This window comes from Mya arenaria, chromosome 6 (assembly GCF_026914265.1).
Source record: "Mya arenaria isolate MELC-2E11 chromosome 6, ASM2691426v1".
Classification (NCBI taxonomy): Eukaryota; Metazoa; Mollusca; class Bivalvia; order Myida; family Myidae; genus Mya; species Mya arenaria.
Genome location: NC_069127.1, coordinates 2,731,517 through 3,019,874, shown reverse-complemented (window position 1 = coordinate 3,019,874; position 288,358 = coordinate 2,731,517). Strand labels below are relative to the sequence as shown.

General features: G+C 36.4%; 15 protein-coding genes and 1 pseudogene across 39 annotated transcripts; 9 read left to right on the top strand and 7 right to left on the bottom strand.

The window, feature by feature from the left end:
* Positions 1–2,058: 2,058 nt before the first annotated feature.
* Positions 2,059–22,336, bottom strand: LOC128236529 (uncharacterized). The gene is made up of 3 exons (XM_052951438.1): positions 22,212–22,336; positions 8,916–9,076; positions 2,059–5,822 (listed from the first exon to the last, which is right to left on the bottom strand). Exons 2-3 carry the CDS (start codon positions 9,060–9,062, stop codon positions 4,860–4,862), a joined length of 1,110 nt encoding a protein of 369 aa, XP_052807398.1. The 5' UTR covers positions 9,063–9,076; positions 22,212–22,336; the 3' UTR covers positions 2,059–4,859.
* Positions 19,745–44,783, top strand: LOC128236528 (tryptophan 5-hydroxylase 1-like). Of its 3 annotated transcripts, none has more exons than XM_052951436.1 (14): positions 19,745–19,844; positions 29,721–30,108; positions 35,172–35,288; positions 36,651–36,849; positions 37,071–37,174; positions 37,499–37,566; positions 37,665–37,715; positions 39,382–39,477; positions 39,656–39,702; positions 40,940–41,075; positions 42,358–42,484; positions 42,659–42,754; positions 43,150–43,283; positions 43,595–44,783. In XM_052951436.1, the coding sequence occupies exons 2-14, from the start codon at positions 29,809–29,811 to the stop codon at positions 43,839–43,841; spliced, it is 1,722 nt and encodes a 573-aa protein (XP_052807396.1). In that variant the 5' UTR covers positions 19,745–19,844; positions 29,721–29,808; the 3' UTR covers positions 43,842–44,783. The 3 variants fall into 3 exon arrangements, with proteins under 3 accessions (XP_052807396.1, XP_052807397.1, XP_052807395.1); XM_052951435.1 differs by lacking the exon at positions 19,745–19,844 and adding an exon at positions 27,224–27,328; XM_052951437.1 differs by lacking the exons at positions 19,745–19,844; positions 29,721–30,108 and adding an exon at positions 27,213–27,328.
* On the bottom strand, positions 25,277–26,902 carry LOC128236857 (uncharacterized). Its single transcript, XM_052951980.1, has 3 exons — positions 26,775–26,902; positions 26,171–26,608; positions 25,277–25,772 (listed from the first exon to the last, which is right to left on the bottom strand). The coding sequence occupies exons 1-3, from the start codon at positions 26,900–26,902 to the stop codon at positions 25,277–25,279; spliced, it is 1,062 nt and encodes a 353-aa protein (XP_052807940.1).
* Positions 44,784–50,428: 5,645 nt separating the features above from the next.
* On the top strand, positions 50,429–193,395 carry LOC128237370 (arginine/serine-rich protein PNISR-like). Of its 3 annotated transcripts, XM_052952840.1 has the most exons (14): positions 179,699–179,791; positions 181,175–181,274; positions 182,331–182,510; positions 183,066–183,169; positions 183,451–183,534; positions 183,766–183,892; positions 184,128–184,219; positions 184,505–184,630; positions 185,108–185,260; positions 186,243–186,354; positions 187,021–187,074; positions 187,438–187,653; positions 191,853–193,026; positions 193,218–193,395. In XM_052952840.1, exons 2-14 carry the CDS (start codon positions 181,199–181,201, stop codon positions 193,219–193,221), a joined length of 2,502 nt encoding a protein of 833 aa, XP_052808800.1. In that variant the 5' UTR covers positions 179,699–179,791; positions 181,175–181,198; the 3' UTR covers positions 193,222–193,395. The 3 variants fall into 3 exon arrangements, with proteins under 3 accessions (XP_052808799.1, XP_052808800.1, XP_052808798.1); XM_052952839.1 differs by lacking the exon at positions 179,699–179,791 and adding an exon at positions 50,429–50,433 and having other exon boundaries at positions 191,853–193,395; XM_052952838.1 differs by having other exon boundaries at positions 191,853–193,395.
* LOC128237375 (sodium-dependent glucose transporter 1B-like) lies at positions 71,593–74,993 on the bottom strand. Its single transcript, XM_052952854.1, has 3 exons — positions 74,734–74,993; positions 73,580–73,871; positions 71,593–73,395 (listed from the first exon to the last, which is right to left on the bottom strand). The coding sequence occupies exons 1-3, from the start codon at positions 74,791–74,793 to the stop codon at positions 72,293–72,295; spliced, it is 1,455 nt and encodes a 484-aa protein (XP_052808814.1). The 5' UTR covers positions 74,794–74,993; the 3' UTR covers positions 71,593–72,292.
* Positions 75,080–78,849, top strand: LOC128237374 (uncharacterized). Of its 3 annotated transcripts, XM_052952852.1 has the most exons (4): positions 75,080–75,207; positions 75,480–75,661; positions 76,011–76,461; positions 77,149–78,849. In XM_052952852.1, the coding sequence occupies exons 3-4, from the start codon at positions 76,031–76,033 to the stop codon at positions 78,479–78,481; spliced, it is 1,764 nt and encodes a 587-aa protein (XP_052808812.1). In that variant the 5' UTR covers positions 75,080–75,207; positions 75,480–75,661; positions 76,011–76,030; the 3' UTR covers positions 78,482–78,849. The 3 variants fall into 3 exon arrangements, with proteins under 3 accessions (XP_052808812.1, XP_052808813.1, XP_052808811.1); XM_052952853.1 differs by lacking the exons at positions 75,080–75,207; positions 75,480–75,661 and adding an exon at positions 75,721–75,765; XM_052952851.1 differs by lacking the exons at positions 75,080–75,207; positions 75,480–75,661 and having other exon boundaries at positions 75,784–76,461.
* On the top strand, positions 81,549–100,312 carry LOC128237371 (nuclear migration protein nudC-like). 3 transcript variants are annotated; one of them, XM_052952843.1, is made up of 10 exons: positions 81,549–81,696; positions 92,342–92,419; positions 92,981–93,090; positions 93,320–93,512; positions 93,760–93,867; positions 94,173–94,241; positions 95,399–95,524; positions 96,451–96,534; positions 97,829–97,947; positions 99,385–100,312. In XM_052952843.1, exons 1-10 carry the CDS (start codon positions 81,625–81,627, stop codon positions 99,434–99,436), a joined length of 1,011 nt encoding a protein of 336 aa, XP_052808803.1. In that variant the 5' UTR covers positions 81,549–81,624; the 3' UTR covers positions 99,437–100,312. The 3 variants fall into 3 exon arrangements, with proteins under 3 accessions (XP_052808803.1, XP_052808802.1, XP_052808801.1); XM_052952842.1 differs by lacking the exon at positions 97,829–97,947 and adding an exon at positions 97,356–97,474; XM_052952841.1 differs by lacking the exons at positions 92,342–92,419; positions 92,981–93,090; positions 93,320–93,512; ... (4 more) ...; positions 97,829–97,947; positions 99,385–100,312 and adding an exon at positions 85,933–90,010.
* LOC128237376 (uncharacterized) lies at positions 101,565–106,298 on the bottom strand. 2 transcript variants are annotated; one of them, XM_052952856.1, is made up of 10 exons: positions 106,144–106,298; positions 105,394–105,570; positions 104,480–104,648; positions 103,780–103,837; positions 103,550–103,613; positions 103,227–103,382; positions 103,002–103,060; positions 102,569–102,674; positions 102,227–102,286; positions 101,565–102,060 (listed from the first exon to the last, which is right to left on the bottom strand). In XM_052952856.1, exons 2-10 carry the CDS (start codon positions 105,537–105,539, stop codon positions 101,910–101,912), a joined length of 969 nt encoding a protein of 322 aa, XP_052808816.1. In that variant the 5' UTR covers positions 105,540–105,570; positions 106,144–106,298; the 3' UTR covers positions 101,565–101,909. The 2 variants fall into 2 exon arrangements, with proteins under 2 accessions (XP_052808816.1, XP_052808817.1); XM_052952857.1 differs by lacking the exon at positions 104,480–104,648 and adding an exon at positions 104,241–104,409.
* Positions 117,480–123,449, top strand: LOC128237378 (transcription cofactor vestigial-like protein 2). Of its 2 annotated transcripts, none has more exons than XM_052952859.1 (4): positions 117,480–117,615; positions 118,803–119,154; positions 122,036–122,425; positions 122,917–123,449. In XM_052952859.1, exons 1-4 carry the CDS (start codon positions 117,541–117,543, stop codon positions 122,970–122,972), a joined length of 873 nt encoding a protein of 290 aa, XP_052808819.1. In that variant the 5' UTR covers positions 117,480–117,540; the 3' UTR covers positions 122,973–123,449. The 2 variants fall into 2 exon arrangements, with proteins under 2 accessions (XP_052808819.1, XP_052808820.1); XM_052952860.1 differs by lacking the exon at positions 117,480–117,615 and adding an exon at positions 117,660–117,793.
* Positions 138,350–170,778, top strand: LOC128237372 (microtubule-associated tyrosine carboxypeptidase-like). Of its 7 annotated transcripts, XM_052952850.1 has the most exons (8): positions 156,820–157,016; positions 159,460–159,939; positions 160,482–160,632; positions 161,779–161,947; positions 162,772–162,939; positions 163,325–163,608; positions 166,647–166,715; positions 168,639–170,778. In XM_052952850.1, exons 2-8 carry the CDS (start codon positions 159,524–159,526, stop codon positions 168,663–168,665), a joined length of 1,284 nt encoding a protein of 427 aa, XP_052808810.1. In that variant the 5' UTR covers positions 156,820–157,016; positions 159,460–159,523; the 3' UTR covers positions 168,666–170,778. The 7 variants fall into 7 exon arrangements, with proteins under 7 accessions (XP_052808806.1, XP_052808805.1, XP_052808810.1 ...); XM_052952846.1 differs by lacking the exon at positions 156,820–157,016 and adding an exon at positions 138,350–138,688 and having other exon boundaries at positions 163,325–166,715; XM_052952845.1 differs by lacking the exon at positions 156,820–157,016 and adding an exon at positions 150,100–150,176 and having other exon boundaries at positions 163,325–166,715.
* LOC128237377 (ubiquinone biosynthesis O-methyltransferase, mitochondrial-like) lies at positions 172,054–177,557 on the bottom strand. Its single transcript, XM_052952858.1, has 6 exons — positions 177,338–177,557; positions 176,276–176,534; positions 175,562–175,682; positions 174,412–174,533; positions 173,842–174,001; positions 172,054–172,727 (listed from the first exon to the last, which is right to left on the bottom strand). The coding sequence occupies exons 1-6, from the start codon at positions 177,478–177,480 to the stop codon at positions 172,615–172,617; spliced, it is 918 nt and encodes a 305-aa protein (XP_052808818.1). The 5' UTR covers positions 177,481–177,557; the 3' UTR covers positions 172,054–172,614.
* Positions 193,396–196,254: 2,859 nt separating the features above from the next.
* LOC128236569 (solute carrier family 49 member 4 homolog) lies at positions 196,255–213,528 on the top strand. Of its 4 annotated transcripts, XM_052951504.1 has the most exons (15): positions 196,621–196,686; positions 196,819–196,959; positions 197,152–197,302; positions 198,553–198,643; positions 198,893–199,056; positions 203,419–203,482; positions 206,736–206,782; positions 207,102–207,155; positions 207,326–207,455; positions 209,725–209,833; positions 210,047–210,114; positions 210,283–210,401; positions 210,655–210,837; positions 211,857–211,975; positions 212,980–213,528. In XM_052951504.1, exons 3-15 carry the CDS (start codon positions 197,230–197,232, stop codon positions 213,013–213,015), a joined length of 1,257 nt encoding a protein of 418 aa, XP_052807464.1. In that variant the 5' UTR covers positions 196,621–196,686; positions 196,819–196,959; positions 197,152–197,229; the 3' UTR covers positions 213,016–213,528. The 4 variants fall into 4 exon arrangements, with proteins under 4 accessions (XP_052807460.1, XP_052807462.1, XP_052807463.1 ...); XM_052951500.1 differs by lacking the exon at positions 196,819–196,959 and having other exon boundaries at positions 196,255–196,686; XM_052951502.1 differs by lacking the exon at positions 196,819–196,959 and having other exon boundaries at positions 196,255–196,686; positions 211,857–211,994.
* Positions 213,529–214,603: 1,075 nt separating this feature from the next.
* LOC128236855 (solute carrier family 49 member 4-like) lies at positions 214,604–233,963 on the bottom strand. Its single transcript, XM_052951978.1, has 9 exons — positions 233,884–233,963; positions 232,533–232,610; positions 232,173–232,336; positions 230,581–230,710; positions 217,062–217,170; positions 216,238–216,305; positions 215,981–216,099; positions 215,620–215,802; positions 214,604–215,291 (listed from the first exon to the last, which is right to left on the bottom strand). The coding sequence occupies exons 1-9, from the start codon at positions 233,961–233,963 to the stop codon at positions 215,170–215,172; spliced, it is 1,053 nt and encodes a 350-aa protein (XP_052807938.1). The 3' UTR covers positions 214,604–215,169.
* LOC128237065 (uncharacterized) lies at positions 226,871–228,612 on the top strand (annotated as a pseudogene).
* A 3,444-nt stretch (positions 233,964–237,407) lies between the features above and the next one.
* LOC128237416 (protein dopey-1-like) lies at positions 237,408–270,518 on the bottom strand. Of its 6 annotated transcripts, none has more exons than XM_052952936.1 (31): positions 270,436–270,518; positions 267,880–268,038; positions 266,258–266,610; positions 262,883–263,072; positions 261,776–261,998; positions 260,887–261,443; positions 260,393–260,611; positions 258,720–259,323; positions 258,402–258,537; positions 257,945–258,056; positions 257,048–257,200; positions 256,580–256,683; positions 256,004–256,156; positions 253,554–255,413; positions 252,693–252,900; positions 251,466–251,636; positions 250,107–250,235; positions 249,659–249,796; positions 248,589–248,749; positions 248,091–248,308; positions 247,798–247,898; positions 247,141–247,250; positions 246,464–246,675; positions 245,999–246,151; positions 244,688–244,824; positions 244,044–244,099; positions 243,696–243,737; positions 243,206–243,229; positions 240,765–240,929; positions 240,131–240,299; positions 237,408–239,814 (listed from the first exon to the last, which is right to left on the bottom strand). In XM_052952936.1, the coding sequence occupies exons 2-31, from the start codon at positions 268,030–268,032 to the stop codon at positions 239,398–239,400; spliced, it is 7,428 nt and encodes a 2,475-aa protein (XP_052808896.1). In that variant the 5' UTR covers positions 268,033–268,038; positions 270,436–270,518; the 3' UTR covers positions 237,408–239,397. The 6 variants fall into 6 exon arrangements, with proteins under 6 accessions (XP_052808896.1, XP_052808902.1, XP_052808897.1 ...); XM_052952942.1 differs by having other exon boundaries at positions 260,471–260,611; XM_052952937.1 differs by lacking the exon at positions 243,206–243,229.
* Positions 270,519–270,737: 219 nt separating this feature from the next.
* LOC128238593 (uncharacterized) lies at positions 270,738–274,774 on the top strand. Its single transcript, XM_052954670.1, has 3 exons — positions 270,738–270,940; positions 272,882–272,950; positions 273,930–274,774. The coding sequence occupies exons 1-3, from the start codon at positions 270,827–270,829 to the stop codon at positions 274,026–274,028; spliced, it is 282 nt and encodes a 93-aa protein (XP_052810630.1). The 5' UTR covers positions 270,738–270,826; the 3' UTR covers positions 274,029–274,774.
* The last annotated feature ends 13,584 nt before the right edge of the window (positions 274,775–288,358 follow it).

Genomic DNA, 288,358 nt, shown 5'->3' with positions numbered 1-288,358 from the left:
AGTGAAAAAGTGAATCAAATAACATTTAGACAATTTATTTTTGGCAAATGTTTTAAACAAAACTTTCAAAATGCATACATTTTGTATTAATAAAACATGATATTATTGCACAAACTATTTTAATATAGACTGTGTAATATTATCAAGTTGTATTACAATTAAATGTACATGGCAACTATTATAAAACAGTTGGCTAGACATGGTAAGAATCATAACTATAAAATCTGACTAGCATCAAACCGCTGTTAATAATACAACATGAACGGGCAAGAATCTCCACAAAACATATATAAATCAATACTTCGGATGATAAATGACTAGAATCAATGACTAAATCATTTAACTCTTAGAACGCTGTCAGAATTGTACAGGTCTTTGGGACTGCTTGTGCACTTTAACCTTTCTTACTGACTCGGCAGCGAACAGTTAGACCCTGATTTCTCTACACTGGTCACAAAGGCCTGATATAGTCGTGCTTCACGTTATACATAATAATATAATATAAATCAATTCTTTATAAAATGATAGATTGGACTGGAATATGTTTAAATAGACTAGAATCAGTATAAAGAAAGCTTAGAATGACTGATAAAAAAGTAATACCATTTTCTTTTTTAAACAGCAAAACTAGTACACTTACAGTACCTTCATTAAATAGTTTCCACCACTTATAAAACAGAACAATTTCAAGTGTTTTAAAAAGATCTGCTGCATTAGATCCACTGTTCATTCTGTAAAAATCTCAAGCACGATGAAAAATAATCAATATAACTTTTAATAGAATACCTTGTCTTATTTCCTTTTCTGGACTTGACTGGACTTAGGAGTTAGGTGGTTAAAACATTCCCAGAGTCAAAACTTGGAAAAGTATGTTCGGACTCTGACAAACGTATTATTTAGTTAATGCATGTTCGTTATGTAACTCAATGCATCCTTGTCATATTCCAATATGCACCAGCGATTGTTTAGTTGCAACGACATCTTTCTTACTTTAACTTTCAGTTTCACTTTCACGTTTATCTTTTTTCCGGAAGTAAACAAAAACATTCAACGTTTCTATTGCCAATATTGCAACGTTGTATTTTTCATTAATGACATAACCATAACTGTTATACAATACTGTTTTGTTAAAGAACTTAACTGTAACACTGACAACGATCTACGCAGTTCTCCTTTCATTTTCATTAAAATTGACAGGAAGTTAGCGTGCACCTGTTTCCCGCGCTTTTAAGGCCATGTGCTACGAAAAAATGTTATTTTTCTGTTAACTAATTAAAAACTTATAAGAATATGTTTATTTAATTTGCATAATGGGCGGAGTTAATATTACGTCATTGAGTTTGAGTGCTGCTAATTGACACGGTTACCGATCAGATTTGAGATCGATAATCACTTGTCACTTCGGGTGTTAATTGCACTTGCGGGTTTAACAAACATTCATAGCATGCATTGAGGCTCCTTTCAGATGATACCGACTCTCACACCGAAATATCCCGGTCAAAACTGACGCATACAACAAATGTCAAACCGGAAACGTTTGTAACTATGCGACGAATTTGGACACGACTAAATTATCGTTGTCATCACAGGCCAGAGATCGCTAAAATCTGACCTTTCGAATTTGGGGGTATAAAAAAATTGCGGTCGGCGGTAAAAAATTACGGTCGGTCGGGTTACAGGAAACAGACATATATATATTTTTAGGCCCTATTTAGCATCCCTCCCGGAAGACGATTAGTATTTTTAGTGAAACCTGCGACCCCTTGATTGATAGTCAAGTGTGCTACCACTAGACCAAGGATCCGCCACATATACGGGGAAGACGTCCCATGTATAGGTTATATAGTCGAGATAATAGGTAAGGTGTGATCAATTGAGATGGTTATTGACGGGTACACAATATAACTTGTTTTGTATAGATTGAGTGTATATCATTGAGGGTAAGAAATTGTTCATAATATGTTGACAAATGAAGTAAAACAGGCATCCAACTAATATAAATGTACAAGCAAAAACAGAACTGGTGATCAAAGTAATACAAAATAAATACACAAAACATTCAATAATTAGTAACTTTATTTTTTAAAATATATACATTTCTATACAAAACTTATACTTACAAACAATGCATGTGAACATATTAAAAACTGATCGATTTGACAATAAAATAAATCAGGCAATGTCTATTTACAAGCAAAAATAAATGTAAAACTATAATCTAAGTACCATTTTACTGCATTATACAATATATGATTTTAAGAGCTATTCTCCGGAATAAATTTAAAAATAAATATTTAAATCAAAGCATTAAGACTGTTATTAAACTGTTAACTAGTATTTCTTGAAATGAAAATAAAAATGTATATTTGGGTCAAGGAACCACGATTATGATTATTTATATTGACCCGCTCTGATACTGGCAATTTGGACAGAATAAGTGCTACAAAAGTAATAAATGCTCGATTGCTACTGAACAAATTTCATAGGAATCAAAAAAAAGATTATTGCATTTCAGGTTGCTCTATTTGTTAACAGCACAACCGTTCATGAAAAGTAAATTCCTGCAACAAAATGGCGTAGCTACTTGTGGTTGGAAAGTCATTTCTCATCGTATGTAAATGTGATTTTATCTTTATATTCCTGAGTTAAAATAATAACTTCACAAGTCCAACTATTCTGTAAATAACAAGCGATGTTTTGCCATGAAAATACTTGAAATAGCATAAGCACACATTTGACCCCCATATTTATGAAAGTAGTTCCGTTAATACGCAGGTGGTGGTGTTTAATGATATACGGTAAACCTTGCCGTGTCAGGCACGCGTCGCAAATCTGAAAGGTGGCTTTCTAAATCCTGTCCGCTTTGCATCTGACGGTCTAAAACAATTTTATCGTTTGTAAAGTCCATTGAGTAACAACTTTCTAGGCTGATCTTAATAGCCGTCGATCCAAGCGTTAGTTATATAACGATTGTGGACAATAACGCTTGAAATGATTAAAAAGAGACAATTTTCTGCTAACGCTAAATATAATTGGTGTATAAAAGTGTATATGGGGTTCCTTAAAGTCTCATAATGTTTTATTGATGTAAACTTATGTATTTTTATGCATACCCAAATGACTTCTCTTAAATTTTTGACCAATTTTAACACTTAAATTGATTAAAAAAGGCATTTATCGCAATTAAAAAATGCAAAAAAAAACGAAACCAAATCTTAAATTAGCGCGCACAACGTCAATACGAAATTTGTATATCACGTGACTCTCTGAATGCCTAAAATTCAATGTTGCTTAATATACTAATGATTTTCATTTTTCAACTAAGAAGTGTTTGGTTTAAATAGTTTTCCCGGTAATGCATTTGAACACACTTATTTCATCATTATTTTACTCTTTGACATCGAAATTGCAGAAAAAAATACAGTTATAGTATAAACATGTTTTGGTTGTAGTTGGGTGCGAACCCATACCGGTAAAGTCAAGAGGTTTCGAAAGACAACACCTGATCCACTAGACCACGATGTCTTTCGTTTTTTTAAGATGATACATTGTCATATTGATAATACGTCGAAAAATGTCAATCAACAAATCGCGCAACAACAAACCTGTTGGGGCTAATTAACTGTGGTCTTTAAAAACGATATTCACTAGCGAATCCAGGGAGGGTGGGCGCGCCCCCACCCCGGATCCGGTAGTGAAAATTGTCCAAGTTTACACATTATTTCAATATAGGAGAAGAAAGTAATAAAATACGCCCAGAATGCACCATTTCAGGCTAGAAATTGTTAAAACTTTCTAGGGGGGAGGGGGTAGCCCTAAACCCCTCTGCCAACACTGATTCAATTTCGGTTCTAAGGAAAAGGCGCAAATCAAAAGGTTACGCCTCTAAGTTACGCCCCCTCAAACGTCAAATCCTGGTGCCGCCCCTGATATATTTCAGCATATATCAACTTTTGCTGAAGGGTTCCAGCATTTAGAGGTGCATTTTACAAAAACATGAGCGACTATCTATCTGCATTTTTCATTACAGTAAACAACATTGATGCTATGCTCCGCCCACTTATCTGCCTCATTAGCATATAGTAAGTCAGTGGACCAGTTTGAAATTTCATTGGTATTTCCCATACATTTCTTTTTAATAAAGCATCTTGCTGACCTCGCGAATTTATCAGACATTATATGAGACTCTATCATAGTTATATACTCATTTTTTTCTCTAATTATTTAATCCTAAGTGGCAATGAGAAGAATTTAGAAAAATAAAACAGTACCTACAAGCTTTAAACATAAAGAAATAAAATGTACAACTTAAAAAGGGCATCATGGTTTATAATCATTAATAATCTGAGTCGAATAACTTGTATTACGCAATCTGTACATCTGGTCAACAGTCGACATTAGACCATATTTTTTATATTTGATTATAATTATTTTTCTAAGCACAATAGTGAAATGGCTTTCTCCAAGTCAAGGCCTCAAACTTTTGGGCAAACGTACTGTGATGCGACACCACTGGCAAAACCCTCAACATTAGTAGCATCCATACACATAAACAATCACCATTACATATTTAAGCTGAATATACATGCAATGTATACAAACAAGGCATTTTGTTAATTGGGTCTAATCCCCAACCAAAATACAGCCATGCAAGTAGAACATTTGCTCACATTACCTCATGATTAGTTAGCTAATGTATGCTGTTACACTTGCTTCTACGGGTTGGCATTTCACTATACTACTCATATATATATATATATACTCGTATAAATCACATTGCGACTGCAAATTTTACTGCTTCGTAATAAGCAGGTTCTTTCATATTTAAATTTAACTTGAGGTTTCTGCTGCATTTGACTTCAACTGGCCTCACAACTTTTCCGGTAATCACGCGTTTTTATACTAAAATTACCATATTCATATTTTGTATATTTCTCTATACATGCGATAACACCAACGTGGTACTTCACCATTTTGTACATTTTTATTAACAAATTATGATTGTAGTCACTGTTTTTATGACTATGACCTTCCTTATTTCCTGCTTTTGTCGTTTGATGAACAGCTAACACTGTGCTTGTAATATCTATCACAGAATAATTCATTTTTCGGGAATGAAAAACTAACCAATTATCATAAGCTCGCCTTCCAATTACAACCTCGGCTATGTCATGCCATGGAAACGATCTAGTCGTAATAAAATAGTCTACTGCCCAAATAGTATACAATGTGCCCCTATCTTTTGCAGTCTTAGTTATATTATACCAAGTACTTCCTTCATCTGATGTTAAGTTTTTAACGTTGGTTCTTTTCCCAACTATTAATGCAGGCTGAGTGAGATCTAGAGAGATATTTGTGATGATCTGGACAAGGCTGTCTAGTAGAGTGTCAGTGAAGAGGATGTCCGCATTGGTGTAGGCATAGAAGGTGGTGTTGTATTTCTCCATCACATCTCTGTACATGTATTTCAGAACTGGAACACCTTCAGCAGCCGTGACCAAGACGGGCAAGACCTTCCACCCGTTTCTAGAACAATCTGCAGAAACGTCACTGTCATTAGTAAACACTACCGGTATCACAAAAGGATTAAGGGACATCCAATTGAACACTGTTATATTATGGACTAGGTCTTTTTCAAGATTGTAATTCCACGTGATGAATAACGTCAACAATGGTACACTCTCTTTTTTTGAAATCCTTGTTCTATACTTTTGGAATTGTTCTTTGTCCACGTTGCTATGGATGTTAACTACTTCTTTATCCACGTTGCTATGGATGTTAACTACCTCGGTAGTGGATACGATCTTGTCTTGTGATACGGCCTGCGAAATAAAGTAGAAAAAGGTAATTGAACTCATTTGAACTTTTAAGACAAAAAGACTGTTTCCTTTTGGTTCAATTTTGTATCCATTGAATGGAATGTACAGGGTAAAGCTCAGTAGCCAACATTTTTCGAATACCCTGTTTAGAGTCACAAGGCTAAGGCATACCAGACATTTTATCAGAGACATACAATGTACAAAAGAACACAGTCGATATCAAGTGGATCGCAGGCATCAGAACATCTTCATTAATTAATAATACAGTAACTTAGTACAGCCTTAGACCTATGTTATGTTTTTGAATTAAGTATTAGTTTTATTTATAGTTGAATAAAGTAAAATCACAAATGTCTTAAGTAAGATTTAAAAAACACAAATAAAAGCATACGTGGTAACAAAAGAATGTCTGCAGTTGGTTTTTGTTTTCATTTTTTACTTATTAATAGCAAAACATCCACTTAAGGTATGCGATCCATAAACATGTGAACTTTGATGCCCAGTATTATTCAAAAGGGCTCCGTGTGAAAAAAATAATATATTATTACAAAAACGTTTTTCTTTTCGGTCTTCACAGAGTGTGTAGAATTTAGATAACAGAGGGTGAGCTACAAGGAAAGCTGGTTTAAACTCAAGGACATGCAAAGGATTGAACCACAAATGTTCTTCTGTATCTAACACGCCTCGCAAAGATCAGTCAGATACCATCTTGTAATGCTGGTCAATATATCAGTAGTGTATATGAAGAGACATTCATAAAGGTATGCAGGTGGAGTTTTAAGAAACGTTTAAGTAATAGTTAGTGTTGTTTTTTGTGCTCTAAACGGTAGATAAAAACAAATGCTGACTTTTAAGTGTTGGGCGCGGAATGCCTCTTTCTAACCAAAGCGCAAGTTTTTGGTTGACAGAGCTCTTCTAAGTGAATACAATTATTGTTAATCTGTCCTTGCTGCCATTGGCAGGTATTTGATTTATTGTTGTTACAGACAGACAGACAGACAGACAGACAGACAGACAGACAGGGGGCGGGCGAGCAATCGGGCGAGCAGTCGGGCACTCGGGCGGGCCGGCGGGCGTGCTGAGGGACGGACGGACAGCAGGCAGACAGACTAAGAAAGAGACTATTTTGACAACAAAAAAGGAAAAAACTTTTTAAGGTAACATTAGTAATCCATTAGAATAGCAAATTTCATACAACAAGTGTAAACGCCTGATACGGGCAGAAAGCAGCAGTGCATATACAAAAGAAGAAAAAATAGAATAAAAACACTGAATGCAGCAGATTAGTAGTTAACCTAAACAACCTTTTCATACATTCTTGAGCAGAAGTTATTTAAGATTAAATATACAACAAGCAAAAGTCACTATTCTTATATAAAGAACAATTTAAAAATTATGTTTACAGCGTAGTCATATTCTTCTTGCAATATACCAGACATTGTAAATGTCATTTAATACAAAAAAGTATCGTAATACTAGTTAATATTTTACGTGTTAATTACGTGCGTGTTACCGTCAATAGTATCACCTTACGGATTCTGATTTAATCGTGCAGAAAGCATCAGACCAAAACGATCGCCGAAGTTTAATTTATTTATTGATGCAAAGTAGAAATAAAATACTCATTAGAAAATTAGCAATGTATAATGATAATTAAGGCGTTCAAACTTCGTGATTCGTTGATTCGTTGATATAATTTATGTGTCATGGATGTTTTCTAGAAGAGGGTAGAAACTAATACTTTGTTGGTTGTATTTTCCCTATGTTTTGTTATTTTTGTACATATTTGCATCATTTTCCTTGTCCTTACGATGTTATCTAATGCACTTTTATTACCGAATATACTCAGTCATATGTGGTTATATACATAACCAAAACATGATTACTGTTTGATCAATCTGAAATAATGTCCGATTGTATGTAATATTCAACTAAAAATATATGATATAATATAAATTCATTCTCACCATTTAAATCCCAGAAACAATAAAATCAAATGAATTAATCGTATAATATGCTATGTATAATATGCTATGTGTTAAAATTGTTGCATGCCATATATATTATGACGATAAGCTTGTTATGCTTAAGTCTAATAAATATTCTGTTATGTTCTGTTTAACTTAGTCATTCATTGATAAAATCGGGGAGGTTGTTCAGCGAATCACAAAAGCGCGCTGTATCGGAAAAGGGCCTTTAATTTTTCGCGCCAAAAATTAAGATGGCTATTTTTTAGTTTAGGTCTTTGAATCAATTTAACCAGTTAATGGTTAAGAACACCGAAAATAATCTATTTCATAATAATAACGAACTATCTTTATAACTCAACTCAACTGCACTCAATATTATTTAATTATATCACAGTTTACATTTTTTTTAACTATTTGCTATCACTTAATCTTAATTTGCATTTAAATGAACGTAGTTAAACCTAAATAGACGTAAATGTTAGGCAGGGTAATGTTTATTCTACTCTGTTACCCAAGTCTTTAACATCCTAGTGTGAGCTTAAAGCTGCACTCTCAAAGACTGACCGTTTTGATCAGTTTTAAAAAGAAATGTGTTGGAATGAACCAAATTTTGCGTATGTGTTGGAAAACCGGTGAAATAAGACTGCTGATAAAAGATCAGATCGAGATTAACGCTCGAAAATTGATTGTTTTATGACTAAAAGCGTTACTCACGCTTTAAGAATAATAAAAACATTGGTAGTTCTCCAAACATTTGAGATCTGTTCTAATGTGTGTTATTCTATATCACTGATTTGAAAACACTGAATCCAAAATCAGCTGATTCTGAGAAATATAATGAAAAAGTTGTCCAAATGGTCAATCTGTGAGAGTGCAGCTATAATGTTTTGCAGACCCAGGACGTGTTTTGAAGTAGCTGAAGCTGGGATAAAATGTTTTAAAACCACGATGAACAAATATTTTATTTCAACAGATATTTCCGCACAAACTGCATATAAAACAAGTTTTGCAGGTTTCTGGTGAAATAAATACCTAAAACATGAACTAAGTATCCAAGCATGCCTTCAAATGCGTTGCTGTAAAGGTGAACTAAGTCATTTTTAAAATAGCAGAAAAAGAAAAATACCTGAAGGTTTACATCGACGACTTTAAATACAGCAGACGACTTGATGCCACCAAATGTGCTGGTGAAGAGATAGATGTAGACGGAGAGACACGCCAGAAAGAGAAAAACTACTCGCCTTATTGGTCCTTTACTGTTGCAAACGGACATTCTTGAAGTCGAATCTGGAAAAAGCAAGCGATAGGGATGATATATGAAATATTCATGTAATCAAATACGTTCTTGTAGATATTGGCATTTTTAATTTGCATGCCAGAAATCTAGGTCTTTTCTGAAATCATAGTATTGGATATGTGTTAAAGACAGTAATAATTAGCTTCATGTGCCATCATTCATGTGCAGATGAAAGTACGTGAAATGGCTTATAACAGGGTTACCACTTCCTATACTGTCATTTTCTTATATCATGCCGACTTTCTAGAGACATATTCTGAAATCATGGATTGAGTAAGATTAAATAGAATATATAGATATAGATTAAAACATGACAACTTCGAATAAAAATTTCGTTTCATAAAATGCGTTCATGTAGGGATATGGAACGACTAAGGACTTCTGTAATCGATGGACAACAGTGAATGAGACATAATTTAGAATTGGAGATACTTTCATAAAAGAGAATAGAATATTATGCAGTCGAGCTTTCTTCAATGGAAATAGGAGACCCATGGGAAGATTTTCATACTTGGGGTTAGAAGACCCCGGGTAAGTCTTTCGTAATCGGGGATAGGAGACCCCGGGTAAGGCTTTCTTCATTGGGGATAGAAGACCCCGGGAAATGCTTTCATAATCGGGGATAGCAGACCAATGAGGAAAGAAGACACCTGGGTAGGCTTTCATAATTTTCATAATTGGAAGTTGGAGAACCCGGGGAAGGCTTTTATAATTGAGATAGGAGACCCCGGGGAAGGCTTTTATAATTGAGAAAGGAGACCCCGGGAAGGCTTTTATAATTGAGATAGGAGACCCCGGGGAAGGCTTTCATAACTGGTGATAGGAGACCCCGGGGAAGGCTTTCATAATTGGAGATAGGAGACCCCGGGGAAGGCTTTCATAACTGGTGATAGGAGACCCCGGGGAAGGCTTTCATAATTGGAGATAGGAGACCCCGGGGAAGGCTTTCATAACTGGTGATAGGAGACCCCGGGGAAGGCTTTCATAATTGGAGATAGGAGACCCCGGGGAAGGTTTTCATAACTGGTGATAGGAGACCCCGGGGAAGGCTTTCATAATTGAGGTTAGGAGACCCCGGGGAAGGCTTTCATAATTGTGGATAGGAGACCCCGGGGAAGGCTTTCATAATTGAGGATAGGAGACCCCGGGGAAGGCTTTTATAATTGGGGATAGGAGACCCCGGGGAAGGCTTTCATAATTCAGGATATGAGACTCCAGTGATCATAAATGGGGAAAAGAACACCCCAGGGAAGGCTTTCGTAATGGGGATAGTAGACCCAAGGGATCATAAATGGGGATAGGAGATCCCGGGAAAAGCTTTTATAATTGAGGATAAACTCCCCGGGGAAGGCTTTCATAATTGGGGATATGAGACCCGGGGGAATGCTTTCATAATTGGGGTGGAAAGTCTTTCCTAAACGGGGATAGGAGACCCCAGGGGAAGGCTTTCATAATTGGGGATAGGAGGTGCCGCGAAGGCTTTCATAATTTAGGATAGGAGTTCCCGGGGAGGCCTTTCATAAATGGGGATAGGAGAACCCGGGCAGGCTTTCATAATTTGGGAGAGGTGACCATGGGGAAGACATTCATAATTGGGGATAGGGTAGACCGGAGAAGGCTTTCATAATTAGGGATAGGAGACCCCGGGGAAGGCTGCCGTAATTGAGGATAGGAAACCCCGGGGAAAGCTTTCATATTTGTGAATAGAAAACCCCGGGGAAGGCTTTCATAATTGTGGATAGAAAACCTCGGGGTAGGCTTCATAATTGGGGATAGAAGACCCCGGGGAAAGCTTTCATAATTAAGAATATGATACCTCAGGAAGGCTTTCATAATTAAGAATATGATATCTCAGGAAGGCTTTCATAAATGGGGATAGGATACCTCGAAGAAGGCTTTCATGATTTGAGATAGGAGACCCCGGTGAAGGCTTTCATAATTACAGATAGGAGACCCCAGGGAAATGTTTCACAATTGGGGATAGAAGACACCAGGTAAGGCTTTCATCAATTGTGATAGGAATCCCCGAATAAGGCTTTCATAATTGGAGATAGGAGACTCTAGTGAAATCTTTCATAAATGGGGATAGTAGACCCCGGGGAAGGCTTTCATAATTGTGGATATGAAACTCCAGGGAAGGCTTTCATAATTAGGGATAAGAGACCCCGTGGAATGCTTTCCAAATTGGGATAGGAGACCCCGGTGAAGGCTTTCATAATTAGGTATAAGATACCCTGGGTAAGGCTTTCATAATTGGGGATAGTAGACCCCGGTGAAGGCTTTCTTTATTGGGGATAGGAGATCCCGGTGAAGGCTTTCTTTAACGGGGATAGTAGACCCCGGTGAAGGCTTTCTTCGTAGGGGATAGGAGACCCCGGGGAAGGCTATCTTTATTGGGGATAGGAGACCTCCGGGAAGGCGTTTATAATTGGGGATACGAGACCCCAGGGAAATGTTTCACAATTGGGGATAGGAGACCCCAGGTAAGGCTTTCATCACTTGTGATAGGAATCCCCGAATAAGGCTTTCATAATTGGAGATAGGAGACTCTAGTGAAATCTTTTATAAATGGGGATAGTAGACCCCGGGGAAGGCTTTCATAATTGTGGATAGGAAACTCCAGGGAAGGCTTTCATAATTAGGGATAAGAGACCCCGTGGAATGCTTTCCAAATTGGGATAGGAGACCCCGGTGAAGGCTTTCATAATTAGGTATAAGATACCCTGGGTAAGGCTTTCATTATTGGGGATAGTAGACCCCGGTGAAGGTTTTCTTTATTGGGGATAGGAGATCCCGGTGAAGGCTTTCTTTAACGGGGATAGTAGATCCCGGTGAAGGCTTTCTTCGTAGGGGATAGGAGACCCCGGGGAAGGCTATCTTTATTGGGGATAGGAGACCCCAGGGAAGGCGTTTATAATTGGGGATAGGAGACCCCAGGGAAGGCGTTTACAATTGGGGATAGGAGACCCCAGGGAAGGCGTTTATAATTGGGGATAGAAGACCCCAGGGAAGGCGTTTATAATTGGGGATAGGAGACCCCAGGGAAGGCGTTTATAATTGGGGATAGGAGACCCCAGGGAAGGCGTTTATAAATGGGGATAGGAGACCCCAGGGAAGGCGTTTATAATTGGGGATAGGAGACCCCAGGGAAGGCGTTCATGAATGGGGATAGGAGACCTCCGGGAAGGCGTTTATAATTGGGAATAGGACAGCAAAGGGAAGGCGTTTATAATTGGGGATAGAAGATGTCCGGGAAGGCGTTAATAATTGGGGATATGAGACCCAAGGGAAGTCGTTGATGAATGGGGATATGAGACCCTCCAGGGAAGGCTTTCATATTTGGGGATAGGAGACCCCAGGGGAGGCTTTCATATCTGAAGATCGGAGAACCCATGAAAGGCTTTCTTCATTGGAGATCGGACAACCCGGGAAAGGCTTTATTCATTGGGGATAGAAGAGCCCAGGGAGGGCTTTCATAATTGGGGATAGGAGACCCCAGGGAAGGCTTTCATAATTGTGGATAGGAGACCTCGGGGAAGGCTTTCATAATTGGGGATTGGATACTCCGGGGAAGGCTTTCATAATTGGGGATTGGATACTCCAGGGAAGGTTTTTATAATTGGGGATTGGATACTCCGGGGAAGGCTTTCATAATTGGGGATTGGATACTCCGGGGAAGGCTTTCATAATTGGGGATTGGATACTCCGGGGAAGGCTTTCATAATTGGGGATTGGATACTCCGGGGAAGTCTTCCATAATTTGGGATTGGATTCTCCGGGGAAGGCTTTCATAATTGGGGATTGGATACTCCGGGGAAGGCTTTCATAATTGGGGATTGGATACTCCGGGGAAGGCTTTCATAATTGGGGATTGGATACTCCGGGGAAGGCTTTCATAATTGGGGATTGGATTCTCCTGGGAAGTCTTCCATAATTTGGGATTGGATTCTCCCGGGAAGGTTTTCATAATTGGGGATTGGATTCTCCCGGGAAGGCTTTCATAATTGGGGATTGGATTCTCCGGGGAAGGCTTTCATCATATTAGGTGTAATTGAGGTAAATGAAATGTAATGGCAGCAATCTCCAGTAAGAAAGATTTCTTCGCTAATGTAATTGGCCCATATCCTGTTTTCGCTTTGTTTGGTGCATACACTTAATGCCGACTCTCAAAATTAATGAACTTATTGTCCTAGAATGAAAAAAACTTATTTTTCAATTTTTTTTGGTAAACATATATAGCATAGATGTTGTCCTTTTAAGTCTCTGCTTTAGAAAATATTTATAAAACGTTTCCAATAGCAACAAAAGGCTTCTTTCAGCTCATGCTTATAATCATTATTTGAAATGACTTCACATAGATAAATACTGGTGTGACAATCAGGTAAAGAGTGGCTGATCTAAGGAGTAGGTGAAAAGCAATTGTTATTTGTTATATATCAACGTGTTTGGGAAATATGCTGTATGGAAGTGATAGCATAAATTTCAAACGCGTGATGTGAATCGATAAATCCAAGATGGCGTCAAATATGGTTGCCGTGAAAATTCAATTCAGTGAAAATGTTAAATATGTTAAAAACAAATGTTAAAATATGGCATTTTTTTACTTTTTCATTCGTTTGGTGCACTTGGAATGTTTAAGCGTAGGACGTTACTTTATTTCAATATTTCACTTATGTTTGTCATTTGAAAGAAGATATTTGAAATATATATTTTATTTTTATTTTTATTAATGCTTTCCTTGTTTATTCCCAGAGTTAGTACAATGACGCTTTTCATTATGAAACTCTATGATCACACAGTTATAGACCTTTTATTTGCTAAGGCAGATGTTTTTTGTTATTTTTGTTTATTCGTAAGTTTTCTCAAGTAAATGGATACATTGATAAGATTCAACGTTTCGGGAGTGTTGGGATAAGACTAAGGTTGTGTACACAGACTAGTTTAAGATCCCGAGTAACTTTATATTTTACTGACTGATCCAAGGTGGTACCTAGCAATTCTTGATAAACTGACCTTGTTTTATATATTACATATGTAGTGTGTTGATTGTCTACTATACGGTCAAGGTAATGGTAATTTTAAATATGAAAACTACCCCATTTTTTTCCCAGATCATTTTCTACGTTTTTAGTTTATTTATTTTATTGTCAAGTTTTTATATCTTTTTTAAGCCAACTTTTGATTCCATGCATAAGGTGGTCACAGCGTTGCTATTGTTGTAAGAGTCTTATGGAAATTGTGCTTGTGTCGAATAACAGCATATCTAAATATACGGCATATATCTATTTCATATTGTTCTTCATTATAACATAAATAATTGACCGCTTCAATGAAATGGGTTTTTTTTTAAAGTTTATGGAAACAATTAACTGTTATCCAAATGAATGCTATCCAAGAGGTTGAAATACTATACTGTTTGACTTTATATAAGTATATTGTCACGTTTATATAACAATATTTACCATCAGGAACAAATTTAACCCCTTTTACGCTTATTAACCCCAGGTACAAGTATGTGCATATGAACACAGTTAGCCTCGGGGGAAAAATTATTCATGGGTACTTGCCTCAAGTTTGAAGGTAGGATTAATTTTACCCCTGGTATTTCATGTCATATAAGCTCAACAATTGATTTGGGGGTATTTATTTTATTTGGCAGGACTTTTCAGTACACAAGTTAAGAAGAGAAATTGTTATTGACGCAACTTGTTTTATTCTGTAAAACTTTTTTTGAAATTTCTTGGAAGACTGTTTCTACAAAGGACTGAAATGTTTGAAAGATGATTTTATTTTTTTTATTTTAATATTTTGTTTTCAAGATAAGCTATTTGGTTTTTCTTGGAGACTCATATGTTATCTAAATGGAATGCTTAACTTTCAAATACATTTGATAAGAAAAGATATCGCACTCCTATTTCAGCTGATACTTCAGAAGTTATCAACTTTTAACACATTCTTGATTAATTTGTTTTTTTAAAAACTGAAATAAACGTGTATACTTGCAAAATCAAAATCTGATAGTATGACATTTTATTTTTTTAAAGATAGATATCACTTTAACTTTCCTTAAATCACTGTAACATGATATCACTCAGTGACTCAGAGTTGTATTGAATACACATATTGATATTTTACGTTGGTAATGTAAATTTCATTTATGTCTAACGTTTTTTTTATGACACAAACTGATTGCATTTTATCAAATAAATCAAATTTTCTGAATTACCATGTGGACGCAAGGTGCAAATTTGCATACGTTGCATCAATACATTAATATTAATGGATAAATTATAAAATGGTTTTATGATGCACGTATGCATTTCAAAATTAGTTAAAATCATAATTCAAATATAACCAATATCGACAGCGCTATTACATATTTCTTCATTTTATTTGAAAAAGTCTTAACAAAAATAAAATCAGTAAACATTTTTAATTATATTTTATCTAAGTTGTAATATACAAATCAAGCTTACCAAACAATGGCCCTATTTTAACGCATCCAGACGTTAACAAGCTTCATATAAAATATTTGTGTGAGCTTCCTGTAGTCCTATCCTGCCGGATGTATCACTTGTTGTGATTTGAAAACAGTATTTTTCTGTAATTAAACTAATATTTAGGGTCAATTTTTTAGATCATTTGTTTTTAAAAAAGCCAACTTTTGATAGCATGCCAGAAGTGGTGATAGCGTTGCTATTGCTGTAAGAGTCTTATGGAAATTGTGCTAATTTATCCAACAAGCATCAAACCGGGGTTTACAAAAAATCAGCCAGAACTCAATCACATGTTGGGTATGATCTACTCAAATCTGCCATACATCTGCCACTATTGACTGTCAAGTCCATGGCACGGGCGTGTGGCAAAAAAAAACTTTTTGTCAATCCATAGTGTGCCAAACTTATAATAAAGAGGCTTTAAAGCTCTCTCTCTATGCTATACTTGAGACCATTAAGTATGAAGAAATCCTATATAGGTTCTCAGGTCAATCCAGTGCCCAGTTAATCCACATTCTACTGCAAACGATGTTTATCTAGTGTCAAACATACCACAGGAGGGCTCTTCCACATACAACTCAGTTCCAAATAAACACAAATGCAAATATATAGACAAGACTAATTTTGATGCAAAGCCTCAAAAACGCCGCGAGTGGTTTTGATATATGACTAAAAGGATCACAAACAATACCAAGTTTTAGGTACCTGGATACAAGCATTTTTAAGTTATAGAACGAAATCGGACTTTCAGCTCAAGGTCACCACGACCTTGACTCTAGACCAAGTGACGTCAAAATAGTTAGGAGGCTGGTCTTGTTTAAGAGACCTCTACCAAGTTCGAGGTCTCTAGGCCTAAACGTTTTCAATTATTGATAGGAAACTTCGTATTTTCAGCTTGCGGTCACAACGACCTTGACCTTTGACCCACTGGCCTCTAATGCAATAGGGTTTATCTGCTGGTTATGACCAACATGCCCACGAAGTTTGAGGTCCTTGGGCCATGGTGTTCTTCATATATTGATCGGAAACCGATTTTCAGCTGAAGGTTATCTTAAGGTCACCACAACATTGACCTTTGACCAACTGACCTCAAAATCAAAAGGCTTTATCTGCTGGTCATGACCAGCTTGCCTATAAAGCTAAAGAACTCGGGACTAAGAGTTCTTCCGATATTGATCGGAAACCGTGGAGACGGACGGATAGACGTACAGAAGATCAGATAACTATATGCCAACCTTTGGGGAATAAACATCCCTGGTGTTGTGATACTATCAATTACAGTATGTGTCTATACCACGTGATAAATAACATCATATATGCTACGTCGGAAGGCAATATTTTGCTTCAAATAAAGGCTTCAATCAAAGATAACTTTTCTTTTACTTCACCATTTTAAATAAAACATAGGGCAGTATATGCCGCTTAAAGAGTCCCGCCTTCGTTTTATTACCGAAGTTTGATAAGGTGATTAGTTTCATCAAACACTTCGACAAACCTGTTTCCAAAATAATGTTTTGACAGTGCTCCGTCAAGCGGCTGTATTGTGAAAAGGTTTGTCGAAGTGTTTTTAGGAACTAAACTCTCAATGAAACTCTGATACAAGACCAAAGGCGTAGCTCCGTAAGCGGTGTAGACTGTGTTAAGTTTAATTTAAAATGGTGAAGAAATAGTGAAGTTATCTTTGTTAAAATTCTTCATTCGAAGCAAAATATTGCCTTCACTCGTAGCATTTATGACGCAATTTATCATGTGGTATACACACACTGAATGATGAACTTAAGGTTTCATGTTTTTAGTAATAAGGTAAGAGCGACACAAGCTTTGTGATTATGGGAAAATCTATACTCTTCCATTTTATAAGGGGTATGATAATAAAAATGTTTTGACAACTTTTTTTTATTTTTTGTCTTGGAACGAGCAGTTTTTTGCGTAAATACCTGAAAACCAGTGATAAAAGATTGATGAAAACAATCATTGATAAAGCAATGCATATATCGCAAGGACAAACATGCCATAAAACAGAAAGGAAAGTCTAATTAAGCGCACACAACGTCACTACGAAAATTGCATATCACATAACTTTATAATTCCATCCATATATGCTCTATATACTAATAATTTTCATATTTTTTCCTCAGGAGTAATACGTTTAAAAAAAATATAAAATAATCATACTCACACTGTTATTTTTATAAAATATTTCAATTGAAAGTTAAATTATACTAATTAAAGAAAAGGGAGGTAATAAGACAAGGACACAGCCATATAAGAATATCTATCTATCTGCATAGTTGGGTTACGTACAGATTCTATCATTATATCATTTATAATGTTACATGTAATAAATTGTCATTGAGTTTTCAAGTTTACCCATTTACTAAAAATCAGATTATTTTAAATATGAAAAACATCCTCCAAAACCTTTTTCTGAGCTTTGATGAATCGGGTCCTACGGTTCGTAAATCAAGCTATACAAACCCCGTAGCCTACGAGTTTGGGGACAAGTTATTAAATACCCATTACATATGTCCAAAGGTTTGTAATAACGGTATAAGACATAAGTTCTTTTGTTTCTTGATGTTTTCTTTTTTTCTGTAATCATTTTATACAAATGTTTCTTCATAAAGGTTGTTTTTATCAAACACATTTAATAGTTTTATTTTACAATAATAATGTTGGCTAGTCCATTTTGATCTCGTGACCCTCCATGGTTCAACATTGAAACCTATTCCAAACTGTAGTCGCGTTGCGACGTCATTGAAGAATAGCAATTGGTATTGGAAAAGAAGAAAATTATCAACATTGAGACTTACTGTTGGACAATTCTATTATCACTGGTTACACCTATTTATAAGTCTACCCAATCCGTCAAGTGTTTTGTTTATACAACAACTAAATGATTAAATGCCAGAGTTTGAATGGAATGGAAAACCTAGAATAAAAATATAGTACTGAAGGTGGTTTAGATATGATAGATGTTGGTTATATGTATATGTATAGTTGAAAAATAAAATGGCTTAAACATTATATAGTACATAATGATGGTACAGATTTTAAAGTGATGGCTAGTTTAGTTGATGTAGTTTTAAGGAATGAATTGCGGGGTTGATGTCATTATCGTATGAACGCAATTGGGCTGGTCTAAGTGTGTTGAGTCCGAAGGACTCCACGCGTACTTTGACCAGCCCAATTTAGTTCATATCCCCGATAATGACATCAACCCCGCAATTCATTACTTATATTTACACCAATAGTTCATTATTTAATAAAAAAATGTTAAAAAATAATTCATTTCAGTAAAGAAAACCTTACAGTAATCCTTTCTTACCCATTCTGTAAATCGAACGACCCGACTGTAACCGGAAACATTTTTTCAAATGACGTCACAATAATGCGGGAATAGATCAACCACTTGAAATCACGTTTAAATGTAAAATTGAAACAACCCCACATTTAAAATATATAGAGGATATTTGTTTATTTCAGTGTAAGATCTTTTATTTCACGAGTGTCATAGAAAAACATATGTTCACGAGTGGCGAATCCACGAGTGAAAATGTAGTTTTTTTTTATGATCACGAGTGAAATTAAATACGATCTTACACTGAAATAAACACATTTTCTGTTTCGTTTATGCTTATTTTCGGAGTTTAATTTATTTTTTAAATTCTGAATTACCCCCTTTTTTGAAAAGGGTGGGATTTACGCCGCTACCCGTGGGGCGCCCCTCATGCATAATTATAGCTGTCAACTTTTCTACTTTCGGTTTGCTGAGAAATAGTTCTCTGCTATTCATTCTTATAGCTTAATATTCGCTCGTTTTTTATTGCAAAGCTTCATGAACAGTAACCAATAAAGTATTATTAGTGCACATATGTTCCAATAGATAATGAAAACACTTTTTATTTTAAGATGGGCATGAATACATAACCAAATTACCACGCCGCTATTTAAAGAATGAAAATTTGGAAGGTCAAATGTGTTAGCAAAACAAATGTGGATACTCATTGGATTTTAACCATTCTTCTTAGTTTAAGATTGCATGTGCGCTTGTTTTTATAGTAAGTAAATATTCAGTCATCTTACTGTCAAAAACCAGTCTGTTTCGCTTTAAAATGTTTGTTTTCCAGATAAAGAGTAAATGCCACGCTAGTTTGTTGACACATTTTGAGTTGTGGGTGGGGTAAAAAATACCGGATCTGTCTGTAAATTGTTGTGTGAATTCTCCAGGAAGCTAATTTAATTAACGGGATAATAAACGGTAAGTTGTTAATTTCCAATTATATATTTATTTAAATTTATAAAACATTTCTTTCTTTTTTTTAAAACTTTTTTTTACATAATTTACTGAAGTCCAGTGTTTTGTTTTAATCAAGGCAAGTACATGTTACAACAAAGGAATTTAAAAGTAGTTCTGAAAGTTGATATTTTCACTCCTTATTTTGCAGTGAAAATATCAAATTGATATTTTCACTGTTAGTATTTCACTGTTAAAACTCCATATTTTATTGTTAAGCATGAAAGAAAATAAATTAACACGTTCTAAAATGTTAATTTATATTTATGGGACCTGCTGACACAATACAAACAATAAAAAGATCAATAGTGTTCATATTTATTGTTATGCTATGAATTGCGATCCGAAGATGTTGCGTTCATCTATTGATAAACGCAACTGCCGAAAGGCAGTTCATTTAAGGAATGGAAGTTGAGGTGTAAATATAAGTTGTTTAATTGTGGTAAATAATTTATTTCCTAAAAATACCCAATAAATTTTGAAAAAATGTTATAAAGCATATATATATATATATGTATATATATATATATATATATATATATATATGTATATATATATATATATATATATATATATATATATATATATATATATATAGACAATGTAAAGCAGTTTTGCCTTCATGCTATGACCATTCCTGTAGAAATGGAAACTATGTTTGCAATTTTAATTAGGGGTGAAAACCTATTGATTGTTAGGCCTAAAAAAGAATACATTTGATTCGGGTTACCCGATCCTACCTACGAAATAGGCGCCGATCCTACCGTTTTTAAAGTCAGTTTGAACAAGATAAAAAATAATAATAATTGCTTTTCAATATGTAGTTTAAAACCTTAAAAGCTTACACTGAAGATAACTTTAACACCATTCCACTATGATGAAAATGACATTCTTATATAATTTACCTAATAAAAAAAATAAAAAAGCCTACCTACTATTTTTGAAAAGGATGTAACCCTAACCAAATCTGAATGAATGAATGAATGAATGAACGTTGGCATTAAAAGATTTCTATATAAAATGTTTGTTTAAAACACTGATATACCAACAAAAAATTTCAATAGTCTAAAACAGCCTGACACTGGCATTGAAAATTTATAAAACATAAACTTATCAGATAAAAAAGTGTTATTGGACAGTTGTAGAACGTTCTTTGTTATAACTTTTTTTTTAAATAAAATAATACTTTAATAATAATATAACTTTAAGTGAAATTCGACAATATATGATATACTTGCATTCCAATTTATTTTCTTTCTTCATATTTATTGATAATCATGGAATAAGTTAAGAGTTTTACAGCGATACAGTATAAAACCTTTTATGATCAAATGAAGTAATATCATTCAGCATAGGATTAAAACAATCTACATGCAAGTAAGGATAAGCTTAAAATGGATAGAATTGGTTGCATGGTGTCCTATTTTGTATTGTACTATGATACATAATAGAATGAATGTAAATAATTCTTAAATATGAGGTGTGATTAAATAATCTTCTTTTTTTCATCTACCAATAGTTGTAGCCCGGAATTATAGCTATTCTGGTTTTCCCAACCTAATCCTCCGGTACAAACAAAATTAAACCATTTTAATATACGCATGTTACTTCGGAAACAATAGAGTCATTGGACTGTTACATGAATTTCAATAGCTTGAAGTTCACCTTTTATTTGTACCGGCATGGGAAAACCCAGTTATGTTAATTCCGGGCTACAACTATTTCTACCAGACATGTCATTGTTGCTAATTCAAAGGTCATGACTCTGGTTTTACTGAGTTCAGAGGGAAACAAAACCGCAGGTGCAAAACTTCAATACCTAAATAACATTTCACTGAGTTTTTTTGGCTCCAGGTAAATAGTTTCGGAATTTTGAAAGACAAAAGTCCGCATAATATTGTCGGACGGAATCATTCATGGACGGACGCATAGACACACGCATGGACATACAGACGCTCGGTCGGACACACAGATGCACGGTCGGACAAGGGTTAATACCCCCCCCCCCCCATTTTTGTAGGGGGATAACAACATGTACGTAGATCCCATTAATTAAATATACTAGCGGACACTGTGCTTTTACAAACATACTGTTTGTGTGATACCTTTAAGGAAAAAAATACAAATAAAATATTATTTTCTTAAAACTGTCACATATCTAAGGACAACCTCCATTGTCTTACATGTACATAAATATCTACCCTCTTAACCCATACAATGTCGCTATATATAAGCATATATAAATACGTATTACATTATTTATCAGCAGTATTTTATGGGTTCATGTTCATAAGGGCAAGAAATGAAAACAACCTAAAAAACGTTACTCACTTGAGACGGCACACCTTCACTTTATATATATTATTGGTCTAGAACTTGTTTATAATTAATGTACAAATAAAAAATCCACCAAGAAAATTTACTTGAAATGACTCATTAATTATGACAAATGTTTGGGCGATACAACAAGTTTAAATCATCATGAGACTTGAGGAATTCAATGCAGTAGCGGTTCCAGTGGAGGGGCACCCGGTACCCCCCCCCCCGCCAAAAAATATATATTGTCCAAGTGCACTGTTATTTTAATATAGAAGACGAAAGAAATGAAATACGCCCAAAATGCACTATTTCGGACTAAAAATGTTAACATTTTCTTGCGGGAAGTTCCTCAAAAAAACCTGCCTTGCGCCTCTCCCTAAGAACCAATATTGATTTAAGCTAAAACAATAGTTGTTCTTAAAGAGGGGCGCCAATCCATGGTATGAAGCTCCTAGTTACGCCCCCTCCAACGTCAAGTCCTGGAACCGCCCCTGAAACGGATACTCAAATTACAGATTTATTATCCGATTAAGTTTCTTTGAATGGTGCAACCATACACTAGGCGTTGCAATGGATACTCAAATTACAAGGAAAAAAATCATCTAGTTTGTTAGCCAAGTGTAACATCAATACAGTTAACTATTAAAGCTGCACTCTCACAGGTTTAACATCCGTTTTAAAAAAAAAAAAATTAAATTTTTGTCTTGGAATTAGCCAATTTGAGCGTAAATATCTGAAAACCATTGATATAAGACTGATGACAAAACATCAGATCACATTTCATATTTCCGTTCGAAATTATTGTTTTATGGCTAAAAGACACTGAGACGAGTTCCCGGGCCAATCGTGTCGCAATTCATACTTCGATAAATAATCCCAGCATGCACAACAACGTTGAAAACCCATTTTTCAACATTGAAACGTAGGTGAAAAACACGTGATCTCAAAGAAGATTTGAGAGTTCATCATCGAAGCAACTGTGTGATGTGTTCTAATAGTTACTTACTCTTGAGTCTTAAGCTAAAGTCCCCATTATGTACAGTGTAATGTATAGATATATGCACACACTTTTTTATAAAGATTTTTTTTAATGCAAACACTTTTAAATGGAAATGTCAAAAAATACATATATGCTAGTGACATTTTGCCACATTTTGACATTTTTTTCTTATTTGAAAACAACCCCAATATACATTGTTCATTAGGTAGTCGTGGGCATTTTTAATTATTTGTCGATGGGGTTTTTTCCCCGAAAAAATGCAAAACATTTTTATCCAATTTCTGAAAAGAAACATTCTATCGTAAAATTTGGTCAACTCCCTATTACGCAAACTATGTTGCAAAGAATGTATGTTTTACCTCCGAAAAAGATTACTTAAAAACGTTTAAATTTTGGCCTCGACTACTCACTGACATATACGTCGAATTGTCAACGTTTAATGGACGCTATCATTGACCATATTTTATCGCTGTATTATCAATGATATTTCAACGTTCGATTTCGCGACTCTGATTGTGAAATGTTGTTTGTCATGACACGTCAACACTCACACGATAAAATGACCCTATATTACATACGTTATTGAAATAAAAACATCAAATCAGTGGATATTAAGGATGGTGTTGCTTGTCTGAGAATAAAAAGTTGCCGATAGAGAATTATCTGGTTGCTATAAGAGCCTCAAATCTAAACAAAAAATGATTTTTTGTAACATTTTTTTTTTTTTGTCATCCAAACGATTTTTGCAGTGTGGAAGCCCTCAACACAGACATTCAACAATATGAAAACACTGTTGTATACACATACAAATCTAGTGGATTATTTCAATAGAGGTTACCGCTTGTTCGCATTTGTATTGCTTAAAGCTTAACTCTCACAGATTGAACGTTTTGACAACTTTTTTTTTATTTTTTGTCTTGGAACGAGACATTTTTTGCGAAAATCTATGGAAACTAGTTAATTAAACTGCTGACAAAAAATTAGATCGCAGATTTTTATGTTCCAGTTCAAAAATTGATCTTTTATGCATTTTTCTTAAACCGTTAGTAACGGTTAAGGCCATAAAACATTAATTTTCGAACGGAAATATGAAAGTCTTCGATCTGATTTTTTGTCAGCATTATTATATTAATGGGTTGCAGATATCTACGCAAAAATTTGGTCTTTCCAAGACAAAAAATAAAAAAGTTGTAAAAATGGTAAATCTGTGAGAGTGCAGCTTTAAGCTCTAACATTTCAATTTGTCGCCAAAGATATCTGTCATATTTACAGGAATCTGGCCTCGTGTATGTTTTCATATTATACTTACTTGGTTGCAACATCGTGCATAATGTCAATTTACTATAACAAAGCTGACACCAATCAAGAGCTATCACATTCACATGACAAATCCTCCCGGGTGGATAGCCATTATTAGAGCACAATAGATGTTTGAATAAAACATATACGCCCCTCATAGAGTCATTTCGTATTAAATGTATGTGGGGTTATGTAAGGTTATATCTAACATCCATACAAGTTTTATCATAGAAGGTGTACCTATTGACCAATTGTTGTTTTAAATGCTGCTATAGGAATTGATGAGTTACAGTTTCCAGTAAAAGATGTATTTGTCATCCTGACAGCAAAGATTTAGTCCAATGCATAATATAAAGTTCAGAATATCGGAAATGCAAATTATACAGATGTGCAGATAGCTATTTGAATGTCAATTGAAGAGGGGGGGGGGGGGGGTTAAAGTTTGAGGACGAAGATCCGAGCGTTTTTATTATTATATGGATCGGACAAGGTTTTGTGTTCAATGCGAACAACCTCCCTACCAGGTATGAAGAGATGAGGCCGAAGCATACGCTAGTAATCAATATATTTACCTAATAAGCAGAAATCAAAAGGGATTCATCTGCTTGCCTTGAGCAACCTCCCACCAAGTTTAAGGACCTGAGGCCCGAACATTATTGAGTGATCAATTGGAAAAGTGTTTTCAAAGTCATTTCGATGACTTTTGACCCGTCAAAACGGGTTGCCGGGAAATCACTATGGTATGGGAAGGGGGCTGCTGGTCCGTCATCAAGGCTTGTTAGATAATCACTATTGTATGGGAAGGGGGCTGGTGGTCCGTCATCACGTGTTGCCGGGAATCACTATGGTATGGGGAGGTCGCTGCTGGTCCGTCATCATGGCTTGTTGGATAATCACTATTGTATGGGGAGGGGGCTGCTGGTCCGTCATCACGGGTTGCTGGATAATTACTTTTGTATTGGGAAGAGGGCTGCTGGTCCGTCATCACGGGTTGCTGGGTAATCACTATGGTATTTGGAGGGGGCTGCTGGTCCGTCATCACGGGTTGCCGGAAATCACTATGGTATGGGGAGGGTGCTGCTGGTCCTTCATTACGGGTAGCTGGGTATTCACTATGGTATGGGAAGGGGGCTGCTGGTCCGTCATCACGGGTTGCTGGATAATCACTATTGTATTGGAAGAGGGCTGCTGGTCCGTCATCACGGGTTGCTGGATAATCACTATTGTATAGGGAGGTGGTTGCCGGTCCGTCATCACGGGTTGCTATATAATCACTATTGTATGGGTTGTTGGATAATCACTATTGTATAGGGAGGGGGCTGCTGGTCCGTCATCACGGGTTGCTATATAATCACTATGATATGGGGAGGGGGCTGCTGGTCCGTCTTCACGGGTTGCTAGATAATCACTATTGTATTAGAAGGGGAGCTGCTGGTCCGTCATCACGGGTTGCTAGATAATCACTATTGTATTAGAAGGGGAGCTGCTGGTCCGTCATCACGGGTAGCTAGATAATCACTATTGTATTAAAAGGGGAGCTGCTGGTCCGTCATCACGGGTTGCTAGATAATCACTATTGTATTAGAAGGGGGCTGCTGGTCCGTCATCACGGGTTGCTAGATAATCACTATTGTATTAAAAGGGGAGCTGCTGGTCCGTCATCACGGGTTGCTGGATAATCACTATTGTATTGGAAGGGGGCTGCTGGTCCGTCATCACGGGTTGCTGGATAATCACTATTGTATGGGGAGCTGCTGGTCCGTCATCACGGGTTGCTGGATAATCACTATTGTATTGGGAAGAGGGCTGCTGGTCCGTCATCACGGGTTGCTGGGTAATCACTATTGTATGGGAGGGGGCTGCTGGTCCGTCATTACGGGTTGCTGGGTAATCACTATTGTATTGGGGAGGGGGCTGCTGGTCCGTCATCACGGGTTGCTGGGTAATCACTATTACATTGGTGGGAGGCTGCTTGTCCGTCATCACGGGTTTCCGGCCTGTATAATCACTATGGTATGGGGAGGGGGCTGCTGGTCCGTCATCACGAGTTGCTAGATAATCACTATTACATTGGTGGGAGGCTGCTTGTCCGTCATCACGGGTTTCCGGCCTGTATAATCACTATGGTATGGGGAGGGGGCTGCTGGTCCGTCATCACGGGTTTCCGGCCTGTATAATCACTATGGTATGGGGAGGGGGCTGCTGGTCCGTCATCACGGGTTTCCGGCCTGTATAATCACTATGGTATGGGGAGGGGGCTGCTGGTCCGTCATCACGGGTTTCCGGCCTGTATAATCACTATGGTATGGGGAGGGGGCTGCCGGTCCGTCATCACGGGTTTCCGGCCTGTATAATCACTATGGTATGGGGAGGGGGCTGCTGGTCCGTCATCACGGGTTGCCATCACTATGGTTATTGGAAAGGTTCATCGGCCGTCCTTCAGAAAAGGGAGAACCAGCTGGGTAAACAACAATATTGAAATGAGACGTACATTGTATATGCATTGCCCCCTACTCTCGTAGAGTTACTTCTCCTTTTAGATTATCCAATACACGTCAGGGGAAATCACTACAGAGGATATTAATCTTGTGCAATCTCAATCTCCTACGCAGTGATCCCCCTTACATGCAGAATCATGAGCGAAATTTTGGATAGTTTTTAACAAATTTTAATTATTCAAGGTGCATTGAGGATAATACATAAAAAGTGTTTTAATAAAAGACAATTTACCATCTATGCGTCACGTGATTTGCATGATGGCAGTGATTACTGAAATGTAAGGGATGTAACACTGCGAGGAGTTTGGTGCACTCTGAGAAATTACTATGAGGTAAGTTGTTCATTGTTTGTTATCAGTGCAAGACAAGTGCGTTTTCTGCTGAAAATGCAAAATCCTCAACAAAATTTTGGAAAAATACCGTTATTGATGTACTGATGAATAATGATATTTCACAACGGTTGTAAAATGTTAATTTGTGCTTAAAAAACCGCTAATTTGTTGTTGGTGTTGTTGATTTTGGAGAAAATGCATAAAAATGCTTTGAAATAGAATAAGTTTTAGGCCGCTAGTCCACTAGGTAGATAACTTCAGGCCGCCACTATTTTACGCCGCTCACTTCACCTACATTCGTTATCATTGTTTTCATTTCCATAGTACGCTTGGTATGGTTGAATATCTAAATAGTTTATATTCAAAAGCAATAGTAAATACCTAACTCTATTACGTGTATCAGCGCACAGGTTTCGTATTGAAACGGGTAGGTACGGACAAAATAAACTGCCAAGAAATGGAAGACTAGATTTATTATGCCATATACAAAAAAATGAGTATGAATCTCATGTTGTTAATAAGATTTAGTCGTTTCGATGTTTCGATGACACATAAAGACAATTTATCAAAGAGTCTTTTATGTAAAACCCAGCATGTTTAAGATTTCTCCACTAGTTGTGACTAATAACTAATAACAAACCAACTTTTGTAAGTTTGTGTAAATTCTTTGTACAGCCAAATAATAGAAGAAATAATTAATAAATTATGTTGTTTAAGTTTTGATCGTATAATCACTGTTGAAACCATTAACAACCCGCATGTCCATAACATATCTAATTATAACTAGCTGCATAATACATGTTCATTATATCATTATTCAAAATATTGCTGCACTTTGATATTCCCCACATTTCTTAAGCTATTCTTGAATTGGTATTGATATTGGCTACTTCTTGTAACGATGATCACATGCATGAATACTGCGTTTACTTGTATGCATTTGTTTGACGAGATGCTTTGTTGCATAGGTCGAAATAGACTTCTATTCTGTTCTGAATCATGAACTTTATACGAAATTAATATTTAAGTCCTTATGAATAAAAAAACAACAACAATTATTCAAGATAACAGAAAATGTTAAAATATCGAAACGTGCAAATTAAATGTCATATAACACAAAAGAAGTTATCTGTTTGTATATCACGCCTCAAACAAGAATGACGTTTCGCTATTGGTCCAGGACTAGTCACGCGCTGACCCCATATTAATCCATATTGGGTCACTAAATTATATCGTACAAAACGGCCCTTTATCCGATTCCGATGCATAAATGAAACTTTTTCCATAAATTGATAAATTGAAATATAGATAATGTATTTTTTTATTTAAATTTTCGCAAAGGAAATCATAACGGATTAGAGCGAATATGGTTTCCTGTGACTCTTGTATATATATTTATCCCACCCCAAATAAGTAGGTTTAGTTATTTGGTCATGCTGGCATTCCTTATGTTACCGACAGACAATGATAAAATGTACCTGTATGTAAAATATAATTAACAAATATATTACTTACGCTGTGTAACATTTCTAACCGAAAACATTAAGAATGATAAACGCAGTTTTATATACGCATTCAAGATTTTTGTGAAGTTGTTAGTTATTTTCAGCAATATAATTATGATATTTGCGTAGTATAATTGCGCATTTAATATACATATGATTTGTTTGTGGTATAGTGTATTATCTGGACATAGATCTACACCGCAGCTTCAGCGCACACAGGACGGGGACACAGAATGTCAATTCCGAAATAAGATTACATTTGCAGACAATTGTGGGCGTTTTCTGAAAACAACAACAACTGATTTTCATATACTTTTCGGGCATATAGTAACAGAAAACCATTATATAAAAATGAAAACACTTGTACATCAAAATGGCGATGTGTCAGCTAAATTGTTATAGTGAAAAAATGTGTGGCTCCAGTGTGATACCCGCTAAACCCGGCAATTAATAGTGTTATTATTTCCATTTTTCTCACACATCAGCATTGTGTATCCATTATTTCATTGTTATGATACTGTGACTGTCGTCACTTTTTACGTACACTGTCTTTTATTGCAATCTTGTTGACAACGCGTGCCTTTTTAATGAGTTGCATCCCATTATCATTGCCATTCCTGCGCATCGATTTTGCGCATCACGTGAATATGAACCAATAAATACGCTGTATTTTCTCAGCAAGTCAGAATCAACGACCGATACTAACTGCTAAAACATCATTACTAAAGGAATTCTCTTAAGAAAAACAAACCTTATTGTAAGTCAATATCGAATTTAGTCTGTTGCAAAATTCGTTAATATATTCATAGAAGAAATACGCTATACTCCGAAAATAGTTTGTGCTAGCTTAAGACATTTTCTAGAAAACCATTGAATTCTTTTTCTAGTACTTAGGACCGAGGATTAGCCACGGGTAACTGTATCGAACCGTATAAAGTGGCTTTTAAAGAAGCCACTTACTTACATGACAAGTCGATGGACAAACTATTTCACTCTTCGAAAATGATGAACGGACATCCCAAGACGCAGCCTCCAGACCGAAACTCACGGACAGTGGAGCCGCCATCAAACCCGGTTATTGCAAGCGTACGGGGAATAGGGGGCCTGGAGCCCCAGTCGAGTCGAGGGGCCGCCTATATGCGCAACACCGCCAGGATTATACGAAGGGAAACGAGCGAGGAAAAGAGGGACTTTGGCAAGGGCGAGAAGTTTAAACTGAAGAGACGATGTAACAGTATTATCATCGAGGACGACGAAGACATCCGAAATCTTGAGGTATAGAGACTGGTGTAAAATGTAAACTTATCCTTAAGGGAATACAATGTTTCGTTTTAATATATTTATCATTATCGACTTTTGTTATTAATCTCCAATGTATTGCGCATGTTTGTGCATTCATGTTACGAATGTAAATGCCGTCACTTCCGATGATAGCTCGGGTGTCCGTTCAATTTAGGACCGTAGTCGTAACATAAATAATCCAGAGTCTGTATAAACGGTACACATGAAAAACAGTTTTATTTCATCTCTTTAACTTTGTTCAGTTTGAAGTTATATTCACAGGAATTTTTAGGAAAATCACGAAATAGTGAGGCTAATATTAAAATTATTAATTGCCGGACGATGTTACATAAAAGCCTTTTTAATAGTATTGGCCGCAAAGGAGGCTGCGAAACTGAATCACAATGCATAGCATTAATAGAAGCCTCAGATGCCCGCTATACAACACATATATTATTAAACACATATGAAACATACATGTTAAGTTGACAGAAAGAAGAAAATAATAATGTTAAAGATAAATTAAATATTAAAACACACATACTTGTAAAACATTGCTAACAACATAGGCAGGGTTGAAGGGTAAGTTTTAATTAGTTTTCATTTTAAAAGAAGTCCTTTATCAAAGTTCAAGTATTTTCAAGTGTTGAGAATATATATATATAAATATATATAAAAGAATGTTTAGGCTAAAGTCCTCTTCGAATCCAGAAAATAAGAGTACAAACAAACAACAGCTGTGCAGAGGGGGCACACCTCTTCTAGTTCTGGTATATTCTGGTAGCGACTTGTTTCCATACATGGGATCTGAATTTATGTGGAAAAGACAAAATGTACTATGCTGGCTTGATCCTGCCGTGACGACATTACGTGTTAATGTGCAGCCAATGGGCGCGGGCAGGGCAGAGCTTCATGATCTCAGCGAAACTGAACAATGGCCCTAGTGGTCTTGTCTCTTTAGTTTTTATAAAAAATATCATGGTAAAAGCAATCATAAAATAACAATCATTATTATTATTATTGAATGTAAAATACAGTGATATTTATGCTCTTTTTAGAAACCCAGATATTTAAAGCAAAGATAAAAGAAATGACAAATAAGTTATTATTATTATTATTATTATTATTATTATTATTATTATTATTATTATTATTATTATCTGTATTATTTTTAGGTTTGTGTCGAAATTTTATTTTATGTATCTGGTATTTGTCATGTTTCGTTACTTGCCCTTCATTCTGTTAGGGCTAAGAGTCGCAAATGTTAGCAAAATCATTTTGTTTTGTATCCCTGTTATATCGCAGTGCACACACTCCAAGCAGGGAACCAAATTACTCACGTTAGCTATTGTGAGCGACTGTTAGTCAGGGTTGGTAGTCCACGTTTATTGCGAGTTCTACATTGTATGCCGAGCGAGATCCTCGCAATGGCGAGATTAGAACACGTTAAGATAGGGTACCATGACAATGTTATCATACAAAATACAGTGTACATTACAAAAGAAATGTCGCATCCGTTGTTTAAAGACCATTACTAGGACACACACAGGACGTTTTGTATTTTAACTATACACTCTTGCGCACAGTGGTCAGAAATTGGCTCAGGGAGAGCAATATTTGATAAGCTTTTAGAGAGCTGAATTTTCTACCTTCTGTACCCTGTGCGTATGAGTGTATATGTTTATCAGCCAGTGGTATTGTAAAAACCCATGTCTTCAACCAGGTACCAATACATGCAATTAACTGTGAAACAAAACGTTTGTATATAATTGTATTACAAAATGGTCTCATATCCTGACTGACACTTCCTGATGCTGTCAAATGTTCTTCCATCCTGACTGACACTTCCTGATGCTGTCAAATGTTCTCCCATCCTACCTGACACTGCCTGACGCTGACAAATGTTCTCCCACCCTGACTGACACTGCCTGACGCTGACAAATGTTCCCCCGCCCTGACTGACACTGCATGATGCTGACAAATGTTCTCCCACCCTGACTAACACTGCATGTTGCTGGCAAATGTTCTTCCACCCTGACTGACAATGCATGATGCTGACAAATGATCTCCCACCCTGACTGACACTGCATGATGCTGGCAAATGTTTTTCCACCCTGACTGACACTGCATGATGCTGACAAATGTTCTCCCACCCTGACTGACACTGCATGATGCTGGCAAATGTTCTTCCACCCTGACTGGTCTCCCATCCTGACTGACACTGTCTGATGCTGGCAAATGTTCTCCCATCCTGACTGACACTGTCTGATGCTGGCAAATGTTCTCCCACCCTGACTGACACTGCCTGATGCGGGCAAATGTTCTTCCACCCTGACTGATCTCCCATCCTGACTGACACTGTCTGATGCTGGCAAATGTTCCCCCACCGTCACTGACACTGTCTGATGCTGGCAAATGTTCCCCCACCATGTCTGACACTGTCTGATGCTGGCAGATGTTCCCCCACCGTGACTGACACTGCCTGACGCTGGCAAATTTCCTCTCACCCTGACAGACACTGTCTGACGCTGGCAAATTTCCTCCCTCCTGACAGACACTGTCTGACGCTGGCAAATTTCCTCCCACCCTGACAGACACTGTCTGACGTTGGCAAATTTCCTCCCACCCTGACAGACACTGCGTGACGCTGGCAAATTTCCTCCCATCCTGACAGACACTGTCTGACGCTGGCAAATTTCCTCCCATCCTGACTGACACTGCCAGACGCTGGCAAATATTCTCTCACCGTGACTGACACTGTCTGACGCTGGCAAATTTCCTCCCATCCTGACTGACAGTGCCTGACGCTGGCAAATTTCCTCCAACCCTGACAAACACTGTCTGACGCTGGCAAATTTCATCCCACCCTGACAGACACTGTCTGACGCTGGCAAATTTCCTCCCATCCTGACTGACACTGCATGATGCTGGCAAATGTTCCCCCACCCTGACTGACACTGTCTGACGCTGGCAAATTTCCTTCCACCCTGACAGACACTGCTTGACGCTGGCAAATTTCCTACCTCCTGACAGACACTGCCTGACGCTGGCAAATTTCCTCCCACCCTGACAGACACTGCCTGAAGCTGGCAAATTTCCTCCCACCCTGACAGACACTGCGTGACGCTGGCAAATTTCCTCCCATCCTGACAGACACTGCATGATGCTGGCAAATGTTCCCCCACCCTGACTGACACTGTCTGATGCTGGCAAATGTTCTCCCACCCTGACTGACACTATCTGATGCTGGCAAATATTCTCCCACCCTGACTGACACTGTCTGATGCTGGCAAATGTTCTTCCACCCTGACTGACACTGCCTGACGCTGGCAAATTTCCTCCAAACGTGACTGACACTGCCTGATGCTGACACCTTTAACTGCTGCAAATGGATATCTTATAAAAACGCACAGTTTAACTGTTGTTTTTTTGTTCTACTTGTAATTTTGGTAATATAGATTGATATACAATGAAATAAATTCACATCCTCGCGTGCGTTTTTTTTTCGAAATCAAGCAATTGCCAATTGATACGACATGTTATAACATGGCTTGAGTGTAAGAACTGTATGTTTTGAAACAAAGTAGGCACCTTATATTTTAGATATGGCAACTGGTTTCGTTTGTTATACGTATAATAACAGTAATTAAATAGTTCAATGAAAACAATTGCGTACATGAAATGATATGTGTGTTACCTTTTTCATTTTGAATGCGTTGATTTGGCATGCCCGACCAAATTCCCCACGTGTCACGGGCAAATAAGAGAAGTTATTGGCTTTAAAAAAGTGAAAAATAGAAATAGGACACCGAATGCCAGCAATACTAGTTTAGAATATACAAAAACTATTATATACAAACTCATATAATTCAATTAAAGTAATAATATAACGTTGTGATATAAAATCTCTTAAAATTCTATGGCGGTTCAATGAATGTAGACATACATAATCAGAGATAATAAATGAAAACGCTTTCCTGTTCCAGCGCACGTACACCACGAAATACCATCCACATTTCCAAATCCAAATATCATGACGAGCTATTTTTGGATTGGAGGGAATTGCAACAAATCTCTTAATCACATTTGAGCCCCTGGAACTATTTACATGCAAATTCATACGCGACAGTACGGTCCAAAATGAATTTGTTTGCCAGTTGATGGGGAAACAGAATGACAGAAACCCGATCGAACTTTATTGGCTTGTAGACATTAAGTATTTGATATTTGCTCCAGAGATTTGATATAAGATTGCCTATTTTTATGTAGAAAATTTATTCATGAGTTGGGTTGTGGGTGATTCTTTCAAATGCTAGGGTTCAATGAGGTGCCACATCCGGTCAGGAAGTGAGGACACGGAAACATCTGCCTTAGACACTCCGTACATTCGACCTCATTCATGGCGGTGTTGAAGTAATACTGCCAGTTGTATTATAGAATATAACCACAAGAAACATGAAGTCAAAAATGAACGTGGTAGACACGTCTAGATATTTGATGATAAGCTGGCAATACTTGGTTTTTGATATTTCGGTGGACAACAGGTTGCTATTGAAGGTGTGGAACACCGTTTTCTCGTAGTCACTTGTTGCTCATCAACGTCTCATATTTTAATGTGTGTCTAATGTGTCGGTTAAGTTTGGGTATTGTCGTACAAACCGCCTATGATTATGTAAGCTTGAAAAATGCACTTTAAAATATTGCCGGGTTCAAACCTGATGAGACAAGAACACGCCAGTCAGTTTAAAGTCAAGAATTTTACGCGTGTGAATTAGAATTTCACGGTTTAATAAAATCAGTCTCTCTGGTCTTGGAATGGTCATTCCAGTTTCACGGTCCTGTGCACCATACATATCTTTGTGCGGCCCTTTTTAATCTCACACTCGGCGTACTTCCTATAAGTGTATGTATTTCGAAGAAGAAAGCCCAGAGGCTATTTGGAGTCCCTAGGGGATGGGTATGAAAACGTGAAATCTCTAAGGAACAATAAATCGTATGTGTTTATAGCTATACACTACATACAATACATTATTTTTATTTGTGTATGTTTGTTTTAGGAAACAGTGCGTAACCTGGGCGTTTCTAGTCCCACGGGCCTGGGTATGACCACTTCCATGATCTTCTCTCTGAGGAACACAATCGGTTGCCTTGTCAACGCTCTCAAGGTCTTCGAGGTCAGTGGTTAAACTGGAAATCATAAATTTTAGATGACTTCTCTTAGACCCTTTTCATTATATCACGTGGTGTGATATTTAAGGAATCTGACCAACAGACATGAGTAAGGTGTTTTCTATTGTATTTGTTATATAAAATATTTAGATATTCAGCCATACAACGTACTATGTAAATCAATGCAAGTATATAATATTATGTTTCGCACTGTTGGTAATATCAGCGCCACTTTTATAAACAAAATATAAATTAAACGTTTTTTAAAAACTGGAGCAAAGATTTTGACATAATAATTCACCGGATTAGATAAGACGTCTAAAGTTCCATTCTCCTTCAGTGTTTCTCCGTAAACAGCCGCTGTACATAAACTCTGCTTAACTCCCGAAGCGATTTACAAAATTTGAGGTGGATCCTTTCTATGCATTTTAATTATTAAAACCCCCAAACTGAACTCGCATAATTGAGGATCGAACCTACAAATGGGTCAAATAAGTTTGAGGCGCAATTTTTGGAAGTACGTCATATTTGTTGATGTGTTTTGTTAATACATTCATAGCTTTTACAGCCATACATATTCCCACAATTATACCTACAATTCCTAGATGGTTAAAGTTGTTAAACTACTTCAAGTGGTACGCCACTTTAGACCCATGTTTCTTTAGCCTAACAGGGCATCTTTTACGAAATACTATCACCTTGGTTTTGGCTTCATTTACATCTTAGTTCCAAGTTTGGCAATAATCGTAAAGATGGTTAAAACGACTTTGTAAATCGTCTGCTGATTTTCCAATTATTACCATATCGTCTGCAAAAAGCAATATCATAATACATAAATCGTACAGGCTAATCCCACAGTCAACGTTCATCAGTTCTATGTATTCTAGGAATAATGCAAACAATACCGGTGAATTATTTTGTCCTTGGCGTACGCGAATAGAAATATAGTGTATTCTCTGTAAATCGCCAAAATTGAATTCTAGCATATATACATGTATGTCAATCTGAGATTACTTTTGCGATGAATCCCAAGTTTATGAGCTTTAACTGCGAGATACAGGTTGTGTATTCGCTGATACAAAAACAATCATGCCTTTAAATGTGGTAGCATGTATAAACGACAATATTTGTCTTACACCTTCTTCTATGCAATTAAAAAAAGTTGTCAACATGAAATCTGTCAACAAGGCCGTTCAAGTGCGTTGACCTATAAGAAGCATAAATATATGTGTTCGCACCAGGAGAACCACATTGTATACCTTATATATTTGTATTTGCACCAGGAGAACCACATTGTATACCTTATATATTTGTATTTGCACCATGAGAACCACATTGTATACCTTATATATTTGTATTTGCACCAGGAGAACCACATAAACGTGGTTCACATTGAGTCGCGGCGGTCGGAGCGGGCAGCGGATATGTTCGATATCTACGTGGACCTGGAGACAGACCACATCCGCCTACAGGAGCTCATCCGCCGCCTTAAGAAACAGGTGGCCTCCATCACCCTAAATGACTTTCCCGTGCCCCAGTCTCCGGCATTCGGCATGAGCCCCAAAGGTAATGGGCGAAGTTGACCATTTAATTCGATATAATTTGAGTTGGAAATTTTTACCAGGGAAATGAAAGCCACTGTAAATATATAGATTTTTTTTTTCAATCCAGTTTTATATGAAAACACAACACCAGTAACGACGTCAAACAATATCTCGAGAAAATTGAATATGGGAAACCTTTAACTGTTATCTATACACTACCAAACTTGTAAATGGGTATTGCAGAGACGCTGACGTTGTCGCCATGGTTTCCAAAGACGGTGTATGACCTTGACCGTTCGGCGAACCGCGTGCTCATGTATGGCACGGAGCTGGACGCCGACCATCCCGTATGTACTCTCTTGATACTCTTATACACTACTGCCCTTAATGATAGTTCAATTGATATGTTTTGTTGTAGTCATATTGATAACAAATCGAAATACAGAGAATTAAAATGCTGTAGGAAAAATGAGCAGAATATCGAAAAAAAATCCTTACATTTGGAAATGGGTGAATGGAAAAAAACCCATCTACATTTAATCAACAACCAATTAGGCTCCTTGGTGCATTTGACATGAACATATAGTTACCAATCATAGGAAAAACGTAATTTTATTTTTTGAACTTCAAACAATTTCCTTTCCTTTTCAATGATGATACATGCTTCCCAGGGCTTCACAGACAAGGTGTACAGACAGAGACGAGCATTCTTCACCGAAGTAGCTCTCAATTATAGATGGTAAGTAATCCATTACTAACCTTGATATGAATGTAAGTGAACATTTCATTCATTTCCTATTTTCTCCACTGTTATCTGTTGTCTTTTTTCCATTTCAGTGGCCAACCAATACCAAGAATAGAGTACACAAATGAAGAAAAAAGAACATGGTTCGAGCATTTCTATTTTCAAATATAGATTATATATAAATAGCATATACATTTTTATAAATCGCCTATGCTGTATTTGCACTTATTCCGTCTAGTATAAATCAAAGCGCGAAGCGCTGAAAGACTATCTGCGGGCAAATATGTGAGAGTTGCAAATTATATTTGAACTTTGGGAATGGGTGGAGGGCACATATATAAAAGTGAAAATATATATTTCATGGCGTCTTGTGTCATTTTGTTTATGTACATGTCATATATATCATTTCCTTTTATGAGCATACACGTTTTGTTTAAGGAAAATCATTTGTTTTACAAACAACTTCAGCAATAATTCCATTCAGAATGCACAGCGTATCACTTCAGTCGGCCTATCCCCATGTATTTAAAGTTGCAATGCATGCCCCTTTCAATCGTTTCTTAAGGTTTTTCGGTGCTTTGATTAGATATCATAAGTAAGGCAAGTTTTATGAACATACACCTTTTAAGTGTTGAAGGAAAATGATTTTATTTTTACGAGCTACTTTATAAATAATTCCTATCAAAATGCAGAGCTTATCAGATGGGTCGTTTTCCCGCGGTGAGGACAACATGTGGTCAGTTAATGTATATAGAAACTATTTTTGTCTGTTCTAAGAATGGGGATATGATTGTGATTTTTTTGTGATTGTTTTATTTATAAAAAATGTTATTTATGTGTTACGTAAATATCTGTGTAGAAATAATACTAGTGCTGTTATGAAGGTTTCTCACACTTAAGATGTTTTACAGGTTAAATCCGAACTACTTTGCTTCATCAAATGTATGCATGACTCACTGACATATCAGTGCATATGTATTAGAATAATTTGAAAGCCTTATGTCCAAAACAATGGCAAGATAACATCGGAACGAAGCTATTACGCAAAAAATGAAAACATCTTACTAGTATTAGAAAAGTATACGCCTAAAATCATAGAATTTTGTAATTGTATAGCAGGCATATCATAGTATTTGAAGCATTAGCAACGCGAAACCTGAGATACAACTATGTTTACTTTCAGACAATCATTTTTGTGTCTTATCTCATAAAAGTAATTTAAAAAAACTCACCATTACAAATAAGCGTGCTTCAGGGTCACACCAGGTTATAATAACAAACCCTGCAGGCGATAGGACACTTGCGGTCGGTAATAATTTCTAGAACACCTTGGGCTAAACTCAGAGTGAATATCAGTATGTTACCTTCCTACCAGAGCCTCCATTATTTTGACCCATTAATCTGATAAATATAACGATCTAAAAATAGTTATATCCTGCTAAAAATAAAACGCCGGAAATAGCCGAACAAACAAGAACTCGTACCGCAATACAACTAATCTATTTTTATGATATCGTCGTCATTCTGCTAAACATAGAGCGCATTGAGACAAAAAATGGGTTAAAACGACATTAATAGAAGTAGTTCTTTGGAGTTTACGGTCTTAAGATACAAAAAAACACGCGCAAAATCAGTTTGCCAGACAAGCACACCCTTTTTCACTTTACAAGTAGCAAACACGCCTTTATACAGGAGAAAAACATTGAATAAATGTGGAAATGCTGGAATTACTAATTTTTGACAGGAAATAACGCATGACCATTCAGGTTAGGTCAGGTATCTAAATCTGTTCCTCCTCCTCCTTTACAGGGGCGTTGTGTTCCGTGAGCTTACGAAACTATATCCGACCTACGCCTGCCGAGAATATATGCGGAACTGGCCCCTGTTACAACAGTGCGGATACAGGTAATGTACGCGGAACAAGACCCTGTTACTTCAGTGCGAATACAGGAGGAAACGAATCGCCCGAATGTAACTCCTTTATTTATAAATGTTAAAACAAATTATTTCACGTGATTTTTGTACCAAAGAAATAGCATATACACGTATACTCGAAAAATAAATTGTATCAATTTATTTCCAGAGAAGACAATATACCACAGCTACAAGATGTTTCAGAATTCTTAAAAGGTATTGTAGTTTTAACAGTAATTCCCCCCCCCCCCCCCAAAAAAAAAAAATTAAAAAAAAAAAAAAAATAAAAAAAATAAAAAAAATACACCCCCCCCAAAAAAAACAACAACAACAACAACAACAGAACTTAACAATGTACAGGCAATATTCGGGTTAGAGGTCAGCCAGAATTTTGATTACTTAATATCATTGTATATATCATATGGGTAATTAAAGACATCCTTGTCTTTTAAACAAGTCCAATAACCATGTTTTGTATTCCTTTTAAGAAGGCATGGTCCCTTTAAACACATGTTTTTATGAAAGAGCGTTTGAGGTCGCCAGTAGAAACGTTGGTGCCTATAGCATCCTTTCAATCAATTTTGAATCCTTATAAGCAGGTGGATTACGACAAGGACGATGGGGGCGATTGTTTACCGTCATTGTATCCTGTTTGATAACACAAAACCAATATTTAAATGTCATTATGAAAGAGTATTTACACAAGAAATGAATCGTGCCAACCATCTTGCATAGCAAATAATGTTTAAATCTCGGCAAATGTTGCCAGATCTTGTTAATTAGAAAGTCAGACAATCTTTCCTATTTTGTACAGATATGGGTAATGAGAGGTAATAAATCGATGGGTATGATTATTTCATAACAAATATGACATTTTGGGACCGGCAATGATCTGTGGGAAGTGGTAACGAATATGACATCGTAGGAATGTCAAGTATATGTGGGAAATGGGACAGATCGCTGGAAACTGTTAATGTGTTAACTAGTCAGGGAGCGACAGGAATGTCATCTCAATTATCATCCTCATATGTGCAAGGTTTGCTTTAAATTGGCTGAGATATGTCTTCCCGTAATTTGTATGACCAAGAATTAAACACTAAGACATATTCTATTAATGCGTATAGGCTATAGGGATTCATATTCCTATAAAAACTTGTATACTTACAAATTATTCTAACTAGTCCAAGGTATGACAACACAAATCAGTTTCATATCAACTTCAAACATTAAAAACTTGATGCCACATGAGCGACACTAGCACGCTGTTTTTGTTACCGATCATCTTTTGTGGTATTTGGTGCGGGATCCTATCATCCGCCAGTGAAACAGAAGTATCATACCCACCCAATTCCCTCCACATACTACTCCGTGATTATCATTGTCATAGCCATATTTGACTTGCTCGTATCCTGTAATACGAATATGTATCATTTTACATTTTCCTTTTCTCCAGCGCGGACGGGTTTCACGCTGCGGCCGGTTGCGGGGTACCTGTCGTCACGTGACTTCCTGGCGGGGTTGGCGTTCCGGGTGTTCCACTGCACCCAGTACATCCGGCATGGTTCAGAACCACTCTACACACCGGAACCGTAAGTTATTAGCAATGCACTCGACGTAGGTCTCAGTGATGGATGATTTATGCCATATCGTGTTGGGATGATGACACAGATACAATTCAACACGCACTAGAACACCAAACATTAAATTTGGAGTGCAAACACGCGGTCTGGTTCTGGCGCGCATTATAAAAAGAGATGGCAAAATCAAGTGATAAAAACGTAACTGTTGAAGTTGAGGCTACCGTCTTTCTATGGTTGTTACTAGACATTCATAAGATCGATTAAAACCAAGTTTCTTTCGATGGACCTTATTCTTTATTGGGCAAACTATGATTTTATTTGAGACTGAGTAGATCTTCGGTGGAAATCGAGCCTTAGAGCCATGTTGAGAAACAAATATCTTACGCAACAAACCAATGCGTGCTGTCGTGTGTTACACCGTTGGGTGATTATAATTACCTCAAGCTGTGGACCAGAAATGAAATTTGCAATGTTTTGCATATTCTGAATATGTTTCAAAAATAAAATGAAAAAGTTAAAAAAAAAATAATATATATATGTTCCTTTGATATCGTGACTTCAAATATAATAGTATACATATATATATATATTCATAAGATCGATTTAAACCAAGTATATATATATATATATATATATATATATATATATGAATATTACATAATCAAAAAAGATTCGCTCAAATTGTATATGACTCATAACATGACCGATTGACATAAAATATACTGCTAATAGAGTAGTCATAAAAAACGACAACACTGACACCTGCCTTTGTTATTTATAAACGAATGTTTTGTGCATACATCTCTGACAAAGATCGCCCTCTCAGCGTTCAAGATCTGTATATATAATATATGAACTTATGGCGTGTGAAGTTGTTGTGTTTCTTTTCTGAAAAAAGTGCACCTACTATTTGGCGTTGGAAATAACTGACTTGACCCCTCATATATTGTTTATACAAACACTGGTATTCTCCAAAAACGTAACTATGTAGGATTATGATCTGAAAAACGCCCTCTTTTTCCCCCATGAATTTAAGCTCGCTTCATTTTTCTGTAGATCGCCAAAATAAACCTCATAATATACAACTAATCATGCTGGACAACTCGCTGATCTAAATGTCTCACACCTCGCCCCATTCCCTGCTGTACTTACTCATTGTTTCTCACTCAGTGACTGCTGCCACAAGTTGTGTGGCCAGCCACATTTTGCTGGACATTGAGAAACTCGCTAATATAAATGTCTCACACCTCGCCCCATTCCCTGCTGTACTAACTCATTGTTTCTCACTCAGTGACTGCTGCCACGAGCTGTTCGGCCATATCCCTCTCCTGGCAGACCCCAGCTTTGCCCAGTTCTCCCAGGAACTCGGCCTCTGTTCGCTTGGTGCTTCAGACGACGAGGTCGCCAAACTGTCCACGGTAAGTCGATACAATGGCCAGTATATATTTTAGATACTCAGTTAAGATAACTACATGCATCCATGTTTCATTGTGTTCATTTGCATAACGCATTTGTATGGCTTCACCGTTGCATCCTCTTGGGCACCAGTTGTACTGTGCATGTGACATAAACCCCTGACTTTCTCATTGCAGTGCTATTTCTTCTCGGTGGAGTTCGGACTATGTAAACAGGATGGAGACCTGAAGGTATTCGGAGCGGGCCTTCTCTCCTCCGCCAGCGAGCTTAAGGTAACATGGCCCAACAGTTCTCTCTCTTCAATAGTATTGCCATAAGCCTCCAAATATTGCTGTTAACTGTATCGTAAATCGGAAGGCAGGACAGGGACTTAAACGTACTCAGAGAGGGTTTCTCTCCTATGCCAGCAAAATCAGGGAACACGCATCTTGTTCCGCTCTTCCAGATCCTATTAATTCGGTTTAAAAGTGTTGATTTAAATAACTGGGAATAAGCGTGCGAACGCTGTGATCCGCTTGCAGTGCTTTTGTTACCTAAACCTATGCCCTAGTCTAATTTCCTTATACTATATTAGTGAAACATCAATGCAATGTGTTAGGCCGATAGCGACGATCTCTCTTAAAAATTGTTACATATACTTTTTATTCACTTGACGTTCATTTTACAGCACGCGTTGACGGGGAAGGCACTGAAGAAGCCGTTCGAACCGCTGACGACGTGTCAGCAGGAGTGTCTGATCACCACGTTCCAGGATGTTTACTTCTTCACAGAGAGCTTCGAGGAAGCCAAAGAACAGATGAGGTGAGGCACGGACAAAGGTGACAAATATGGACAATATAGGTCGCGTTCACTTTTACGAGAAAGCCCAAAGAAACTCATACATGTATTTAGTTCACTCAAATTAGAAATTTAATAAATTATTTAGCGGTCGAGTGGGTATCGTTTGATAATCATTCCATTTTATTTTGGAACCAGTGCAATGTCCATGTTTGCTAAGGCCGGGAACAGTGAAGACAAGCAGCCCAGATAGCAGCCTGTTTAATCTTTATGGTTTGTACTTTTGTACTGAAGCATTTTCATCTACACTTTCCTTTTTCTTTTGTTTGCGGCAGGAACTTCGCGAGCACGATAAAGCGGCCGTTCGCCGTCCGTTACAACCCCTACACACAAAGCGTGGACGTCCTTGACAACACGCGTAACATCGGTTACCTCGTGAGCGAGGTGAAGGGCGAGCTGTGCATCGTCAGTGATGCCCTCCGGCGCGTTCAGCAGCTCGAGAAGGCGCGCACCAAGGGAAAGCCGCTCTCTAAAGCCATGGAAGACTCCATAGATGAACAGGAGGACATGCCGGACATGTGACACGGGAACAGTGCTTAGGACATAAATATTTATAGTGTAACTGTACTAGAAAATAATATATGTAGCGATGTCGGAGATATGTAGGTATAACAGGGAATAAATGATGACATTTCATGATCAAAATGCAAGTGAATGCATATATGCCAAATGGATTGATTGAAAAAATGTGCTAAATGACTATTCATAAAAAAAATGTATAGCGGACTCTACGGTGTGACGGATCTATTTACTAGTTCCATCCGGTACCATGTATGTGCTGATTTATTTCTGCTATTGTATATGTTTTACAAACTATTTGCATGAAAAGGTGATTGTGCAATTCGATTATGAAGTATTTAAAATAGTAAATGCAATGTATATATGTGCTCTGAATGTGTTCATCGTCATGGTTAGACTTCACTCCTAAGGCCTCAACGTAACAGCATTGTACACAACATATTTAAGGTTTTGTTGTTTAGCATGGTATTTTACGTGTACAAATATGTATATTCCAAGTGGGAATACCCGGAATTAAGCCCGTATTCAGCGCGCACAGGGCTGGGACACAATTTCAACGAGCCGTTATTTCTAAAAGGTCGTTACCTTCATTAACAATTCGAAGCGGATTTCCGAAAAAAAACTACAATTGACTGTCTTTTTAATCCTTCACAGACATATGATAAAGAGAAACAATATTTGTTTTAGCGTAAGATTTCAATAAAGTTCACCTCGTGAACACCAAAAGTAAATAAAAAGTATATTTCATGGTCCATACACGGTGAAATATATGCGATCTTACACTGAAACAAAACAATATTGTCTATGTAATTTACGAATAAGGTTTATAGGCGATGTGAAAAGAGAAAAAAATGATAATTCAACACTACTCATGTAATAGGTAGTATTGATTGCATGTTTGATTGCCAAGAATGTGTGTTACATGTACAAATATTTGGCTATGGGTTTGTCAATAAAGAAAAGAAGCTGGTAATCTGTTTAATATATTCAAACTTAATATTGTGTATAGTTTCTTCGGAGTTATACATTAAGTTAATAAAAATATTTGATAAAAACTAAAGCCAATTGATAAATTTCGATGGTATTTTGGTCATGTTCTAGTCATATACTTATCACATTGGTTTCGTAAACAGAGATGTTTCCTTGAAACAAACAAAAAACGATGCAGAACACCTTTTTGCACATTTAAGTTGTGTTAATAACTGCGGACTCGTCAATATCAATATATTTACAGAAGATGTATTTTTCCTGCTTCTTACATTTAGATGCACATACCTCAAAATCATTGCAAAAACGCTATATACACTATCTTAGAAGTATGTTAAGATGGCGAACACCTGTAAAAACAACAGCTGTTTGTTGGTGTACAGATGGCTAACACCTGTATTTATAACTAAACTGGTATGTTGGTGTACAGATGGCTAACACCTGTACTTATAACTAAACTGGTTTGTTGGTGTACAGATGGCTTGAGACAATGTTACATGAAAATATAAATTCCGGCTTAACATTAGACCAGTTGTCAATATTCTTAATAATGTTTGTAGACAAATGTGTTCTTTTAAGCGAAACGGCCGAATGACTACAAAATCACCTTAACACGTTACAACGGTACTGTGGTCAATGGAAACTTAAAGTAAACGTAGACAAAACTAAAGTAATGGTTTTTCGCAAGGGCGGTCAACTACGACAAACCGACGTTTTCACATTTAACGGTATAAATATAGAGGTTGTGGACAGTTATAATTACCTGGGATTCGTCATGAGCTATGGATGATCATTTCGTAAAGGAATTGACAATATAGCGAGTAGAGCAATGAAATCAATTATATCACTTCGGAATATGACAAATGATTTACACTTACCATTAAACATATCGTTTGATTTGTTTGATGCCTATGTTTCATCGATTCTTAATTACTGTGCTGAAATATGGGGGTTTTCAACGGCCGATATCTTCAAGAGACTACATAGGATTTTTTTTAAAGAGAATGCTTAACGTAAAATTGTCTACAAATAATCTAGCATTATACGATGAAACGGGACGTTTTCCACTCTTTGTAAATAGAAAAGTTAAGATTATAAAATATTGGTTTAAAATCATGAATTGTTGCAATACAAACTATATATTGTATATTGTATAGCGTTTTATTACTTAAATGCAACCAGGGCAAACGTAACTGGATCTCAAATGTAAGGGATATGTTACAATTGACAGGTTTTGGTGATGTGTGGACATTTAGAGACTCTGTAATCAATGTTCCTTTTTTCATTGAACAATTCAAACTAAGGTTAAAAGATCTTTACATTGCACAGTGGCGTGAGGGCGTTTAGGCATCGTCTGCACTGTCACTGTTTTATGCGCTTAAGACTAACTTTGAAATGTCTAGCTACTTGACATCAATTGATAATATCAAACATAGTAATGAAATAAGTAAACTTAGATTGTCATCACATAGATTATTTGTGGAACAAGGACGGTACTCAAACATTCCAAGAAGTGACCGCAAATGTACAATATGTGGAAATAATGACATAGAAGATGAATTCCACTTAGTGTTTATTTGTCCTCAATATAGGGATTTACGGGAACACTATATACCAAAATTTTATTGGGGCAGACCAAGCATGTTTAAATTTGTAAACTTCTTAATACGACAAAAAACAATTATTACACAAATTAGCTATTTATGTGATTAAAGCAAATAAAGTGAGAAATTCTTTAATTAACATCCCTGTGTAATATACATTGTATAGGTATGTATTTAAGCACTCCCGCGATAATTGCGGTTTACCATTTTGTATGCTATGATCGTATTATTGTTATACATTCCATTTTCATGCGTGTTTGTAATTATATTTTGTATGCGCTAATAAGCTGTATATGCTTACATCGAAATAAATCTTATGTTATGTTATGTCATGTTATGTTATGTTATGTTATAACTAGCAGTATGTTGGTGTTCAGATGGCTTACACATGTATATATCTAGCAGTATGTTGGTGTTAAGATGGCTTACACATGTATATATCTAGCAGTATGTTGGTGTTCAGATGGCTTACACATGTATATATCTAGCAGTATGTTGGTGTTAAGATGGCTTACACATGTATATATCTAGCAGTATGTTGGTGTTAAGATGGCTTACACATGTATATATCTAGCAGTATGTTGGTGTTCAGATGGCTTACACATGTATATATCTAGCAGTATGTTGGAGTTAAGATGGCTTACACAAGTATATATCTAGCAGTATGTTGGTGTTCAGATGGCTTACACATGTATATATCTAGCAGTATGTTGGTGTTCAGATGGCTTACACATGTATATATCTAGCAGTATGTTGGTGTTCAGATGGCTTACACATGTATATATCTAGCAGTATGTTGGTGTTAAGATGGCTTACACATGTATATATCTAGCAGTATGTTGGTGTTCAGATGGCTTACACATGTATATATCTAGCAGTATGTTGGTGTTCAGATGGCTTACACAAGTATATATCTAGCAGTATGTTGGTGTTCAGATGGCTTACACATGTATATAACTAGCAGTATGTTGGTGTTCAGATGGCTTACACAAGTATATATCTAGCAGTATGTTTATATATCTAGCAGTATGTTGGTGTTCAGATGGCTTACACAAGTATATATCTAGCAGTATGTTGGTGTTCAGATGGCTTACACATGTATATATCTAGCAGTATGTTGGAGTTAAGATGGCTTACACATGTATATATCTAGCAGTATGTTGGTGTTCAGATGGCTTACACATGTATATATCTAGCAGTATGTTGGTGTTCAGATGGCTTACACATGTATATATCTTGCAGTATGTTGGTGTTCAGATGGCTTACACATGTATATATCTAGCAGTATGTTGGTGTTCAGATGGCTTACACATGTATATAACTAGCAGTATGTTGGTGTTCAGATGGCTTACACATGTATATAACTAGCAGTATGTTGGTGTTCAGATGGCTTACACATGTATATATCTAGCAGTATGTTGGTGTTCAGATGGCTTACACATGTATATATCTAGCAGTATGTTGGTGTTCAGATGGCTTACACATGTATATATCTAGCAGTATGTTGGTGTTCAGATGGCTTACACATGTATATATCTTGCAGTATGTTGGTGTTCAGATGGCTTACACCAACGTCTGAATTTAATACATTAAATATCAATATCATGCGATAAAAAATAGTCTAGCGAAAATATTAAAAATGAAAGTAATATAATTTACACCCTAAATTGCATTTATATATTAAATCAATAGTCTAAAACAGTTTACACAGGATATGTTACTGTACTAAAAGATCATTGTAGAATTAAAACAGGCTGTAAAATTATGTTTAAAATCACGTAATGGTCACAGATTATTCCTGGTAAAAATGATATTCATACGCTTGTTTGCAATAGTCTCTCACACCGGTTGGTAGGAGCTGCATATTCAAATCGTCGGTCGCCGTAGGTTACAGTTTTACTTTTACGTATCACTAAAGTAAGTGCTTTGTTTTGAGATCGCAGATTCCTTCGTGGTTTGTAAACACATAACATTTCTTCCAAATATTCTGGGGATTTTCCATTTAAAGCTTTGTAGGTATGCGTTAAAATTTTAAACTGAATTCTGTATTGCACTGGAAGCCAATGTAGTTCTTTAAGTGCAGGTGTGATATGGAAATTTACGATCTTAAGCCCACAGATTCCCAGTAACCGCTACACGATGTAATGCTCATATAAAATCATCGTCTTGGATTATAAATCCTGTGGAAGAGAAATGACGTTTGCAGCATTTTGTATACTCTGAACATGCTGTAAACCATAAAATATGAATGTTTAAAGCAATTTATAAAAAAAATCTCTGTTTCTTTCATACGGTGCATTCCTCGCGCAGAAATAGTCACGTTATTACACAAAAAGTTTGCTCATATCATAAAAACTCTGACTCCTTACGTCATAGATATGACTCAAAACAGACTCGGCTTCAAAAGTTGTCATACAAGCAAACAATAACTGTCACCTTTCTTTGTTAGTATATGGATGTATAATGTACGAACATATGACGTATGAACCTTTTGTGTGTTTTTTGTTCTGAAGACATGGGTGTCATTCCTGAATAACTACACTAGACCATTAGAATTTGCAAAAAAACTCTAATGTAGAGAGCTCCGCATGAGGGATTTGTGGATTTCTGTTTCAAATCGAGACTGAGCTATCTTCCTGTGTTAGTTTAGACTGCACCATTTGTTTGTCATGTGAATTAACTGACATAACTCATAGATTGTTTATTCAAACACAGGTCTAGCTTTTGTAAATTTACTGACTAGTTCATAAACGTTAGTTTGTGTGATTATGATCTGAAAAAAAAAATCTCTTTTTTCCAAAGAATTTGAGTCACATGCAGAATCTACGCGATAAATTTCATTATGGTTTTTTTCATTGAAACTTATTTTATGCCAAAACCGATGTTACGACTGGAAATGAGGCACACAGATTCTCAGTAATCGATTTACAGCCTAATGCAGCATATAGGGTAATTTTGACCAATGACCCCTATAAACCAAAGCACCTTTGTCATATAGTCTTTGCCTGTGATTATCAGTGTTGTGTTTAAGGCTCTGCCACATTATTCTTCAGGACATTTCAAGTATTGTTTCTCAACCCGAAAACACCTTTTTGGGACTACGAAATTCGGAAAAGAACCTTAACCTAGAAATAAAATATCTAAAAATAACAATACCACCTTATTTATATGGGTAAAGGAAGTTTCACATGACAGGAAAATGTCCTTCTAAATACAATTTTGTTGTTCAGAACAGTATGTAATATATATATTCCGCTCTGAAACTTTATCTCGATTATCATTATTTCAAACCATTAACATCTGCTTCTACCATTTCCTTCATAGGAGTTATATGTTTTGAAGTTAAAAAACGTTTACGCCGTGCGTTACGGTGGCCGTTATTAATATATGGTTAATTAAATATCTCAATCCATGTACATAGTTCAATGAAAATCGTTCTGGTGTGAACAAGCAAACACGTATATGTGACACCCGAGTGGGTCCATTCGTCCACAATGCAATTGTTAAGTAGCTTTCATAGTGGTAGATGCGGAATTTATTCAAGCGTTAAACCCAATTATTGCACTACTTTTTGCAGTATGTTATTTATTTGTACGAGAATAAAAGATAAAGTGCAATAATTATGCACTTTGTACTGTCTAAATATTTTCACATATAGACAGTACAAAATGCAAATTCGTGAAAAAAAATCAATAATTTTTCACATTTTTGGCATCGTTATTTCTAGTTTGGGGTTGAAATATTTTTTTATTCTTTTTTTTAAATAATTGGAGTTTGGAAATCTGGTGCCAGTGAGTTATATGTCCGGTTTCTGTTTTTATTGCCCAAATGCACCTTCATACAAAGTTACAAACAATTATAAATGATATATATATATATGTACATCATGCAACACAAAGTGTTAAATCAAAAGGTATCAATGTGAAAAAGTTCATATTGCTTTATTGATCTCTTTGTTTGTCAAACTAGATCAACATTTGGGATTTTTTTCTACAACATCAACAAAAACATAATGGTGAAAAATTGATGAGTATGGTGTGTATTTGTTGTTTAGGAATAATGTTCCTAACATAAACGTAAACTTTAATATGGAAAAAAACTTCTAAATTAAAAAAGAATAGATCTAATAAAATACATCATTGTGGGGGGAAATTTTCATTTAATTTAATATACAAGTCAATAGACATTCTACTATGTACTTGAGCAAACTATTGGGCAAACATGGTTCAACTTGGTATCTTCCCTTCAATTTATATTTAAAGATGAAATATTTTGCTAAAAGTGTCATGAAATTTGTTTGATAACCAAATGTTTCTTTATTTAGCATTAAGTCACAAAGGTTATATGTTTGTATGATAGTTCTCTTAAGCTAACCTCATTATACGAATTTGCAATGCATATGCTGACTTCACCCCAAAACGTCTGCGAAATATGACATAGATGTTTGAGTCGATGTTCATTAAACACAAATTAAATAACCATGCAGGATGCAACAATATTGTACGTGTATAGCTTGTCATTATTTGTAAGGATATTCATAATGTATTTGTATTGGAATTCCCAAAGTTTCGTATCTATTGATTGTGTGAACACAATTTTCCATTTTCTTCCCGATTTCTATTTTCAAGTTTAAGTTGTGTAATAAAATGCTTGTAGATGTTTTTAATATTTTCCTAAATTTTCTCTACAAAGTAAGTTGATGAATTATGTGTGATATGCTTTCATTTTCAACCGGGTTTTCCAATAATCAGGAATACTGCGCATTAAATAAAGCATGGCATTTGAATAATAATTATAGTGTGTACCAAGATCCTTTAATCTCAGTAAGTCGTTAAAGTCATTGAAATATTATTTTCAGTAGTCATTCTAATATTCGACATATTTTATACCACTATCATGCCATTCTTTGTAAAAAAAAATGTTTTATTTTGCTGTTGTTCCATAATATTATTTTTTGTTTTTTATAGCAGCACCTATAGATCTATCAAGAACCATTACTATTCATATCCATGGAATACATGTCTTATCTGGTGGTGTTGAATTGATCCCTTGTCTAATATCATACCAAAATATTCGGGGAATCAGAATAAAACTAAAAGACATGTTTAAATATATTGAAAGCTTGTCTTTTTACTGAAAGGAAGTTAAAAAGAACGTTCCTGATTCACTGCTTCCATTAAATTGTTTTCAGGATTATTTCAGAAAGATTGTGAGATCCAGTTGCTTTTAATCTATGTTGAGTTGCATCTAAACACATAACAGGTCCTTCCTCCAGTGACTATCTTACCCGAATCAGTGAGGATAGAATTTAAAGAATGAAACCATCCATACTTGCTGTGAAATTATAAAGACCAGTAATATTTGCTTTCAGAAAGCATAAGTATTACGAATGAATCGTTGTAGGCGGTGTTAATGAAGACTTATTGAACCCAAATAAATCACGAGTTGCGCGATATACTATTGTTATATAATATGTCTAACCATTTCATTGAACCTACTCGTATAACTCGTGATACCCGTACGTTACTCGACCCCATAGCAGAAACTTATGAAATATGTGTTCTAAATTCTAGAACAGTCAAAACTCTTCCATAAATTAGTGATCACTTTGGAATTTACAAACACACCAAAGTTAATGTTCAGCAAGTAACTTTATTTAACCTAAGGTTTGGTTATACAGCTGAGGGGACTTAATTATTCAACCAGAGAAACTATTAAATCGTTATTTTTTAATTTAGGTACCGCTTACGATGAATGTGAGGCTTTCACTTTAAAAATACTATATTTAACTACACAGTGTACACATATCAAGTATGTTACACTTATGCCCCATAACAAACAGATGCATATATCGTCAACATCGGGACAAACTTCAAAACTGGAATACATACAAACGCCTGAGGAATAATCAATAATGTGAAAGAACATGCTAAGGAATTAGTATATAATAGTTTGGAATTCCACCTACACTGTCTTAGTAAAAACAAATGTTCGGAGAACTGGAAAATAGTATTTTTTTAGTAAAACAAATATACCACCTCTAAAGGGTCATTATGCTTCTTATGTATTCACTGATGATGAAAAGTCGAATCTCTTAAATGATTTTTGTGTTAATCTGGAGAGTAGATGATTCGGTACTACCCTTCAATTCGATACAGAAAATCAATTAAGTGGCTTTGTTATCAATCCATAAGAAATTCGGGATGTACTTTCAAATTTACAAATTAACTAAGCAACTAACTCAGATAAAATAAGTAAAAACAACATTGAAAGAAACTTCACTGTCTATATGTGTTCCCCTATGTATAATGTTAAAATATCTTTAAGTGAATGTGTATATCCATGTAAATGGACACTTGCTTATGCCTTCGAATTATACACCAATTTTACTGATACGTTGTCTGGATTGAGCTTAGAAAATGATCATTTTTAAACATGTGTACCATCACATATATAGCAATTCGCTAATATACCCAAAGTAAGAAATTGTCAGCTTGCCTCGTAATCTGTGATATTTAGTAATCTGAGGCCTTTGACAGAGTTTGGCATAATGGTCACTTATTTAGGTTAAACAATATAACATTCACAACAACTTACTTAGTTGAGTATTAGTTGGGTCATAGATTACCTTGATAATCGTTCACAAACAGTCTTTGTAGGATAGTCGTTTTCGGATTCTTAGTATCTTGAAGAAGGAGTGCCTCAAGGCTCAATTATATGGCCATTGTTAATTTTGATACAAGTCAGTTATATCGCAGAGTGTCTTAGAAGTGTTCATAGACTCTTTCCCCAAAATGGCAAATTTCCGATTTCTTCTAACAACACGGAGTACATACAAAGTACGCTCAATGAAGACTTAATCAAAATGTCGATATGGGCGAAGCAATGTTAATCCTCATAAAACAGAAGTAATGTTTATTTGTTAATAAAAAATACAATTACTTATAAGCGAAAACACTTATCATTTCTTTGTTGAGAACCCTAAATACTTAGGCATAAATCTTAGCAACTAATTTTTTTTGCTTCTTGATTGTTTTTTTCTAACTTCTAAATTCATTCTGATTTTTTAAACTTTGAACGTCTATGACACCGTTGGATGATTATAATGACCTCGTGCTTTGGACCAGAAATTAAATTCGCAATGTTTTACATATTCCGGATATGGTTTTAGAATAAGATGTAAATGTTAATAGTAAATAAAAAAAATGTGTGTTTCTTCGATACTTCGATTGTCTTCATCACGCTGAAAATATCCCATAATCGACAAAGGGCTTGCTCATATTATATAAACTCTGACTAATAACGTAGCCGACATGACTCAAACGAAACTGCTAATAGAGTGGTCACAACAAAACAGCACTAAAACAAGTCTTTGTAAGTGATTAACGAATGTGTAAGTGCATACATCTCTGACGACATGTGTAATAAAAGAACATATGGCATCGGAAGTTGTTGTGTTTCTTTTTTTCTAAAATACAGTTGTGGCTTTTCTAATTAACTACGCTAAACCAGTATTTTTTGGAAAAATAATTAGAATTTGGACAGCGATGCTTTAGATTATTTTGGGGTCTGTCTGTTTCAGATCGATATTTATGCGAAAAACTACAGAAACAAGCTCAGTAGCAAAAAGTTTAAACATAAACCCGGTTTTGAGGCACTGGGTAAACGCCAAAGACATAGCACATAAAATCACAAACAAAAAACATGTAAGAACATCACAAAACTCCACAAGCAGCACAGTGCATAAAAACTATCTATATATATAAACTAGGTGTGTTATCAAGGTATGTTAGGTTAGTGTTCCGCCTTGGAACGGTCAGTAAAATGTAAATTTACTGTGAGACTGTTTCAGGGATTGTTCATATAATCACAACTCCGACTCATAACGTAGCTGACATGATTAAAACGAAACTGTTAATAGAGTAGTCAGAAAACAGCAACAACACTGAATCATGTATTTGTAAGTTATTAACGAATATTTTTGTGCACACATCTCGTCAATTTCCCACTCAACATTCAATATCCGGAAATATTGCGTTGGAAGTTTTGTGTTTCTTTTTCTGAAAACTTTGAATCTTGGAAACTTCCTCGCTTACTTTATTTTAAAGAGCATCTACTATTTGTCGTGGAAAATAACTGACATGGCTCCTCATAAATTGTTTTCTTTTGGTGAGATATTGAGCTGAAAATACTCTTTTCCCCTAAGAATTACAGACGTTAAAAGTTGTTAAAAGGATTTTTTTCAGATGGCTAGTATTAAATTAATTCAAGAAAAACGTGATCCTTATAATAGGCTCTATATAATATTCTGCTGATAAAAGTTAGCTGTCTCATAGTGATTACCTTCTTGTTTATTTGACCTTCCGTGGCTGCTAAGCTTTATTTCATTTTAACTGACTGGTTAAATGAACGACAAAGACATCTGTCAGCATCATGTCAAACCTATGCGTAAACAGATTATTACTTTCTAAAATTTGTATCGACAATTGACTGTTCTATTCATAACGTTAGCCACGCACTTGCCCCCGCATATTTTCTGATATACACTACTGTCATCCCCTATCTCCGCCCCATTTTAGAACTTTACCCCTGTCCTACGAAAGTCATCGCCTGTTTGTTTAATAAACTGACTCACTTCCTTCTTAAGCCTTCTCTGTTTCTCTACATTTATAACCCAGTATATGTCATGAGGGAATTTATGTCACGAGTTGTTCGGCTCCATCCCGCCGTTTGCGAGCTCGCTACCCCACTGGTACACGTACACTACCCGACCCTGTCCCCGACCTCCAACTATATCCCATCCACTCACTAATACACACTATCTCGATCTCAACACCCAAAACCTCTAAAATACTTACCCCTGTTTATCCCAGGGGACCGCTGCCATTCTAAAAACATATCCGCCTGTCACATCCCGCTAGGCATTAACAAACCTATTCACTCATTGATATGAATGTATCATACCCCGCCTCGACCCCTGCTCCATGTTTCTCAGTCAGTGACTGCTTTATGACCATTTCCCTTTCCTGGCATACTACAGCATTGCCCAGTTCTCCAAGGACCTCGGTCTCAGTTCCTTGGCGCTTCAGACAGATACAATGAACAGTATACACTTTTAAATTGTTAAGCAGCTTTCAAAGTGGTAGATGCGAAATTAATGTACGCGTTAAAACCCATTATTGCTCACTTTGTGCAGTATTTTAAGTGCAACACTGGCTGTTAAAAATGTTGACTGCAAAATCGGTACTTGCACTTAGTACGAGAACAGTAGAAAAAGTGCAATAAATATGCATTTTGTAATGTTTAGATATTTTCAGATATAGACAGTACAAGATGCAAATTCATGAAAAAAAAATCAATATTTTTCACATTTTAGGCATAATTATATGTAGTTTGGAGATTTTTAAAAAAAAAAAAAAAAAAATTTGACTGCAAATCCGAGTAATATGTCCGGCGGATTCTGTTTTTATTGCCCAAACGCACCATCATACAAACAATTAAGTATGACATATATATGTATATCATGTAATACAAAGTGTTATACCAAAAGGCATCATTGTGGAAAGATACATATTCAACAAAACTACAACATTAACAAAAGAAATCATGGTAAAAATGGGGGAGATGGTGTGTATTTGTTGTTTTGGAATAATGTTCCTAACATAAACGTAATCTTAAATATGAAAAACAACTTCTAAATTAAAAAAAGAATAGATCTAATAAAATACATCATTGTGTTGATATTACATTTTATTAAATATGCAAGTCACTAGACATTCTACTATATACTTGAGCAAGATATTGGGCTAACATGGCTCAACTTGGTATGTTTCCTTCAATTTTTATTTAAAGATGAAATATTTTGCTAAAAGTAAAATGAAATATATTTGATAACCAAGTGTTTCTTTATTTAGCATTAAGTCACAAAGGCTATATTTTTGTATGATAATTCTCTTAAGCTAACCTCATTATACGAATTTACAGTGCATATTCTGAATTCAATCTCAAAACGTCTGCGAAAATATGACATTCCTTAAAGATATTGATGTTTGAGTCGATATACAATAAACAAAAATCACATAACCTGAATGCAACAATATTGTATGTGTATAGCTTGTAATTATTTGGAAGGATATTCATGATGTATTTGTATTGAAATTACGGAAGTTTCGTATCTATAGCTTATGTGAACACAGTTTTCCATTTCCTTCCCGATTTCTATTTTAAGGTGTAATAAAATGCTTGTAGATTGTTTTTTGTTTGTTTTTTTGTATTTTCCTAAATTTTCTCTACAAAATAATGCGCATTAAAGCATGGCATTAAAATATTATTTTCTGTAGGCATATAAATATTCGACATACTTAACACCCCTATCATGTCAGTCTTTGTAAAAAATGTTTTATTTTGCTGTTGTTCCATATTATTATTTTTTGTGTCTATAGCAGCACCTTTAGATCTATCAAGATCCATAACTATTCATATCCATGGAAAACAGGTATTATCTGGTGACGTTGAATTGATCCCGAGTCCAATTCCATACCAAAATATTCGGGGAATCAGAAACAAACTAAAAGATATGTTTTATGTATTGATAGTTTGTGTTTACTGAAGTATTTCGCTGTGCTCCCCTATGTACAATATTCAACATATCATTAAGTGTATGTGTATATCCATTTAAATGGACACTTGCTAATTCCTTCGAATTATAGACAATTTCACTGATAAGTTGTCTGGTGAAAGTTATGGAAAGGATCATTTTTATACATGTGTACGATCACTTATATAGCAATTCGCTAATATACCAAAAGTAAGAAAATGTCAACTTGCATCGTAATCTGTGATAATTGTAAGGCTTTTGACAGAGTTTGGCATAATGGTCTCATATTTAGGTTAAAACAATATCAAGTTTACTGCAACTTATTAAGTTGGGTATTAGTTGGGTCTTATATAACCTTGATAATCGTTCACAAACAGTCTTTGTAGGATGGTTGTTTTCGGATTCTCAATATCTTGAAGGAGGAGTGCCTCAAGGCTCATTTCTTGGTCCATTGTTATTTTTGATACAGTCAATTATATCGCAAAGTGTCTTAGAAGCGTTAATTGATTCTTTCCCAAAGGTAGTAAACTTCCGAGTTCTTCTAATAACACATACATACAAAGTACGCTCAATGAAGATTTAAAGAAAATGTCGATATGGGCAAAGCAATGTTAATAAACCTTAATCCTCATAAAACAGAAGTTATGTTTTGTTCATTTTTTAATAAAAAATACAATTTCTTATAAACGGAACAACTAATCATTACTTTGTTGAGAACCCTAAATACTAAGGCATACATCATAGCAACGGCTTTGAAAGTGTTGGGTTCTATGAAAATGTTAAAATATAAAGTTCAACGATTAACCATTAACAAAATTTAAATAGCATGACTTTTACCCCATTTAGAATATGCATCCTTAGTATGGGATAGTTGTTCTCAGTATGAAAAAGAAGGAAAACTTAATTTCAGGCAAACTGATGGGTCTCATTAATCGACAGACGAAGAATTCAAACGCTTGTCCTCGTTTACAAAAAAATATGTAACTTATTTTTTTTTAATTTCCCGTCACATGTGCAATCGGCAGAACAACCTTTACTGGCTACGTCATGAATCCAACCACAATTCGATAGATAGAAGAATTGAGACATCGTCTAGATCGATTTTAGCGTCATCGGTTAAAATTTGGAATGATCTTACTCCTAGCATCAGAGAAGCATTTTAAGTATTTGAGAACTTACAAAAATATTCAAAGCGCCACCAGTGCCGTTATTTTGCGTAGAAGTAAAACGTCAATTCGCAATGTAACACGCTCGAATATGATATAAATGCAGCAATCTTAATTATCATCCTTTCAATAGTCAACTACTTCCGGATCCGTCTTGTGCTTATGATGCTGATGATGAAGACCCAGAACAATATTTCTTCCACTGTTCTCGATTAACTTTAGAAAGGAAGCCACTTTTAACAGATATTTGACCTTGTTCTCCATTTAGTTTGATTAAAATAGTATTTGGTAATACGTCTCTACGAAAACGATCAATATTGCATATTTAAACATGTGCACTGCTATAATAAAGCTATCAATCGATTTAACGACTATAAACGTAGTTTAATATATCCTGCATAGAAGCTGTCAGATCGCGTTTCCATGTTGCCATGAATTGTTGTCGATTGTTTTTCTAGATTTGTTCTCACTTCTAAATTCATTCTGATTTTTTTACTTGCAACGTCTTTGACATATGTTATAATTTTTGTATAAATTCAAATACTTTTGTTCGATATCTTTATTTAATACAGGGCCTTTTGCTGTGTTGTAATAACATGTGGCCCATTAGCCACATCATAAATGTGTGATATGTATTTGTATCTAAAATATGGCTAAATAAAAAATATAGATAGTAACACAGAAAATCGAAATGTGTCGACAAAAATGCCCTGCCTTACTTATTTTCTACAAATAGTCAACACGTCCTCAGCCTATATCGGGTTTCATTTGATTTAATTCACACTAGCAATAAACGTATGTTCATATGACCTAAAATAAAAAATTTCAGCAGTCACTGTTTCGAAACTAGTTAAGTGTATTAAACTTCAACAATTTTCAAAACCTATTATAAAGTAATGCCAAACCAGCGCGTGGTGTGTGTGACACGTTAGAGGATAATAATAGCCTCGTTTTATGAAGGCGAAACGACATTTTCAGTATTTTGCGTATTCCGAATTTGCTTCAAAAATAAAATGTAAATGTTAAAAGTAAATATATATATATGTCTTTGATATCGTGACTTCCTCATGCTGAAAATATCTCAATCGACAAAGGGATTGCTCATATTATATAAGCTCTGACTAATAACGTAGCCGACATGACTCAAAAGAAATTGCTAATAGAGTAGTCAGAAAAACACCACTGAAACAAGCCTTTGTTAGTGATTAACAAATGTGTTAGTGCATACGTCTCTGCCGACAATCCCCTCTCAGCGTTCAATATCTGGATACATACTATTCGCACATATGGCGTAGGAATTTGTTGTGTTTCTTTTTCTTAAGAAATATGTGTGTCATTCCTTATTATCTACACTTAACCAGTAGATATTTGAAAAATAGAATTTGGACAGCGATGCTCGAGAGAGTAGTCAGAGAGTAGTCAGAAAACAGCAACAACACTGACAGGTCTTTGTAAGTTATTAACGAATGTTTTTGTGCATACATCTCGACAATTGCCTTCTCAACGTTCAATATCCGGAAATATTGCGTTGGAAGTTGTTGTGTTTCTTTTTCTGAAAACATCAATTGTTGGAGACTTTCTCGCTTTCTTTTTTTAGAAGTGCACCTACTCTTTGTCGTGGAAAATAACTGACATGGCTCCTCATATTTGTTTTCTTTAGTTGTGATATTGAGCTGAAAAACTATTCCCCCTACGAATTTCAGACACTAAAAGTTGTTAAAATATTTTTTTTTTTCGTTTGGGTAGTATTAAATTAGTCAGAAAAACGTGATTATTATATTAGGCTCTATAAAATATACTGCTGATAAAAGTTGTTGTCTCATAGTGATTACCTTCTCGTGCATTTGACATTCAATGGCTACTAAGTACTTAGCCTTATTTTATTTTAACCGACTGGTTAAATGAATGACAAAGACATCTGAAAGCATCACGTCAAACCTAAGCGTAGACAGATTATTATTTATTAAAGTTGTATTGTTACTGCCACCCCCTATCTCCGTTCCACTTCCGTAATTTATCCCTGTCCTAAAAAATTAAACTCCTACTTGTCTACTGAACTAACCCCTTCCTCCCCCACTGGTACTGTGGTCAAGAGTTGTTCGACTATATTCCTAATGCAGAGCCCTCTCCATCACTGGTACACACTGCCTATACATCCTTCGTCGACCTTCTCCGTTTCTCTTCATGTATAACCCAGTATATCTCATCATGGAATTGCTGTCAGAAGCTATTCGGCTTCATCCCGTCGTTTACGAACTCGCTACACCAGAGGTACACGTACACTTCACCACCTTGTCCCCGACCTCGAACTATATTCCATACACTCATTATTACACACTATCTCGACCCCATAGCCAAACCTCTAAAATACTTACCCCTGATTATCTCCCGGGGACGCTGCAACAAGCTGTTCGGCCTGCCACATACTGCTGGACATTATCAAACCTATTTCCTCACGGATATTAATGTGTCATAGCCCGCGTCGACCTCTGCTCCGTGTTTCTGAGCCAATGACTGATGTATGGCCATTTCCCTCTCCTGGCATTGCCCAGTTACCGAAGGCACTCTGACTCTGATCCTTTGCGCTTTAAACGTAAAGACGATACAATGAACAGTATATAGTTTAGTTTAGATAATCAGTTTAGATGATTTCATGCACTCATGTTGCATTTTGTTCATTTCGTACGAATGTGTTGGAAGGTACGTCGTATTATCTGGGGAAGCAGTTGCTTAGGAAGTTGCACTGCACATGTGCATTGAACACCTGACTTGCAGTGTAGAACGGGCTTGAAGGTGTTTGGAGCGATCCTTCTCTCCTCTGCCAGCGAGCTTAAGGTAACATACCCAAACTGTCCTCTCTCTTCAATGGTATGATCATATACCGTCTTTAGCCCAGTTTTGCTATAAACTGTAGCTCGGTAAGCAGGACGGGGCTTGAAAGTATTCGTAGCGAGTTTCCTCTTATTCGCCAGCAAAAGCAGAGAAACACGCACCGTTCCACTCTTCCAAATCCTACTACTTCGATTTATATCACTAAAACGACTGAGAACAAGTGTGCGAGCGCTGTGATCCGCTTGCAGTGCTTTCGTTATCTAAAGCCCGTCTAACGTACGTGAACTATGTCTATGAAGCATCAATGAATTGTGTAAGGCCGATAACAATAATCTCTTCGAAGTTGGTACATATACTGTTAATATAGTTTAAGTTCATTTTACAGCACTCGTTGATGGGGAAGGCGCTCGAGCCGCTGACGATGTGACAGCAGGAGTATCTATCTACTCAGCATGTTCAATGGCGTATATTTCTACACCGAGAGCTTCGAGAAAGCCAAAGAACATATGATGTGAGGCACGGACAAAGGAGACAAATATGGACATAATAAGACGAGTTTCTTTTGCGAGATAGCCGGGAAAAGGCCTCGTACATATGTTTGATTTAGTGGAGTAAGATATTTATCTAGTTTCTAGTGAGTCTCGTTTAGAAGGTCGAGAATCATTCTATGTTGTTTTGGAATCGGAACAATGTCCAAGTTCGTTAAGACTGGGACCAATGAAAACAATCAATCCAGATAGCGGCCTTGTATAATTAAGACACAGGAATATTGCTTAGGACATTTATATTATACATTGTAACTGTACTAAAATAAATATATGTAGCGGTGTTCTAGATATGTAGTTTCTGCTATTGTACATGTTTTACAAGTACAGTATTGTACAAGGCAGTATTGTACAGGTCGATTACGTTGCAGTTGTTGTTAATATATTTAAAAAAATATATTTTGTTCAATGTATATGTATATATTTGGTCTGAAAGTATGCATATTCAATAGATCCCAATATCAGAATTGCATCAGAAATGTGACAGTATCATACTTAGCAGTATGCTGGTGTTGAGATGGCTAACATCTCCTTATATGTCTAGTAGTATGTGTTGGTGTTTAGATGGTTAGATGGCTAACACTTGTTAATATATCTTGTAGTACGTTGTTGTTTAGAGCCATTTGGTTCCAATTATTAAGTATATTGGAAATTTATCAATTTACATAAACTATTATTGGGTAAGGACAGGCATTTATCGGTTACAGTTTGGGGCAATTCAAACTCGAATGTCACTGCCTTTGAACAAAATTGAAAAAAGTAAAATCGTGCTTGTCGTGCTTACAGCTTAACAACACTTTCATAAAGCATGTTGTGGCTATCTAGTCCGTATAGGAACAAATCTCTTACAGAACAAATCAACCCGTGGCGACGTGTGTTAGACTGTTGAGTGATTACAATAACCTCGTACTTTGGAGGAGAAATGACATATGTAGTATTTGAATATTTCGAATATGCTTAAAAAACGTTAAAACGTTTTAAAGTCAAATAAAAATACGTTTCTTCCACATAATTACTTTCTTAAGCTGAAAATATCACATAATTGACAAAGTTTTTGCTCAGATTATGTAAACTCTGACATTATCGACAAAATGGTTGCTCATATTATCACAACTCTGACTCATTACATAAAAACTGCATCAAAAGAGGCTACAAATTCAGTAGTCATAAAACCAACACTGACACATTTCTTTGTTAGTTATTAACGAATGTTTTTGAGCATTCATCTCTGACGACAATCGCTCACTCGGCGTTCAATATCTGGTTATATAATATACGATCATATGGCGAAGGAAATTGTTGTGATTCTTTCTCTGAAAACATTTGTGTCAGTTCTTAATTACCAGGCCCCAATTTCTCGACACTTCTTAAGTCCCTTATAACAGGATAAAGCTAAGCTCACTGTTTTTGTTTTTCTATAAATTGTTTTATATTAACTGCGTTAAGATTTTTTAGACTTTAAATAGGAGTTATCTTTATGATGATAACAATTTACCATTTTTCATTTATCAAAATCAAGGTAAAGTATGTATTTTGCCATATTGAAATAAGCTACTTAAGCCTGTTAACCTGATCAAGTTTCGAGGAATCGGGGCCAGTAGCTTAAAAAAGAATTGGAAAGCGATGCTTGATTGGTATTTGTAGATAGTCTGTTTCAAATCGAGACTGTTCCATGGTTCTGGATTACTTTATTTAAACGTGCACCAACTATTTGTCGTGGGAAATAACTGCCTCGACTGCCAATAAATTGATTGTTCATACATGGGTATTCAAGTCAAACCTAATAGTAAACATATTATCACTTAAATTATATTAAATGGGCAAATTATAATGCAGTTATTCTGTTTAGTGTACTGTTCCATTCTGACGTAAGCCTTCCACCTGCCCCCGCACATTTGCTGATATACATTATTGCCATCCCCCATCTTCGTCCCATTGCTGTTTAACCCACTATGTGTCAACCCAACTCATGTCTCTCCCCAGGTCCTGTTTACAAGAGCTGTTAAGCTTCATTCGCTTAGAAAGAGCCCCCATCCACCACTTTTACACTCTGCCTATACATCTTTCTTCGACCTCTCCCCCACCCCACATATCTCACCACGGAACTTCTGTCACAAAATGTTCGGCTACATCTTGCAGCTGGCGAACTCGGTACACCACAGGTACACGTACACTACCTCTCCCAAAACGTGTTTGACACGTGATGTTAAAATAAATCTTGCGCCTGGGCTACAAAATGGGACGTATGGTTAAAAATAGCGCGAATTAAAATTTATTAAAAACGTTCATAAGATTGCAACGTTAATGTAAATTCGAAAGAAAGCCGAATAATCTTATATATATATTTGGTGAGGAACCGCGATGGTAATAGAAAATAATGATAATTACGCAGGCTGTGGAAATGTGTTGACTAAAAGACTGCCTTACTTTACTCACATATATAGTCAGGACATCCTCAGCTTATATCGGGTTTAACTTTATTAACTTGATACAAGAAATACACTTGCGAGATGTAAACAATGTTCATATGTCCTAGCACATATATGTTACTGTTCAGAAACTAGCTGCATTTAATTGTTTTAAAAAATCATCAATTTACATAACCTATTCTTAGGTAACGACAGGCACATATCTGTTACAGTTTGGAGCCAATCAAAATGCCTTTCGGATTCGATTTGTATTGCATGTGAGCAGAATTGTGGGAAACGTTCAACCATGCTTGTTTCGAAAGTCAAGTCCCTTTTGTAAGTGGGATGCAGGTGAGTTTCCCCGTGATGCTGTATTATATGTGGAAAATGACGCGTTTGAGAGTATTTATGAAGCTATTCCAGCCATCAAAATTATCTTTATTTCGCACTTGTGATTAATCGGCCCTGCTTCATGGTTCTACTCAAGTGAATGATTCGGCCCTGTGTCATGGTTGTACTCAAGTGAATGATTCGGCTCTGTGCCATGGTTGTACTCGAGTGAGTCGGCCCTGTGTCATTGTTGTACTCAAGTGAATGATTCGGCCCTGTGCTATGGTTGTACTCAAGTGAATGATTCGGCCCTGTGTCATTGTTGTACTCAAGTGAGTCGACCCTGCATCATGGTTGTACTCGAGTAAATGATTCGGTCCTGTGACATTGTTATACGCAAGTGAATGATTCGGCCATGTGGCATGGTTGTACTCAAATGAATGAGTCAGCCCTGTGTCATGTCTGTACTCAAGTGAATGATTTGGTACTGTGGCATGGTTGCCATCTGCTGAATGATTCGACCCTTTGCCATGGTTGTACTCAAGTAAATGAGTCGGCGCTGTGTCATGTTTGTACTCGAGTGAATGACTCGGCCCTGTGTCATGGTTTTACTCGAGTAAATGATTCGGCCCTGTGTCATTGTTGTACTCAAGTGAATGGGTCTGCCCTGTGGCATTTTTGTCCTCAAGTGAATGACTTGGCCCTGTGTTATGTTTGTACTCGAGTGAATGACTTGGCCCTCTGTCATTTTTGTACTTAAGTGAATGATTCGGCCCTGTGGCATTGTTGTCCTCGAGTGAATGACTTAGCCCTGTGTCATGTTTGTACTCAAGTGAATGAGTCGGCCCTGTGGCACTGTTTCTCCTCGAGTGAATGACTTGGCCCTGTGTCATGTTTGTACTCGAGTGAATGATTCGGCCCTATGTCATTGTTGTGCTTAATTGAATGATTCGGTCCTGTGTCATTGTTGTACTCAAGTGAATGAGTCGGCCCTGTTTCATGGTTGTACCCTAGTGAATGATTTGGCCCTGTGTCATGGTTAAACCCAAGTGAATAAGCCGGCCCTGCAACATGGTTGTACTCAAGTAAAAGATTCGGCCCTGAATCATGGTTGTATTCAAGTGAATGATTCGGTCCTGTGTCTTGGTTGTACCAAAGTGAATGATTCGTCACTGTGTCTTGGTTGTACGCAAGTGAATGAGTCGGCTCTGTGCCATGGTTGTACCCAAGTAAATGAGTCTGGCCTGTGTCATTTTTGTACTCAAGAGAATAATACGCCCCCGTGTCATGGTTGTAATCAAATGAATAATTCGCCCCCGTGTCATGGTTGTACCCAAGTATTGAGTGGAACCTGTGTCATGGTTGTACTCAAGTGAATAATTCGCCCCCGTGTCATTTTTGTACTTATAAATTGAGTCGGCCCTGTGCCATGGTTGTACTCGAGTGAATGAGTCGGCCCTGTGCCATGGTTGTACTCAAATGAATGAGTTGGCTCTGTGCCATGGTTGTACTCAAGTACAATGAGTCGGCCCTGTGTCTTGGTTGTACTCAAGTGAATGACTCGGCCCTGTGTTATTATCTTACTCAAGTCAATGATTCGGCCCTGTGTCTTGTTTGTACTCGAGTGAATGATTTGGCCGGGTGTCATTGTTGCACTCAAGTGAATAAGTCGGCCCTTTGTCATTGCAGTACTCGAGTACAACCATGGCACAGGGCCGACTCAATTTTTAAGTGCAAACATGACACGGGGGCGAATTATTCACTTGAGTACAACCATGACACAGGTCCCACTCAATACTTGGGTACAACCATGACACGGGGGCCGCCTCATTCGCTTGTACCCAAGTGAATGATTCGGCCAAGTGTCATGGTTGTACTCAAGTGAATGAGTCCTGTCATTGTTGTACTTAAGTATTGATTCGGCCCTGTACCATGGTTGTACTGGAGTGAATGAGTCGGTCCAGTGTCATGTTTATACTTAAGTATTGAGTCGGCCCTGTGCCATGGTTGTACTCGAGTGAATGAGTCGGCCCTGTGCCATGGTTGTACTCAAGTGAATAAGTCGGCCCTGTGCCATGGTTGTATTCGAGTGAATGAGTCGGCCTTGTGCCATGGTTGTACTCGAGTGAATGAGTCGGCCCTGTGCCATGGTTATACTCGAGTGAATAAGTCGACCCTGTGTTATTGTTGTACCGAAGTGAATGAGGCGGCCCAGTGTTATTGTTGTACTCAAGTGAATTATTCGGCCCTGTGTCATAGTTGTGCCGAAGTGAATGAGTCGGCCCTATGTCATGGTTGTACTCGAGTGAATGACTCTGCCCTGTGTCATTATTGTACTCAAGTCAATGATTTGGCCCTGTGTCATGTTTGTACTCGAGTGAATGACTCTGCCCTGTGGCATTAACGTACTCGAGTGAATGATTCGGCCCTGTGTCATGTTTGTACTCGAGTGAATGATTCGGCCCTGTGACATTGTTGTATTCAAGTGAATGACTCGGCCCTGTGTCATTGTTGTACTCAAGTGAATAAGTCGTCCCTGTGTCATTGTTGTACTCAAGTGAATAAGTCGTCCCTGTGTCATGGTTGTACTCAAGTGAATAATTCGACCCTGTGTCATGGTTGTACTCAAGTGAATGATTCGGCCCTGTGTCATTGCAGTACTCGAGTAAATGACTCGGCCCTGTGTCATGGTTGTACCCAAGTGAATGAGTCGTTGTTGTACTTATGTGAAAGAGTCGGCCCTGTGTCAGTGTTCTACTCGAGTGAATTACTCTGCCCTGTGTCATTATTGTACTCAAGTCAATGATTCGGCCCTGTGTCTTGTTTGTACTCGAGTGAATGATTCGGCCGTGTGTCATTTTTGCACTCAAGTGAATAAGTCGGCCCTATGTCATTGCAGTACTAGAGTGAATGACTCGGCCCTGTGGCATTATTGTACACAAGTGAATGATTCGGCCCTGTGGCATTGTTGTTCTCAAGTGAATATGTCGGCCCAGTGGCATAAACGTACTCGAGTGAATGATTCGGCCCTGTGCCATGGTTGTACTCGACTGAATAAGTAGGCCCTGTGGCATTGTTGTACTCAAGTGAATAAGTCGGCCCTGTGTCATGGTTGTACTCAAGTGAATAAGTCGGCCCTGTGTCATTGTTGTACTCAAGTGAATAAGTCGGTCCTGTGCCATGGCTGTACTCGAGTGAATGATTCGACCCTGTGTCATTGTTGTACTCTAGTGAATAAGTCGGCCCTGGTCATGGTTGTACTCAAGTGAATGAGTCGGCCCTGTGTCATTGTTGTACTCAAGTGAATAAGTCGGCCTAGTGTCATTGCAGTACTCGAGTGAATGACTCGGCCCTGTGTCATGGTTGTACCCAAGTCAATAATTCGGTCCTGTATCATGAGTGTACTCAAGTGAATGATTCGGCCCTGTATCATGGTTGTACTCAATTGAATGATTCGGCCCTGTTACATGACTGTACTCAAGTGAATGGTTCGGTCCTGTATCATGATTGTACTCAAGTGAATGATTCGGCCCTGCATCATGATTGCACTCAAGTGAATGATTCGGCCCTGCATCATGATTGCACTCAAGTGAATGATTCGGCCCTGTGTCATTGCAGTACTCGAGTAAATGACTCGGCCCTGTGTCATGGTTGTACCCAAGTGAATGAGTCGTTGTTGTACTTATGTGAAAGAGTCGGCCCTGTGTCAGTGTTCTACTCGAGTGAATTACTCTGCCCTGTGTCATTATTGTACTCAAGTCAATGATTCGGCCCTGTGTCTTGTTTGTACTCGAGTGAATGATTCGGCCGTGTGTCATTTTTGCACTCAAGTGAATAAGTCGGCCCTATGTCATTGCAGTACTAGAGTGAATGACTCGGCCCTGTGGCATTATTGTACACAAGTGAATGATTCGGCCCTGTGGCATTGTTGTTCTCAAGTGAATGTGTCGGCCCAGTGGCATAAACGTACTCGAGTGAATGATTCGGCCCTATGTCATGTTTGTACTCGACTGAATAAGTAGGCCCTGTGGCATTGTTGTACTCAAGTGAATGAGTCGGCCCTGTGTCATGGTTGTACTCAAGTGAATAAGTCGGCCCTGTGTCATTGTTGTACTCAAGTGAATAGGTCGGTACTGTGCCATGGCTGTACTCGAGTGAATGATTCGACCCTGTGTCATTGTTGTACTCTAGTGAATAAGTCGGCCCTGGTCATGGTTGTACTCAAGTGAATGAGTCGGCCCTGTGTCATTGTTGTACTCAAGTGAATAAGTCGGCCTTGTGTCATTGCAGTACTCGAGTGAATGACTCGGCCCTGTGTCATGGTTGTACCCAAGTCAATAATTCGGTCCTGTATCATGAGTGTACTCAAGTGAATGATTCGGCCCTGTATCATGGTTGTACTCAATTGAATGATTCGGCCCTGTTACATGACTGTACTCAAGTGAATGGTTCGGTCCTGTATCATGATTGTACTCAAGTGAATGATTCGGCCCTGCATCATGATTGCACTCAAGTGAATTATTCGGCCCTGTGTCATGGTTGTACTCAAGTGAATGAGTCGGCCATGTGTCATGGTTGTACTCAAGTGAATGATTTGGCCATGTGTCATGGTTGTACTCGAGTGAAAGTTTCGGCACTGTTTCATGGTTGTACTCAAGTGAATTATTCGGCCCTGTGTCATGGTTGTACTCAAGTTAATGAGTCGGCCATGTGTCATGGTTGTACTCAAGTGAATGATTTGGCCATGTGTCATGGTTGTACTCGAGTGAAAGTTTCGGCACTGTTTCATGGTTGTACTCAAGTGAATGATTCGGCTCTGTGTCAAGGTTGTACTCAAGTGAATGATTCGGCCCTGTGTCATTGTTGTACTCCAGTGAATGAGTCGGCCCTGTATCATTGTTGTACTCAAGTGAATGATTCGGCCCTGTGTCATGGTTGTACTCAAGAGAATGAGTCGGCCCTGTGTTATTGTTGTACTCAAGTGAATGATTTGGCAATTGTTCATGGTTTTACTCAAGTGAATAATTCGGCCCTGTGTCACGGCTGTGCTTAAGTGAATGATTCGGACCTGTATCATGATTGTACTCAAGTTAATGATTCGGCCCTTTTCCATGATTGTACCCAAGAGAATGATTTGGCCCTGTATTATGGTTGTACTCAAGTGAATTATTCGGCCCTGAATCATGATTGTTCTCAAGTGAATGATTCGGCCCTGTATAATAATTGTACTCAAGTGAATGATTTGGCACTGCATCATGACTGTTCTCAAGTGAATGATTCGGCCCTGAATCATGATTGTACTCAAGTGAATGATTCGGCCCTGTATAATGATTGTACTCAAGTGAATGATTCGGCCCTGTATAATGATTGTACTCAAGTGAATGATTCGGCCCTGTGTCATTGTTGTACTCAAGTGAATGAGTCGGCCATGTGTCATGGTTGTACCCAAGTGAATGATTTGGCCATGCGTCATGGTTTTACCCAAGTGAATGATTTGGCCATGCAAGTGAATGATTCGGCCCTGTATAAGGATTGTACTCAAGTGAATGATTCGGCCGTGTATAATGATTGTACTCAAGTGAATGATTCGGCCCTGTGTCATTGTTGTACTCAAGTGAATGATTCGGTCCTGTGCCTTGGTTGTACTCAAGTGAATGATTCGGTCCTGTGCCTTGGTTGTACTCAAGTGAATGGTTCGGTCCTGTGCCTTGGTTGTACTCAAGTGATTGATTCGGCCCTGTGCCTTGGTTGTACTCAAGTGAATGATTCGGTCCTGTGTCTTGGTTGTACTCAAGTGAATGATTCGGTCCTGTGCCTTGGTTCTACTCAAGTGATTGATTCGGCCCTGTGCCTTGGTTGTACTCAAATGAATGATTCGGTCCTGTGTCTTGGTTGTACTCAAGCGAATGATTCGGTCCTGTGTCATTGTTGTACTCAAGTGCCCCTTCACAAATCGTCTTTTAACACACAGAGACACTATGGCAAGTCGAGTAACACATCCGACTGAACATTCATCTGGTCCCTTCGAGAACAGAAGTGTAGTAGTCACACATGGCGTTAAGTTCCTTTAAATCAATATGTCGGTTTTGCTATTGGAATACTTTCGCCGATGCAAGTATGACGATAGCCTGGATGGTCAACCCGGCCCCTAACGCTGGACCCACTGCAAGGACCATGTCCTCTAGAACATAACCGGATGAGAATTATGCATTTTCTGCTTCCGCGGAGCAGCCGGTTCGTTAACATCCAATGATATAAGGAACGCTTTATCAAACAGTAACGTTTGTAGCTGGGCCATCAAAAGTACTCTTAACATCGGGGCTCATCGTTGAAAAGCCATGAGTGGGCTGCGAACAAAGAGGCTCGGAAAGAACTTAGCACAGGTTTTGTTTGACCAAAGAACCTTAGAACTTCTATTAATCTTTTGTATGTTGAATTACGACCAGCGCCGTAAAATCTAAGTTCATGCATTTTACTGATGCAAACGTGACTATGACTTTGTTTATGAATAATATATCTCTGTGAATGTGGAGGACGCGCATTGATAACAGGCTGTAGTATGTTGAGTGGATATCTGCAGTATCATGAGAATGCATGTATATATGCAGAATCTTTGATCCTGGATGCTGTCTACGTTGGCCGGTGCTGTCACAATATTATCGAATCGTCTTCCAAAAATATGCTCTTTATTTATTTTTTAGAAAAGTACGCTCAGTTAACCTGGTCTGTAACCGTATTTAAAAATTTACTTCACTCTAACCTATCTTTTGAAATGAATATTTTAATAACTTTTTTCAGTTTTACATCGAATGCTACTAAGTTTTCAGGTTGATGAAAATAAAGACTTCACCAATATATGTTAAAATATACATTTTGAGTACAATAGCAAATTTAAGTACGGAATATAATTTAATATCCTGTTGTAGGTACCCATGTACGGTGGGGATGCATTAAGTAACAATTAAAGATGCAGCGCACTTCCTGTTTTAATATAGTCGGTTTACTGCTCAAGTTAAGAACAGAACGAATACAGTTTTCCACGAGTACGTACATGAACGAGTACATAGTAACCTCTAAAAGATGTAAGACAATGAAGCTCAGTATAATAACAGTTTCTGCCTAAAAATGCCTAAATTGCATATTTATTAAAAAATATTTTTCAATATTTTTAACATTTTCGGTATTATAATTTTTTGTTCGGAATTATAAGATTTTTTTTTATTTAAAAAAAAATGATTGAGTTTGAAAATCCGGTGCCAGTGTTGCATACAGGGACTTGGCCACAACAGTTTCTTCCTTTTTATTTCTCGATTTCCCTCTAGTCTCCCTTTGTCATGCTTTTCAGAAGCTTACAAACTTGGAAATAATGGTACAATATATCAAATAAATTATATCATGCTGCTTTTATTTGCACATGCAAAAATGATCTCATCATAACTCTTCAATCCAGACGTTATCGTGTCATGTTGCATCGTTGTTTATAACTTGCTGTCCATCCCAATCGTGTATCAATAACATTAAATGTGTTGCAGTTTTTACCAAGATGATGTATCGCCGTACGCAGAAACTGCAATGCTGGCAACATATGGTACGTTTACACTCCAAACAGTTTATAATATGTTTCCGATAAAATTTTCAATGAGTATTATGCGCACAAGGGGGAGATGGGTTACACCACCATATTACAACTGCCTAAGGCTTTGACGTGTCAGCCCCCTTCTTACCCTTAATATATTTGCGAATACCGCTTTTTGTGGACTGGATGAAAACAACAGATATTTTTCATTTCACCTTATAACATGAATATATATATGTATTCAATAACAGAAAACAATAAAAACAACTTGCTTCTCCTACAATGGTAAAGGAATTCACATGAATATATTTATCAATTTAAAAATAAATAAAAGAATATAATATTATTTATGAAATAAAATTAACATGATATACAACAATATAGCTGTGTAATATACAAAGTTGAGAAGTTAGTCCTCTGACTGCGTGGATATGGAGGTCTGATCCAGCTGTGTGTAACCCATGTCGGCTGAGATGGTGGAGTCATCCCCCTTAGAGTTAACAACAAGGTTCTGTTCCAAGTCCTTCAACCTGTCACCACGCTTAAAACTTATTGCAACAAATACCAAAGCTATTAAACAAACAAAAATGGATGAAAACTGCATTGCGTAGAGGATAGTTCTCGGGCCGTATGATTCGTACAGAGCTCCTTCGACCCAGGTGTAGAAGAGGTGTCCGAATCCCGAGGCGAAGACGACAAGTGTGAGTACAAGTCCACTGACTTCGATCTGTGTGTTAATATAGGAGATTCCGGCCGGAAACAGCGGCGCGATGAAGAAGCCGACGATGGCCGTGAATGCCCACAGCGTCGATTGGTTCCTGGTGGCGAAAATGTCAGCTAATGTGATTGCGGTGAGATTCAGAAAGAGATCCATGATGAACAGTTTCCTTATTGAAACACAGTTGGCCAGCACAGAGCCCGTGAACCTGCCGAGAGTGAAGCATCCCCAATACACCGTGTCCAGATATGACGCCTCATTTCGAGGAAACTTCAACTCATCCACAGAAAAAGTTCGTATAAAGTTACCAAATAATTGCTCCCCTCCAACTAGATTCATATATAGGATGAGTATAATAATGAATACGGTAAGACCATACTTAAAGTCTCCGCCGGCATACGAGGCAGGATTGATTGCGTCTAAGAAGCGCCTTGTGCGCCCTGAAGAAGCGGACTGTGTTTCCGGCTTGCCGTCCATATGATCATAACCGTCTCTACCGCCCCTCCAACACTTAACAAACGGGAATACGAAAAACGGCGAACCGAGGACCGCCGCACATATCGCTATGGTAACAAAAGCATATTGTACACGTGATTCCTGTAGAACAATGAATTCTTGGTCCGGATAACTTGTGGTATTTGTCAACTCTGATGTGTCTTTAAACTGCAGGACTGCCAGGAATGGGTTGATAATGAGAGGGCTGATGAGGGCACCAATCCCGAAGCCCATATGCATAGCGTGCATGGGGGAGGCGACCTTGTCCCGCCATAGCTCCAGCAGTATCCTCTGACCAGCTGAAAACGAAAATGGTAGTCGCAAACAATTTGTCTTTGTATTGAAATATTGACAATTAAATTTCCTATTACCAAAATAAAACGTTGATTGATAATTCCGATGAGGATCTATTTAACGTCTTTGGACTGGTGTATGATTGATTTAAATATAAGTATATCCGTCTAAACATACAAAACCACATACCAACGTTGATAAGACCGGCAGCTCCCCCTGTTATAAGAAACATGAACCAGAGGAACGTAAGATTGATGTAGAACGGCATAGCCATCACGGCTAGAGACGCCATGGCAACCGAAGCCGTCACGAGGAGGAACCTCCACGAGCCCATTGCGTCAACAGTCGACCCACCAATCAGGGCGCCGATAAATATACCGAACCCCTGGGCGGACACGGACCGAGCCACGTCCTCTGACGTGCAATTGAAGCGAATCCGCAGATCTATCATCGTTGGTCCTCCGATCTCCAGAAACAGGCCCTGAAGTAAAGGAGTTGTGTTAAACAGACGACCACATGCACAATTCTGATATGTTGCTCATTTGTCATCCTTTTTTCCAAATGTATTAGAGATCCATTTTGTAAAGGAAGATGTTACTTTCAGAGACGGATTCAGGAACTGACGTTAAAGGGGACGTAACCTTAGGGACACAATCTTCTGACATTCGCCCCTTCAGAACCGAAATGTACATATTTATACATGTTGGCATGGGGAATTGGGGATACTCCCCCCAGAAAATTTTAAAAATAACTGATCCGAAAAGGTGCATTTTGAGCATATTTTTCAACTTTTTTCTCCGATACTGTCATAAATAGTAAACTTGGACGATTTTAGTGAAGGGGGAGGGCGCAGGGGCGCCCCTCCCTCCGGATCCGCTTGTGACTTTGATAATTCACACTATGAGGCAGATGTTTACACGAACATCATGATTGGTCACACACTATGTGGTATATCCATATATAAACTGCCACATTTGCCTTTAATAGTGTGACATTGTCCTTGACTTTGAGAGTAAATATAAATGACTGCACAGATTTTTGATGGTGTCCCAAACATGACTTGAATGCAGCAAGCAAACTGGGGTTCATTTATTGAACTATAAATCAGGCACATCCACATACATATATATAATGTTTACCACAGGTAAAAAACAATACAGGTATTATACTAGCTGAACAGTACTATAGTCAGTCATCTATTTACCTTTGCAAACTAACATTGTATTGTGCGTACTATATATACATTTAAAATGTTAATTCAATATCATTCAATCAAACATTCTGACAGACTTAAATGTTTAAATAACGATATTTGTGAAGACATGTGTTAAAACAAGGCTTACCATGGACACCCATATCAAAACAAGCATGAATGTAATCCACTTTTTGTAAATGTTCTCCATTCTCCATTGTTCGTATTATTCCATTTCTATCATTTAAAGGTATATAACGTTTCAGTCGAATACGCAGGTTAACATTTTAAACCATACGAAACCAGCTAATGAAATGAAAGTATACGCTACGTATACAACTATACATGTAGTTGAGCTAGTATTATAAAGCTCCACAGTAAATAGAGATGACAAAATAAATCGAACGATTTGTTGTAAAAATAATAAAAGGGTGTGACAGTCCTTAATTGCGTTTTTACCAAAACGTTGTATCATTATTGCATTAGTCATTCGGTTTAGGACATCTGTTGCAAGTTATATATCTATATATGTATAAAGATTATCTAATCTACGATCAATACTGATATTGTGGATATTTATTAAGGCACGTTATTTAGCCTTTGGATATACATTACATTACTTCAGGTATGCATGTACAATTATTTTTAATTACAACAAATTATCTATATATATTATATGTATATATATATATATATGCCAGTATAAAAAGAAAAGTGTGGGTGTTCAAAAATGTAAGGCATAAACAAGTATATATACATTAGATGCGCTAGGGAAATAAAAGAAGTTTTGCATAAAAATGCGTACTTGAAATTTTCTTATTTTAAACGGATTCCTTTCGGGCTTATATTTAGTCTACACATTTTATATTACAACAATCGTTCTGGATCTCTTTTCAGCGAAGCGATCTAGTGAAAATTAATGGAATTTAATTCATGTGGGAAATGAACGTCGTCTGAACGTTAACATTTGCTGCTTGACGTCATGACGTCATTTCCGTCGCAAAATTAACCAGAATAACATTGAGGGGCAAAGCAATTTAACGTTTCTTCTGTGCAGCTCAATGAAGCCTGTAAACAAGGTATATATGCTATTGTTTGTATATTAGTGAGTGGTTCGGCAGGCCGGGGATTGGTAATGGTTAAGTGAGCGCTTATCTACACGCCAAGAGGTTATTACAACCGGGTTCGTTAACTAAATTGGCAAATATCTTAGCCATTGCTTATTTATAGAACGAGGAAAGCGTTTCTTAAACGGTTTACTTTACAACGAGGAAGTTTTTCACTATATAGCTTATGTTATGAAAATCAAAACTTATCAACAAGTAAGTTTCGCACGCTGTGAACAAGTGATTGGAATATATTTGTCCGGTTTACATTGAAGCGTCCTTCAGATTTGTGTTTATTTATATATCAATGTAAATATTGCAGGAGTGAAGTTATATCTGGATATGAATAATAACGAGGATACCGCAAATATTCCGGCCGGCGAAAGTGATAAGAGGCCATTCAACGTTGTAGAAATGGAGACAGCGCCCGTGCAACAGGAAGCACTTACAAACGGAATCATTCATACATTCTGTGACGCATGTAGAAAACAATCACTGGATAATATTGCTGGGAAGTATTGTTGGCAATGTCGGCAAAATTTATGTGAGAAATGCGTCGTAATGCATGGGTACTTTTCGGCGCTGGAACAACACACGATCGTACCTATTCTGGAGCTCTCTGCACGGGAACCCGGGGACGCGTGCGGCACGGAGAATGTAGTGGCGGCGGTGCCCACTGAGCGCTGCCCCAAACATCCGGAGAAGGTGATAGACATGTTCTGTAGTAACCACGAAGTCGTGGCTTGCTCCCTCTGCTTCCTGCCACATTATAAGTGAGTATTGTAATTCGAAAGTAGTAAATGTAAGTCATGGAATTCATAAACGGTATAATGGAAAGTACATTATATATAAAGGCAAAGCTGTTATAGTTTTATTTTATCAACTGTTCGCGGTGATTCAAATTGTTTCTTCAGATTGATCTGTTAAACTATTGAACATTATTCAAATTGGTGAAGGGAGAGATCATTTCCATGTCAAAATGTAGTAAGTAGTTCTACAATATCATATGGTTGATACAGTTTGGGTTCAACCATAAAATGTATAAAAACATGATAAACATGAATGAATAAGTTATTCAGTTCAGGTATGACTAATCAACGTTCACCCCATGTATCGATAAACCCACACTTCAAACATGCATGTGTGTTCTTGTTTATCACGAGAGATAAATCCATTCAGCAGTGGTCAGTCTAATTTATGTTATTTAGCAAACGATACTGGTTGTCTGATTTAATTTGAATAAGTTTTAATAATGACAATGCAATACTTGTTTTAAATATGTGTACCATGTTTTATCATCGGCTAGTCTAAAAATCTGGTATTGAGCATTGACGCTAACGAAACCGATGGGGGGTGGGGGCGTACCCGGCGCCCCTTCATGTGTCCCCCCCCCCAAAAAAAAAATAGGCTTCGTCAGAAGTATTAAGCAATGAATAACCAACATTATTTATATATTTCAGACTGTGCAGCGACATTCACTACGTACCTGACATTGCCGCCAAGATCGTGGACGACAGTTCTGTTGAGAGGGTGAAAGGGGACATTGAGACAGCCAAGACCAGTCTGGACAACGTTGTCTTGCAGTGCAGGGGCGTTATGGGCGACCTGACGAAGGCTAAGGAAGCTGCACTGAAAGCAGTTAAAGAGTTTCGTACACACCTCGATGATATCATAGCCGGTCTTGAAAACAAAACAGTGACAGACCTAGAGAGCAGAAACGTAGAGTGCGATTTCCAGCTGGAGTCTGAGATAGCTAAGGCCGAAAGGCTGCGGAAGCGCGCACATGAGCGCTCACGGGAGCTGGAGGTGTCGGACGGCAACCTCTCAAGGCTGCTTGTCAGTCAGACGCTCGCCAAACAGGTTGTTTTCGAGACCGACACGCTCGTGAAAGCAGTACAGAAACTCACATCAAAAACCAGGCTGTACTATAAAAATGACAATTCCATTACGAATAGCCTGAAGAATTTGGGTGGACTTGGAGCTATCAGAGACCAGACGTTTAAGTTCGGCTCTGTGAAAAGCAAGCAGAAGTTTGACATTCAACTTGAGGGTGAAGAACAGTGTAACGTGTGGGGATCGTGCCTGACCGGGCAGGGTAACATCGTCCTCGCCGACAACGGCAACAACAAACTGAAGCTTCTCGACAAATATTCCTACATGGTCATTGGACAGTGCCCCCTGCCGGCGTCACCGCGGTCACTGTTCAGGATTAGTGAGACCGAAGTTGTAGTCAGTCTCAGTAACAAGTGCATCTATTTCATTTCTACAGCGGAAAAAACACTAACAGTTATGCGTCATATAAAACTTGATCATAATTGCTTCGGACTGGCGTTTACCGACGGTGAACTGTACATTTCCGACGGAAGTCAGAGCGTTTACGTGTACAAGACGGACGGGGAGCCGGTCAGAACCATAGAAGGTACAGACGAAGCCATTTTTTCTGAGAGTAGGGATATCACGGTCAGTGACGACGGAAGTAGAATCCACGTTGCCGACAGCCGGAAGGGGTTGGTGACGCTCAGTAAGGAGGGACGCGTGCTTTGGCGGCACGCGGGGTCGGAACTGAAGGGGGCGTACGGCGTATGTACGGATGGCTCCGGAAACCTGCTAGTGACGGGAATCCTCTCCCACAACATCATCCAACTGGGCAAAAACGGCGAGCGGCTGTGTGAGATCATCAAGGCGTCTGATGACGTCAGCAGCCCGGTGTCCGTCTGCTTTGATAGGCTTAACGAACGCGTTATTGTTACAAAGATTGGCAATGTTGTGTATTCTTTTGAGTTTGAATGGTAGCAGCTATGTTTCATTTCCTGACGGAATTTGGGGAACTTCGTTTTACATAAACTGTATACTTATGTAAGAACTGAAAGGTGTGAAATTAACTTTCATATTTACCACTCAAAGAAATGGTGTGTATACTTAACACCCAACTGCAATGCTAATGGAATTCAATTTCTGTTTCTTCCAAAGTTCTTTCATTTTTTGTGCGCGTGCTCTTGTGAATTTGTTCATTTTCATTGATGTATTCAATATTATTTATTAATGAATGTGATTGTTTGTTATTATACTGGAAGTTGTTTTAATCATACTTATTTTTAATGTTATTTGATTTTACCGTTATATATTATGTTTGAAAATAAAATAATGTTTTATATATTCAACATGGTGCTGTTTAAATACCCGCGGTGACATTTTGATTGATATGTGCCGAAAATATTTCTTTACAGTTCCCCTTCTCTTCACAAAGTTATTACTACTATTATTATTATTATTATTATTATTATTATTATTATTATTATTATTATTATTATTATTAAAAATAATAATAATAATAATAATAATAATAATAATAATAATAATAATAATAATAACAATAATAATAATAATAATTACAATAATAATAATGACTTTAATAATAATAATAATAATAATTACAATAATAATAATAATAATAATAATAATAATAATAATAATAATAATAATAATAATAAATAATAATTACAAGAAGAAGAAGAAGAAGAAGAAGAAGAAGAAGAAGAAGAAGAAGAAGAAGAAAAATCATTAATACTATGATATATCGTTTTGGAAATATGATAAATTTACCAAAGTTATTGCAGTTCGTTGTTGTTTGGAAATATATGGTCAATGCACGATTTGTGAAGTCGACGGTTTATCGGTGTAGGATAACATTTTTCGTGTGTAAGTCCACTTTATGAGATGTATTAAAGTCTTCTTGGATGAAGGGTTGAAATGCACATCAACAATTTAATACGTGTCAATTCAAACCCTCAGTCTTATTGTGGGTGACGGTTGGGCCCCATCACCAGCCACTCCCCACCCCAGTTATGAATTCTTGGGTCCACCACTCATCTGTGTGATTTAACATGTTGTCAGTGGACGGAAAGTGAAAGTCGATTCATCGGGGTGGGATACAATATGGACAGTGCATGGTTTGTGATGTCGGTTCATCAGTGTGCCACTGCACGGTATAAGCAGTCGGTTCAACGTTGCAATGTATTAATTTAGTTGTCGCACTGTTCATGGTGATTCGTGTCATTTCAGTTTTCAAGATAAAAAACTGCATTTTTTTTTGTTTTGATTGCATTTCTTGCAGTCATGGCTTCAACTACACAGTGTGTGTGCTTAGCATGTTCGAGTCGTGTACCCAACCACCACCTGGCGGTAGAATGTGCGTGTATGTAAGGGTAAGCAGAATTGTGGATACGGTTATACAGAAATCTCCAAATATCAAGATGAAGAAGGGGTTGATTTGCGTCGACAGCGAATGTGAGTCATGCTTTCTGACGCTATGGGCAAAATCATTACATTACCGGCCGACAAAACGGCAGAGGTGGCGTCTTTACGGATATATGTCACGAAGCCGAATTAGATAACGCGTAGCCGATGACAGAAAACGAAGAGGCAACATTTCCCCCATCTCCCTGTAGTGCGCACCATATGCCACTCGTAGAAAGTTCCATATCAGAGATGACTGAAGTGACAGGAAAAAACGTGATCGAGGTCCCAAAATTCAATTTGGTACCAAGGGGAACATCCCGTGGGAAGGATTTCTTGGTTCAGGCGCCTTGATTCTCCGATTCAGTGAGAAAGAAGATATCGGCAATCCGGTTCTGGTTGTGCAGTGTCCGCAGACAGGGAAACCGGTGTCCAGCTTCCGTGAGCAGTCTACTCAACAAACAACTCACAAGGCAAGTGAAGGACACCTTAGCAAACAAAGTTTTCACGTCCGCCATGACAGTAGTTGAAGAACACATCCAAGACATCCAAATCGCTTCAGTATAAAACATTCCTCGTCCCAATCTTCTGGTGAGAAAAGCAAACCGGCTCCGACAAATCCAGCGGCCAGAGGACTTGGACCGCGCCATGACATGGTATCTAGATGACACATTCAAGATCATTCGCAAAGGAGACGTCTTCGATCAGCTCTTCCGCGTAAACGCTTTCGCGAAGAAGGACGACTGTTTGAAGCAAGCCCGCCGCTGGCCTTTTTCGTGTTCATGTCCCGAAGACGAAAGAAAGATCAAAACAAAATATTGAAGAAACTAAAGATATCCTGCTGACAGAACCATGTGCCAAAGCCTTCGTCTTGGATTTTGAAACTGCGGTGTGGAAGGCTATAAACGGGCTGAGCCTCGATTATCAAGGTCCACCATGGGATGTGCCATCCACTGGACAGTGACAGGCTGTCTTTAGGAGAGTTCTGGTCCCAATTTCTCGAAACTCCTTAAGCTTATCTGGCTTAACCAGCTTATTCTAATTAGCCAAAATACATACTCAAATTTAATTTTGATAAATGAAAAATGGTTTATTTGATTATCATAAAGATTATTCCTATCTAGAGTATAAAATCTCTTAAAGAAGTAAGTATTACACAAATTATTGAAAAACAAAAATAGTAAACTCCAAAGTTAATCCTGTACGTTATTAGGGACTTAAGATGTTTCGAGAAATTGGGGCCTGAGTCGGGCCATCGACAGCTTACAGCACTGGAGATGTCGTACAGAAGGTAATTCGACGCCTTCTAGCACTACCCCTTGCTACCATTTGAACACTTCCCCGCCGTGTTTGAAAAGCAACGTCTGCTGCAGGCAATCGGCAGAGAGCTCTGTGCATTATATAAATGAACATGTATTCCCCTTACCCAAACAAGACCGATTGATACTCTCCATGACTACGAATGACGACTAAGAATAAGGTTATGGTGTGGTTAAACAAAAATACACCCTCATACGTACTTGGCAAATGGGGATACGTTTAATCGATGTCTGTGAAAGGGCGGAGTATAAAATGGTTGTATGTAGCCTAACAACCTTACGACAACAGCCGAAGGCATCCGAACTAAAACGGCTCGCGTCTCGAAAACTGATTACAAGACGAAACTTGTGGCAAAAAAAAGAACATTTTATCAAGAAATAATGGCGGAAGACGAAAAATTTGATGGCGTTCTACTTAACATGGCCACCCAGCTTGAAGGTGGGGTCCCACAGGTTAGTATTTGAGGTTGATTTACTAAGTAATAACTGATTTTGTCTCGTTGATTTTTTATTGCAAAAGAAAAATGGCGGACGTATCTGCATTTACTATTGGTGGGTGGGGCACGTATTGAATGCCTAAAAATTGCTGCCACTGTCTTAATACAGTTATTGTTCATGTGTTCAAGTTATAAATGTCATTTGAAACTGATATTAATAGATTAACTTATTCAAGAAGAGCTTGGGATATTCCATTAAAGGATACCACCCCCTGCCCTCACATAGACTTGAATGTATGATGCAGATCCCAACAGCTGCCGCTGGCTAACTTTTAATAGTTGCCTGTGGCTATAGTTGGGTAAAATCAGTCTTGACTCTGAAATTAAAAAAATATATAACATTTTATGGGCTGCTTAACACGTCATGGAACACAATTCAACTATTAAACATGATTTGTCGATGAAATTTCAATAGGGATTATTCTAGAGCGGAATAGCGGGGCGCTCCGCCCTGCCCTATTTCCGGCCCCCCACGCTGCCCCTGTTCCTACCTAATTAGCGCCACGCTGTTTTAATCACATCAACTGCCTTGTTTGACACTCGATTATCAGCAATTATGCACAGCATGTGTCTGTCACTGGCTTGTTTACAACTAGCGCGTGTAAAAAATCGATACACACAGCACGCTATATGCTTTAAGCGCGGTTCCCGGTGTTAATGCTGTACTAATAGCGTATAGCGGTATAAGTGTGAACAACATGTCGGCATATATTGTTTGATGCCGTAGACAGGATTAAGAAGTTAGGAAAGTAATTATCGAAGCGGTATTTAATGATAGAGCTGGGGAGAGATGAAATAGATTTATAATGAGGTTAAATAACGATAATTAGACCAAATTACCTCGGCTTCTTTTTAATGTTTTTAAATTACTTGAACTCGCTAAAAGACGAAAATGGAGTTGAGAAAAGGTAAGGAAAAGGTAAGAAAATGTGAATTACTGTCCCATATATTCGATTTAAGTCTGATAGATAACACTACTTGTACGTAATACGATATTAAGTTCTAGTGATGCCTTCCTCTAAACTTGCTTGTGCCAAAAGATCGTGAGCTATCTAAAATAGCTAGGAATAGCCAGTAATCATGGATCTGGAGAACGCCATAGAGGCTGGAAATGACAAAGTGAGACTCGGCAGTGGCCCTAGTGCCAATGGACTTGTAAAAAAACTGAAGATGTACCAGACCATCCACCTCATCTTCTTTCTCTACGAAGCCACTGACAACACTAGCCATGGTCTTCGAGAAGAATAACATCGACCTGTCCACCATCAAGCCAAGGAAGGATTCAGCAATTTCAGATCTGACTCGGTTGAAGGAGATAGAGGGCTCAAGCACCAGGAAAGTTGTGAAGCTGTTAGCTGACCTGGACATCACACCAACAGAGGTCCAGATTGGTGCAGTGAAAGCTGCAGAACAAGAATTCATCGACAACCTTATTCACCACATCAACATCAGACTTGCCTCATCACACATCATAGACAACATGAGCGTGTTCAACATGGATGAAACATCGGCCTTCTACAGCAATGATGAGATAATGCGTCTGGCTGAACACTTTAAAATGGATGTTGACAAGGTTCTATATGAATGGGACAGGCTTAAGGATGCAGTTTCAACTCTGGACTCTGAAGTTGTGTCAGGACCAGTCAACCTTCTGAAAGTGTTCCAGAAGGTGAAGGCAACTACAGGTGACTTTGGGGCTGATGTGGAGAAGCTTTGTACTACAGCAGCAGTTATTCCTGTGAGCACTGCTGAAGTGGAAAGAGTCTTCTCAGACCTGGCCCGCACCAAGACTTGACCTGCGCAACAGACTTGAAGTTGAGACAGTACTGTGAAGAGGTGGCACAGCCAAAAGCCCAACAGAAGGATTTGAGTTGAAAAAAATGTGAATAATGTAGACTATGTTTTTCATAATTTTTAGTACATGTCTCAGTCAGTACAATTATTTCCCACATTTTCACATAAAACACTACAGGCATGAATATTATGGGAATATGTGTGGAAGAATGGTACTGGCTGATGATTTGATAGCCAATAGATTGTCTTTTGATTAATGTTTTGAGGAGTAATGCATCTACATGAATAAAATTCATAATTATCAACAATTGTTTGTCAAGTTGTTTTTTGCTACTTTGATTTCTTGCCATTATTTTAAAATGAGCATGTGGACATAACACTTAATATGTTTAACACTAAACACATGTACTTCTTAAACACTCTAACGACCGGCTGCCGCTACATATGCTACCCTGCCCTGATTTTGGTGCACCCTGTCCTTTTTTGGCCCCCCCTGCCCCTTTTTGGTCTCTAGAATAATCCCTATTTCAACTTTCTATAAAATAAAAAAAATTCACTGGGGTTATATAATTGACAAGAGAAGAAACTCTTCGAAACACAATTCGTCATGAGAACGGTACACGTCCAGTTCAGACATGAATTTTATAGCTAAGATACCAATCCTAAGTGTATCACAGCGTTCTGCGCAAAGATTAATCATTTTTACATCGAAATGACACAACAATCTTACAGGTTATTCCAAATTGAAGCAGAAATCCGATTAAAAATATACACACTATCCCCAAAATTTCGCCATACACAGGTCTTTTCGACTAATTCTACTGCCGTTATGAGCGCCTGAGTGATCCCGATGGTATCATCGTATTGTCAGGATCATTTCAACGGCAGTAGAATTAGTAAAATAAGTCACTGCATTTCTAACGATTTGAAATTTTCCTCCGCTTATTAGCATTTCAAGAATGCAGGTCTAAAAGGCCCAGTTTCTAAGAGGCCTGTTACCAGAAAGGCACACAATTTTCTATTAACTGTTTGTGTCACATTTTGTTTTATTTAACCTATAGAAGCAGACCATTGAGCATATTTTATAACATAAATTTGTTCAGTATTGGTTATCATTAATTCAGATAAAATCATTTTGGATCATATTGCAATGCAGAAATAACTTAAACAGTGTTGCTTTAATAACTCTTTTATTTATACACTTGTGTCTGAATTTTGAGTATATCATTATAGCATACATAATTAATGTATCCTAATCACACTGCTTTTTCTTAAGAAGCTAAACATAAAATATCAAAGACTAAATGTTACCAGTATTGGGACTCAACAATAATTATCATTTTCATATCGAGACAAACCCACTCCAACACAATATAGATGTGTGTTTTTTCTGTTATAATGGGCCTCCCAACAGCAGGCCTTTTTGGTATTGGCCTATTTTACCTGACACCACATTTTATTGCTGTTTTCATAACCATTCTTTCCCCTTAAACATTATTTTGACTGTCATTTTCATTAGTGACTTCAGAGTTGATTATACAATCAATAGCGGTGTCTTATTTTACAGCAGAGAATTCCTTGATATTCATCTGTAAAGAGGTGAATGAAGTTTTTTTTTTTATTCTCTTTAGCATGGTTGCCACGTTTGTATTTCTTGTCAATGTGTGTTGTAGATAAATAATTTTCTTCATGTGACCCAGAAAATGGACACAATTAATGTTAATTGGTGTACTTTTAAATAAGTCTGCTGGTTTAACCAGCCAAGTATTTTGACTGGGTAACTTTTCCAGCGAATATTTTGAGTCTAAGGTGACTGTTTTGTCAAGGTATCCTTGGGGTTGATTCATGTCAGCTTAATGCAATTTCTTAATTTTGTCATCCTACTATGTGTTTGTTTATATGGAAGAGCCATTACAGACTTTTAAGATATTGCTGACATCACCTGAACTCCCAACTGTCCTGTAGTGTGGCAAAAACTATCGAAACTTTATGAAGGCTATTTATCTTTAAGAAGTGATATCTATTCAATCAGCTAGAAGTACAGTACTTTCGCGCCAATGTTTTAGAAGATCACATGCCTGGGTATTCCAGTCTATTCAAAAGGTAAGTGATCTTTTAAAACCAACATTCAGTTTCTTAAATGAATACCCTGCTACTCTTAGACTGGAGTAATAATCTGACCTCAGAAAGCTGATGTGAAATTTTATTCCTTTAATTGCTAATGAAATATCATAAATGAACAATACACCCTTTAGACAATTCAATATATTTTTTATCATTCAGTTTGTACTTCTAGCTAGTATTTATTTACTCTGTCATTGACATAAGGTTCATTGAATCCTTTGATATAAATTGTGTGATGGTATTAAAGTTTAATATTTACATGTATCTATTTCAGAGAAGAGGCTCAGGCAAAAAGAAATACCGGGCATATTCAGACGCTGATATTCAGAGGGCATATTACCTGGTAACTCAGAAGCAGATGGCAGTACAGAGGGCAGCCGACATGTGCGGTGTTCCAGAGTCAACACTGCGTGATCGTGTGAAAGGGAAAGTGAAACAGGTTTGGGTAAAGTCTGGCCCACCCCCTGTACTTGCTATGGAGGAAGAAGGCAGATTGGTTGAGTACTTGCATCTCATGTGTAGCTTTGGATACAGTTATTCAAGAACTGATATTATCAACATGGCATCAGATTTTGCCATTATCCTTGGTAAAAGGGAACCTTCAGATGGCCTTACTCATCAGTGGTATTACAAATGCCTTGAAAGATGGCCTGGGCTGGACATCAACAGGGCATCCAGTGTCAAAAAACAAATTGAGCGAGCTACATCTGTAGACTGTTTGAGTAAATATTTTGTCAGCTTGCAGGAATTATTGAATAAGTATAATCTTAATAATAAGCCTGATTCAATATTCATCATTGATGAAGTTATGATTGAACTGAACAAAAGAATGCCATATGTATCTTCATGGAAAGGCTACATAAAACTAGAGAAGTACAACAAGAGAAACATATTGCCACCTGCGATGACCATAATAGCTAGTGGGAATGCATCCGGGGCTAGGCTGCCAGCTTTCTTCATCTTCCAAGGTAAAACAGTAAGCTCTGAGTCAATTGAAGACTGCTCACCGGGTACAGGCGCTACATGCAGTGATGATGGACTTACCAACTGTAATGTGTTTCAGCTGTACTTAGAAAATCACTTCCTGAAATTCATTGAGAGAAAAGATGATGGTGAAGCAATCTTGGTTTTGTATGATGGCCATAGAACACACATGTCTCCTGACCTGGTACAGATGTATAAATCTCAAAATGTTCATTTGTTCCCAATTCCACCTAGTGGTTCACAGTGCTTAGTAGAAATGGACAAGGGAGTATTTGGAAACATGGACAAAGTGTTCGACCGAGAATGTGAAATTTTTCAAGAGACTGAAATTGACCGTGACTTGCATGAAAACATTTGTGTTGTTGCAAGCAAGGCATACAATGAATCAGTTAATGCAGAAAATTTGAAAAATGCTTTCAAAAGATTCGGCTTGTGGCCATTCAAACCACAGATTGTAAATAAGAGGATTGACCTGAACAGGGCCCCTCCCGAACCCCCAAGTGTGAAAGGTGACAGAATGATGTCAATCTCAACTACAGTTAAAAGAACTCTAAGAAGAGCAAGCAAGAGGCCTTTGAAGAAATCTGTTGACCTTGAGAACATGGAAGAACTGGAGTCTCATCTCGTCTCAGCAAGGAAAAAGAAAAGAATGCTGCCGACAAAGAGACTGAACTACAGTGGCAGAAAACCTTCAGAGCAGTTCTTGGCAAAGAAAAGGGCGAAAGAGCAGGAAAAGAAATCAGCGTTGAAAATGAAGTTTCTTAGAGACATAGGTGGTAGTAGTAAAAAAGGCAAGGGTAGGAAAAAAATGAAAATAGAGCGTCATTCTGAGAGTGAGTATGAGACCGACTCTGACTATGAGATTGATGAAATGCTATCTAGTGAGGAAGAAGAGCAGGAAGATTCGGTAAACAGGAGGGAGAGTGCACAGAGAACAGTTGAACTGGCAATTCAGAGAGAACACTTTGAGAGTGCACTTAGAAATGAACTGTTGAGCACGCATGGGCTCTACTTTGAGGGTTCCCAGAGGGAAAGATTTGAACAAGAATTTGAAAAGGTGAAAAATGATATGGAAGATAAGGAACAAGAGAGTCAAGAAGATGTTGAGGAGGAGGAAGTTATAGAAGAAGCTGTGTTGGATCAGAACCAAGTCACTGCACAGATTGTAGATATTCATTCAGTGTCTGTAGATGGCACAAGTTTACAACAAAACAATGGGACCATCACACAGATAATATTAACAGGTGTTGAAAGTGTAGAACCAAATTCTAACAAAGCTGACACAGTGGTGTACACAGAGGAAGCTTCAACCTCAGGAGAGAAAATTGAAACTGGACCAACAGTTGTTATTGAGAATGTACTTGAAGAGATTATTCAGACTGAGAAGTGTTGTGTGTGTAACAAGGAGCACCCTGACTCGGTACGTGATGGCTATGTAGTGGAGTTCTGTACATGGGGAAAGTGTGACTACCAGGACTGTGACCACTGGACGCATCTCAAGTACTGCTGTGATGTAAAAGTGTTAAGACGGCATGATATCTTCTACTGCCCTTGCCATAACAAGGTGTAAATCCAAAGATGCATACAAACTTGTAGCATATGTAAAAAGTGAACATATACCTGTAAATGTCTGTGCTTATTGCATCATTGGAGCAATTCTGTGTTCATGCTTGTCACTTTTGTAAAAGTTAAGAAGTATGTTTGTATCAAATATTGATTTTAGATGATTGAGTATTTTAGGTTGGTGAAATATTCATGTTGATCAAAAATAAATAGGTGTATAATTGGATGTTGTTTGGAAATGATCATCTTTTAATACATTTTGATGTCCGATTTATATTTCTGGATTGTCATATAAGCCGCATCATGCAATTTTGGGCCTTCAGGCATAATTTTTATGCCCCCTTTTGAAAAAAGTGGGGTATATTGTTTTGCACATGTCGGTCGGTCGGTCGGTCGGTCGGTCGGTCTGTCTGTCTGTCGGTCGGTCGGAATACCAAATGGTTTCCGATCAATAACTTGAGAACGCTTTGACCGAGGGACCTCATACTTGGTATGTGTATTGGTCATCACCAGCAGATGAACCCTATTGATTTTGAGGTCAGTGGGTCAAAGGTCAAGGTCAGTGTGACCTTTACATGAAAAACGGTTTCCGATCAATAACTTGAGAACGCTTTGACCCAGGAACCTCATACTTGGTAGGTGTATTGGTCATGACCAGCAGATGAACCCTATTGATTTTGAGGTCAGTGGGTCAAAGGTCAAGGTCAGTGTGACCTTAACATGAAAAACGGTTTCCGATCAATAACTTGAGAACGCTTTGACCCAGGGACCTCATACTAGGTAGGCTTATTGGTCATGACCAGCAGATGAACCCTATTGATTTTGAGGTCAGTGGGTCAAAGGTCAAGGTCAGTGTGACTGTAAGCTGAAAAAAGGTTTTCTGATTGTCCATATTTTATTTAAGTGTCCAAATCCTACTAACAATTTGGCTCCCAAGGGGGCATAAATGTTTCACTAACATCTCTTGTTACAATTGGAATAATCAATCAGTAAAAAATAGCCAAAATATTGATTTTTTTCTATCTCAGTGTTTGTCATTAGCACATCAATTTCTTGATGATTTATGTCAATCCCTTTACTGGTACTCATGTTCCATAGCAACCATTAGTGACATCTTTCATCCCGTTTTATTTATACTGCATTTATGGTGTCTGTGTAAAATAGCACAATGGTTTTGAAATACTTATATGAATCACCAAACCTTTCTTTATCTACGTATTTCTTTATCTACGGTACCTAAAAGATCCTGTGTTACAATAAAAACTTATAAATCCAGTTAGGATATTGATATGTTAATTATGCATGAAATTTCAATAATGTACTTATAATGATGTCATGTGTGTGATGTCAAATTTAGTGAAGAAAAGTGCAATACATGGTGTCACCGTATTTGTAAACTCCTTTTGCTTTTTTTGCAATTTAAGAGATACATGTATCATTATGACAATTGCAGTATTGCCTACCAAGATGTAATTTAACTGAGACATCCAACAAATCAATAAAAGCAATAATATGTCTGAAGACCCAAAATTGTGCAGTGCAGCTCATATTATGTATCACTTTACTAAATTCATAAATGAAACACCATTGTGTCATTCAATCGTTGACATTTTTCTTTTTGATTTCTGAAATTTTTCGTCTTGATATCTGAAATGTACAATATGGAATTTCAGTTTGACTTTTTATTCTTTTAATTTTACATTTATTATGACTTGAGGTACAAGAAATTATAAGATGTGTAATTACTAGCTTGATATTTATCAGATCTTGATGTTATAATACCGTGAATTAAATGTTGAAAAGATTGCTTGTTTTTAACGCCACTGATATTATGGAATCGCTGTTGCAGCTTGGTGAACATTTTGCAAATGAAGTCACCATAAATAATTTATTCTAATAATTATAATAATGCATACTTAATATCCACTTATGTTATTTGGTTAATACTTCATTATTTTTCCCAGGAAATTAGGCCACTCCAGGAGTAACATAAATCTTGGTCAAAATTAACATGAAATATTGCCTGTTTTGGTCTTGGCAAATTATGCACATTAACTGTATGTGCATTAATTTAAACATTATCAGAAAGCTCGCAAATATCCACAAGGCAATTTCATTTATCATTCAATTAATTTGCTCTTGTTTGAACTTGGACTATCTTGTTTAATATGCGCAATCCATTGTGACAGAAAAGTTGAGTGCACTGTCAAGTTTTTGTTTAGGAATGAAAAACTTTCCATAAAGTTATTGTAGTACAATCAAGCACGTCCACTCTTAATGGCAAACTTTTTTTGCTTTCTGCCTTTCACGATATGGCAGATGCATTCTAATTGATTTATAATTAATTGGTTGTAGTGTTCATAAAGTCCAATGTCAAACTCACATGTATGTTGGTTATGTCACATGTGTGGCTGATCCCATGTTTTTCTGATGGGTTTCCAATTGTAACTTTTAAAATTAATGATCACCATATTAGGATGACATATCATTTAAGCTGTTTGCAAGCCAAGTTTTGGTCCCTAGCTCATATGTAACAGTAATGGTCAAATTCAGAGGTCAGTCCTTAGTTACTTTCAAAATATCTTCATGAGTTCAAATTGTATACATTAAAATAGTTCATGTACATAAAAATCCTTTATTGAATTACATAATAGCCTAAAGATTAATTTTCTAAGCTTATGTGTTGTATGCATCGTCCTGTAAAAACATGAACAATTTCTGAGGATTCATATCTTAATATTCAATGTTTGATGCGTATTTAAGATATGGGGTTTATAGGGTCATGAACTGCAGATTGTAAACAATCTGTGTGACAGTGTTCACTTCCCTGTAGCTTGAAATATTACTTCAGCTATATTAAGCACAGGTACAGCATCGATACTTTGTTCATCAGATAAATACACCTACAAAATTCTCCCTACCAGGGCAGCGACTTTTGCAGCTTTTAAGCATTATAATTGAAGCATTATATTGCTGATAGACAATTTGTACATACAAGTATGCAACTGTTTATTGCTGTAGGACAGCTTGTAATTATACAGCATTATATTGCTGAATACAACACCTGACTATCCAGCATTGTATTGATTAATGATGGTGTGTGCAGCTGGTATTGTCCTCATTTGAAGCTTTTCTGTTTTTTAATGGACAAGACATTTTGTGATAGCTTTGGTGTCATAAGCAGCAAAATACATAAACTATTATCTTTGGCATAATACAAAAAATGGCTATCTATTACCATTTACCTAAAATTTAATATTCCCTAAATTGCCGCCAATGTTTCTATACTTACCACCAAAGTTTCGATACCTGCCACCAATGTTTCCATACTTGCCAATGGAGATTCAATACTTGCCACCAATGTTTCCATACTTGCCACTGAAGTTTCCAAAATTGCCACCAATGTTTCCTTACTTGCCACTGGAGATTTCCTACTTGCCACCAATGTTTCCATATTTGCCACCAATGTTTCTGTACCTGCCACCAATGTTTCCATACTTGCCACTAATGTTTCCAAATGTGCCACCAATGTTTCCATACTTGCCACTGGAGATTCTGTACTTGCCACCAATGTTTCCAAACTTGCCACCAATGTTTCCATACCTGCCACTGGAGATTCCATACTTGCCACCAATGTTCCCATACCTGCCACCAATGTTTCCATACTTGCAACCAATGTTTCCATACCTGCCACCAATGTTTCCATACCTGCCACCAATGAATCCATACTTGCCACTTGAGTTTCCAAATTTGCCACCAATGTTTTTGTACTTGCCACTGGAGATTCTGTACTTGCCACCAATGTTTCCATACTTGCCACTGGAGATTTTGTACTTGCCACCAATGATTCCATACTTGCCACCAATGTTTCTATACTTGTTTCCGTACTTGCCACTGGAGATTCCATACCTGCCACCAATGTCTCCAAACTTGCCGCCAATGGTTCCATACTTGCCACGGGAGATTCCATAGTTGCCACCAATGTTTCTGTACTTGCCACCATAGTTTCCATACTTGCCACCGGAGTTTCCATACTTGCCACCTGAGTTTCCATACTTGCCACTAATGTCTCCAAACTTGCCACCAATGTATCCAAAATTGCCACTTAAGTTTTGGTTTTTATCTTTTTGTATCAGCTTCTGGAGGTGCTATTCAGTTTCCTGTCTCGAAAGACTGATTTCTACATCGGAGGGCAGCAGGGACAGGCAAAAAAGGTGAGAATATGTAGACCTGTGTTAATGGTGCACTGATGGGTTGAACTGCCATCAGTGTTGGATACTTGTGGCATGTAGCTATCATATCCATATAAAGTGGGTTGGAAAAATATTTGCTGGAAGTTTTGTTCGTTTGATTATATTTTTCAAATTCTAGTGTATTCAATGAGAAAAGTATTTTCTCAGTGTTTTTTAATGTAACCAAAAATCATATTCGAATTTTTTGATTCTATATATTATATACAAATTAACTGTTTTTGCATGCAGTAAAAAAAAGTTGTACAATAATTTCTTCTTTATAAATAAAATGAAAAACAACCAGCAGAAACAGCTTTTACATTTAAAATGATGTAGACTGGAAACATGACCTAAGATTAGGTTATGACATGTTAAGGTTATATATTTTTGTGTGAAGCTTGTTTGACTGGATGCCATAACTGTTTATTTATGTCTGCAAGGTCCGAATAAGACATAATTTTGTTCGTTTGCCACATAAATGATCATCATAATTTACATATATATATATTCTCGTATATAGGACTATTCCCTATATTTCACCAGATGCTGCTTGAGAAGTTCAGCAAGTACGAGTCCCAGGCGCTGGCCCGGCAGGCAGAACTGCAGGCAGAACGTGAGGAGGAAGAGAAGCGACGACAGGAGAAGCTCAAGAAGTATGAACACTGATATCTTAGCATTAATCTTGAGCACTTAACAGCTCTCAAATTCAATCATAAGCCAGCTTAAAGAAATTAGTATACACAAAGCATAGAAAAGCCTGAAGAGGAAATTAGATCACTAAATTAGTAATATGAATTATAAAAGCCTTTTATTGTAAAGTACCATTGTCCTATACTCCATATGGGTTGATCACTGTCAAATATGTGGTATGTTCCCCAACAGGAAGCGTGAGGAGGAGAAGGCTGCGGAAGATGAGCCGAAGATCAAGGAACTGACAGACGAGGAGGCAGAGCGACTCCAGCAGCAGCTCAATGAGAAGAAGGACGTTCCAGAGGTGGGGGTAGAGGCAGAGGCGGTGAAGGAGGGGGCAGCGGAAAACGGAGTCGAGGAGGAGAGCAAGCCAGGAGAGAACAAGGTTTGTGTCAGGTTTCTGATCACTCTATGACCTTGACAGTTGAACTATTGGATCACTCTATGGCCTTGACAGTTAAACTATTGGATCACTCTTTGGCCTTGAGTCATATATATTCATTTCATAGTTTGTTCAGATCTTCTTACGACTGTCCTGTACATGCTCAGGTTTTATTGGTCCCTTTATTGCTTATATCTGGCATGTATGGAACAGTTTTATACAAATACCAATGAACCATTTCATGTTTCAGTCAGATGACGAGGAGGATGAGGATGCAAAGGGCAAGTTAAAACCCAACGCTGGTAACGGGGCTGACCTGGAGAAATATAGCTGGACACAAACGCTCGAGGAACTTGAAGTGAGTATCGCCTTCCTTATACCATAATTTTATCATAGAGTGTGTATTACATTCTGTTTCGGTTATCAACAGAAATTGTGTTAATGTTAGGTTTTAAGATTTGATAACTTATTTTTTTAGAATTTTTTTTGCTGTTTTTCGACAAATTTGGTGTTATTGTTGTTAGCAGCATAGTAAAAATGGTGTTTTTTACAAACAATTTAAGATGTTCATAGTTGACCCTTTGGCAGCCATCACTCCTTAAAGGCAGACAAGTTGGTGCCTCCATACAGAATAACATTATTAAAATATATTTTTTTTTGCAGGTTGTTATTCCATTTGATGTGAAGTTTAAAATCAAAAGTAAGGATGTGATCGTCGTTATAGAGAAAAAGGTAAGAACATAGATGGTTAAGTTTCATGATTATTTCTTAACCAGAATGTGAAACTGATATTAAAAAGTTCATTCAAGTTTTGCATACAAGTTATGTAGCTATCAATCAAACATCACAGTTATAAGGCGCATTTCATGTTTATGGCAGCAAAGAACATAGTCATATTACTCTTTATTGAATCATATGCAAATTTAACACCTTGTTTTACTTATCCTATAGTAGGGATTAAAAATCAGGCAAACACTAAAATCAGTTATCTGTTATAATCCGAGAGAAGGCCAGGCTATTTTGGATTTTATAATCATAGCTGATAAGTTTTAAATGGAAGAACATGTTAACAATAGTTTCCCAAGTGTATAATATAGAGGATGTCTGTCTCTTTGAGTGTAAGATAGCAATATTCACCGAGTAAAGCTATATTTCACTAGTGGCTTTGCCATGAGTAAAATATTGACATAAGGGGTTCATGAGGGTGGAATGCATTGTAATCTCACAGTGAAATAAAACAAAAAACAAATTAATTTCAAGCTTAATATTCATGAAAAATAAATGAACTTTGTGTCAAAATTTAGCTAAATCATGTTAGACAAAAAATAATTTTATTTTTTTTATCTTTCCTGCACTGTGTGCATTAGTTTATGTTTTTAGTTAAGCAAATCTGGCCAAAATTAGAGAGACAGTAAAAAAAATATTTTGCTAAAACTCAATCACAGGTTTTATGAGGATAAAATCCATCATAATTTTTCAATATATCACTGAAAAGCATGAAATAAAAATTTACAAAATAGATTATTCAACACACAAAGAATGGCCTAATAGGTGACAGAAAGCTTATCATAGCCTTACATAGCCATGTTTTTGTGTACTGAAATTCTATATCTTATTGCCATTGGAAAGATTTAAGAATAAGAAATGTTTTCTTACTGTAAGCAATAAAGATATAATAATCATTGTTGCTGACTTTGGATGCAAAGATTTCGAAAAAACTCAATTTTCGCATATTCCATTATATTTCCATATATACATTGACAAAGCAGCATGAATGGTTGAAGACAGTAATAGATGTGAAACAGAGAAGGTACAATTGTGGAATAATACTTGACCATCATCAGTGGTTATAAATGTTTTACACATGTGCCTGTGTGCTCTGTTGTCAGCATGTGTCGGTGAAGCTGAAGGGCCACCCTGCAGTGTTGGAGGGAGAGCTGCAGCATGACCTGAAGGTAGAGGAATCAACTTGGACCATTGAGGATGGCAAGGCTGTCAAACTCTTCTTTGAAAAGGTACAACTCAGTGTTTGTTTGGAGAGTATCTTGCCTCTAATTGATGGGAATACACATTTGGCTATTGTCAAGTTTTGAGAAATAAAATAATCATAAGATAACTTTGTTTTAAGTTTTTTTTCTCTAAGTCAATATAGTTATCAATGAGTGTGTGATAATTATCTTATTACACCTAGATAGAGCTTGCCAAAGCACAACCATTTTATCTTACATCCGACTTGGATGTGTTATCTATATTTATTTTGGCTTAATGGCCAACTGTAAGCCCTTCCCCAGCTTTCCTACATGGTTTAATTCCCCTTGTAGCTTCAAGCTGAGTATTAAATTGGCCTATGACACTCTATTTTAGGGTGGTGTGCTAATCAGTTAAAGTGGTCTTAAGTTTATATAAACATGTCTTATATAAGATTCTTCTACTTATATCAGGGGCAGATAAATATCTGACCCAAGGAAATGTGCAAAGCCGGTAAAGAGGCTTGCTGAGTTCTCAGCTACGCAGCATGATGTTGGTTAGATTTGCCCCACATACAATAAATACGTGAAAGACACTCTTTTCTTATACCTTGATGAAAGTTTAGTTAAATAAATATTAAGTAAATGCTGTTTATATATTTAACTAAATAGAGCATGCAGCAGGCTCTTTTGAAACATCGCAATATTATTTTTAATTCATAAATCAACATGAAAATATTATCAAATGGCACATTATGACATTTTAGTTGTCAGTTTTCAGAGATTTCAAGGCCCGGCAAAAACTTAAATGCATGTGTGTTATGCAATTATACCCTTATAATGCAATTAAATTTGATAAAGGTATGTAGCCTATTCAGCTGGAGTACACATATGATGTTTTTAAATTGTTATAACAATCCAGGTTAAAATATATATGCATACATGTTGTATCGTTATATGTCATTTGATTTCAGGTGAACAAGATGGAATGGTGGAGCAAGGTGGTCACCACAGACCCAGAGATTAATACCAAGAAAGTCACACCAGAAAACTCTAAGGTAACAGACATAACTTTGATTGAAGGAGTCTGTAGTAGTGCTGTAAACTGCAGACTATATTCTAGTATAAGTACCTGTACATGGTAGTATCAGTCAGGGATAGTGAAAAAATCATTGTTGGCTTGATTATTCTAAGAATGAGGAACGCTGTATTACTACCCATGGTGTCAGCGGTGGTGTCACACCTTTGTTAAGGTTTTGCATGTAAGCACCTTAAAGTCATGTTAGGAGCATTCGCCGAATGGGCCTTGCCCGAGTGCGAGTTTAGATAAGCTTGCACACACACTCCAACCTACTTAAAAGACCAACTCTATTTGGCTTGAAATGCAAATTATGGTGCTTCGTTACCTTTATTATTCCACTTGGAAATTCAGGTGAAGGTTTTGCATGTGATCTAATTTTTCAATGATCCATGCATGTTTCACCTAAACTTTGCAATTCTTAAACTTAAAAGCAGTGGAAAAGTCAAGATCACTGTCTCTGTGAGCACTCTTAATATTAGAATTTTACAAATATTGTATAACTATATATCAAAAAGTATGTTGTGGTAGTGGTGTGGAAGGGGGGAGGGGGTAACCATCCATGGCTGATAGCTATGGAAGTAGTTTTTGGGGAAAAAAACACTTTCAAAGTACTGGTACAAATGCTTTTGAAAAGGTGGTTCTATCTATCAATCTTCATAATTGTAATAAAGGTACATCTGTTAATTTAAGAACTCCAATATACTTCCAACTGCAGATTAGAATCAATTAAATTTAAATGAAAAATCTTCTAAAAATGTATGTAATAAGTTTTATTGCACATTGTTAATGTGTGTGTAGTTGTCTGACCTTGACGGTGAGACCCGTGGGGTTGTGGAGAAGATGATGTACGACCAACGCCAGCGTGAGATGGGCCTGCCCACCTCTGAGGACCAGAAAAAGAAGGATATCATGGCAAAGTAAGTAGCTCACTGGCACGTTTGGTCGCCTGGACTGTTTACCTGTGCTTACTCTCAGGGGCCTTACCAGCATCTTTGGTCATCTGGAGTGTTTCTCTGCGCTTACTCACAGTCTGGGTACCACACTGGCACTTTGGATTGCCTGGAGTGTTTATCTGTCCTCTGTGATGCTTTGAAAAGCCGTCGGTGGATGTCATTGTGGATGGCTCGGGGGACCAGTAATTCTCTGTTTGTCTCCAGGGTACAGAAGATGTCAGTTTCCTGCACTAGATTTATCCAATCCATGTTACTCCTGGCTTCAGGGTTTGTCACCCTCTCTTTTCTGTCCTAGCTAAGCACTAACCTACTTTGCAGCTCTCAGATTTAGATGGTGAAACACGATCCATGGTAGAAAAGATGATGTTTGATCAACGGCAGAAAGAAATGGGTCTGCCAACATCTGAAGACCAGAAGAAACAAGATATGATGAAGAAGTGAGTGCGGTGTTGTGGTGTTGGTTTAGGTGGTGTTGGTGATGCTGGTTCACGGGGGCACTGTTTAACTGTTAAGATATGCACTATAGTTAGTCTTTCTTTAATATATAATAACTAAACTATTAGAAATATAGCATTTTAAAGATAATTATTGATGATCAAGACTTTCTAAATTGGAAATGCACATGTTCATGTAGATTCACTGTGTAAATCTTATTGTTGCAGCCTTGTATTCTTTGTATTTTACCCTTATTTGCATATATACATGAAACATGCCTGTATCCTAAATGCTATCACAATGAAACATACAATATATTTTCGTAAATGTACAAAGGGAACACCCTTTTATCAATGAGCATGGGTAAAGGTATTTTAAGATAGATAAATTCAGTTCAATATTATTATTATTATGTCAATAATCAAAATGGAAATTTTACAATTTGTAATAATCTTATGTAACCAAACATAGTTTTTTCATGATAAATTATACTTCAACCAACATTAATAGTTTTGAGTAATAACAATAAGCTCATTGATAATCATCAAACTCCTGAACTTGTTTGACAGTTATCTTAGTTATCTGCGTAGATCAGCAATGCGTTCAGTAAGGCGAGCGTTTACAAAACACTAGCAAACATTTTGTTTTGAATCCGTGTTGCAACGCAACACATACACTGCGACCGGGGAACCAAACTGCAAACACTTGCTGCAAACATGTTTACTGAATGCATGGCAGTTCTCTTGATCTTCACCTGCTGTTTGAATCCGAGCGTAGTCAACAGATGCAGGGTTACTTATTTGGATTTTTAAGCACTAGCCGGAATTTCATTCTTTTATAAATTGCCAATAATGATTCTCGGACAATAGAAATCGGAGAAAATGTTAGTAATAGTCAAAAAACTGTATAGACAGCTAAAGTCTATTTTTTTATGCGATGGCATGGTGTCCACCAACTCATGTGTTTGTAAGCAAAATTGTGAATGCGATAAAGTCTTCATTTGTTATCAGATAATACTTACCTTATACAATAGATAGATATTCATTAGAGCTCTGTTCCTTTTGGAAACCAGCCAGATCCGCCCATGCATGACAGGATATTGGATTTTGAATAAGTCAAAATTGCAATAATTGACATTGTGAACAGGATCAAGTCTTCATTTCTTATTCGACAATTATAAAACTTTTACAGTAGCTAGATATTCAAAAGAGCTTAGATCCTTTTAAAAACCAGCCAGATACGTCCATGATTGTATAACTGGAAAATGGCCCTTTTTAAAGTTGGCAAAATTGTTATAATTTAACTTTTAAACACACTTTAAACTTTCTACATTCATACACTAGAAAAATGCAATCAATCCTAAATTTGGTAATTTCATAAGTCTTGAAAGTTTAACATTTACTATTCTCTACTATAACTCCTTCAATTTACATCCACAGGTTTATGGGCGCTCACCCTGAGATGGATTTCTCCAAGTGCAAGTTCAACTAGCCGGCCCGGACAACCCAACCATAGCCATCTGTGATTCTGTACAATCATCTCCTTGTTTCCATAGAAACCACATCTCTCGACCAATAGCTCGACAGTATTGCAGCTCAAAATGTCAATGTGTGTGTGTATGTGTGTTACATAAAATTTATGTTACATGAACATAGTTATGAGAATAGCTATATCAAGTGTACTTACATCTGTGTTAGAAAACAGAACTTTCTGAATGCTAAACATTTGTGATTACATACTTTCATACATAATTCACTACAAGTGTGCATTCATGTTTAGTTATTCTTGTTATTATTTCTATTAAGCATTCCATAAGTCATCATCAGTTTAAACTTTCATAAAAAAATCATTATGCAGATAAAATCAGAGCATATTTCATCTGACGTGCAACATGAGAATAAGATTCGCTACCAGTATACGTGCGTCTGTCTGTGTTTCTCGTACTCCCATCTTGTATAGTCAAAGAATGCACTCAAGTCAAACCGGTGTTCATCTGTAACTCTTTTATGTCACAACATACCATTTAACTTATGATTTATTTGTTTCATAATGTTTTGTTTGAAAAGGTTACAGATAAGTTGTATTTTTAAAACTACAGTAGTAGCAATAAGCCATCATTATCATGAAAGTTGTAGCTTACGTAGCTTTTAACCAACATTAACTACATTACAGTTACGGTATGTACTTTGTTTTGGTCAGATGTTACATTTCCTATGGCGATACTCAATACGCCATCATTGTAAAAGTTATCAAATCTGTATATATGGTTCATGTAGGATTTCATGATTCATTTTAACGACTGTGCTAATGTCAACGAGCTGGTACTTTGTGATATTTTAAGGAATAAAGATGATTTTGAAAACATGACCTGTCTTTATAAATTTTGTAATTAAGAAGCAGATTGTTATTGCAGTAAGACAATGTTAATTCTTCTGATTAGAAATGGACCCAAACGCTTCTTACAAACTGATCTTATAAATGTTTATATTTTATTTTGTTCGCTGGACTACTAAAAGAATAAGGAAAAACAATTGATTATGTGGCATTTGCATATCGTCCAGCAATGGCTTGTTTGATATTTTAAGCAATGTTCATTATTGATGTCATCAGTTGTGAGCATCTAACAACTAGGTGATTTCAATGCAATTGTTATACTCCCCGAACATAGAGCATATAGTTGCAGCTTTTATAGATGTAATGAGAGAAAGTGCAGTCCACAAGAACCATAATCTTTTCCTGCGTACTAATAAATTTATCTCCCTTTGACCATTGTTTTCATAATTGGGGCCTGCACACTTTTGTCCAGATAATCACTTCAAAATAACTGATTGGATCTAAATAATTTTTCATATTCATAGATAGATAGAAGATGGCAATGAGAGTAAGTGCAGTGCATAAGAACCATATTCTTTTCCTGCATACTAATTAAGTCATATCCCCTAAGCCATTTTTTCATAATTGGTGCTTGTCTGGGCCATATCTTGGAAAATACTAAATGTAATGAAACTCGAATTATAGATAGATGGCAATGAGCGAAAGTGCAGTGCACAAGAAGCATAATCCTTCCCTGCATCATTTTAAGTGATCTCCCCTTGACCTGATTTTTTTTTCAAAAATGGGTACTTGTCCCGGCCATATCTTGGAAATTGCAAACTGGATTGAAATGAAACTTGGAATGTTGATAAAAGGCACTTATAGGAAGTACATAACCTTAGTACCATAATCATGCCCTGCATTGTATTAAGTTATCTCCCCTGAAACACCCCTTATCTGATAGTTTTTGAAAATCCGAGTTTGTGCTGGCCATAATTATCTTGGATAGTTGTGGATTTCGACTACTGCTTTTTATTTCATTTCTCGAAAATTAATTCTCAAACTTGCCCTATCTTTCCATGTTAAGATATTTCCAATCGAGTATAATAATGCTACAACCAGTTACCTTCTAACAACACATTCTGTTTCTGCCTTTTCATAGAAAATGGGCTTATGGGGAGCATCTACGGTTCCAGCGATATTCTTGTTTGCCCCTCGTCACAGAAATCTGGTTCTTGTTTAATATAAGTTCAAGCTACTCACTTTGAGAAATTAAATAAAAGATGCAAACTATAACAAGCTGTAATCATGTATTGATATTTTTTATTGAAAATTTAAATTAATGTAATCGTTTTATAACATTGCCGTTGCGGCATGGAAGCAACGGATTTCTTGAATAATACTTGGCAGAAACAACATCGCTATATACATACACATGAAAGTTTTGCACGCCACCAATAGTCTAGACTGCTTTTAGACCACCGGCCATTGCAAATATGAAACTGTACAAACATACGAATACTACACAAAGCCTGATAATTATAGTCGTCGAACCGCGGGAACTAAACTGTGCGTTCGTTATAAATGATCATATCTGAAAGTAATTAAAGCACATGTCCCGGGATGGTGTTGACGCGGGTGAAGCGGGCGATTACTGGAAGCCCCACTTGGCCTTGAGTTCCTCCATGGTGACGGCGGACGGCGGCGCTTTATCGTCCTTGGCGTACAGGCCGAAACTCTGTGCCGGCTTCTTGAACTCACCCACGTATCGGGGGTCCGAGGGCTCTCCCGCCGGCTGCCACCTTGAAAGGCAATGTTTCGTATACATGTCTTATAGCATGGGGTCAGAAGTGCACGCACATCATGTTTTTTCGGGTCGTCTCGCAGTAGAGATGGAATTTTGCATAGAAAACTGAATAAAGTAATCTCTAGAAAAAGGAAAAGCAAATTCGACAAAATAGTCAATACCTTGTATCACAACTGACCCTGACCAAATCTGTCTGGTTTGCCGTCGACATGTGAACTGTTCTGAAAAAAATATCGTACAAACTGTGGTGGCTGATTTCTATCGATTTGTGTTGTGCCTAATAGCGGGTTGGAAATGAAACAAGCGGTGGGGTGAAAACACGAATTGGCAGAAATCAGCAACCATACAAAACTGTTGTAGGTACTTATCAAAATAATTTATCGTCAAGTACCTTGCCAATAGTGCGAGTAGAATATTAGTCACTGAAAACTACAAAACGATCCTTAAAGAAAATATATAAAAAAACAACTAAGGAATGACAAAACACACATGGGGCAACCCACCTCATGCCAAAGATGAGGACATCCCCGGCCCGGTACTCCGTCGTCTTCCATTGGCCACCAAACCGCTCTGTGATCTCGAACGGGTCAGTTGTGAACCAACCAGAACCTGGTTCCGTACAATAGAAAAAAAGCATGAGAAGGGGACCTCTGCTGTGCAACATCAAGTTTTACAGCACGGATACTTAACGAATAAAACTACATACTTTCAACAACTTTTTAGAACAATATGTCTTTTTTAACTATATCTACTTGAAAGATATGACATAGCAAAAAAAGTAGGAGATGAGCTGCGATTACAGGTTGAAGATTATTAAAGAAAACAGCGCTTGAAAAGCGGCACCCTAGTTATGTTCAAAGGACAAGCGAATCCAAAATACATCATTTTAGACAAAAATATATACATAATCTGACTTAAGAAATATAAACCGTTTACCGTTTAAATTTACCGCTTCCACATCGACTTCTGAATACGTCTTATGGAGTTTCTCAAATCTGTAGAATTATAGGACATCGTATCACAAGCAGCAAAGATAGAATGATTTCTTACGCCATAATGCCATTGTAAGGTATAATCTGACGAAGACGTATCTCTGAGAATTGTTAAAGTTTATCAACGTAACGTATCATCAACGTAGTGAAGTAATATAATATATCTAACCCAGGCAGCTTGTTGGACCCCTCGCAGACCGCGAGGCAGCCAATGTTAGGGTCCACATCCCCGAAGGGCGTCCACATGGTGAGGAGCCTGGAAGTCCCACGTGCCATATACACGTTGTCCACGTGCGCGCCCGTAAACGCCTGTCGATGGACGGCCCTGAAATCAATGTCTGTAAAATGTATGCAATCATGTGTTCCTTCTGTGTGAAAAATTCAACAAACAGATTGTTTCTAAATGTTATATGACAGATAGCTTATAATAATTTAATAAAGGTTCTAAACAGAATTCCAAAGACTTCCGTTGAATAGACTTCCAGTACCTACCGTAGCCATTTGTAGTCGAACGATCTTGTCTGTTCACCAAACAGGTCGTTGAAGAATTTGAACGCTGAAACAGATCATATACCATTGAAATACGCGAATATAGTTGAACAACATGCAGTTGAGATGTAAGCTCGATCACTTTTAACCAAAACCGTTAAGACTATTAGGTATTAAAATATATAATTAAAATCGTTCGTAGACTTCCTATATCTTGTCAGTTATATACTTACGTCTTGGTCCTTCTAGAACCTTGATGATTGGTTCAGAATGGGTCACGTCGTTTTTTCCCTAAAACGAAATAAGATTTGGCTTCAGAGCGAAACATTTCTGTGAATTATAACGCCGCTTGTACTGTCCCAGTTCGCAATGTGTATTCAGCAAGACCTGCTTTGTCAAATTTCCTGCCGGTAGAGACCCCAAGGACCACATAGAGAGATCGGGTCGGCATCTTAAACCCTTTCCACCAGGTACGACGCCCGATCGACACCATGGAAGCCATAAAGAAGGTTCCTCTTTATAATGTTTCATGAGATTTGTTTTAAAAAATATTAAAATTTTATTAGTTTTTTTTTTTTTTTCACATAGTTATTTTTAATTGTTGACAAGTTTGATACATTTATTGAATTTTATACACAACCATAAGATAGAGATACTGAGAACCGTATTTTATGTGTCAGGTCAGGCGGTTTACCTGCCAGTTAGGGAGACAGCCGTGCCCACAGCGGGCGTCAAGGACTCCCTCCTGCCAGGGCCGCCCCTTGACGAACTTCCTGCCACCTTCACCAACCATCCGCTCTAAGACATACAGACGGGCAGCCAGAACCTCCTCATGGTTGTGCATCCCGCGTATAAGCAAGTATCTTGAATAACATGTGATATGTATGAGTCATTTATTATTATTTGTCATGTTTACATAAATAGTCCCCTGACCTCCATGTAGGGTAAACAGCCGCCGCCGCAGCGCAGATCGAGGACGCCCTCCTCCCAGCGTCGCTGCAAGTCCAGCTTCCCCTCACCCTCTGAAAGGATGTGCTGCAGCACGTGCAGCCGGCCGGCCAACACATCCTCCCGGGAGTGCAGCCCCCGGATGAATAGGTACCTGGTGGAGCAACCATGTGACTTCAACAAAAATAGCTACTTGTACCCTAAGCTGATTGGACAAAGGGTGCTTAAGTTATTGATCGGAAAACATACTGAACGTCGCCCACCTGAATACCACAGGTGAAACTTTAATACATCCCGTTTTTAAACGGGAGTATAAAAACATGGAAAATATATATTTGTTTTAAAAGTTACTATAAAGGGGCCATAACTCTTACATCACAATGTTACGGTGAATAAGTTCATGAAGTTTGAAGTTGATATCTTCAATTGTTAAAAAATTAAAATCAATCAGTCAATATATCGAAAAAAATATATACATGCATATATATATTGAAAAGTAACCCCAACCACCCCCGGCTTGGCGGCCATGTTTTTTACGAAAGAGGGTCACATAAGGAACATTTAGAACTGTGAAGTAATGTTGAAATCGGGAGAGCGGTTTCTGAGAAGTGTTTTTTCCCTTTCGGTTGCCATGGCAACCAGTGTTCTGCATGGAACTTCTCTTAATAAAGGAGTCTGGAAGAGGATCTCCCAATGAACATTCCTGTCAAGTTTGGTTGAAATTGTCCCAGTGGATTACGAGGAGAATTTGTTTGAAGGAAAATATTGACGACGGACGACGGACAAGCACCATATAACCATAGTTCACGCTTAAAAGGCCTGCATGTTAAACATGTTAGGTAATAAGTTACACCAGTTATAAAGTGTGGTCTGCTTCCACACATCTACAGTTTCGTTACCCCTTGTCATCAAGTTCCCGCCAGAGGGCTTCGCTATCCCCTATTAGGTGGTTGCTGTCCTGAAGGGGCTGGAGGTAGTCGCTAGGGTAGTCCACCTCCCGCGTCCCAAGCCGCACCCGCGTAGGACTCTGCCCACTCTCAGACATATCGCACTTGACGTCTTCTAGCTCTGTGGTTCTTTCAAAGAAAAAAACACGTAAATTATCACACCTGAAACGCCGCTATGTTAAAAGGTCGGCCCCTTCTAGAAGTTTAAAGGTCAACTTGATACCGCGTAAATGAATCCGCTTAATAAGAATCATTTTGTTTTAAAACTATTTAAACTATTTTTATTTCAGTGGTCTACACTTAATTCACTTAACTGCATGATTGTAGTATATATGTACAACTTCCGCCTTTATTTATTCGTGTATGTTATTATATTTAAAGGGGTATAGTACTCTGCGATCGCCCGGTTCGTGTGTTTACTTTCGCAAATACACAGGTTGATTTATTTCTAATAACATTCTTGATAGATAAGCTATATACTACCTGATTGCGAAAACCAAAGGTGTGTTAATTTTTCTAACTTTAGTTTTCATAACCCATAAACCACTAATTAAACAATCAATGATGACGTTATATTTGACATGGTTATTGTCACATAAATGACGTATAATGAATATACATGTACCCTATGTATAAGAAGTTTTTATTTTGTTAGATTTGATTAATATGTAAGTGTATCTATATAAATCGCCTGTCACTTACCAACTGTCCGGTTCAGAACAAAAACAGCAACTAGCGAAAGCAAATAATCATGGCACGTAACAAAAATAATTAAAAATGAAATCACATAAATAGTTGACGCACATATAAATACCAAAACGAAAGAAGGGTCAAGTCACATGATAATTCCATATCAAAGTAGGTCATAGATATCGTGCAAGGTTTCAAACACGAATCACATCATCGGTGTCGTTTTCCGCCGTGATATAAAGTAATAGTTACTGCAACACAGCTTAAACTTCACGAGAAAGCATTACTTGAATCATGATAGTATTAATGGATTGAACCACGATGTCAAGGTCAACGCAGACAACGTTCAATAACTTAAGTGCGTATAAGTGAATATCGTTGTAATAATCCGCACGATTAGAATGCGCATTGTCAAGCTCCGCCTTCTTGTTACCGTTCCGATATGGGAGTTAATGCTTACACGAAAAGAAAGAAAGATGGTCTCCAACGTGGTACATTTATTTGATCAGGCACACCGAAGAGGACGTATTAAAGGAAGAAAGATGGATGAAAAGTTTACAATAGAGGAACTAATATGAAGAGAAGAGTGTTTTTAAAGCTATAAAACTTAATGCTTATTTGCTTCTAAAAGTGCTAACACAGAACTTTGCGTATGATATGTAAAAAGGGTGCCTATATAACTATTATATATTCTCAGATAATGTTTGATAAAACCCCGAGGTTCATGCGATGCTTCATTAAACGGAAATGGATATGAAATTCTAAGGTAATGCCTAACTCGACTTCTGACTCACAATTATGCTAATGAGGTAGACAAGTGTGAGGAGCAAAGCGCTTTTCAAACACTACCTGAGCAGTTGCCGGGCTCTTTTTAGACTATCCGCGCATGCGCGCAGGTAGTCTTAAGACCGCAAAATCCAAAGAACTACTTTTTTCATGTCGTTTCAAAACATTTTTTGTCTCAATGCGCTCTATGTTTAGCAGAATGACGACATTTATTTATCAATAAAACTTGAAAAAGCACAATCATGTTACCATTCTTATAACAGACAATTTCTGATAATCTAAAAATAGTTTCAACTGCATTAACTGACCGATTTTCTTAAAATAGTTTCTACGTACATTAACTGACCAAATGTTTGTCCTCACCGCGGGAAAACGACCATCTGATAAGCTCTGCATTTTGATAGGAATTATTTCTAAAGTTGCTTATAAAAATAAAATCATTTTCCTTAAACAATTAAAACGTGTATGCTACTAAAACTTGCTTTACGTATGATATCTAATCAAAGCACCAAAAAAAGCTTTAGAAGCAATTGAAAGGGGCATGCATTGCAACTTTAAATACATGGGGATACGTCGACTGAAGTGATAAGCTGTGCATTTTGAATGGAATTATTGTTGAAGTTGTTTGTAAAAAAATGATTTTCCTTAAACAAAACGAGTAAGTCCATAAAAGGAAATGATATATATGATGTATAACAATTTTCCTATCGTATGATATCTAATCAAAGCAACGAAAAATCTTTAGAAACGATTGAAAGGTGCATGCATCGCGCTTTGATTAATGTTTTACACTGCAGAAATCTGAACATTTTCAAATGAAATTTCACATGCATAAAATTAAGCTCCTGTTTCTAAAATAAATGTGATGCAAGCATTTTCGAATGAAAACTTATCAATGTTGTTTAGTAAGAAATCGCCGATTTAATGTGTAATTACTATTTGTCTCATTACCTCCCTTTTATTCAGTTGAATATAATTTAGTACTTATTTGAAATATTTTATGAAAATAACAGTAAATGCTTGATCATTTTGTTTTTTAAAAAATATCTAAACCAGAACGTCTTAGTTAAAAATAAAAAATCATTAGTAAATATAGCAACATCAATTTTTTTACATGAAAGAGATCGTGTGATTGGCAAATTTCGTACTGACAATGAGAGCACAATTTCGTGTTTAATCGTGTGCTTGTGTGTGTGTGTGTTTTTCTGCTTTCAGGTTGATGGTTGTAGGAGAAAGGCCTGACAGCTTGACCCGTCAGCCATCTTCCTGCAAGCTGATGATATTCATCGATTTTTGGTACATACTTGTAAATTACTGTTTGATTTTTTTACCCAGATTTATATCATTCAAACAACCATCATTCCACTCATCCTTCATATGTATATATTCTTTCCCTTCATAATACTGTGTTAGATTATTAGTAAAACATAAGAACAATTTTCAATTACTAAATATAAAGCTCATTGTGAACTTTCCAGAGACATCAGTGTAAATATGTGACTTTCATCTTTTCTAAAACATATTTCGTACTTGTATATATATGTTTCGGTTAGTTTTGTTATTGTGTTTTCTTGATGCATGTTTGGTGGGGCGCTCTACACCCCACCCTTATGTTTCTTTTATATGAATAAATTTTATGAAAAAGAAAAATGATCCAAGTATCTATGTATGCTCATCCTTAATAATTCTGTGTTAGATTAATAGTACAACATATGAACATTTTTCAATTACTTAATATAAAGCTCATTGTGAACTTTCCAACGACATTTCGTGGCATCAGTATAAATATGTGACTTTCATATTTTTTTAAACATATTTTGTACCTGTATAAATGTTCCAGTTAGTTTTGTTAATGTGTTTTCTTGATGCATGTTTGGTGGGGCGCTCTACACCCCACCCTCATGTTTCTTTTATATGAATACATTTTATGAAAAAGAAAAATATATAAGAAAAAAAATGCTCTTCATCCCACCCTCAAGTTTGTTAAAATGAATAAATTTATTAAAAAGAAAAATTGAGAGCACTGTATTTCCTTTATAGTTTCAATTTTATTGCATTTTGTTATTGCGGTATATGCATTTTTTATCATCATTGAGACTAAACATGTTAAAAAAGGTTAAAAGAAGTCTTTTTAATAGACAAACAAAAAGTTAAACAAACTGGGATTTTAATTAAGCTACAGTCACAGCGATGCCGACCCCAACATGGAGCTCCTGGGATGAAACGGAACACCCCGGATCAAGAGATATCTTGAAATTGTCCGCTAATGCGGTAAATGCATATTATGGGCAGTTTAGGCCGGATCGAAATTTTCACCCATACAAATCAATGGTTTAGGGTTCTACAAAAGTCTATAATTCACAGTGTGCACATTAAATTGTATGTATGCCATAGGGTCTCGTCCCAAAGGTGGTCTTTGTGTCTTCCTTCCTAATTATCCCTCAATGCATTGCAGGATCTCTTGGTAGATGTCGTAGTTCGAACAGAGGACTTTTTTGAAGCCCTTCACATCTTCTTTATGCAACATCTCACCAGCATGGCATACTGTCATACAGGCTTCGTTGTTTTCTTGTCAACATCTTCTTTGATTGGGCTTCTTCTTTTAATATTCTGTCTTTTTTCGGCCAACATCCTGGCTTCTCGCCATTAAAATGACGTTTTCGTTTTGTTGTTGCACTAGTTGCAGTTCCATCGACACCAGGGAGGCTGTTCTCGGATATACATTATAAGATGTGACGGGTGTGGAGTCACATAACTGAATTGTAAGTTTATTTATACTCGGGCAAGACCCTTTCGACGAGGGCTCCAATAAGATTGTTAGTCATATTAGGTTTATGGAGCATAGTGCACAGACAGACTGTATTCCTTGTAAGAGCTGCTCTAGTTCTTGAACGTATACCATACCAGTGTATAGCAGTATATAACTGTCTCACGGGACCCGCATTTAACGTCCCGCCCAGAGTACGATTTATATTGTTTTAGTGGTACCCCGGAGAATCGAACCTGCGACCCCTGAATTGACAGTCAAGTGTGTCACCACTAGATCGCGGATCCTACACTGAATTGAACATGAACATGCGTCCCTTTAATATGGCTTCAAACTCAGGTCCGGGGTGATCTGTCTACTCCGGGAATAACTGGAACAATCCGGAACGTCACCGTGTTCATACGGGCTGGCGCGGAAAAGTCCATACTCATTCGAGGGCCTACCGTGTCGCTCCCGTGTTTATCCGGGGCGATCCATGCTCATATCGTGTTCGATCCAGGATTAATGCAGTTGTCACACTGTACCGAAATTGACGCCAGATGGCCATACGAATCTGAAATTTTGATTTTCGCGCGAGCGCGAAGATTACCCCGAGCTTGGTTAACAGCCAATCAATACCTGACGCTCGCGAACCACACACAAAGGCAACTCGAATATGAGAATTCGTTTTAAGTAGAAGACTTCTCTTTAAGGGGATTGAAAATGTTGTTCGGACTTTCCAGGTCTTCCTTCAGTTCTGACCCATTGAAAATACTAACATCCTTGCTGGAACCATCAGAGCCGACTTCAATCTTGAAAAACTTGTATTCTGTGTCGACCAGGGCTATGAGGACAATGGAAAAGGAGCCATTGTAGTTTCTGTACACATTTCCAGTTTTCCAAGGACAGGTGACCGCCACATGCGTTTCCTCCTGTTACAAACGCCTCTGCTCGGTGACCAAGGAAGATGCTCTGAGGCTGGCCACTCAAATTTGGCTGTCTTCGCAGACACTATGATCCCATTTCGTTGTCATGGCTACACGACGGCATTGCGAGGCTAGACAAACGGGCAGCTTCTTGTTTCCTCCGTATTGTCTTCCTGAGGCGGAAAATTCTTTATGGCATCGATGATCACGCGATGTAAAGACGAAGATGATACGTATTGACAAATGCTGGATCGCCCAAGATCAACAGGGTGCCACTACGGACCTTCCCGGAGTCAACAGGGTCGCTACAAGGACCGTCCCGGATCACCCCGGATTGAAAATCCTCCCGGACGGTCCCGGATGATAACGGCAATTCTAAACAGTTTAAAATTTGGGGTGATGTCCCGGACCATGACGGTCCATCCATAATTATCCCGGACTGTCCCAGATAAATCCAAACCTAACGCGGATCCAACACGTATCTGACCCCGGATCGGCCAAATTTTAATCCGGGGTCCTCCTGGACAGTCCGGGAGGTCGGTGTGACTTTGGCTAAGATAATATCACCAATTGCTTTACTATTTGTTTCGTTTACTGTAAACATGTTTTGTTTGCATTGGCCCTTACTTGGTGACCTAGCTGTTTCTTGTCTGATGAACACTTGCAATCTCCTACACAGTTATCTCCCTTGACGAGCGGAGAAAATCTCTGTCACCACGAAGGTTACGGTATTTGTATATACATTGTATATGCATTATAGGCATTACTTGCAATATCGTATGAAAGTATAATAAATTCGGTATGCACTAGTATAAAAGCATATGGGCACCAGTCTCGTACAAGTTTAAGTCCCTTTTAATAAGATAAAGCTTACCTCACCATATTTGTTTTGGTATAATTTATAAAAGTCATATTGAAGTACTGAGTGAAACGTGCAAGGCACAATTTACACGATAGGTTTTAGCACGCGTCCTTTAAGCATACAAGTAACAACATACCAGCCTTTTTAGCACATGTGCTATTAAAGCACAGCAATTAAAACCTGCGTTATTTAGTACGCCCGAATTATACAAAATTAGTGTCAGATAAATGACACATCAAATTAATATCCTACTAAATTTATGAGACAGAGCAATATTTGTTCTGAAAACTATATACGTTCATAGACAAACCCCACAGCAAGCAATCTTTAACGTTAAAGTGTGTCTCCAAAAATGAATACCAATGTATCAAGTTAAACACGTTAATTCATCCACCAATTATCAATACTTTTTATGATGAAAACTCTTCTTCTCTGATATATTTGTATCGTTTTGCAACTGATTCATTTACTTGAGGAATGCGTTTGTTCTCATAATGTAATTTCATCTAAATGTTTAAGATTTATTCAACATACGTTTTGTAAGAAATGATGTACAGGAGTTAAGAAATTAAGTCTGGTGAAAAGAGACTCTCGGTGACTTGAGTAATTTGTGCTTTAACATACAGTGTGAACCGTAACGACATACGCAAGGCAGAGACACGTGTCCTTCTGTGCGTATGTTAAAGCATATCTAGTCTGGAGTTCCTTCCCCTAACACTATCGTTATCGTACTGTTTGAAATATCAGTAAGCAGGGAATCAGACTAAAGCATATCGTGTAAACTGAGCCTAAATATGTATAAAATACCCCAAGTAAGCTAATGGACATCAGCCGGAATATCAGGCAGGGTTGTTGACCCGAGGGGACACCTGTACAACCACCGCTACTCTTGTGGGCTTCTACCCTGCACAAATCTGCTTAAAATCGTTAGTGTCGAAATCAGTTACTCAATACTACATAATACATTCGCGGTTTTTTTGTTTCAGAAGAGAACTCCAAATTTCCCAACAAATGAACATGTAAATGTCAACAGAGTCTCCGACTGACAAGATTTCTCACAGCTTAACTTCAAGCATCTTAATACGCAACGATGACATGATATTACGTTTACCATATCACGTCATCGGCAATTTCCCGTGCCGTCTTAATTAGTGGAACTTCTCACGTGCGCGAACTTTGTTCTCTGCGAATGTGGCACCTCGAGCGATAATCATATGTGGCATATGTATTGTTTTCTCGCCGAATGTGATGGGATTCGGGAAAAACTAAGGCGACATTTACATTGTCATTATTTCTGTATGGATGTGTAGATAGGAACAATAATTTAAAGCAGGTGTGAGGTTGTCTTGGTGGAATGTTTGTCTCTTATTTAAGTCAAAGTATTACCTCAAAGGTGTAGTCAGGAATTTCAAACATACATTCTTTAGGCAGCACTGTGGAAGGTCGGTAACGATACGGATTACAGAAACCACAAAGACATTTGGTGATATACTTTATATAGTTCTTGGGATCACACGTGTTATATTAGTATTCTATTATAATTTAGATGTAAATGTTGATTTGAAAATTTGATTCGAATAATATTACAGGGACAATCCCACTAGCATACGCTTTAACAGTATCATAAATCGAAAAATTAAAATAGTTCACATTATTCACGATGATTCAATCATGCACCATACACCGATAGCAGGACTAGAGAACTCTTTGAATCATCACCGCTTATATACATAGTCGTACTAAATCTCATATATCAACAAAGTACGCTCTTTCAGATTCATCATGAACTTACCTAAAACGCCATGGGTCGGTCAGAGAATCAGGTGTATCGAGCATGGATGGTGAACAAAATGGCTTTAACGCACAAACACTTGAGCGAATACTGTACTTAAATTTCTCTCTTTTTGAGAACCAAACATCCTTTCCCATTCGGTTCGTGTTATTTTCCCCCAAGTAGTTCATCGGATACCCCAATGATTGTGATAAAAACATTATTGTTAGAAATTATAAGATGTAAAGATTCATTAAAAAGAATCAGCTTACCTTTTTATTTGAGTATTTGATATGTGTTCTTGGAAGAGAAGCCGATTTAATGCAATTGAATTGTCTACAAGATCATTTTTGTATGCAGACAATATTTAAGTGCAATACTAGTGCACACATATACCGTCCAAATACTGAGGCATTAAATACATATTGCACGATATAATTATTGGATGTAATGAACTAGCTGCTTGCAATTGGGATTATATGTTAGATTTCTCGATAACCATTTTTTAATTTAAGTGTTTGTGCTTAAATTCTGTTCAAGGCAAGTGCAGGGCTGTTTTCCTAATGTCTCTTTTAAACCTTGAAAATTTCAGATTGGTGAGCACAATCTTAGCGATATTTTTACAATGTATGTATATACAAACATATAAAAATAAATACGATCACCATCCCTAATCGATACCGTCACTTTTACTGTAAATATGACTTCGCAAAACCCCCCAAACAACTGCAGCAAACAAAAACGTAACCTGAATTATGCAACTCAAATGGCAATTATTATTTATATACAGACTATATGTTCATACATGTATACATACATGTTTTGTGATGGAACTTAAGTTTGACTAACCTTTGGGTAAAAAGATGAAGGCTAAGAGGCTATGTTGTAAAATTATCGATATATAGTCTTGTATATCAGATCCATGTAAATGTTACCAGAGGGTTTAGTCCTCTATTGGAACGGTAGTAGGTGTACTGTTGCTTTTTTATTTTAGTAGCTTGTTTCTTCATTTGTCAAACAGTTTAGGGGTGTTTATGTCAAATATAAAGCCTGGCAAATGAATGGCTCATTAAGCCATTATTTAATGAAAGATATCATGGTTAATAGTTTTGTGCCAGAAAATGTTGAACAACAGCGGTACACGAAAGAGTGCCCCAAAACGCTTGGTTAAAACACTGCCTAGCCCCGGGGGTCTCCCATTGACACTAATTAATTTTCTGGTGAAAAGTTAATGAGTTCCCTCGAAATTCTCCATGTCATTTCATGAGCACTAATGCCCTTTTCTTGTTTCTTCAAGATTACCAATGTAATCAATTAAAATTTTAATGACATGGGAAATGAATTATGTGTCAGTGTATCAGAGATGTATTCGGAGTCAACGGACAAAATCATAGGTCAAGATGAATTTGTTGAAAGAATAAGAAAACAATCGATATAAAATCACCGAAAATTGTTTACAATTCAAGTTAATGATAAAATTATGTATTCGAATAGCCAAAGGATGTATTTGTTTTTATAATTTTTTAAACATATACACAGTTTTTGGCTGGAGACATACGAACTCTCTAAAATTGTAGTGGCATTTAGATTTCGCAGCTGTGTGTAACAAAAAAAAAATGTACAAATTTTATCAATCTTATAGCTAATAGTTATACAAAGACAATAAATAAACAATTGTGGAGGATTGTGCATTGCCCTTGGGTAAGGAGGGGTGTGAGTCTGAGTCGTTGTTTTTTCTCATGGTTATTTGTTACCTTTTACCTAAATGACTTTATTTTATTAAAATTTATTTATTATTTATCATTTATTGAATTTATTTATGATTTTTCATTTATTTATTGGTAAACATGTGTGCATATGATAACAAACCGTATGCATTCAGTCGAGTAAACACTTGGTTCTGCTCTGTTCTGTCCTGATTTGTCTTATACGCACAAGGTCAGTATGTTTGTAATAATGATGCTATGAATAAACAGATTGTTCGGAGTGATCACTTTACCATTTCAATTATGAACATATCCGTCAAATACGACAACGCCTAATGTGTTTTACTTTCAGATTAATAAAATTTAACTTCTATCTTTGTTGAATTGATATCACAGAATATGTTCCACTTCGGTAGTTTGGTTTTGTAATTGATAGAAATGTATATTTCATGTATAGCAGTATCAAGCTGATAAGCTTTGCCTATGTATAATCAATATTCTTGGACGACATCACATAGACATGTCTACATGTGATCCAACGTATATCTAAAGAGATACTTGAGATTGGCACTGCAGTCAAATGCTTTGGGACAGCTTTTAAGTTAGAGAATTTTAGACAAAGTGTCATTTGTATTTCTTTATCACTATACGTATTAAAACATGTATATAAGTATTTGCATGTGCTGGATATAGTGCACTGTGCTCAATTTCTGTACATATATTTCATATAATATACATTGTTTTATTTGTGACAATGTTTAAGGGACAATTGAAAGGGCGCTGTTGTCAGTGTCGATGTTGTTGTTGTTGTCGTTGTTGTTGTTGTTTTCTAAATAATGTTATTACTACATTTTCTATGCATTGATGGAATTGTTATTCCGAAATGTACCACAATATACACATTCTGGAAATACTCTGCACGTTACAACCGAGCAATCAAGTAATAATTGTTCGTCCTATTATCGACATCAATCAGTAGTAATGACAGTTGCGGCCGCACAGCCGACCAGGGCTTATCAGCCGTTGATTAACTGCGGCGGTAATTTGTCCTCGAATCCATTCGTACTATATTGTAGTAATGCTATAATTATGCTCATTCAACAATGCAAGACGTCTGGGTTTCTACTTGGACCAGTGAAAGGTCGGGAGGCCCATTACCGGACTGTATGGTCGTTCTTCCTCACAATATATATATTTTTATTTTGGTAAGGATCGTAACATTATGATATGTTTTCATCTGAAACTCTCTTTCTTTTAAAGAGCCGGTTGTTCAAAGGTTTGTTAAAGTTAACAACGTGGTAAAGGACATCGTTGTTAACTTTTAAACGTGAACAATTTCATGCTCATACTTAAATGTAAATATAACCACGAACAGATGACACAATGTCTCAAATCTGGAAGACATAATAATTATTGCAGATCACAGTTGTTTCCATTTAACTTCCAGGTATTGAGGTAAACGTTAACAACGATGACGTTAACAACGTTGTTTACATAAACAAAGGTCTGAACGAACTTATGACTGTTACTGTCTACTTTTCATTTCAGTTCTACGAAGGATTATCGCACTATGTATTTTCAATGATTTGCTAAATGCATGAAAGCAACTTCTGTACATGCATTTAACAAATGGTCCTAACTTGACAGTGATCGAACAATAATCAATGAATAATGACGCATGTCCCCGGAGACAACTGATGGCGCATGGGTAAAGCACCTGTCCGGGTCACTCACGTTACGACAAGGAAATCTCGCGTTACGTCACACACTTGGGAGTTCAAAAGCACGTGCCGTTTCGCGTTCGATAATTGACACATAATTGATGTTAATGTGTGAAAGCCACATGCATAATCAAGATTACGAGGAAGCTCTTAAGATTCTTGAGATTTACTGATCTCCAAACAAGATAAACCGTGATAAAATTGATTTTACACGCGAAAGTATACATATTCCATAACGATAACATCAAAATAAAATAAATAAACGCGCTTTCGAATATGAGAGCAAATACTTCTAAGAAACGTTGTTTAAAACACGATTGACCAACGATAAGTGACCTTATAAATATTTCAAATGAACAAAATAACAGGTCTTTTAAATGAACAGACGCGATTTGTACTTTAAATGCAAGCGCGGACATTACATACAAGCAAGTTTCCCAGAGAAGCGTTGGCACAACGTCGTCGGCCGTGTTAATTAACTTGTAGCAATACTTTGTAATGAAAGTCAAAGAATGACACGAACATTATTACGCAAACGCAAAACAAAAGGAAACCCATACTAATTTCTCGTGGTGCCAATGAAAATATTTATTATCAGTAAAACATGTGCAGACGAACTTATTTCGAAAATGTCTCGGAATTTATCTATTGGTCGGGCGCGCGCGTTTACGAGTTGCCCTGCTGTGATTGACAGCCGTTTCATAAGCCTCCCTGAAACGTCTACCGCTGAAGCATGCGTTCTGCTTGTAAGCCCCGCCTACTGGTATTTCAGGATTCTAAGAATATTCCAATGTATACCAAATGTATTTGGTGTATTCGCAAGCCAAAGATTATCTCGTAAGAAGAATTCTGAGGAATTGCAATCCACGAGTACTTTAAGTGCCGGTCGCGATGAGTGTCGAAGTTATGTACCAACCGTATAGTTCTGGTTTTGGATATCAAAGAAATAATGAGCATTCTATGCAGGTAAACGACAAGTTATTGATTCTTATTGTTTCTTTGGACAATGTGTGTAATGTCGCATTATAACGCCGTTATCAGGAATAGTGCAAATAGTCGCGTCTTTGAACGTAACCGGGGCTTGCGGTGTCTTGGCCGAGCTCAGCACGACTGAATGGATTCCAACCAATTTGCGAAGTTTACCGTAATTATTTAGTAATACGAACATGACATTTTCTGATACAATCATACTTTTCCTGGAAGAGCGTTGCGTTTGTGACATATCTTAATAAATATCTTGGTAACGTTTCGATATGTAACTCGAATAACATTCTGCATGTTTTGGAACTACCAAGAATACTAAACATTCCAAGCAATTTCGATAAACAATTATCTGAAATAGACATCTACATTTAACAACTCTCGGTGTACATTTGACACATTTTTGGATATGGAAACCTTGAATGACAAACGCGTTTTTTCGGTGAACCTTGGATAACAAACATGTTTTGTCGCGGACTTGGACTTCGTTTTTTTCAGGGAGATTGGTGACAGATATTGATGTAAACTCAACTGGCAACGAACTGCTTCATCATATCTCTATAGAAATGATTACAAAAGAAACAAAGTGCACAATTTACTTTCATAAATAACGTTAGATTTTATTTGTTTAAGTTTTAGCTCTTCAATTTAATTTGCGCAATGCAGTTTTCACTTGAAATAAATTACTTCCGTCCGCGAAAAAGTGGCGAGCGTTCACGCGATACACAGTTATCATTTATCTAGATATCATTATGACACTCGGGAATAATTTTCTTATCATCATACGTCTCATTTCACGTTGCACGGAGCAACAGAAAAGGTCGATCTTTATCGCGTATATTACTCTTGAAATTACGCCACCCGCTATTAACTTTTTTTTTCGTATTTGACGTCTTGTTAGCAGTCTATAATTATTTTTCTAAAACATTTTTTTTCATAATTTATCCTTTGCTTATTTTAGACCATCACTGTAGATAATTGTGCATGTACACTCCGCTCCTTATTGCGTTCATTTACGCGACCCATGTTGCACATTTCTTATTCATTTAACTATTTGGATCATATACTACATGTACTTTTTATTTTACGTATGCTTAATTGTTTTTTTATTGATAGAAATGTTTTTGAAAGTAAATTGTTCAGAATTTAACAATGTGTTGATTTCTTTACAGTCCCTGTGCCTACCGAAGTCCCAGGAGCCGCTAGATCTCGGGTTATACCCGCCACCATCCAGCACCCATGGGCACGCACTCCCGGGTCCCAACCTCGGGTCACACGTGTCCTCCTTCGGGCTCCACCCTTCGAGCAGTCTTGGTCACCATGGAAGCGGGTCAGCGGGCCCGCCCTTGGGCCCCCTCAAGGAGGAAGAGAAGGTGGAGCAGCCGAAAGACACCCAGTTCATCAGCGCCAACTGTGTACTCATGACCTACTACAGTGGGGACATCTCCTCGAACGTGGACGAACACTTCTCCCGGGCCCTCAGTCAGCCCAGTAGCTACAGCCCCGAGGGCAAGACCAGTAAAGGTATGTGTAGTTACCTACTTTTTTCCGAATACTAAACTGACAATCATATTGAGTCATATATACCATAAATATATTATTTATTAATAGGATCACGTTTCATAGAACATGTTAATTTGCAGACAGATTGTAATACTTTTTAAACTCAAAGTATTTTTTTTATTTTATTTTTAAATATAGAAAATATAATTGAGCAAATTAATGGCCAAGCCTTATTTTTGTTCGACAATGAAGTACATAGTTGAAGATAATAAGGGCCAAAACGAATAGTATTTTTATTGTTTAAATAATCAATAATGATTTCAAGAAACGCGTTCTGTAAACCATAGTGTCTTTAATTGAAATTAAAAATAGTTTTGTCTTTTTTATTGAAAAAAGAAAATCAGTAGAAAAAAAACTTTTATTTTAGACATACTCATATTTCCACTGCTAAATGAATAGATACCATGATGCGCCCAATATCAGCCATCGAAGGAATATTATCATAACATAATCCCGTTGCGAAACTACTCGCATTGATTGGATTGTTCACAACTGAAACATTAAATATTATTTTAAATAGGCAACGAAAACCAAAACATAGACTTGGTAAAAATATTCTTGTTAATAAAAGTTGCAATGTGTTAATCAATATCATAATACTATTTAAACTAGTGTCACTTACTTATATGCCGAATTGCAAATCAACTTTAAAATGAAAAATGTGCGATGGTTATGTACCATGAACAGGAGATGCACCACCCTTGAAGTTAAAAACAACAACAACAATAACAACAGCAACAACCGCATTCTTTAGTGTGTTTACTCTTTATTGAAGTTTTTTTTCACAAATGAATGTAAAAAGATGATGCTAAATATTTTAAAAATTTTAACTTTTTACGAATATTTATTTCAGAAAAATTAATGTCATGTCGTCGCCCGCTGGCATTAACGTATGTGTTTATTTCTCATGCCGTGAAACGATTATTTCTTTTGAACGAGGAGCCAATCTTTAAGAAAATAAACGCATAGTCAAACTCTGATTTAAATGTTTCAGTTTGAAAATTGATTGCAACCAACTGCCGATCTTCTGTAAGATAACACCAACTAGGAGCTTGCTTGAAACATTTGTGTGAACCTTTTTCACCAAGTGGAATAACATCGAGCAACTGTTCAATTAGTTTTTTCAACCAATCATTTTCGCCTTTTTTTCCTTTTTAAAAGACAGGTACGAAACTGATATTACTAACAATAAATATAGGATAAACGATAGAAACGAATGTTATGAATAATTAAAGTGAATATACTTAACATATATCATAAATAATTAAACAAAAAATGAATGATTGATTGATTGATTAATTAATTAAATGAATGAATGACTGAACGAACGAACGAACGAACGAATGAATGAATGGACTTACGGACGGACGAACGGACGAACGAACCAAACAACCAACCAACCAAACAATCAATTAATAAATCAATAAATCAATCAATCAATCAATCAATCAATACATGCATAAGTAATTAAATTAATAAATATATAAGTAAATAAATAAATAAATAAATAAATAAATAATGAAGGAATAACCAAATGAGTACATGTTATTTACGTTATATTTATATACATAATCACTTCATAATCACTTCATCTATTTTTGACAAGTGTACTCTGGTTGAATCTAAACGCGCAGTGTCAAATAAAACAAAAACGCATGTTTACTGGATAATAATTCTTGCAGATTTAAAACACCTAAATGTTTCAGAGCCCCTTTCTGCCCGTCTTTCAGCTCCGCAGTTCTACATGCTATCGTTTAACATCATTAATTTCACATGTTCATTAAACTTGTCACTTGCAAAACTGTTACTTTCATTAGAGCCGTAAACGCTTCCTTCCCGCTGGTTTAACTGTTCATAATTTATTTTATAGTCTACAGAAATTTCCTCCTCTCTCTGGCAAGTTGTGTTTTAGCGTGTCTGCTTTCTTGAACAGCCAGTTAATTTACCGACGAACACTGCTTAAGTGGGACCTGTCATTTCACACAACAGGTTTTAAGAATTAAGAAGTCTAATTTTAATTAATGTTTACATCATAACAGTAATTTGTATGTTGTAAATTTTGGTCTTAGGTAATTTGCTGTCAAAAGTTTGTTACATTCTTTTTTTCGTGTCAAGCATTTCGGCTTCTGGCAAGCATGTTTTTAAACAAATTAACTGCTCTTCAAACACAAACATGCATGTGTATCAAAGCGGAAAACATATTCATAAACAAGATCAAGAGCTTGTTTTCGTAGGATTTATTTGACAAGTTGCATAGTTATGAATGAAATTATACCAGGCATAATGAACAAGACAAACAATATGAAGCCAAAGGCATAATATAGCAATAGAAATTTGGTGGCAGTCCCGTGCGCGATGACGTGTGATTTGAACATGTGAGCGGGCTAAAAATTGAAAACAATGAACAATATCAAAATGTTATTTGTTACTGTTTAAAACAGTGAAACGCCATCTTTATTTCGCTGATAAATCTCCATAAACCACCCGAAAACCTATAATAAACAACATAATTCAGTATTTAATAAAGGCATAATTTATACGCATGTCGGGGAAAACGGTTCACTGACGACGAAAACATATTTAAACTCGTGTTAGATATTACATTGTATTTATCTTTGTTAATATTGTATTTATTTTAAAAGTTACAAGTTAGGCTAATCGGCATCTTATCTTTGGTCATTTATTATACTCACTTAATTCTAAAGTATTTCCAGGTATAACTCGTGTTTGTTTTGTCCTTTTTGAATTAATCTAGAATTAAAGCTATTAAACTAGGCTATTTTCTACCATGCCTTCTTCTGTAGTTTCATTTGATAATCATGAGTATGTTGTATATTTTCAGACCCGTCGTTGTTATGCTCACGAAAGTTACCACCGTCATTCTGGAACAGCAATTACTACAGCGGACACGGTTCATTCTATTCCGACTTCCAGTTCCCATCCGGACCTTACTCCACTTCGTCCCTGCCCGGATTCTCCGGGTTCCAGGACCCCTGGTTCTCCAGATTCTCGTCACAGTCACACACTTTCCACCACAGACCAGTGCACTATGACTTCCCTTACCCATCCATGAGTGCTAGCAGATATAATTCAAACATTGGCTCTTTATTGTTACAATCTGCCAGATCAGGACATTTTTCTGCAGGGGATTATGGGAAATCGACCGATTCAAAATTCAGATACCCGGATTATAGATTGGGGACAGAATACCCTACACAAAATACATTTCCAGGTTAGTTGTATACTCATTAAACTTTATGCAAATTAAAGTATTTTTAAGTATTATTTCCCTAATTTTACCAAAAAAAATGTAACCAGCTAAGTCTGACAAAGACTCATTAAACCAACAAAAACAAAGCTACTATATTGCCCTCCCCGCATATGTGCAAGAAATGCATGCACATAGATCTCATTGAATCCATCCATCTTCATAATTGTGGATTGATGGTTTTGTTGATTGGTCTTCTAAGGCCACTGTTTGTGCCTACCATCTGTGCATATCCGTCGTTGATGAGCCTCGTCGATTGTTATTGTAGTGCAATTACTTTTTGGCCATTATTTCTTCCCAATCAGCACAAAACAAACGAGAGAAAACTAAAAACATTTTCTACTGAATTGCTTATCACTGTTGGTTTTATCAGACATTATCATACATTATCATACGTTTTATGAACATGTTATGTATTCAACTTAAAATAACTTAATTCTTCTTTCTCCGTTCAGGTCTAGAGGCGACTGCAACAGAAACATCAGCAGGAAGGGACTTATATCTCTACTGAAAAAAATGTTGTTTTAAAGTTATCTTAATCTCTGTAACTCACCACCACAAGTGTGAAGTCTAGCCTGCCAGGACCCGTCGTGCAGCCCGGACGCAAACCAGGGGGAAAACGCCGACCGCGGAGACCCTCCGAAAAACCAAATCAGTGCTCTGGTTTTCAAGCTGATATTAATAGTGTGGAGTTTGAAAACAAAGATGCTATGTCATGAACATTTGTTCCAAATAGTGCTATTCATTTCCCATACCATTTGTACAACACTTACACAATTTGATATCATAGTGTTTATATGATTGTAATGGTGATGAGTAAGCGAAAACATAGTGATAATTTTTATTATGTGACTTGTTATGTGTGTATTTGTTTGTACATATTGCTCAAAGTTTGACTTATATATTTATAAATATGTTTCTTCTTTGTATGTATATTGTAACTATTTTCTTATGAAGAAACTAGATAGAAATAAAAGAAATAATTATTTTTACATAGTTGCTTTGTTTACATACTTGTTACACCATAGAACTCTCATATATACATATTCGTGTTTAAAGATGCACAGTAAAGGTTGATGCCAAAAAGGGGCAGAGTATAGATTGATGCCAAAAAGGGGCAGAGTATAGGTTGATGCCAAAAAGGGGCACAGTAAAGGTTGATGCTTAAAAAGGGGCAGAGTATAGGTTGATGCCAAAAAGGGGCAGAGTATAGGTTGATGCCAAAAAGGGGCAGAGTATAGGTTGATGCCAAAAAGGGGCAGAGTATAGGTTGATGCCAAAAATGGGCAGAGTATAGGTTGATGCCAAAAAGGGGCAGAGTATAGGTTGATGCCAAAAAGGGGCAGATTATAGGTTGATGCCAAAAAGGGGCACAGTAAAGGTTGATGCTTAAAAAGGGGCAGAGTATAGGTTGATGCCAAAAAGGGGCAGAGTATAGGTTGATGCCAAAAAGGGGCAGAGTATAGGTTGATGCCAAAAAGGGGCAGAGTATAGGTTGATGCCAAAAAGGGGCAGAGTATAGGTTGATGCCAAAAAGGGGCAGAGTATAGGTTGATGCCAAAAAGGGGCAGAGTATAGGTTGATGCTAAAAAAGGGGCACAGTAAAGGTTGATGCTTAAAAAGGGGCAGAGTAAAGGTTGATGCCAAAAAGGGGCAGAGTATAGGTTGATGCCAAAAAGGGGCACAGTATAGGTTGATGCCAAAAAGGGGCACAGTATAGGTTGATGCCAAAAAAGGGGCACAGTATAGGTTGATGCCAAACGAATGGGCACAATAAAGGTTGATATATTCACTGTAATGGCCAAGCAGCTTTTATTTAAAAACATTAATAACGGCTAATACTTTTTAACGGCTAACTGGAAAAAAAATATATGTGTTTTTTGTTTTCTTCCGATCATAAAAGTCAAATGAGTTAAGTTTTAAGGGGATTTACCCAATGCAATTTTATGAAATATTGACTTTCCAACATTCCATGTGGTCGTTAGGTGTATAATAAAGTATACCAAAGATTACCGAACGGAATCTCACGTGTCAAGCTTTTTGACAAACGTAACAAACAACCTCGAAAGTTCATATCGAACTTTTACGGCATAAAATTGTCATTCGTTTAATACGATACGAAAAGATCCCTTTACATCCCTTGGTAAGAGACGACCATGGTATTACCGTATGTGGCTCACATGCCATTTACGGGAGTGTTTTCCTTCTTCGTCGTTTTTATTATATCATTATTATTTTCAAGTAGATGCTAAAAAAAATCTGTCAATTGTATTTATTTTATTTTAAGACCAACTTTTCAATTTGTGTGCACACTTTATAAAAATATATAATTTCAAAATAGACTAAAAATCTAAATATTGTATTCAATACAAAATGCAAAAATGCTAAATGCTATAGGTAATTATCAGTGAAATAAATACACAATAAACACAATTTGAACGACGTCGATAGCGAAATAGCGTTAGGTTTGCATATAATTTGGCGTTCTTTCATTATCATGTTTAGGCGTATAAAAAGAGAAAAACATGTTTGTTTCACCGTAGAATCGCTACGTATTTCACCATGTAAATCCCAAATGTCAATATTTTACTCGTGGCTCCGATTATCGTGAAATACAGGTTTAATTGCGATCTTACACTGAAACAGACAATAATACTCCATAAATTCAAAGGTCTGTTATAAAAGTATATAACAACAACAGTCTATCTAAACACACACACTTGTTAGCCAATTTCGATTACTTTAAATTAAATAAAAAAAAAGTTTACCTCAAGTCTTGCCTCTTCTATTTGTAAAAATGTTAATATGCATTGTTAAATGACATGCTGTTGTTTGTTTGTATCAGTAATACACTGTGTCACCGTATTGATTCGAGCATTGTGGGCCCATATTCAAAAGGGTTTAGTGTTCCGGTTTCATGGCGGTTAAAATGATGACCAGTTACTATGTCTTAAAAGGTCCGCACATATTTGTAAAAACATATTGTCGGAGTTAAGAAGAACACGTCTCATGTTATTTTATATGGTGATCTTGTTCGCTACCCATTGCCAATTGTAATTAAGAAACGAAAGCTGGATTTTGGCATTATCTAATTACATCAACCGAGACAAACTGTCTACAAAGCTTTATCAAATAGATGTTGCCAATTTAAACGACAATCATTCTCAATTCAAGCGGATGCACAATGTTAAATATATTTTCGATAAATGTGGGATGAGTTAGGTATGGAATAATCAGTATTTCAATGAAAAACAACAACTGCTACTAACAAGAATCACTCAAACAGTTTCTGATCAATGTTTACAAAGTTGGACATCTGATGTTAATTCTTTCTCCAAATGATTGATTTACTGGATGGTTAAGAATACATTTGGTTATGCAAGCTATTTTGACAATGTTCCTGATATCTATTTGCAATAGTTGATTAAATTTCTACTTTGTCATTATCTCCCTATCGAAGAGGTGCGATGGTAAATTTCGAACGTAATGATAAGAAATGTCATCTTTGTCAATCAAACGATGTCGGTGACAAGCTTCATTATATTTTTTAATGTTCTTACTTTGTTGATGCAAGAAAACGACCGCTACCATATAAAGTGATAACTGTAACACTATTATGTATACAAAATTGATGAATGAATCAGATGAAAAGAAATTAATAACATAGCGATTTTTTAAACATTATATTGGATAATTTTATTTTTTTATCTTAGAACTTACACAGCTTGACCTTTTTTTGTGTATTTTCATCTGTTGTTAACTTTATATCGCACGTACTATATTTGCAGAGCGTACAATAAACTTTTGGTTTTAGACGCAAAGACAAAACCTGCTTATTTAAATCAAAAAGCAAATTTGACATCGAAAGAGTATCGATTATAAAAATAGTTCTATAATTATGCCAAGCTACCATTTGCATGTTAATAACTTTAAAACACCTTTGTTAAAACATATAAGAATTTTCCAGTATTTCTGGTCCGTGTATAATATTCAGACGCATTTACGTTTCTGAATAATTACACTTGTGCGGCATATTTCCGTTTGAAGAAACACTGTTTGTTATATATAACAACACATCATATCTATTACGGTACAATGTATTCAGCATTTTCAAAGACCCTGTAGTACATTATTATTTTTTTTCGTTTTAATTGTGCATTTCGAAAATCCAAACATAAGACATTAGGTTGTAACCTCCCCATCTCCCTCCCCTTGCGTTTGGAAATTCCCTCATGTTCTATCCAGATCCTGCAAAACAAATAATATGAAAAATTTAAAAGAAAACTCTGAGTATCGAATAATGCCAAATGAAATGTTTTTTGCGTAGCGAGACGTACCACCCTCTTGTATCCCGCGTACTCCTGAATATACTCATTTAAACCGCGTACCAAAAGGATGCAACCTCAGGCGTTGAATATTGATAAAAGAAAAATAAAGCTTTGTTTCTTTCTAAAGCCGAATGTTTGAAGGCTCAACTGAAAAATAGGTTAACTTTGAAAATAAAGCAATAGTTTTAACCAGGTTATTAAAATTTTAATACTAAAACCTATACGACATCTGATAGTACTGTTCATTTAGCATTTTAAAAGATTTAAAGGATCGTCATTATTTTAACAAAGCAATCTAGATTATAGTAATGCACTCGTAACAAAATATTTTTGTTTCTCTTTAAAAAGCAAAATAGTTTGGAAACTAAACACTTGTGCTATTTAATACTTAACCATTATGTCGAGCGGTCAAGTACCTGCCCTTTGATTACCTTGGCGTCAAAGAGGTTATTCTGGTCTGTTAGACCACACAGAATCAGAACCGAGAGGTTCCAACTACATAATCTCACTAAACCCTACCTACACAAACAACAATAAGCAGACGTAATTTCTCTTTTATACGGGACTCGTTTTTCTTCTACCAACACGGTATCATATTTTAGTACTTTGTTCTAGAACGTCGGTATTCGTACAAGGTTTAGTGATTAACAAAATATGCACTTTCAGAGCCGGGTCTTGAGCCTTTCTCTTTCAGGTTGTTTTCATATGTTCTCAGAGAATTTTGTCATTATATCAGGTATTTTAGCAACATTATCAGACCGTTATTTCGATACTTAAATAGGATTTAGAGAAATGCTTGTCATACTGAAGCGTGTTTATAAAATCGCTGTGGCATAATAATGTCTACCAAATGTCTAACGGTTTCTCGCTAATGTTTTCATCTTTCTACAAAAATATTTACGAAATTTTTAATAAGCAATAATCGTCAGTTACTGGAATTTTATAATACTGTAATCCTTAATTAACTAATATTTTCATTTCCGCGCCACCAATAAACGCGCAATAATAAGGCGGAGGTTGGGTAGTTTACAGTTCTAAGTAAATCGTGTGAGAGTAGGATTTTGTTTTCAGTAAGGCATGACACAGGCTCGGGGTGCGTTTAATTGCGGCTTTGACATTTTTATTGGTCCCATATGATTTGAATATAGACTATTGGGTCTGCAAGTGCATTTCTGCGTAGATCACTTTGACAAGGCTGAGAAAGAAGAACAGATTGTCATAAAACAGTTACCATGACTATATACTTGCAATTAACCAATATATCTACGGATAGAGAAATCTGTTTCATATTGTTTTATATTTGGCCAATGATTGATACACAGGATAGGTAAGTCACCGGACACCCGCATTTTCCCCGTTTTTACTTACATAATTAATATAAGTACTACTAAAATATAGGATAAGCAGGAAAAAAAACTAAAAAACTAAAAAACAAGTATTTTTTTCTCAAACATGCACATTGAAAGTTCTTGAATAGCACAATTGCAGGCGTTTGGTATAAACTGAAAATTGCTTCGGTTTCCGTTTCCGGTAGCTATGGCGACGCCGAACGTCAACACTTCTGATAAACTACCAATCACTACCCCTCCTAATTTACGCTTGTCGTTAAGCCCCAGGGTCAACCGATACCCTCAAATCTTGTTAAAACGTTATATTTCGCAGTTTGAAAACTGTTATAGCGTATCAAATCTCCGGTTGAAGTGGATTTTTGCAGCCATCTATCAACAACGAGCAGTTGTTGGCAGAAAATGCAAGAGAACCGTTTTCTGGCATGTCTTCCTTGTAACAGTTAAACGTCAGCACTGAGTTTCAGGCATTGAGTTGTGACAATAAAAGTTAAAATATGCAAGGCGATAGTGCATGCATGTTCATAAAGGTATTATAAGGATTTCTACTTTCAAATATTGCTAATATTACATATGTATGTTTAAATCCAAATAAAGTTCATTCAGATTCTGATTCTAAATTAAAACAAAAACAAAAATGAAATCGTAGTTTGAAAGATTGATCAAACACAGTTTAACTGAATCTACAATATAATTATTTAATTCTTGAAACCATTAATTGGCAACATTAAGTGAATGAACCGTTCATATATAAAAGGAATATAATATTAATTAAACAATAACAGTATGTTGTATTTTAATGTGTGAACGGTTTTGGAAAAAAATATAAGAAAAAAATTATTACTGAAAAACGATTGAAACCTTTTTAATTCGAGTATCGACCGTGTAGTTTATGCTAGAAGATAACAGTAAAAGCTTGACCTGTACGTTTATATTGCCGGGCAAGCGAATTTGAAGTGATGACATTCGGATTCTGTACCTCTCCTTGGCATTATCAATAGATCATAGCCGTGGTAATTGGCAAGACCAGAGTTGAAGAAAGAGTATCAATTAAATCAAAGGTGTTGGACATCGCTGCACACTGACCTGCAGTCTAACACCGTGAAAGAAACATGGTTTAGGTCTTTTGGATGGAGATACATTATCTTGTAGTGGTCAGTTATAATTTTAGATAAATTGGCATTAAACAGCCATGTTCTAGTTCGTTTATTACAAAGAAATTTCATAAACCAATATTTAATGGGTATGTAAATGAAATGCTGTTGATGTTGCAATTAGTAACTACTGAGACCGGCTTAAGGTACCCGATGTACAATGAATCTTTTCATTGCATTGAGCCATTTGCAATAGTATTACGGTTAAATTTTGATGCCTCGTGACCACATATATAATTTAGTATGATTTGAAAGTTAATTGTTTACTGACAACATATTTGTCAACAATGAATATAATAAATGTCTGGAAAAACAACATTATTTATACAAGTGTGGCAATTTGAATATTTGTTCTTTATTTTAACTGAAATCGGACGTGAAATTACCTGTTTTGCAATCTTCAAGGTCCAAAAAGTCGCGTTTCCAGTATGTGTTTCGGAATTACTCAAATTTGTTTACTACTCATAAAACTCTTTCAAATTATACCAGGCATCCAAAATTCACATAATTATACATCGGATAGTTAATATTGATGATTGCTTATCTACCTACATCTTCTGTGTATTATGTTTTGCTTAGCATGTATGTAGTATGTATGTATGGTAATAGAATTGAGTAGATAAAACAAATCAGATGTATAACTGTTAAATGTGGTTCGATTACTGTTTTGGAAATTCAAAAATACGCTATAGCTTAAAAAAGATATGCTGAAATGAAGTTATCTAATGTATTGATAAATGAGTGGTGTTCTTCTACATTTAATACGTCGAGGAAATGTTGCAGAGTGTTTAAAGATTGGTTTGGTGTTGAAGACTATATTTAAAACTCATGCTTAAGTTGTCAAGATATGTATTGAAGTAATCGACTGCCAATTGAAGTTTGAAGCTGGTATAAAATAAAGCTTAATAAAAGAAAATGTGAACAATGAGATTTAAACTGTATTGGTGATAAATTTCAATATTTACTTAAATGTAGCTATTTTGATGAACTTAGAAAAAACGATTGATTGAAAGGCACTCGAATCTGTTTCCTAATGTTTTAAAATTACATATTAAACCTGATGATATCAATATATACGTATAAGTATGTTGTTGAAATATTCACTCTGAGAAATGTAACATAATGTACTCCTCCATTAGTACCTATTTATTTCTCTGTATTTACTATGTTTCAGCTAGGTGACGTTTGCAATTATCTAAAGGTAACACATGCTAATGTTTAGAAAATTAGTTATATGAAATGTATCCTTATTTTTGCCTATTTTTAGTATGTACTAGTAATGTTTGTTATGTTTATCATGTATATGATATATGTTTTCATTCTATTTTGTCATGATATTTCCCTCATGAGTTTAAAAGAATACACTTGTTAATCTGGTAGAGCTGTATAGTTTATTTGTTTCTCATCTGTGTTCAATAAAATATATATAAAACACAAATTATCAAGCCATTCTCTACACTTTGCCTTTCAAAAAACTATAGTAGACAGTATAAAAGCTTTGTACTTTAAAAAAAGACAATGTCTTTATTGGTAGAAAATAGTTGGTATCTCTGTTGTTTAATACATGTTAGATAAAAATCTAACCGAGTTCTTCGAAGCTCCTACAAACCGAGACCGCATTAAGAGAATAATGAAATGTATTACACCTAATGGAAAATCGTTAACAGCAAGGTTGTCCGCTCACCTTGAATGCATTAAGACGTACTCTAACGTCCCTGCTAATGTTACATACAACCCTGGTGGTCATCTAGCGGGATACTGACGTTTATTATTTAAAATGTTGTCATTATGGCCATAACTTCAACACTACTGCGAACACGCATGGCTCGCGTCTTGCTTTTCCATCAAAACCTCGTTGACTTTAATGTGATAGAAGTTTCAGAACTTACAAATAATGTATGTTTAATGATTGAAATTGTTCATATCATTTTCTCTAAATCAATGCAGTGTCTTGTTTCGTTTGACGTGAGCAACTGCTGTGATAAGTGGACCGGGTTGCAGAGAACCTACGAGTCCCCACAACACACATACATTGTTAATAACTGGTCAGTATTTGCCACATCTGTTCTGTGATGGTCTTATGTTTTTTTGTTTTAATTTCATCTTCATATACCAACAAGCTCACGCCCAGCTGTAACTTATGGTTCTGTTTTATTTCAGCTGGCAACAAGCTGGAAATGACAGATCCGACCACAGCTATTCCGTCTACATGGGGAGGGACCTATGTGGTCTAAATGACACATTTACATTATAGTAATTATGACACTTATTCTTTGAAACAATTTTTTTTTTTGTATAAAACTCTTACAACATATACTCAGTAGTCATTAAATTGAATGAACTATACCAATGTCTAGTTTTGAATGTTATAATTGGATTCGTTTACTAAGTCTGCAGTACTTTTTCTCTTTTTTCGAACGCTTTGGGAAGCATTTAAAATGTCGGAACAAAACAATGTTGTTACTTGATACTTATTGCATATGTGAAATAAAAGTAAATTGTCTTTTTAGTTCTATTCTAGTTTTTGTTTGGTACGATCGGATGGTGTGAAGTACTTTTCTCTTTTTTAGAAAGTTTCGAAAAGCATTTAAAATGACGGAACCGTTTTGCAAACAATGTGTTTACTTTCATTTGTGAAATAAAAGATGTTTTTCTTTTATGTTCTGTTTTAATATTTAATTGGTACGATGGGCCGGCGCGAAGTACTTTTCTCTTTTTTCGAACGCTTTAAAAACCATTTAGAATGACATACATTGTTATTACTTGATACGTATATGGACTATTTTCTATTTATTTTTTTCTATTCTAGTATTTGTTTGGTCCGATCGGCCGGCGTGAAGTACTTTTCTCTTTTTTTTGAACGCTTTGAAAGACATTTGAAATGAGGGAACCCTTTTACAAAACAATGTTATTACTTGATACTTATTGCATATGTGAAATAAGATTTGTTTCTTCTGTTTAGTTCTATTCTCGTATTTGTTTGGTCCGATGGGCTGGCGTGAAGTACTTTTCTCTTTTTTACGAACGTTTTGGAAGACATTTGAAATGAGGGAACCCTAAAAAAACAATTGACATGTGAAAAAGTATTTCTTCAAATCTATGTACAATTAAATTATGTTTTTTGTGTGTTATATTCTAGTATTTTTTTACCTGTGTGTGCTTGTAATCTGGATAGTCATTTTTTCTGCTATTGTCCGTATTGTTCATGTCTTCCAATTCGTTTAAGTAATATCCTAGTGAGAGTTGTGAATAAATATGGAAGGCATGGTATTTGATATGTTGGCAACAATATTCAGAAATCAGAGTTTTCTACTATCAGGTTTGTCTATAGACTATGCCCTTAATAATTTTAAATAACATATATTATATATATATTTATATATATGTTTTCAGGATGCCAATGGATAACTCCTTTCACCTATTCTAGCTTAAACGTTCTTATATTTTAAACCCTTAAACTGATGGAATATTTCTAATATACTGCATAACAAGAGAAACTGACGTTTAATGAATCAGAAAAGGCGTATGGATCTATGACTTTACCAAATGGAAGCAGTTCCTCTTACAATAAAGCGGAATGCCGCAAATGTTGACACAGTATAGAGATATCACACTCACTCTATCATGCATGACGTCGAGCGGCTTCCGAAAACACCGATTGTTTATGAAGTCATTTTTCATACTCGTATTATATATGTTCTCGTTTGTAACTGTCAGTAGATCTGACAACATCTGACAAACTAAAAATACTGAGATGTGCTCCTATTGCTGTGTTCATGTAATGATGGTTGACACTGAATGACAACTATTCTACTCTCGCGATTTGTGTGATTTCACCTATGTGTGCCCGGTCTAGGCAATTAAGCGAAGGCATAACAGTTAACTGTTCATGTACATAAATGAGCGCCGTTTGAAAGAAAATTAGACACGTCGAACGGGCACAAATTAAGTTGTGGTACAGATAAAAATTAGCATTTTGCCAATATATTTCGGTTATATCAAATAAATAAATACAGCAACGAATTTGAATAAAAATATGAATGGTTTTATTAATAGCTATTAATTCACCAGTTAAAATAGCGCCAAAATTTATCTTATATTTTTATTCAATTTCGTTGCTGTATTTGTTTATTTGATATAACCGAAATATATTAGCAAATCGACATTTGCCTTTTGAAATCAAAATTGTGAACATAAACATGACAACCAAGGCATGAATGCATATATGAATGTCACTTATACAAAAAAAAATATTCTAGAGAACGCAGCACAAAACTGATAATATATAGTATGTATACAATAAATAATGGTCTTACAACTTTATTAAATCAAACACAATGCTTTTTAGGAACAATACAACTTGACATGATGTGTGTCTGTCAGATAAATGTTAGATTAGTTATTAACCTATGTTTGAAGGGAATAAGAAATAACATTACTTACTACTCAATTCTTTAAATGTGTACTTGTTTTTCCAGTAGCACTTATTTCTTTAAAATTTTATACTTAATCATATCGACAATTATGATAACTTTGTGATCATCTGTTAACTTACTATTTTATGTGTATTAAATTCATTATATTATCAAAATAAATACTCGTTAAACCAACCCATGTTTGCGAAACAAATCTACCTGCAATTGTTATGACTTATAAAAAAATAAACACTTACTTCATCCAAAGTTTATCTAAAGATTCTTTGTTCAATTTAGGTCAATATTACCAACGATCAAAATATTTCATTTATTATACAATGAAAAACGTACATACATAAACATTACAGTAAAAGTAAAATGAAGACAATATGATATGGACTTTGACATAACAAATGGTTTAAATGATACAAAATAATAGAGAATTGACCAAATTTATTGCCCAGAATTATTCAAGAATGCAATCTTACTATATAAAATGTAAAAGCACAACGGTTTCATTTGGTTTTCATAATAGTAAATACCATGTATAGATGATAAGAAACAGAACAGAACATTTATTTACAAGAAGGTCATAGACCCATCGGCAAAACATGTGCATAGAGTACAATGTCAACACAAAGCAGCAATAACACGATAAACGCAAACTATGCAAAAAAGAATAAAATAAATAATTCATATACATTATTATGCAGACATAGAGAGGTGCGCTACTAGTTTATATCTATCAATGTCTTCATCAGAGTGCTTGGTTCACTTAAAGTTCTTATAAATGATAAACAATGCATTGATTCATTTGTTAACACTAATTAATTTGTCCAAAAGGGCGATGTTCTGCAAATAATTATTGATTCTTGTTGCAGTGTGTCTATTGTTTGGTATTTGTTGGAATTTAGTTGGACTCGATTCTTGTGCCCTTTAACAGGATGTTGGTTATTTCAGGCTATTGTGCTTTTCCCTGTAGATTTCATAGTTTTATTTATACATGAACCGTGGTCTGTTATATTTACAAATTATTTTAAAACATCCACTTTTAATGCATTATATGTTATTTTGTTGTAAAATTATGTAGGAATATGACTTTCTTTATCAAACACTGCACATTTAACCGCTACAAACAACCACACAATAGCGAATTACACTGATTTGTTAAATACTTAAAGATGCACTCTTACTAACAAATACAATTTACCACAATTAATTCAATTGTTTTAATATACGAGAATGGATGAATGAATGTTGAAACCAATGGTTCTTACGAAGGATACTGAGTTTAATTTGAATGAAATGTGCAGAAAACAAGGAATTTCTACCTTATGAGATGATAGTAGTTCACAATTAGTAGGCTACAATCTTGTTGTCAGTCATTCATATTTTCCATAAATGCATTATTTAGTAATAAGTTAAAGGTTTATAACTCATATATATATTTGTTCAGAGCGTACCGAAAGAAGTACCTGTATCAGCACAAAGACAAACAAGTTTATTTTTTAATAGTTATTTGCATGTGTGAGTGTATTTGGTCAACTCAACAAAACTCAACTCAACTTATCTTTAAGTATGGCTTATGTGCGTAATTAGTTTGAACTCATAGGCAATGTTTACACAGTCAAGTTGTTTGCATGCTCGTGGAAAACCCAGAATTACCAATATACTGCGTAGTGGTAATAATGACATTAAGAGCAGCTTGTTTTAATGAAAACAAAGCCGTCTATGAAATATACTTCACAGAGAGACTGGAATGTTGTTTTTAATAAAAGAATTTCTACAAATGGTTATTTTCTGTTTGAGTTATGTAACGGCAAACAAATGCACATGTCGGAATTTACGTAATTACATTGTATGTTAGCTCGGATATTTTGCGCTCGACAAAAATGCAAAATATGACAACGTTTTCCATTTAATTTTTTCAGTGTTTTAAAATTTATTTTCCATACGCTGTAAGCATGCGCCTTGTTCCATTAGGTTTAATAATTGAGTCATGTATTTTTTGTCAGAATTGTACTCCTCCTGGGGATTTAAAATGCCACTGCGCGTCCCTCCGGATAAAAGTTGGCTGTCTTACAGCGAATTACGCTTGGATAAATTGCAGAACTTACTTTAAACGATCATGTCTTAATATTAAATAATAAACATTGTAATGCTAAATCGTTAGCGTCATTATTTTGATATTATGTTTATAATCGTGGTGCATGTTTAATTCATCTTGAGGTTGAAAAGCAATTTCTTGTAGTTTGGGTGTTGCCAGAATTATTAAGAACATATTATACCTCAAAAATACTTGGTCCTTTTCACCAATAATTATGTTTAAATACATAATGACGTCACCAAAGATATATTTTTAATTAGCAATATTAACTTACTGTTTATTATTCTGGATTTAATTATGTTAAATGTTTATTCGAAATTATTATTCCTTACACGTTATAACTTTAGAATTAAATTGTTTATGTTTTATGTCAAGATGAACATGAAATATTATTAAGCAATCTGTTTCTTGCATACCTGAAATTATTTTGATTGCTCTTGAAAAGTATTTTCTTTAAGATTATCAATTTTATTATAATTTCTGATTGTTATGACACAGTTTTCGCATACAATTTGAGGCAAACATTATACATAATAATTTTATTTGTTCCTTATAATAGCTTTTACTTTCATCCCTGAATATTTTTTTCGTTTTATGTGTTCCGTCAAAGTTACTTATTTTCATGTTAATCATTTTGCACTGTAATTTCGTATATAAATCTTTATCCCAAACTATATATCTATCTCATGACAAGAAAGCTGTGTACAAAAAGAGATTGTGTTCTTTGAACATTGATAACATATGTTTTTGTAACAATTCTCTAAAACAGCTTTGCCTCCCGATCTTAACAACATCAACTTTTATTTATGTTTGTACTATACAACTCAAAGTTTGCTTAGGATCTCCCGTTATCATGACAATCAGATTATTTATATAAAAGAATCGCATCATTTGATCTGATGTTAAGCAATTGACGTCAACATAACAATGACAATGTTTTAATATATATATAAGGAGTTACAATTCCATGTTTACATTTGTTAGTCAGACATAAACTTACAATTAGACTTTAAGGTTTGAAACAAACAAACAAACAAACAAACAAACAAACAAACAAACAAACAAACATTAATCATATTTGAGTTATGACCATTGACAGAAGCATAGACTAAACACATATGACGTATATTCTGACCCTTGATTTTACCGCATTTTTTCATATTTTATTTGCAATATCGGCAATACATATATGCCTTTAATTATTTACAAATCAAAATTAAATGAGATGTACACAAATCGTACAGTTGCCATAACAAAATGTTATGTAAGTACATATTTTATAAAACAAACTATGCATCTGAATCAAAGCTGACTGAACGTCTTATCATTGTTAATATATGCTTAAAACATTATTATTATTTTTATTTTTATTATTATTATTATTTCTGATAAATACTCGGCGTTTTAAAACACAGGATATTTGCAGACGTAGATAAGTTTCTCAAAATTGGCTAAAGATCATCTTAGTAAATAAAAAAATATGTTTTTTCAAGATGAATGATCGTATGAGTAAAGATAAACTCCACGAGTACATGTATCGTTTAATAATATAAACAATAAAGGAACTATATGAAATGGATTATAATTTAATGCACTGCCATACTAATAAAGCGTCAAACTTTTTGACCGAAAAAAATAATAAAAATATTTTTGGCTAGAAATGTGTCATTTGATTAAAAAATAATATTACTTTCGATGTAACTTAATTCAACATTTTATGAAACTCGTTAACCTCCCAAAACGCTCGCTTAGTTTTTATTTAAAAAAATAATACATTGTTGTTAAAAGTACATTAAGTACCATTAATAAAAAATCTGATAAATCACTATTTAACAGTTAAGGCTAATATTTTGTTTTTAATTAAAGGTTGTGCACCAGCTACAACCAATTTTATAAAAAAAACAACTGGTTAAATGTTTGATTTGGTCATAGTCAACGTTGACTAAAATGTTTAATGATTGGTCAATATTTATAAAAAAAAATGCTATTAACCAATCAAAGCATTTTAAAATACAAACTAGCCTAAAGATAACATGTGGACAATTTTTCCAAGTGTTAAGCACTTGACTGCGGAATTCCCAATTATTATCATTATGAATAATTTTGTTCTTGATATTTTGCTTTTCTGGCAAAAGGGTTCTTGTTAATATAAATAAATGTGTTTTTGAACACTTGTCCTGGGAAAAGCTCCAGAATATAAATTTAAGATGTATTATCTTCATTCATGAACCGTTCAACATAACTTCCGTACATTCGAGATAACCAAGATTTTATCGACAATGCTGTCAAATGTGCCAAGCATTTGTTTAAGAATAAATACCTCAGGGTTGGTATGGGACAAATGTATACATGGGCATACCAACGCGCCCCAGGAAAGTGCATGACATTCTTGCGGGCATTCTGGGTATATATAGATGACTTTTATACACAATTTTCAGAAACATCTCTTGTTGTCGGACGGATTAAATATCTAATATGTGTCTTGTATAAGTTTATTTTTATAAATTTCCGGCTGATCTATCAAGGAGAATATTAATTAATTTCCGCTATGACTCGGTGTTGTTTAAAGTGTAAAGATATGTGTGGTTAAATTGCTATTCAAATTGCATAATACATTTTTTTTGATGAAAACGTATCCGTGAGGTCTGATCATTTATTAACATAGATATTCTCTTTTTTAGTTTTAATAGTCTAAAGAGGATTACTAATGCTGTGTTTTGGATTTGGTCACGTGACTTGTGACGTGTATAAAATAAGACAGATGCGTTCGCTGAAGGAAGCATTACTGACCGACCCTAAGTGCAGGTCCCGGGCCCGCCTTCATCTACTCCCAAGAAAATTGGAGTCCATTTTCAATTGGATTCCTCCCATACCAAGGTAAAATGTGTTCCATATTAAATGTACCGTTCACCCCCGAACTCGGCATTGATAGTGACATTTATCATCCTTTCTATGATTTACGCTCACAATAACCACTGCAATAACTGTGTGGTTTTTGTCCATTTACTCCAGTATTCATTGTTTCCATATTGTTGACCTACCATAATGTTGACAAGGACGTTGTCTCAGTCTTTAAGGAAATTGAAATGAAGGTATATGTTTTGCCACTGCTTATGTTTATTATTATTATTATTATTATTATTATTATTATTATTATTATTATTATTATTATTATTATTGTTGTTGTTGTTGTTGTTGTTTTTTATGATTTTTTATTTACGATTTTTATTATTATCCTAATTGCGAAATCAATTGACTCTCTTAGGTGAGGCAATAAGTTTAAAAGTCTAACCATCAAAACCTAGTATATCGACATTATATTGTTATATATATATATATATATATATATATATATATATATATATATATATATATATATATATATATATATATATATATATATATATATATATATACACCAAAGGTTACACTTGATAGATGCAAACATTTTTATTCTTTTATTTTAATACATTATTATATTTAACTCGGTTGACTTTAATGATCAAAACACAAAATACTAATGATTCGTGTACAACTAAACAAATATTAGCGATATTTTGGCGCAATTTGAAGCCACGCTGCTATTAATTGAACCCCCCCCCCCCATTTTTAAAGTCTATTTTTTGTTTAACAGTGGTAAGTTCATATGTTTTTTTTTGTTTTTTTTGATAATTAACGGTCAAATGAGTTAAAAATAATTATGCATCAACCTATATTGTCCTCTTTCAAATGAAACACTGAAGCCTTGGAAAACAACACTTTTCAAATCTTGTTCTTTATACACAGTAAAGCTTTAGGCTTAAAAAATGTCTGTTTCGGGTAACCCGACCCTACCTTTAAAAATGCGCCGACCCTAACTATTTTTTCCGTTTCTGAGCAAAAAAATATTCGTTAGCGAATAGAGAGTTACGAAGGGCGGATAAATGCAGATTTTAATCATAATTATTGTTTATATGTTAAAACAAAGTCAGGCAATGACAGTAATGTAGGAAAGACTGTCATGTGCAAGAAAACACTCTGCATTTACGACAGATTTTGAAAAAATAAAACAAAAAAAAAATCCCTACCTACCCTACCTAGAAATTTTGAGAAGGTTACCCTAAACAAACAATTATTGATTTGGCCTAATATTAGTTGTTACACATCTAAGTCAAAGACGAAGGCCAACATTTTCCTTAGACCACCAAGGCAAGCAGTGTATGGAGACTCGTGACAATTTACTGTGGCACCAACTTTAGACAGGTCGTACACTTTTATTACGCCCTATTACTTTCTGAATGCTGAGAATGTTTTTCTTCTCCAGTTTAGCTCTCTTGTAACAATGCAAGATGTCAGTTACCCAGTGATATACACAGGGACCTCGTCAGCAGTTGAGTTACAAGTCTTCAGTTTTAACCGACGACTTGTTGATTGCTGACAGTGTATTTTTACTTATCTGTACACTTACCGACTCCAGTTTGCGTTCTTCAATTAATAACATGTTTTCATGACCTTCACTTTCTGAACAGTTTATTAATCACTGCTTCAACTGCACTGTTACACATTGGAGACAAAATAACTGCCTTGTAAGGAAATTGTTAATCAATAATTTGAATGCAATTTTTATCAAAACTAAAAAAATGGTATCGGTTTCAAGAAACTTAGTCAGTCGTAGCTTCTTGCATTTGTGGAAACATCACAATTGGCAACAAATTAATTTTTGCTTCATCAACTGTGTTTCCAATTTCAATATTCGCTAAAACTCCGTTTTTACAAATAAACATTCAATAACAGAAATATGACCCTAAGATAATTTCACTCCATGACTAAATGGTTCAATGTGTAAAAGAACTGAAAACCAAAAAGTATCTCTTTCTAGGTTCTTGATACCCTTGACTTTTTAATTCGTTTTTTCAAGAGCCTGAACCATATCACTCAAATCTTTGTGCAATTTCTGTGAGTGGGGCCCGGCCATTGCGAATTATCTTGCAGTTTGAAACCTAGCTATCAGATTATCACGATGTGTACCGCAGTGATAAATTGCCTCATTTGCTATGAGCTACGAGAATCATTTGTCATTTTTTCACGTGTTTCTCGTGCAACTTTCTTCGGGCCTTCTGTCCAATTGCTGTACTTACCAAATGCTTGTTGAATTCAGGTAATGTATGTATACAAACAATCCCAGTGCACACTATTCGGTCGATTATGAACATTTAGTTAATAAAAATATTATAATTGTGTATTATCTTCGTGGATGGTAGACAATGGTTAAAATGTGTAAAAGGTTTGTACTTTAGACAATGACAACTAATGGTTAATTGATATCAGTGTAAGTTGACTGTGAAATGTTTAATACAATACTTCTTAAGACCTTCTTTTGCTGATTGTATATATAAAATCACTGTATTGTTGTATTGGCCGTCCGGTCTCGGCTGCCATGTTTCCGAAAGTTCTCTGTCTTGGCCCACCTGCGCTGACCATCAGGGCCGGTCAGTTATGTGAGCATTTTCCGCCTCGCCTCACCCGGTCGTAAACTGGACATAAACATTCTTTATGTTAGCCCTGTCCACTAATTAACTCTGACATCGTTTGCTCTCGACGGTGATCTGAAGCACCGATGGTCTTGTTTCATCGATGTTCCTGCTAATGCGGTCTTTCCGATGGACTGGGTTGCTATTCATCTATTATTTAATAAATTCAAAGAGGTAGTCAAAAATTGCATTCATATCGAAAATTCATGTTTTTAGTTTCTTTTGATTAACTTCATGCTTGTTCATGCAACACGAATTGTTAGATATTATAACTGTTTTACAATATCTAAATCGCTATGATTAGCTAAATCTCTCTTCCTGAAGCTTGTGCAACAGAGTATTTCCCTGTAGTATTTAATCTGCGAGCGAACATTTTATAAATTGAAGAAAATCTTTAAGAATGAATCGTTCAAATTCCTGCTGCTATTTTAGTGCAGGGATTTAAATTGGATGTGCCCAATTCACAATTTATTTGTTTAATTTGTATAATAAGGACGCAATATGCGAAGAATTACAGTAATTACACGCCCAATGATCGGAACTTTTGATTTGTTGAGATAACAATTATTTGCCGTTAGCTATGGTAACCAAATAACCAAGGTTTTCTTGAAACTTGGAATAAAGTTCTTTATATCGTGATTTATGGGAGCTCCAAACCGGCGGACTTTACAAAATGCTTGGCCTTTGATGTTTGGAGGGAATACGTTATTTACGACAATATTAGGTTTCAAGTTATGTTTGATGGTGTGGTCTTTTCAAGGTAGCTTTTGTAGGATTTAGCGATTACCCCCAACACTTTCCAATGACGATATTTTTGATATTTGTGTAATGTGCGGTGTTGTCTTGTAGTTATGTGCATGTTTGACCTTGATACGCGTGTTTTTAATTCCATTCAAGGCTACTGGGTATGTCCCAGTATATACTGTGTTTAATGGATCTTTTAAAAGGCATAGATTTTAAACATAAACATTTTAATATGTCTTTTGAAATATGTATCAATTAAAGTGTGCGCTTTAGAAACTTGAAATAATTTCCAAAATGTACATTATAAGTTTATAAGAAGTAAACGCATATTTGTACGGTTTCCACTTAATGAAATGCTTTAAGCTAGAAAACAATGTGTTACAATAGGAATTATTTAACCTTTTGTCCTATTAAAAAGTGGATATAAATTAATATATTTTAATTGATGAAATATTGTTATACATTATGAGATACATCTCAAAACAATGTCTACATGATTTTTCAAAATGTACATTATAAGTTTATAAGAAGTAAACGCATATTTGTACGGTTTCCACTAAATGAAATGCTTTAAGCTAGAAAACAATGTGTTACAATAGGAATTATTTAACCTTTTGTCCTATTAAAAAGTGGATATAAATTAATATATTTTAATTGATGAAATATTGTTATACATTATGAGATACATCTCAAAACAATGTCTACATGATTTTTGTTCTTGTATGATTAGTAAAAATGTGTTTTTTTATGAAAGCGATTACCATCAGGGATTATATGAGCTATAACCTATATGCAGTGGAAAAGAAAGTACATGTTAGTAATTGACAATTAACATGTCGAGGATATTGTAGAAAATCATTATATTAGCAGGTGGTCAAACAAGCATACCCTACTCGTAAATGTCTAATTTCCTGGAAATAGCCTGCTTAATAAAGCTAATAATTTATTTCACCTGAAACATAAATGTTAATAGGTCGTGAATTAAACAGAATGGCTCCTCCCAAGTCCTATAATAAAATCCACAGTATTTAATGTCAAATATTAACGACTCCCCTGCTGAAAGCTACAGGCCTGTGAAGGTACCCGGTCAAAAAGGTACAGTCTGTAAGAAGTTCGCGATCGAGGCAGTAAATGCCATGGGAATCGGTTATAAGGAAACGTATTCGTTTTCAAAACGCTGTACTCTACAGAAAAGGGATAATGTGGGTACATTCTGAGAAGGATAGCTGCTCTAATGTTGGTTTAAACAATACAATTTAAGGATAAGGTTCATGTGATCGATCATATACATTTCAAATACAAAAAAAATAACTATAAAAAATATGGACTTGTGATTATACTTTTGAAAAGTATATTCAATAAATTTTCACTATTAATTAACAAGCACAACATAATAAGCCCATAGAAAAAAAATGAATAAAGTCAAATGAATTTCATTTTCTTTTCTGGTCAAAATTGCTTCATTTCCATTTTACAAAGTACTTGGTTTATGCTAATTGTTAATTATTTACAACTTACTTAAGGTGAGCCCCCCGTTACCGGCTGTACATGATGTGCAATTATTATCTTTATTATCAGAAAAAACACTTAGCAATATAAAAAACATAAACAAATTATGGATACCTTCGGGCTTTAATAGTTTCGTTTCCCAAATTTTAATGACTTCAGGTGTATAGGTTTATGTATTATCTCCTAATATTGTAAGACAAATGTAAAAAGTTGTTGGTTTTTGCCTCTCCTGGCGTCTAAAATATGTGGTTTTCTTCATGAATATGTCATCGGGCCCGGGGCTAACGTATAAACGCAGACGATATGGGTTTAGGTGAGAGATTTATATGGCCAGAATGTTTCAAATAGCAGATGTCAAATACACTAGATTAACTTTTGTTTATTTTTGCTTAAGTGTGTTTAACTGGATTTTGTCCATCGCAATATCGTTTTAGATCTATCTAATTGAATGTATAGAAACAATTTTATAAGAATGTATTTTGGCTTCAATCTTAATTTATAACACAAACAGTATGTCACTTAATTAGTTTATATAAGTTATTTTTAGAAATAGGTTCCAGAATTATTTGTAAAATTGGCCTTTCCATAGTTATGTGAATAAGATTACTCAAAGCCAGCTCGAGCCAACTAAACATATATACATTTTGTTTCGGAATATGTTTCGAACGCGTATAACAAATTCTATCAGGATTCCTGCTTGGAACATCGACAATACCCGAGAACGCCGATGAAAAACATTATTACTCAAAAAAGTAATAACTTAACAAAGCACGTTTCATGTTTTACAACCCTAAACATCGCAGCGTCGCACTGGCCATTGAATTTAGAGGAATCACCTGTATTCTTGAAAAATTGAGGCTTGATGTTTTTGTAAATATGTTTATACGGGAAATAATATAAGTTACGAGGTTCGTAGGTAACGTGATATGGGATATACGGGGTAAAGGAACTGTATCGGATAAGAGCGTAAAAAAGGTTTAGAGAAGTCATTTGTGTATACATTCAAAGAATAAGTTTAGATCACTCAAAATAACGGGTCATTAAACAACTATAGCGAATAATATTTGTATTTGTATGGTAAACCTGAACGATTGCTTTTGGCTATTTGGTTTTTGGCCGTTTTCCTAATGCTTTTTGCTTTTTGTCGCACACGTGCTAAAATGATTTAAGGGCTTCAAGGGGACGAACTTGCAAGAAAAGCTCGGAATTGGCAGGCCATGAATGCGACTAATAGCACAAAACAAATAGCAACACATGTTATTCATGTTTTCTATAAAAAGGGACAATTTTATGTTGGTACACTAAAATGTGTAAAATCTTTAATGGGTTTTTCCTGACTTTAACAAAGCATTAGATTTAGTACTCAGAGGTAATATTTAAACACATTAAAAATTATATACGTTGCCATAAAATTAAAATATTTATATATTCTAAGTCAACAGCAGATAAAATGGTTATGTGAGACGTTTGTATGCTCATAAGAAACACGCCATGGTGGCTACACATTTTCTTTCATTCTTCCATTTATATAAATGACCCAGAAGAAGAATTCTACCTGGGCTTAATTCAATGTCAGCTCTCTTCAACTACTCATTTTGTCGTTTGCAGATGATATTGTTATAATTTCACAATCTTACAAAGACCTCCAAAGTAATTAAATATTGTAAGCAAGTATATATATATTTGAGAAACCACCACGAATTATTGATTATAAAAACGAAATTGAAATAGGGCTTTAAATTAAAAAATAGACGCTAAAGACGCACTTGGTCACGTGTTACAAATATGATTTCTATTTGATATATTCTCTTTATTATCATTATCAAACACTTTTTATCAAAATTCTGTCGCATGCAACATTAAACTTACAAAACTTAAAAAGTAAACAATAAAAACAATTTTGCTACGTATATTGATTACAGTTGGTAAAAGTCTTACATTATTTTAAAAAGCTGCGATGGAAATAGCTTCTGCCTTTAAGAATATGTATATCTGGGGAAAAGGTATATAAATAAGTATGGTGTGCACATGGAACCTTTTAAAGGGACTCGCTCATGGCACCAACATATTTTTTTTTACAGAAAATACATCTAAAAACATCCAACTAACTTGTTGGAACTAGTAAAATCACAAAACATTATATAAAAAAATGTATATGTGTCAAACGATCGAAGCGAGAGGAAAGCGTTTTGTAACACCAATAATACCAAGAATTCAATGTGAACTCCTGTTCGCTGACCCTTCAAAGGCAGTAACATTTATTGATACATATATGTCCATACATATGTGGTCAGTATACATTGCTCGTACATTGTATGTCTCCCTTTCAGTGGCAGTAAGGCCTAACCGGCGTCGTGTCTTTACTGGGTTTGTCCCTTCAGTTTCCATTGTATTATAAATGTCATTTTTAAACAAACGACCAACACATATGAGGGGTACTGAGAGCTTTAATACTACTACAACTAACTACAGCTCCAAACTAAGAGTAAGCGCGCACATAATAACAATATAAGAAACCCAGATAAGGGCAATTGACAGTAACTGATAAACGAGAATATTTAATAGCATAACAACACATATCACATTAATAGTAAATCATAAGACAAATGTGAATGAATGAATATAATCTTCCTAAGCAGCATGATAAAACAACAACAAGTTTTTTAAAGTAAAAAGTAAAACATAGAGAGAGGTTGGGTGGGAATTTTAACAAGAATTTGATTTTAGAAGACTATATCAGTCGATATTATTGGCGATTTGGCGATTTGTCACAAAATAAAATGTGCAAATATGCATCAAACGCCTGAGAAATATAATTATAAAGTGTTGTTATTTTTTTAATCAATTAGTTACTTCAATGTACAGTTCTGGAGTCATTCAACACAGTCTCCATCTATTATAACAGAGCTGGTAATTAACTTTTGCTAAAACATAAGAAATACAAAATACAAAAACTGAGAAAGCCTGTGAGTTGCATTCCTTTGATAATGGAGTTTTAACGTTACACTAACTCGACTTGATGCCTTCAGATGTTGGTATTCCGAAATGAATATTACACTGTTTTATGTTTTACGAAAATATGTAAGGATTGACAAATATGAAAATCTAGTCAGCTACGCGCATTTTTGCGCTATGTTTTCACTCTTTTGATGACTTTATCTGGTGTGTTGTGAAAGCAAACTGAAAGCCTCTACCGGCGCTCGACAAAACACGAGTGCAGCGGTAATTTGTCTTCTAGATTCATTACGCCTGGAAATGTCTGCTCGGGGCTTTGTTTTGACAAGGGTACTATGTGACAGGAGCCGTATTGTGATGTGGCGGGCTGAATTTGAAATCCAAAAACAGACCCGTGACAGGTTCCTTGTAAAACAGACAGAGTCCTTTGGAAAAATCGTAATGCATTATTCAGCGGTGGCCTACTGAAGGCACTGGTATACATACGATAGTTAATGCCAAGTCCATTCTTTTGGACATACAACTATGTGTTGTCGTTGCTAAAATACATGACATCAAACCGTTCTTAACATTTCCAGGATTTAATTGGAAATAACAAGATGGCGTTTGAAGGTTGTTTTCTATTGAATTATTGATATAGAAATAGTCGTGGTTGTCTTCATTTTTGCATCAAATGAACGGTGATTTTCAAATAACCGACTGCATTTAAAATAAATGAGCAAATGATTAAATGTTGTATTAAATTAGTAACGAAATTTAAATGAGGTCAAGAAACTGGTCACACACGGCTTGGAAAGATATCTCCCATTACTGTATAACTTCTAAAAAATGACTCTTAAGGGAAAACTTTGACACTGAGATGTTTTACCAAGAAGTTAAGAATGGCTTTGTATGAGCTCAGATTTTCGTCACTAAAATCACATATTGAAACAGGCCGATATGCACATAATAGAATTGATAGAGCTGGTCGTCATTGTACCTCGTGTAACGATATAGTAGATGAATACCACTTTGTCATAATATACCCTGTGTATAACAATATCTGAAAGGTGTTGATTAAGACATTTTATGTTAGAAACCCAAGTATGTACGGGGTTTTCGACTTAAAGCTGCACTCTCACAGATAAACTGTTTTTACGACTATTTTATTGTTTGTCTTGGAAAGAGCAAATCTTTGCGTAAATATTTGCAAAACGATGATAAAAGAATTGCTGACAAAAGATCAGATCGCAGGTTTTCATATTTCCGTTCGAAAATTAATTTTTTATGGTTTAAACCGTTACTAACGGTTTAAGAAAAATGCATAAAACGTCAATTTTTTAACTTAAATTATATAAATATTGATCTATTTTTTGTCAGCAGTCTTATAAAACTAGTTTCCATGCAATTTTGCAAAAATTGGCTTGTTCCAAGGCAAAAATAAGTTGTCAAAACGTTGAATCTGTGAGAGTGCAGCTTTAATGGAATCGCAAAAACATCGTCATAACAAGAAAACAATTTTTTTTCTAAGAAATTCTATGATAAATGATAGGATTTAGATTGTAAAGAAATATATGAAATTAACCTCGCAAATACCTATTATTCTGTTATTTTAGATATGTAGCATTTACTTTATATTTCGATATTTATCATTTGTATTTTTGAAACGTGTTTCTTTTCTCTTTGTTTTTTGTATGTGTCTATATTTTTCCTTGTAATATGCCATGACATTGTATCATAATAAACATATTATTTATATTATGATGCATATCATGTTTGTCAAGAAATTGGTATTAACCTGTTTACGACAATAAACAATTATGTCTGTCTGTCGACTTATGCTTACAGTTCATTGTTAATTCTTGGAAACGTCAGACTCCTGTGCTGTTCATGATTGTATAGCAGTGTTCACACGTATACACATGATTAGAATTGATAAAGCCACACTATATGGTCCTATCTATCTCCAACTGAACTCTCAATTATAGAGTTCCTTAAAATCTTGTATATTTGAATTTTTATGGCATGGAAACGTGTGCTAATTACTTGATACGCATGTTATATTTGGACAGTAGGCCGTTAGCGTCAGCAGATCTGACCTTTTATGTGATTCAAGTAAAAATGAGCGCAAACGATTTATTTAATAAGTGTAATCACTAATGAAAGTACTGCAGCCAACTGTATAAACCTGGTTAATTCTTTGGTAAGAATAAAGTTAGCATAAACATTTATTGTTAATATACAATGAAAATAATAAAGGCGATAGGCATTCGCCTTGACGTACACCTAAATGACTTTCAAACACTGCACCTAACTCGTTTTGGTGTTTAACTCTTGAATACACATGATTATACATAGACTTTATAACTGAAAAGAGATTGCCCCGTAGTCCTAAAATATAAAGTTTATACCACATATTATCTCGTACTATATAATCAAACGCTTTTGTAAAATCAACAATAACACAAAATAACTGCTTGTTTTCATTATGAACATGGTTAATTAAATTTTGTAATACAAAAATGTTATCAACGTTACTCATTTTAGCTCTGAATCCAGCTTGTGCCTCGATATATACATGGTAATATTCAGCCCAAGTTGAAAGCCGACTATTAATAATATTTGTGAATAGTTTTCCCACAACACTTAATAATGTAATTCCTCGAAAAGTTCCAACTTCGTTTAAATTTCCCTTTTTATGTATTGGGACTATATAACCCTCAGTCCACGTTTCCGGAAAATACCCGGTTATTAATAGCTTATTAAATAGCCTTAAAAGAAAAGACGATAGTCTATGTTTACCATATATCAAAAATTCATTCAGTATCCGATCTGGACCAGCACTTTTCCCCAAATTCAAATTCGAAATACCTTTAACTAGTTCAGAAAACATTATCTTCAATTCATTTTGTAAAATAGTATTATTAAAGTATAATATGTCTTCGTCTGGCTGAAAAAAACTATCATTATGATCATTAATTGCCTGAAAGTAGGCTGTAAACGATTCAAACGATATATTTTTAGGAGTTCTATGAGTTGTTCCATCTTTTAATAATTTCCAATAATCTTTTGCATTTTTGTTTTTAGAATTTATTAATTGATTCGTCCGCTTATTCATATTTAGGTAGTTATAACTTCGAACGTTACTTTTATAAACACTTCTCGCCCGAATCATTATAGCCTTATTTTCCTCGGTTTTATGTTTTCTGTAATTATTTAAAGCAGTGTAAAAAGACTTTCGTTCGTCTTTACGTCTACGAGATTGGGCTTGGCAGCAATTTAAGTGATATCGTTTTGTCAAAAAAATGTATTATATTTTTTTTTTTATCTTATTATCATTATTATATTGTATTATTTTTATTTTTATTTTTATTATCATTTTTTTTTTTATTATTATTATTATTATTATTATTATTATTATTATTATTATTAGTAGTATTATTATTATTATTATTATTATTATTTTATTATTAATAATACAGTTCATTTCTAGTGGCCGGGTTTTTGAGACTGGGGACCGAATATCAGGACCCGGAATCCGTAGATTAGTATTTGTCTTAAATGACGTCACGCTTAGAGACCGCGGTATATTTACAAATGGCGAACACGATTTAGCTACATTATAAAAACATGTAAACTAAGAGGACCAAACTGTGGACATAAAACGGGTATGAGTTTGTACAAACAAAAGCATCTTACAGAAAACAATGTACATATAACAACATTGTATTGTGTGATATTTGCAATTGCTTTTTTATCGGTTTCTCCGCACATTGTCATCCTATTTCGCGACTTCTCATTTTTCAGTATTTTTCTTGGTAAGCCACAATAATGAGCGTTAAGGGAGAATGATTAATCATTTTGACATTTGTTATTATCCCTGTCACGAGTCTGCCAAGTATTCAAAACTCCTCAAAGAGTGACATGCATATAGGTGGGTTAGTTATTTAATTATAATTTAAAATGTATTCATGTCTACTTTTAACAGTGCTAAATAAATTTAAAATGCACATTATATTTATAACAGCATTTCCCTTAATGTTATGATAAATAAGTGTACATGTGTTGTTGAACTGCTGATGCAATTGTTTTTTTTTTATTTTATACTTTTTTGTTTCACTGATTTTGCCGATAAAATAAAGCAGATGTCCAAAACAGTGTATGTGAAGGAGTTAAATGCCTATCAAAAAGGGGTCGTGCTAAACTGCTGACCGATTAGCTGACCATATAGGAATAGAAGAGATTTGCTGACGAATTGCTGACCATATAAACAAAGAAGGTTTTTTTTTAGGTTTTTCTGTTTGTTTTGTTTGTTTTTAGTGTTTTAAATGTTTTACTGTTATATAAAATAATTAATTGAATTGACGACTGTTCTTTTTTGTTATTCCAAGAGCGTTTCGTTGCAGATAGATGTCTTTTTATCATTAAAAGATAGAAAGAAAAGTGTCTACATCCAGGCCACACCACGTGGAGGCGCTCTTAGCATGGCCCATTTTTTTTGAGTGAATGAGCTAGTGAGTAGTGATTGATTGATTGATTGATTGTGTGAGTGAAAGAGTTATTGATAGTGAGTGATTGATTGAATGAGTGCTAGTGAATAAGTGAACAAAGCATATGTTACAGTGTGCTTGATGAATGAATATTGAAAGATTCAGTTAAACAAGGATTGATTTGTTGATTGATTGATTGATTGATGTTTTTTGAAATCATTTAGAACATTTTGGGCATATGAATTCAACATCTACATGTGATATAGACTGGTGCTTTTACGCAATGTTTATGAAATCATTGGGAACACTTGTTACGCTGTACTTGATCACCTAAGGCCTAAAAAAAAAAATTTGTTTGGTTAGGGTTACATCCTTTTCAATAATAGGTAGGGTAGGTAGGCTTTTTATTTTTTTATGCCCCCAAAGGTGGGCATATTAAAATCGCACCGTCCGTCCGTCCGGCTCTGTAACTTTCCCTTGTATGGACAGATTTTAAAATAACTTGCCACATGTGTTCCACATACCAAGACGACGTGTGGCGTGCAAGACTCGTGTCCCTACCTCAAAGGTTAAGGTCACACTTAGTGTTTATTCACAATGGAGTGCTGCATATAAGGACATAAGAGTATAGGTTGTCGTGTCCGGGCTGTAACTTTCTCTTGTATGGACAGATTTTAAAATAACTTGCCACATGTGTACCACATACCAAGACGGCGTGTCGCATGCAAGACCCGTGTCCCTACCTCAAAGGTCAAGGTCACACTTAGTGTTTATTCACCATAGAGTGCTGCATATAAGGACATAGAGTATAGATTGTCGTGTCCGGGCTGTAACTTTCCCTTGTATGGACAGATTTTAAAATAACTTGCAACATGTGTACCACATACCAAGACGACGTGTCGCGTGCAAGACCCGTGTCCCTACCTCAAAGGTCAAGGTCACACTTAGTGTTTATTCACCATAGAGTGCTGCATATAAGCATAGAGTATAGGTTGTCGTGTCCAGGCTGTAACTTTCCCTTGTATGGACAGATTTTAAAATAATTTGCCACATGTGTTCCACATACCAAGATGACGTGTCGCGTGCAAGAACCGTGTCCATACCTCAAAGGTCAAGGTCACACTTAGTGTTTATTCACCATAGAGTGCTGCATATAAGCATAGAGTATAGGTTGTCGTGTCCGGGCTGTAACTTTCCCTTGTATGGACAGATTTTAAAATAATTTGCCACATGTGTTCCACATACCAAGACAACGTGTCGCATGCAAGAACCGTGTCCCTACCTTAAAGGTCAAGGTCACACATAGTGTTTATTCGCAATGGAATGCTGCATTTAAGGACATAGAGCATAGGTTGTCGTGTCTGGGCTGTAACTTTCTCTTGAATGGTCAGATTTTAAAATAACTTGCCACATGTGTTCCACATACCAAGACGACGTGTCGCGTGCAAGACCTGTGTCCCTACCTCAAAGGTCAAGGTCACACTTAGTGTTTATTCATAATGAAGTGCTGCATATAAGGACATAGAGTAAAGGTTGTCGTGTCTGGGCTGTTACTTTCCCTTGTATGGACAGATTTTAAAATAACTTGCCAAATGTGTTCCACATAACAAGACGACATGTCGCGTGCAAGACCCGTGTCCCTACCTCAAAGGTCAAGGTCACACATAGTGTTTATTCACAATAGAGTGCTGCATATAAGGACATAGAGTATAGGTTGTCGTGTCCGGGCTGTAACTTTCCCTTGTATGGACAGATTTTAAAATAACTTGCCACATGTGTTCCACATACCAAGACGACGTGTGGCGTGCAAGACCCGTGTCCCTACCTCAAAGGTCAAGGTCACACTTAGTGTTTATTCACAATGGAGTGCTGCATACAAGGACATAGGGTATAGGTTGTCGTGTCTGGGCTGTAACTTTCCCTTGTAAGGACAGATTTTAAAATAACTTGCTACATGTGTTCCACATACGAAGACGACGTGTCCTGTGCAAGACCCATGTCCCTACCTCTAAGGTGAAAGATACACTTAGTGTTTATTCACAAGGGAATTCTGAATATAAGGACATAACAGTGTAGGTTGTCAAGTATGGGTGGTATTTTTTTTATGTTCAGAGGAAATTTAAAATAACTTGCCATATGTATTTGACACATAAAGACAAGATCAACTTTTCATGTACTGACCTTGTTCGTAGGTCAATGTCACATTTGGGGGCATTCGTCACATACTGTGACAGCTCTTGTTTATTTTATTTTTTTATTAGGCTTTATATAAGAATATCATTTTCCTCATTGGAGAATGGTGTTAAAGCTATCTTCTGTATAAGCATTTAAGGTTTAAACTACATATTGAAAAGCAATTTAAAAAAAAAAAAAAAAACGAATTTTTTTATTTATTTTTTTTATTTTTTCATTATTTTTTTTTCAAACTGACTATAAAAACAGTAGGGTCGGCGCCTCTTCCGTAGGTAGGGTTGGGTAACCCGAACCAAATGTATTTTTTTTTTTAGGCCTAAGCAGGCAGGTAAATTACACACACAATATTTTTCTATTGAAATTATTTTTTGTTTTTTTTTCCGCCTTCCACTGATTGTTTTTGTTGTTATTGGGAATTCGGACATCTCTTGATTTTCTAAACTGAATACTAAATGTTCTCTGAGCTTTAGTGAATTAAATATTAAGTCAAAACAAGGCTTTTTTTGAAAACAGAAAGATGTAGCGTGTGCAATGGCATATAATCCACAGTCTACTGCATTGTCTTGTTTTTGAACAGTAGGTACAACGACATTAATACAATCTTCTGTAGCTCCATAAATTTGTGATAATTGTATTTTAAGCCCATCTGGGACAATTTATTCATTCCGCCGTTTTTTTCCTAAGCTATTGATAAGATATATCTGGTTGTTATGTTCCATGGATGTTACCCAATGGTCTTTGTGTGTATGATGTATTTGAACGGAGATGTCCTTGCTTGATGGTTCAAATGAAATGTGAGTAGCACATATGCTTTTAGATTTATCTAACTGTGGAACTTTTTCCGTTAATTGTAACCCCACAACTGAGTGTCCGAGCAATGATGTGATAACAACGCGAAGTAGCCGGACATGTACAGTGTAATTTCGGCTAGTTGTTAGTAGATTTGATTCAAAATAATTTAAAAAAATTTCACTCCAGTTCAATTTCGTGTCATTAAAGGTGTTTTCGAATAGTTCTTTCGTTTCACATTGCAAATGAGTTTTAATATTTGACTAATATATTTTTTTGTCATCTTTTGTACCACCATTCTTGGACAACCAGAATTTTATATCACTAAAAATGTGATTCCAACAATTTACAACTGTAGCATTATCCAGTTTGTTTTCAAATGCATCGAATATGGCCTTTTCTCGGTCCGAAATGACAGTCACGTTCATCGAATTCAAATTTGGAATTATTCTTTTTAGAATTTCGACGAAGGTTTCATGGCAGGTTTGAAAATTCCTCTCATGCAACATGAAAGCTATGGGTAAAACAGGATTTCTTTGAACATTGGATGTTGACTTGCAACAGTTGATACATAGAAATCACCAAGATTGAATGTTGTGTCATAAAACAGTTCTAAATGAGAGTCCTTTATTTGTATAAGCTGTTTGACTTCATTAAATAGTTCATTATTTCCCACATTAAGTTTTGAATTTGTTTTAAATTCCTTGGTGCACTTACACCTTTTAGTTTAGTTTCTGGTGAAATTTCCGGTCTTACTTTTTCAAGAATTCCTTAAGGAGCATCTTTAACGGTAGTTGCTTGTTTTATTTCAGATATGACTGACGGCTTTGTACATTAAACGGCCTAGCATTTCGTACTCTATTTCCATGTGGCAAGGACTGATAGGCACCTGAATTACCGTAATAAAAAATAATATGAAATCACCATATTTTATGCAAACTAATGTGCCAAAAATAGTGCATGTATTGTACTTCTGTAGTGTAAAAGCCAGTTGCCCAGTTGGTAGATTACCTTGCTAGTGTTCCAAAAGTCAGGGATATGAGCATGGAGGTAAATGCCAGAGTCGCAGTATACTAGCTTATTGAACCAACAGTTATGTCATGTTCAGAAAATGCAATCAGTTTAAGAGTGAAACTGAAAGTACAAATTTCTTAATTAATGTTCTGCACTTACAAATTTATGCATTGTCCAAATGTGATTTATTCAATATAATGCTGATGTTCCTACATAAAAACAATTAATATGCTTTTTTTTGTTTATGGTTAATCTGAATTATAGTGGCACAAAACTGGAACATTTTTTGCTGACTTTTATAAGCTTGTCAAGCCTATCCCCACATTTATTCATTTACAAGCATTGATTTCCCAAGGTAAAAATGAATAAAACTTTTCGGGCTTCTTAAAGTTGTTTGTATGGTGTGGATGGTTTTCAGGCTTGTATGATTTTTTGATTGTGCATAACAATAATAGAAATTTAGGCTAATGGCTGAACATCTAAATTTATGTGGCAGTTTAAAATTCATGTCATGAAAAACAAATGGCTTGTTATAATGACAAAACATCATCAAATTTCAATAAAGAGCTCTATTATTGATAATTATAAACATGTGAAAGAAAAGGGGCCTATTTTGTCAAAACTGTTGTTAGTGTTATTGAATATTGAAATATTTTAGGCTTTTATGTACAAAATTATGTCCAAACGAGGATCAGTTTCTGTTAGTTGTTTGTTTATAAAAGTAAGTAAAATAATTAAATTTCAACAAAGATTTAAAAAATTGCTGAGAGCATAGAATCTGTGAGTGAGTCCCTTTTAGGTGTTACATATTTTAGACCTGCCAAAGTAAATAATGACTGTTGATAAAGCGGTAACCAACCTTTGCATACTACAAATATTCAATTTTTAAACATTCGAATATCGAATTTCAGTTCTATTTTTTTCTATAACAAAGCATTCAAATCAGTCCTGAAAATAGGTTAGTATTGGTAAAGAAATTACAGTCTAAAGGCAGTATATCAAGTTCTTATTCAAATTTGTACTGATAAGTATTTGGTATGCTTGATATATTACTGTATAGATTTCATATATATATATATTTTGCTATTAAATGACACAAGACAATCAATCATTGCTGGGAATATTAACTTCAGCAATTTGGGATAGTATTATCATAAAGAACAATTACAAAGTAAAACAAAATCCTTTGATTTTATTTATTTTTTAATGATGATGTGGATATTTTTATGTATGAAACAAGATGTTAAAAGTTATGTTTTCAGTATCAGTTTTTTCCCTAATATTGATTTAAATTATTTAAAGTGATTGGTTGGACTGTTGGTATCATAATTAAACATGCACAAATTCATTTAAGTATTAGCATGCTTATGAGAAGTTATTCCCTGAAATATTCTAATGTTTAACTGTTTTATAAAATTTTGTACACTGCTTTTTGGCACTATTTATGTGAACTGTCTGTAATTACATGTTTTTGTTTGTTCATTGAGTAACTGAATACTTGCTAATAGCCCATTGCATAATGCTCCCCCTTGTCATATTTAGGTATTTCTCTACATGTATATCATATTGAGCTCATACAGGAGTGTAAGATACATTTGTGATATAATTGGCATATTTCCCATATCATACCTCTGTACAATGAAATCGCTTATGAGGACATTCTAAATTTGTAGATCACTAGGTGAATGCATGGTTTATGTATTGAACATGTACCACAATTGCACAGTGTTAAACATTTGCACCTTAATTATTGTGATTGCAAAATGTATTCAAATATCTGGGTATTAAAGCCTGAAGTCATTTCAGGTGTCTCCAAGCCTAACAACTGATCTTAAGAGCAATTATATATAAATATGGAATGTTTCATTAATATGGATGGAAGATATGAACACTAAGACTTGAAGCTACTGGTCTGAACATAAGATACATGGTTATAGTGAAAGGCTTGTTTTGAAGATCAGATTAGGAATGTCTTTTCATAAACGTTGCGTCTTTTCATAAACGTTGCCAAAATTGACTCAGGTAATATATAACAGTAACTTTTGGATTTTAGTTCTTTCAATGTAAAAGTAAAAGAAATGTTGATGAATTTATCAAATTATGTTTATTGTTTAATACTGTTAAAAACTGTATGACAAAAACCGTTTTTGTCCCAAATCGCCTTAATGTTTTGAAGAGTTTTTAATATTAAAGAAATTTGGCATTCATGTTATAGAGAAAAATAAACGGTTAGCAACAAGGTGCATCTCTGCTTTTTAAACAGCACTGGGGTAATATTTTAGCTTCTACATACTAGTAGCATTATAATGAAAATGCTAAGATACAATTAAATCATTTCACTATATATATTTCAAAATCATTTAAGTCATGGGGGTGTTTGCTTCATTACTTGGCACTGTTTACAATATTGTGAAGCAAGTAATGGAAATCGGATTTTAATGGGATTGTATTTCTCTTATCCTTAGAGCTCAAACTTACAAAAAACTGATCATCAGATTGTGGACTGAAACTGTGTGACAGACTTATGCTATATATTGATATGATTTATAACAATATCTCTGCTCTTGGCTAATAAAGGGTAAACCATTTTAAGAGGCTTTTCTATTTTGAAATTCTGTTAATCAGTTAAGCAGGAATGAGTGTATACATCTTAAGGTTCGGGTCATATACTGACTATACACCAGATTGGCACCGAAAAAGTTTTTTTTCTGTAACATATCTCAGGACAATTATTTAATAAAATGTTTTACTGTTTGATTTATCATAATTGTAAAAAATACCTATATGTAAAAAAAATTGCATTCCATTGTTGTATCCACTGCGAAAAATGAATTAATTGTTAACTATGTGGTACTTCAGTTAGTTAGTTTCAATGCATTGTACACATCACTACCAAGTTTATGTCAGATTTCGACAATTTTCTCTTTTTCATCATACGGTGTATAGCCCCTTTAAGAAAAAACTGGCAGTACTAAAACTCTTCACCCAGGACTAGAATCAAAAGATTTAATGACTTAAGTACAAATATAAACGAGGACTATTTCGGTTAATTACATGGTGAGGTGTAAATTAAAAGTCATTTACAATCAATATAACATTGCTTGTATTTCATAAATGCCTACCTAATATACCTTTTGTTCCACTTATTCAGTTGGAAGTGATTGGTGATATTGAGTGATTAGTAAAGTGATCTTTACTCTATTGTAGATTAGATTAACTTGTCAAATATCATTTAAAAAGAATCAAATAGATTTCCATGATTTATATTGTAGGTATTTCTCTGGCTTTTGTTGGTGTTGGTTTTGGTTCAATGAATGCACTATTGTCCATATAATGTCTCTTTCAATGATTGTTAATGTTAATTTAATAGAAAAACAAAGGAATTCTATGATGGAAATAATTGACATGAGTAAATGAATGTGATTATCATCTGAAAAAAGGAACTTTTATAGGAACTAACCTGTGATAAACAGACCAGGATAACTCATCGCAAGCGTAAGTGCCCAGATGAGAGTGATGTAGTATGGTGATATAGGCCATAATAGATGACTCTTCCTCTCATCTAAGAGGTCCAAGGGGACATAATTTCTTTTCCAAGGGGTCATGGTTTGAGCGCTGTCGGTAAGTCAACCTCTCATCCAAGCCAAGGGGTCATGGTTTAAGCCCTGTGAGTTATTCAATCTCACATCTAAGAGGTCATGGGTTTGAGCCTTGTGTGTGGCTCAGTCTCTCATCCAAGAGGTCATGGTTTGAGCCCTGGTGGTGGCTAAGTCTCTCATCCAAAGTTCACAATTCAAGTGAAAAATATTTTTTGTATGATTTATTGATTTTCTCAATGCTTGATACATCCTTTGTGGTATCATAGTAATATTTGCATGTACCATAGTTACATGGACCTTCTTATTTGTGTCCTCAAAAGGAACTCTATTAGTTTTCCTTGAGGTTTTAATAATATTTATATTATCAGACTTTTCAATAAATCAATGCTATGAGGAAGCTATCTTTTAGATATATCTTTGACAGTTCACTGCGGTGAACGTTTACAGACTGGATATTTATTGGATAGTGTCTATACTTTCTATTATAAAGATTAAATCACTAGGTTACTTTATTTACCCTATATTGTTGGCAAATATATGATTACAGAGTGTCTTTATTGGAAATAGAACATGAAAAGTAAACATTTAGTTGTCGATAATGTGATTATTTGTTGCTATGTAAAAATACAATGTTCATAAATCTCATGAGGAAGTTTCAAGGTAAAATATGGATTTTAACCTAACATAGAAATAAATCTGTGCTTGAAATGTAAAAAAAATGTAACAATTTTTGCCTAGAAATTAGAGGTGTTTAAAAAATTGCCTATCACAAAATATAAATTTATGGAAATTGGAAGCATTCCTATATTTGAAAAATTGAAATCATAGCCACCAAAATATTAATGTCATAGATGTTTTGTTTCCAGGAGGGTGGTTGAAAATGCCAGCCTAGGGTAGCCACATGATGTCGATGACTAAACTAGCATCACCATGACCAAGAAAGTTAGACAGTGGCGGGGAAAGGCTCGGACCACTGCCAGTGTGATCAAGTCAGTCAACAAGGACACTTTTGCCAGTGCCATCTGTCCGACCAATGTTGAGGAACAAAAGCAGAAGTTCCTCGAGTTTGGTAAAACTCCGGAGTTTCAGCACCGTGGTACAGAGACTGAGCTTGAGGAGATCTACTCAAAACCGCGGTCAGAAATCCGCTTTGACCTGCTTGGAGAGGCATTACACATACTGAAAACAGTTAAAGAGAAGTACGGGGATGCCGAGAATTACTATTCAGAAATGTACGGTGAGAAAATTAGCAAGGACGAGGCTACGGACATTATTGTGGACTATCTAAAAGAGAATCGAATTGACGGGCAGATGACTGTGATCTGGTGTTCAGACTTACCATGCAGGTAGCATTTCATTCTTAATCAAACTGTTTTCAATCTTTATTACAAACAGGTTAAGAACTTTCATTTAATAAAAAAGAAGCATTACGCTTGACTAATAAAGGCTTATGATCATTATTAATGCTTTGCAATCTGTTTAACTGTAGTTTGTGATGCTTGAAGCTTGTCTTCGGAAGTGTCAAATCATTTTCAGCTTTTCATTCTAAATGACAGGGAAAAAGGATATAACTTATGTCTTTTCAACAGCTGTGATTAATGTGATCATACACATCATTAGACATAGGAGTAAGATTAATTTGTTGATTAATAAGCAAAAAAAATCTATTTCAATATCTTTTGGATTTAATTAAAGGTTCAAGAAACTAACAGGGTGTGGAAAAAAGAAGAAAAAAAGTATATATATCAGGGAAAAACTACCGAAATTGTCATATTTCCAGTGATTTATATATATATATTTTTTTTTAAATCTGAGTACTCATATCAATGAATTCCCCTAATTTAATGTTGACACAGTGATATCATGTGGTTTTTTGTTCTACTGCTAGTGGGCGGATGATGTGGCAAGGCCCCCATGTGAAGTACAAGCGTCCCGAGGCCCGTAAATACTCCATGTGGATCAAGGATTCCAAGGACAACAACTTTCTCCGACTGCACGGGATTCGCTGCCTGTCTGACCACGAGATTGGCACGCACTTTGTATCCTACCATATAGCGGAATGCATTTTTAACTTACAAAGTTGTGGTTAAATTAGAGTTTACTTTACTGTATTTAAAATATAGATACACACAATTTTATTTGAATATGTCTTTCATAAAGGAGAAACTAATATTTGCACTGTTGGCTGAAGTGGTCAATACTCTAAACTTCAGTATCTAATATTGATATACAACAATTTTCTGAACATTTATCACACCGTTCACATAGCCTTTGACACGGTTGATTCCTGTAATAAAAAAAGAAGATTATGTACGTTTATAGGTCAGTAGTTTGCCATGTATCAGGTAACTCAATGTCATGGGTTTAAATGGAGATATAAATTGTATTTGTCCCCGTTGATAAATTTTAAGTACTTGCGTTCTATAGCCAATATATCTGCTGAGTGTTTAAATCCCAATATTTAAAGAAGAACCTATTCATGTTAACTGATTAGTTTCAGCTTTATCTAAAATGGTAAATTTACAATATTTTATTTCATACAAACCATGTGTTTAAAACCATTAGGTTTATGCAAACACTGACAGTTCTAAAGGTCAATTTATGAAAATGATTTGTGCATTATTCTATTTAATATGTCATAAAATCTCTTCAGTTAAATGTGTTGCAAAAAAGAAAATTAGATCTAAAGATCTTTATTTATCTAAATCTTAAATGCATTTGAAACTATCTATACAAATATTTAAACCGATCTTGGCAGTAATAAATTCTAACCTATTCAGAATAAAAAATATAATTAGTATTTGGTAAATAAATAAGGGAAAGCATTAACTTGCAGACATAATACCCACATGTGTATTTGTATTTTAAAATGTTTACATTTTTAATAAACATTTTAAATTCAATTGCTCAACCTGTAAAAGGGCCTGACGAAAGAAAAAGAGACTTATGTTTAACATGAACTACTTCTAGATACAAAATGTATGTCAGAATTTTATGCCTGTAGTTTTCTGTATTTGTGATAAGAATAGTCCTAAAAAATGTTGAAATTTAGTATGCAAAAAATAATGACAGTATAAAGCTATACGCTTATTTACCATTCAGTATCAAGTGAACATACTTTTTGACTTGAAAAATTGATTAAAAGATAAATAAAGATATATAATAACTTCCTTGACCGGATCCAGTTCCGTTCCTACAATGACGGTTTACAGCCGTGGTTTGCGGACCGTACACGGTTTGGGTTACGGGGACTTTCCTGCCTCGATCAACTACGCAGTGAAGAAGGGTTGGCCGCCATTAACACGATTCTCAATGCCAAGGTCAGATATCTGTGGGGACCGGCACTTCTCTATTGTAAGTTATTACTTGGTTCTCATGGTTATATCCTGTCTTAATAAATGGTTTGTGGTCCTCATTTCTTCCCTGCAATTGTCAGGTTAGTGCAGTGGTTAGCGCACTCGCTCATCACCAGGGATCAATTCCCGGCCTGGACACATGTGAGTTTGGTTAGTTGTCACCAAGCCGGACAAATGGGTTTTCTCCAGGTACTCCAGTTTCCAGCACAACACAAGACCATACTCTCGCGCAACATCATGTCAACGAGAGTGACTTGGTATAAGCTATCATAGCTCTTCCACAATCGTTGTAAAATAAATAATGTTTAAACTTAATTCTTCCCTGGACAAAGCTTTCAAATTTTTACACAAACACATGTATCTGTTAGCTGGAAATGCATTTTGAATTTATGGATTTCAACTGGTGTTCAACTTATCAGTGGTTAAAATATTTTGAATTGGCATTCAAAATAATGATTTGCTTATGCCTAAAGTATAACCTTATTCCCATTTTTATTGTAAAAGTTTGTTTACATAAACTGAGTCACTTACTGTTATTTAACATAGACTTTGTGACTTACTGTAAGTTTAGGTTATTCGGTTAGCGCAGTTGTTAGTGCACTCACTTTCACCTAGGCTCTATTCCCGACCTGGGCGCATGTGATTTGGTTTGTGGTCACCAAGTCGGACAAGTGGGTTTCCTCCGGGTACTCGTTTCCCCCACAACACAAGGTCACGTTCTCGTGCAACATCGTGCCAACGAGAGTGATTAATATAAGTTGCAATAGCTTGTTTCACAATTGTTGTGACGAAAAAAAACCTGTCAGTTTATTCCATCAACAGACATAGCCTGCAAGGCGACGGAGATGACTTTCAAGCAGTTGTTTGAACATCTGTCCATCTATGTTGCGAATCCGGAGTGGCGCTGGCGTCACTGTGTACGGGTCAAGCGAGGCCTCCTCAATCCAAACGATATTGGTGGCTATGGGAAAGACCAATGCTACTTTGAAGGTAAGGGTGCATGTATTTAATACAATGTGTTGTTGTTATTTTGTTTTTGTTTCAAAGCAGAAACATGAAAAACGAGAACATTTGAGTACACCCCAAAACAGTTTTAGATATTCACATGCAGCATTTTATACATGATTCTGAATTCATAGTGTAAATGCTTAAAGCAAGTCCCATAACCCTGGCTTGAGGCTCTTTAAAGATTGAAATATGAAAAAATCATTGGCATCCTCTTTCGATAATTTTGTTAAATATGCTCCAGGCCAGTTTCTTACTCATTTTTGAAAATTAACTGGATTAACTTCTTCATTGGGTATCTCAAGAATCAAATACATAAATATGATAAATGTCAAAAACATGTTAGAATGTAATCTTGCATGTTTTTCAGGGGCAGTGGAAATCCTACGAAATCTTGACAACATTGACTTCAGGGTAATGATGAGTGGTAAAGTTTGTTGGGATGAAATATCGCGAGTGAAGAAGCTAGCCAGGCTAGAATGTATACAAATGCCTGCATTTATGCGAAATCAGGAAAAATACAAGAAGACGTTGAAGCAGATTGCTCACATGAATGGCCTGCACATGGATCATGCAAAGTTCAAAGCACCATTAGCCTATTTACGCAGGTTGAAGAGGGGACGAAGAATAGGTGTGGTCGGAGGATCGAAAAAGGTGAGAAGAAAAGGGCGAAGGTCTAGTGTTCTGTCTCTCTCTAAAGGTCTGGGGTCTAAGGGGGAGATTGAGGGGTCTTTTGGGAACTTGGGGTCAGATAATGATGATGATGTTGATGATGAGTCAGGTCAGGATTCTGGGAGTGATGAGGGTTTCTACTTTCAACAGTACAGCCTACAAGGGGATAATGACCGGGAACAAGACTTCTTTGAGAAGTTGAAGAAAAATGTAGGAAAGAATGGGGAGGAAAATGAAGTCACAAATAATTACAGTAATTACTACAAAAGTTTAGTCAATAATTTTGAGAATTTAAAAAAGGATAAGAAGCAAGAAGAGACGAAAGAAGAGTTGGTTGATGCTGAGGTGAAGTCATCTGTCATTTCTTATAAAAAATCGACATTTGAAAACAGAGACTGGGAAAATGATTGTGTTAAGACCCAGTACCGATGTGTAAGTCGTGCATCTGTTCAGATGCTGCTGAGTCTTCCTTCAAATTCTTTAAACTCTAGGAATCGGAATTCAAATGCTGAAGATGTGGAGTCCATCCGACCAAAGTCCTATATCCAGAGACCACTGTCAAGCTTTGTGCCAAGTCTGGTTCAGGACGATGAACAAACTGCAGATCTCTCTAATTCTCAGGTGCAGGTTTTGTCCAAACCTCCGTGTTTGCCTCTTTCACGAATCAGCCCACTGAGCACAAGTATCACATGCACACCTGCCTCTCAGGAGCACTTGATTCCCAAATCTGCCAATCAAACCTGCACAAACTCTATCGCAACCCAGCAATACAACCCCTCTAATGACTATCACACAAAACCAGGTGCTAGTGATTGTCACACAAAACCGGATGCTAGTGGGTTCCTCTATCAAGATAATGATGTATTGACAGATGACATGATAAAGGTTAATGCAGGGAACCAGGACTGTGACCTTGGACAACCTTCACAATGTCAAGGTCAGCCTAACAGCAGCAGCAAGCCAAAGCTCCTTCACAGAAGAGTGAAATCTGCTGCTAACTTACTACCAAAATTCTGAATAAAAGTTCATATCCTCATGATTTGACCATTTCTGTCACTTCTAGGAATGCCCTTAATAAATCAATGTTTATCCTAATGAGTCAAAAAGGATTTATCTGATTTTGAATATGAAACATGCACTAAATTTATTCAATTAAGTCTCCATCTGTATACAGAAGGTTGAATTTTGATTGCATTTGGCAAATAAGGTGTATAACTAGTTTGTGAGGAAGTTTTTATGATAATAACTGTTTAAATTGTCACTGTCTTGTTTTAAAGGCTTGTGATACAGGGTTCACTCGGTATGAGCCAATGCTATTTTTCTCAGTTTATGATATTTTAGGTCACTTTATAATGTCATTAAAGTAAGCAGATGTGGTTGCCCTTGTCCATACTGTGTGGGGTCAACATCATTATGCTTTCAATTCCTACCATATTCACAGGAGCTGCTTGGTCAATTTTAAATAAACTTCACAGAAATTATCCTTGCGCTGTTTTTTTTTTTCAAAGATATGAAATAAACTTCGAAGAAGCCTTAATAAATAGGTAGTTGTCCACAACTTCAAGGGTTAGTCACAATTGGTATCTTCATTGTTTCTTGGTCATCAACTCCATTCCCAACTTCATGCCCTTGTTCACTTAGAATGATATTTTACAACACTGGTACTCGAGTGAGCAATAATGAACCATTATGGACGGCTTGTTCCTGTGATATTTTAAAACACAGGAACTCGGTTGAGCAATAATGAGCCATTATGGACGACTTGTTCCTGTTAATTTTTTATTATGAATCATGCAGCGCTATAAACAAAAAAAACATGTGATGCTTTGTCCTCATGTATTAGCTACATTTGTCCATTCACCGACTCACATTTAAGGCCCTGTGTAGGCTAGGAGTTGTTGTGTCCAGATTTATTTTACTTGTCAGTGAACAAAAGTAATCATTAGTCCAAATTTGAAGTATGATATTAAATAAATATGATTGAGACCTCATGAAGTGTGCAGCAATAACGATCTTGGAATTTGTGCATCCAACACTGAACACTATGTTCATTCAGTTTTCATAAGAAATATGCAATCTTGTTGTACATGTAATTTGTCTTTAAGTGTAGTGTACCTGTTATGTGATTGCCTGTTAATTAGGACTAATCAACTAAGTATTAGTAAGGTACTGTTTTAGTCTGTTAAAGTTTGACTTGTGATATTTAAAATCATGTGCCAATTTGTTGATAGTTGCATATAACTATGTTTTGATGAATAGTTAGTTACTCTGTTATACGAGTTGTAGTCACAATATTATGTGTATCATATGTTTATATAGAATCTAAATGCCATACATTTTAAAGTCTATATGTAATGTATACACCATACATGGTCAGGTTTATATGTAATGTATACACCATACATGTTAAGGTTTATATGTAATGTATACGCCATACATGGTCAGGTTTATATGTAATGTATACACCATACATGTTAAGGTTTATATGTAATGTATACACCATACATGGTCAGGTTTATATGTAATGTATACACCATACATGATAAGGTTTATATGTAATGTATACACCATAGATATGAAGGTTTATTTATAATGTATACACCATACATGTTAAGGTTTATATGTAATGTATACACCATACATGGTCAGGTTTATATGTAATGTATACACCATACATGTTAAGGTTTATATGTAATGTATACACCATAGATATGAAGGTTTATTTATAATGTATACACTATTCATGTTAGGGTCTATACCATACTAGTCATATACTCTGTATTTTGTGTTTTATTGTATTTTGCATGAAAGAAAAAACATTATTAAAAATTAAATATTTCAAACAATTTTATTTTTTTGCCATTTTTAAAGAAACAAGAAATATATTAACTCCATTGGTATTTTCTATCATTTAGGGCCATTAAAAAGGCATACTTCGTTTATATGTTCCTTTTTGAGTTTTTCATGAATTTTTACTCATACAAAATAAAAACTCGCGGCTGGATATTTCTCCATTCTAGGACAATTGGCTCATGAGTTTTGAGCGTCGGCTTTTTGTGTATGCACCAAGCCCAAGAGACTCTTTTAGGGTAAGAGATGTAACTGCCGTATGTTTTAACATGGGGTGTATATGTCTGTGAAGGAATTATTTCCCCTGCTTAGTATATTTTAGTTCCGCCATGCATGTACAGTGTAATGCAATTGCTTATGTAACATTGTGCTTCATGTTTAATCCATTTTTATTTTAAACTAATTATAAACTAATTATTTTCATTTTTTATGGAGGAAAGTCTTGATTTTGAATACCGGTAATAATGGCTATTGTTAAACATAAGCTGCAGTAGCTACAAGTGTGTGAACAGTTTACACAAAACTCAATGTTGGTAATTGCACTCTTAGAACAGTTGTACACTACATTTTGAAAACACTTCCATGTTTCATATAATTGCACTGTTCAAATTTATGTTAATCCTACCATTCTTTGCTTAATGTTTTATGCTAAAAACATCCAGATATTGTAAAACTACGTTGAGAATGAATTATTACACAGTTTATTTTCTATTCATTTAATTTCAATTTTATTTTATAGGCTTTAGACCACAGAAACAGTTTATTCATGTGCATATATACATATACAGACACAACACATGAAACCAGATCGTTACTTTTGTAGAAAAATATTTTACAATAAATATAATCATAAAACATTGGAAAAGTAAAACGTTATTTATTAAAAATGATCTTATCACCTGGGATGAACCTTGCTACATTATACATTAGAATCTAGGGTAAAATGTTGTCTTAATACTTCATCAAATATTCCTATTATTTCCTCATCAGCTATGTTTACTCTACACATTGTACTACTTTATCCAATGCAGACTATTCAGGACATTGCACTCTTTTCTATTACGATCGGTAAATAGTGATACACTATTTCTCTTACGAAGGCACAGCATTTGAAATAACTTCAAGTAAGAGAAAAGCAATGAAAATGAAGTTAATTTGAAATGCACAGTTACCTCTATTTCTGAGTGCACTATCTACAGACTACATATCTGAGATGGGTTTTTGGTGTTGTTGTTTTTAATGTCTAACTTTATGTCTCTAAACCACTTGCTGTGCACATTTCAGACAGAAAAAAAGAAAAGTTGTCTATTGGGAGGTAACAAGTAAATTAGAGCTCTGTAGATGCTTCGTAGTAAAACTTTTTATGGAAGTCTCATTTTTTTCCACTTTTAGGTCAAACAGTTTTTTGAATTTGATTTAGTATTTGCATTTTTCATTGGTTATGGTTGAGTGAATTTAATTTAAAAAAAGATTTTTCTGAAGAATAGATTTGTTGATTGGAGTTATCTGGATAAACTGAACAAAACTGCATGCATGTTCTAACACTATTATCAAGCATTTTGTTTCATAAACTAAAATGTCATTGCAATACTGTCTTCACTGTGCTTTGTGAGTTGTTATACGGGTCGTTCATCCTCGTACGTCACAAACTTTTGTGTGGTCTTCCACTGCAATTATTTTGACTGAAGTTTTTTCGAAACTCAAAATAAGAAGCAAATTGACTTTTACCTAGTAAATAATTGTTAAATGAAATGTTATTATATTACATTTGCACATATAAATCAAAACATTTTGATTAGCAAGTACAATGGCTGAAATGTAAATGTTTATATATCAATGTGTATCAATATCATCAAGTTTTAGTTTTGGGTAACTTAATTTTCTTTATGACAATTTTTTTATGTCAGTGTAACACAAAGTTTTAGAATTCATATTTCATTTACACTTTTCAGTTTTCTTTGTTAATCATTTTAAAGTTACCCAAAACAGAACTTTAATGATATCTTTTGACTAATGCTGCTTAACAGTTACAATTTACTGGCATTTGTCACGGTAAAATTGGTAAAATTTGTATAATTATGATAAATTTTGTGACATTTTAAAATTGTATCTAAAAGATTACTGATGACGCAGCATTGATGCGTATATTATTTCTATTCCAGGGTTGCGGTTGCTGGCCATTTAGATAAACCATGTGAAACTAACTGTCACAAGTTTGTATGTGACATTTAGACCGGTGACAATGCCTAAAGTAAATTGGTAACTCGCCCAATACCTTACCTTCTAATCTTTTGTTACCACATAATCAGAATACAGAACTTCTTATGGAATTTTACTGTAGGTTATACTTTAGCATATGTAATACACAATGGGCAGATGAAAATGAAACAATTTATTGGAATTCCTGTAATTCTTGAGTTCTTTAAAGAATAACTGTGTCTTATCTCTCTTAAAATTCAGTAGTCTTTCTTTGCTTTAGTCTTAGCCTTAGTTTAGATACATGAGGTCACCTTAGACAACTCTGGGTTTGTGTGTACATTATAGCCAATGACCAACTACATTACCCATAATAACATTATTAATAAAAATCATTTATTGATAATAATCTTAATACAGTGTTGTGATTTCTAAACATTTGATAGAAAATGAGAATACAAATGATTGAATAGGATTTTGAATGCTGGTTACATGTAAAATGTAAAATGAGTGTTATTTTAAGTGATGTTCTTATGTGCCAACTAAGTATTTCTAATGTCATATTTAGTGTTCACCGCCTATATTGTTTATTTCTGGTAGATATTAGTTGAGATTATGTGCCCTAGCTTTTCTCGAATGAAGTGCCAAACCATCGTCTTTAGAGAGGTTGCGATACATGATACATGACAATGCGTGCGTGTGTGTGTGTGTGTGTGTGTGTGTGTGTGTGTGTGTGTGTGTGTGTGTCCACATTAATGTTTAATATCCACTTGAGTCTGAATAGTTGTTTGTGAAAATATGTACTTACAGATTAGCTGAAACTTGTATTAATCACTTTCCTTATGCTTGGTTACTTAAACCATAACGAAGTGAAAATACATACTGTAAGAACTACTTTTAAAATCAATAGTAGTTATTTCCCTTTGATCAAAACTGAGTACGTCACTTTTGCAACAGCAAAGCAAATTATGTTTCAATGAATTTCATAAATTCACTGTTACATTATCTATTTAGTATCTTTGTAAACTGTCCGACTTTGTTATGCAAACCTTACAGAAAAATCCCACAACAATTAACTAATTAATAAACTAAAATACCCCACCATAATTAATCTAAAACTCTTCAAATGTTAACAAAAAAGCTTAGTCTTCATGAACTCTTTAGCTGAAAATGAAACACCTACATGCAAATCAGACCTGAATCTCTGACATAGATAATGATTAAATACTATAAAACAAACTCCAAAATTTGGAAAACTTTGATAATCCATTTTGTTTATTGACCTGAGTATGTTATTCAGTAAATGGCGACCAGTGTAATTTTGGTCATGTATTCATGCACTGTTCAATTTAATCTGTTTGTACATTACCCAGGACCTTTTATTATTTAGAACATAAATGCATGAATCAAAATTAATTGATAAATGTTTTTAACATGTTTGAACTGAAGCATGAGTATATAATTACCTTCGGCGTAGTCTACCTCATAAGTGATTAAAATTGTGGGTGAGAAGCGTTCCATGAGTGTCAAAAACCATAACAAAAAATGCCACTTTTATAAAACACACATTAGTTGACAGGGTCCATTGCCGTATCATGACAAAGAGACAAACCAGGATTAATTTTATAAATTTCCTTCTTATTTTTTAGAATGACCAAATTTCTGTGATATACTGTGATTTGGTTGTTATGTTTGCGATACTTACTAGTTACTAGAACTTGCACACAATATTTTCGACACCGATGACATGACTTCTTCCTAGAAGTGTTGATAATGAACAGGAAACGAATGTATTGTAAAAGTTCTCTATTTTCTTGCGTTCTGATTTTATATACACTATATTAAATTTTAGAAAACTCAAAATATAAAATGGAATAAATGAATTATAAATAATTCTTAAGTCATTCAAAATATTGTGCGCTAGTTATTTTAGTAACGTAACTGTTGGACATGACTGTATTTGCTGGACATGTATTTGTTTGAATTTGTATTTATTTATATTAATTGTTGTAACATGTTATCGTTGTTGTTTTACATAGTATTTTGTGTTTTTTTATTATATATTTGTTACAATAGATGTTAATTTTTTAGAGAATTTATTTTGTTACTAAATAAATCATAAAACATTGTTTGTATCTTCTGTTGTACTATGTGACCTAAGCAAACAAATGCTTATCAGTGGTACATGGCTTATTACTGATACAGGGTATCATGTGAAAGCTGTCTGTTTGCAGCAAGGAGAATCTGTACAAACCCTTGTCTGAGATTTCCATATTTAGCACTAGCTTATCAATTTAAGATAAGCCTATTGCTTGAAGCAATGTGTTCTCATAAATTAGACACTATGAAAAATATCGCTACCAACCGCTTATACATAATTAAATTTACAATACTGAATAGTCAGGTTAGGTGAAGTGAGTGCAAAACCTTGATTTGAAATGTTTTAGGTGTTAGGGTGTTATAGCCCCTGATTGTGACCTTGACCATTAAAGGTTGTTCCTAAAACATGCACGCTGCATAGTCCCTACATGTTGTGAATATCTGTGTCTCATTATATTGGTTTTAAAACCCTTGAATTGGTTAAAAGTGACGATTAATTGCAAATAGAGCATTTAAATTTTTTGAAGCATTAAATGATAGTGGCTTTAACTACGCCCCAAACCATCAAGTGAATTTCAAATGAAGTGCAACACCCACAGCCTGTTGATAGACTTCACATTTCAAAGAAATCCACTGCAGCCACCAGGTATTGGGCATATACTCTTACGTATCAAGTGGAGCTAACTACTTAAGAGGCGGGCTCATGCCCTATATACATTTTGTATTGGTTCCACTTCAACAGACCGGTTAAAATGCAGCTGTATTTTATGCTCAAACGGAAAGCTTGGTGAAAAACAAAACTAAAAATTGAAACTGATTGTTCAATGCTGCTGTTGGGGCAGTTAAATTGAATATCTTCCGTACAAAATGGCAATGCTTAGCTTAACTATTAAATTGATGAACACTATTTTAAATATATTCGCAAACAAAAGTTATGGCAGGAAAAAGCGCTGCCTAATCAAAACCTTTCACTTTAGAAATTTAGGAGTACAAATGCTCTTCAATGTTGGCACATTTACTGAATGAAGTGAACAGTTATTTGGAAAGCATTCAATCCAGTTAGAAATTAATGGGAATGGACAAACACATGGACAAAATGGCAGATACTAGTAAAATGTTGTCAGCTTTCCGTGGGTAAAAAAATCCAACGATCAAAAGTAAGATAATTATTAAATGTAATAACTGATATTGTTCAGAAGATGACAACTAATACATACTTATTTACACAAGGTCGTAATATGGCTTTCTGCTGAAAACAGCAATAAGAAACAAGGTAACATATAATCTGTAGTCACTATATTTTCATAAAACATAACAATCTTTTGGCATCTTTTTGCAACATGATTAAACAGAAGTGCAATACAACAGTAGATGTTATCGATTAAGGACGAGGTAAGACAACGAATCTCCATGCGTCTGCCATGCCCTGCAGGGGTCGATAAAATATCATGGACTAGTTATTGTACTGGCAGTCATTTCTATGAAATTCATTCAAGACACTCAGCTTTTCTTAAGAATTGTAGCAGACAAAATAACATGTACAAAATGACATGTACATGCAAAGAGCAAACATGGTGATCATTCAAGTCAAAAGCCTATTGTATTGATAGTATAATCAGGATATCCGCTGTTTAAATTATTATAAATATCTGTTAATTGATGACCAATATTATCATATTACTTTTAATTTAATTCTGTCTGTGCCTTAGAACAAATAAGCACAGAGGTCTGTGTGTTTTAAGTAAAGCTTATCCACACAATGACATAAGCCAAACCCTTACTTAACACATTTTAGTTCTTGTTGCATAAACGCAGTTTATAATTTGATGGCATTAACACAGTTTAGTCCTTGACTGCATGCAGAGCGTAGTTGATGTTGGTGTCCTGGACCCAGCGCCACTCCCGCAACACCGGCATGTACAGCATCCCGTGTATCAACCGTGTGTGCATCCCATCTGAAATACAGGTAACATTAAGTGCATGTTTGTCCTCAATGGACTACAGGTATGGTTGTGAGACCCTACAGCTATTACAGGAGTGATGACAACTCCACCCATAGATATAACTTTTCCACAAGGAACACAAATTATGTGAGGCACATGCATACCTCATGGTATTCTTAAGTATGAAGTTTTAAAAAAATCCCTCTGAAGTTGTAGGATAAGTTTGCTCCACAAACTTCCATAACCCTATTGATAAAATTTAAGTTCTTAGACTTAAACCTATGTGCTGCAATTGGCAAATATATATACTAGGTACTAGCACACCTTCATGGGGATCATGTGTACCAAGTTTCAGGACAATCTCTCTTTAACTGTGAAAGTTCCACAAACCTCAATATGTAGCTATACATGGGAAATTAGGTAAAAGGGTATACAAATCTTGAACCAATTGGTCACAAGTGATGAAAAATGGTCATGTGTACCAAGTTAAAAAAAAGTCTGAATAAAACTGTTGAAGTAGTTTTCTCCTAAAACGTTGCAACAAACAAATCGAACAACCAGCCAACCATATGCTTATTCTACTATACACCCATGAAACTCTACTCTATTTCTACAGGTATAAACATAAAGCAATACAGTGGAGACATGATGATCTGTGCAATGGCCTAAGGCTTTTATACAACAATGAACACCAATACTTTAAGGCATTAAATGTTCATATTAATAATACAATGAAAACTTCTGGGGCAAGCAAACTTTGTAAAAATCTGAACCAGAGCACCAAAAGTGGATGCAAATACATATTTTTTATTGTTGTTGATACACTATGTCAACTAAAGTAGATATGGGTAATGCCATTGATAAGATATGAAGAGCGACCGGCAGAAATGGATCTTATAATAAATATGATGTATCAAAATAATATATGCACACCAACACCAAAGTGTTGACAATATTTCAACTTTTTTACTTCCAAAAAAAACAAAAACAGACAAACTTTGAAAAAGGCAAAAAAATAAAGTAAAATCAGCTGTTTGAATTTAATTTTAAGGCAAAAATGATCAACTGAAATAGAAAAAAAGTATTGTAGCAGACAATAAAAGTTTTATTTTTGAGTAAGTCTTACTTTTCTCCAGCAAAGCCCTGAGGTCCTCAGGAGGGACAAACTTTTCCCAGTCATGGGTGCCCTCCGGTACGACCCTAAACACTCGCTCCGCCCCATATATCGCCAGGCCTTTAGATAGCAACGTCTTGTTCATTGTTGTTACAAACAAAGAACCACCAGGCTGGAATTGTAAATATTAATAAACATTGTTACCATAATTATTTTGAAAGGATTCGATAAGGAATGCTCAAGTCAGAGAGTGGACAAAGTTAGTTTGATCATTTCTTGACAATTCATATCTCTAGAGATTATATTGCATATACCGTAGCTGTTGATAAATCTCACAAGAGATATTATGCCAATAATCATTGTAAAAAAGATTGGTAAAGATTTGCTATCAAATGCTTAAATTAGAGAGTGGACACTGCTGACACCGGCCCACATGATCCCTTTGTCTGCCATGCTACACAGCTGACATAGAAATAAAACAAGCTATGTAAAGAGCAACAGAGTGGGTGGCATGTAGCGGACTGACTATGGAAAATGGTGAGAACATGTATGTCTTTTGACATGATATTCCCCAAGTACTACCTTGACAAGAGTACAACAGGCCTCAATGAACATTTCCAGGTCAGCAACATGTTCTACCACCTCTGATGCAACAACAGCGTCAAACATCTCCGATTCTGTTCCAACCAGGTCCTCAACACTGCCTGTAACAAGAGTCGTTAGTCAAACATTATTGCCTCTAAGCAGCGATTTATCAGAACATGATTGAAGAAACATGTTTTAAGAAGATACTGATTATTTATGTATGCACAATTTTTTATGAAAGTGAAAACAAATACATGGTGTAGTTCATCTTTGAACCTCGATGAAGGTTTACGTGAGACAGTTAACTTTGTCCTTGATCTTTGTTTGAAGGATACCCCGCCCAAAAAAAAGATTATTCTAGTCCAGGGCAATCTACCACTGAAGCTGTTTTTGAGTTGTTTGAGGACTAAGTTTTTCTTAGGGGTCAAGTGCAACATTCCACTCAAAGTTTAGGGGGTTCTAAGCTAAACAATTGCTAATAAAGACTTTTGACCATGACCTTCACATTTGACCTCCAGACCTCAAAAACAATCGGGGTCTTCTACTGGTCAAGGGCAATCTTCCACTGAAGCACTTCATGGTTCAATGGCAAATCATTCCGAGTTATTTTCCAAATTAAACTTGGTCTACCTACTGATCAACAATGGCAAACCTATAACATACATGTATGCTCTTTTTTCAAAGGAGAGCATATAATGTCCCTATGCACATCTAATGACATGCAAGGCACAACTTAACAATCAAAACAACATCTGACCAACTGATGAATTAGTGTTTGTTTTTTTCCTTCTAAGGAATGACACACTTTTGCTGATACAACAGACTTTTAACTGTTGCTTTCAGTTTAATATGTACATTAACCATGATAGAAGGTAGAGAATCCAGTTAGAAATAAATATCAATAATAAATACTCAGATATGATAACCCAACTAAGGTAGAAGTGGAGAAAGTGTACAAACATTTAGCAGAATAATTTCTACTTGTAACCTGTGACATATAAAGCAGTTAAGGAAATTATTAAATTTAAGGAAAAGGTGCAGTTTTAAGTTAAGATGCTTAGGTAATATAGAACAATTTTAACCTAAGATGTTTCTTTAATATGGCCCAAGGCATTTGGGATAATAGTAGTTCCTTCATGTGCCTGACCTGTAATGTACTTGACCCTAGACATAAGTACAGGGTCATCCTCCAGGTGTAATTGGGCAACACGTGTACTCTCCTCTACTGGCTCCACACCCACAACAAATGCTCCAAGTCGGGCTAGCGGCTAAGTCAGTAATAACAAGAGATGTTTGTCAAACATTATGCCCCCCCTGAGCGCCATGTTGTCAGGATTATATGGACAATTGAATGAAATATGCATTGTTGAGTTATCACTCGGACAAGCTTTAAAATTATTTCACCATTAAAGGTCACTGTGACCTTGACCTTTGACCCGATGACCCCAAAAATCAATAGGGGTCATCTACTGGTCAGGCCCAACCTTCATGTGAAGTTTGATGACCATACGTCTAGGAATTGTTGAGTTATCACTCGGACAAGCTTTGGTCTACCGACGGACCGACATACCTGTGCAAAGCAATATACCCCTCTTCTTCGAAGGGGGGCATAAAAATTACATGGTTACAAATTAAACCATACTTGAAATATTTCTTGAAACAAAAAATCTTACCATTTTTAAAAAATATTTGCAAATGGAACAAAGTTTATTGACCTAAACCAAATTCTTATAATATTGATTTAATAGCAATAATAACCATTGAGTCATATGGGTATTATCAGTATAAACATTGAACTATTTTACATGCAGGAACACACCAATATACTTTTGCTTTAGTAGTTTACTTAAATATTTTCAACCTCAGACAGGAGACCACCTCCACTGCCAACATCTACAATACTCAGACCCTGAAGAGGCTGTGAGATACTGGGTGATGGTTCTTCTCTAGTCTGCACGAGGCCATCCCTGATGAACGGGACCCTGAGTTTGTTCATGGCATGAAGGGCTTCAAAGTCCCCTGTTTCATTCCACCATGAGTTTGCCAATGAACGGAAAAGTTTTAGCTCCTCTTCATCCATTGTGTGAGTAACCACTGGTCTGTTTGTTCCATAGTGTCTTCTGAAATGTATCGTACATACAATAATTTCCTGATAAAACGATTTAGGACTGAAAGATCCAAGACAAAACAAATAATAAAGTTGTCTCCGTGGCCCAGTGGTTAAGCGTCCACCTACAAAACAGGAGGTCGTGGGTTCGATTCCTGGCCGTGTCATACCAAAAGACGTTCAAAGTTGGTACATGTAGCTCCCTTGCCTGGTGCTTGGCATTTAAAGGGCAGTGCTTCGCAAAGTGGTGTACTCAGTACTGGTTAAACCCAGGAAAGTTGTACCCCTTGTATCGGTGCTTTACACGTAGCACGTAAATCAACCAAGGGGTCTCTTCAGAAATGAGCTAGGTGACCCACCACTGTCTCTTCAGCATTTGGAAATAAGTGCTTGCACTTTCACGGGTTATTCTTGACCATAAGGTCTGAAGTAATACATACATACAAAACGGCCAAACTGTGAGAGTGCAGCTTTGAATTATAGTTATGCACCAGTCATTTGAAACCACGGCCCCCCAAGGTCCGGGGGTATACCCGAGAAATGGGCCGTGTTTTTACCTTCCCAACAGCCCCGCAGAGCCGGGTGAATGTGGTGGTTTTGTATTCGCGCCAAATATAGTGGGGAATGTGCCTGGGTCCCTGGGGTGCGGGGGCATTTGGCGGGGATTTTACCATCAGTTTGTCCACGCAGGATGGGGGTTTTACCCGTGCTTGACTGGAGCGAAAGTCAAAGTCCCCGCTATTCTCCGGACCTGGAGTGGCCGTGGTTACAACTGACTGGTGCATAATGCAACTTGACTCAAGGCCAAGACTGTACCTTATTTTCAGTCTCCTCAGTTGAGAAATACATACAGTTTTCGAAACAGAATGAAGGCGCCTTTGTGCAGTCATGTTTATTGCAACATTTAAATCTTTAGTGCATGTGTGACACAAAGTTAATAACTTGCTCCTTATAAACATTTTGTTGAAGTAAGTTCTTCTATTACCGGACCTTCTATTACCTAATAAGCGTCTACATAAATTTCTTCAACATTGTACAAGCGCTTTACTTGTGACGGGTATGACTAAAATACGAAAAAAGCCTATTTTCGCGAAAATAGCTTTTTTTGACTAAAATACGAAAATAAGGTTATTTTTTTATTAAAATTCATGAAGTTATTTTCGCGAAAGTAACATTTTTTACAAAAATGTAGTTAGTTTTTGGATAAAATAAAATATATTTTTTTTATTTATTATTTTTTTTTTGGGGGGGGGGAATAAGTTTTGGTAAAACTCTGAAAATAGGGTAAGTTTTGGCTAAAATAACATTTTGGAAAAAAATGTAGAACTTTAGTTTTTGGATAAAATAAAGTTATTTTCGCGTAAATAAGTTTTGTTAAAAATCTGAAAATAGGGTTAGTTTTGGCGAAAATAACATCTTTGACAAATATTTAGTTAGTTTATGGCTAAAATAGGGTATTTTCGCGAAAATAAGATTTTGGTAAAAATCTCGAAAGTTTTGGCGAAAATTACATTTTAGGCTCAGCCTGTCATAGGCATACATGTCGGCATCCCCTTTAATATTTATGCAATAAGCTACAGAAACAAGCTCAGTAGCAAAAGTTTAAACACAAACCCGGTTTAGTGGCACTGGGCAAACGCCAAAGACATAGAACACAAAATCACAAACTAGAAACAGCACAAAACTCTACAAACAGCACAGTGCATACATACCATAATTTGTATGTTTATTAAGAATAAAAAGCATCATTGTACTAAAACTGGGAACAAATAAAGAAAAACATTATTAAAAATAAAAGCGACTTGTATTTGCTAAACTCTCCTTCTAAATGATTACGAAATGTAAAAGATTTGAAGAAAATGAAGTCACATGCCAAAACATTCGGAGTCAGCCAAAACGTGTTCACCAAATACGGTTTTGAAGATAACACGAATTAGCAAAATCTTCATAAAAATCAAAGCACTGAAAGTTTAGTTATGAAAGGATGCTATATTCAACCCAATATTTTGTTTCAGGTATTCATCTTCAAAAACAAGAAGGCAAGTGCTCTTCAAAAAATTGCCTTTATATCCACGGTTTAAATAAAATCCAAGTAATTCATTAAATCTATCTGCCCAACAACCTGCTGGAAACATTTTAATTTTACGAATTTTCTTTAAAACTTTACCATAAAAATCGGGATGAGCAATACTATCAGCAATGAGCGATTTAAGACTACTAACTATTGTTGTAGGACATATCTTTGATTGTTCCCTTTAGTTTTATCGTGTACCTGCTGCAGTAGCAATAACGGTCTATAATTATGGGTCATTGTCATTAACTTAATCCGCTCAATGACAAACAAGTGTGTATAACCGCTTTGATGTTGCACATTTCGGAAGGAGGTGTGATCAACAGAAACATGTCAAAATACTATCAATAATCATTGTTCAATTTTCTTAAAAAAACACAATTGTTACGAAACACTAATGCATCTGTCATATGTGTTATGTAGACCAAATAAAAGTTTTTTAATATTTTGGATTAAAAATGGTCATTTACGGCAACAATAAAAGGTATTTTCCCCATTTTTTTTTTAAAATCATATTTTCGCAAAAAGAACTTTATATAAATATTATTCAAAAACTAACCACATAATTGTCAAAAATGTTATTTTCACCAATACTAACCCTACTTTCAGATTTTTATCAAAGCCTGATTTTCTCAAAAATAACTTGATTTTAGAAAAACTAAATACATTATTGTCAAAAAATGTTATTTTCGCCAAAACTAACTCTATTTTCATATTCCTTTCAAAATCTTTTTTTCGCGAAAATAACTTTATTTTTGACCAAAACTTACTATATTTTGGTCAAAAATGTTATTTTCGCCAAAACAAACTCTATTTTCATATTTATATCAGAATCTTATTTTCGCGAAAATAACTTTATTTTTGACCAAAACTTACTGTAGTTTGGTCAAAAATGTTATTTTCGCCAAAACTAACTCTATTTTCATATTTCTTTCAAAATCTTATATTCGCGAAAATAACTTTATTTTCATCAAAAATAACCTTATTTTCGTATTTTAGTCAAAAAAGCTATTTTCGTTTTTTAGTCATACCGCTTGTGACTGGTATCAAATGAAGCGGGAGAGTACATATGATTTACAGCAGGTTTGTGTAAACTCGTCTAAGAAGGGATGGTCATAATTGAAATTAACATACCCCAATTGTAAAATATCTCGTTGAAAGAAGTTCGCGCTCGTCTATATAGACTAGCAACATTAACAGTAATAATATTTAACTTATTTCCTTAGCCACAACAATATAAACCTTCTGTGTAATTGCATCGTATTTCTGGTACATGCTTACCTTGGCAAACAGATTCTTTGGCGATATTTTTCTGTACTTTTTGTACAATACCTGTTTTCAGGCCTTGTTTTGACAATATTTTCTACCCCACCCACTATAAATATGTATGTATGTATGTATTTCTTTAGACCTTGCGGTCAAGGATAACCCGTGAAAGTGCAAGCACTTATTTCCAACGGGGTCCTTTGTTTTTTGCTGAAGGGACAGCACGCTGAAGAGACAGTGGTGGGATACAAGGAAGTCCGGGTGCGATAACCTAGCTCTTTTTCGAAAAAGAGACCCTTTGGTTCTTTTACGTGCTCGGTGTAAAGCACCAATACACGGGGTACAACTTTTCTGGGTTAAACCAGTACTAAGTACACCACTTTTCCAAGCACTACCCTTTAAATGCCGAGCGCCAGGCAAGGGAGCTACTAGTCCAAATAATTGTACGTTGGCGGATTTTTTTTAGATTTTTGATATGGCAAATCCTTCACGTACAAATTGTTTTGTACGAAAAGTGGGTAGTTATTCCGATCAGGATTCCGGGTTAAAGCATATAGAGTCTATAAAATATCATAAAAACAAGAAATATTACCAGATAGTGTTATTTTATATTAGTTCCGTACACACAAAATAAATATCCAACTTATAATTATGAGTTTGACGGCTTTTTTTCATTTCATTCTGTCAAAACAGAACGATATATACATGAAGGGCACCTGCAAGGCTTCAGGGCACAGTTTTAAATCGCTCGGAACATTTCGGCCATGGCCGAGTTGTTACGATTGTACAACGAGGTCTATCTCGAAGCTTTGTCGGAGAAGGCCGAGTTATTACGATTGTATCGAGTTGTTCCCCTTCGCATAATTGTTTTCTGTGTCAGTCAACTTTCGTTTTATTCGAAAGGTAAACAACTAGTTTTAATGCATTAAATGCTTGTTTAGTGCAAAATAACATTTCACTTACATGGTAAAATATGAATATAACTCTTTATGATCAATTTCAACCATAAAATACTTCACTTAAAACAATTTCAATATTTTTAAAACACCCCCGTTTTTTGCACATTCCCGTTTAGACGTTAGGGATTGGAAGAATCCCGTATAACACGTCTATTATTTTAGACTAGGGAGCTACTTGTACCAATTTTTAACGTCTTTTGGTATGACACGGCCAGGGATTGAACCCATGACCTCCCGCTCCGTAGGAAAAATGTGTTGATTCGTGAAAGGATTGATCAAAATTGTAACAGTGTTAAATTAAATAAACATCTGAAATTCAATTATCACTGTTGGAAGAATAAAATTGGCGTATTTCAGGAGTTTGCAGTGGAGTCTGCAAGAATGTGGACAAACCAGTGGCAGGCTGGAGGATGGCCAATGCAGCAAGCTCATTTTCAAGGAATGGCTGTTGACCAGGGTACAAACTGTTAAATTATGTTAAGCTTGACCATATTTTTCAAAGCTCGCCAGAAGTTTTAAGTGATTTGACAAGTTGTTTATTGCACCATGTTCTTTAAACTGATAGATTGTTGGTATTTTGGCATGGTTGATAGAATTTTGATGTTTTTAAAAGAAAATTAAAGGCCTTATTTGATAGAATATTGAGGTTTTTAAAAGAGCTTTTAAGAGTGGTAGATTTCAGGGGTTTAATGGTAGAGGTGTGTCAAAAGCGGTATATTTCACCAACCGCCGATAGAGTTCACATGTATGGATAAAGGGACATTTCAAATACCTTGAATGCCAGGCACAAGTGTAAGAACTCTGGCTTGTTCATGGAAAAGTTTTAGTTTCACTGGCATGTAATGAGATTGTACTCTGCTAAATTTTGTCCGAGCATGAAACAATGTTTGTAAAGCGGATGTGTGTTAAAGATAACAACTGAACACCGAATGTATGATAAACTGAAAGGAGAAAGTTGGAGGAAATGAACTGAACGCTAATAACGAGAGGTTGATGAAGGAAAACAACTTTTTGGTTGAATCAATGATTGGTTAGGCCTAAAAAAAAATATGTCTGTTTCGGGTAACCCTACCTATAAAAATGCGCCGATCCTAACTTTTTTTCCGTTTCTGAGCAAAAAAATATTTGTTAGGAAATAGAGAGTAACGGAGGGCGGATAAATGCGAATTGGACGATCAGAATTATTGTTTATATGATTAAACAAAGTCAGGCAATGACATTAATGTAGGAAAGACTGCCATGTGCAAGAAAACACACTGAACTTACGACAGATTTTGAAAAAATAAAAATTAAAAAAAAATCCTACCTACCCTACCTAAAATTTTTGGGAAGTTTACCCTAAACAATTATTTTATTTTGGCCTTATGAGCAAATTCAATCAATTGTTGCCAATTTTAGGCCTTACTTACCAATTTTTGATTATCATAGGAACATCACTAATGATATAGCACTGCAGAATAATGCAGTTTAAATGCATGTATGTATTACTACTCTTTATGAATAATTATTCTAGTTGACTGGGCGTCACTTGCAAAACAGTGGATAGCCCAGAAGGAAGCTGTCACTACACTGCAGGGAGAGGCAGCTCCTGCACCTGCACCTGTGCCAGGACCACCACCTCCACCACCCCTGCAAAATGAGGGTGACAGCATGGACATTGTGGATGAAAATGAACAGAAAAATAATCATGCAGGTATGTCTTAAGGTAAACTCTATATCTTTGTAAACAGCTTTGTTTTTACCAATGTTGATTCAATGAGAACAGAAGAGAGACTCACAAAAACCAAATGTACTGGTTACTTCTCAATTCTGTAGAATGAATACTATTGTTATGATTGTTCTTATTATATTTGAAAGAGATATATATATTTGTTTTCGTTTATTATCAGTTCCAATGGCTATGCTCATCATATTTGTATTACTCTCTGAAAGAAATACTGGTTAAACCAACACTTGTACTTCACTTGCATACTGCAGGGCTTTTTCACCAAAAAATGTGAAGAGGCCTAGCCTTTTCATTTTGGTAAATTTAAACGCGTGAAATTCTGCAAATTAGTAAATTTAAATGCGTAAACGTCTCAAAATGGGAAATTTTTGAAGTAAGATTTTCCTTTTTGGGGAAAAAATCTGGGAATTGTGAAAAAAATATCTGGAAATTGGGAAAATATGCCATTTTTCCCAATTGTGAAGTAGCCTTATTTCGGCCCCTAGCAAAGAAGGTGTCTAAGTATATCTGTTCATGTTACAGGCATGTATGGAGGAGAGGGTTGGGGAGACTGGAACAACTCCGTGCAAGGTAATCACTGGAACCAGGGCTGGGGAGTGCCCCCAGGAGCACCAGGAGGGAACAAGGTAACATATATTGTTATTACATTATTAGACAGATCAATTGTAAATGAATGCCTGTTTTTATCAGACAAATAAATGATACATAATTATTTCTGTTTTTTGTCTTAGTATATATCATGGAGATACCATCATCTATATATCATTGAGAGGTCAACATGTATTTATAATGGTGATACCAACATGTTTATATAGTGGAGAAACCAACATTTATATATCATGGCAAGACCAAAATGTGCATATTGTTAAAAAAAGATATCCTTTATGATACTCTTTTTTGTTCATAGGTGGAGCCCCAGGGCTATGACTACAATCATGGCAGCTTCCAGCAGTTTGACTACAACCATGGGGGCGAATATCAGCAATTTGAGGTACTGGAAACTGTTAATTAGGCGTTGATATTGTAGTCTCACACTCAGTAATTGGATGGTATATTCTTAGTAAATCATTCACCTGTTAAAATACCTTGAGTTTTGTTTTCAGTTTACCTTATTAGGGACACCTCTCATGTTATATGTAAAATAATAACTATTGGGTACTCAAGTGTTCCATGCAAGTGACCTAGAGTCTATTGGAACTTGGAAGTGTTTTTTGTATATCAGGGAAAGGAGAAAGGCTGGTCCAGTGGTCCGCCCCCCTACATGCCAGAGGGTGGGGAGTTCCACCGACCCCACCATCCACACCATCACAACAGAAACATGCCAGAAGAGGTTGACAGTGTGGTTCTTGGTAAGTTGTCAAAGTCGCAGAAACTGCACTTATCAGGCATAAAAATATTGGATGCTTAATTAAAAATAAAAATATGAGAATACATCTCTGTCAATGTAGTATTGAATTGTCAAGTTAGAAGCAATACTTTGTAAGGTAAACATATGATATTTATTAAAATATCAGTTATGGCTTCCACATCCACAAGTTGATGGAAATTAATATTCATGTTTTAAATCTTGTTTTCACTGTCTAGATGCTGCAAGGCGAAAAACATTGCCAGCCTGGATCAGAGAAGGACTGGAGAAAGTGGAGAGGGAAAAACAAAAGAAAGTTGAAAAAGAGAAGGTATAATACATGCACAAGTGTATGAATGGAATGGAATTCTTTGAATGGAAAGTTCTTATTTCCATGCTGACTTATAACTACACTTGAACCTGTTGATTTAAAACGATGAATTTCTTTTAAACAGATACCAGTTGCTCGCACGCTTCATTCCCAGTAGATCAATGCTACATACATCAACTAATTATCACAATGTAATGTGTAACATCTAAACTATCCTAGTGATAATCTATAATTAGCATGAATGAGAGACACAATACTTAATTGATTATTCGAACCACTTTTTAGAGGGCTCAGGAGGCTGAAGCTGCACGTCTTGCAAAGGAAAAGGCGGAGCAAGAGGCCGAGGAGGAGTTGCGACGTGAACGAGAGGGCTACCAGGCTGGGCCCCGTGTACCTCGTAAGAGCAAGTTTGTAAGTATTCATACATGATTTTTAGCAAAACTGGTTTCACTTAACTATTCTGTGGAGTTCTTGTTTAAATATTAATTTACTGTATAATGCTTTCCGACAAAACTAATGTACACACAGTGCGGGGCTGAATATTTGCCCAAATATCTTCTTGAAAAAGTCTATATTATTACCTAACCAGGTAAAAGAATCATTTAAGAAGATATGTATATTTAATATGTAGCATTGAGCTCTTAACCGTTTGGCAAATGAAGCAACATATTGCCATCCATGAATAAGTTCATTTTTTTTAAATAATAAGTTGAACATTATATTTGTTGGCAAAAAAAGAACACTTGATGTTTATAATTAACATACAATACATGAAGTAGTACTGTTGAAGGCAATATCCCCATTATTTCATTTAATTTTATACAGTGGACAGTTGCCAGTTAACCATGATCAAAGTATCATCGCTTTAAGTATACAAATTTGTTACAGGATTCAGAAGATGAGGATGCCGGGTCTGACAGGGAAAATTCAGTGTCCCCAGCCCCCCGTGGAAGGTCAGGCACAGAGTCGCCTAAACACAAATCCTCAGATAGGAGAACTCCGTCACCCGTGAAGACTGAGGAAGAAAAACAGGCAGAGCTGGTATTCATATTGACTGATTCTTTGTACTATTTATTTTATGTTGAGGGTTAAGTGGTTACATGGTAGACAGTTAGGTGGCAGAGAGTGAGGTGATTACGAGGTAAAGGGTGAGGTGGTTAATTTGAAGACAGTAAGGTGGTAGAGGGTGAGGTGGTTACATGGTAGAAGGTGAGTTAGTTATGTGGTAGAGGGTGAGGTAGTTGCGTGGTTAACGGTGAGGTGGTTAAGTGATTGAGGGTGAGGTGGTTGCGTGGTTAATGGTGAGGTGGTTATGTGATTGAGGGTGAGGTGGTTGCGTGGTTAACGGTGAGGTGGTAATGTGATCGAGGGTGAGGTGGTTGCATGGTTAATGGTGAGGTGGTTATGTGATTGAGGGTGAGGTGGTTGTGTGGTTAATGGTGAGGTGGTTATGTGATTGAGGGCGAGGTGGTTATGTGATCGAGGGTGAGTAAATTGTGATCGTGGTTTAGGTGGTTACGTGGTAGAGGATGAGGTGCTTATGTGGTAGAGGGTCCACCTCTTGCCCACCAGTAGTTCTTGAATTGAGCCTCACTTGGGGCCCTCTTGCAAGGTCTCTTGTAATGGATACTAGCGATGGTTTCTACTTTCTAACAAGAAAACAGACATGTAGGATTTTCTAAGCTTTAAACTTTAGGTCACAATTTAGCTAAGGAAATAATTAAAAAATACTAACCAGAAAAAACACAATGAGTGTTATATGGTTAATTTGGTCGAATAAGATGAATGCTATAGATATTTCATAGTGACTGAAAAGGAAATTATTCAGAGCTTAACAGATATTTCTTCGAGTCTTCATCCTTGCAATAATGGTGTTGGTTTAATGACGTGAAATACACATGTTAGCAATGTTTGGGATGATATTATGACTATATGCTGCCTTCCACAAGGACATGATCTTGACTGTTCTCATATTCTACTTTTTGAGATTACCTTGGTATAACTTAGACTTGTTATGTTTCAGATGATGAGAGTTCGTCGGATGTTGACAGAGGTGTTACTGGAGGTTACTGGCTCTGAGGTGCGCTCCATTGCCCGCCATGTCTACAACAAGGCCCGGGCACAGGCCTCCAAAGGTACTTGCAGGTTACGGTTTGTATACAAACATAGTAGGATACTTATCATTCATGGTAATGTCTGTGCATGATTCTGAAAATAGATCTTGAAATTGATAATATATTTCATTGTTTACATGATTTTTTGTGCTTTTTCCATCATTGTATGGAACTATGGCTATTACATGTATATATTGTATTACATTACAGAATAAAATAACAAGATTAAAAGGATGCATTGATTTGTTTTCATTTTTGGTAAATATATACAAGATTATGTATTTGTCATTGAGCTTTGCTGAGTGAGTTATTAAATAAAGGTTCAAGTTAGCATCTGAATCACTGTCTAATGCTAGGTTCACCATATTCTCTCAGAAATGATGTTAACATGTGAAAATAAAGTTGTTTTTCACAGAGTAAATTTAGAAATTCCGAAAGGCCTTTGAAGGTCATTTTATTTCTTTATGTACCAATGTTAATTCAAAGCATGGTGAACCTAACCTTTGTTCTGCAACCAAGGTATGGGTTGCCCATACAAATTTAACATGTTCTGACAGCTTACATTTTTTCAGTAGCTATTCAAACTAGAATACAGATCTTAAGTGGTTGGTACCTTCCAAGCGCATTGCAAGTGAAATCATGTTTGAGTAGAGTATAAACTAATGTTGTCTCTTGTATAAACACAAGCTCCTGCACGACAGCTAGCCAAGTCTTCCGCTTTGGCATCTCTCACCGGACTTGGTAAGTGTTTACCTGCCTGATATCGCAGGGTTTCATGTATTTGTGAAGTTAAACAGAAGTATTTTTGGAGCAACAGTGTGCTTCTTTGTAAAACTTGTATCAGTTAGTGATGCTTTGATACAAAAAGGCAATATTGAAGGAAATACTGGTCTTGCTATTATCACGGTGTTCAAACGGCAAGTTACAGTAGCAGAAAAAGCATAAAGAATTCATAGGGAAAATGTTATTTAAGTGAATGTGAGATAAGCAAGTGTACTTAAAGCAGGCTATGATTAAGAAATCTATGCTACAGTACTGTAACAAATACATATATGATGGAGAAGTTTACATAGAGCACGGTGTGATAAGGTTAAGACTTTACAGGTCTGGGTTATGGAAGTAGCGACAGTGAGGATAACGATGACGACAATGACAAAGACCAAGGTGCTGCCGAGGAAAGTGACGGGGAGGAGTCCTCGTCCGGGGATGAGGATTATGTGGAGCGTGTGCGAAGGAAACGGGACGCGTTTGATCGTACGCAGAAACACCGGCTGGAGGATATCGAAAGGGAAGAGGCAGAGATGCTCAATCGCAAAAAACGTGAGTTTAGATTGTTTTATTTCCATTCTTGCATTTTAAGATTTATCTTTATAATGTGGATATAATTTTTTACTAATTAATACAACACTTGAAAACAACAGCAGCATGCAAATTGTAATAGGGTAGATTGTATGAATGAAACAACAGCAGTTTTGTTCATTACTGATCTTTTCCTTTGTACACAGGGGATTGTTTTCATACATGTATTATGTAATGTTTTTAGCTCACCTGTCACGTAGTGACAAGGTGAGCTTTTGTGATCACTCTTCGTCCGTCGTCCGTCCGTCCGTCGGTCCGTTCACAATTGCTTGTGAACACAATAGAGGTCACAATTTTGACCTAATCTTTATGAAACTTGGTCAGACTGATCATCTCTATAAAATCTAGGTCAAGTTCGATATTGGGTCAACTGGGGTCAAAAACTAGGTCAGTAGGTCAATTAGTAGAAATACCTTGTGAACACATTAGAGGTCACAATTTTAGCCTAATCTCAATGCAACTTGGTCAGAATGATCATCTCTATAAAATGTAGGTCAAGTTCGATATTGGGTCATCCGCGGTCAACAACTAGGTCACTAGGTCAATTAGTACAAAAACCTTGTGAACACAATAGAGGTCACAATTTTAGCCTAATCTCAATGCAAGTTGGTCAGAATAATCATCTCTATAAAATCTAGGTCAAGTTCGATATTGGGTCATCCGCAGTCAATAACTAGGTCATTAGGTCAATTATTAGAAAAACCTTGTGAACACAACAGAGGTCACAATTTTGACCTAATCTTTATGAAACTTGGTCAGACTGATCATCTCTATGAAATCTAGGTCAAGTTCGATATTGGGTCATCTGGGGTCAAAAACTAGGTCAGTAGGTCAATTAGTAGAAATACCTTGTGAACACATTAGAGGTCACAATTTTAGCCTAATCTCAATGCAACTTGGTCAGAATGATCATCTCTATAAAATTTAGGTCAAGTTCGATATTGGGTCATCCGCGGTCAATAACTAGGTCACTAGGTCAATTAGTAGAAAAACCTTGTGAACACAATAGAGGTCACAATTTTAGCCTAATCTCAATGCAACTTGGTCAGAATGATCATCGCTATAAAATGTAGGTCAAGTTTGATATTGGGTCATTCACGGTCAATAACTAGGTCACTAGGTCAATTAGTACAAAAACCTTGTGAACACAATAGAGGTCACAATTTTAGCCTAATCTCAATGCAACTTGGTCAGAATGATCATCTCTATAAAATCTAGGTCAAGTTCGATATTGGGTCATCTGCGGTCAATAACTAGGTCACTAGGTCAATTAGTACAAAAACCTTGTGAACACAATAGAGGTCACAATTTTAGGCTAATCTTAATGCAACTTGGTCAGAATGATCATCTCTATAAAATCTGGGTCAAGTTCGATATTGGGTCATACGCAGTCAATAACTAGGTCACTAGGTCAATTATGCGAAACTCTGGTTGCCATGGTAACCGATAAGAAACAAATTTCTCCTCCAAAACCACAAGGCCTAGAGCTTTGATATTTGATATGTAGCATCACCTAATGGACCTCTACCAAGATTGTTCAAATTATGCCCCTGGGGTCAAAAATGACCCCGCCCCGGGTCACGTGGTTTACATAGACTTAGATATGGAAAACTTAACAAATCTTCTCCAAAACTAGAAGTCCTAGGGCTTTGATATTTGGCATGTATAATTACTTTATGGACATCTACCAAGATTGTTCTAATTATGCCTCTGGAGTGATAAGAGGCCCTGCCCGGGGGTCGCAAGTTTTACATAGGCTTATTTAGTGAAAACTTAAAATCTTGTCTAAAACCACAAGGCCTAGGCATTTGATATATGGTATGTAGCTTTACCTTGTGGTTCTCTACCGAGATTATTCAAATTATGCCCCTGAAGTGATAAGAGGCCCCACCTAGGGGGTCACAAGTTTTACATAGGCTTATATAAGGAAAGTGTTTAAAAATCTTCTTGTCTGAAAATGCAAGGCCTACGCATTCAATATTTGGTATGTATCATAACCAAGTGGTCCTCTACCAAGATTGTTCAATTTATGCCCCTGGGGAGAAGAGGCCCTATCCTGGGGGGAGTCACAAGTTTTGCATAGGCTTATATAGAACAAAAAACTTCTTGTCTAAACCAACAAGACATTGGCATTTTATATGTGGCATAACCTAGTGGCCCGCTACCAAGATTGTTCAATTTGTGCACCTGTGGTGAAAAGAGGCCTCACCCTGGGTGTCACAAGTTTTACATAGGCTTATATAGGAAAAAACTTTAAAATTTTCTTGTCTGAAGCCACAAGGACTAGGTCTTAAATATTTGGTTTGAAGCATTGCCTACTGATAGGGTCATGTGGGGTAAAAAACTAGGTCAGTGGGACAAATAAAAGAGTGGCCTCTAGGGGCCATACTTTTCATTGGATCTTTATGATAATAGGTCAGAATGTTCACTTTATTTAGCAAAGCTACAGGTGAGCGATACAGGGCCATCATGGCCCTCTTGTTTATGTCCAGGAGTTAGAATATCAGTGTTACCAGTTTTAATGTCACTTGGAATGTTTCTGCTACAACTCCATGAAAATGAGTTTAGAAAGTAATGGACATGAATTTTAATCATTTTAAATACACAGGAGTTATTGCAGGAAAGTTGTTGCTGTATGTTGCATAACAGGCTGGTGCCGTGGACGGGGGAAGTTGTCTTGCAATGCATACAAATTAAACGGAAGATGCAAGGCCAAAACTTTCACAGCTAAATTTTCACCATCCACAGCACCGACCTGTTATTCTATTTAGCCTGTTGAATATCAAATGTCATTTCAACAAAATGTCTGTTTATGTTTTTTTAAGTTGTCCATAAAATTAGTAACCACTGACGACAACCTGTTTGTTAGCTAATTCACATAGTCAACTGACCTGATAAAGCAAGTTTAAAAGGTTGTTTAGTACGTAAGTAATATGGTAAATTGTTTGAATGTTTAGAATATCTAGTAGTCTGCTTTACCTCGTGATGTTTCTAAACAGGAAACAGGTAAGATGATTGTTCAAAAAGCTAATATGATCTTGCCATTAATGTTTAAGCAAATGGCACCTTTCCATTATTTCAAACATAATTTACCAGTAAGTTACAGTGTGTGTATACCACATGATAAATGCAAGGTCGGAAGGCAATATTTTGCTTGGAATAAAGACTTGAAACAAAGATAACTATTTCTTCACCATTTGAAATGAAATATAGCGCAGTCTACGCCACTTACTGAGCCCTGCCTTCGGTCTTTTACCAGAGTTTGATTGAGAGTTTCTTGAAACACTTGGACAAACCTTTTCACATTACGGCCGTCTGACAGAGCACTCAAACATTATTATGAAAACAGGTTTTGTCGAAGTTTTTGATGAAACTAATCACCTTATCAAACTTCGGTAATAAAACGAATACAGGGCTCTTTAAGCGGCATAGAGTGCCCTTTGTTTTATTTAAAATGGTATAGTAAAAGAAAAGTTATCTTTCATTTAAGTCTTTATTTTAAGCAGAAGAATGCCAGCAACGCAGCATATATGACATAATTTATCACATGGTATACACACACTGAGTTAGAATGATGAAAAGTTGTTTTAATTTAAAATGTGCTAACTGATAAAAGTTTGTACATACCAAATACACCGAAATGATAAAACTCTGGATTATTTTTAAAATCAGGATTTGAAGCTTTGAATTTAAAACTGCTGTATATTTGTGGAATTTGTTATTTGCAATAAAATATTGAAAAGTAATGAAATGGATATATAAAAGACTTTGAAAACAGTTTCAACTGGGATGTAAGCTAATTTTCAGGATTGAGATATCTGGGCTGTTATCTAGTTAAGATTAATGTGCATTAGAAAATGAATGTTCATATCAATACATATTCAGACATACGTATTGATACGAACATTTATTTTATTATTGGTGTAAATTGAAAAAGTGTGGGACAAGCAGTCTTGATAGGACTTTGGTTGCATATTTCAACTTTTCAAACACAGCGTAGTGAAGCTACGTTATTTCTGTAAAAGCTATACATGAACCAATATCTCTTAGAGTAGCAAAAATATCAAAATGTTCACTACAGTGAAAAAAGTATTAAAAAAATAGATCAAAATCAGTGACTGATGCTAAATTGTTAATTATTGTAATTTGTACAATTGCAGAAGAAATCCAGGATATGAAGAATATGCCAGCTTTTCTCAAGGAGCCTCTGTCAGAATCTCACAGCAAATACCCATTTAAACAAACTAAACATAGTGAAATACCAGGACTTGATAATACCAGTGAAACCGATGAACATGACGCTGAAAATCATAAATCTAGTAGAGAAAGGAGGGAGAGTGGTCATGCTCATAGAACTGACAGTAGATTTGAGAACTCGAGACATGAGAGTTCGAAACAGGAATCTAAAAGAGAGAAAGACACAAAAACTGGGAAAGAGAGAGCAAAATTGAAGAAAGAAATGTCTAGTAGTTCAAGTAGCTCTAACAGTTCATCCTCTGACTCGGATAGTTCCAGTTCAGATTCTAGCTCGAGTTCATCTAGTGAGGATGAACATTTTCAGAAAAAGAAAAGCTCTACATCTAGTAAGAAAGGTAGTGGTTCAGGTAGTAGTAAACGTAAAAGTGGCAAGGACGATGATAGGAATGACAGAAGTGTTAAGCGTAGTGACTCAAATAAGTCTACTACAAAGGAGAAAGAACGGGAGAGAGAGAAAGGTGTGGTGAAGTCGCGGAGGGAGAGTGAGAGAGAAAGGGAAAGACGGAGCGATAGACACCGTAGCAGAAGTGGTTCAAGGGATAGGTCAGGGCGGCAGGAACGTGATAGGAGTAGGTCAGGAGAGAGGAGTAGGCGAGATCGGGATAGGTCGAGTGAAAGGGCAAGTAAAAGAGAGCGAGAAAGAAGTAAGTCAGGAGAGAGGTCTAGAAGAAGAGTTGAGAGAAGTAGATCCCATGAATATGAGAGGCATAGACAGGACTCGCGTGATGGTAGAGATCGGGAGAGAGAGGAGGGGAGATCAAGGAGAGAGAAGGGTAGGGATAGGTCTGCTAGGGATGACTCATTTGATAGGGATGAGGTTCACAAAAAATCCAAAAAGTCAAGGAGGGATGACCATGAAAATGGTGATTCTTCAAGGTCAAAATCCAAGAAGCATCGAAGATCCCGGTCTGATTCCTCCGAGAGGGACAGCTACAGTCGTAGTAAGCATAAGAAGTCCAGCCGGGACGTGAGTGCGGCACGTGACTCGAGTAAGCGGAGCAAGCGTGACAGAGATGAGTATGAGTCAGCTGATAGAAGCGGTAAGAAGTCGAGTCACAAACGCAGATCCAGGTCAAGGTGGGCAACCTATTTTGATTTATCTTCAATTTTGAGCACCCTTCATTTACGCCTATAGATGCCTATATTCTGATACATCATATTGTTGAATGTCTTACAGTAAGGCATTTCTTTTGCTATGCTGTTCCTTAGTTTTAGCATTTAGGAAACTGTTTTGTGAAAACCCTCTTAATGGTGCTGTATACTTTCAGGTGATGAACACCTTGGAATGACATGATGTACGACCACCTACAGAACTTGTTTGTAATTTGTTCCTGTGTATTTTGTAAATTATGTGCTCATTTTATGCAAACTATTTTCGATGTTTTTTGTTTTTTCCTCATTTCTCTGTAAATTATTTAAGATTGATAAAGGTGAAATAAACTGTTACTTTTTCTTACTGATCACTTTAACGTCAACCAAATCTCAATGTTATATGGGGTAGTTCTTTAATATAACGGTTGTCATGTCTTTAGCGTTTTCGTTCATTTAAGTGATTCTCTTAAATGTCAATGCGAGTACACATAAAGCAAGGACCAAGACTTCGGCTGAGCTGAAAGACATGTCCATAATGAATTTTACGGAGGTCGACGCATTAAAGGTCACATTAAAGTATGGGCCGTCTTCTACGAGGCTAAATAAGATCACAGGAGGTCAACAGTAACCGGTTACTCCAGCTTAAACACTTGAAATAACTTTGGTCGAGATTCTAGATGTTGACACCATCCTGATGTCCGGTGTAATCTTGCAAAGAAAACGCCGTTCATTGGAGGAAACTCGATGCGACTGAGGCCTTGAAGCGCCATCTGAGCATGAAATGCTCAAGATGAACTACTGTAATAGGTCGTTTTCAGAAAAGTCAATGGTTTAAGTGCCACATTTCATGGTCAATGGTTTAAGCGCAATATGTGCGTGATCAATGGTTTAAGCGCCACATGTGCGTTGTCATCGGTTTAAGCGTCACATGTGCGTGGTCAATGGTTTAAGCGCCACATGTGCGTGGTCAATGGTTTAAGCGCCACATGTGCATGGTCAATGGTTTAAGCGCCACATGTGCGTGGTCAATGGTTTAAGCGCCACATGTGCGTGGTCAATGGTTTAAGCGCCACATGTGCGTGGTCAATGGTTTAAGCGCCACATGTGCGTGGTCAATGGTTTAAGCGCCACATGTGCGTGGTCAATGGTTTAAGCGCCACATGTGCATGGTCAACGGCTTAAGCGCCACATTTGCATGGTCACCGGTTTAAGCGCCACATTTGTATGGTCAACGGCTTAAGGCCCACATGTGAGTGGTCAACAGATTAAGCGCCACATGTGCATGGTCAACGGTTTAAGCGCCACATGTGCGTGGTCAACGGATTCTTTGCCACTTTTGCATGGTCAACGGATTCTTTGCCACTTTTGCATGATCAACGGATTAAGCGCCACATGTGCATGGTCAACGGTTTAAGCGCCACATTTGCATGGTCAACGGCTTAAGCGCCACATGTGCATGGTCATCGGTTTAAGCGCCACATTTGCATGGTCAACGGTTTAAACGCCACATTTGCATGGGCAGTTGACCTTAAGCGCCACATTTGCACGGGCAACGGCTTAAGCGCCACAAGTGCGTGGTCAACGGGTTAAGCGCCACATTTGCATGGTCAACGGATTAAGCGCCACATTTGCATGGTCAACGGCTTAAGCGCCATATTTGCATGGTCAACGGCTTAAGCCCCACATGTGAGTGGTCAACAGATTAAGCGCCACATTTGCATGGTCAACGGTTTAAGCGCCACATGTGCGTGGTCAACGGATTCAGCGCCACTTTTGCATGATCAACGGATTAAGCGCCACATGAGCGTGGTCAACGGTTTAAGCGCCACATTTGCATGGTCAACGGCTTAAGCGCCACATGTGCATGGTCAACGGTTTAAGCGCCACATTTGCATGGTCAACGGTTTGAGCGCCACATGTGCGTGGTCAACGGATTAAGCGCCACAAGTGCGTGGTCAACAGATTAAGCGCCACATGTGCATGGTCAACGGTTTAAGCGCCACATGTGCATGGTCAACGGTTTAAGCGCCACATGTGCGTGGTCAACAGATTAAGAGCCAAATGTGCATGGTCAACGGATTAAGCGCCACATGTGCATGGTCAACGGTTTAAGCGCCACATGAGCGTGGTCAACGGCTTAAGCGCCACATGAGCGTGGTCAACGGATTACCATCTTCGCATACACGGTCTCAGAACTATATCGACTGGTCGTTGTCCGTAAGATCACTGGTTTAAGCACCATATTCGCATGAACTGCTCATAGTGAACAACAGTGAATGGTCGTCGTCCGTAAGGCCACTGGTTTAAGCGCCATCTGCGAAGAGGAACGGAAACAGTACGTACGTTCAAGCTACTAGTGCTACGTCATCCAGAAATGTGTAGTTTATTAAATGCAAACATGTAGTTGATGTCCATGGCAGATATACGCCATCAAGCTCCTATGCTCTTGGAAGGTGAACATAATGGCGCCTACAAAATCACGAGAAAAGCCTTATATGCTATTGTTGGTTAGCCCATCCGCACAAGGTATTACAGGGCGGCGGCGGGCAAGCTTTAGAGAGGTTGCAAGACACGACTTGCACTTCTACTTCCTGGACAAGTGCTACGAATTGAATTGAAAGCTTCACCCGCGATACCAAATACACTTAACCCAAATCGACCATTTTACTCTTAGTTTCGAAATACAGTTAAATACTTCAGATATTTAACTTGCTCAGAAATATTTATTCGAAAAAGCGATCGTACGATACGCACTGTCCCACTATAGAAGTAATATTTCATTCATAAGATACGATATGACGCCAGTTGGTGAAAGACCATGCATATCTATCTCATTCACATTAATTCCCATTTACAAAGCAACTATTATTTGGACGGTTTAAAAAAACAATACTATAATAAACATTGTAAGTTGCATCTCCAATTATTCAAGTACCTGACTACCTGCTGTGAAAGGCATACTGGGCCATGCCCTTGGATCAAGGTCATTTCCCACACAGCTGAGTTCGATGAGCACAAGCACGGTCTGTTATTGCTAATAATCAGATGACGGCGGGCATAAAAACACTGTATTGAGCCACATGTCTATAAAAACTTGTATTACAGTAAACATCGATGTCGCCACAGCTAGTCCGGCTATTTTCGTAATCACTTAAGATCAGCTGTATCTGCAAGTGTTAATTTGTTTAAAACATTTGCATTACACATCGTTCGTGCAGTTTATATAATAATGACATTTTATCAAACATGGCCGTTCTTATAAAGTAACTATGCATACATTCTCTCAACAATAAAGTCCTCATGTGATACGGAAGTGAAATATTAGCTTGATTCTAGTGGGATTCATTCAAAGTCCAAGAGGCAATGAGTGCCATGCTGTTATATTGGTAATAAAAGGATTATCTTTGGACAAATTTATGGACATATTTTCAAGAATCTTTGTAAACTATTTCGGACAGATACAATAAAATTGTGTGTAACTCGCGATCGATCTGAAATATAAAGCCTTTACATAGGGCCCCGGTGTAGATGCATGTGGATCGCGTCGAGGGGGCGGGGGAGCAGCGACCCTTGCTGAATAGGACAGCCATTTACCCGGTGCGCTGGTACATTATCGCCACCTTCTCCTATGGCGGCCTTACACAGGTACATGTATATACAGTGACCCGTGGAAGTTAGTATCAGAGAGTGAGTTTAAGAGCGGCAGGTTGTGCTTGACGGGGCAGCCGCCTACCCGTTTCACTGATATCTCATCGCCATTATCCCCTGCCTTTCAAGGTACGTGTATATAGACAAAGGCCCGGGTAAGATGCCCATGGGTTGAGACGAGTTGGAGCGGCGGCCCATGCTTGACTATAAGCAGACGTACATCCGATACGCTGGTATACCATAGCCGTAGTCGCCGATGGCTGTTGCTCGGTACGTGTATAGGGTATTTATACATTTCGCTTATATATACAGTGTATATGTATTTGCTGCTAGTTTATTAAAAAAAGCTAAATTTAAACACTGCATGTAGACTAAACTAATAGCATTTATACGAAATTTTTGTTAGAGTACATACAAAATGATAGTGTTCATACATGTTTATACATGTTGCTCTTCTTCTAGGCGGTTTTGTATAATACTTGGGGCCCGGTCACGGAGTCTTCCAAGGCGGTGTTCGGGTGGACCGACGGAACCATCGCCATGTTCCCTAACGCCGCCAACATCGCCTTCATCATCACCGTTATACCCGTCAGTATCCTAGCTGACATCAAAGGTATTTAATATTTTATACATGGTATATGCTTTTAAATGAAATAGTGGGCGTGTTTATTATGTTTATGCGTGAGTATGTGTCGTACAGTACCGAATGTCCTTTCTACCACATGATTATGTAATCGTTAATCTCATAGGAGGCAGTATACCATATATTTTCAAGGATGATGAAAACAGATGTATATGAACATAATCGTATACGAACCTGTTGTTCATCATCCCTGACCAATACTGCAGCAAACCATTCAGTTGAGTTGTGCGCCTGGTACGTTGTATTGAGATTATGTCACTCAGTGAAGCCGGAGTAATTGCCATTTGATGATCAATGTATGTACTACTGACACAGCCCTTATTTCTTGGAAGCAGGTCAAGTGCAGACATTATGTCTCTCTCCATACATGGGGATACATAGTTGTTGCCCTGTCCGTCCGTAGGTTAGTCCGTACGTCACATTTCGTTTCCGCTCATTAACTATAGAACGCCTGGACCCAGGAACTTCATATTTGCTATGCAGGTTAGTCATGACCAGTAGGTGACCCAATTGATTTTGAGATCAGTAGGTCAAAAGTCAAGATCACGATGACCTTGAGGTGAAAAAACGGTTTCTGCTCAATAACAAGATATTTTGGGTCCTGGAAATTTCCTTTAGTATGCGAGTTGGTAATGACTTGGTGAGACCCTATTGATTTTGAGATCAAAGGTCAATGACTAATACATGATCCCTATTGATTTTGAGATACGTAGGTCAAAGGTCAAGATCGCTGTGACCTAAACCTGAAAAACGGTTTCTGTTCAGTAAAAAGAACGCTTGCCCCCCAGTAACTTCATACATGGTATGCTAGTTCGTCAGGACTAGAAGATGACCCCTTTTGAAATATAGATCAAAAGCTCAAAGGTCAAGGTCGCGATGACATGCAGGTGAGAAACGGTTTCCGCTATATAACTAAAGAACGCTTGGTCCCTTAAACCCAAGATGTCCATACTTGGTATGCAAGTTGGTCATGCTTAGTAGATGACCCTTTTTGATTTTGAAATCAATGATCTTGTGCAGTAGATGCTCACTATTGAATACAGGTGAATAGGTCAAACTTCAAGGTCACTGTTGGTTCGTCTCCTGTCCAAAAGTACCAATTCCATGTCCATCATTGGATATCTCTCAATTACGACCAGACAATGGGGGAGACAAGTGCTTTTCAAAAACACCAATCTCTTGTTTGTCTTTTCATGCACTATATGTGGAATTTCTTCTAGGTTTACGCCTTGTGATGCTTATGTGTACGTCGATACTGATGGTGTCAACTGTTATACGATGCTTCACAATGAACCCAACCGCCATGACATGGTACGACTCGAGAATTTAATAGGAGTCAATAACGTGCACATTTAATAGCAACACGAACAAATTTGCGTTTAGTCTACTCACATTGATGAAACTATTTAGATTGATATAACACATGTATGACAGGACGTCAACCAATAAAAATATAACTTAAAGCATTTTTTAAGAAAATACATTTAAAGGCAATTCATTTAAAATGAGTTGTTCTCGCTATATTTTCACCCCTGCTAGTGTGGTATTGTGTGTTTTCAGGTTGTCGTTCGTGTGTGCGGTGGGGTCGGGACTTGGAGGAACCATCCTGCTGGCCGGGCCTCCCAAGGTCTCCTCCGTGTGGTTTCCGCCCCATCAGCGGGCCTCCGCAACCGCTTTTATCTCAGTGTCAACATATGTAGGGGTCGCTGTGTCATTCATACTAGGTAAAGTTTTCTGCATGGTTAAAAGGGTTGAACAACAATTTGAAGCTATTTTATCCTATAATATCTATGTCACTCGGACATTAATTGAGCTATTGCATCCTACTGATCTATGTCACTCGGACAACAATTGAGCTATTGCATCCTATTAGATCTATGTCACTCGGACATTAATTGAGCTATTGCATCCTATTGATCTATGTCACTCGGACAACAATTGAGCTATTGCATCCTATTGATCTATGTCACTCGGACATTAATTGAGCTATTGCATCCTATTAGATCTATGTCACTCGGACATTAATTGAGCTATTGCATCCAATTGATCTATGTCACTCGGACAACAATTGAGCTCTTGCATCCTATTAGATCTATGTCACTCGGACAACAATTGAGCTATTGCATCCTATTAGATCTATGTCAATCGGACAACAATTGAACTCTTGCATCCTATTGATCTATGTCACTCGGACAACAATTGAGGTATTGCATCCAATTGATCTATGTCACTCGGACAGCAATTGAGCTCTTGCATCCTATTAGATCTATGTCACTCGGACAACAATTAAGCTCTTGCATCCAATTGATCTATGTCACTCGGACAACAATTGAGCTCTTGCATCCTATTAGATCTATGTCACTCGGACAACAATTGAGCTATTGCATCCAATTGATCTATGTCACTCGGACAACAATTGAGCTCTTGCATCCTATTAGATCTATGTCACTCGGACAACAATTGAGCTCTTGCATCCTATTAGATCTATGTCACTCGGACAACAATTGAGCTCTTGCATCCTATTAGATCTATGTCACTCAGACAACAGTTGAGCTCTTGCATTCTATTACCTCTATGTCACTCGGACAACAATTAAGCTATTGCATCCTATTAGCTCTATGTCACTCTGACAACAATAAAGCTATTGCATCCTATTAGCTCTATGTCACTCTGATAACAATAAAGCTATTGCATCCTATAATATCTATGTCACTCGGACAACAATTCAACTATTGCATCCTATTAGATGTATGTCACTCGAACAACATTTCAACTATTGCATCCTATTAGATGTATGTCACTCGAACTACAATTCAACTATTGCATCCTATTAGATGTATGTCACTCGAACAACAATTCAACTATTGCATCCTATTTGATGTATGTCACTCGAACTACAATTCAACTATTGCATCCTATTAGATGTATGTCACTCGAACAACAATTCAACTATTGCATCCTATTTGATGTATGTCACTCGGACAACAATTCAACTGTTGCATCCTATTTGATCTATGTCACTCGGACATTAATTGAGCTATTGCATCCTACTGATCTATGTCACTCGGACAACAATTGAGCTATTGCATCCTATTAGATCTATGTCACTCGGACATTAATTGAACTATTGCATCCTATTGATCTATGTCACTCGGACAACAATTGAGCTATTGCATCCTATTGATCTATGTCACTCGGACATTAATTGAGCTATTGCATCCTATTAGATCTATGTCACTCGGACATTAATTGAGCTATTGCATCCAATTGATCTATGTCACTCGGACAACAATTGAGCTCTTGCATCCTATTAGATCTATGTCACAAGACAACAATTGAGCTATTGCATCCTATTAGATCTATGTCAATCGGACAACAATTGAACTCTTGCATCCTATTGATCTATGTCACTCGGACAACAATTGAGGTATTGCATCCAATTGATCTATGTCACTCGGACAGCAATTGAGCTCTTGCATCCTATTAGATCTATGTCACTCGGACAACAGTTAAGCTCTTGCATCCAATTGATCTATGTCACTCGGACAACAATTGAGCTCTTGCATCCTATTAGATCTATGTCACTCGGACAACAATTGAGCTATTGCATTCAATTGATCTATGTCACTCGGACAACAATTGAGCTCTTGCATCCTATTAGATCTATGTCACTCGGACAACAATTGAGCTCTTGCATCCTATTAGATCTATGTCACTCGGACAACAATTGAGCTCTTGCATCCTATTATATCTATGTCACTCAGACAACAGTTGAGCTCTTGCATTCTATTACCTCTATGTCACTCGGACAACAATTAAGCTATTGCATCCTATTAGCTCTATGTCACTCTGACAACAATAAAGCTATTGCATCCTATTAGCTCTATGTCACTCTGATAACAATAAAGCTATTGCATCCTATAATATCTATGTCACTCGGACAACAATTCAACTATTGCATCCTATTAGATGTATGTCACTCGAACAACATTTCAACTATTGCATCCTATTAGATTTATGTCACTCGAACTACAATTCAACTGTTGCATCATTCAACTATTGCATGATATTAGATGCATGTCACTCGAACAACAATTCAACTGTTGCATCCTATTAGATGTATGTCACTCGAACAACAATTCAACTATTGCATCCTATTTGATGTATGTCACTCGGACAACAATTCAACTGTTGCATCCTATTTGATGTATGTCACTCGGACAACAATTCAACTATTGCATCCTATTTGATGTATGTCACTCGGACAACAATTCAACTATTGCATCCTATTTGATGTATGTCACTCGAACAACAATTCAACTATTGCATCCTATTTGATGTATGTTACTCGGACAACAATTCAACTGTTGCATCCTATTTGATGTATGTCACTCGAACAACAATTCAACTATTGCATCCTATAATATCTATGTCACTCGGACAACAATTCAACTGTTGCATCCTATTAGATGTATGTCACTCGAACAACAATTCAAATATTGCATCCTATAATATCTATGTCACTCGACCAACAATTCAACTATTGCATCCTATTTGATGTATGTCACTCGAACTACAATTCAACTATTGCATCATTCAACTATTGCAAGATATTAGATGCATGTCACTCGAACAACAATTCAACTGTTGCATCCTATTAGCTGTATGTCACTCGAACAACAATTCAACTATTGCATCCTATTTGATGTATGTCACTCGGACAACAATTCAACTGTTGCATCCTATTTGATGTATGTCACTCGGACAACAATTCAACTATTGCATCCTATTTGATGTATGTCACTCGGACAACAATTCAACTGTTGCATCCTATTTGATGTATGTCACTCGAACAACAATTCAACTATTGCATCCTATTTGATGTATGTCACTCGAACAACAATTCAACTATTGCATCCTATTTGATGTATGTTACTCGGACAACAATTCAACTGTTGCATCCTATTTGATGTATATCACTCGAACAACAATTCAACTATTGCATCCTATAATATCTATGTCACTCGGACAACAATTCAACTGTTGCATCCTATTAGATGTATGTCACTCGGACAACAATTCAACTGTTGCATCCTATTAGATTTATGTCACTCGAACAACAATTCAACTATTGCATCCTATTGATCTATGTCACTCGGACAACAATTCAACTACTACATCCTATACTATCTATGTCACTCGGACAACAATTCAACTATTGCATCCTATTTGATGTATGTCACTCGGACAACAATTCAACTATTGCATCGTATACTATCTATGTCACTCGGACAACACTTCAACTATTGCATCCTACAATATCTATGTCACTCGGACAACAATTCAACTATTGCATTTTATTTCATTTATGTCACGAACTGTACGTGCTGGAGTTGTTTAACCATTACTATTGAAATATGTAAAAATAAATACTAGTATATATTTGTTTGCTGGCTTTGTACCTTGCATCTTCTTTGCTGACTTGGCACCTTTGCAGTTTCCCATACCTTATAATATTAGTGTACTTGCTGCGTACTCTTTTACTTAGTCCGTTCCCTTTTATAAAGTCTGTACACTTCACGTGGTCTGTAGACTCGAACATGACCCCTTTTAGCGAAAACCGGATAATTTGATTGAGAATTTCGTTGGGTGGGCAGACGGCCTGGCATCAAACATTGGGTATGTACTTTGTAGGTAGTTTATATGACGAGCTTGCTGGGGATTGCTTTTGATGGGGTGGGAACAAGGTCACTGTTACGAAAAATAGAAAAATGTTTTCCGCCCAATGACAGTAGTTAGGATGGATGGATTGTGATGAAAGTGTGTAAGCGTTTAATTTCAATCACGAGTACGTAAGTTATAGCACGGTAACGCTCAGCCTTATTGTTGCCATTCCGCTATGGAAGTTATTGTGTGGAGGAAGACAAAGGAAACAAAATGGCGCAAGGCAATTTATAGACTTAGGCTTTAGACATGAACAGTTGATAAAAGGAAGGACAATTACGACTCGTTTCCCTATAAGTTTTGATGTTGCGTTTTATGACCGCAGAACCACTGACCACTGCATGCTATTATATTCACCCCAGGTCCGCAGATAGTCGCCAGTCCACAGTGTGGTAACTCAACGGAACATACAACGTCCAACGTAACGTAAGCATTCTCTAATACCAACATCAGTGTCTTCGTCGGATATCGGCGACTGACCCATTATGGTACACTTCTATCATCAGCGAGTAACGGAATGGGTCACTCGTGGATATCCGACGTTAGACCACATTGTGACAAAAAAGTAATATACATGTTAATATTTACCGTTATATTGAGATTCGTATTTAAGGAAACTTCTTTACTACGCCTAATAACGAACTGAGAAGCATTTTGTTATTTGATTTACACGATTCTGTACAATGTCGAAATAATGTCATGTTTTCAACAAAAGAGAACACCACTTTAAAACAGTTTCAAATTGTATATGACTTGACTTGCATATGTTGAAGCAAAGTATGCCTAAGGCTGTGTGCTCGTCCTGTGTGATAATTAAAACAGGGAGTTATTGCTTACAAGTATTTTATCCCCAAAAATGTATCAATCGCTTTGTCAGACTTTGAGATATTGATGGTTTTGATATTTTTTATATTTTTGGATTTTACAGACTTATCTCCCTCGATTATGTGCAAATCGCAGATTGTTATAGGCTCACAAACATCATCTTTTCATACAAATATAGTATTTCTAAACCGTTTGAATGCAATTGCATTTTAATGTTATCCTATTTGATATATTGTTGAAGATAAAATACTGTGAAATCATTAATGTTCGTGGTTTTCGTGGGTGGGGTGACCCACGAATTCAAGATCCCACGAAATATAGTCCTTTTATTCACTTGTTATGTACATACTATGTTATGTACGTACATAGTATATTCTTTAGAGAGGTCGCAGTATACAGCGTAAATACCGAACTGACAGTATATCGAACTATTATTGTTTTGTTAATATATTGTATTTGCCTTAAACAAATAACAAACTAAATTAATTCATTGTTTTTTTTTATGAAACAAATGACAGAAACACATGCTGTAACGTGTGCTATTTATGAAAATCTCCAGGTTTACAAGATGTGCGTATTGAATGTCGGTACTCGATTTATTTCTTTAAAGAAATATTTAATTTAATCGATTACTTTGATTGTTTACTCAAATATACGCACCTTTGCAAAAAAATTCATTGGTATTCAATGGCTTCGTCGATCTATATCTGTGATCAAGGTGCATCTTCTTTAATTACCTTAATTTCCAATTAAATCGATAGTTGACATGGGTATATGCACTAATTGGCATGTTGTAACACTATTGCGACATTAGGTAGAACGACGAGCCGGGCTAATACTAAATAAGACCCAAAGACTTTACAAAATATATGAGCATTTTCCACGCAAAGTGGAAGAAATCAGGAAAACACTGTACCCGATTGTAAGGGAGTATCTCGATTCTGGGAACAAGGTGTCATTAGTGCGCGATAAGCTTTATGTGAACGGTTCTCTATACGACCTAACTACGAAGTCATTCAGCCGCCCAGGGAACCAATTTGATTGCACCAGACCATCCACGCCTGAGGCTCACCACAACGGAACGTCCCGACAACTGTTCACGGAGTGGAATCAAGGCGGATATCACCACAGCCAGCATCGCCCCCCCCCCCCCCCGTACCCCATCCGTCAATGACTCCTCCCCCTAGACAACCACGCAGGCAGCACTGATAGTTATATATAGTGATTTGCTTGAACATTTCCATTCTTTATTTTGAGTTTTTGAATGTATGTATTACATATGTAAATATATGTACTGTAGTTATATGTTAATCATTGTCGATTTGCAGATTTTTCACAGACATATATGTATGACATGTGGTGTAGTTTAAATTATTATAATTATGTAAAACATTAATATTGTCATGTTGGCGTAATACGATGTTAGTTAGAAACAAGCTGTGATGTATTATTAACATGTCTCATGTCAGAAAAACAAAATATTGAATTAAAAACCCCTTTGAATTCCTATCACTTTATTTCGGATAGGTTTTCTCATATATTAAGGGGTTTTCGTATGACTCTCTCTTTTTTGCAGTATTTCGTTCGCCAAATTTGATTAAATATATCTTTTTTCAACTAGGCATACACTTGAGATAATCTTCTTATGTACAAATGATTCGAAGGTAATATTTCTACTATTGATACAACCTTATTCATTGAGAATTGTCTAAAATGTTTTCTGACTTCATGTGAATGACTCTCCGATACTCGTATTGGGTATCATATAAATTGTTGTTAGAAATTTACAATGTATCTTCCGCCATGTATGTATATATGTTTTGTATATGACCTCATTTGCCATTTGTATGGTATGAGTGAATAAACGGTTTTTGACTTGACATTCGGAGCTCCTCGGTCATTTTTATCGAAACAACTTCGAATGTATGCCGGTACATCAGTTGAAGTAGTTCGTAAACTTTTGAATTATATCATTTATGAAATGAAGTGTTTTAGAATTGTATTTATTGATCTAAGTTTAAATTGATTGCCAGTGAAGTATATTATTGCAAACAAAATTAAGATTTCCAAGAGGAAAGTCATTAAGTTTAACTGCTAAATAAAATCACTACGCGATCGTCTTGCAGCGGACTGAAACGTACCTCTTTTTTAAGTATGTAAACCGTCCACATACATCGGAGGTTGTTTTCGATAAAAATGGCCGAAGAGTTTCGAATGTTATTGCGAGTGTCATAAACCGTATGACGTATATGAGTGAAATCATGTGCCCAACGCGTGGAGATTATGCAGACGATTTAGAACGATCGCAGTTTCGGATTTTTTTCTCAAAAATGAAAAACCACGAATTCAAGTACCCACGAAAATGTAAAATTTCGGAAAACCACGAAATTTTATGCCAACGAATATAAATGATTTCACAGTAAGTCAAATTAAAATTATCATTTAAGTATTGAACTACGTTCAAATACCTAAATGCTATACACATATCGTGTTATGAACAGAACAGAAGTTTATTTTGACTGACTACATATGTCACGGAACCTGCTTTTATGTCTTATTTAACAAAACATAGTATAATTAACTTTCAAATGCATCTGCTTACAATTCTTGCAACAGGTAAAAATAACTTCGGTTTCATAGTATAACTGTCAACCTGTAAAAATAACGCGCCTTGTATGGGATCGAACCAACGACCGTAGGGTTAATAGCTTAGTGCGCGACTGAGCTAAATTGTGGACTTGGCAGTCTTATCGCAATCTACAATGCCAGAAATTGCCTCTGTTTTTACAACGCTGAAAACTACTATCGGTTATTGCCTACCACTACCGTTATATTAACATGCAATATTTCACAGGTATTTGAGATATACATCATCCATGGAGTGCAGCAACACCAGTCGGAGTACGTCAGTATACAATTATATGTAGTTGAATAATTTTTCTTTGACGATTTATCTACTAAGTATATATTTTGCTGTTCTTGTATTGCTGTTATAGCGTACTTGTTACACAAACAACAACAACAACAACAACACCAATAATAATAATAATAATAATAATAATAATAATAATAATAATAATGATAATGATAATAACAATATTATTATTTATAATAATAATATAATTATTAAACTCCGAGTCCTGATATCCACTGGGTTCTCGCGGTGGCGGCTCATTATTATTATTATAATAATTATTCCAATTTTCAATTTATTTTTCAGCTTTTATTAACAGAGTCAAGATGGCAGAAGACATTAAAAATTTGATGTTCATTTGTAAGTTCAAATTTCTACTATACCAGTACAGAAAAAAAAATCATAAGATATTTAAATTAGTAACAAGTGTGTCGGTTCTCAAATGTGATAAAATAAATATCAAATGGTATGATATTCGATTGTATTAACGCGAATGTTATTGTTTTATTATGTTTTTTTTCTATTGCAAGACGGTGGCCTGGGTGTGTTACTATTTTTATTGGTACTGGTATATTTCCCTTCTCACCCACCCCACCCACCAAGCCACTCAGCCGCCACCGCGAGAACCCAGTGGGTATCAGGACTCAGAGCCCTCGTCAGGTATTTAAAACATGTTTATTGCTATCCAACGATAGTTATGTATCACCAGATGCCGGCCATTGTGTGTCAATGGTTGTCCTGGTGCTGGTGGGTTTCCCGGTTGACCCGTTCCGCCCTCTGAGCAACTCAAACGCTACCGAGAGAACTCAGTGGTAACCAGGACTCGGGGTACAAACAAGCAATGGAAATCCATTTGCTACTGCAGGAACAAACAATGATATACTTTGTCATACATCTAAAACACGCAATGTTTATCTTTTTGCTAATACTGCGATAAATAAGCAATGGTAGCCTTTGTTCAACCACAGATGCAAACAGTAATAGTCCTTGATGTACTGCAGCAGCCCTTGTTCAATTACAGTAACAAGCATTGATAACCCTTGTTCAACTGCAGGAGCAAGCAATGATAACCCTTGTTCAACTGCAGGAGCAAGCAATGATAACCCTTGTTCAACTGCAGGAGTAAGCAATGATAACCCTTGTTCAATTACAGTAAAAGCATTGATAACCCTTGTTCAATTAGAGTAACAAGCAATGATAGTCCTTGTTCAATTACAGTAACAAGCATTGATAACCCTTGTTCAACTGCAGGAGCAAGCAATGATAACCCTAGTTCAATTACAGTAACAAGCATTGATAACCCTTGTTCAACTGCAGGAGCAAGCAATGATAACCCTTGTTCAACTGCAGGAGCAAGCAACGATAACCCTTGTTCAACTGTAGGAGCAAGCAATGATAACCCTTGTTCAACTGCAGGAGCAAGCAATGATAACCCTTGTTCAATTACAGTAGCAAGCATTGATAACCCTTGTTCAATTACAGTAACAAGCATTGATAACCCTTGTTCAATTACAGTAACAAGCATTGATAACCCTTGTTCAATTACAGTAACAAGCATTGATAACCCTTGTTCAACTGCAGGAGCAAGCAATGATAACCCTTGTTCAACTGCAGGAGCAAGCAATGATAACCCTTGTTCAATTACAGTAACAAGCATTGATAACCCTTGTTCAACTGCAGGAGCAAGCAATGATAACCCTTGTTCAACTGCAGGAGCAAGCAATGATAACCCTTGTTCAACTGCATGAGTAAGCAATGATAACCCTTGTTCAATTACAGTAAAAGCATTGATAACCCTTGTTCAATTACAGTAACAAGCAATGATAGTCCTTGTTCAATTACAGTAACAAGCATTGATAATCCTTGTTCAACTGCAGGAGCAAGCAATGATAACCCTAGTTCAATTACAGTAACAAGCATTGATAACCCTTGTTCAACTGCAGGAGCAAGCAATGATAACCCTTGTTCAACTGCAGGATCAAGCAACGATAACCCTTGTTCAACTGTAGGAGCAAGCAATGATAACCCTTGTTCAACTGCAGGAGCGAGCAATGATAACCCTTGTTCAATTACAGTAGCAAGCATTGATAACCCTTGTTCAATTACAGTGACAAGCATTGATAACCCTTGTTCAATTACAGTAACAAGCATTGATAACCCTTGTTCAATTACAGTAACAAGCATTGATAACCCTTGTTCAAATGCAGGAGCAAGCAATGATAACCCTTGTTCAACTGCAGGAGCAAGCAATGATAACCCTTGTTCAATTACAGTAACAAGCATTGATAACCCTTGTTCAACTGCAGGAGCAAGCAATGATAGTCCTTGTTCAATTACAGTAACAAGCAATGATAACCCTTGTTCAACTGCATGGGTAAGCAATGATAACCCTTGTTCAATTATAGTAACAAGCATTGATAACCCTTGTTCAACTGCAGTAACAAGCATTGATAACCCTTGTTCAACTGCAGGAGCAAGCAATGATAACCCTTGTTCAACTGCAGGAGCAAGCAATGATAACCCTTGTTCAACTGCAGGACCAAGCAAAGATAACCCTTGTTCAATTACAGTAACAAACATTGATAACCCTTGTTCAACTGCAGGAGCAAGCAATGATAACCCTTGTTTAATTATATGAACAAGCAATGATATTACGTGTTCTACTGCAGGAACAAGCAATGACAATCCTTGTTCAATTACAGGAACAAGCAATGATAATCCTTGTTCAACTGCAGTTACAAAAAATGATAACCCTTGTTCAACTGCAGGGGCAATGAATGATAACTCTTGTTCAACTGCAGGGGCAAGGAATGATAAGCCTTGTTCTACTTCGGGAGCAAGCAATGGTAACTTGTTCGAATGCACGGGCAAGCAATGGTAACTTGTTCGAATGCACGGGCAAGCAATGACAGCCTTTGTTCTACTACAGGAACGGGCCATTTTGGGTTGTATTGGTGGCGTGTGCTGTGCCTGTCGGCATTCTTGGCGCCTGGCTTTCCGTATTGGCCGTAAATCTGAGTCCTCGTGGTATTTCACAAGTAATACATTTAAAATGCGCTATTTATTTCATGAACATGTCGCTGACGTTTTCGTTCTGTGCACAGTTAAATTGTGCTACTTTGTCTTATTTTTTAATGCTAAAGAAATACAAAAAAAACATACATTTTTGTTGTCAATATTCACGTTTATTAGTATTAATATTAATACTAAACTTCATATAACAAAGTACCGATATAATGTTTCCATTTCAGACAACTGCTGGATATGTGGGGTTTTACCAGACAGTGGCAGGGTGTCTGTCAGGGCTAACAGTTGGCAGGTGAACCAGTTGTCTTGTTGTCGTGTCTAACAGACGGATTTTTAACTTTAAATGTCCATCAGCTTCTCTCGGTAAAGTTAATTTTAGCTACGAAGTGAATTGCTGCAAGTGGGAAAGAATTATTTAAGGAATGCCATTTTGAGCTTCAGTTGTTACTTCTTACTGCAGGTTTTCTGATGTGTTTAAAAAACGGATGAAGACCATTTTGATCATATGTTTTACGGGAGCTGCTGTCGCCTCTATCTGGTTTATACTTCTGGCAGAGAAATACATCACGTTCAATCTCCGTAGGTTTTATATTTTAATTCAAGATTTGTGATCAGTTGCGGTCATCCGTTCATTTAGAATTGAAGTGGTACAACATTTTAATAATTGTTAACAACTTCCTTCTTCAGTACATGCACGTTGCATGCGGTCATGCTCGACGTCTGACCGTACACTCACTTTAGAATGAAGTCTTCAACTAAATATTTGACCCAAAGTTTGAGTGAGGCAGTTTTGGTTCAGCCCTATGTCAATACATGTATTTCCATCTTCCAGCCTCCATGTACGTGTCGAGTGTGCTGATAGGCGTGTTTATTAACGGGGCGGTGCCGCTATGCTTCGAGATCACGTGTGAGACCAGCTACCCCGTGGCCGAGGGCGTGTCCGGCGGGGCCTTTACGCTCCTCACTAACCTCGTCGGCGTCGGGTTCTTCTGCATTCTTCTCATCAAAAACATAAGTACGAAAACAATAAGCTGCAAGTGTTTCTATGTTTTAGTTGCGTTGATAGATACAATCGTTGTGTCGTTGATATATATACTCGTAATTGAGTTGATATATGTAATTGTTGAAGCGTCGACATAATTACTCCTTTTTGCGTTGATAGATATACTCGCTGCTCGCTACTGTTGCTTTAATAGAAAAAGTCGTAGTTGCACTGCTAGATATATTTGTAGCTGCATTGATATATATATTCTCATTTTACGTGAAAACACATACTCGATGTTGCGTTGATAATTTTACTCGTTGTTGCAATGATAGATGTACTCGTACCTGCATTGGTAGATATACTCGTTGTTGAAATGATAAATAAACTCATACCTGCATTGGTAGATACCCTCGTTGTTGCAATGATAAATAAACTCATACCTGCATTGGTAGATATACTCGTTGTTGCAATGATAGATGAACTCGTACCTGCATTGGTAGATATACTCGTTGTTGAAATGATAAATAAAGTCGTAGCTGCATTGGTATATATACTCGTTGTTGCAATGATAAATGAACTCGTACCTGCATTGGTAGATATACTCGTTGTTGAAATGATAAATGAACTCGTAGCTGCATTTGTAGATATACTCGTTGTTGAAATGATAAATGAACTCGTACCTGCATTGGTAGATATACTCGTTGTTGAAATGATAAATGAACTCGTAGCTGCATTGGTAGATATACTCGTTGTTGCAATGATAAATGAACTCGTAGCTGCATTGGTAGATATACTCGTTGTTGAAATGATAAATAAAGTCGTAGCTGCATTGATAGATAAACTCGTTGCTGTGTTGAGAGATATACTTGTAGCTATGTTGAGTGATAAAATATGCTCGTAGTTGCTTTGATAAACACACTCGCTGTTGCGATGATATATACTTGTATGTAGTTTACGTGGACTAATTTCTGGTGCCAATTAAAGGACAATGACGCTGAATTTTTAAAGGTATAAAGCTAGTTTCGTCATAAGACAGTACTTTATTACAGGCTACTCTTGGATGAACTGGGTGTTGTTTGGTTCTAGCGTGCTGGCGGTTATTTTGCTTTTCTTCTTTCCGGAGAGATACTGCCGCATTGACATTGACATCGAGCCACTAGAGGACGCGGTTAGTCCTTTCTGATTTGGTAGTCACGTTACTATTATACTTTGCATGAAAAATGTTCTTCCTCTATGAATTTATACCGAAGTAAGCTTTTCCAACTCATGGAAATAGGGCAGAAGATGGACAGTAAAACCATGGTTTATACATCTGTGGAAAACACTTTTCTCTACATACTTTTCTAACTACATGTATTCCCTTTATACTTATACTTGTAAGTGGCTTTTTCTAACTCTACCATATATCTATCTGTAAATGCCTCTACTTACTTTTTTATATATATCCGTACGTGCCTTTTCTGACTTCTCCCTAAATACTTATATTTGTCTTTGCTAACTTTTTCCTAAATACTTATAAGTGTCTTTGCTAACTTTTTCCTATAAACTTATAAGTGTTTTTGCTAACTTTTCCCTATAAACTTATAAGTGTCTTTGCTAACTTTTCCCATAAACGTTTAAGTGTCTTTGCTAACTTTTCCCATTAACTTATAAGTGTCTTTGCTAACTTTTCCCTATAAACTTTTAAGTGTCTTTGCAAACTTCTCCCTATAAACTTGTAAGTGTCTTTGCTAACTTTTCCCTATAAGCTTATAAGTGTCTTTTCTCACTTTTCCCTAAATACTTATATTTGTCTTTTCACACTTTTCTCTATTAACTTATGTCGGTTCTTACTTTTCTCTGCATACTTATAAGTGTCATTTCTAACTGTTCCCTATTACTCTGTGTCTTTTCTAGTCAATGATTTAGTGGACACCGGCCTATTTTCTTCAAGAAGTTAAGATTGAATTTTTTAGGTGGTTAATAATAATAATAATAATAATAATAATAATAATAATAATAATTAAATATGAGTTTTACATTTATGACACAAGTTAAAAACAGATTTCATATATATGTGTAGGATGTCCATCTTGTACAGCACTCGATACACACATATAAAATGTTACCATGTGGAGATGTTAGTTGCGGTACATTTTTGTATTCAAAATAGGTTGCTGTTTCTTATTTCAGATTCGGGTCTCCACTGTTGTTCCAGAAGAAGAATAGGTATTCATATACGATATCGGCAGGGATTATAGATTGTCTGAAAACATTTGTTTTAACACACTTAAGCCCTGGGCTTGATCGGCAATCATGTGCATTGCATATAACTTTCAGAATCAATGGTTCTACAGTTCAGGATGAGTCCTTAACTGAGGATTGAGAGCTTTTAACGTTAGGCCTCTGTACAGTTGTTAAGATTGTTTGTTTTTTTGCTCGGATATTAGTATCAAAGACAGCAGGAAGGATCATGAAATTAACAAATAACTTTGGAAACGATTTCAAAGGGGGACTCTCTTTGGGCATACTCAAACAGACCCCCCTGGATTGACAATTATCTGCTGTTGGAACCCCTGAATATTGAAACGCGCTGTTATGAACTGTTCTGACCAATTTGCAGTGTGTTATTGTTTTGTCAGTTTTAAATGTAATATCAAACAAAAGACATTTAAAGCGGGAAATATCTGCGATCCTTGCAGTATGTTAAAATAGAAATAAACTCAAACCAACAAAAATGAACTTGACTGATTGAAAGAAAATTTGTGTACGTATTTTTCTTCATATTGTGGTATACAGTTAGATGTGATACAAACATTGTAACAAATTGAAAAAAAACATGTTGCACAATAACTAATCACCCTCTAGACGGCAGAAAATCGGGGGCGGTCTCGGACAAGCCTCGGAAGACCGACCGAGATGTTCCGAGATCATATTCCGCCATTCGGAATTTCTCGGCCATTTTCCATCGAAAACAACATGGGATGTATGCCGGTACTTCAGTTGAAGTAGTTCGTAAAAAAATAATAAAAGTATAATAAGTTGGAAGTTTTTTACGTGTATTTTTTATTACTTAGATTAAATTGAATGCCAGTGACGTGTATTATTGCATAAATAATTAAGATATCCAATAAATAAAGTCTTTTAGTTTAACTGCCCAGTTGAAATTACTACGCGATCTACTTGCATCTTAGTTAAATTTAAAGATTTCTGACATTGTAAATAGTCCTTTTACATCCGAGGTTGTTTTTGATGGGAAATGGCCGAGGTGCTCCTAATTGCGTTTGTACAAGAGAGGTACGCAACGGGGTAAGACTAATCTCTTGACGATAAATTACTGAAAACTATAAAACTAAAAGATATCATATTAATTTCTGGATAAAAATACAAATTATATATATATATATATATATATAATATTAAATGTTGATAGAGACGTGTAGACACATCTTTTTAAAATAGTGCGTCTCCTCTTAAAATGTCAACCAATCAAAACTTTTTATTTGTCGTGTGTTTAAACACCGCGCTTTATATACAACATTTGACCAGTCTTGTACACAGCTATGCCGGAAAAGGTTTACAAAAACAACACACACACAAAAATGTGTTTACAGTTGCATGCCGTAAACATTAATATTTGGCCACTTCAAAGAAAATAGTCCAGAGATAACCATGAATTGCAAACGGAAAATATTCCATGGTGGATACACCCACAGTGTTTTGGAACAGGCCCTGTGCGTATCTTTCATGTGGACTGAGCTCCAGATCGACACGCCGGAGCAAACAACACGTAGAGTCTACCTTCTCATGATGATGCACTACCTAATTGCTGAAAAGACTAAGAATACTTAGAAAGGTTTAAAAACAACAACATGGCTTTTATGGTTCAGATATATGATTTTATAAGAAGTCGGTGAAACCGGTTTTTTAAAAAAAGAGTTAAAAAGTAGTTTATATTTTTTCTATTATTGTGTTAAGATGCTATGATCCATTTCATCTTAATGTGTGTTGAGGAAGATCGGTCATTGTCACCTACATTTCTCAAGTGTGTGGTGCTATGTCCAGGTATGTTCGGTGGTAGCACTCTGGGGTCATTGTCACCTACATTTCTCTAGTGTGCGGTGCTATGTCCAGGTCTGTTCAGTGGTAGCACTCCGGGGTCATGGTCACCTACATTTCTCTAGTGTGTGGTGCTTTGTCCAGTTCTGTTCAGTGGTAGCACTCCGGGGTCATTGTTACCTACATTTCTCTAGTGTGCGGTGCTATGTCCAGGTCTGTTCGGTGGTAGCGCTCTGGGGTCATTGTCACCTACATTTCTCTAGTGTGCGGTGCTATGTCCAGGTATGTTCTGTGGTAGCGCTCTGGGGTCTCTGTCACCTACATTTAGGTAGTATGTGGTGGTGCTATGTCCAGGTCTGTTCGGTTGTATCGCTCTGGGAAACACAACAATAGTGGAAGGGCGAGCATGCTAGACCCAAGTAGCACCCAGTTCATCCAGTCATAACCTGCAAAAGAACAGAAAAGAGATTGCATACCTAGAAACATAAGAAATAGTATGTGACTTCAACAATTTAATGACAAGGGGTCTGAAAGGCACACTTACTTTTACGAGAGTGATTGAACACCGTTCATATAATTATATAGATAATAACGACAATAAAATATAAATGACCTTGATATTTAGCGTTGACAATACTTTAGAGATAAAGCCCTTTTATTTTCGTTTTACCTTTATATCTTTGAAGAGCAAATGTCGACAGAAGGAAAATACTTATTCAATTTCTCATTGTTGTTTTGTCAATACTCAAAATGTCCCATGACAACCTCACGTACTTATGTTCTTGGCGAAGAGGACGGCCAGGAACAGGACCCCAACGAGGATGTTGACGAGGGTGAGAACCCCGCCCGCCACGCCCTCCCCCACAGGGAAGCTGGCCTCGCACGCCACCTCGTAAAACAGCGGAATACCGCCATTAATAAACACCCCGATTAAAATACACGAGATGTAAAGGGAAGCTGAAAGGTACAGGTGCATTGAAATAAGTATCCAAGTGAATTGAAAAACATTGGTATTTTTACATTTGGCAGACATGGGCAAATAATAGGCCGCAAGACTCAGTTATTTGAGACAAGTTAAGGTAAAAACTGTGTTTTGTTAACTTTACGGTTAAAATTAAACATAACGTAAACATACGATAATTAAGGGGTATGATCTTTTCACAGATGAGTGTGAACCAGGCGGTCGCCATCGAGGCTCCTGTAAAGAGGACTATCAGCGTGATCCTCATCCTCTTCATGAACATGTCCGAAAACCTGCAGACAATCGACACCACAGTCACGATGCACGTTACAAAAATGCGTTTTAATGAAAGAAGACGGATTAGAAACTTTATTTTCACAAACGAGTCATCCTGTTATAACAGAACGGAGAGTGGTGTAACATATTCTTACCACCCTACGAGCAATCCAGCTATACATCCGGCGACCGTCTGGTAAAACCCAAGATAGCCCGCCGTTTTCTGCAAAATACGGAAACTGTATTACGTTTGCAATGTGTGCAAATGTCTTTAAAGCACTAATTATTTGGGCCCGAAGACTAATCATAGCTTTAAGCCCGAACAATAATCTGAAGTTTACAGTTGACAGTTTTGTACAGGACAGGTATTCCGCAAAAAAGGAAAAGGCGCATCAAAACCACGTATATGCATATATAGTTTGTTTTATATACAGTTCAGCACCATAGGTATGTGCAATGAACGTGATTGGAACATGTTAACTGACAATTATTCTATGGAAAATGCCAGTATTCGGACTGTATTCTAAACCATTTTACTAATGTTTGCAAATAAACGTAGCACTTCAAGGTTTTGAAGTATTGATTGATCGCGGCGTTCGATCTGCCCAAATCCACCATGCGAATTTCGAATCAGGTGCAACATCTATAGCCTATCAATCGACCCCACTACAGTCGCCGCCAACGATTTTGCGTATTCGTTTACGTAACATATATCCCAGCAAAACATCCATACATCTATGGTTTGAATTGGTTTCACTTCAACCGGCCAATTAAATCGTAGCGCAAGAACGACGCGTTGGAGAGTTTCAATCAACTGTGCGAACACGCTGTAGGGAAGGCACAAATTGTCTCTTCGGTTCAGAGTGGGATTGCGATCGTGTTTTGTTTATCTGATTGACGATTTGACTAGTTTAACTGCAACCCTTATTCCTGTGAGTATCTGAAAGTAATTAATTGAACAATGAGATAGCGCGAGTACCTGTGAGATACCCCGCGAACTGAGGTTGATGTTCAGCACGGACTGCCAGACTCCAAGTATCCCGGCCGGGGTAGAACACGCCACCACCACCAACCAGTATGCGCGGTTTCTTCAGAGAAAGTGCAATGCATACGTTTTATTTCTTGTAAAAAATACGACAATGTTTATGATATGACTGTAATTTTAACAAAAACAAACATTTTTTTCTTGTATATTATCTTTTACAGTCTGGATCGTTATTTAGTCTGTGGATATAGGCTAAAGTAGGCGCTAGTTGATGCAATATTGGACTGGTGCGTCGGGGAATGTTATTATAAAACGATACCACTTTGACAAATAGCAACATGTCTATATGAACCATGGACGATAAGTTAGTTCCTTATTCCTTATTCCTTATTCCTTTTTCGAATAAGGAATAGGGAACTGGTTCCTTATTCCTTATTCAAAATAATTAATTGTAGATATGCATAAAATCACTTCTTTGTGATATTGTCATCACAATTAAACAACTTTGTGAATAAAATAATGCACGATAATAGAAAAAATCGAATAAGGAATAAGGAACTAGTTCCCTATTCCTTATTCAAACTCGAATAAGGAATAAAAACTTTTTAAGTAATAGATTTTTTTCCAATAACTATGCAGAAGTGGTCTACATAAAAACTTTACAGAAATGCATTGTCTATTCAAGAAGGTTTCAGTGCTTCAAGTGCTTTAAAAACGTTCCAAAAACCGAATGAGTAACAGAATTTACGAAAAAACCTCAATTTCAAAGTGCTTAATTTGCAAATTTTTTGAAGAAATATCAAAAATTAATCTTTTTAAACAACTTGAATAAATGCATTTACTTATTTAAAGGGATGGAGAGTTTCATTTTTTTATAACGCACACTAAGTCGAATAAGGAATAAGGAACTAGTTCCCTATTCCTTATTCAAACTCGAATAAGGAACACAAACGGTGATTTTTCAACTTTTTAATTAAGACATATTTTGATCAAATAACTATGTAGAAGTTGTCTATATAAAAAGTTTAAAGAAATGCATTGTCTATTCAAGAGAGTTTTAGTACTTAAAGTGCTTTAAAAACGTACCAAACTCCGAATAAGGAACAAAATTTACGAAAAAATACTGAATTTCAAAGTGCTTCATATATGCAATTTTTTCACGAAATATCAATTGCACATTGATCTTATCAAATAGTTTGAATAAATGCGTTGTCTTATTGAGCAGGATGGAGTGTTCCAAGTACTTTATAACGCACACTAAGTCGAATAAGGAATAAGGAACTAGTTCCCTATTCCTTATTCAAACTCGAATAAGGGACAGAAACGGTGAATTTTCAACTTTTGAAGTAAGACATATTTTGATCAGATAACTATGCAGAAGTGGTCTACATAAAAAGTTGACAGAAATGCATTGTCTATTCAAGAGAGTTTTAGTACTTAAAGTGCTTTAAAAACGTACCAAACTCCGAATAAGGAACAGAAATCTGGAAAACTTCAAAATGTTAACTTACTCTTTTTATCACTTTCCGACAAAATAACTATGCAGAAGTTGTCTATATAAAAAGTTTAAAGAAATGCATTGTCTATTCAAGAGAGTTTTAGTACTTAAAGTGCTTTAAAAACGTACCAAACTCCGAAAAAGAACAGAATTTACGAAAAAATACTGAATTTCAAAGTGCTTCATATGCTATGTTTTTGACGAAATATCAATTGCACATTGATCTTATCAATTAGTTTGAATAAATGCGTTGTCTAATTGAGCAGGATGGAGTGTTCCAAGTACTTTATAACGCACACTAAGTCGAATAAGGAATAAGGAACTAGTTCCCTATTCCTTATTCAAACTCGAATAAGGAACACAAACGGTAAATTTTCAACTATTTAATTAAGACATATTTTGATCAAATAACTATGCAGAAGTGGTCTACATAAAAAGTTTACAGAAATGCATTGTCTCTTTAAGAAAGTTTTAGTACTTAAAGTGCTTTAAAAACGTACCAAACTCCGAATAAGGAACAGAAATCTGGAAAACTTCAAAATGTTAACTTACTCGTTTTATCACTTTTCGACAAAATAACTGTGCAGAAGTGGTCGATATAAAAAGTTTAATGGAATGTATTTTATATTTTAGAGAGTTTTAGTGCTTAAAGTGCTTTAGAAGCGCTCCAAATTCCGAATAAGGAACATTTATCGATTAACTAATCAATATCTTTGTAAGCTTTTGGGAAATCATCACGAAATTAGGTCAGAATTGTGACAACATCCGATTCTGGTACCTAGTTAGTAGATAATTTCAATAGAGATAACCAGGAACAGGGACCTCTGGAGAGCTGAGACGAAACCGAGGCTTCAGGCCAGAAGCAAGCTTTCTATAGTTTAAGGTAAAACGCCACTTTCTTAAACGAATATACGGGTTATGAAGATAATTTAATGGAAGGTTATTGTCCCAAATAACCTTTGTAATTTGGTATATTAAATCTGCACTCTCACAGATTTACCGTTTTTACAACTTTTTATTTTTTGTCTTGGAAACAGCAAATTTTTGCGTAGGTATCTGCAAACCAATGATATAAGATTGCTGACAAAAAATCAGATTGTAGATTTTCATATTAAGTTCAAAAATTGATGTTTTTTGCATTTTTCTTAAACCGTTAGTAACGGTTTAAGCCATAAAACATTAATTTTCGAACGGAAATATGAAAATCTACAATCTGATTAAACTTTTTATGTAGACCACTTCTGCATAGTTATTTGATCAAAATATGTCTAAATTAAAAAGTTAAAATTCACCGTTTCTGTTCCTTATTCGAGTTTGAATAAGGAATAGGGAACTAGTTCCTAATTCCTTATTCGACTTAGTGTGCGTTATAAAGTACTTGGAACCCTCCGTCCTGCTCAATAATACAACGCATTTATTCAAACTAATTGATAAGATCAATGTGCAATTGATATTTCGTCAAAAACATAGCATATGAAGCACTTTGAAATTCAGTATTTTTTTCGTAAATTCTGTTCTTTTTCGGATTTTGGAGCGTTTTTAAAGCACTTTAAGCACTAAAACTCTCTTGAATAGACAATGCATTTCTTTAAACTTTTTATGTAGACCACTTCTGTACAGTTATATTGTCGAAAAATGTTAAAACGAGTAAGTTGACATTTTGAAGTTTTCAAGATTTCTGTTCCTTATTCGGAGTTTGGTACGTTTTTGAAGCACTTTAAGTACTAAAACTCTCTTAAAATAAACAATGCATTTCTGTAAACATTTTATGTAGACCACTTCTGCATAGTTATCTGATCAAAATATGTCTTACTTCAAAAGTTGAAAATTCACCGTTTGTGTTCCTTATTCGAGTTTGAATAAGGAATAGGGAACTAGTTCCTTATTCCTTATTCGACTTAGTGTGCGTTATAAAGTACTTGGAACACTCCATCCTGCTCAATAAGACAATGCATTTATTCAAACTATTTGATAAGATCAATGTGCAATTGATATTTCGTGAAAAAATAGCATATATGAAGCACTTTGAAATTCAGTATTTTTTCGTAAATTCTGTTCCTTATTCGGATTTTGGAGCATTTTTAAAGCACTTTAAGCACTAAAACTCTCTTGAATAGACAATGCATTTATTTAAACTTTTGATATAGACAACTTTTGCATAGTTATTTTGTCGAAAAGTGATAAAAAGAGTAAGTTAATTTTTTGAAGTTTTCCAGATTTCTGTTCATTATTCGGAGTTTGGTACGTTTTTAAAGCACTTCAAGTACTAAAACTCTCTTGAATAGACAAAGCATTTCTGTAAACTTTTTATGTACTCCACTTCTGCATAGTTATTTGATCAAAATATGTCTTAATTAAAAAGTTGAAAATTCACCGTTTCTGTTCCTTATTCGAGTTTGAATAAGGAATAGGGAACTAGTTCCTTATTCCTTATTCGACTTAGTGTGCGTTATAAAGTACTTGGAACACTCCATCCTGCTCAATAAGACAACGCATTTATTCAAACTATTTGATAAGATCAATGTGCAATTGATATTTCGTCAAAAACATAGCATATGAAGCACTTTGAAATTCAGTATTTTTTCGTACATTCTGTTCCTTATTCGGATTTTGGAGCGTTTTTAAAGCACTCTAAGCACTAAAACTCTCTTGAATAGACAATGCATTTCTTTAAACTTTTTATATAGACAACTTCTGCATAGTTATTTTGTCGAAAAGTGATAAAACGAGTAAGTTATTTTTTTGACGTTTTCAAGATTTCTGTTCCTTATTCGGAGTTTGGTACGTTTTTAAAGCACTTTAAGTACTAAATCTCTCTTGAATAGACAATGCATTTCTGTTAACGTTTTATATAGACCACCTCTGCACAGTTATATTGTCGAAAAATGATAAAACGAGTAAGTTAACTTTTTGAAGTTTTCCAGATTTCTGTTCCTTATTCGGAGTTTGATACGTTTTTAAAGCACTTTAAGTACTAAAACTCTCTTGAATAGACGATGCATTTCTGTAAACTTTTTATATAGACCATTTCTGCACAGTTATTTTGTCGAAAAGTGATAAAACGAGTAAGTTAACATTTTGAAGTTTTCCAGATTTCTGTTCCTTATTAGTAGTGTTGTTAGAGCATAATAAGCATATGTTTTGGTTGCCTATCTTTCGGTTGTATCTCTAAGTACGCTGAACGTCAGGTCGGTGACCCCGTAAGGTCGGTATACTAAATCTCGTAAACAAGTACATCGATCAAATTTAATAGTTTTGTTGGACGGCGAAAGGTGTCCTCGAGCAATTAAAATTAGTTAAACGAGCCGATCCATCAAATTTAATAGTTTTGTTACGACAGTGTTAACATTGCAACCGCCGTATATTTAACCCGGCCGATTTCGCGGTGTTGATCATTCAAAAAATAGTAATTTTATATTGGATTAACTTCTTTTTTGATGTTGTTGTTATTTGTTTTGTCTACGGTGCTTCTGTTAAAAAAATTATGATAAAATATGTTTCAAGAATTATGGGGAGAAGAGTGCGGAATTTGTTATAAGGACATCGAATTTTATTTTATAAATACTTGTCAATGCACTAACTTAGTGCGTCAGGATTGTTTCTCACTCTTAATGTTTTATACCTAGTTGATAATATTAAAGAGCTTGTAAACTATTACACGAAACTATAATAACAGTGACTGGTTCTGTTGTGAAATATTTACTACTATATAATACCGGTCGACGGTATACTTTTTAAACAAAATGAAACTACCCTTCTCGAAAGCAAAATATTTGTCACTCGGAAAGTCAATTAAATGTCGGATTTGTGATAATTGTAAAATTCCAAGACACATAGACGAGATAATCGGATGTAAACAATGTCTTCGTGTATGCAACGTTTGTGTGAAATATTTATCTGTTGAAACTTGTTTGTTATGTTCCGAGAAGAAACGCACAAATAATATAGACCTTGTTAATCCAATGTGGTTGTAACGAATTTTTCAAAATGTGGAATATAATTATTAACAGTCGAAATGAAAATGAAGCAGTGATAATGTCTCCGGGCCATCCATCTAGTTTGAAATTATAATATAATATATATTATCAGTAAGGATAAAACCCCGAGGAGTATACACCCAGCCAAAGGTAACTGTTTTAATTATTAAATACTAATTTTTTGTTCATTTCTTTAATTCCAAAGCACACAAAACTGAATTGGCGCCAATGGTCTGTGATATCCGAAATAAGGTGCACTTTTACGTTCTGTTGAAACGTTTATTTTGTCACAAATCCGTAACCAATTTACCCAAGTTTGCTCGCTTTCTGATTAAGCGAGACTTTACATAATTGAATCCGATCGAAGAACACTATAAACACTATTTTATAAACCACCATTTCACTCCATTTCAGTGTTAAAATAACGATTTAGCTATTTGTTTACATTTTAGGTGACCTATTTTCAAGGACCGCTCGCTGTTTGACTACCGATGACGATACTATATTACATATAGTAAGCCGAGAACCGAACGTTAAAATGTAGGTCGATATAATATTCTAAGAGCGTAAAACAGAAACAGGTTACACCTCATTTAACCTCAATACAATAATAAACACCACCAACAATACTATGAATGAGTTTTAGCCTAGTTCTCACGTATGTAAATTCCTGAGCGATAAAGTGTTAACATGACCACGCTGGTAGCTTTACTATCGTTCACCGCTGTTAGTTAGTTATCTGTTGAACGTTGTATCTCATTCAAGTTTGACAGTATTGCTGTTAATATTTAATGAAGAGAATTGCGCAACACTTTGAAATAGATGAACACGTCTGAACATGTTACCGTCCGTTATCCTACCAAACACATAAACCTATTTTTAATAACACTATGAATTGATTATGAAAATAAAACTTTGATGTTTCATGTATTTTCTTATTAAACCTTCATGCTATGTTGTTTAATGTTTTTTAATTTTGATGCTGTTTCAGATGACTCGCCCATGTCAATTTTGCGAAGCGTCGCTTTCAGACCAAAACACCTAGAGGAGCACGAATTACTTCATCGAGTCCACCGCGAGCTGGACTTGTTATCAGGGGACGTAAGTTTATTTCTTCAAAATAATATCAAGCCAATTAAAATGTGCTGTATTTTTGTATTGGTGTCAATAAACGTAAGAAAGATTAAAAAAATAAAATGGAACGCTTATCTTTAAAAGTCTGTTTGTTTTTTAACACAGTCCTCTCCCTGGGAAGATACCCTCCGCCAACGCGACGTAATGAACGAGCCGGATCAAGACCTCGTAAGTATATTAGGCGCAATAATTAAATATGTTATAGTCCAATGTTTTAATATGACATTTGCCTATGCCCCGTTTTAGGGTACTTTAAAAACTGGATTATAGAAACAGTGTCTATTAATTAAGAATAATGATGGTTCATTTCTAGTATTTGAATAAGAGATGTTTTAAAGAAATACACTTACAAGTAGTTTTATGTAGTTAAACGTTTATGTTTTACTTTATAGTCCCGAGCTGAAACAACTCCTGAGCGCGGAGACAGCGCGTACGGTCCTGATACCGACGTTGTAAGTAACAATCGATACTAAAGTAACAATGTAAATAATTACAAGTTACAACTCTTCTTCGATACAATTAAAATAAATGTGAAATATTAATACTCATGTTTTGGAAAATACGTTTTGTTCGGATTGTCTAAATTAAAATGTTTTTGTTTTGTTTTTATTTCAGGTTCCCCGTACTTCCACGACCGTCCACCCCTGCGACCTCTGTGGAAAGAATTACGGCGCTAGATCCTCTTTGATGCGTCACCAAAGAGAGGGACACCGACAAAGCCACCATAAATGCGTTCGCTGTCAAAGGTCGTTTACTCGAGCTAAAGTGAAAACACGAGCGGACTTGCGCGGGTAATGGAACACGTTTGCCACAAATGCGAAAAACGGTGTTCGTCCGCCTACGGCCTTCGCAGACACACGAAGTGGCACGAGAAACCCCCCGAGCCCCGCTCAACACAACATAAAGAACAAAAACCCTTTCCGTCGCCATCCACCTCGACCAGGACGCCCTCTAGCGCTACTGAATCTCGTCAGTATCGATGTAGGTCGTGCCCCTTTACGGCGAACAATCGCACTGACCTATATTTACACGGCGTAAGTCAGCATTACCAGAGGGGAGGAGCCCTACACAGACCCCCTTGGAATGACGATAATGCCCCCTGGATTCGCGAAGGCGAGGACGAAGGGTTAAGGGAAGTGTATCAAGCCAATGCACCGTTGATTCTACAAACCCACCAGCGAGGCCCGGTTCACTCGGTGTATAATTTTCCGTTGGACAATGACGTTTCTCTCGTCCAGTTGATGGATTACGCCACCGAAATTTACAATCGGGAACAACGAGCTTTTAGATTAAACCTAATCTTCGGGGTCATTCTTCAGCAAAGAGAAACGAGACGTTACAGATATTTCGTCCCTTATAATAACAACGGAATTTTTCAAAGGCCGATTTATATTTCCAAAAGAGGGGATTTAAATTACTTGAGGTCGCGCCTTCGCCGACTGGACATTATCGGAGAGATATTACGCCAGAGACCCGACACCAAATGGATCCCCGCGTTGGTCACTAACATCCACTTTACGGTCTATACCACCAACTACCCGTTGGGACAGGGCGAATTACCCGAATATCTTTTGACAAAAGACAGTTTATACCCGCTGGTGAAAAGTCGTCAAACCGGGGAACTATACACGGACAACTTGTGCGCGTTTCGTTGTCTCGCCCTGCACCGTGGACTCGAAATCTGATGCATAGACGGCCATGCCCGACAATTATTTCGACAATGGACGGACCAACCGTGCGGGAGCTTCGAAGGAGTGAACATGCACGAGTTTCCAGAGTTCGAGAAACGATTCGACGTTAACCTGGAGGTGTACAGCTTGTCCGAAGACGGATTCGCTCGCTCGGTTTATAAATCTCGCGGACAACACGCTACCACGATGTACGTTAATGTGTACGAAATCATCTTTCGTACATTTCGGGACTTTAACATGTACGCCCAGAAGTACCAGTGTAAGACCTGCGTTCGACATTTTAAACGACCCTTCAATCTCCGGCGTCACGAAAAGATCTGCACCAACAGAACCAAATTCGTCTATCCGGGTGGATTTTACCGCGCGAGAGAATCTATTTTTGAACAACTCGACCAATATGAAATCTGCGTCCCCGATGAAGATCGTACATTTCCCTGGTACGTGTGTTACGATTTCGAAGCTCTCCTGCAGCGTGTAAATGACTGCCCCACAGAGTATTTGCAGTGGACCCAAAAGCACGTCCCCATAAGTGTTTCCATTTGCAGTAATGTAGAGGGCCATACGGAACCAGTGTGCTTGATCGACACGGAGCAGGATCAACTAGTAGAACGTATGGTGTCTCATTTACACCTCATCGCCGAGCAGGTTCAGGCAATGAGCGAACAGAAATGGGGATGGGTATTAAAGGCCATCGACAAAAAAATACAAGAGAATGGGACCTACGATGACGAATGTAACGAGGAGGATACGGAAGAGGATGAAAAGGTTAAGCCACCTTCCCACCCGTTACAAAGAATTTACGGGCAAATGGAAACCTACATGTCCCAGGTACCCGTCCTGGGTTTCAATTCGGCCAAGTACGATTTAAATCTAATAAAACGTTACTTGGCAAAACACCTAAATCTGCATCAGGAGACGGAGACTTTTGTAGTCAAGAAGAACAACGCCTACGCATGTATAGCAACGGATCAACTAAAGTTCCTTGACATAACGCAATTCCTAGCCCCCGGGTCCTCGTATGTCGGTTTCTTAAAAGCCTACCACGTGACGAATGGGAAGGGTTTTTTCCCGTACGAATGGTTTGATGACGTCACTAAATTGAACGCCACCGATCTACCTCCCTACCAATCATTCTACAGTAGTATTAAGCAAAGTAATATAACCGTCGAAGAATACGACTACTGCAAGCGGATATGGGGAGATAATCGAATGGAGACCTTTCGTGATTTTCTCGCGTGGTATAATAATTTGGACGTGCAACCGTTCGTGGAAGCTGTGGGGCGGTTTCAACGATATTACTTTCAGAAAGGCGTGGATGTCTTCAAGACGGCAATTTCCGTTCCCGGCATCGCCAGGCAGTTATTATTTCAAAAAGCCAGGGAACAAAATGTCAATTTCGCTCTTTTCGACAAAAATAACAGAGATCTGTACGACACCGTTAAGCAAAACATCGTGGGAGGACCCAGCATTATCTTTACCCGTCACCCTCAAATCTACGTATATATCAACTCCAAGCGACCGGGGTTTTTCCAACAACACAGAGGAAAGATCACGGAAGATATGATATTATACTCGAGGGGGTAGTCAGTGGTTTCTTATTCGGAATGGTGGAGGTAGATATCAATGTTCCGGAACAGTGGCCCGAATACTTTCAAGTACCTCACATGTCTCCTTACGAGTATTTTAAAGAAATGTCCCCCTTGTTCTATACTACGGACATCGTTCGACGCCATCGGAGAGCGCATGCAGCAGCATATACGGGAACATCAACTGTCTGACAAACCCCGACGATTGCTCGTAGGCGGCATGAAGGCCAAACAAATGTTGCTAGCCACGCCGCTGTTACGATGGTACATCAACCACGGTCTCGTAGTGAGCAAAATATATCAGGTGGTCGAATTTCAGGAGCAACGTTGTTTTAAAGAGTTTGAGCGCGAGTTGAGCGAGGCGCGACGACAGGGGGACGCGGATCCAGACACGGCCATTATCGCCGAGACCAATAAAGTGATAGGTAACTCCAGCTACGGCTCGCTAATCATGAATAAAACCAAGCATAGCGACGTCCAATACGTTCAAGGCGAAAACGAAACATGTCTGCAAGTCAACGACCCTCGCTTCAGCAAACTCGAGTGTTTAGACCAAGAAGAACAGTACTATGAAATTGAGATGTCCAAACGAAAAATAAAGCTGGACTTGCCGATTCAGTTGGGATATTTTATTCTCCAGTACGCTAAGCTTCGCATGCTCGAGTTTTATTACGATTTTATGGACGTCTACGTCGACCGCCGGGACTTCGAATACTGCGAGATGGACACGGACAGCGCCTACATGGCCATATCCGGAAAAACGTTGGAAGAGGTGATTAAACCCGACATGCTGGAAAAGTATAAATTCGGATTGCTGGGTTTTTGCTTCGATTCCGAGAAAGAGGCGGACTCGCAATATCATTGGTTTCCACACACATGCTGCGCAAAACACGCCAAATACGATAAACGCACCCCCGGTCTTTTCAAGCTGGAGTATCAAGGGGACGAACTGATAGGACTATGTAGTAAAACCTACATTGTTCGTAAGCAAAAGAAAGTGTTCGGTGGCGCAGCCGTTGCACTCCGTCCCCTGGTGAATCACCTCTATCATCTGAACAGCCAACGAACAATACGCCGTATTAAGTAGCTGTTGGGAATTCTTGACCGCTCCTCTAATTTTTTCAATATATTTTTTGAGCTCGTCAAAAACTAAATTGGCTTCGTCCAGGTCCAGTCTTACACCGTCCTTGGTGTAACGGATCGAGTCGCCAATCATCGAACATTTGCGAATATCTATTTGAAACTTTCTTGTCTTCCCGAAATTATTTTCTTTAACGCTCATCATTAACGTAATTTCGTTTGTCCCTTCCCCTGGAATTTCGAAGGGTATATCCAACGACCTCGATGACTGACGTTGTTGATATTTTTTGGTAATTTTTATTGCCATTAGCAGTTTATCTATCAAGCCCTGTATGTTGCGTTCTGATAAGCATACGCTGGTTTCTCTTTCGTTTTTGCTTTTTCTCAGCTCGATAACGAATTTCGACAACACATAGTCGAATACAAGAGAGGCAGACACGTCGGCGGTGAGGCTGGACGATACGAAAATCGAATCCTCTTTGATCTCATAGTTGTGGTCCAATTTAAATGTTTTAAGTTTTATAGCCGAGTCGATGTCTTCTAGCGGTCGTTTTGTCATCTGCAAGGCAAAATATTATTTTTTTTCGTAAATATTTTCATTAAATGTATAAACGCTTTTACACACTTCAGACTCTTGACAGAAAACATTCTTTCCAGTTTATTTCTGTAAAGAAATAAAATACGTTGTAATAAATAAGTAATTTTCAGTTTAATACCCCCCCCCCCCAAAAAAAAAAACAAAAAAAAAAACAACATTAAACCATTACCATACTTAGTTACGTTGTATACTGTTAACATTTTAAACATATAATATAAACACCTACCTTCGATAAAGAAGCGGATGCTGCAAGTCAGATTCAAGAGTTAGATTTTTTGAATGATCAACACCGCGAAATCGGCCGGGTTAAATATACGGCGGTTGCAATGTTAACACTGTCATAACAAAACTATTAAATTTGATGGATCGGCTCGTTTAACTAATTTTAATTGCTTGAGGACACCTTTCGCCGTCCAACAAAACTATTAAATTTGATCGATGTACTTGTTTACGAGATTTAGTATACCGACCTTACGGGGTCACCGACCTGACGTTCAGCGTACTTAGATATACAACCGAAAGATAGGCAACCAAAACATATGCTTATTATGCTCTAACTACACTACTCTTATTCGGAGTTTGATACGTTTTTAAAGCACTTTAAGTACTAAACCTCTCTTGAATAGACAATGCATTTCTGTAAACTTTTTTATGTAGACCACTTCTGCATAGTTATCAGATCAAAATATGTCTTACTTCAAAACTTGAAAATTCACAGTTTCTGTTCCTTATTCGAGTTTGAAAAAGGAATAGGGAACTAGTTCCTTATTCCTTATTCGACTAAGTGTGCGTTATAAAGTACTTGGAACACTCCATCCTGCTCAATAAGACAACGCATTTATTCAAACTATTTGATAAGATCAATGTGCAATTGATATTTCGTGAAAAAATTGCATATATGAAGCACTTTGAAATTTAGTATTTTTTCGTAAATTTTGTTCCTTATTCGGATTTTGGAGCGTTTTTAAAGCACTTTAAGCACTAAAACTCTCTTGAATAGATAATGCATTTCTTTAAACTTTTTATATAGACAACTTTTGCATAGTTATTTTGTCGAAAAGTGATAAAACAAGTAAGTTAATTTTTTGAAGTTTTCCAGATTTCTGTTCCTTATTCGGAGTTTGGTATGTTTTTAAAGCACTTTAAATACTAAAACTCTTTTGAATAGACAATGCATTTCTGTAAACTTTTTATGTAGACCACTTCTGCATAGTTATTTGATCAAAATATGTCTTAATTAAAAAGTTGAAAATTCACCGTTTGTGTTCCTTATTCGAGTTTGAATAAGGAATAGGGAACTAGTTCCTTATTCCTTATTCGACATAGTGTGCGTTATAAAGAAATTGAAACTCTCCATCCCTTTAAATAAGTTAATGCATTTATTCAAGTTGTTTAAAAAGATTAATTTTTTATATTTGTTTAAAAACTAGCAAATTAAGCACTTTTAAATTGAGGGTTTTTCGTAAATTCTGTTACTCATTCGGTTTTTGGAACGTTTTTAAAGCACTTGAAGCACTAAAACCTTCTTGAATAGACAATGCATTTCTGTAAACATTTTATGTAGACCATTTCTGCATAGTTATTGGAAAACAAATGTATTACTTAAAAAGTTTTTATTCCTTATTCGAGTTTGAATAAGGAATACGGAACTAGTTCCTTATTCCTTATTCGATTTTTTCTATTATCGTGCATTATTTTATTCACAAAGTTGTTTAATTGTGATGAAAATATCACAAAGAAGTGATTTAATGCATATCTGCAATTATTTATTTTGAATAAGGAATAAGGAACCAGTTCCCTATTCCTTATTCGAAAAAGGAATAAGGAATAAGGAATAAGGAACTAACTTATCGTCCATATATGAACCAGTAACAGTAAATAGTAAATACAGAAGCACGGGGACAAATAAGCACCATGACTTATATTACAGGAGTATGTGCTGGTATCACCTGACGAGGGCCCTAAGTCCTGATATCCATTGCGTTCTCTCGGTGGCGGCTGAGGGGCTCGGAGGGCGGGGCGGTTGAGCCGGGAAATACATCAGCAACATGACAAACAACAACACGCCCAGTCCACCATCTGATGTTATATAATTTCAATTAGATGTTTACTAATATACTTCCAACTTAAACTTAATCAAGTTCCTTTAACAAATGTAGAAACTACGGAACATGGTACCGAACAGAAGGCATGGTAACTGATCCGACAGATGGTCATTTATTGTAAAGCATGTTTATGTTTAAAGTTAAACCACTCTAGAATTTATGATGTGCGTTTTACTGAAAACAAATATACTTACGGAAATACATGAGATTTCTTATGTCATCCACAAGATCACTTTTAGTAGTACTGAAAAGAAATTAAGTTAGCAGAGTAGATCAGTAGTTGATGTACGGGAATGATATATATATATATATATATATATATATATATATATATATATATATATATATATATATATATATATATATATATATATATATATATATATATAAGGTGTTAGAATACAACTACATTTTCAGCCAAAAATACGCAGATAGGCAATTATTAAGTAAAAGACTTAATCAGAAAGAATTCTAACTTTTGCGGTTGTTTAAAGGTCCGCCTACTGCCGATACACAATACCTGCGTCAGATTTTGCGTTGACAATGTATCAGCCAATGAGGCTGTGTTCTAAGCATTTCTTAATGATTAAAATGGGCGGAGTGCGCGTAGAATTTACTTCATGTCACTTACTTACATATTTTCTAGCTTCAAATAATCGCGAAAATGCGAAGACTAAATAATTTATGTAAGCAACAAGCATTTTACCTGTCGTATTGATGCTGTGATTGCCAGAGTCCGTCCACCTACAATGGATGCACGTTGCTAAATATAATATATGTTCCGTACATAAATGTGACAAAGGTTAATTCATACTTCAAAGAATAAACTCTAAATTGAAATTGATCTTATGGTTATGTTTTATTCAATTTCTTATTACTATTTTAGTACATACAAAGAGACGCTCTGGTCGCTCGTAACATTTGTAGCGTTGCCATACACGGGGCTTCTGACCAGCTGCGAACCTGCTATGACCTTTCTTGTAGTTATGAATGACTTACAGTATGTTTAAGAAAACTATTGTTAGGGGGATTTGTTCACGCCCAGGATTATAACATCGGAATACACCATGTGAACAACAAGGTGGACAACTAACGTTGGCATGCTATGCACTAAGTGAGTAAAAAATAAACATTGAATTACTATAAGAAAGCTTATTGTGAATAGAAACAAGTTATTTTAATTCAGAGTTACTTTTGAAAAAAAGCGGTTCCCACGATGATATACAGTTTTATATTGTCAATATGATACGATTGGCAAAAAAAGAAGAAAAAAAAACACACATTTAAATGTGAATGCATGAACCATATTGCCCTTATATAATCAAACTACATTTATTATAATCTACATACATATTAAGATGTAATTTATGCCGCATTAAAACATTCGCGACGGAGTAAAACCATCAAATCAAACCACTGGATGTCTCCCATCGTACCGAGAATGAACGAGACGGCGACCCCCATGTAGTCGCAGAAGGCGATGAGGGAGGTGGCGGAGGTGCGCTGGTCTGGGGGAAACCAGGTTGAGGAGACCTTGGGAGGCCCGGCTAGGGGAACTGTCTCACCAACACCTACACTCCAGGCACCCAGGTTCGCCAACCTGGTTAAGGAACATCTGTTTATAACGTGTTAAATTTGGGAAACTAATTAGCTAAGCCTCTCAAATTGGCTTCCATGTTTATATATCTGTTTACGTTGACGGAAGCTCAGTAATATAATATTATATTGCAGTTAGACTTTGGTGTTATATATCACGCCTTAATGTAATAGCAAAGGCGGATGTTTATGTGTCTTACCATCTCATGTACACGGACTCCATGGATATACATATGACCACTGTGGACAGCATCACCATAAAAGAGCAGATCAACATCCTGCAAACAGGTGTTCATTCATGTTTTTACTATATATAACAACAAAATTCAGCTCTGCAGCGTGTGTTTGAGTGTGTATATATATATCTGGAATGGAAGTTCGTAACGCAAACCTTGAACGTTCACATTTTAATGCTTTTGGAGACCTGTTTCTAATACAAACGGTTAACCGTATAACCGTTTGTTGTGTCAAATGAGTTCAGAATATTTCAATGTATCTTTCACATCGGCGAAGATACAGAGAGGAACAACGAAGATGATGAATGCGATGTTTCCGTAGCTCGGCATCATACCGACGTCGGTGTCCGACCATCCAAATACGGCCTAGGCCGACTCAGCGATCGGTCCCCATGTGTTCCACACCATAGCCTGCAGAAATGCTCCACTCGTACAAGAAAGCGACTCGTTCGTATTGACATGTATTCAAACAATTTATACATATATTCAGCTATTCCTGGTTATAGTTGATATAACATGGCAAACGAAAACTTAAGAGACTAGGCGAATGGTGTAATATTCGAACCAGGGACTTCAAACCGCCACTCATCATACCTCTTTCTTCTGGTTTCTACTAGTATCAAGGAATCGGAGTCCTGGCCGAATCATATCATTCTTAACTGCCTTAAAGCTGCACTATCACAGATTGAACGTTTTGACAACTTTTTTTAATTTTTGTTTTGGAACGAGCCAATTTTTGCGAAAATCCATAAAACCTGTTTAATAAGACTGCTGACAGAAAATAAGATCGCAGAATTTTATACTTCAGATCAAAAATTGATCTTTTATGCGTTTTTCTTAAACCATTAGTAACGGTTTTGGCCATAAAACATAAGTTTTCGAACAGAAATATGCGGAAGATCTATGGTCTGATTTTTTGTCAGCAATCTTATATTATTGGTTTGCAGATGTTTACGCAAAAATTTGCTCTTTCCAAGACATAAAATAAAAAAAAAGTTGTAAAAACGGTGAATCTGTGAGAGTGCAGCTTTTAGCCATAAAACATTAACTTTCGAACGGAAATATGAAAACCTACGATCTGATTTTTTTGTCAGTAATCTTATATCATTGGTTTGCAGGTATTTACACAAAAAATTGCACTTTCCAAGACAAAAATGTTGTAAAAATGGTATATCTGTGAGAGTGCAGCTTTAAAGAAACTGGCGTAAATTCAAATAAAACCACACAGTTAGTCTTTTTAAACCGTTTGGCAAACTCTGAAAAACGACGGGTTACCTGAGTGAAGCATCCAAAGGAGAAGACTGCAATAATGTACCAGCGGATCCTGTATACGGCCGTCTGGTCGCATTGGAGCAGAGCACGAGTCTCGCTCGTGTTCTCGGAATCATTTTGCATCTTTAATATTCCCTACGTACGTGCTTGAATTGCAGTTTCCGTTCCGTCCAATATTTATTTATTTTTAGATAAAATTACGATTTGGTTCGTTATCATTTCACAAATACCCCTGCCGTTATCTGCTTGAAGTATTTACGATCTGGTGCATTCTTTTTGATAGTTTTGTTTCATCAATATATATCTTGATTGCTTTTTTTTTAAATATTCTTTTTTCATGTTTATATCAAGTGTTGACACCAATAACATATGACAATAATGGTAAATCAAATATGTTATCACGTTTCGATAAGAGCATTAGATAGCATGCATATTTTGTCAATATACGATCATTATGAAGTGTGAAATCATATCATACAATCACCATTGATATTAATACATAACACTTAAATGAAACATCACGAATAATTTAACGATAGCTTCTTTATTTTTTCATTCCAGAATTTACGCATTTTAACTGTTATATCATGACCGTAGCAGCGGGTGTGGCACTTTGGCTTTACGATTATCATCGTAACCGTAGCTGCAGAGGTGTGGCTCCGTGTCTATAGGGCTATCGTCGTAACCGTAGCTGCAGAGGTGTGGCTCCGTGTCTATAGGGCTATTGCCGTAACCGTGGCTGCAGAGGTGTGGCTCCGTGTCTATAGGGCTATCGTCGTAACCGTAGCTGCAGAGGTGTGGCTCCGTGTCTATCGGGCTATTGCTGTAACCGTAGCTACAGAGACGTGGCTCCGTGTCTATAGGGCTATTGTCGTAACCGTGGCAGCAGAGGCGTGGTTCCGTGTCTATAGGGATATTGCCGTAACCGTGGCTGCAGAGACGTGGCTCCGTGTCTATAGGGATATTGTCGTTACCGTAGCTGTAGAGGTGTGGCTCCGTGTCTATCGGGCTATTGCCGTAACCGTGGCTGCAGAGGCGTGGCTCCGTGTCTATCGGGCTATTGCCGTAACCGTGGCTGCAGAGACGTGGCTCCGTGTCTATCGGGCTATTGCCGTAACCGTAGCTGCAGAGGCGTGGCTCCGTGTCTATCGGGCTATTGCCGTAACTGTAGCTGCAGAGACGTGGCTCCGTGTCTATCGGGCTATTGCCGTAACCGTGGCTGCAGAGACGTGGCTCCGTGTCTATCGGGCTATTGCCATAATCGTAGCTGCAGAGGCGTGGCTCCGTGTCTATCGGGCTATTGCCGTAATCGTAGCTGCAGAGGCGTGGCTCCGTGTCTATCGGGCTATTGCCGTAATCGTAGCTGCAGAGGTGAGGCTCCGTGTCTATCGGGCTATTGCCGTAACCGTGGCTGCAGAGACGTGGCTCCGTGTCTATAGGGCTATTGTCGTTACCGTAGCTGCAGAGGTGTGGCTCCGTGTCCATAGGAATATTGCCGTAACCGTAGCTTCAGAGACGTGGCTCCGTGTCTATAGGGCTATTGTTGTAACCGTGGCTGCAGAGACGTGGCTCCGTGTCTATAGGGCTTTTGTCGTTACCGTAGCTGCAGAGGCGTGGCTCCGTGTCTATAGGGCTATTGTCGTAACCGTGGCTGCAAAGGTGTGGCTCCGTGTTTATCGGGCTATTGCCGTAACCGTAGCTTCAGAGACGTGGCTCCGTGTCTATAGGACTATTGTCGTTACCGTAGCTGCAGAGGTGTGGCTCCGTGTCTATCGGGCTATTGCCGTAACCGTGGCTGCAGAGGCGTGGCTCCGTGTCTATAGGGCTATTGTCGTAACCGTGGCTGCAAAGAGGTGGACCCGTGTCTATCAGGCTTATAGGGCTATCGTCGTTACCGTAGCTGCAGAGGCGTGGCTCCGTGTCTATAGGGCTATTGTCGTTACCGTAGCTGCAGAGGTGTGGCTCCGTGTCTATAGGGCTATTGTCGTTACCGTATCTGCAGAGGTGTGGCTCCGTGTCTATCGGGCTATTGCCGTAACCGTGGCTGCAGAGACGTGGCTCCGTGTCTATAGGGCTATTGTCGTAACCGTAGCTGCAGAGGTGTGGCTCCGTGTCTATCAGGCTATTGCCGTAAGCGTAGCTGCAGAGGCGTGGCTCCGTGTCTATCGGGCTATTGCCGTAACCGTGGCAGCAGAGACGTGGCTCCGTGTCTATAGGGCTATTGTCGTTACCGTAGCTGCATAGGTGTGGCTACGTGTCTATAGGGCTATTGCCGTAACCGTAGCTTCAGAGACGTGGCTCCGTGTCTATAGGGCTATTGCCGTAACCGTGGCAGCAGAGGTGTGGCTCCGTTTCTATAGGGATATTGCCGTAACCGTGGCAGCAGAGACGTGGCTCCGTGTCTATCGGGCTATTGCCGTAACCGTGGCTGCAGAGACGTGGCTCCGTGTCTATAGGGCTAAAGCCGCTGCAGAGGTGTTGCTCCGTGTCTATAAGGCTACCGTCGTTACCGTAGCTGCAGAGGTGTGGCTCCGTGTCTATAGGGCTATTGTCGTTACCATGGCTGTAGAGGTGTGGCTCCGTGTCTATAAGGCTACCGTCGTAACCGTAGCTGCAGAGGTGTGGCTCCGTGTCTATAGGGCTATTGCCGTAACCGTGGCTACAGATACGTGGCTCCGTGTTTATAGGGCTATTGTCGTTACCGTAGCTGCAGAGGTGTGGCTCTGTATCTAAAGGGATATTGCCGTAACCGTGGCTGCAGAGGTGTGGCTCCGTGTCTATAGGGCTACCGTCGTTACCGTGGCTGCAGAGGTGTGGCCCCGTGTCTATAAGGCTACCGTCGTAACCGTAGCTGCAGAGGTGTGTCTATAAGGCTACCGTCGTAACCGTCGTTACCGTAGCTGCAGAGGTGTGGCTCCGTGTCCATAGGGCTATTGTCGTAACCGTAGCTGCAGAGGTGTGGCTCCGTGTCTATAGGGCTATTGTCGTTACCGTAGCTGCAGAGGTGTGGCTCCGTGTCTATAGGGCTATTGTTGTTACCATGGCTGCAAAGGTGTGGCTCCGTGTCTATAAGGCTACCGTCGTAACCGTAGCTGCAGAGGTGTGGCTCCGTGTTTATAGGGCTCTTGTCGTTACTGTAGCTGCAGAGGTGTGGCTCCGTGTCTATACGACTATTGTCGTTACCGTGGCTGCCGAGGTGTGGCTCCGTGTCTATACGACTATTTTCTTTACGGAAGGTGTACGGTGCGGCTCCGTGTCTATATGACTATTATCATAACCGTAGCTGCTGAGTTGCGCCTCCGCGTCTATAGTCGTAACCGTGAGAGGTGCCGCCCCGTGGTTGAAGGACTATCGTCGTAAGCGTATCTGCAGGGCGGTGGCTCTGTGACGATATGGTTATCATAGCAGCGACATCAACAATCGTTGGGCCGCGGTCCGTCCTTTAACAACTTGTCAATGCTGTAAAATTCAGTGCTGAACTTTCCATAACACTTTATGAAGCTTGATTTTCAAAGAAGTTTTTGCTTGACGGAATATATATATATAATTGAAAACAACGTTTGGCTTTATCCTTTATTTATCGCCATTGTCCAATGGTTGAAGTAAATAACAATCATTAATAATTTAATATAATAAACTTCAGTACACAAACAATAATTTGTATCAACATAAACATTTGGCCTGATTATATATCACCCTGTCCAAAGCCAACTACACTAGCAGACATGGTATATAGTACTATATACGTGCACAGATTCACACTGGCGTAGCTGATTGCCCGGTCAACTGACGCTACTACTGTTTTCAAATGAATTTAGCATTTTAAGGTTTTAAAGCATTGTTGCAGTGCCAAGTCCCCCCTATCTCCAGGCTTCTGGTGAAAGATTTAAATCGCCGGCAGAAATAGGTGTCACGTGTCACATGACAGAACTGCTCAATATTTCATCTTCAGGACTGCATTTGAACAAAAATCTTGAGATATTTTGGTGTGCTACCAATGTGATCGACAGGCAACAACTTGCATAATTACGAATGCCAATGCGCTGCGCTGACATCAAACGCGACTTTAAACCCCTTTGATAAATAAAGTGTGATAGTTCTAGTTAAGGCGATATATCACGACATCGTCATAGGGGCAAAATTTGAAAGTTAACTTGTTATTTTTGACTGACAAGCACCTTTTGCTAAGTTCATTTGTAAACAGTAGAAAGAAGATGCCATTTAAATGAAAGTGAATAACAAAAGAACAACATGTGATTGAAACAAAATTGACTACCTTCAATTGCCAGTTAATGGTCTAATAGACTGAACTAACAACAAAACTCTGACCACACCAATCATGCACGCCTTCCAGCAGCCACTAACAAAAATGTAGGAAAAAAGTAGGAGGTTTTCTGACAGAAAAGAAGGAAATAGTAGGAATATTTTTTACAAAAAAGTAGGAATATTTTTGGTATATGTTATTATTAATAACTATTAACTTACATAGAGGAGATGTTTTTAATGCAAAATCATACCATTCTATATGCCACATTGAATATTTTAGTGAATGATGCTTGGTCGGTTTCTGTTGCTGAACTGTGTGGGTGAAAAGATGATGCACGTCAAAGTGAAACATGTTGCCACACCTTTCAACAACAGAAACCAGCCAGTTTGACATCTTTTGTTCATTTTCTGCAAATAAAACTAGCACAAAGATCAAACTTTAATATTTTTGCAGACTTTTTTTTCAAAAAAGTACGAATAGTAGGAGTTTTTTAGAAAAAAGTAGAAAGCTGTTAAAAAAGTAGGAAAAAGTAGGAAAAGTAGGAAAAAGTAGGAACGCTGGAAGGCCTGCCAATGTTATAAATACACATCACAAATAAAACTATAATGAGGTTCTCGGTAGCTATAGTTTAAAAGTAAAGAAACACATTTTATAACACAGAATGAAAGTCAATATACATTCACTTAAAAACACAAGGCTCTGAAGAAAATTCCCCTAGGGACCCTGTTAAGATGCACATTCAGGTATATATGTGGATACAGTGTGACCAAACATTCACAAATTGAAAACATTTTTAAAGCTTATCATAATAAAATGCAAATCTGGTTAACAAGTGTTTTTATACCAAAGGTATAATTTCAACAAGATTTTTCATTTGTATATATACATGTATAAGTCCAATTCCAATGTTTATGGCAATGCATACTCAATGTTTCCCACACAAGAACAAGACATCAAAATATTCAAAACAAAACCAGTCTGATAAACAAATAGTTCAGAACACCTCATTTCTTTTCACAATAAATCATCAGTACAAAATAAATCATTATAACAATATTATATGTTGATCAGAAAGACAATGCCACCTAGGCATTTCAAAAACAACTAATCTACCGTAAAACATGATTCCCCTCCAAAACACACACAGCTATGTCATGTTGTATATAATGATACTTTCCATTGTAAATTTACATGATCATATCCTGTATAACAGTAAGACTGCCTGTCTAATAATTGTGTAGACTGTAGTCTACAGTAGTACTACATGTCGGATGATTTTGTAGTACATGGTCATGTCATTGGTTCAAGAAAGTCTCTCAACAACAACTCTTCTATGTATTGTTTTGTAGATTTCACATCAGAGCCAGTAACTGAGTCTGGAGATAGCTGATTCAAAGGGAAGGCTGGCACAGATTTTGACTTGGGGAGGCCTTTTCCCATTGGTCCAGAAGGCTTCACTCTTGATTCTGATTGGTTGACTCCACTATGACCTACATTTGTATCTGCATGGCCATTGGTTAGCCCACCTGTCTGGTTCCTCACAAGTCTGGCTCCCAGCTGGCGGGCTGCTAACACAATGTTATCTGATTGGTTGGCCAGGCACAGTGTGTTAAAGAAGGGTTGGAGCTCCTGTAGTGACCTCAGATGAGTAATGGTCAACAGAGGTCTCCCTGGAACCATTTTCATCATGGGAACATCACCCTGCAGCTGAAAATATGAATATAATCATACAAATTGAAGACATGTCAAAAATTGTTATACAAGCACTTCAGTCAAGGTTAATGGTGGTTAACTTCAATAAATATTTTTTTATATTAAATTCTTGAGAAGTGATTTTTGGAACACACCAATTACATAACAAGCATATAACCCTCTCAGTTTATTTGGGATTGTTCATTTACAGAAATAGTATGTGCAACACTGGTAACTCCCCTTGCAACATTGGCCATCAAATGAATTTTGTTTATAATCATATATATTGTAGAATCAATAACTGAGAATCATGTAGCCAAATCCCTAATACCTTGGTGTTAAGAAGTCTGGCTAGCCTGATGATGTGAGGATTGAAGCGTGCCTGTTTCCTGCGGCGAGGCTGTTCCTTCCTCCTCCCCCGGCTGTCAACACTGTCCTCTTCCTCTATCTCCTCATTCCCCTCCCCAGCAGCCGCCCCACCGATGAATGCCCAACGGTACCTGATTAAGGAAAAGTCTATTTAATGATAGCTACACTGCCCCTTCCCGCACGTCAATAAACACCAAAAACTATATTGTATGTAAAATATTATCTACAGTCATTATATATGATTTTTTTAATGAGTTTTGAACTTTCAAATGAGCAACTGGAACTGTAACAACAGCATCAAGTTTGGCAAAATATTGCCACCCTATTTACCGGACACCAAGTCTGGTTGTAACTGGTGGTACGTATACTGCTACCATAGTTTCAAAAGTGGTTACTGGAAATAGTTGTTGCCAATTCAAGGGTCATTACACTGGAGTGACTGAGGACTTATGGCTGTTATTGAACATAACCAGGATATTATGCCTATAAACAAAATGAACAGATAAACCAAAATAAAAATCCAGGCCAAGTTTATCCGCACCAATAGAAAAACAATCTAGATTTTTGAAGCTTCAGTAAGTTACTCTTATACTCACAGCTGGAACTGGGGGACCTTGTCTGCAGGAAGGGCCAGGCAGAGGTCAAGCAGTTTGCAGGCACTCAGGTAGAGCTGGAGCCATGATGGGTTGTTGTGGGCATTCAAACCATTACCCAGGTGAGCCCAGCTGGAGTCCAAGGCTGCTATACGCTGCACCTGCGCCCTGAAACAAGGAAAAGAACGTAGGATTGAAATAAAGGCCAATAAAAGTTATAACTGTTACTGTTTTACTGTGTCTTCTGTGAAACTTTTCAGGCATAAATACAATGGTACACCAGTAAGCCAATATGCAATTGTCAGAAACTAACAAAGCTGGGGTTGGTTTAAGGCAAAAGATCATGAGTTAACTAAATCAAAAACTAAAGATGAATTCACCTTAACATAAGAAGCTTTCTGTCTTTACTTTGTTAAAGTTTAAACTAAAATAAAATATCATCTTCATTTAAAACCTTGGAAAAATCTTTCTCAAATACAATGTTTATCTAATTGTTTTACATGAAGGTGGTTATAGATTAAATGGTGGTCTAGACTTTCAGCAAAGGTCCTGGTACCAAGGAAATGGCAAGAAAGGAGTTGCATTAACCAATGGGCATGGATAGAAGAAAATGTATCTGCTAATGTTAATGAACTGGTTAAACTGTTTTAATGTATTCGATCTTGGTAAGTTTATTTTAATGGCAGACAAAATGACATAAATCAGCACTACAAAATTACTGAATATCTTTCACAAACTTTAAATCAAGATGTTTCTCCAGTAGATAAGCACAACAAAGGCGGGCACCATGCATTAGGACACACTTTCAACAATGCAATGGAAATTAAAGCTCTGTACTTACTCGTTGTCAAAGCTATCACACATCAAGCTATAAATACATGTTGATATGAAGTATAGGATAAAGAAAATAATAAACAAGAGGCCCAAGCTAGCCCTAAATCACCCACCTGATTGGACAAAGGGTTTTAAAGTTATTGATCAGAAAACATACTGGCCACCACCTGCATGTATGCCACAGGTGAAGCTATAATACATCATGTTTTTTAAACAGTCTTATAAAAACATATGTATTTGTTTTAAATGTTACAAGGGGCCATAACTCTTAAAATATTTAAATTGTATCTATATCACTTTTTTTAAAACAGCACATTGTAACTGTGAATAAGTTCATGAAGGTTGAAATTGATAACTTCAATGATTATTAAACAATTAATTAATTATAAACCTGAATGAATGAACAAACAAACGAACGAACGAACAAATGAATGAATAAATTAATACAATAATTAATTATTTTGATAAGGGTCACATAAGGAACATTTCTGTGAAATTATTTAGAAATCAGGTCAATGGCGTCTGAAGAGAAGATTTTCAAAGTTTTCCATAAAGACATATAGTGGTAACTAGTCCCGCCCCTAGCAGCCATGTTTGTTTCATAAATCAATAGGGGGTAAAGGAATTTGACAGATGATCACCTTTAAAAACATTTCTGTGAAATTATCTGGCCAGAAGTTGCTGAGAAGAAGATTTTCAAAGTTTTCCTTTCGGTTGCCTTTGTAACCAGAATTGTGCATGGAACCACTTTTATTGAAGGAATCTGGAAGAAGACCACCCAAGGAACATTTCTGTGGAGTTTGGTTGAAATTGGCCCAGTGGTTTAGGAGGAGAAGTTGTTTGAAAGAAAATATTGATGACGGATGATGACGGACAATCACCACATCACAATAACTCACGCTGAGCACTAAGTGCTCAAGTGAGCTAAAAACATATAACTTTTAAGGTAAAAAAGAACAAATAAAAAACGAACATTTCTTAAACAAAATAAGTTAACACAGAACAAAGCAAGAGTCCGGTAGGAAATGCCAACGATCTTTTGTATTTGTTTTTTAGTTGAACAAAGGGCATAACTCAACAAGTATGTAAGCAAGAGTTATGCACCTTGGTATAGGTACAAAGTTTTTTTAACATCTTGAAGAGCTTTTGAGTTATGGCCGACAATAAAGTTTTTGCACATCGACGAGGCTGACACTGATGACACCAATACCAAGGTTTTGACAATAACTCAACTTTTTTGTCATAAAAAAAAATGGACAACCTAAAAACCCACACATGATTTTCAAAATGAACTTTCTGCTGACAAACAGAAGTAACTGCAGTAGTTAGTCCTTCTAGAATTTTTTTTCAAACATTTATGAGCGTCACATCCAACAGTCATTCATTGAACTTTTGGACTTGGTTATTCCAGAATACAGTTGGTGGTATATACAGACTTCAGTCACCTTCAGAATAATTTGTCCATAACAAATCGATATCATTCTCCATGCAAGTGTAGGTATTTACAACATTAGTGATACTGTCTAGTGTCTACAAAGGGTAGAAGACGTGCCAGAGGGTTAACTAGTGAACTTGTACAACAAAGAACAGACACAGGAGAGTACATGTACCTCGCACTGGCAGGCATCGACACGCTGTATACGGCACAAAATTACATTAGATGGAAGCTTCAATGGCATTCTTATAATTAATTGTATATATGAAAAGATTTAGCTCATGTTGGTATTGATATACATTTCCTTTTCTGGGCATCACACAACAATCATCTAAGCCCAATTTCTGCGCTTTAATTCATATATGTATATTGTAATAGTAGCATGTGCACGAAACAAAAAACTTTTTTTTTAACTGTCAGAACTGCTTCATGTTATTAATTACTTCAAAGGGGTTTGAGTTATAGCCCTAAGATTAATAGTGTAGTATGCCTAAGACACTGCAGACTATGCGAAACTGATGGAAATACTTTTTCTGGAAAAAACTGTCAACATAAAAATTTAATCACTCAAAAGGAGAAATGGAAGGGCTGTGGCATGAAATTATCAGAAAAGGTTTGAATAAATTGACAGAAGACCTTTCAAGAAGAGGAGAAAATTGACTTACTTTTTTTTACCTAAAGTCACCCAGCCGTTTAGCTCATTTGAGCTTAAATACATGATGTAAGGTAAATAATTTCATAAAAACTCTGAAAGTGCATTTTCAAACTTCATCTTCAATTTATTTTTAAAGAAATTTTAATTTGTAGCCTTTGATAAGTTTGAATGCATTTCAACAAATAAAATGAATGTAGATAAAAAATACTTTTAAAACATTTGTGGGTTTGAACCCACAACCTTCAATTTAAATGATTTTTTAAAATACAGTAGCTTGCATAATTCATCCTTCTCATAATTGTGTTATCATTTATCCAACTAAAGTGAAATAACGATGGAAATCAAGTAGGGCACTTACATAAATTCCTCTGTCTCAGTTGACAGCTCTTGTTCAATTTGCAGAAAAACATGGATCTGAAAATATATTTTAAATAATGATAAATATTTGTTTATCTCTTCCTTTTCTAAGGAATCATGTACATCAGTTTAAGATCAGTTTACAACAATTTTCTATATATCAACAAAAATTGTTTAATGTCTTATAAGTATTTCATCAAACCAGAAATGAAACTATAAGCCCTGATTGACAGTTTTAAGTTGATGAAAATAAGTTATACCAATCAGGCCATCTCAGGTCAGCAATATTTCAATCAACTTATATATGCCACATTGGAGTCATGAGGCAATCAGTGAACAATATTAAGAAATATACATAAAAATTGATCTTTAAATCAGCATTTTCACAAAAAGTAGGAATAATAGGTTGATAAAATAGGCAGCCTTTTTAAATAGTATTAAAAATATAAAAGTAGGAACGCTAGAGAATCTGTGTTTTAATTTAATGTTAACTGTTATTACTTTTTATTAAGCAAAGGAATAAATATAAAAAACAGACAGAAAATATTAATCAATATAATTATAGTTGATCATAAAAACACCCAACTCTCGCACAGTAGCCTGTGCTAGTCCCAATCATACCAATGCACTATGTTAAAAGTGTACCAGTTCTGTGATGATAGTGGGCCACATGGAGGTGAGGTGTTGTGGCGAGACTCGGAGCATGAGGACACGGAAACATGTGAACACCTGTGCCATCACTGACGGTGCCTGCAGGATACGTAGGGACTCGGCTAGCTTCTCTGCAATGGATCAGAAACATATTTGAGGAGTTTATTAATCTTTAATTGAGTAACTGTGAATATCTTGTCTGACAAAAGTGCTCCATCTTGTGCTTGTGCAAAGATCTGGCCCCAATATCACCAATATACTTAAGTCAAATCCTAATCTCAATCTCAACTCATTTTACCACATAAAAGCATAGGGTTGGTCAAAACCTTGAATGTTTTTATACTTCTTGATAACGTATGTTCTCATATAATGTGATTTTGACAATTTTTCAAAGAAAACTTTTTCTAGAGCAAAAAATATACTTGAGTAATTGTTAAAAGGCAATGAATTGTACTTAAGTCGATTTGGCTGTAGAATATTTTTCCATTGGAACCTAAACCAAAGGTTTCAATCAAAATACTCGATGATAGAATGCGGTTTAAAAAATGTATAAAAACATATATTTTTTCAATAAATTTTGATGTTATATGGTTAAATGAGTTGAGATTGAGTTTGAGATTTGACTTAAGTATTTTCATGATATTGGGGCCTGATGCTCAAGTATGGTAAGTATGTTCGGAATGATTTAGATTTCATCATTTGCAATATCTCTATTATAATCAGAGTTTTAGCTAAAGAGATATGGCAGGGTGCTGCAGCCTGTCTCTTTTATTGGTTAGCACCATTTTTCCCTCATGGAGACCAGTATGATATATTTGTCTCCTTTCAACCTTCATAGAGTTCAATACTCAAGACTGTCAAATATTTCTTTGTTTTGATCAGAACTTATAATTAAATCATAAATACATACAAAGTTTATATATTTAGCATTTGAAACCTTTATATAATAATATTATAAAATTCAATTAAACACCATCCCAAACACTGTTTGTCAAATTCATAATATAAAGTTTGTAACTGCACCTCTTCTGCAGCAACCTGTCTTTTTTAAAACCTGGCCAAAACCCTAATTATAATTGAGTAGCAAAGGTCTATGGCAAAAATTTGGTTTTATCAACAAACATTAAGACTTGAGTGATAACACTTGATAACATGGCTATTGAGAACATGTGTACCAAATTTCAATTAAACATTCAACAATTTGAGCTATTGTTATTTATAGGACATACATATATGTATGTACGGTAAAACATATAAACAAATGTAGACATCCAAATATGTATGTTTATAGGACATCAAACACACCCTGTATTTCCGGTATGGATTTCTGGTACTGGTCTGGCTCGCTACACAGCACAGTAAAGGCAAGGCGTTTCAGCATGCTGGCCTTCAGATCGATCTCTGCCTCCCGGCTTGTAAACAGGCTCAGGGAACCAGTCTGTGCCATCGAAACACGAGCTGGAACAAGTAGATTGGAGTATATTCAGTTGCTTGTATATACTAATGTATTAGATAAAGTCTACATGTATGTATGTTATCTACAAACACTTATAAACATTCATGTCAACTAACTGTCAGAATTATTACAGTTGCCAAACAAAACATTAAAAGTAATTGGATGCCATGCAAAAAACTGCCTAATTGAGTACTAAAATAATTAGAATGTTAATATGTTCCACTGCTAATTCCACACGTTGTGCCTCACAATAATGCAATTATCAATGAACCCAAAATAACTTTCTCGAACAGACTTTTTAGACCCCCCATTACCCATGAGGTCCTTGTATGTGGTCTTATCATGCGTCATGAGGTTGTCCACTATGGCGGTCCAGTAGCCGACACTCTCCATGTCCATCTGGAAGAAGCTGGGGTCCAGGAGCAACTCAAAAACCTCCCTTCGCCACGCCTTCTTTGTGTACTGATAGCTGCTGATTGAGGAGACAAACTGGGATGCTGCTCGGATACTTGGCAGATTGTTTGTGCTGAAAATAAGAAAGCATACATATGAATTTCAATTTTTTTCATGACAAAAATGACTAAAAGGAATATTGGGAAACATATAAAATATGTGTAGCAAGCCACTTTAATTTCAACAGTGTTTCAATAACACAGGGAAAATAACATTATTTTCCAGAATCACTTGTTCTTTTTAAAAACAAATAAAAACGCATAATGTACGATAAAGTCCATAAGAAAGTAAAACACATGCAATAAATTTTGCGATGGATATTAGACCCATAGCTAGGGCTTTTGGGATTACCCATATTGATGCCTTGGGGTATATTAACCCCTTCAGCCCTACCCTTTGGGTTTTATTTCAAATTTGTGGTTTTTGGTATAACAAAAACTTTGACCTGTTAAAATTTCCTTACGCAACTGTGTATTTGCGTACAGTCAGCTAAGCGCCTGGATAAGTGTAACAGAAGAGGCATTTGTATGGGACGTACCTGTGGGCTTTGAGGTATGGGAAGATGTTGTAGAGAAGACTAATGAGGAAAGGGGCAACTTTGTCCTTCTCTTCGCTGCTGTAGATCACGTCCAGCAGAGGAGCCGTTATCTGGATGGACACAAATATAGGTACACAAACATGATTGAACATTTGTTTTGAATGCCTTTTATTTTTAAATTTTATGAATTCTGATGCTAGTCTTTTACAGATCTATTTTCAAAAACATTTATTTATTTGTACTTAAAAACATAAAATAAATAATAAATGTTCAATTGGCACATTGTTGCCATTGGTTGATCTTGTATTGGGGAAGAGAATTACATTTCCAACACATGATAAAAAACACTTGTCCAGTACGCAAAAAAGTATTTTCCTTCCATTCATTCATTAATTTTCATATCAGAACAGTACCCAGTAGGCAGAGCACCTACCATGCAATAACTAGCATGGGGACAAATCACAATGCTATTTAAGTAAAACCACACAACTGAAACTGAGCCTTTATTTCAATAACTTTGACAGTTTGTACAGTCAATTTTTGACTTACAGTAAGTTTTACTATTACTGAAATAGGCGATTTGTTTTTAGTAGTTTTTTAGAATGCTGAACATTTTTTCTGCCAGTAAGGCCGACACATTTTCCATGCAGTACAAACCTCCGCCAGGTTGGTGAGAGCCTGCACACTATATTTACTGTCTGCAGAATTAGCCTTGGTAGGGTCAAGGTCAGGTACTCTCTTCTGGGTCAACACCGAGTCTACAAACACAGAAAATGATTTTCTATTGATTAAGTTCATATTATCATAAATAAATCTTAAGCAAAGCATTACACTGTGAGCAAATCTCTTAGTGTGAAAAATGCATGAGGAAATTGCTTAACATATGAAAGTGTAGCCATAGAGTAATCCTTTACGTGACATATTTGCATAATACATGTAAGTGTTCCTACCATCCTCCGTGAAGCTTGCCTCTTCAACCTCCCCCTCCTCAGCGACCTGAGGCCCGGGCTTGACAGCATAGTTCTTTCTCAGCCATGTAGTCTGTTCCAGACTAAGCCCCGCGATGTTGGCCACGCCCTCCAGCAGACGTTGGGCCAGTTCCTGTACTTCACGCTGGTTACGTTTCTCAACCATAGCTGGCGTCTTCTGGACAAACTCATTGAATATGCTGAAAGGGTACAAATATAGGATCAAAATGTAACCTAGTGATCATCATACAATATTTACATACCTAAATTCATTTCCACACTCAATTAAGAACCATTTGGGAGCAAAACATTAACTTAAGTAGCCTGTCTCATTTGACTCCTTTCAAAAATTCTTCTTACAAAATGTCGATTTGATTTTTTTTTATACAGAACACTATACATAAATTTTCTACAACAATGTATTTGGGTATATTACAAACAAGAGAGCCTATCCATGAAATAACTCTGGAGTGTACATACAGCAGCAGGAGAAACTGTCCCTGTGCCTTCAGGTTTAGCTGTAGAGCATCCTTAAGAAGTGTGCAAAGAGCCGGCCAGGAGTCACTCAGCTGGCCAGGCAATGTACGCTCAACATATGCATAGAAAAACTGCAACATGTTCACCTCCAGCGGAGAGTTCTTCTGCAAAAATATAAGATTGAGTTTGACTATAGTCTCAGATGAGAGCATATTATAGTTGCTTAAATAAATGTTTTAAGATAAAGCTATTTCAATCAATATTCCTGTAGGGTTTTATAGATTTTTGTCGCTTTGCGCTACTTCCTCTGTCTTGTGTGCACTTAACTCAGTGTAATCCCCCCAAATGTTGCCTGAACAAAGGAATGGTAAAATTCAACTTTTTTGTTTAAGAAATTTTGTTTAAGAAATTAATTTTGCATACTTTTGTTTATTTATTTTGACAAAGGTGCAAAAAACAAACTCCTCGAAAAGTGAAGTCAGTAATGTGAAAACATGTCAGCATCCTACTATCAGACATGTTCACTGGTTTGAAATCCAATTAACCTTAAAGTGATGTGATAGCATGTTTGACATGTATCCATGTGTGGAATTTTTTTTTAGAAAATTCCATGAAATAGTTAGTTCAGAGTGATGTAACTACATACCAGCAATAAACTGCCTAAAATGAACCTATGTACCGTATTTAGTTTGATAACTTTCACCAATCTTTCTACAATACATTCATTAATAAGTAGTGCTGGACAAGATGGGAAATAATTTTCCTTCTAATTTTAACAAGGGGCATAACTCCTAAATTGTAGTCAGAATAATGTTTGAACATGTAAGCAATATGTTACGTGACTTGTACCTATATAGGAAGTTTTGTAAGTTTTTCAGTTATCGTTCTGCAAGATATTTAAAATTTATGAAGTGGGAAGTGACCTGTGGTACAGGACAGGACAGAACAAGGGAATTCAACGTTAATATATAGCCTCCATTTATTAATATCTGGGCGTATAATAATCCCTATTAAACTTCCTACTGAATTTGTTGTAGAGTTGGTTTGCAAGAATGTATGTAATATATTCTTACCTTCCTATTAAGCTCACTATGGGGTGGGTTAGAGAGGACGTCCCGTACTGTGTTTATGAGAGTGTCCATGGGGAGCACCTTGATGGCTGCCACAAGGTCCACAAGAAGTAGCTGGTCCTCACTTGCATCACAACCAAACTGGACACAGAGAAAATATATAAAGGCACATTGTAAGGCAATAAGTAATTCACATCATATGACTGGATGGACACATAGAAATGTTAGGTTGTAGGGGCACAAGACAGAGGTGTTGAACAGCATAAGGCTTAATAACAGCATGAGGATTCCAACCATTGTCTGTTTTTCTGTGATGAGTACGGTAAGTTTTTAAGTCACAGTCAAAGGTTAAAGTTTTTGCATGACCACGATTTAAATTACGGCTAAACTTTCAAATTATTTAATCTTGCTGCCTTGTACTATATGAGAATTTAAATGTAATAACACTTACCTTCTTGCTAGGTTTTCCATGAGCCTTTTTGCGCCGATCATTCCATGCAACGGCAATTGCCCCCAGCAGATGAGCACCGTGGGGCAGAGATATGGGGCTGATGAATTCCAAAATGTATTGGCGAACAACCTGCAGGGGTAAACACATATGATATGGATCAGCCTTAAAACTCTTAAACGCCTGAGTATCATGTCAATCACATAATATAAACAAAACTATATTATAAGAATTAACAATCATGCAGACTGATTCAGCGTAATGCAACTAGTGGATATCACATAGTATTCAATAAAACAAGAGATGTTTGTCAAACATTATGCCCCCCCTGACCGCCATGTTGTCAGGATTATATGGACAATTGAATGAAATATGCATGGACCGAAATGACAGCTGATTTGTTGCCGTTCAGGCAGTTTTAAGATTATGACCATTAAAGTGTGAGGATAGAGTGTGTTATGACCATGACCTTTTACTCTATGAACTCAAAATCCAGAGTCATCAGCTGGTCACCAGAAACCTAAATGTCAAGTTGGAGGGCCATGGGTGCAGGCATTGTCATGTTATCACACTGACAAGTTTTTTTCGTTCAAGGTCACTGTGACCTTGACCTTTGACCCCTTAAATCATAGGGGGTCATCTACAAGTCAGATGCAACTCCAAGTCAAGTTTGAAGGCCATGGGTTCAGGCATTGTTATCACTCGGACAACCTTTTACCATTCAAGAACACTGTGACCTTGACCTTTGGCTCTATGAATCCTAAAATTAATAAAGGTGATCTACTGGTCAGGCTTAACATCCATGTCAAGTTTAATGATCATAGATTCAGGCATTGTTGAGATATCAATGGGAGAAGATTTGTTAACTTTTTTGCGTTCAAGGTTACTGTGACAGTGACCTTGGTCTGATGACCCCCAAAGTCGATAGGAGTCATCTACTGGGCAGGCCCAACCTTCATATCAAGTTTGATGACCATAGGTCTAGGCATTGTTGAGTTATCACTCGGACAAGCTTTAAAATTATTTTACCATTTAAGGTCACTGTGACCTTGACCTTTGACCCAATGAGCCCTAAAATCAATAGGGGTCATCTACTGGTCAGGCCCAACCTTCATGTCAAGTTTGATGACATACGTCCAGGAATTGTTGAGTTATCACTCGGGACAAGCTTTGGTCTACCGACGGACGGACGGACCGACCGACATACCGACATGCCTGTGCAAAGCAATATACCCCTCTTCTTCGAAGAGGGGCATAATAATAGTGGATAGTCAACATTAAGAATATCACCTTTTTTTACTATTGTCAATATTTCAGATGTAATTTTCAACGGTTTTTGCTCTACATTTTAAAAGTACATACTTTTGGAGCTCCGAGGGTAAGCGTGGACCACTCGTCATGCTTGTCCACGATGTTGACAGCACGCCAGAGAGCGGTGAGACAGGCCATGATGCGGGGCATCACACTGAGGATGTTGTTTCTCGCGTCCATCACCGGGGATACCACACCTATCTCACGCTGGGGGCTCGTCTCCTAGTGTGGAGATAAATTAATATTTACTAAATGAATATTTATCAATGGTTACTACAGAACCATCTACAGTAAAACTGCGATCGCTCGAGGTCGCCGGGGACCAAGCCTCAACCTCGAGGGAACCGATGTTTCGAACGACCTGATTTTCAATTCTCCAGTCTGTTATGAAATATATTTCAGTGTATTAAAAGTATGAAGTAGTCTGTTTATTAAGACACCGATTATGTGCTGCGTTGTGAATATCGCAAATATGTTCAAAAGCCGTTGTTTACTATATATTTACTAATATAAAATGTAAAAGAAATATCAATTAATCAAAAAATCAATTTTTTTTTTTACAAAATGGCCATATTGCAAAGCAGTGACAAAAAGGAATTATTTTCAGAGATTCCGATGTTGGATCGATATGGTAGAGTTTATTCATATTTTTATTACTCATGTACATTTCTCACAATTAACTTCTCATCATTAACTTCTCATAATTATCTTCTAAAATGCACATATCAACTAATATCGGTCATGCGTTAACAGTGTTAAACGGTTTTTCACATCTCATCAATTGCCTTTCAACTGTCATTGCAATTTTTACAATTGCGAAAATTTAAATACCTAGCAATTGTTTGTTTATTTTGCAACTCGCGTTCGGGAAAAAGTGTGAAATTATGACTTCAAAGAGCCATAAGGTTTTGTACATGATATGTGTACTTGGGACCGAGAATATTGCTCGAGTTCTCGACATAAGTAGGTGTCGATGCAGCGTAGGTATATTTTATATGAAAATAGAAGGGAAAAAGTTCGGGACCAAGCTCCGACCTCGAGGGAACGCCGGTTCTCGAACGACCGCTTGTTCGAATGACCGCAGTTTTACTGTATTTGAAAACAGGTAAATCAACAAGTGTGATCCACTACACAGTAATCTACACTTCCTTGATATCTTAAATTGATTACTTAGGTTTACTGATTTAACAATGAACAATGTACATGGTCAATGCATATACAGCCATCTAGTCTACAATACATTGAAGTTTGTACTTCCATAATCCAAAGTGCACCTACCCTGCTGTTCACTGGATTGAAGACATGGAAAAGATTGGACAATATGTTGGTGCCTGCAGCGTTAGCTGCATTGTTATTGGCAGAGGAGGGAGTCTGCTGACCAATGGAAACTGGGGATACATTGTCCAGTAGGCAGTAGTGACACAGGGACATCAGGCCTTCTAGCATGGTGAGAATATGGTCTGGTGGAATGTTCTCTAGGGAAGTGCTGAAATGATCAAGATAATAGATTAAAGGATTACAAATGTATTCAGAAATACCACATATATCCTTTTATCATACACATACGCTGATCACCACTGCTAAAAACAGGGGTATGTACAAGTATTTTTTAAAACTGGAACAGATATATGTAAAGAAAAAAGATATGTATTTAAAATGTTCTAACAATCACAGATGATACCAAGAACAATATACTCATAGTTTGTCACTTAATGTATTTAATGGGGGCATTCTTGGCTATGACAAGAACATTTGTTTATATTTTGGAATAAAAAACAGGTTGAATTAGGCCTCATGAAAGCTTCAAATTACCCAACTACCTTATAGCTAAAAGTGCTGACAAACATGATTACTTTGTTTTTCAGTATTCTCAATCAACCTGCAATGCCGACAATTTTTAAATTGCATTTATATCTTACATAAATCCTTCTCAGAGTATATGTGCACAGTGATGTTAAGGATATGGTCATGCTCTTTTTCATCTTTACTGTTTGATCATTATATTTTTAGAACTATGTTCATGTCTTAGTTTATCCCCTTGATGTATATATTATTTTTCAGAAAAGAATAACATTTAAATAAATAAATTAAACGGTTATGGGACTTTAATAAATAATCATTCCCACCAGACACACCTACCTTCCTTTCCCATCAGTTTCGTAGTGAACAGCAAGGGCCTCTATGTTTCTGCACAGCTGGGCGACTACGGTCATCACAATTCCAGGTAGGTACCGACCCATACGGGGGAGAGTTGCCGTCACCAACCCAACCCAGTGTCGGTGCAGGTGACACATGTGTGTTTGCTTCAGAGCGCTCAGCAATCCAGACACAAACATCCCCTGCTGGACAATGGGATGTCCCAAGGTATATCTGACATTGTTTAGGGATGGCTGGTAGCTAACTTTTAGCCTGTCCCATTCTGATGCTGGGGTAGACTCGCTCACACTTTGGTATTTTCCAATCTGCTCTTCTACTGTTACCATCACAACCAGTAAATCTAATAGTTTTACAAGGAAAGCTTCATTCACAGCTGGTTGCAGCTGATCTTCATTAAATGTCACCACAGCTTCAGTGAACTTAAAGCCTGCTTCAGAATCCTTCCTCTTTCTTGCATTGTATATCACAGCAAGCACACAGTGAAGCAAGGCCTTCTGGACTTTACATCTCTGAAACAAGTCACCAATATAGGAGACAAAGTTCTTCCCAGAGTCCTTCATTATGGATGCCACTTCAGACATCATCAAGGTCAAGGTTTCAGCTGCCAGAATGTGCACCTGTTTGTTGCCTAGCAACTCATCACATGACAGCTTACTCATCATCAAGTTAGGATAATAACCACGAACAAAGTATAGACACACAGAGATCAGAACTTCTATGAACATGCTACTTCTGTAAGTAGACATGGTTTCTGACGGTATTTCTCCAAAGAAACTCTTTCCAAATACAGATTTTCTGTGCCTAGCTAACAAAAGTTGTAGTTTAGCAAGCTGTGGTGCTTTTAAAGAGCTGATATTTGTAGTAACAAGAGAAGTGACAAGCATCCTGGGACAAGCTGCTAACATTGCCTTCAATGTTGACAGTGCATACAAAGTTCTTTCATAGTCATACTTCTGGGTATACAGCAAAATGTGCATGTGGAGAGTATGGATATTGGTGGTGTCTCTCTCCAGCTCCTGATACATGGGTGTGTCCTTCTCACTGGGGGTGGGGGAGTCCACTCTTTGTTTCTGTACACGGTTCAGGAGCTCATGGTCCCCTGCATTGCTCGATGTCACACTTTCTGTTCTCTGGATGACCTTTCTTGGGGAACCAATCCTTGATTCAGATTCAGATTTCTTAACTTCATTTACAGCATCTGTTTTACACTTATCCCTGGTGTTTTCTTGTTTAACATCTTCTTTTAAAATTGTGTTTACGTTTGAGATTGTGTTCTCATTTTCATCTGGGTGAACAACAGTCTTAATAATGCTGTCAACAATATCTTTGGCAATGTTTTCAACCGAACTCGTTACTGAACTATCTCTCCCTTGCTCATCCTCACTAACATCTTTTGAGCTTTCATCTTGCACATTGAAAGAAATACCCTCCCTAGAACAAGTCTCCTTATCCAGCCTTTTAGCTCTTGAAATTTCACCTTCTTTTGAACTTGCCGCTGGCAAGAAATCAAGCATCAAGTTATCAATGGAGCTCTCAGACCCAAATGGATTTATCTTCAGACTCAAGTTACTTGGATCTACTTTGTCAAAGTGGAGTTCTTGCTCAGATCTGGACCTAGATGGGGCAGTATGTGTGCCCTTCTCACAAAGGAAAGTCAGGGCATATGATTTTAGTTCGTCTGTTGATGACTTTTTAGCGATGGTTTTTGGTGTGCTCACATGATAAATGACGTTGCCTCCTTCGCTACTTATTGCATAGATGTTTGCTTCAGATGTGTCATCATTGCTTTCAGACAGGTGAACTTTCCTAGGCTGGTGAATGTTAACATGCTGAACAGACACCCTGAAATTCACAATTAACAGTTAAGAAAACGTTTGCGAAGTAGTTATCTAATCATATTGAAATTATATGTACTTACAAAAAATCAAAGTTATTGGAAGGCAGCATTCTTTGTACTTGTACATAATAAGCCTTAAAAAACATTCACAACATTACATACCCTTATGTGTGAAAAGGCCTCATGGAAGGGCCACATATAATTATTAGGCCATACCATATTAATTAACATTAAGTGTCATCTGGATGATAGGTTTTCACAAAAAAAAATTTGCTTTAGAAATATATGAGTTACAAGTACAGAATATAAATTTGTTTTAAAATTCCATAATGCCAGAATGCTTTTCCAAGCGCCTGTAGTACCTTAAAGAAGTTGAGGATAATGTGCATGTTATTTCTTGATGTCTGTTTGAGTTTTTAATTGCCTAAAAATTCAAAACCTGATATTAAACATGATGAATTTGGTTATGACCTTATGGGTGTCTGTTACCTTGCATTGTATGCATGAGGGGCTCCAAGACTCAATTAACATCTCCCTGATGGGGGATAGGGGGGACACTAGGGGGTTGTAAGAGTGGGTGACAAGGGAGTGTTACCTGGCAGTGTCTGGGTGTAAAAGCATCTGAAGGAGGGGCTCCATGACCCGGCTAATGTCCCCCTGCTGGAGAACGTGGCTCAGCCAGGTGGTGGCCAGAACCTTCAGCGGGCTTGTCTCATCCTTCAAAGCGTCCAGCAACACAAACATAGACCTAGGGCGATATGAACATATTGATTACGACAGAACATTTTTTTAAATTTATAAATAGCTCTATGTATTGGATATCAACACTAGAAGCCAAATGGCAACATGTCAACCCCGTTGTTAGAGCCTTTGACACAGACATAATGCTCTACCATGCAATTGCAACACAAAATAACATGGAGTTGAACAATACATGTACCTGTGAAACTTCGCCTCAGCATGGTTAACCTCCATGGAAAGATTTTTGAAAATCCTATAATGCATGGTAAAGATACAGTCCGGATTTATAAGGCTTAGTCCAGACCAGGCCTATCAACACAAGCTAAACAGTCTGATCTTGTATTTTTACTCTGAACAAAAAGACACAAATATATAGTGACATGTACTTGGTTTTATCAATTTCATACGACTGCTGTCCCATATATCAAACCTGGTGAAAGTCCTATGAGGTTTTCCTGGAATGACATCAGTTTTTCTGGTCCTCGTAAGGTGCCATAGAGTAGTGAACCTCTTGAATGCCTCTATCTGTACTGTCTGCAAGAAAGCAAATCATGTGTACAAGCTTGGATTGATACATTAAAATATGTACAAACATGTAAAGCCTGTGTGGTCTGTAAAAGTAGATATATTCAATCTAAACTAAAAAGTGTAGCAGCCACCAGGAAATTCAAAGTAATGATAGATAGATAAAAAAGTACAAATATTGTGTACTGAACTGAACACACTTGTATGTAAATGGTTTTGGTTAAAAACAATCTTAATATTTGGGCAGAATTTTTAAATCATCAAATGCCTTAAGAAAGGTTAAATTAACTTTCTCAATATACCGATATAATACTTCATATCCAATGACAAACGATATAACACCAAGACTAGGCATATGGACAGTATGCATTACCTCATCAGTATGTGAGAGCTGGTTTCCAATGACATCCTCACACACCCACGTGCTGGGAGCCACCTGATGCAGGATATGAAACAGCTTCACTGTTGTCTGGTGGCACACTGGTGTCTTCGCACCCAGGTAACCCCACAGCACTTCCGCAGATCGCTGAGAATAGAAACACCGTTTTATAGGAAACCAAAATGTTTATTAGACAAACTGTTTCAATCTGTGCTCCTCTATCATACTGTTTTATATATACATCACAAAAACAAACAATACTCAGACAGGTTCACATACTGAATGTTTTGTATTAATCTAACTAGGTGCTATTATAGCATTATCATTTGACTATAAGGTAACTGATTTTTCAAATTAATAGCTTTGCAGATAGTAAAGAATTTGCTGCATTTCAATCACCAATATATTAACCAAAAATAAACTTAAGTAACACTGAACATAAAAAGACATTTAAACAATGGATCTTTACATTCTACTGGTCTGATATATCAAGAAAACTTGACAGTCATGTTGTATGTACCTAAAGGGACGATGCCATCATTGTTAACATGGCTCTCTGATTGAATCAGTGCAACATCATTTGTCTAATTATTCAAAACTTTTCAACTTTTGGCTACTTTTTTATACAAAGGAGTATTGTTGATATTTAACATTTTTTACAATAAAAAACAGTTGCAAAAGAACTGACTATCTTTTAATCATGACGAAAAGTTTTTAAAATGTAAATACAAGTTTTGATCCCATCTTGGTGTGTGTGTTCATGCTTAAGAATGCTGTAGGCCCTGCTTGCAAATCCCCAAAAAAGGTGATTTCTTTAAATTTGCTTTTGTTCCCTCCTGAGGCATACACCATGAACACACGAAAAAAACTTTAAAGAAGATCACCACATACTGAGAAGAAGTGTGTGGACTCCACAAGGAAGCGGAGGTGTTGGAAGTGTAGAGTGGGCAGAATCTGAATGGACATGACACCCTCTCTGCTATCCACATCGCTGGAGGTCTTGCTGTTATAACACAAAAGTGATTTATAGTAGTCACTTTTCAATAAAACACTTAATTTCGGGATAACTGCTCTTTTCACTTGTTTCCGCAGTCTTGAATACATGGGAGATGAAAACTTAATGTGAAGTCAACATCAAATACATGCAAGGATGTACATGTTGCTAGCAATACGTATTTAAAATCATTTCAATAATTTTTAGAAAATCGATGATCAAAAATGCATAAATGGTATAGATTTTCGGACAAAATGGGGCTAGGCCCCTGACTCTTTTAATTTTACGGAACAAAAATGGCCTTACTTAGCCTCTGAAATGAATTTTATTTCTGCAACTTGAGTGTTATCTTACAGGTCAGTCTGGACAGACTGGGTGAGTATCACAAGGTCAAGCATGGTCGAGATGGCTGCACTCTGGACCTGGAAGTTGTCGACATTCAGGCTACACACAACTAAATCTTGAACCCATTGTGGCATGGGATTTTTGTCTGAAACATAACATAAAAGGATACAGAAATTCACATCACGCCTCAAAACATGAAAAGTGAGTGCAATTCAAAATGTGATTAATCTGTCATATTTTAACCACAATGTATTTTAACTATAGAAGGAACTGTTATCAAATGAACAGTTATCAATTCAAGTTATTTTTATTTCACAAAACACATACCACTTGAGCTGTCCCTTGAGCAAGGGTCTTGGCCATACATGGGGAAGCTAGCAAACTCTACAAACAATTGACAAGCTGCAGAGAATGTCTCTAGTATCTCCTCATCATACGGAACAAACAAGACCTTCTCTGGTGGAACTGAACACTGCTCTCCATCTATACCTGTTTTATATGCTGGGGATGAGTCAATGACATCCTTCACAACACCTTTGAAGAGTTTTGTAGGGAGATCCTTATCTTTTATGAGCTTTAGACTGACAAGAGTATGAAAGAACTCCTGAAAACTGTTGATACATTGTTGCATCAAGTTAACAGACTTGTTGTGCTTTGAATGGGTTCTTGTTAGTGCTTTCATTGGCTTCCTTTCTGTCTCTGAATCAGGAATATCGTCCTTGGTATCAATTTTTCTAGTATCAGGTTTATTGTTTGCAGATTTTGGCTTTTCCGTTCCAGCAATTTTTGTAGTATCAGGTTTATTGTTTGCAGGTTTTGGCTCGACTTTTCCAGCTACTAGTTTCAGATGTTTGTTTAGCTGTTCTGCTTCCTCAATGTCCAGTGGTTTACTGTCAGCACTTGGGATATCTGATCTACCTAAATAGTTCACCTACACAAAAAATTAAAAAAAATATGTTAACAACAATTACATATCATACGCAAAAGAAAACAGGACTAAAGGCACTTAAAAGATGTTCTCTAGAACTAAAGCAATGAAAATCAAGGCAATTTAAGTAGAAAAGAAGACTATTGTGCAACTAAACGTCTAAAGAGAAAGAGCAAAATACATAGATCAATGAATATTACCACAACATTTCAGCAATAAAACTCTAGCCTAGAGGGCTGCATGCAATACCAGTCTGTCCGAGGGGGAAACCAACAAATACCATCATCCCACATGTAACTTTTAAATCTTAAGAAACAGTTTAAGCCCTTATACAAACCTTAGTTACATGCGAATCCCTGGTGATTGCTAAAAAGACTGGATGTTTATACATGTACCTTGCAGTTCCTGTTACAGTTTTACTATTAACGTCTTAAATTTCTATGTTTATCAGCTGATCAAGAGTTTTAAGAATCATAAATTGAAGAATGCTAGATCAAGATCGAGTGAAACATGCTTTCTACGAAACTGATATAAAATCAAGTGTTGTAAAATATTAAAGACAAAAGCTTTGAAAGAATAAAAGAAAAATAAATTTCATCTACATTCAAACTAAACATTGTGGATAAACTAAGAAATGAGCAAAAGGAGCAGCAGAGATAAACAATAGATACCATAATCTAACGATAAGGAATAAATCCTACGACATTTCTGCAAAGGCCTGTTAGGACCATGTCCTTCAAGACTTAGTTCATTAACATTTTAAACCTTTTCTACCTACAAATATCATTAATTCATATATTTTTCTTGAATTGAAAATGAAAACTATTTTACATACAGTGTTTCGTACATTTGCCACAAAGCTGTGCACACATATGTATATGTAACATCACAGGGAGTTTGGATCCCAAGGTCTTAAGTTTTGATTTGGAGGAAAAAGTCATTGTTTGCACTCAGATTAAATCAACTACAATATGTCAAATTGAAAAACACATTTACGCCATAATATTGACCATTGGCCAATATTCCTATGATGTAACACACATAAAGCAGACACAGGGTAACAGGTTAGTACCTCCACCTCTACCCCCAAGTCACATGACTGGTGACATGGGTCGTCATGTGACCAAGAAGTGGTCATGGTTGGTTGAACCTTGGAGAGCATCTTGGTGCAGAGCTGGAGGGTGGTGATAATGTCGTGGTCCGCTAGGCGGCCACAGTGGTGGTCCAGAGACAAGATGATGTTATGTAGCAGGTTTGGGAGATGCTCTGTCTGTGTCTCACTAAATGTTTCCTACAATCAATGCATGGGTTTAATACAATAACAAAATACATCAATTAGTAACAAAACTTTTTATACATTTAATTTATTCATTTTCATATTTTTTACTTACAAAATAGCACTAAGTCAAAGTCTTATAAGATTCTAAATTATAAAAGATGTGTTTACTCTTTATAAAATAGTAGGTTACTAGTCCACCTAAATTTATACAGTTTTAGTCAAAATCAACTACCTACATACATGTATAATGTATATATGCCTAAACTGAACTAGTGACAGAGCCTTACCAAGGACACGCTATCCAGCAGGAAGACTAGCAGTTCACATAGGTCTTCCACAGTGGCTGTCTCCTGGCCCTCAATAACTGACCCCTGTCTGGACGCCCCATGCTTCCCCTTGCCCCTCCCTTCACATGCATGCTCAAATATGCGCGATGCATAGTCCCAGATGAAGTAGGGCTCAAATGTCCCAAACAGCAGGTTAGCAGTCTTTAATAGCTCATCATATGCACTAGTATCCCCTTTTTGAGAGAACTTGCCACTTCTTACAGACTTTTCTGACTTTGACTGTTGGAACTCTCTATGCAGACATCTAAATATGGACAACAACACACTTTCCAGAATGACTGGTCCGATCTCGGGCTTATCTAACAGGCTGATTAAGATTCTAAATGGTTTGAGAACAGCAGATTTCACAGAGGAACCATCAGTAATATCTGGACTTTCTGTTAGTGTATGCCTCAGGGCCTGTACCAGTAAGTCCTGGGAATACTTCTCAAAGTAACGCAACTCCACAGAGCTGTCATTCAGATCTGAATTCTCTGCTTTACTCTTCACCTCATGACCTGAACACAATAAAATAGGCATAAGCTAATGTTGCCATAACAACCACAGTAAAATGGCATAATTAAAGAAACAAGCTTACACTAATTGAACAGTGATAATATCCCAAAACAATGGCTCATTTCTTTAAGCTGGATGTATACAGAAATAGTAGTAACTTACCATTAACTTATGTCCAAATATCTTAGAAAAAAGGTAATACGCCGAAATGTATATGATTTAATTAATTAAAGACACATCATTTTGTCAGTCTAGTGAAAGGACTTATTTCATGAATAAATAAAGGCATTTAGTCTGTTTTTGCATAAAGGCGAAGATATGATTATTAATGGACCTGCTGACATTGTGGTACTGGTTCCTAGCAGCCAAGCATAAAACCTTCTATTCAGGGACATGTCCCGTCGCAGGAGAACGTTGATGGCTGCCTTCACGACCTTGGCCATGTCCGAGTGAATGAGCTGGCTGTTGTGGAGGGGAAAGGCCACCAGAAGGAAGTCAAGCATGCTACGCTGTACCAGCACACTGGCGTCCTGCACTCCACAGCACAGTGCCTCAACCTAGAATTCATCAACAGTTTTTAAAGACTAATATTGGAAACTTTTTAGTACAGTGAAAGACTTGATTTTAATTTTTGAGTAAAATATAAAAATAAAACTAATGTTGCATGAGTTTACTTTGCTTGAAAATTCACAGATTACTGATTTGAAATTAATTACCGGGGGTAGTTTTTATTTCATTTATTTTAATTCCTATTATCAGTTAATTTCTTAGTTGTATAGACATGTATATAAATAAGGTACATTTTATAAGCATGTAGTTCTGTGATGGCCAGAGTTAATCTAGATTCTACAATAAAGATAGCCATTATATGATTCTCACTGCTTGTATGCCTTTTCCAGGGCCCGCTCATGCCAAACAAACAGATAAACACGCGGTGGACTGAATCATCCATAGAATTAAATTTGGACCTTTCACATACACAATGTACAGGAACAAATTCTACGATTTATCAATTGAAGCTCCCATGTTTACAAATGTTTGTGTACTAATAAAAAACAAACCAGTATTGTTTATTAAACGCTATGGCCTGTACAGACCATACACGCCTCATCTTCTTTGTTTTACTACAAACATATATACATACTGATCTACATGTTCATGATTCATGTACAAATTGTTTGCATCGACCACCATTACTCAAATTGAACAAACGGTCATTGTAATTTACCTCTAGAATACATAATTATTAACAAAAATGGCTAACCCTATCACCATCACAAACATGTAACACCACACATCATGAAAAATTTCTCGAAGCATGGGGAATATTTTCACTCGCTTTTCAATAATATGACCGTTTCAGTTAAATTTGTAAGCATTTACTACTGAAGAAAGACAGTATGCTGTTTACACATTACTACACATATAGCACATAGCTCACCATAAGGGTGATGTTGAGGCCAACCATGTGAAGCTGGTCCTCCATGCTCTGTTTGCGGTTGTAGTGGGCCAGCAGGAATGAGCTCGCAGGTAGACGTACAGACGGACAGCTGTGCACACACTCCCACAGGCAGGTGTAGAAGTAGGAGGGCTCTGTACACTCACAGAAGTCCATTAACAAAGCATCCGTCCTACAACACACCAAGACATGCTTAGTAACTGATAAACTTAACATGTCGCTTACATTACCAACACAGATCAACTGAAATGTGTAAATGATATTGTTTACCAAGAAAATCTGTGAAATAAATAATTCATTTATGCTTCTCATATAAACAATATCTTAAAAATACCTTAGTCCAACATAAATTAATTGCTAGTTTTTCATCCCATTTTTTTTTAAAAACGATGGCAGGGGTGGGGGGATGGGGATATTTTATTTTTCTTTATTGCTCTTAGATGACTGTTTCATTGTTGAATATCTGTTCATGCTCTGTCCTATTGCATAAGATTCAAGATTCAAAATATTTATTAAAGTAACTTAAACATATACATGTACATGCTTCTCATTACATGATATTATAAGTTAAACATGAATATAAGGGACCATATACAGTGGTCAAAATTAGCACAAGCCCGCAAGCCCTGCACTGGTAAAATGTCTTTCGGGCTTGCTCAAATTTTGAAATTTATATAGCAGGGCTTGTTCAAAAATTTGATGCCAAGCATCGGGCTTGTTCATCCAAAAGTCTAATTCTGATGACTGCATATACCTGTGTTTCTAGACGAACCACAAACACAATCATTACAACTCTCCTTTTTTACATGTGAAAGTTATACATCGATATCGTAGGTATGAATTAAAGCTCCCAAACATTACCGGACCAATGTGCAAATACAGTTCTTAGTTCAACATTTGTATTTGAGTCAATTAAATTTAAGGGGTTTCGTAAAATAGAGGGGGCTGGCGGGGATGAAAATTTAGCAACTATTTTATAGTTGCCTTAGGAATTAATATAACATAATGTAATTGTATTAATAAATGTATATTTACTTGATATTTTGTTCTTACGAAGTTTCTTCACACGCAAAAAAAACAAGAGCTGTCGTAAGACAGCGCGCTCGACTTCGCCGCTTTGATTTAGAAGTGAATACAATAACAATGTAATATTACCAAGTTTGGTCTATTTATGTCAAACCTGACTAAAATTATTCAATACTGGTACATAAGGTTACTTTGATGTTGCCCTCCCACCACCCGAAAAATGATGCAAGTCATTCAAATAACTTGATTTCCCATTATGAAAATGTGGTAAAGAATATATACAAATATGCCTTTCAAAAGAAATTAAAATAAAATTTTAAAAAAAATAATAAAAAAACTCAAGGGCCATATAGTATAGCCCTCCTTGTTTTTCCTTGATAAAAAACTTACTGGTTAAGAATGTAAAAATGTTCCTGTCAAAAGAAATAAAAAAAAATATATTCAAGGGACTTAATTTGTATTTAGGGTTAAAATGGAGTTATATTTCTTGTTGTAAGATGGTCGTAAATAATTTTGAATTTTATTAAGTGCTTTGAATGAACTGTATAGAAGTTTTTTTTTATTAAAATCCCAACTTGCCCTTAACTTTTACTTGCCTAAAACTTTAACCTAAGTCAATCAGGGGCCGTAACTTGTATTAAGGATTTGGAGTTATGTAACCTCATTGGGTGATGGTCCTGAACAATTGTGTGAAGTATTAAGTCAATTGAATGAAGAGTATAGAAGTTATTAATAAATATCCCAACCTTCCCTAGAACTTTAACGCAAGTTCCAAAGTCAATCAGGGGCCATAATTTGTATAAAAGAAAATATGGAGTTATCTAACCTCATTATGTGATGGCTCTGAACAACTGTGTGCAGTATTAAGTCAATTGAACAAAGGGTATAGAAGATATTTATAAATATCCCAACCTGCCCTAAAACTTTAACCTAAGTTTCATAGTCAATCAGGGGCCATAATCTGTGTAAAGAATAATATGGAGTTATCTAACCTCATCATGTGATGGCCCTGAACAACTGTGTGAAGTATTAACTCAATTGAATGAAAGGTATTGGACTTATAAGTTAAAATCCCAACTTGCACTAAAACTTTAACCGGACGCCGACGCTGGGGCGAGTAGTATAGCCCACCTATTCTTCGAATAGTAGAGCTAACAAGACCCGTCGTAAGACAGCGCACTCGACTACGCCACTTTGACTTAGAATACAATAACGATGTAATAATACCAAGTTTGGTCTATTTATATCAAACCTAACTACAATTAATCGATACATAAGGTGACTTTGATGCTGCCCTCCCACCAGCCCGCCCAAACAATAACGCAAGTCATTCAAATAACTTGATTTCCCGTTATGAAAATGTGGTTAAGAATATACAAATATGCCTTTCAAAGGAAATTAAAAAAAAATAATAATAATAATTCAAGGGCCATAATTTGTATTTAGGCTTAAAATGGAGTTATGTTTCTTGTTGTAAGATGGTCATAAATAATTTTGAATTTTATTAAGTGCATTTAATGAACTGTATAGAAGTTTTTTTATTAAAATCCCAACTTGCCCTTCACTTTAACTTGCCTAAAACTTTAACCAAAGTCAATCAGGGGCCGTAACTTGTATTAAGGATATGGAGTTATGTAATCTCATTGGGTGATGGTCCTGAACAATTGTGTGAAGTATTAAGTCAATTGAATGAAGGGTATAGAAGTTATTAAACAATATCCCAACCTGCCCTAAAACTTTAACCTATGTTCCATAGTCAATCAGGGGCCATAATTTGTAAAAAAGATAATATGGAGTTATCTAACCTCATTATGTGATGGCTCTGAACATCTGTGTGAAGTATTAAGTCAATTGAATGAATGGTATTGGAGTTTTAAGTGAAAATCCCAACTTGCCCTAAAACTTTAACCTGCCCTAAAACTTTAACCTAAGTCAATCAGGGGCCATAACTTGTATTTAGAATAATATGGAGTTATGTAACCTCATTATGTGATGGTCCTGAACAACTGTGTGAAGTATTTAGTCAATTAAACAAAGGATATAGAAGTTATTAATAAATATTCCAACTTGCCCTAAAACTTTAACCTAAGTTCCATAGTCAATCAGGGGCCATAATCTGTGTAAAGAATAATATGGAGTTATCTAACCTCATCATCTGATGGCCCTGAACAACTGTGTGAAGTATTAAGTCAATTGAATGTAGGGTATTGGACTTATAAGTGAAAATCCTAACTTGCCCTAAAACTTTAACCGGACGCCGATGCCGGGGCGAGTAGTATAGCCCATCTATTCTTCGAATACCGTAGTTGAGCTAAAAATGAATATACTTACTGATCATAGAACTCTGATCCCTCCTCTAAGCCTGGCAAGAGACCCAAAAGCAAACCGTTTAATCCTGGCTTTATTCTTTTACCCAGCGTAACAAAGTGTCTCTCGTAGATCATCAAAAGTATTGTCTTCACATTCATGGCAGCATGACCAAGCAAGGGGAACAACCCTGCACTGTATATGAAAAGGTCTTGTGCCAGACGGTCTGTGCCAATACACTTGAAGATGATATCGTATGTTTCCAGTGCTTTCATGTGAACTCCACTGGGAAGTGCTGGATGTAAACATTGGGCTAACCTCTTACCTATCGTGACCCTTTTCGGAATCACAGGATACTTCACATGAGCCAACAGAACCTAAAAAACATTTAAAAAGCATATCATTTTTGAACTTAATTATCCTTATACTTCTTTAATATTGTGAAATGCTTTGATTTTCCTACCCCTACTGGTAAATTCCTCTGAAATATTTCTACCGAATAAAAATATTTCTTAATTCATAAACATTTTCTCTGTGATATTTCTATTGACTTATTTACAATAAACTAACTATACATGTAAAGATTATTCAAGGCCAAAAAAAGGTTTGGTTAGGGTTTCATCCTTTTTAAAAACAGGTAGGGTAGATAGGTTTGTTTTTATTAAGGTTTTATGTCAGATTGATATTGTTATGTGTTAAAGTAATATTCTGTATCAAGCTTTAAAGGTATTAAACTATATATTAAAACACACACTAAACGTAAGTGCAGGGCTTCCATTAAGAAATTGAAACTGGAAGTATGAACTTCCAGTCTATCACTTTTGGAAGTTTTACACTAAAAAATGTAGTTTAAAGTCTTCATAATACTATATCTTTTTCAACTATTTTTCAACAAATATATTAAAAATCAAATAGTTTGCACGTTATATTATTATAATTCATTTCTTAAAAACACTTCAACTGATTGAAATTATGACTATAAAAGTAAATATTGACAAAAGGTTTTGATAATTTGAACTTCCATGCTTTCAACTTTGGAAGTTTTCTTCAAAATTATGGAAGTTTTTGTACTTCCAAGGAATCATTTTTGGAAGTTTTACCCATTTCTAGGCAGTAATATACTTCCAAAATTCCTCTAACGGAAGCCCTGTAAGTGTTTGTCAATTATGGTGGAAAATGGGGAACAATGCAATGTACTTGTACATTGGATATATATGTTAAAGAGACTAGTTCACATTTTATAGGACATTGAAAACAAATAACATGTGAAAAGTGATGACAGTGCTTATTTCAATGAATTTGATAGATCATAAATTGTCATAGAAAGTTAAAATAAGACCTCTATTGTGATATTATTTTCAAAAAAGAAAAAAGAAAATGCTTCGTTTAGGGTTAGCAACGCTATTAAACTTTTTTTTAAATTTGAAATTACAAAATTTTGTTCAAACGAGTTACTGCCAGTTGCTGTTTGCTTATAATTTTTTTTCATTAAAAATCAATTTCAAAACAATTTAAAATATCTCTGCAAACATAAAATGAATGAGGTCCTTATAAAGAAACAGACCTACATGTTTAAGCAAGTTCAATGTTTTACATAAATAAATACTAGTGGTCATATAATACAGGCACAAAGGTGCATGTTGTACCTTATTTAATTTTCCAAGAGCTGAGATGAGATCCGCCCATTCACTTGTGTTGTCAAAGCTCTTCAGAGCCTTCTCAATCTGGGTTATGTAGGACCTGTACTTGCTGTCATTTAGCAGTTCACACTCCTCTGCCAGTATTGAGAGAGCGCTCATCTTTGCCTACATGTATTAAAACACAACTTATTTATATGATTTAATGTGATAAAAAAGGAAAACATTATCAATTACAGACACACATCATGATCAATATTCTTGCCGTTACCATTGCTTTTAATATTAACTATAATTCTGGAAATTGGGTGAGTCGCTTGTTGGGAGCATCCATCATTGTCAAACCCAATTTAAATATTCCTTTTAAGATTGTGGATTAAAGGATCAAGTAATATGGATGCAGGATGCTAGGTCAGAAAGGGCACTTCTGATTTGCATTGAATGAACCTTAAAAGGGCACTTGCAAGGGTCAATGTTCAATTCATTCTGTGTATGTGTTATAACTAGTTTCAAAACTTATATTTTATTATTAATACCTCAGCTGTAAGTGTCATAATTATGTATATTTATTATTTTTATACTTATTTCTGAATATTTACAATATGTGCAATAAATATCAAATATAGTTCATAATCATCAAAGAAGGCTCTGTCAAACAAAAGTGCACAGCAGGGCATCGTAAAAAGTTAGCAGGGTGCCGGAAAAGGACAGCAGGGTGCTCCCCCCTGCTAATTAGGCCTACCTGGAGCACTGGATTTATACAGTCAGCTGTTGTTTTTTTCAAGCTAAGGTAACTACAACCTTGACCTTTAGTGTATTGACCTCACAATCAAAATGGACCATCTATAGTTATCTAATGAATCTACAGAAAGTCAAGAAAGGAGCAAAACAATGAAACCCATTAAGGTAATGGTTGGATACTGAAATTGTATTGGTAATTTACCTATAGTACAAATTCAGTCTGCACCAATCTATGTACACATATGTATTAAATAAGTACCCGAAGTGGACACTTAGGTGATAAAAGTATTGATATTCAATTACACTAAATCTTATTACATTAAATCTGTATTTAACATACTGAGAGAACAAAAAGTCATGTGCTCCATAAAAGAGGGATACTACTCCAATTTTGACAGATTATTGCTTGACTCAGGTAGAAATGGCCCTTTTTTATTATTATTATCTTTGAAGTCTACAATTTTCAAGTGTGTTATAATTTGTTGATGGCCTAATGAATAATTTGTCTGTTTTTCAATTTTTCCTCGACATTACAGGTGTGGGTTTGCACACCACTAAAACCATTTTTGTTTATAAATTGAATTTTTGTTTTGCAATTTCGATATCATGAAGTAAAATAATAATGAAATAAGTATTTTCAGATGCATTACCTGGAAACAAATTTTATGTCCAAAAAAATGAGCAATTCCTTTTAAGTAATCACATTACTCAAGCTGGGTATTCTCATGTTATACAGGGTTGTCAATAAGAACCGGTCACCAGGCGAAATGGACGCTTCAAATGGAGTATGGGCCGGTTCAAATTGGGAAGAAAAAAACAACATTGATCGCGAGTTTTTTTGTAATAAATGTTCCTTACCTCTAACATCTCTTTTCGATATTTAGAGCATTGTCTTGACTGGTTTAAAATTTTCCGATAAACTGAAACATTATCTTACGATAAGGAGTATTTGTAGACGCAGTAGATGATTTTTTGTTTATCCAACATTGCTGACATTTTGACACGATTCTGAACCATGACCTGTGACGTCAGGCGCATGAACAATAAAATAGAGTTGTATTATTAGAACCCGGTAGTTAATTATAACTTGCAGCATTGTGTAAATTTCGACGAGGAAAACAAGACAGGAATGCCCACAAACCTGCGCAGTCAACGTTTTACGCATCTTTGATACCAATGACCTTATTTCGCGATTTTCCAAAATTCTTAAAAAAGTAACATAGTGGGTTTTTTTAGTGCATTGTATTAATCGATGTTTATACTTCATGAAAATGAATTTATAGCAAATAAACAAGCAACAGATATGAAAATAAATGACCCTATATTACAAGTACGTAGAATAACGTATCTATGAAGCTATCGATAAAGCGTGGATCTCCGTATCTATGAAGTTATGGGCGGTTAAGTAAAATTGCGTATCTATGAAGTAAAGGCTTAAAAATACTCCCAAAATACCCCAGAATGCAGGAACTGAAGCGCTGAATTTTAGACAAAAACTTTTGACAACCCTGGTTATTATGGTTAAAATACTGACTCATCCAAACCTTCTAAATCAAAAGTTACTTTATCAGTTAAGAAGTAAGTTTTCATTAAGTCTTTATTTTACAAAATAGAACATCAACATGTAAAGGCAGATATTAAAGCACCAACTATTTTAAAATATGATCTCATTCTCATTTGTACATGTATGTTTCCAACCTGTCAGTGTCAAAAACAAAACTGAAGTGAAATGAGGAAGCCGAATCTTAAAGTAGTTCACAATACGGTGAAACTAAACATGACAAAAATATAAGAAACTAATATCGAAACTTAGCAGTGGCTTACCTTCAATACGTAAAATCTGTGCCTTTATAACGACATTGAAAAGTTTTGATGAAATTTCAAGAGAATTGACAGCTCACACCAACGACATGAAATATTTACTAATGCACCGCTTAATGCGAATTAGATTGTCGCTGTCATCCACCAAAAATAAATACATACAAAGATGGAATTATAAAGCGATTGGAACGTTTAAAACGTTTCAATTTTTTTTTAAACACAAAAATATTTATTAGTATCAAGGAAATTGTTGTATTATCATATTTTTGGTGTGCATATATTTGTCAATAAAAAACGATTCGTAAATATTTTTTACCCGACCTGTTTGGAAAAACATTGGCACATGTTAGAATTTGCATAACTTATATAAGTTTATTTTACTTTTTTACTAGACATGAATTTCTCATCGGGATCGCCTCCGGGCTTAAATAAAGGCGAGGACATTGAAACTGCCCTCAATCAATATCAACAACAGATTATGATGCAACAATCTGCGAAGAAACTTGAGGTAGTGTCAGTTTTAATACAAACTAAATTTCAACATGATGACCTTCATCAGTGGTGGCAGTGCACCTCACGTACAAAACAGACCTCTCAAAATTGCTGTATGACTACCCTGGTAGTGTGATAAGGAATTACGGACCATGGACGTAGCGGATCAGACATAACGGACCATATAATATGATATTTTGCGACATTGGGCCGGACCATATTTCGGGGCATTACAGTGTGGACCATATAAGAGAAACATAACGGACCATGATTTATAATGTTTAGTTATAACATTTTTTAACCCCCCCCCCAGTCTTTATGCTTTATTTATGCATATGTTACTATATATAGTAACATTTTAGGCTGAAAGAGGGTCATTACGGACCAGGTTTTACTGCGGTAATGAATGGTGTGCCAATTATCCATAATCGGCACACCTCGAGGTGCGCCAAAAATCCTTAATGAGAAAGAGACTACTTCCGGTAAATCGCACACCTGAACAGGTAACGGCAGAGTTCGACGTAATTAGCAACGCAAACATGGCCGGGGAAATAGTCATAGTTATATAGCATATCTATGTTTAAAATTACCTTACCTTTGGAAATATCTTAAATTTAACCAGTATTTATCATTCCACACCACACTATTTTGACCTAGACACAATGACTCACGAATACAATTGCTACGTCATAGGTCAATCGGTGCGATATTTGATAATTGTCCAATTAAACAAATTAAAGTAAAACAATCAATGAATTTGTATTGTAAAGTAAAGGAAATGTTTTGTTTTTCTTATAAAATGAAATAAAAAAAACACACCATGGTATGCAATAAAAAGGTTAAAAAAAAACGGCGCTGGTGTGCCGTCTGTCTATAAGGGCACACCTGGTCTGCAATGGCCCTTGGGCTAAAGCCCTCGGGCCATTACGGACCAGGTGTGCCTTTATGGACAGACAGCACACCCGCGCCGTATATTGACCTCTAATTATTGAATATGTTTACTTACTAAAAATAGAATATTTTAGGGCTGAAAATGGGTCATTACGGACTGGATTCCACCGTCGTAAGGGCTGGTGTGCAATTTATCCATAATCAGCACACCTGAAGGTGTGCAAAAAATCAATTATGTGACTACTTTCAGTAAAACCTGCATCTGAACAGGTAACAGCAGAGTTTAATCACGCGCAGTTCTCCACATAATTACTAAGTTAGCAACACAGACATGGTATTTATCATTAAAGTCATATAAGTTATAAAGTTAAAACATTATTATAAATCATGGTCCATACTGTCTCCAAATAGGGAACGTTATAAAGTTAAAACAAACTGTTTGTAAAATTATAAATCATGGTTCTTAATGTCCCGAAATATGTCTGTAATGTCCCTTATGTCTGGTCCGTAATGTCTATAGTCCGGTTTGTCAGTGACACATGATTAGATATTGGTCCCAAGATTATAAGTGTCTTCCATGGTCGAGAGTGTAAGATAGGTTCATTCCGACCTGAGCGTACGGTGTTTTGCAGAAACAAGGTAACCCTTGTTTCTGCATAACACTCCACGTGAGGGTTGGGATGAACCTATCTTACACGAGCGGCTATGGTTGATGCTTTCTCTCCCAACTAAAATTTATTATTTGCGCTCAAAAAATGCACAAATTACGAAAAAAAAATCGACAATATGGCCAAAAAATTAAAGGGTCAGGAGGAGGAAACAGGGTCGGTTGGGTTAGTGGAAACGAACATTTTTTACGCTTGATAGATATATAACGTCATTATGACTTTAAAATTACTAAAATAACCAGGAGAGATGGATACATGTTGTAACACGTTCTATGGGACATGCCCCCACCTTTAATAGCATTCCAAAACAAATTGATCTTGTACATATGTTTGTATTTGTGAGCTGAAGAGAGGCTCTCAGGCAACTTCTTATAAAAGGTGCATTTTTATATTACCAGGAGGCAGTGGATTCATGCTTCAGAAAATGTGTAACAAAGCCAGGATCATCTCTTGACAAGAACCAGCAAGTATGTATAATGCCACCAACCCCAGACTTTAATAATGCATAAAACATAGTCAGAATAGGGTATCTAGAAGTTACTTATGTGATACGATGATCGTATGTACCTTCAAGTCACATTTTACTACAAAGGGGTTGGCCGTTGTAGCTCAAACACTTCTTACTTCCTTATTATGACTTATAACATATATGATGACCCCCTACATGTACATCAGTGTTTAATTAGGTCACTGTTGTAGGCAACAGCTTAGACTAGAAAGCAGCGCCATGGTAAGGTTTAAGATAAACTAAATGTACTCTGTCTACTGAAAATGGATCTGAAAAATCCCTACAGTAAAGGTATTATCAAAATTCCCATCTTTTTTAGCTTTAAGCAAGCCAACTTTAACAGATAGTTTTAACTGCAGTCTTAATTTCGTAAATTTCTTCTTAAAACACATGATCTTCCAGGGGGATCTTGTCTTTTTGTTTGAAATCAACCACATGGTTTATTTTAAAATCAAAATTTTAGACATTTTGTTGCTGTTTTCACAGTTTTATGGGCACTGGCCCTGTTCACATAAAGTTGAGAAAAAACACTTGATTATGCAACTTGTAACATGTCGGCAGCTTGCAATAACCTGTACAAGATGACTGAAATTCTGTCATTAAATGAAGTTCAAGGTCATTACTGTAGTTTCATTTCAAGCGGTGAAAGTGAAAAGGTTCTGTCTTCTTCTTTATTTAATGTCATTTAGAACCTTTTCGCATTCACCCCTCGATTTGACTGTCATCTTTTAAATAGAACTAGAGAACCTGTACCCAGTATTTGCAACACATGGAACCTGAGATCAGTAAATCTGAGATAATTTGACTGCATTAGAAATGCAAAAGTTGTAAACTGTTCAAATGAGCATTGGCCAGGTCTGCTCAAATGCAATTTCTTTTTATGTGAGGGGGTTAATGTGAAATTGACTTGTTTTGTTATGTTTGTCTGCTTTTTTTAGAAATGCCTGGGACAATGTGTGGATGTGTACTTGGAGGCCAGTGGGATAGTGAGTCGGGCAGTGGCACAGCGCTTGCAACAAATGGGCAGTATGGGCTAATGAGAAAGGATTATAGGATATCAAATTGTTTTGTATTTTATGTGTATACATTTACATTTATGACAATAGCATTATATTAGGAACTATTACATCACTTAATTGACTTCATATACATGTACATGGAGTATGTTCAAAGAACTGTATTCAATACAAATGAACACATTTTGGATAGCCTGCTTGTGATCAGCTCAACATAGTTCCTGCAATGGTGTTTTGGTGAATGTGTGTTTATCATTGAGTGTGGGCAGCTGTTTTTTTGGCTTGTCAAGGTTTTCATTTGGCCATGTGTTGGGGGATTTTAACATAACTTGGTTGATGTGTTGACTATGTGAAGACAGCAAGTCGTGTCCAAGATACATGTGTACAGGTCAAGGTTGATCTTTAGATTCATTCTTAATTAGGACTCCAGGGGGTTAGCTTTGTTGGCAGTTCCCTTCCAAATCATCTTAACTATTGAAATTGTTACTGTAACCAAAATAAAATTTCAAGAATATTTTCATGTTATGGTTTGGAAATAAACTACCGGTAAAATTTCTCTTTAACTCTAAATAGTGTGGTTAGGTATCCTTTCTAAAGCAGTTCTGAAGTATTTATATGTCAAATTATTAAGTGCATCAACACATATTGTACAAAAAAATGAAAACAATCTTGCAGATTATAAAAAAGGGATATTCATAAGTGTGTCAATATTTTAGTGTAAATATGAATGAAAATCAGTGCCGATTAAATTCTGGAAAACATAATAATGTGTGTTTTGTTGCTCTTATTTACATAACGCAGGTGTTGCACAATATAAATGTAGCTTTTTATCACCTGCCGAATCAACTGTTTCGAGGGGGGATAGTTTTTAGCTCGACTATTCGAAGAATAAGGAGAGCTATACTACTCACCCAAGCATCGGCGTCGGCGTCACCCCATGGTTAAGGTTTTGCATGCAAGCGGACAAAGGTTAATATCTCAGCAACTACTTGAGGTATTGCATTGAGACTTGATACAATGGTATTCAACCATCCAACCTACTTAATTAACCAAGCTAGATAACTTTGGTTTGCATTTAATGCCAATAATAGGCCTTTATTATTTGACTTAGAAATTCTGGTTAAGGTTTTGCGTGCAAGCACACATAGGTTAATATCTCAGCAACTACTTGAGGTATTGCATTGAGACTTGATACAATGGTACTCAACCATCCAACCTACTTAATTAACCAAGTTAGTTAACTCTAGTTTGCAATTAATGCAAATAATAGGCCTTTATTATTCAACTTAGAAATTCTGGTAAAGGTGTGTGCAAGCACACATTGGTCAATATCTCAGCAACTGCTTGAGGTATTGAATTGAGACTTGATACAATGGTAGTCAACCATCCAACCTACTTAATAATAAAGCAAGTTAGATAACTCTAGTTTGCATTTAATGCAAATAATAGGCCTTTATTATTCGACTTAGAAATTCTTGTTAAGGTTTTGCGTGCAAGCACACATTGGTTAATATCTCAGCAACTACTGGAGGTATTGCATTGAGAATGGATACAATGGTACTCAACCATCCAACCTACTTAATTAACCAAGTAAGATAACTCTAATTTGCATTTTATGCAAAAAATTGCCCTTTATTATTCGACTTAGAAATTCTGGCTAAGGTTTTGCGTGTAAGCACACATAGGTTAATATCTCAGCAACTGCTTGAGGTATTGCATTGAGACTTGATACAATGGTACTCAACTATCCAACCTGCTTAATTTACCAAGTAAGATAGCTCTAGTTTGCATTTAATGCAAATAATTGCCCTTTATCATTCGACTTAGAAATTCTGGTAAAGGTGTGGGCAAGCACACATTGGTTAATATCTCAGCAACTACTGGAGGTATTGCATTGAGACTCGATACAATGGTACTCAACCATCCAACCTACTTAATTTACCAAGTAAGATAACTCTAATTTGCATTTTATGCAAAAAATTGCCCTTTATTATTCAACTTAGAAATTCTGGTTAAGGTTTTGCATGCAAGCACACATATAGGTTAATATCTCAGCAACTGCTTGAGGTATTGCATTGTGACTTGATACAATGGTACTCAATCATCCAACCTACTAAAATAATCAAGTTAGATAACTCTAGTTTGCATTTAATGCAAAATAATTGCCCTTTATTATTCGACTTGGAAATTCTGGCTAAGGTTTTGCATGTAACCACATTTAAGTTAATATCTCAGCAACTACTGAATGTATTGCATTGAGACTTTATAAAATGGTACTCAACCATCCAATCTAATTAAATAACAAAGTAAGATAACTCTAGTTTGCATTAAATTCTGGCCCCTTTTTTATTTGACATAGAAATTCTTGTTAAGGTTTTGCATGTAACCACTTTTAAGTCAATACCTCAGCGAATACATCATGTATTGCATTGAAACTTTACACACAGGCTCCCAACCATTTAACCTTCTTATTTAATCAAGTTAGATAACTCTATCTCCCATATAATATAATTTTTGCCCCTTTATTATGCGACTTAGAAATTCTAGTTTAGGTCTTGCATGTCAGCACACATAGGATATTATCTCAGCAATTACTTGATGTATTGCATTGAGACTTTGTACAATGGTATTCAACCACCCAACCTAATTGAATAACAAAGTTAGATAAATGTATTTTGCAAATAATGGGCCTTTATTATTACACTTAAATTTTTTGCATGTAACCACATTACTGTTAATATCTCAGCACATCATGTATTCCATTGAAATCTAATCTAACAGTGATCCATGCATGTTTCGCCAAAACTTTTCAATCCTTACACTGAAAAGCGACGGAATAGTCGAGCGCGCTGTCTCTGTTACAGCTCTTGTTTTTAATTGCCTTTCTGTCCATCATTCTGTTTCCCACACTATTTCTGTTGGTAACCATATCTTCCTACGAATTAGTCAGATGAAGTTCAGAATGTCCCCCTTAATAAAATTTTGACCACTATAAATGTGGGTCACATGGGGTAAAAAACAAGGTCACTAGGTTAAATCTTAGAAAAAAACTGGAACACAGTATAGACATGGTTTTCTGGTCTAATACTCGTGAAACTGTCACTGTTATAGGTGACTAGGGAATATTTTGAACACTCGAGAGGCAATATGTCTGGTCTTAAATTTATGAAACTTATTCTGAATGTTTTCCTTGATAAAATCAATGACTTGTCACATGAGGTCAGAAATTAGGTCAATATTGATTGGTCAGGCTTTGTTCAGTCAGATCTTCCCCTTGATGTAATCTTGGAAGACTTTAAAAGTAGGTCACATGAGGTAAAAAAATCTAGGTCATTTGGTCAAATCTTATAAAAAAACTTTTTAAAATATTTTATATTTAACCTGGAAATAGTCACTTCAAAGGTCAAGGTCATGCAAGTTAACACAAGTGTACAGATTTGGTTTGGCAGAGTTTTTTTATGGGTCAACATCAATTTTCTGCATACCCTTTCTGCATGCCACTGTGATGGTGTAGGCAGGCTATATAGGTATAACTTTGGATTGTGTAAGCATTTGACAATATTCTTTGTTTATTCATTTCATTAAATGTCTGAGTGTAACTAGGAAACACTATATAATGTACATGGAACAGATAGAGATGTACTGTGGTGAAATTCCCAATCTTTGATAAAAGTAAACACTTGTTAATTTTGTGTAGGCTGCCTAGCATGGGACACAAATAGCGATCATTGTTTGCAGCGTCATACTTTCATGTCGCGAACAGCCAGATCACACTATTAACTCCAGAGCCAACATTTACTTCATAATGTTATTGGTATAATATGATTTTAACAGATTTTGATAAACATTTATGCAAAAAGCTACAGAAACATGCTCAGTAGCAAAAAGTTTAAACATAAACCCGGTTTAGTGGCAATGGGAAAACGCCATAGACATAGAACACAAACTCACAAACAAGAAACATAGAACAGCACAAAACTCTACAAACAGCACAGTGCATACATACTTTATATATATAAATAGCATCATTATACCCCGCCGAACTGAAGGTTTTGAAAGGAGGAATTTGTTTTGGTATTGTCGGTCAGCCACTTATTCTGCGCAGAGCAATTCCTTGGTAGGGATTGGTCATATAATATTCAAACATCAGAATGTCCCCGCTTTGAAAAAAGTGGGTCAGATTAGGTCAAAACTAGGTCATTAGAGCAAATATAAATATTAAAAAATATCATTATCAAACCATCAGAATATTTCCCCTTGATGAATTCTTGGACAAATTGAAAACTTAAAACTTGGTCACATTATAAAATAAGTTTACTAGGTCCAATCATTTTGGTCTGGAACCGTATCATTAGAACCTTATCTTGGTAAGGAATGGTAAGATTATGTTCGAACTTGGGTCATAATGTTTCCCACGATTGAAGTCTCAATCGCTTGTGAAGGCGAGTCACATGGGTTCAAAAACTAGGTCACAAGATCGTATCTTCGAAAAATCCTCGGAACACTTTAGAGGCATTATATACCCTCCACTTTTTATAAAGCTTAATCAGAATTTCCCCTTGATGAACTCTTGCACACATTTAAAACCGGGTCACATGTGAAAAAATAAGGTCACTAGGTCAAATCTTAGATATTTTTCTTTTGTCTGGAACCATATTGTATGATAATGTTTGATCAGATTATGCTCAGACTTGTAGAGAATGTAATGAAATCTCACCGCATTATAAAAGTGGATCACATGGGGTCTAAAACTAGGTCACTAGGTCAAATCTAAGATTAAATGTTGGGAACATATTAGTTGAAATATTTCTGGTCCAATATTTATGAAACTAAATCAGAATGCTTTTCTTGATGAAATCATCTTATGAAAAAAGAAACATTTACCTGTTGCCGTTTCTTAATACATTTGATTGAATTTCTTAATACAATTGATTGAATTATATATCTTTAAGACTTAAATTATGAAGATCAATAATCCCCGTTCATTGTAACACAATGACATCACTATGTACACTTTCAAGCTCGATCAGTCCGTGTTTAAAGGTACGAACAACACTTTTTTGTAAGTGAAGTTGAGCGAAACACATAATCTAAACACAGAGTACAGAAATATTACATATCATTGTTGATGCGTGCATGTGAAAAGGATATTTAATTATTTATAATTTAGTGAATCCAAATGTTTATGAAAACAAATAGTATATTCATCTAGACATCAAACAAAACCAGGAAATACAGTGTTGGTTTGATACCAACCCTGTTGATAAATGTGATGATTATATCTTGCAGTCATACCGAAAGTCAGATCTCGGGATAGAGGAGGTACGTGCAAAACCCCTCGAAGTCTAAGCCAGAATGTCGATTATACGTTTAAACGTAATCTTTAGTTGAAGCGAAGCATTAACTCACGCCTCAGAGACAGCGCTTGCATGAAATACACGTACGTATACATGTATAACAAACATCGACAATGAGTATAACGGAAATGACACAATAAGTGATCCAAAGCGCATCCCGACGCGTGTTTACGCCAGACATCTTTACATCAGAGGTCGGCTACAAACATCAAACTGAGTTTAATAAACGTTGAACGTTCACGGACACAAGAAAGTCGAGATCTGGGCCAGTATTCAATATTGATCTTATCTTTTTCCTTAGACATGCCTCAGTGATTCCACTCAGTCTATTGATCAGCTTAATATACAGACCAATCAAAACACTTGGATTCTAATTTTAAATCTAGTTTCAATCGAAGTTGTTTTTTTAAATGCGGCCCCAGACAGTTAATATTCAAAACAATCTGCGAATGTAAGACGTATTTACATATTCCATGAAAGACTTGCCATCTATATCGATAAACGCAACCCAAACGTTACTAATGTAGCTATGTTTCCAAGTCGGCGTTATAACGAAATCGTTCACGTTTAAACGTTAGTGACGACACTGCCACTCTTCTCACGGATGATCCGGAGTTCGGGCCACGTGATAAAACGTGCCAGCCCTGGGACAGGCAGAGGTCGAATAGGTCCCAGGTACAACATGGAAATGGCGCCACTTCCGACGTCCTTTAAGCGAAATCCTTCACAACCATGGCTTCTTTAAAAGGAACCAATACGAGGTGTAAAGTACTTAATACCATTTTAACAGTAGCAACCTGGAACGCAACAGGTATAATGTCAAGTACTAGCTATTTTGTTTGGATAACGTACCATAACCTACAAGGTGACCTTCAAAACATTTAAGTTATATCACGACATTATTTCTTGTTCGTGAAAACATATTTAAAAGGAAAAACAATAGTAAGCTGTTTACCCGCTCACTTGGTGTCCGTCCCGTCGTTGCTTACACAGAATATCACTATTGAGTGAAGACAGTTGGCGTGATTTTCTGTCTATTAATAATGAAATATCAACATGTATTTTATGGAGGCTCAGACAAATAAATCTTGTGCAGCATACGTATTGCAGGACGGTGACTCTAGCTCTTATTTAATTTTCAACAGGCCTTATTTTACAAAATGCACACTTTTATCTGATTTCAAAACATATTTTGTCGTTGGAACGATACTACTAGGCAGTGTCTTTGGCGAAAATTAAGTTTATTACTTGCAGCAAAACAGTGTGATGAATTGTGTCAAATGCATTATTGAAGCAATTATAAGAAATGATGTCAGGATTTCGATCAAGTACGCTCAGCGTCAATGGTCGAGTAAATATTTTGAAGACGGTACTACGATTTTCCCAGCAGGTCATCGGCTCAATTTTTCAGCCTATGTTATTACATGCATACTGAACATAATACACTCATTTGAATTTCTGTTCATTTTGTGTGTGTTTTTAAAAGTAATTATTTGTTTCACTGTGTTGACTGTACTTGTAAATGTCACTTATTTATCACTGTCATATTTTTTAATGGAGAAATTAAAGACTCATTTATCGACTACTTTTAGTGTAGATACATTTTATCACTGTCATATTTTTTAATGGAGGAATTAAAGAATCATTTATCGACTACTTTTAGTGTAGATACATTTTATCACTGTCATATTTTTTAATGGAGGAATTAAAGAATCATTTATCGACTACTTTTAGTGTAGATACATTTTATCACTGTCATATTTTTTAATGGAGGAATTAAAGAATCATTTATCGACTACTTTTAGTGTAGATACATGTCAAGTTCATCGGGATTCTATTATATTTGGTTATCACAAATTGTTGGAGATTACCCCCAATTTTTGCTACTTTTTAAACAAAGACTAACATATTACTTTGCCCAAAATATTCATGATAGACTTAACAGTTCTTCTAGAACCTTATTTTTATAGAACTATATTCAAATTTAATTCCCAATTTCATTATACAACAACAACAGCAACAACAATTACCTTTATTGCATAGACGATCAAAATATTATGTTCATACAGACATTACGTATAAAGTGTCCGCACAGTTCATTATCTGGGTTTGCACGCATATGATTGAAAGAGATTTGTCTAATTTCAGAGGTACTTTTTCAGTAGACCACATGGTACATCTGTGAGACGTTGAAAGCCTTTGACTTGTTCATCAGTATGGCCTCTACATAATGGTTGCTATTGTAACGTGCGGGACCAAAGACGCAACAGATCCCTTCAGATAAAAGCATGCTCGACCATGAAGGGGTCAACTGGTCTTTATATACAGTAAATTCTCAATCCACACTTATTTGCATATTACCAACCAAGTAAACATACGTACTATGAAATAACGGAATGTTTTACTATGAACGCACATCCGCCGCCAATAGCGGACCGTTACATTACTTTCCCCTCCGAGAAGACTCGTCCCGAGGCTTGGTATGGGAATCTCATCGGTAAGGCAACTCCAGTCCGGCAGAATATCACACGGCTGCCACAATTTGTAACGTGCGAGACAGGGACAACAGATCCCTTCAGAGAAAAGCTACAGTAAATTCTCAATCCACACGGAACCCGGGCTTTGCTAATTTGCACATTACCTACCAAGTAAACATACGTACTATGAACGTAATTCCTTCTATAACGGAATGTTATACTACGAACGCACATTCGCTGCCTACAGCGGACCGTTACACTATCAAGAGCTAACTTCCAGTCCTCCACAAGCTTTTGAAGTGTAGTGTGACATCCAGAGTTTGACCTAAAAGCAGCAAGGTATTGGTTGAAAATGTTGTCAAAGTAGGTTACTAACTGATACTGTATGATTCGTTCAAATTATTGGAAGTGTGGGTAGTATGCCGACTGGTCTATAATTCTTTTCAATAAATGGGTCATCTTTCTTGCATAACTAGTTACTTGTGCAAAGACGAGGGTTTTCGGCCGGGAATTGGCAATGTTTAATTGCTGTGTTTGCCAAGTTGCGAAAAAGTAGAACTAGTGATTCTTTCCCTGCTACAATAACTTTTGGTAGTAATCGGTCCATCCCAGTAGCCTTTTTAGGGTTGATATTGTGGAAATTCATTTAGTGAATTTATTGACGGGCTGAAAGTCAAATTTGGAGATGTTTTTGGTATTTTTTTTTCAATGGCTTGTTATCTTGGGTGCTTATCGTTAACCTCGATATTACTGTCGATACCAATATTTCGAGTTGAGAATATGTAAAATGAGTTTATAATTTTTCGCAACTTGTGTTTTGTCTCTGATGAAATTGCTTTTGGAATGAATGCGCGGTTATTTTATTTGATCTTTGTCGTGACAGTCAGTTGACTTCATAATAATTTCAAAATAACACACCTACCCAACCCTTTTATATCCTGTATTATAAAATGCTTTTATTTTTATGAATTTAATCATGTGTTCGTTATCTCATAAAGATCTGAGGATAATTTACCGCGAAGACACACACATCTTTCGATGTAGACATTAGTTGAAGTAACAACTATATAATAACCTTATAATTTGTACAATAAATCAAATTCTCTTGGAGCGCATAGACCATGGGGATTTAGCGAGAACAAACTGCAAGTGTTAGACTGAGTTTGGTCTTCTCCATATCAAGAGTGTAATCATAAATCGGAATTATTGAAAATGTAAGTTTGTTTCGTTTCCAGATAAATGACAGATAAATGATAACTTATAACTAATATATCTTAATATCCGTAATTATCCTGTAGTTGAATCGTCCGACGAGATCAATGACTTTTATTTTGTGTGATTAAGCGATGCTTTAACGCGTTTGGCAGCGCTGCAAATACCACCGAAACTACTGTTTTAGTTTATTCGACTTAAAAAGCTCTCCGAGCTCATGGTTATAGTTTCTTGCCTTGTCGACTTATACATTTTATTAACCAGGTTTTCACATAGTGAAATAGAATATCTCTTCAATAACAATATTTTTCATGATTATTATAATTATGTTTCAGTGCTAGATTATTTGTGTGAAGGATTTCAAGTCGCCACTTTAAAGAAAGTTAAAAAGGAGGAGACTGTTTTTGTTTCAAGTAAATTAAAGCAATTGCAATTTGGAAAAAAATGGGTTTTCCGGCGGAAGAGGCGAAAGAGCTTTGCCTGATCGGTGACTGTTATAATCTCGTTACACAAGCGATCCACTTGGTTGACTTCTTAAAGGAAGTGGATCAAAACAGACGTCTTTACGACTTGAAGAATATAAAACGGGCTGTTTACAGGTATTCAAATACTTAACACAGTCTTATTATCCTCAATGCGAATCTGAATTTATTTTCGCACATGCTAATTAAAATGTCAAACAAATATGACATGTTATATTCTATGTTCATCAGGTACGAAAAATTCTGGCTCCCTTTAGCGGCTCAATATCCGGACGAAACGTTATGTGCACCGCTGGATATCCACTGGGTGTGGCATTGTCATATGCTTACTCCTAGGGCCTATTTAGAAGGTTAGGAATAATATATATATATATATATATATATGTTTCATATTGTAATGCAGGTACGAAAACTATTGCTTGCAGTCATATTATAGAAATAACTGTTGTCCTTTTAAGCTTGGCCATCTAAGAATAAGGAAATCTATACTACCCACCCTTGCGTTGGGGTCGCGGTCAGCCTCACACCTTAGTTAAGATTTTACATATAAACACCTTTAAGTAATATCTAAGCAAAATACGGCTTAAATGACAGTTTCGGAACAACATTAGGAATTAATGTTAACAAGCACTTCTTCAGAAGATATTAAGGTAATTATTATGTTAACACAGACCCAATAATCAGATTATGAATGGATGCACATGTATGAATTATTGGTATGAAAATTAACCATACAATGATGGTGCAATTCCAAATATCAACAACATATACACATTTATTACAATATAATGCAAATAATTTCTCATATTTATTCGACTTAGACATAAGTATAGGTTTGGCATGTAAGCACACATAGTATCGGAGCAACTACTTGGGCTTATTGCATTGAGGCTTCGATACTCAACTGTACAAACGACTTCAAAAACCAAGTTAGACAAATGTTTTACATGTTACCACATTTGGGTCAAAATCTCAGAAAATACATTATGTATTATATTGTCATTTCATACAAGAGCTCCTTACCGTCCGACTTTCTTAATTTATCAAATTAGAAAACGTTTTCCTGCGCATAATATAAAATTTTCCCCTTTCGTATTCAACTTTGAAATTCTGGTTAAGGTTTTCCATGTAAGCACATATAACTCTGCAACTACTTCATGCATTGAACATTGAGACTTTATTATACAATCAGGTATGATAACTTTAATTTTGCCCCTTTTTACGGGTTAATTTTACAGTTATCCATGTGTTGTTTACCAAACTTTTGCAATCCTTAAACTTAAAAGCGGAGGAATAGTCGGGCGCGCTGTCTCTTGTTTAAACAGTATTTATTTTATAATACATTTATTTATACAACAGTACGTACATAATACAAGTAAAGGCTTTAGAAGAAAGCCAAAGGCTTATTTGGAACCCCTTTCCTTTGGGCGTGCTACCTCTGTGAAAGATCTTTTTGGTTTTACAAATTAATTATAATTTATAAGTCTTGAAATGATAATGACCCTTCAATTTCAGACTGCAATGCAATTGTTGGAATCGTGCTTGACCATGAAGAAAAAAGCAGCTATGAAAGGCACATTGCTCTGAACACGAGTGCTTCTTATTGGCAACAATTGTGCGGAGATGAACCGTTTAACGTCAACTACTCGGATACGTTCGAAGAAACTATGTTAGGAAGCTTTGAATCTAAAATGTCATATGATATTTTATCATCTGTCCAGCGGCAATCTAGTTTCTACTATCAGGTAACGCTGCCTCATTACCAAGACCGCCCGTATCTGCTACAGGCGAAAAAGAGATATAAGAAGTTCCTCTACCTTCGGAAACAAAATGTTAGTGATTATCTGGTGCCTTGTTACGATATTAATCTAATTTGGTACGCACATATGAAAAACCCGCTTGCCTACATGAAGGATACAGAGAGAATACTGGGGTACTTTTTAAATCACGACGACTCAACTACTGACAGAAGCGACGGATCAAATCTTAGCAAAGGCGATCGTGATATTAAGCGCAAATGGAAGGATTTATATGGAGAATCATACGTTAATCCAGGGGCAATGTATCGCGGAGAGCCTCCAGTTGGGACACTTGAAACAATATCAAAAAAGTCTTTGTTTGAAATGTCTGAAAAATACTGTTGTGTTTCGATTAAAAAGGTGATTGCAAGACGAACACCATCAGACAACCGAAGGAAAAGTAAATTCAAGATTGATTGTTGGTCTCGAGAAGTAGATGGTACAACCAAAGATGACCATCTGTTCCATTTGACGAGCAGCAATGCTATTCAAATAGATGATGATACATTTGAATGGGATGTTAGTGTACCTGTTATTTACCCTAAAAACAAAGCAGTTTCATGTAGTAACCTATTGTCTTTGGTCCAAACTGAAAAATGTCGCGTTGCGTTGATTATGTCGTCCAAAAAGGAGACAGGGTCCATGGAACATGTATTGAACGTTGAAGCAATCTACAAGGAAACTGAAGGCGACGGATCAAGGATCATCACCCTGTGTTTTAGACTTGGCTGTTTTGCTGTAACAGTAGAAGCTAAGCATACGGAAATCAAGGCTAATCCTCTGAAACTGCATTTATCACCCGGATGGTATTCTAAAGCAATCATCCCAGAGAATACCAGACAAGTTTGGGGTCCTGTGGCATTTGATAAATTGCCTGGAGGGGTTGACAATTCTTGTATTGTAGCCACACACAGGTATATGTGCCCGTAAAGTTAATAATTGTGTCGTGTTTTAATATATATCAGTTCCAAAATGTTCATAAGTGTCTTACTTTACGATATGTTCGGGTGCAATATTTGATCATTATTCGAATAACCATCAGCTTTATATGATTTTATCTAAGTTGATGCTCTGTTCTTTTCGGTACAATGTACACACTTGCAGGTTGAATGCACGGCTTGATCGACACTTCACAATCCGTGTGATTCATAGTGTTCCACTGATGACTTCAGTTGTGCAGGTGTATCACGAAGATCAAATGCTGGCAATATCTCACTTGATTGGTTATGAACAACTTCCTTTACCAACACAGGTAGGTTTTATCGTATAACAAACTATATCTTAAAAACTATGCGTTTACTTTTGACGATTACACACTAGTATGATTACGGTGTGAAATAATTTCTTTTTTTTTCTTTTAAATTCACACTTCTGTTGATTCAGGGTCAGAATACAAAAACGCATAAAATCGACATGAGATGTTTTTTTTTGTACATCCAGGTAAAGAAGCCACAGTCGAAAATACCGACATTGAACCCTAAGTTAGGACAACGGGCAATGTTGATCAAGAACACAGACGGAGACTGGGGAATAGTGACGGGCGAGTGGCATGGATTTAAGAAAGGCAAACTCGGTGTCAGGGGTTGGTAATTGTTTTGCTTTATTTTGGAGAAAAGCGCATATTAGTTTGCAAATATCAGTAGATCAAAAGGACGGTTGGAATGTCTGTCTGTCTGTCTGTCAATGTACGATCACGTCTTTCTAAAAATAAGTCGAGAACAGTTTCACCTATGGCAATGAAACTTCAGTGGCAGGTTTACCTTGCAAGGTAGTATGATGTGTAATGTTATTACTGTCAGGAGGTCAAATAACAATGTCAAGGTCACGATCAGCAGTCTTATGGAAATGCTGTCATCACAATCACTCGGTAGGACCAGTAAACGCCAGTGGTATGTTGCCATCGATCATTATTTTCCCCTTTTGATTCTTTGATTCTTTTTGATTTGAGGTACATAGGTCAAAGATCGTCAATATAGCAGTCAACAGTCTAATACAACTTGGGTCTGCAAAATAACTCGCGAACTGTTTGACAGACCATGAACTTCAGTGAAAGTAACTCATAATCTATCGATTACACCGAAAAATTTGTCCTTGACCAGTTTTCAGTAGTCCAAACGTCAAAGCGGAGGCTAACAGTTTTATGATCATTTTGCCCAATACAAACTCGCGAACGGTTTTATTTAGGACCATAACATTTCGGCTTAGGTTTTCAAGGACCAGAAGATGATGAGTGGGGTCGGTAGTGGTGGCCTGGCGGGTATAAGATCAAAAGACACGATCAATACTCATATCAAAATTTTGTCCAATGTGTAAAGGTCGAAATGTCTGTCTTGAATTCTTGAAAACGTTTTACAACCTGTAATTCCCAATGCATTTCTTCTAAAACACCTTAAATCAAACTCCAAAATGTTTCTGACAAAGCGGAGAACAGTGGGCTTAATGCTTTAGAAAATTTATCTGTTTTTAATTATAATTAAGTAAAATTTCTGGTTTGGTTTAGGGATATAGTGTTTATATATACAATGATCCATTACAATGTAATACAAAATAGATAAGCTACTCGCTGTCCCGCTATCGATTCAATCAAGGATGATGGCAGCTTTTCTCATATATATCAGTATCATAAACATATAAACCCCAAATTTACATCTTAATAATTTGCACCAATATCAATATTATGCCATACTTGATATTGTTTTTATTTAAATACATTTTTATTTAAATAATGTATGTTGCTTGGATGTGCTTGGTAATTTCACCGAAATTTGTATTTTAGTCAGACGAAGGATGGCCGGTGGTGTAAAGGGAGATCCAGGTGCACTGTTGGTTAATTTGTATAAGAATTGCCCCGACAAATCTCTTCAACATAAAAGTTGTTCCTTCAATTACTCTAAATCCACAAAATGGTCTATCAAATTAGATGCCGTAGAAGCAGACTTCAATAAAGGTCATGTGAACATATTTTCAACTACTGAGGTTCCGGAGAACATTGCCCTAACATTTTCTGTTGCGCTTCTCCACGTG

Bases quoted from the DNA above. Each gene is read 5' to 3' on its own strand.
- LOC128236857 (XM_052951980.1), bottom strand. From the start codon at position 26,902: ATGGCAACCCGTGATGACGGACCAGCAGCCCCCTCCCCATACCATAGT. The intron at 26,609-26,774 runs GTGATGACGGAC...GTGATTATACAG, and splicing joins ATTATACAGGCCGGAAACCC to GCCGGAAACCCGTGATGACG. The intron at 25,773-26,170 runs GCAACCCGTGAT...CCCATACAATAG, and splicing joins AATACAATAGTGATTATCCA to TGATTATATAGCAACCCGTG.
- LOC128237374 (XM_052952852.1), top strand. From the start codon at position 76,031: ATGAATAATAACGAGGATACCGCAAATATTCCGGCCGGCGAAAGTGAT. The intron at 76,462-77,148 runs GTGAGTATTGTA...TATATATTTCAG, and splicing joins TGCTTCCTGCCACATTATAA to ACTGTGCAGCGACATTCACT.
- LOC128237371 (XM_052952841.1), top strand. From the start codon at position 81,625: ATGGCGGAAGACGAAAAATTTGATGGCGTTCTACTTAACATGGCCACC. The intron at 81,697-85,932 runs GTTAGTATTTGA...TATCTATTTCAG, and splicing joins TTGAAGGTGGGGTCCCACAG to AGAAGAGGCTCAGGCAAAAA.
- LOC128236529 (XM_052951438.1), bottom strand. From the start codon at position 9,062: ATGTCCGTTTGCAACAGTAAAGGACCAATAAGGCGAGTAGTTTTTCTC. The intron at 5,823-8,915 runs GTATTTTTCTTT...TTTATTTCGCAG, and splicing joins TCGTCGATGTAAACCTTCAG to GCCGTATCACAAGACAAGAT.
- LOC128237416 (XM_052952936.1), bottom strand. From the start codon at position 268,032: ATGAGCGCTCTCTCAATACTGGCAGAGGAGTGTGAACTGCTAAATGAC. The intron at 259,324-260,392 runs GTACTAACCTGT...TTTTTTGTGTAG, and splicing joins ACTTGGGGGTAGAGGTGGAG to GTGAACTATTTAGGTAGATC. The intron at 239,815-240,130 runs GTATTAGGGATT...TCATATTTTCAG, and splicing joins CCAGACTTCTTAACACCAAG to CTGCAGGGTGATGTTCCCAT.
- LOC128237375 (XM_052952854.1), bottom strand. From the start codon at position 74,793: ATGGAGAACATTTACAAAAAGTGGATTACATTCATGCTTGTTTTGATA. The intron at 73,872-74,733 runs GTAAGCCTTGTT...CCTTTACTTCAG, and splicing joins TTTTGATATGGGTGTCCATG to GGCCTGTTTCTGGAGATCGG. The intron at 73,396-73,579 runs GTATGTGGTTTT...TTTCGTTTTCAG, and splicing joins TGCCGGTCTTATCAACGTTG to CTGGTCAGAGGATACTGCTG.
- LOC128237377 (XM_052952858.1), bottom strand. From the start codon at position 177,480: ATGTTTATAAGGAGCAAGTTATTAACTTTGTGTCACACATGCACTAAA. The intron at 174,534-175,561 runs GTCAGGCACATG...CTCTTGTTACAG, and splicing joins TAGGGTCAAGTACATTACAG to GCAGTGTTGAGGACCTGGTT. The intron at 174,002-174,411 runs GTAGTACTTGGG...TTACAATTCCAG, and splicing joins CCTGTTGTACTCTTGTCAAG to CCTGGTGGTTCTTTGTTTGT.
- LOC128237378 (XM_052952859.1), top strand. From the start codon at position 117,541: ATGAGTGTCGAAGTTATGTACCAACCGTATAGTTCTGGTTTTGGATAT. The intron at 117,616-118,802 runs GTAAACGACAAG...ATTTCTTTACAG, and splicing joins ATAATGAGCATTCTATGCAG to TCCCTGTGCCTACCGAAGTC. The intron at 122,426-122,916 runs GTTAGTTGTATA...TTCTCCGTTCAG, and splicing joins TACACAAAATACATTTCCAG to GTCTAGAGGCGACTGCAACA.
- LOC128237372 (XM_052952846.1), top strand. From the start codon at position 159,524: ATGACCAAGAAAGTTAGACAGTGGCGGGGAAAGGCTCGGACCACTGCC. The intron at 161,948-162,771 runs GTAAGTTATTAC...TTCCATCAACAG, and splicing joins GGGACCGGCACTTCTCTATT to ACATAGCCTGCAAGGCGACG. The intron at 162,940-163,324 runs GTAAGGGTGCAT...CATGTTTTTCAG, and splicing joins AGACCAATGCTACTTTGAAG to GGGCAGTGGAAATCCTACGA.
- LOC128238593 (XM_052954670.1), top strand. From the start codon at position 270,827: ATGAATTTCTCATCGGGATCGCCTCCGGGCTTAAATAAAGGCGAGGAC. The intron at 270,941-272,881 runs GTAGTGTCAGTT...TTATATTACCAG, and splicing joins AATCTGCGAAGAAACTTGAG to GAGGCAGTGGATTCATGCTT. The intron at 272,951-273,929 runs GTATGTATAATG...TGCTTTTTTTAG, and splicing joins CTCTTGACAAGAACCAGCAA to AAATGCCTGGGACAATGTGT.
- LOC128236528 (XM_052951436.1), top strand. From the start codon at position 29,809: ATGGACAAACTATTTCACTCTTCGAAAATGATGAACGGACATCCCAAG. The intron at 37,175-37,498 runs GTATGTACTCTC...CATGCTTCCCAG, and splicing joins AGCTGGACGCCGACCATCCC to GGCTTCACAGACAAGGTGTA. The intron at 39,478-39,655 runs GTAATGTACGCG...ATTTATTTCCAG, and splicing joins TTACAACAGTGCGGATACAG to AGAAGACAATATACCACAGC.
- LOC128236569 (XM_052951500.1), top strand. From the start codon at position 196,570: ATGCATGTGGATCGCGTCGAGGGGGCGGGGGAGCAGCGACCCTTGCTG. The intron at 196,687-197,151 runs GTACATGTATAT...CTCTTCTTCTAG, and splicing joins CCTATGGCGGCCTTACACAG to GCGGTTTTGTATAATACTTG. The intron at 211,976-212,979 runs GTTAGTCCTTTC...TTCTTATTTCAG, and splicing joins TCGAGCCACTAGAGGACGCG to ATTCGGGTCTCCACTGTTGT.
- LOC128237376 (XM_052952856.1), bottom strand. From the start codon at position 105,539: ATGTCTGAGAGTGGGCAGAGTCCTACGCGGGTGCGGCTTGGGACGCGG. The intron at 103,838-104,479 runs GTCAGGGGACTA...ATTTCGTTTTAG, and splicing joins GCTGTTTACCCTACATGGAG to GGAAAAAACGACGTGACCCA. The intron at 103,061-103,226 runs GTTAGATATATT...ATAATTCTACAG, and splicing joins GGGTCCAACAAGCTGCCTGG to ATTTGAGAAACTCCATAAGA.
- LOC128237370 (XM_052952839.1), top strand. From the start codon at position 181,199: ATGTGGACAAACCAGTGGCAGGCTGGAGGATGGCCAATGCAGCAAGCT. The intron at 182,511-183,065 runs GTATGTCTTAAG...TTCATGTTACAG, and splicing joins ACAGAAAAATAATCATGCAG to GCATGTATGGAGGAGAGGGT. The intron at 183,893-184,127 runs GTAAGTTGTCAA...TTCACTGTCTAG, and splicing joins GGTTGACAGTGTGGTTCTTG to ATGCTGCAAGGCGAAAAACA.
- LOC128236855 (XM_052951978.1), bottom strand. From the start codon at position 233,963: ATGCAAAATGATTCCGAGAACACGAGCGAGACTCGTGCTCTGCTCCAA. The intron at 230,711-232,172 runs GTACGATGGGAG...ATATAACATCAG, and splicing joins CGCCGTCTCGTTCATTCTCG to ATGGTGGACTGGGCGTGTTG. The intron at 215,292-215,619 runs GTACGTGAGGTT...GTTCTTTTGCAG, and splicing joins CCTCTTCGCCAAGAACATAA to GTTATGACTGGATGAACTGG.